We start from the raw sequence: 288,358 nt of genomic DNA, 5'->3' as shown, positions 1-288,358 counted from the left end.
CTGGCTTAGAGCTGAAATGCTTTGGTTTTTCATGCTTGAACTTCAGCTGGTGATTGAATAGACCGCAGTGTAAATACAAAGCTCTCAGGTGCTGTATAATGATCTGTTTGCCTCACTGTACTTTACCTTTGTGTTACTTGTGTTTTCACTGGGAACCGTTTCATTTGAAAGACCCAGACCAAGCACAGAAATACTGGCGCTTGTGAGGTTTTGGGGAAACTAACTGTGTTTTACTAAAAGATAATCTTTTTTTGGAAGATGAGTTTTCTAAATGATCTGCAGCTGTATAACGTTGGTGAAGCACCTAATACATGTAGTTTTTTTAACGAAACAAACCTGTTGGCTTCAGGTAAATAGATAGAAGGTGCTGATCCAACAAACACCATAAGTTAAAGGGTGACAGGAGTCATTCACTACCTTAATTGAGCTCATGAAATGCCATGAGAACCTGGAGTGAATAATCAGTCAGGCGTTATGTTCCCTTTATGGTAGTTCATCGCATCTAATCATAGAAGAACACAAGCAGGCAAAGTATTTCTTGTTTTGTCCACTGTGAAGTAGTCGCATTTGCCCTTATGGCTTGTTTATTACCATCCATCCACTAATCCATCATTCGGTTTTCTTCCCCTTATCCAGCTCAAGCTGCAGGGGGAGGGGTAACAAGCCTATCATGGTTATAAGATGAGTGTGAGACAAAAAGAAAAAGACATTGAAAAGGACGAGTCAGTTTATGCCTCTGTAGGAGTGGTCAAGTAAATAAAGGCCTTTATCAGGTAGCATTTTGCATTGTGAAAGATGGGTGTGATCTTGAGAGCTGAGAACAGAGACGTAGCTATAGCACATGCGTTACCAAACATGCACACACACACACACACACACGGTAACAAATCCCTGAACTACCACTGGGAATGTGACTATGTGTATGAGTGTCAGTATCACAGACTACCCCAATATGGAGGGTTTTTTCTGTGTGTGCGTGTGTGTGCATGTTTGCATGTGTGAGTGTGTGTGCGTGTGTGTGCATGTTTGTATGTGTGAGTGTGTGTGCACAAACGCGTGTGATATTGGGTTTCTACATAACAGGTGGAATAGTCTTTGCGTCATCTATGATTGAGACAAGTATCATGTTTTCTCCCTCAAGTCTGTCATTAACCCCCACCCTCCACACTACTGGGCTCATGCTCCACTAATACATCACATGCTGAAGGCCCCACTAAGTTTTCTTCAGTTTGTATACCAAGCATTAAATACAGCACAACTCACAGCAGAATATGTTTTGAAAGAGCAATTTACTTTTTTAACAGGCAGGGTTTACACAGTAAAAGTTATTAGATCAGGCGGAGAGAAGAGGGAAACAGACACACAGGGGAGTGTATTACCAACTTCCAGCATGGCCTACACAAGCACACTCAGTCACATTTAACCCTGTTTACATACAGTGATGAATGTGTTTAACCTACTTTGAATAGGTGACATAAGTGGACAGTTATCATGTGAACAGGTAAAACAGTACGAGGTATAACAAATGCCTTTGAGACATTTTTATGCACAGAAACAGGAAAAGTAAGCTAAGAAAATATATTAACACACTTAACCAAAGATATGGTGGGTCAGCTCAGGCTTGGTGGGAAACCAGGATTGTACACTTGCAGAAATAATAAATATGAGCAGCTTTCCCACAAAGATCAAGGCAAGTCTCTGTCATGTCAACATGTTACAGAAGCCAAGTAGAAGACAAACGTTATGGTTTTGAGCTCTTCAGTGCTTTAACTGCTAATATGCTTATAAAACAGCTGTTGCTGTGTTCTTCTTAAAAGTCTCTTGTTCCACAGGCTCGTCTGTGTAGACTAAGCTGTTAAAATGAAAAGTATGCTATTTTTATATTTGGTCTTTTGATAATATTTAGTTCTTTCTAATGAGCTTAAATTCAAATAAACATGCTCCAGATGATATAGTTTTTGTAATGTTGATTATAGGCATGGCTGAGGATGTACGGTTACCTGCCCCAGGCTAGCAGACAGATGTCGACCATGCGATCAGCTCAGATCCTGTCCGACGCTATCAGCGACATGCAGCGATTCTACGATTTGGAGGTCACTGGACAGATCGACGCTCAAACTCTAAGGTCAGCATGACTTAACTGTAGTGTTTTAGTACAGTATATCCATTAATGAGGCCCAAATAAACTGGCAGTACACACGAGTCCTAAATTTTAACTAAACAATCCATTTTAATCCTTTATTCATTGATTTGTCCCAGAATGCTGGTAAAAAAAAATCCTCTGTAGTGTGAAAGAATAGACAGCTGCTTGAGAAAAACTGCTCACGAAAATATAGCAGGACAAGAAGGTTTAATGTAATGCTCCCCTTCATCTCTTCTCTTGGTTGCTTCATCCTCTCAACATAAACACACACACACACCACTTCTTTCATCTCCTACAGTGCTATGAAGAGACCCCGCTGCGGTGTGCCTGACAAGTTTGGAGGCCAGATCAAAACCAACGTTCGGCGGAAACGTTATGCCCTCACTGGACATAAATGGAACAAAAAGCACCTCACTTACAGGTAACAACAAAGATGAGCCGATCTGCCACAAATGTACAGTACAGAGAGGAAGTAAATGTAATCTCTGTCTTTTTTTTTTCTGGCTTGAGTAAAGTCGGCTTTTATATGTTGCTTTTTTATGTTTTTTGTATTAAGTATACATTTGCCGCAGTGTGCTAGAACTCAAACTTGCCTCGTCTGAAGATCTTTGCTCTTATCTTCTTCAAACTTTCCAGACACTGACAATTTCTAACAGCATATAAATGAAAAACATTAATGCTTAATACATTTTACTTGAAACTTATATTGGCCATTCTCCTTTTTCTATTTCTCTCTTTTTCCCCATAGTATTCAGAACTACACTCCAAAAATTGGAGAGTATAACTCGTTTGAGGCCATCAGGCGGGCCTTTAAAGTCTGGGAGAGGGTCACCCCACTGAGCTTTGACGAAATCCCCTACCAGGACATCAAATATGGACGCCGTAAGGAGCCCGACATCATGATCTTCTTCGCTTCAGGTTTTCATGGAGACAGCTCTCCTTTTGATGGGGAGGGGGGCTTTCTGGCTCATGCCTACTTCCCTGGACCTGGAATGGGTGGAGACACGCATTTTGACTCTGATGAACCATGGACCATAGGGAACCATAATGTACAAGGTAAAAGATTTCTGTCAATCTGTTACATTATGGATTTTATTATTTTTTAGACTTTAAAAATCATCTTGGCTGATAATATAGGAGAACGTTTTATTGCCAAGAGACAGATTGTTGTTTTGTGGCTTTTGTCTTAAGGGTTTGGATATCAACAGTGTGTTATTTGGTTAAATTCTTTGTAGAAGTGGATGATTGAGGCGTTTTTGTGGAGGCCCAGCTGATGAGCAGTTTTCATCACTGGTCGTGTCATGTTGTGCCGGTTGTAATGGATCTATATAACAGCTGTCCCCGTGGATTTCCCCCACAGCTAACTGGAGTTGGCAAGGCTCAGCCACTTACATCATCTCTCATTTGTCAGGCTCAGCTGCTCCACTTACCTTTAAAAGTGGACTCCCTGTGACATCTCTCAGTCTTTATCCTAATGAACCCCCTATAAATTTGAAATATACCCCAAGTGATAATGTTAACATCTTTGTCCTGACTAGAGCCATAGCCATGACTCTCCCCTAAAAACAAAAATCCTTAAAATTCTAAAATAAATTCTCAAAATGTCTTAAAAACGCATTTACTATTAAAAGGTCTTAAAAAAAATCAAAACTGTTCATAATTTAACTTGGATCATAAATGTTTTTAGTCATGTAGCCACATTGGTAAACCCATCTGGACAATATTCTTACACTGAGTCAAAAACTCATAATTTGCCTCACTGTTAAATTTGAGCCAGTACTAGTATGCTTACTTGGAAGGGGTATATTGTCTTTTATTTAAAATCCTATACAAAAAAAAGTTGAATTCTAACTTCCTCATACCTGAAAAGACCCTGAGGTGACCTGCCAAACTTTAAAATAAATTATTACTCACCCTAAAAAGCTACAAAGTATATTTACCCATTCTGTCTTAGTTATTTGTATACTGAATGATCACAACAGATGCAGAACAGATCAGGATGGTGCTGCCCATTTTTATGTGATTTTGAAAATAATACTGTATCAAGAAGTGATCCCATTAGAGGATTCACTAAGGACCGACTTAAACAGGCGTTATGTCCGGAGGAAAAACGATTCTATAAGTCACCATAATGTAATAATTCTGGGTTAATGAGAGAAGAAGCTTCGTTTCTAGCTTGGTCTGGGTGTAGATGCTGCTTCTAGCAGTTATTGGCTTTAAAGACAAATTATTAGACGGATCATATCAAAGTAAGTCAAATATTTTATGCTCATATTTACGCCCTCAGGCATCCTTTAGTAGGATGAGCCCATGTTGACCAGTTAAAAACCTTAACAACAGTGACAAGCACTAAGCTAGTTATATGCAGAAGTGAAGAATGACAAAAATGCTGTTGCTGATTAAATGGGGACTTTACTTTTCAACAAAAGCCTTTTTTGGCCTGTCTGTTATCTGCATATCCAGCTGACACACACAGCTAAGTATTGTGTGTGTGTGCATGTACAAGCCTGTATCTGTGTGATCAGTTGTGTGTGGGATGTGTTGCAGGATCACAGGGATGGATGGAATGCCACTCTAAGTGGGAGTGTGTTCCACTTGGGAGATGTGGAGACTGGCCCTTTTGCTGCACCATGCTACTTACACCGCTTGAAAGCAAAGTGCCGCTAAATTTCATTGTGGTCTTCACTTTAGTTGCCGCGTCTAAGTAGTCAGTCTTGTCAAAAATGTAGCCTTTTATGTGACATGCAAGTTTTTCTTTGTTATTTTCTTTCAGAGGACAGAGGTCATGCAGATTGGTCTAGTACAGGGGTGGTGGAACTTCAGGCCTCAAGGGCCAGTGTCCTGCAGGTTTTAGATGTGTCCTTGATCCAGCATAGCTGATTTAAAGGGTAAATTACCTCCTCAACATGTCTAAAAGATCTCCAGAGGCCTGGCAATGAACTGATCATTTGATTTAGGTGTGTTGACCCAGGGTGAGATCTAAAACTCGCAAGACACCAGCCCTTGAGGCCTGGAGTTCCCCACCCCTGGTCTAGTATGTGCCTGATGGAGTGACAATTGAAAGTCACAAGTATTTATTTTTAACAGCAACAATTTTCTTTCTCAGTTTTTTAAACCTTTAAATATCATATATGTAGTCCACCCATTTTCTTCCACTTTCAATTGAAGTTCATGTTGGATGGTTAGCAGTCAAAATTGTATAATTTTAATTGTAACTATAATGGATAAATAATAACAGGTTAAAATTAGAAATACAATTACAAATACAGATTTCTAACAATTGAATGGATAGCTGTATGGATAAACCAATTGAATTTTTTTGCATAAGAAAATAATTGAGGCATAATAGTTTCAACTTTTTTTCAAAAAAAATGGTCAAAAAATATGTGGATTAGCTGTTAGTAGTAACTAAAGTCAGTGGACTGAAAAAAGGCTGAAATAATAAATCAGTTCGTCTGGTCCTATTTTAGGAAGAGTTCAAATGAACACAAAGAAATGATGTTGATGAAGACTTTTAGTCAACATAACAGGGGTTATTTGTCTAACGTGCAGAAAGAAGATTATTCTTAGAGCAGCAGATGTGCTGAAAGAAAAAACGAGACTTGAAGAGTGACGTTAAAGCCTTAGTCAGCATATGCTTTGCTGAAGGGTCCTCAGAACAAAATGAGCTCTCACCTCTGACCTCTTTTTGAGTTGTATCAGACAAACACAGCTTAGCAATCAATAGTCCGGCATAAAAAATTAAAGACAGCAGCTGACGATAAAAGCACAAATGCATTTGATCCACTCATCATGGTGTTTTCTTTCCCTTTCCTTCACCTCAGCTTCAGAAAGAGCTCTTTTACTAGGCTAAAGAGTTTTGGTGTGAACCTTGTGACGCACAGTGTGATTAATCAGGCTTTCTGGCAGGGAAAACAAAAACAGCTTTTACACGTTATCCACAAAACTCAAACACCTTTCGCTCAGATAAAATGTGGTAAGCTGGTAACGGGAAAAGGTCAGAAGCTTTTGTGGTCAGATGAGACTGATGATGATGAGTAAGTTTCTGGCAAAAGGCAGAGCAAACTTGGGTAGTGGATTTTGGTTGTCTAGGTGGTGCTTTAGTCTGCCCTTTTTTACACTGATAGTCTCCCTGTGGCGGATGAATGAGGTGTGAGGCATGATAAACAAGGGAACAAAGCTTTAGGGAGTTGAAATAGGTCAAATGTATGTGTGTGAATTAGCAGTAGAGGAACCGGCTGAACCTAACCAGGCTAAAGCGTTTGAAGTGCAATCTTGCTTTTCTCTGTCAAACTGGTAGTCACAGTTACCTCACAAAGGGCTCTTTATCTCTCTTCATTCATCCTGAGCTATCTCTACCACTCTGTCTTACCCTCTTCTATTTTCTCCCCTCGAGTGTTAGCTGGCGCTTAGCATGCCGTGAGGACATTCATGTGACTCTGGAATTACAAGATGTACTGTGTGCATCCTGTGTGTGTTTCAAAGAGGAAATGAGGAGATGCACAAAATAAGGAATCTACAGCACCCCCCCCCCTTCTGTTCCACGTACAGCAGTGACATCACCAGTACACCCAACAGCATGATGTCACTGGCACCAATCTGACCAATCTGTATGGCCAATTATAGGGTGAACAAAATGGGTAGGAAGTTCAAAGGTCGCTCAGGCCGGAGCCTAGGATGAAAAGCAACAAAGAGGTATTGACTGGAAGGGAAGTACCCAGCTGTGTGCTGGCTTCGCTTTAGAGATGAACTTATAGAATATGACATGAAAAATGTAAACCTGGTTTCTCTCTATTTTTCTTTAAAAAAAAATCTCAAAGTAGTCTTTTGTTCTGAGAGGATGTTGGTCTGCAGTGGTCACTACGTCACAGCTGCACAGAGTGATATTATTGCAGTGGCAGTGGATAACAGGATGTCTTGGTGGGTTAAACGGGACAGAAATGCATACAGATTCATATCAGCAGTCATTAGCATGCCTGTGTGTGATTAATGTTTTATATCTAAGGAGATTTTTGTGTGATAAATAGAAAAGAATGAACAGATTCGTTTTATCTGATATGTTACAGATACGTAGACTTGTTATACGTTGTTCTGCTGTCATGTATGTGTAAGATGCTCAAGAATGCATGTTGAATTTTCCATCATTCTGTACAAAGTTATACATCCCCAGTTTTTTCATGAACTTTGATCATCCCTGTATGTCTGTAAACCAACAGTTTTTATGTATTGTTTAATATTTTGTGATTTATTTGGGATTTTTCATCTGTCAAAGACAATGATCAGTTTACCACCAGACAGTCCCCTTGCTCTTAGTTTGAAAGTTGTTAATCACCTACCACAGTACTTCCTTTCTCGTGTTTTGCTGTGGGCTTGCTGGTCAGGTCACAATGTTGTGGCCCTTGATGTCTCTCAGCTTCCTTGATTCTCTTATGGTCTCCTGTGGTCGAACAAACTCCAATTCCACCATCTTGGGTTGCAGTTGGATGGATTACTCGAAAGATCGACTGCATGTTTGAGGGTCAATGTTAATAGAACTTGCTGCAAGTTGAAAATTACACTTGGTTGCAGATAAGGGTGGGCGGTATGAACGGTATATGGTAGAAACGATACAAATCTGGCGAACGGTAGAGATTTTGACTATACCCCTCTGCTGCGATAGCACATGTTGATGGTGTCATCAAGCTGCGCCTGTTTTAGTTGAAAGCATGGCAGCGGCTACAAGCAATATCATCTGCAAATTATGCCGGGCGACAGTAATAACAAAGAGAAGGAGCACTTTTATCGAGTGGAAAAACGTTAGCGTTCATCCTCCAGCTTCACCGTTTATATTATGCTAATATTATGCTAACATAGCTGTGTCGCTAGCGATCACGTAGGACACAATTATATACCAGCTAGTCCAACTTCAGTAACCCTACAAAAGTCACTGCTGTTTAGTTTTCTGTCTTCATTTATGTTGGAAGTGATAGCAGATGTATGTTTTAATGTTTTTTAGAAATCTCTCAGTCAGAACATGGCATATCATGTTTAGGTGGAAACCTGCTTCCTGCTAACTTCTAACTGGATTTAATAAATTCTGTTTTCATGAATGCCTGGATGTTAAACTTAATTGTTACACCTGGTAAAGCAGCAATGCTGATCATTTTATTAAAGATGAAAGAATTTAGCTTTAGTTTTTAACTCTCAGTGATGCTGCAGTGTTCGTTTGACTTTGGGACCTGAAGCAGACGGAGTTTTGGACCCAAATTACTCCGCAGGGCTCCTGATTACGGCAGCCGTAATGCTCCGACAATCCAACAAGTGGTGCGGCTTCGTAGCTTACCAAAGTCGTACTAAAACATTTTTGCCAGATTTCTGTGCGCTGTATACCACATGAAATCGGTTCAAGGTTAGTAAGCACAACCAGAATTCATAGATAAGGCACATTAAAGGATTTTAAGTGCCCCTTATAATGTGGAAAATACGTTATACAGAAGAACAGAATATATCGCGATATATATCGTTACCCCACATGCTTCAAATTATACCGCGATATGGCTTTTAGACCATATCACCCAGCCCTAGTTGCAGATGTGCTTGCGAATGCTGTGGAAACTACACATTCTGCCTGGAGGATGTGAAGATGTGTGCACAGCTGGTGCACTGAAGTGTAGTGACTGTGGAGACAAGCTGAGTTTACGACACAGAACTCTGTAAAGAGTGTTGTGTTTACACTTTGATAACAACATTTTCAGGACTCTAACAATGACTGAACTCTACAACACCTACGCCCCAAGAAAACTGAGCGTTCTGTGAATTTGAGAATCTTGATACATCCACATAATCCAAGAAACTAAAGATCCAGACATCTTTGTTCTTCATGACAAGAAATAAAATCTTCACAACAGGAAAATCTCTATCTTAAAGGCTATTGTGTCTGATGTTACCAATTTGTTAAATCCTCTGCCTATAAAAATCTCTCTATGTTGAGGGACAGAGATTGTGGAAACTTTAAGACTGGATTGAACCCACTAAACAAGCACTGGGTGTGGTTTACTTTGTTGGGGGTTTCCATCTTGCATTTTGTACTGCAGTGCAACTTGAACTCGGTTAGCTTTTGTGAGCCCTTTATTTGTTTGCCTCTCTCCTCTTTTATTCTAACTTATCTCTCATTCATACAGGTAATGACCTCTTCCTGGTAGCAGTCCACGAGCTGGGACACGCCCTGGGCTTAGAGCATTCCAACAATCCTCTAGCCATCATGGCTCCCTTCTACCAGTGGATGGAAACGGAGAACTTCCAGTTGCCAGAGGATGACCGGCGGGGGATACAACAGATCTATGGTAGGAGTTTATTTTTCATCCTCACACGTATCTTTTAAATGATGCAGACATGAAATCTTATTCTTGATATTAAATTGTAACCAGTTATCCACTCAGTTTAAAGTATTGTGTCTGTGACTTCCTGAAGGTCCTCCTGACAGCAGTCCCACCCAGGCCTTGCCTACAGTGGCACCACGTCGCCCAGAGCCCAGACCACCTCAAACACCTCCTCGGCAACCTGATAGGCCCAGGACCACCGAAAGGCCAGATCATTATGGACCCAATATCTGTGAGGGGAACTTTGACACTGTTGCTATGCTCCGAGGAGAGATGTTTGTCTTCAAGGTAAATGGTTTGCGGATTAAGAAATTGAGAGTCTTTGTAAAGTTGTGAACATTAAATTCAATTAAATTCAATTTTATGCATATAATGCCAAATCATAGCAGCTGCTTCAGGGTGCTTCATTAAGCAATACATGGAAAAGTTCTGCCACCATGAGTTTATTTCCAAGTATGACCTTCCTTGGAAATTAAGTCATCTTCCAGGAAAGGAGCTTTCATGACAACTCCACCGTTTCAATATATTAGTTATTATTTTCCTGAGAAACGAGTTACGACAAATGGCGTGTACGCAGCCAACAAGGGGTCTGTTTTCAATCAGGTGCTTGTGGATTGTAAACCCACGGAGCTGGTGTTCTTTTATGAGACTGAGAACAGTTAAAAGGGTTTGAGGGTTGGTCAGGTGTTTAAAGAGCCTCTGGGCCCACACAAAACATTAGCTGCGGCAGCAGTTAGATATTAACTGAGTCTTAACCTTTATGAGATTTGTCTTGTAGATGCTAGTATTTAAACTGATCGTGTTATTGGCTGCAGCTCCTCTCTCATTATTTATTATATGGGTATTTTGATATTATTTCATCAGCTTTTCCAGTACTTTTTCACTGTGCAGGTGCTGTGTGTTCAATTGAATTTATTGAATTTATTGAACTTTCAGCAGCAAGTAGGGCTCCATTTCATCCCATCCATTTCAGATCTTCTTTTTTCTGGCGTTGGTTTATACATAGTGCAGCTCTGCAAAGATAAGTAATTACGTGTTTCCATGGGAGAGGCCAGAAAAGGTGTCCAGTGTTGATAGCATTGACTAGTGAAGAGAGCTGCAGATATTATACTGAGTGGGGCAGGGGACATGCAGGCTTTACTTTAAAGAAGCCTCAGTTTCACCTCCAGAAATGTTGCTCTGCTGTTTTGACGTCTGACATTGAACTGAAGCATTAGGGCTCACAGCAGCTGTAGATAGCAAACTTGATCTGGGGTGTTTGCAGAGCTGAAAAAACACACAGATATGAATATTTCTTGCTTGTGGGATCTTTCATTTGCTTTGTAGTCCACACAGCAGACCACTGCACCCCCCCTCCCTCCCCAAGTACTCAGATCAGTCTATGAATAGCTCCTGTCTTGGACTCTTAAGTGTGTGCGACACTGACCAGTCATTACACACTCTGAAATCTGACTGCCTGGACATATGCTACACATGGTCAAGCAGTTATATTTGTACTCTTGGGTTTCATCGCAGACGTTAATGTCTGTCTTCATGGGTTTCATTAACGTCATGAGACATTATTATTCATTGTCCAAAATTAACCAGTTCTTAATGAGCTTCAAAAATAGAAATTACCTGATCAGAGCAAATGCAGACAAAAAGCAATAAATATATATTCATGGTTAGATTTATTCATGTGGTTATATCAAGGTTTGTTGATTTTGAGCTGTAATTATCATTTATTCAAATTTCTCTCTATCACTCCTCCCCAGCTTGGCCTGAAAGTTAATTGCAAGGTTGTAATATTATAATACAGTCGTCTTTATTTCTTCATTTTTAGCCGAGGACAGTGTGGCTTTATGCGTGGAAACATTTGTCTGTCGGTCAGCTTTCGTCCAAATTCAAATCAATTATATGACATTGGTTTTCTCTGCTATTATTCTGCACAGACAAAATTGCTCCCTGAATGAGTAGGAGTAATTCGGAGCACACCAGTTCCACTCTTTTCTCTATGGAGTCCTGTTCATTAAAGGAAAAAAGGTGCTGTCATTCTTCAGGAAAAGTTTCTTTCTTTTGTCCACTTCACAGCAGAAGGTCTCGACATAAAGAGAGCCAGCACACTGAGCAGTTCTCAGTAATGAAACTCCCACACTGAGATCTGCTCTAATATGGTTAATTCGGTAGGAAAGGAGCTGTCCGACCAGACAAACGGTTGAGCATCCAGTTGGATTCAGCCCTGTTCTGTCTCACTCACCAACACATCTCCAGTGTGTTCTGTTCTGTGCCGCGCCGTGCTGTCTGCGAGTGTGTCCTGCATGAAGGACAAAACTAGCAGTGCTTGCCAGAAAGAAGCAGCACCCAGCATTTTACTGTTATAGCATCCAGGACAAGCAGGGCTACTGACTCACCAGTTATGAATGAGTCGAGGGGCTGCTGGTTAAACTCTGTCTGCTGCTTGTTTGCAGTAGATATGAGTGTTCACTAACCAAAGTGTCATGAAGGGTAAAAATATGCATTTTCTTTTTCTTTGTTTTGTGTCACTGACGTGACGAACAAACACCACAGTTCTTTATTAAAGTGCATCTCATGGCAGACTGATCAACAGAGAGACTGCAGTGAGGGAACATGATAAAACCAGCAGAGCAGAGACTGACTATTATTAGCCTGCTAGTGTTCTGCTATTGTTAGTTTATTGTACATTCTGGTCTAATTATCCTGCAGAGCTCAGTTTGCTTGGCATAGAGGACAAAAAAGCAACAGTGTATGTGACCTCAGCTGGGGTGACTGCATGGATGACTTGAGAAAATATTTCTTATTGCGTCTTTTTGCATGTTCTCTGAATAGAATTGTTTTTAAAGCTAAGGATGTGATATGAAGCTCTTCCCCTCCTGCACTCCTGTCATCGATTTACTTCGCAGTCGTTGTATTTCCTTGAGTCTCAGCTAGGAGCGAGTTCTTAAAACTAACTGAAAAGATAAGAAACTAAGCCAAACTTTCGTACTGTGTCCCCTCAGGGCCGCTGGTTCTGGCGTGTGCGTAGGAACAGGGTTCTGGATAACTACCCCATGCCAATCGGTCACTTTTGGAGGGGTCTCCCTGGCGACATTGATGCTGCATATGAGAGACATGATGGCAGGTTCGTCTTCTTTAAAGGTAAGCAGATAATACTGGTGCACATACCGATGGATGCATGCTTCCTATTCTGTAAATGATGACTATGACGACTTGTCTTGCACACTCATGCTGTTACTATTCTTACATGTATTCTCTTTTTGTAAAGGATTTATGTCACCTTGATAGCAAATATGAGAAGTCAAATCTGATTAATTCAGTTTATTGCTTAGTAACTGTAAAGAAAAATGCATATTAGTGGATGTAAGCCTGCAGTTTTCAGCCTCCAACAATCAGTGGAAACAGCGGAGATGACTGATTCGATTTTGGTAAAAAGAGGTCAAAGATCAGGGTCCCTTTGACCGCACATCCATCCCAATCACGAATGTGCTAATGAATGACTGGAGGAATTTATTTATTTATTTAATTTGGCACAACCATTCACTTAGACTCAAGGCTGAACTGATCAGATTGTAGAGGTCAAAGGTTAAGGTCAAAATTCATAATAAAAGAATTCATGCATTGGGCATTTATGACAAAGGCATCCAGGCTTGAGAAAGTAATTCCAGGTTATGCAGTTTAAAAAATAAAAAGATAAAAGTTAGATAAAGAGATAAGCGATGTGAGATAAACACATCTGTATCTAGTGTGTAGGTCCAGGTGTTATCATAAATCAGTCTGTCTTGCTAATGTCAGATTTTTTAAGAGTTGAAATATTCTATTTGTTTCACCTTTATAGATCAGGTATTTACTTTTTCTGGACATATGGACCATAAATATATCTCACATAAACATGTGCATTCTCGTGCATAGAAAACAAAAAAACCCCTCACATCTGGTTTCTTTTTTACAACCCGAGTGCAGTTTCAATCCATTATATGAGCAGTAAAACTGACTGCAGCTTTTTCTATCTTCTACAGATAATGTTGAAGATATCCTTAGTCCCACTTCCTTAAGAAAGCAACAGTACATAATGTGTTCACCATGCTGAGTATTAATCTTTTTTAGAACAGCTCATTATTTTGGCACAGACTCTGAGAGCAGCTTGTCTTTTACAACAGCGAATAAAGTTGAATGAAAAAAGAAGAACTCGGCTGCTTGATTCTGGGTGCTTCGGGCTTTCAGGCAGCTGTTGATAATGAGGAGAATGATGTCATCGGCAAGACTCTGCATGACATTTGGCGAGAAGCCATTAAGCGAAGGAAGAGTGAGACAAAGGAAGAGGAAAGAGGGAGGGAAGAAAGGAAACTGGCAGAGTATAAGATTAAAGGGGACAAGCACAACAATAGGATGCCTATTATGAACACCTGTATTTAAACCCATCGCATCAGTCAATACATTTACTTTCTCTGGTGGTGACTAAAGCAATCACTCATCACTGTTGTGCACAAGTTCTTGCCGACTTGTGAAATAGAGTTTTCAATCATGGGCCAAGAAACAAGCACAGCTTCAGGCCCAACCAGCTGATCTTAAGACAAGCCCACATCAGCTGATACCGTTCAACACCTCCAAGTTCCAAACCTCATATCGCCTGCGCTCTTTATGGTGCATCTGCAAGCCACTTCTCAACCCACCTCAACTCAATCCTAAGTTTTCATGATACTTTGACTCAGTGACATATCTTTGTGATTAATGAGCAATATTATGTGCTACTACTTTGAATTGAAATACTAAAACAGGTTTCACTTAAATTGTGTGTCAATGCTGATGAATTTTGTGGCTCCAGCTAAGACATGTTTTGTTATAAACTCTGGATTATAGTAGTCTCGACTGTTGTAGCTACAAATAATGGCCCAAAAGGATTTTCTTCCTTTGGTGACTTTGGGATCTGAAATGTGGTTTTGAGTAATAGTTATGGCAACTGTTTTAATTCAGACACCAAATATTAACACTGTACATGTTTTTACATTAGCAATAAACTGAACTGTTTTTTGTTTATTATTTTATATCCAAACTAGAAACTAGAAGCACAGAAAAGCCAGCCAACCTGACAAATCAAACTAAAGCACAATGGAGACAGTAAAGAAACCCTGACACACAGTCTAGAGATCTCCACTCATGCAGAAAAATTGCTGTTTCTACCGCTCCACCAGCCCTTCAATCAACCTGTAAGGCTCCTGGGTATATTTTTTCATCACTGCCCAATTTCTACATTCGAGCTCATCGCTGAAGCCAAAACACAAAGTCTTACGATATCCTGCTGTTGTACAAATATCCTGCATCTGTGCATTCTCTGAAATACAGTAATACATGGATGAATTGATGTTTGTATTGTACTGATTTACTGTAGTGCGGTAAAGTAAATCTTTACTGTAAGCCAGTTGCACAGCTGTTGTGTTACCCAGAGGTTTCCCTGCTGCTCCGGTCCAAAACAAGGCCAGCTGTAATAGAAACAACATTGTTCATCCCTGTAGAAAAAGATTTCCAGGGGAAAAAAAGGGATCGGATTTTTATGTCACTGAAGTGCTCTGGCATTGCCTTGAAAAGCTGTGGAGTAAGTCATGGGATTTTACACGAGGGTTGTGCACCGCAGGAACCCTGGGAAGCATTGCGTCAACCTCTTGTTCTATCCAGATGCTGAGTGTAGAGCTTTCTTTTTAAATGAGGAGCAAGGGGCCAGAAGTGGGTGGATGGATGGGCGGGTGAGGGAAAGGCAGAATGAAGCCAAAAGGAGATGTAATGGTGAAACACAGTCCTCCTGTCAGATACTGTGAGAAACAATAAAACGTTCCCTTCAGCAACAAAATGTGCTTTAGCCTGACATGAGACAAGCCACTCCTTGTGCATAATTACAGGCCAAACCCAAACTCTGTAGTCAGGGATGTCGTACTCACTTCTGCTGAGTTTTTTTTTGATTGCTTGCCAATAATCCATTATTGCATTCTTATTATTTACAAGTGTGTGTAAATGCTGGTTTGGTTTGTGGGACTGTTCTTATCCGTAATTGCTAGCAAATTAAACATGTGTGCATGAGCATTCTCGAAGGTTTATGATGTGTGGGTAACCATATATATGTCATATACAATGTGATTGTGTGTGGTAACATTTTCCATATGAGGGTAAGAGTGGATAGGGGAATGCTCCAATGTATACATCAGAAAGCATCACATAAAATTTCTCTCCTCTCCTCAGGAAACAGATTCTGGCTTTTCAGAGAGGCTAACCTGGAACCAGGCTACCCACTTGAGCTAGTCGATTATGGTATAGATATTCCCTACGACCGAATAGATACAGCCATCTGGTGGGAGCCATCCGGCTACACTTACTTCTTTCAAGGAGACAGGTAATATAGCCCTATACTCTGTCTGAGTGACACTGAACTGTGAGTATATTGCATTAAAAGGATATCAGTAGTTTGGTTGCTTTTGGCAAGTTCTTGCAGGGTCACTTGACAAATCAAATGTTTAATCTAAGGAGTGTTAAACACAATAGGGTCATGTTTATCACTGTGTAGCATCTCCTTTGTTTAACAACAGTCCACAAATGTGTGGGAACTGATGTTTACAGACTCAGAGACCACTTGCTGAAATTTTCAGAGAGGACTATCGTCCCACTCTTGTGTGACGTGGGATATGAGCTGCTCAACAGTCCTGGGCCTTCTGTGTTGTACTGTTCGTTTCATGATGTGCCAAACATTTTTAGCTGGTGACTGCAGGCAGCCCAGTTCAACACCCAGACACTTCTACTACAAAACCTCCCTTTGTAAGAGATGCAGTATGCAGTTTAACATTGTCTTCTTGAAATATAGAATTTCTTCCCTTAAAAAACAAAAAAGGGCATCTGGTGGGAACATTTGTTTCTGTAAAACCTGTAGAAAACTTTCAGTGCTAATGATGCCTTTCGATGCCTTTAGAGGCTCTCCTTGTAAACAGTCATGTTACCAATCTGTTGTCCGTTAGCCTAATTAGTTGCTTCACCTGTTTCTTCTTAGTCCTACTTGCATTTCCAGCCCTTCGTTGCTCTCGCTGCATCTTTTTCGAGATATATTAATGTCCTCAAATTCCAAATTAGCTTTTTCATGAAACAGTGAAATGTGTCAATTTAAGAATTTGATACTTTGTGTTCTGTTGTTAATAAAATTAGTGTTTCTGAGCAAATTATTGCATTCTGTTTTTATTGAGGGCAGCAATGTCTTGAAAAACCTAGTGATCAACTTGCACTCGTCCCAGCTACAAAGGTCAACAGCAATTTGTTGATTGGTCCAGCTTTGTTCCAGACTGGAATATCTCACCAGTTAGATGCTAAATTGCTACGACAGCTAGTACAGACCGTCATGCTCCATAAATGATGAATCTTACTCATTTTGGCAGTCCACAGACTTTTCCTCTGTCACTATCATGATATCAGTATCATGATTGTAGTGAATACACTCTCATCCTGGCTGATGTGAGATGGATTTCAGACATTGACTCCCTAGATTTTATGACCAAATACCAGCAGAAATAAAACTGTAAGAACAGCCTTTTTTTCACTCATCTGTTTTTATTCTATATAGAATAAAAATCTACTCCTTTTGGAAATCATGTTTCAGTTACTCAGAAGCCATCCATAAACCTTGTTGTGAGCTGATTGATGTAGGAACTATTTTTAACTGAACTACACCCCGTAACCGTACCACTGTGCAGAAAAGCTCATGTCAAACATACTTTATTTTCACTACCACGAAGGTTATACCATTACCGTTATACCTGAAGGTTTATGTGTACAGAACGCTCACAGCATATTAACTCACAGAACTACAAGTATTCTGTGGAAGCAGTACTGTGATATGCACTCTGTGCAGACCCAGCATGTAGTGTACTGAGAAAGACGTCTGCTCTGTTCTTGTTTAGACAGTTGATAAACAGTATCAACCTTCTCCCGCTTTCTGTCTTCAGGTACTGGCGCTTCAACGAGCAGTCTCGCTCAGCTGACAGAGGCTACCCGAAGTCAATCAGTGTCTGGGGAACGTCAGTGCCCTCTAATCCCAAGGGGGCCTTCCTCAGCGATGATGGAGGTGAGCGGTGTAGTTTCTGTGTATGTGTTTGTGTTTGGAAAGGGGAGAAGAGGGTCTGTGGCAGACTGAGACATGCCTGAAACAAAGAATCAGGGTGTGGTCAGTCATCAGGAGATGGGGGAGGGTGTGGGTGTGATTTTGAACTGACATGTGAAATGCTTCTGGCTTTACTGTGCATTATTGGAGAGGAGTGATTCAGTGTCTTGACTTCTAGGGACGCAAATTTATAGTTTATGAGTTTCATGTAATTTAATTATTTTGAATTCTATTCTTGTCTATTTGAATTATTTTTTGCTCACTATTTGTTTAACTTGGTAGCTGACTTCTATTAAGAGTTGTTGTGCACACTCTTGTTGAGATAATTTATGAAATCACTGATTTCATAAAACGTGCTGTCTTTAGTGGCTGTTCTTCAGTTGAATGGTGTTCAAAAGCAACATCAATTCATAAATAATAGATGAAAACTAGACCAAAACTGCATACTTTTATAGCATACAGTTTGTACTTCCACCTCTTTGTTGATTAAGAGAGTGCGAACAGGGATTCTTCATCTGATTGCCTCATTGAAGTCCCTCAGCTTGTTAGTTTTATTGATTTTAATACTATAATAATCCAAAAAAGGTGATTTTGAGCTTTGCTATGATTGGATTTATTGAACATTCTGGGTGGGGAGTTCTTTTTCTTTGCAGATATGTTAGAAATAAGCAATTATTGGACTGACAATAGCCACTTGAGTAATTTTAATTGCCTCAACTGAACACAGAGAGAATTTATAGTAAAATATTGAAGTTATTAAAGCAACAGTTTGACTTTTTGATAAATATATTAATCTTATTTTTTTTGCCAAGACGCTCAATATAATTTAGATTTTTTTTTAAATGATCATGTTAGCGTAGCTCAGTATAAACCTTCAAATTATGGAGAAACCACCTACTTCTCTCTAATGGGGAACAAATACAGACTGTTATTCTCTCTAAGATGTACAAATATCTTGTTTAATCCTGTACAGCTGTCAGTTATCTGGTAACTCTTTAAAGATCTCTCAAAAACTCTAATTATTCTTTTAGTCATGCTTTAACATTCTTTGTGGGCTCATGTTTTCTGCATTTATATTTCAGCATACACCTACTTCTATAAGGGTTCCAAGTACTGGAAGTTTGACAACCACCGTATGAAAAGCGAACCGGGCTATCCAAAATCCATCCTGAGAGATTTCATGGGCTGCAGTGTGGACCTGGATCCCGACAGAGACACGGACACAGACTCGGGCCGCAAATACCCAGACGTAAGCCGCCCGCCATTTAACCCCGACGCAGGACGTGACGGCGACAAGGGCAAAGACCGGGACGGAACAGATCGCGGGGGAACGGACAAAGACAAAGGCTCAGACGGTGACAAAGATCAAGACTCTCGCGAGGGACGTGAGGAGAAGACCAATGAGGTGGATGTGGTACTGAAGGTGGACGACAGCCAGGAGCGGACCATGAGCATCCTGATGGTAACCATCCCACTGGTCCTGGTGCTGTGCATCCTGGGACTGATCTATGCCATCATCAACACGCTGCAGAGCAAAGGGGCACCACGCCTGCTGGTGCACTGCAAACGCTCACTTCAGGACTGGGTCTGACCCCTGATGTTAGGTCTTTGAACGCTGAACTTGATTTAAACCTTAGATGCCCCCTCCTCCTCTAATCTAGCCCTCTTCCCAGTGATCCATCTGTCTCCAGTCTCTGTGCTCAGTGGCTCCTGCAGCTCTGTGGTAGTAGATCCATGCAAATACTGTAATGATACACACACACAAACTAGACGCGAGCGTAACTTATGTCTTACATTCTCAAACACACACACACACACACCTCTCTAACCTCCTCCTGTCTCCCATGGTGCTCTACAATGCAGTGACTGTAGTCTATTTATATGAGAGAAGTTTGCACATAGTTTTGTTCTTTTTGTTTTGGTTCATTTTATGTGACTTTTTTGTTGTTGTTGTTATTATTACTTCTAAAGCAGGAAGGCCGGTCTATTCTCTCTCACATCTCTGCTCCGCCCTCCTCCTTCCCCTAATCTCCGTAGGGGCTTTTTCCTCGCTAATAACCTGACATCAGTTTATGCTATCTCAGTTGCCACAAAAGGAAGAAATTCAATTCAAAGCATTAAAAAGATTTGTAGACAGACCACAGTGCTTCAAGTGGGGTCCAGAAGGGTTCTTTCCTTCCTCTCATCAGCTCCGTGTTTCTTGTCTTTCCTTTTCTCTGCAGGAGAATCTGTGAAGAGGTTTTTTGGGACCTGCAACGAGCTCAGATATTATTCTCTTTGACTCTTGTTGATGGTGATTAGGGTGTGATTGTAAGTCTGAAGGTTAATTCAGAGTTCAGATTGTTAGTCAGAGGAGGGCAGGTTTGTTTTTAAACCATTAAATCTTATTGTTGCAGTCTCTCCTATTTATGTTAATAATAACTCTGTATTCACTGTGAGATCTGAGAAGGTTACATGTATATCAGTCAAACAGGGTTTAAACAAACAAGATAATAAAGCCAGAGCTGTGCGGCTATTACATACTTTTAATTTCTTGTAACCTTCTGGTGAACATATTATTTATTTAGACAATGCAAAGTAGTGAAAAAAGACATTTTGTTAGGTATATGATACAGTAGCCTAAGACTGACAATTGGCTGTTTAACTTCATTGACAAACAAATCGATGCACTCTGCAGACACCCAGTGTTGCTCTGTCTATGTCTATATCCACTTTTGTCTCCGGAAAAGATTTAGTTTTCCAGTCCGGCAGCTATAAAAGCTTTTAAGCTTTTCAACCGCACTCATGTTTTTTATGCCAGTAGACAGAATTAACTAGCAACACAGTCACATAATTCTATAATCAACAGAGAGAGCGGTCAACTGGTTTTCTGTCCATAAATTAAGATTGCCTTAAGATAAACAGAATATTAACTTCCACAGTGTTTTATGTTACTGTCACGTTCTCTGTGATTGTCTCACTGAGGTTTCAGGCCATTATGTAGTCATTTTGATATCAGCCCGTATACTTTTATGATTACATTACAATATACAACATAACAGATAGAAACACTGGCACTGCAAATAAATTAACCCTTTAAGGTCAGATGACTAATGCCTTCCATATCTTGTGTTCACACTGATGGACAGTAGGTCTGCCTTCTTTCTTTCCCTTATTTGGAAGCTTGTCTTGTTAAAGACCTCTCTGGCTGAAAGGATAAATAGACTATAAAGGGGACCTCTTCCTTTAGTTCTCAACTGTGGGGCTAATTCTCAGAGATCCTCTTTTATGTCAAAAATAAGACCTGTCCTTTGTGCCGTGAAGGAGACGGACTAATAGTTAATGAACAAAGTCAGCTCACTGTGAAATAACACAGGAGGGAGAGCATCTGGGTGTGCGAGAGACATAAAAGGGGGAAACTAAGGCTGTTACAGAGCATTCACGGAGTGCAGCTCGTCTACCATGCAGTACATAATGCATCTTTTACTGCTAGTATTTTTTAAAGAGACTTCTGGGATGATATGCAGTCTTACTGTAAGCACCAGGGTGGGCTCAGGCCATGAGGGCTTATGTGAACACAGACTAATCCTCCTCATCAAATAACAGCAGGTGTGCGCAAATGCCGTTAACCTCTAAACTAAACTTTGACCTTACTGAGTCAAAACAGTCGGCTTTCGTTTCATCTCTCAAGAAGGCATGCACAGAAAATTGCCTCTTTATTACACGGAGTTCTCAGTCTTTGTCAGTGCATTCAGACACACACTGGAAAATTGGTGTAAAACGGCGACTACGCTGATAAAGAGTCATGAAAGGCTAAAACCAGGTGTGGTGACCTTTTAAAGTCAACATTTTTCTTAATGGCAGCAATTTATCTCATCGTGATGAGTTTATGCCTGAAGATAGGGCATAAAATGAGTGTGTGAGTGAAAGTGTTTAGAGGTTTGATTTCAGACATAAATTGGAGGAAGGTTTATCTGAGGTAGCATTTAGAGCTAAGCTGCCACTCTGACCTGGGGGGTGGGGGGTTGGCTCAGCTCACCCAGCTCAGGTTACACAAATGGGGAGGGTATCGAGAGTCTGAATTTCTTGCAGCTGAGAAAAGGAAAGGGGGAAGGAGGACTGAGGGAACACGCCTGACCTCGGCTCCCTGAGCTTGCAAAGTTTAGATCTCAGGAATAAGGAAGGGTGGGAAGAAGGAGGAGACAAAGAGAAGAGGGAAAGAGAGTTGGCAACAACCCATGTGACCCAGATTCCCTTGCAAGTTCAGCAGCAGTGCTGGCCAAAGAGGAAACTTTCGCTTACAGTAGGTGACAGGCCTCGTTTAAGAAAGCTTGTCAAAGTGTTTCACTTGTAGTTTTGTATAAGCACATGCATGCTTTAGAGCCTCCTTATTGGCAGCATTCTTACTTATTTTCCATGGATCCAGTGCTCATGTCAGTGCAGGTGCAAAGCCATTTCTGCCTCGGTGCCTTTTAATAAAGCCCACATTTCCACAGGTGAAGAATCAAATATTCTAAAAGATTTTGAATAGTAGTTGGGGTCATTTCTGTGTTGCGGATATTATGGCAGACAGTCATGGGAGAATTTTTCTGTAGAGCATTGTCATATCCAAAACAATGTTTGGTGCCAGCTTTTTGCAGTTCTTGTCATTTTTTGGCTGAAATACATTAAACTTCTAAACTGGACACCAGCACTCTGTCCATGGACAAAAGTGTAAGTGCATTGGCCTAACCTGATACTGCTGTTCTGCTAGGCCTCCCACTAAGAGAAGATAGGGCAAAGTGAGACACCTAAGTAGTCAGACCTGAAGTTAACAGGATACCCATACTGAAAGGAGGAAAAGGAAGAGCAAACTCAGCCGTCACCAGAAGTCTGGAGATTGATCTGAGGCAGGTCGATAGCAGTTGCCAGGAAACGGTGTCCCGTGTCCATCCCTCATCTCCTCATCATGAAGCTTTTGTGGGGAAGGAGGGATTGGCGGACGCAGCTAATCAGCTTTAAAAGCACTCCCTCCCCCTCTCCTCTACTGTCCTGCTCTTCCATTTGGTCCTTCAGGCACATCAATGAGCGTTCAGACAGCCCAGCGTCTGGACAGGCTCAGAAAGTGCCTACTCATTGCGCTAGACACCCAGTTGTTTATGGAGTTCTTCTTTATTAAGCCTCCTATTCTCCTCTATAACCTCCAAACAGAGAGCCCACAGGGAGTTAACCACTTCAAAGCTAAAGTAACCACTTCAAAAGTCTGAAAGAGAGGTCCAGTGCACCTGAGTTTGCCTCACGCAGAAACAGTTTTGGTGATTCAGCAGTTTGAGCGATTTTCTGTGAGGGAACACTGGCGGGTTTAATACAGTTTATTTGTCTCAGGACACCAAGCAGAAGAGAAGTATTGAAAGGTTAGGAAAGAGATCTGTCAGGGCTGATTGATGCCTGTTTGTGTGCATGTAGAGGTGTTGAGTTAATCAGCCTTCCTCTCTATAAGCTAGGCCTGTGTTCTGACTGTAAATCTCCCACACGCCACGTCTCTCTACGCTCGGCCCAGCCCTCAAAGCCCGAGGGGATCGTAATAAAAACAATGGCCTTCTCTCTCACTCTCTTTGTCCTCCCCCTATTTTCTGTCTCTCTAATACATACACACTAACACATTATTTTAAGCTTGCTGGTAGATCCACCTACTTGTTCAGCAACTTTTAACACGATTTGCTTTGATTTTTGTTGATGTCACATTCAGATTCAAAGCTTGCAAAAGCTGAAGTTCATTTTGAAGTGCATACCCTTAATGCAAATTTTAGGTAAGGTTAGGATATGCTGATCTCAGTCTGAGCTTTCATCTCTCTCAGGATGTGTTTCTGTAAAGACTGCACGTTAAGCATTTCTCATTCAACCCTGATGTTTTGTTCTTTTTAATGAACATCTGTTAAAATCTCCACAATCGGTCTGAAGCCAGGTTGTATTGTAGCCGTGTCTTCTCTCTCCACACAGTGTGCTTTTTAGCTTGCAGCTTCCCACTGTCACAGTGTATCTCTGCACTGCCTAATCACTGCAAGCTTCAAAAAGTCGTTGCATCAGCCCTGTGCAAAACCCAAACTCTAAGAGGAAAAACAGATTAATAAATAACGAACTAAAAAAGATTAAAACAAAATCTGTTGGACTTGACAGACTGTTTTCCTGTTTCAGTTTGTCTTGGGTTAACTTTGTGGCTTACAGTGACCCCAGCCAAGGGGATTGTGGGTTGTCCAGATGCTTCTCTCTTTTCCCAGAGTGCATCTCAGCTTGCTCTCTGAGCCCATCTACTCTGAAACCACTCATCTGAAATCACCACTCGGCAAACCCGACCGCTCAGCTCGGGAATGAAACAAAAACAGCACCTGACAAATGACTTTCAGCATCCGTCTGCAGCGGATCAGCTCTCGTCGTGCTTCAAACAGACACTGAAACTGTTGAGTAACTTAGGAAAACTGTTTCCATCCACTAACTGCAGCTACTGTAGAGAAGAGTATATTTTGAAGGATTCAGTCACTTCTGTGCTGACCATCGATAATGAACCATGGCATCTCACAGCATCTCTTTTCATTACTGCCGGAGTAATGTTTCAGTGATTTTCTGAAAAAAAGAAAGAAAAAAAAAACAAACAGAAAAAAAAAACCCTTCAACCCTGTGTGGGACTAGATGGAAAAAAAAAACCTCTGTTTGTCTTTGATCATTTGTCTTATTTTGATTTGATTTGTGCATATTTTTCTCTCCAAACTTGATTTGTTTCTGTTAATAACATTCCAATTATTTTAATTTTGGGGGGTTTGGTTGTGTTTTTATTTTCTTTAGAAAATGTAAGATTTTATACATTTGTGTTGTGTGTTCACCTCTAGTAGAGTGTGTTAACAAGCCATGCTGGACATGTACACATTAAAATTTTCCTCTGAAAATATACAAATTTGTGTCTTTGTTCTGTTTGTGTAGTGACTGCAGCAGCACAACCTACAATCCTGCACAACTGCATACAGTACACACACCCTCTACTTTCTTCCTGCGGTGAGGTCACTGTCCATAGGGCCTTGCTTCCTGTCTCACACGGGACAGGCAGCACAACGGCCTTATGGACCCAGGGAGGGGAGGATGAGAGAGGGGAGGGGGGCATGGCAGATTGCCAGGAAACCATGTGAGCAAGAAGGAAGTTAGCAAGCAGTTTTTAGAGGCCTTATGAAGCCGCACAGGCAATGTTGTCATCACACAGAGAGGAAATTTCATTGTTCAAAGCACCACAACACAAACAGCAGAACTGCAGCCTGACAGCAAACTTTAATGAGATATTTCTGTGCAAGCAAGTTGTCTGCAAGACTAAATAAAGTGACACCTACTCTCATTCATGCAGGTGTAATTGCCCCAAATTCTTGCTACACTCAGAAAATAAAGCACCTTATTGTACCTTTAGGGTTACAAAAGTTTGCCACAGAAGCGGTACTCCCTAAAGGACTGCCATTGTACCTAATGGCAACTTCCAGAGCTGAAAAATAAAACCAACTGTCAAAATCTGCAGTTTCTGGCATTTGACTTGAGTCAGTCCCCACAGACTAAAACACCCAACTAAACTGTATCAAATAGCAAGTTTACGGCCTGTTACAAAGAACATTTTTGACCTGTATGGATAGTTTCCCACTTTATATCAAATGTGCTATCAACCTTTTGCTATCAACAGTACATTCAATGATGATTAACTTCTTTGTAACTGCTTTAATTAGCAGGTGTGCCAAAACAACGAGCTGTACAATAACTTATTGACTATTTGATGGCCCGTTGGGAGTTTTTTAAAGGGGAGGTTTGTACTTCAGACAGGGCTGGACCGGGACAAAAGATCAGCCCGGGCATTTTGACTAGAGACCGGCCCACCAGGTATTGGGTGGCTGTAGCTCAGGTGGCAGAGCAGGTCAGCCACTAATCAGAAGGTCGGTGGTTCGATCCCAGGCTGCCTCCTGGCTGCATGCCAAATATCCTTGGGCAAGATACTAACCCCATGTTTACCTGCTGGTGGTGGTCAGAGGGCCCGATGGCGCCAGTGTCCGGCAGCCTCGCCTCTGTCAGTGCGCCCCAGGGCAGCTGTGGCTACAACGTAGCTGTGGGTGTGATGAATGACTGAATGTAGTGTGAAGCGCTTTGGGGTCCTTAGGGACTAGAAAAGCGCTATATAAATACAGGCCATTAAAGCCATAAAGCCTTTTAATGAAAACAAATGCTGTTGTGACAGTGATGTACAGTCTTGTTGGTATATGTATGATTTCTATACATTTTACATCAGATAAAAACTTTGGTTTTAAGATTCAGATAATTATTTATTAAAAGCTAGACATTTTAAATGAGAAAAAGAAAGAAAAGTATTTATTTGTGCCCCCCTTTTCCCTACCTGGCCCCCTGGCAAAACTTTGCTAGACCCGCCCCTGCACAGTTACCAGCTGTCAGCTACATAAAAAAAGGATCCTGGTGTTATTTGTCTCTCAGAAACAGTTCATAACTTCCCTTCAACTCATTCATGTCACCTAAAAGGTAAACCTGTTTCTCCCTCACCTGTTCAGCTCTGATGATTCAGTAAGGACATCTCCTGGTTTCATCTTCATGTTTCCCTCTCATCACATATCCAAACCGATATCATGACCAGCAGCTTTACAGCTGTGGCTCCAGCAAACATCAGCTGATACTAGAAATTAATATTAAAAAAATTCTAACAACAGCTGACCAAGTTTAAACATGCTGCTGTTGTTTAGCGCGACATCCGCTGGTTTCCTCTTTCTGGCGCAAAGTGGGCGATAAACAAACAAGAGAGAAAAGCCGATCAGCTGATCATTGATCAGTTTCATGATTGAAGTAGCAACAGGAGAGAGAGGGGGAGAGAATGAGAGAAGAAGAGGCAGCTGTGCAGCGTAAACACAAAGAATAACTCCAGCTTTGTGTCTTTTTCATTCTACCTGCAGTTCGGGACAAACTGTGTTCCTTTTCAGCTCAATACAAAACGCATAATATTTTCTCTGAGTATGGACATTCCTTTTTTACCGGACGGTTGGCAACTCTACTAACTAACCTAATGAATCAAGTTCACTATCAGTAACATCATAGCACCCAGTAAAAAGTCAGCACAACGAAAATAAACTCCACCTAAACTTGGTTTATATCTGACCCAGACAGACTGCAGGTCATAACTTCTTACCTGAAGTTCAGTTCACCTGATACTCGGACTGGCAGCCACCTCGGGTCTCTGCTCCTCCTGCCTCCCCTTTCCCTCATGCAGCTCCGCCATATCCACCACCAAACAACTGAGTTATTTTTACATTTTACACATGGACCAGCATCTGGCCAATCCACCACCTTTCGTTGTTTATGCTGTTAGAAAAAAAAAAAGAAGAAGAAAAAAAAGACAAAGGCCCATAAAAACGAAAAATCCCCATCGGCCCACCAGGAAATTGCCCGGTATGCCCGATGGCCAGTCCAGCTATGTTCGTACCCTTAACATGACATACTATTTTAACTCTTGTAGTTTGTACTTCTAACAAACTACAAGTGTACAAACCTTTTTGTCATAATTTTGTACCTTAATGTACAAAAAAAGAGAACCTACTAAAACAGGTAAATATTTATTCATTCAAACACGAATGAAGCGGAACTGTCATGGTCCTGGGTCGGTGACCCAGCGCTTTAAGTTTATTATTATCATTTTCTAGTTTATTATTATGATGATTATTATTGTTTGAGTTCTCTTCGGTCTGCCTCTGAGTCTGCGTCTGTATCTCTGTCTGTCTATGGTGTCACCCCGTCTGTTTGTGAATCTGTCTGTTCAGTTCAGCGTCTTGTCTGGTTCCCTGTGTCTGAGTTTCCTGTTTTATTGTGAAGGTCTGTGTCTTATGTGAGTGTGCTCAGTTTACTACTCCCTTGTCTCGTCAGTTCTGATTTCTCCCAGCTGTGCTCTCCTTCTGTGTCTCATTCCCCTCGTTACTTCCCATTGTATTTAAACCCTGTGTTTCTCTGAGTCAGTGTCGTGTTGTGCCTCATGCTGTGTGGATCTCCCTGTGAGTTTTAGTTTGTTGTTTCCCAGTTTAGTTTGTATGTTTTTTCCTGCCAGCAAATAAAGCTGTGATTTTGAGTTCATCCCCTGAGTCTGAGTCCTGCACTTTGAGTCCTCATCTCCTGCCTGCCACACAGCGTTTCATGACAGGAACTGAAATGGGACACTCTTCTCAATTAAAGTTTTATTTATCTCACATCTGTACATAAGAATTTAACCTGACCAATCGACATATTTGCTGTGCTAATTTCTGCACCATTGTGCTTCCAGCATACACAATAGAGCTTACAGTATGCATGAATAAACAAGAAAGCTATAAATTCTAAAAATCGAAGAGTAAATTTGAAATTTTACTAAATTTCTTTTTGGATTTGAAGTTTCTTTAGTTATTTTATCCTAAAATATTGAAGACGTGTCACGGTTGACGCTGGCCAACCGTGGGGGTGTGAGGAAGGAGGACCCAAATGCTGGACTCTTTAATGAAGACAGTGCGTTTATTTACAGTGAAGTAAATAACCAGCACACAATAAATCCCCGTAGCTCCCTAGACTCCCGTGTCGTGTCTCACTCAAACGTCCGTGCTTGTGCTCTCTGCTCCCATGTTTCCGCACACCCCGTGCGTGCTGTCCTCTTCTGCTCCACGCTCCTCCTGCAGGGAAACAACAAAGGCAGCCGTCAAACACAACTCCCGCGGGTGGACTGGGCTGGGCTGGGCTGGGGTGGGGTGGACTGGACTGGACTGGACTGGACTGGACTGGACTGGACTGGACTGGACTGGACTCACTAACTTGGAGTGTAACTCAATGACCCCACGTCGAGGAGCTCTCAGCTACACCCCTATATAGCTCCCCCGACGAACCAGATCAGCTGCAGGTGTGTGAGGTCCTTAGGCGTGGCCAGCCACCTGGCAGGACACACCCACCAGGCATGAAGACTCCTGTAGACCAGTGGTGTGCTGAGCACACACGCACAAACCCACAAACCAGGAAGACGAGGAACATCAGCACCAAAAATACACGTCCATAACTCCTCAGAGACCCTGGGTCGCTCAGTAAGCAGTGTAAATAGGCTATTCAGCTTTCAGTACTGGGTAATGTACATGCACATTTTCATACTTGAAAAATGACACAGATTGACGTCCTGATCGGTTAGTCAAGGAGGTGTTAGTCAAGATGTTTCAGGTGAACACTGTGTCTCATACAGTAATCCAGAGTGAAAAATCTATCCAACTGTTGAATGTAATGTTACAAATTTGCAAAGATGACATTAAATCCTAAAGGATATAACCAATAAATCACCAAAATATATATCAACATTAGTGTGTATTGTTTGCTTCCCTGTCCCATTATTCTGCACCTGTTTTTCCCTCCTTTGTTGATATAGGCTGTGTTTTCTCCTTAGTGCCATTGTCCACGTACTCAGCACTCCATAGCATAGCACAGTTTCCTCGTGATAGGCTTCTATGACCTTGTTTTCTTGTTGTTATTATTATTATTATTATTATTATTATTATTGTTATTATTGATTTTCTTCCTCTGTCTGTTTTTTCTGCTTTAGCATGCCAGCCAATTGACTTCTTGTGTAGCAAACCTTGAAATCCTAATGGACCTATTCTGTGACAGATGTTATTTTCCCTGGTCTCCTGAGTTGGGCAGAGTAATTTTTTTCTGTGTGAAATGTTTCAAAAGAACGGTCACAAATGGATCCTTTAATTTGTGAAAATGCCAACAAATTCAGTGGAGATGAACACTAGTCTCTACTTTTAAATGGTATATCTACTGAAGTTATCAAACACTCAAACACACCAGCAGAAAATCAAACAAAAAGTGCCTTTGCACACCCAGACCACAGTGGCTTCATTTGCAGTCATTCTGGCCGCCTGACGGATGCAAAGCTGTAACCGTGTGTGGGAATTCAATGTAGTTAGATGTGACAGCCACACTCTTTTCATCGTCAGCTCGCTTCCACAAAGTCTGTGTGATGTCCGATTGCGCCTACATGAAAGCAGAGCGAGTCACTGTCAAAGTGAGGTTATAGGTTGCTCCATCTACTGCAAGCTGGATCCAGCAGAACACTCTTTCTTGTGTGCTCCATGTGTCAAAGAGCAACTGTGGAAAAGACTCGGGCCTGATTCATGTGTAAAATCAACTCATTTCAATGCTGAGTGAAATATCTGGCTCTCCAGCTGGTTGTAAGGTCCCTTTTGGTTTCGGAGCATTTTTGATGCGTGTTGATCACTGCCTTTAAAAAACAAGGTTGTGGGCAAAGCAAGCTGAAACATATTTTAAAAAACGTGAATAATTTAGTAAGACATCACTTTGTAAACAAGCAGCTTTATTTGTGCATGTCCCGTGTGTACGTCATATTTGAGTGTGGCTTGCTTTCTGCTGTGTTTACATGCTTTTAATGCTTTCCTGCTGCGTACATAAAGTCCGAGGATTGCTTGTTAAATCTGTCTGCCACAGTTATCACCTGGTACACCCTGCGGAGTGCCGTAATTACTTACAGTCACCTCTTTCCGCCAGGTGGAAATGTAACTTTCCTTCAGGCCCATGAGACACACATGCTTAAAGGACAGGAACTTAATCAGTAACAGCTACAGTTACTGGCTCTGCTGCAGGAGTCTGACGGTGGTGCCACCTGTTTAAGAGGACTTTTACTGGCATACACCTGTTGGGCATCCTGATCACATTGGCTCATCTGTGTGTCACTGGGCTTTAACAGATTCAAATGTAGTTTATAATTTCAATTATATATTATTTTTCTTAAAGAAAAGGAACATCGATGCTAAACAAAACTTTTCACAGGGAAAAAAAAGCACATTTTCAGCAGCATGACAGGTAAGTGTTTTTTAAGCTTATGCGTAAGTTCCGTGAGGAAGATCTGTAATCACTCTGCCTGCTTTCCTGGGTGTTGGGCTACTTTTCTTTTCTTTACATCACTAACACTTTCCCAAGTTGTCAGTCTCAATACTAACATGTAGTCCAATCACCTTCTCACCTGCCTTGTTTGAGCCGATCAGCCTCTGCTTCGCATGGTTTAAATCTATGCTCTCTGCCATTCACCCTTTCCAACTCTCTTTTATGAAACCCACCTCCTCCTCATCTCCCCCTCAGATACCTCAGCCCGAGCTCTACTTAAGCCTCAGTCTTCATCTTCACCACCACCAGCGTCTAGACTCTGGAGGGGGATTCGGTTCTGCCATGATGGGTCATCGGAGTCTATTCGCCAAACACATTAATTTCTCTACCTCATTAAATCATGTTCAGTTTTCAAAGTGATGTCTCCTTATTGGAATCTCATCTGTCAGAAGTTTACTGAAGTTTATTGAAGCAACTGTTGTTAAGAGTTGGCACTGTAAAAATAAAACTGAATTGAACTTAAATCTAGGTTTTAGGTGTTTTTACTGGCAGGTGGATGCGGATACAGAGAGCTTTAGCCTCTCACCTCCTCTAAATCGAGTTGCTGAGCTGGACTTCTTGAAGGCTTGCCGGAGTTTTTAAAGGGGGACCTATCGTGTCTACTATGCCCAGTTATATTTTTGCATTCTTTTCATTTATTTTCCAGTTTAAAATAATCTTTGTTAATTTATCATAGGTCTTAGTGTAGCCTCTGAGTGTAACCGCAGTCTGTAATGAGCAGGTTTAGCTCCACTTCCTTTTAGGGCCACACTCTCTTTGAGCCAGCTGTCCTCCTATTGGCTCCCCCTCTTAAACAGAATTATTTAATAGCAGGTGGGTTGGGATTCTGCCGTGCCATCCTGTCTTCTGATATCCACTCACTGACATGTCACTGATGATGCTTTAGTGTCATGGTCCTAAAGTTTTTCTGATAATTTTGGAGTTATTTGTATTTTTATTGAATATATTTGTGTCTATGATGATCTTAAGGTTTCAGAGTCATTTCAGTTTTGAATTTAGTTAATTACTATATACTTTTATTTCTTTTCTTCACATTTATCTGCGCATTTCTTCACATTTATCCCAGGAAAGAAAAATCCTACTATACTTACATACAGCCCTTGTTGTAAAGTATTGTGAAGAAATGTAATATGGGTGTGTAATGCACTAAAAATCCAAAGAACAATGTACTTTGGCTTATTTCTTTAGGTGTGACATAACTTATTTAGATTAGCTGATTAAATAAGATGAAACTTTAATGAGGCTGGGGTAAATCTGCTGCGGTAGATAATGAGATACAGCAGGGGAAGATAAGAGCAGACTGGATGAGCGTCCATAAATTAAGTAAAGCCATTTAAGCAGGCTACAACAAAAGCATCGGGCATGTACAGTATGCAACCATATTAGGAAAAATCCCCCAATAAAATACATTAAGATAAACACGAGATAGAAAAACACAGCATATGCAATTTCAAGCTAAATGAAGCCGAAAAGAGTTGTATTCATTTAGTTATGCCGAGAGCTTTTTCAGAACATCCACAAAGGATCTCTGTGCATGGATGTGTGATGTAGCAAAAAATGCTTCAGCACAAGAACAGCTTCCACTCCTGCCCTCTGTCACATCTCCTTCCCTTCTTCTCCTTTGATGTTTAACGGTGAAGTAATGTTGAGGTAACATCTGGAGCTGTGATACATCTCTGTGTAGCGTGTTTTGGTGCTGGCTTCACCGCAGCAAAGGGTAGAGAGATTCTGCCAACATTTTGGTCAGTGTGCTCCTGATGCTTGTAAAGCGCTGGTGGAGCGTGAGGTGCAGCTCATAGGAATGCTTTTGAGTGAAAGTGTAAAAGTGTAAAACAAAAATGTATTATCTGTTTCTTCTGTGTTGGTTTTTTGGGTTGCTGACACATGCGCAGCATTGAAACCTATCCACCAGACTTCTACGAACTTCTTTCAGATAAACACAACTCCCTGGAGACACCTGGAGATTCCAGCTGTCACGGGCCTTGGACAGGTCACCATTCTATCACAGTGCCAACGCTGGCAGAGAGAGGCAATCATTAAAACTTTGAAATTACCAGTTAACCTAACATGCAGGTCAGTGTGCTGTGGAAAGAAGCCATAGCACTCAGAAAGAACCCCATGCATGCTTTGACCTTCTTGTTCTGAGGCTACAGTGCTGCTGACTGCACTGCTAAAATGATGAAACACATTTTTGTTTTTCTTTGAATCATTTTCATTTTTAATAAAACACATTTTCTATCCAATATTCATGTTTTGCCCAACAAAGGCTGGCAACCTATGTCCACAGTGTGCTCTGCTGCCTCTCATCCTATCCCAGTCTTGTTACCATATCCTTTTATTTAATCCTTTTTTTCTCTGCCAGAAATGTTTGTAGCTGTTTTTTCTATTTATTTTTTTTAAAGTGTGTATATAATTTAAAAAAATACTGTACCACACCATTAAAAGGAAAATTGAGTATTTTACTCCTAATTTTATTACACATGCAGAAACTGTGGACAAGATTCCACCTGAAGGATGCTTACACAGTTGGCGTATTGCTATTTAGTGTCTCGCAGATGAATCTGTGCAGTCACAAAATGAAATGAAACTTGGACATTTGCAATCAAACGGTGGCTCAAGCAGAACACTGGCGGAAGAGTTTAATCTTAAATTTAAACTTATTCAGGAAGCTACTTGGAAACCTATTTCAGTTGTACCTCCTATAACCTAATTATGCTATCAAACCAGTGTTTATTGCATTAAATTTAAAAAAGAAAAGCTCACTTGCCATAAGAGGATCTGTCCTGAATTATCACTAAAGCTCGTGATTTTGTATGATTCCCCAAAGGAGTAGTCTGGGTTATATAATTACTGTAATTAAGCCAAAACTAGACTTTGAGCCTAAACTGAGACATTTACTCAGCATGTACCTGTGAAGGATTTTCTATTAAAGCTTTGTGCTTGACATGGTGTGGGGATTTGTCGCTTAGTTTGCTGGTGAGGGAGAACATCTGGACTCCTTCATGAGACCACATACAACACCTGGATGCGCTTATAAACAGGCAAAGAATGTGTGAATTAACATGCTCACACGCAGGTGAATGGGTATTTTAAAAGCACATTTAGCAAAGCAGAGCATGTGGTGTAATGATAGATAATTATACATTACTGATTTTTACTCCTCTATGTATGCCATTTGGGATTTTTTAGTGTAAGGCTACATTTTTCTTCACTGTCCATTACAGAACCATTTTCTCAGCTGTCATCTTTGCACAAAGAGATTATTAAACTAAATTATGACAACCAAAAAAAGATTACAGCCTGTGTTGTTGATGTGAAGTGACATAAAATGCAAGTTAGAATATGCAAAAAGTACATGAAAATCAAGAAAAAGTGAAAAACAATGAGCGTTAGAGACACTGAACATGTAGGTTTGTGTCTTGTGGTGCTGACACTGCTGCAGTTTTCCACAAGATTTCCACCGTTTGTCCATTTTCCTTTCCTGAGAGAAATTTTTGACCTCATCTCCACACCAGATGAGTCCAGAAGACAGATGAGCTTCCCACAGTCTCTTGTGTTTTTAACTTTTTTTAACCTGCACAGAATCAAAGCAGTGAAGAAGAAGAAGAAGTGAAGACATGATGCTCACTTTAGACGACTAATTTCTTCATAATGACTTAATAGGACAATTAAACTTTGTTTAGATGAAAGAGTAAAATCTTGTGCCTTTCCCACAGGTCATTCTAGTTATTATGGACTTACATCATCGTGTCCTAGATAAACCACAATCTGTCACCCTGTAGGTTTCACTTACAGCTTTAAAATGGGAGATATCTAACTTTCTACATTCAACTCATGCATAAAAATCCACTGGGAATTACAGCAACAGCCTTGGGAAGACTTACCTGGTCATTGCATTCTCCTGACTTTATATTACTGTCTTTATATAACTGTCGAAACTTTTTATTACATCCTGCATCAACTCTGCAGTGGCTGATGTGAAATTCTGTGCAGAGATGTGCTCTGTGAAGCTGAGATTGCAAAGAGGAGCCAGATGAGGTGGTGAGAGTTGAAGCAAACCTGCTCCTGTGTTTTACTGTGATCTGAAGTTTCCCCATCTGTATAATAAAAACTGCATCTGTGTGAGGATGTGCGCAGCTGATCTCTCTTATGCATAGCATTAGGAAGTGTATGCGGATAATGTGGATGCTATCATAACAACTGGCAGGAAAGCTCATATAATTAAGGAATGCAATAAAGTTAATGAGGAAAACATCACAGGGGAGACAGCCGTATACCTGTGTGAGCGATAGTGCAGCGTGCTTGTATCAAAGAGCAGTCTTCACAATACAAGAGAGGAGTGCTGATGATGAGCAGCAACACATTTCAGTTACATCTAGGGTCTGAAACGATTCATCAAAGCAGCAGTTAGTTTGGCTTCTGTGCTCAAAGCTCATCTCTCCCCACAAATATGATGCACATAGAAATTGGGGAGTGATGAGTACACATCCTCCAGAGCCTAAAAGTGGATGCTGGGGTGGTGGAAGGTTTGAAACAGCAGGCAGCGATGCGGAGCAGCTGCACCACTGAAGTGTGAGAGGAGAGATGGGAAATTCTGCAGCTTAAATAGACTGGGTACCGTGTACAACACAGTCTGTGTGTGTGTAGGTGTGTGTCTGTGCACACTGCTCCTACATTACCAACACTGACTGAGATTTGCTGCAGGCTGGCTTTAAGTCCCAAATCGGCCATGAGTGAGTATGTCTGAACCGGTGTTCTCAAAGTGCGGCCTGCGGGCCAAGGGCAGCCCCGAGTGACGCTTTGTGCAGCTTGTGAGTGAATAAAAAATAACTACGTATTTCATTCATGGTTCCCTTCATTCATTCATTCGATTCAGCAATGCAGCATTGTAGATATTCATACATACTAATCTTTCTTATTCCTCAATACAGCTTACGTTACTTTTTTTTTCACCCTGAATAAATTACTAGTTTGGGAATAGTTTTGTTTAATGTATGCATACTCAGAGTCAAAAGTGGTTTAATTGGTTCAAATGATCAGAGCAGCAATTTCCAAGTAATCAAATTGCAAAGTAATAAAATAAAAGAAACAACTAAAAAAAACTTTTCAATAAATAACTTTGCATTTTGGAAACTCTTCAGTGTTGGGGTATAGTTCTAGATCCTTACACATTCAATGCATAAGACATGAGGTGTGAGCATAGCACATAAAATATATGAGTTTCAAGTTTCCCAGTTAATGAACTGGGACACGCAGATTCATACTTGTGGCTGCTTAAAGATCTCTTAACTAAGCTGTAAAGCTGAAACACAGTGGCAGGTTTTGGAACGTATTCACTTCTCTGACAGAAACAGGAACATGAATAGCATCTTTCTGCAATGTTGCTATAAAATACATGTATTAAGATCATTGCTGACTGGAAAATACACCGGATCGTTTTCTGACCCAATATCTATCTTTTTCGTTCTCTTCTTCTGTCTTGTTATTTTTGCGGGATGTTATGGTTAATATGGCTCGATGGGTTGATTGCCAGAGTTGATGCCAGTTCACTAATCAATCTCTGTTCCTCAAAACCCAACATGCATGCCGTGCAGCAGTTATAGTCACACCAGGCTGTATGTATGTGAGTGTGAGTCACACAAGTGTTTGTTTAGCTTGTTGAGTCTGAATGTAGTGCAGAAATAAGCCAATCTGCTGTCTAAATTCCTGGACTTCTCGACTGACTAGACCAAAGAGTAGCAGAACACCTGCTACACTTGTTTAGTTTTCAGAGTGTTACTGATGGAGTCCTTCTGAATTAATCATATGGGACTATTATCTGTAAGTGTGGAGTTTCCAGCATATCAACAAAAAACAGGTGCTTAATCCCTCACTTCAGTTTAGTTGACTTTGAACAGCAGTTAATGTGGTAGGCCCTCCACACAAATGCTTAAACAAAAAGTGCAAAGGGGTCAGATGGGAACTGGGTTATTGAGTCATCCTGGAATACACAATTAACCGAAGAGCTGCTCAAAACTATCTCCATCCATAGCCTTCAGAAATGTGTTCGGACCTCTGGATTTCTGTTATTACTCTTTGTTCTTCTGTTGTCACATTAAAACAGCAGCTTCCAATACAGACTGTAAATGCATGCTAGTGTTTGTTGTAAGGGTGTGTATTTATGGCAGCTTATTCAGCTGATATTGCAGAACACACATTGATGTGGGCACACACAGATACGGTGAGCATCTGGACACAAGATTAGTTTAATGTTTTCTGGGCAGTCTAACAACTGTTAGGGTGGCACCCAGGCAAACACACGCATACACCTTTATCTGGAAAAACACTGCCGCCCATCAGGGCAGGGACATCTGGAGTTTGACGAGTCCATGTTAGTAGGCCACACAGCAGGAGTGGGAACCCCTGGTCCTGGAAAGGCATTTGAGATGCTGTCATGTTTTCCAGGCAGCTGGAGCAGGAATGGTGAGGGAAACAAACAGATGCCAAAATGGAGAAAGGAATTAAAGGAGTTTGTAAAGGAGTTTGAGAAAGTCTAATGCACCAAGGAGAAAGGAACTCTGCTTGTTTTAGAAATTTACCAGTTTTTCAAAAATTATTTTCTCTATTTTTTAACTTTCTGGTTTAGGATTAGATGGTTAGATCATTACCCACCACTCAAATACATCTACATCTCTATATATGTATGAATCAACATGTCTCCTGTCTTTCTAATATGCCATTAATATATAGTATTAATGGAATATTTCTGTCAAAATGCTAAATGTAGCACCTGTAGCTATTTTGATCACGAAAGCTTTATTGCAGAGCCACTAACTCATAAAAGAATAGTTTTGTGAAATGTTAATGTTTCTGTTTAGATGAAATAATCAGTTTCATTGTCATTTCTGCATGTTGAGCTGCTGCGAGGCAGCGATTAGCATAGCGCCTGCATCTTTTTCAACCAGCTTGCTGTTTAGCATAAAGGCATCTAGTCTTTATGCTAAACAAAGCTAAGCTAACTGCCAGTGGCTCCAACTTTATACTCAGATTATGCACAAGTTGCTCCATTGGTCACTACTCTAGAAAAAAAACCCATGCATCAGCCCAATTGCTCAAGGGGAGCGAGGGCTCAGAACCCATGCATGTCTATAGAGACATGAGCCTAGACAACTAGAAATCATAATAATCAGTGATAATGTTACAGCTGTATTATGATACAGGATACGTGACAGCCAAAGACAAATTATTTGACTCAAAATCTTTTTTTTCTTCAGTGCTTCTGCATATAAGATCTGCAGAAATCTCTATGCACTAAAGATCTGAACAATGCTGTGTACCTTCACTCTCTTCTGGGGCTGTAATTCATAAGTTTGACCTAGATTTCATGATCAAACTAGGTCACTTTATTGCCTCTAAACAGATTTAACGGATTGCACATAATTGAGGACTACTTATATGGTGACATAGCCACTGACAAATCAAATTTTCAATACCGATAATTGTTAAAATGGTACTTTAATTACAGAATGAATAGAGGATTTTGGTGCAGCACTGTGGCACAGAATATATTGCTATGCTGTCATGTTAGATATTAACTAGTGATGTATATATTATTATTATTTATTTATTTAGATGCACTTAATAGTTGTTTTCTTTCTTAGGATTTAGCTGATTAGACCATTAGCCTACCACTCACAGAGGTGGATCTGGAAGCGGCTAGCTCAGCTCAGTTTAGCATAACTTAAAGCAGGGCAACAAAGACGCACAAGCTTTATGTTAATTACCTCCTTGCAGCGACTCAACACAAAGCAATGGCAGGAGTATTGATCTTCTCATCTATGCAGAAATAAGAATATTTCTTCAAACTAGCCTTGTACGAGTTAGCGCCACGCAATAAAGCTTTCACTATCTATAGCTGCAGGTGCTACATTTAGCATTTTGACAGCAATGCCCCATTAATCCAGAGACATGGGTAGACTGGAAACAAAAGAGACCCTTGAGGTGCAGAGTGTCATCAAGTGCCACGCTTGTCATTTCATGCTGTGACTTCCATTGTATCTGATGCTGCACAGTATGAGGCACCATTGCTTGAAGGCACGATAGAACGTACTGTACCTTCAGCAAAAATCCTCAAGAAGCAATCGTTTGGAGGGGATTCAGTTCTATTTTGAGTCACATTAGCATGAGCAATACTGTTTATCAAAACATGATAATGATTTGTTTATGGTAATTAATTAAGATATTAATTTAGAAAGTTGAAAACTTATCTATAAATTTTGTAAGTAAACTTAATCAGAGAATTTGGGCATGGATTTTTCTTTTTTTTTAATGCTTTTATGAGATAGTGCTTCATATCATGCTAACAGAGATAGAATAAAACACTTTTCAGTTTGGGCCTCTACATCTCGGCTCCCATTCGCTCCCATTTTCATCTTTTTCAAGGCAGAATCACTTTTCTGCTCACTTCATCTCCCTGTGTGACTCTTGCACATTCATTGTGTTGTCGAGGCGAGACTGTTCTGTCTTCTTTTCAGCTTCTCCATCAGTTCCCGCCTCTGGTCAGAAGGATTCCTGTGATTGCATCCTCAAAGTTAAGATATGCTTGCACACTGAAACACATAACAGAGACAGAGTGAGACACTGACTCAGAAAGACCGGTTGAATTTCAGTTGTTGTGCACCTTCAATTTACCTGACTTCCAATTTTAAATTTAAACTTGCAAATTAACCAAACTGCTCCCTTTAAGTAACGTTCTTTTTGACTAGAAATGAAAAAGGAAAGCGGTAATGTAGTTTAGTTTGTGAATTTCAATCATGCTGAATTTTAGCTGAACAGAAAATATGTAGAGCCAGTGCCTCCCTAGCTGTGTTTGATGCCTGTAGCTTCGCTCATTTTCTCTGGGCAGCTGGTTATCAGTCTTTTCTCACCCCCTGCTTCTATTGGTCTAATAACTTCTGTGCCTTTTCGGTCATGTCTGCATCACTATAAAGCATTCTTGTGCAAAGGGAGTGCAGTCTGACTGACTCTTGCCTCTGCATGCATTCAAGCCTCAGGGCAATGGCTTCAGTCTGGATGTACTTCTGACTGGCTGAGTGGGCTGAGTAGGTGGCCGCTTGTCTGTCTGCAATCTGCCTACGACTTCTACCAGGCTAACAGTGTTGATAACCAGTCAAAGGTGGGCGTTATATAGAGCTGCTGAGTTTCTGACATTAAAGCACCATTTTCATTTAAAACATGCAGCGAGCAGGCATCATCCCTGAGTCTGGCCACCAGCAGAATGCATAAGTGAGGCCACAAACAGGAAGAACACAGCCCGGTTTACATTTGTTTCTCATTTTATGGATACATGATTATTGACCAACAACAAATCCTTTTCTGAGGAGTTTTGACGTTGTTTTTTCACAGAGCAAAGAAAGAGAGCAGAGAAATGGATTATCCTACAGTTGTCATGTATATCTCAATAGCCTTTATACTTTTCTGGCAAGTGGAATCTTATTTGTTTTCATTATTATTATTTCACTGCAATTTGTTGTTACTGATTGATTAAATATATGGGGCGGATAAAGTGTATCATATGAGGTGTAAGCTTCTTTGTGTTCTATCAGGGATATGACAGACGAAGGACCAGGGTGCAGTATCTGCTGGTAAAATGTACTCATTAGAGTATTGTTGCATTGCTAAAAAATAAGCACCAATTTGCAGTTAGCTTGTTTATGTTCATTGTTCAGAGTGCGGTAAGCCTACTAAGTATAATGACTTAACCTAACTGCATGGGGACTCAATGTTGCTAGCAATGTTGGAGTCGTTACTCAATAAGTAATCTTAAAAGTAAGAAGCACTTAAATGATTAAGTCCTTGCTTAATTACTCCAGCAGGTAAATAAGTCATGAGGACACATATACAATCTTTCTATTAGTGTTTACTTATGAACACAAAGCCGACAATTCAAAACAAAGATGAAAACCGGCCAAAAAGAGACTTGATGACCACAGCGATTCTACGTTAGAAACATCAACCGATAGAAATGGTGGCATCAAACACTTAGCTCAACACTAGTTACTAGCATCCTCTCAACCACATAGCCAGCAACAAGCACCTTTAGTGGAGTTTCTGAGCTGTAGCATAACCATCATTGTCCTCCCCAACGGGGAGTTGAACTGCATTAACGCTTTGCATGCTACAATGAAAATATAGTAAATTAGTAACACTTTAACATAATATTAAATGTCTTAATATTAAAATTTTAGCCAATAGTTCAAATGCAAAACTAAAAGAAACCCCGAAAAATAGGATGAACCAAGAAACGTCACCATCTCCAGGAGAAAACATGAAATTTTCATTTTTGTTAAGTATCTAGTTTATAATTAAGCATATACAAAGATGTTTTTAAATCTTTAATATGGTGACATTTCTCCAGTTCATGTTTTTGTTTGCTTGTTTATTTGGGGATTTGCAATAATAACAATAATAAGAAGAAATCCATGTACAAGCCAAGATAGATTAAATGTCTCTTCTTCAAATAAACCAACCTGGCACAATTTAGTTTTCATGGTTTAGCACTTAGAACCCCATTTACATTCTCACTGACTGACTGTTTGACGTATAAGATGTCTGCCTAATAAATGTATATCTATACTTTCTTGTCCACTGATGTCAGTCTCTGTCTTCTGTGGTTTATGTAAATTGCATGGAAACATTGTTTATTGTGGACCGAGAGTTTGATTTGATCTTACTGGAATCTTTATGTTTTAATAAAAAAACAAACAAACATATGTTGTGTATTATATGATAAAAAATATATTTTAATAAACAGTTTCAGTTAAATAACATCTTTCCACTCTTCAAATCTGGGCAAAACATTTCGTTTTCTTGCGTCACAGCCTAAAGTCCCACTGTACTCTGACCCTTCTATTTCTGTTCTATTTCTTTGGCTCTTTGGTGTTCATACATTTAGCCATATTTGTACATATGTAAGTACAATGTGTGAGACAAAGTCTTTTAGTGATAGGCAGTGTGACGCACTGTAATCCACATTTAGATATGACCACAAATTAAAACTCTGACAGTTATTCTTAGCCAGACTATCTGTGGGTTGAGAAGTCATACCTTTACTGTAGTATATTTGGAGCAGTGGTCTATTCTCAGAGGAAGTAAACAGAGTGATCAAATGCAGTGAAATACAGGTAATCAGAGGGCTTGGCATCACTGGCTGCTCTGGGTAAAAGTAAAACTTTTTAACATAATTACACTGTATTATGATTCTAGGCTGTAAGCCAGAGTTGTGGATCAGAAGCAGAAGTGAGACAAGTGAAAAAAAAAGAAAAGAAAGGATGGATGCTGGGTGAATGCTGAATGAGATGCCACAATAAGTACATCTTTATATTCACTTCCACCCAGTTATTCTCTGTGGCATGGTGTGTGTTTGTATTGGTACTGTGTTGTCTTGTTATTGCGTCTGGCTCAGGAATGCAGACAGATAGCGAGCTAGCAACCACCTCTCCTCCGACCACAAACTTACATCCCCGGGGTGATGCAGACGCTCACATTCACACAGACAGTAGGTAGCTCAGTAGATTTACGGGGCTATTTATTGTGGCAGTCGGCTGTCTGTCTAGTCAACATTTATTCTTGTCATGCAGGTGCGTACGTGTAAATTAAACCTCTTTCTGGATGATGCTCCACGTGTAGATCTCTCTGAATGGAAATATATGCTCTCTAAATGTCTCTCGGACTTTATGAACTTTGTCATGTTTAACAGCACATGCCAAAGCAGCTGGATACATTCTATGGGAAACTGTCTGTCTGGGGTCCCCTGGGGCCACAGTAGGTTGCAAGACACATATTGCACTGTCTGCTTTGTGACCTTTTCTGTGTGTCAACTTTTGTACCAACCCCCCAACTACTTTGTTTTCTCCCACCATGTACAATCAAGTGCTGTGAAGCAGTTATCACCCAAAAACAGTATTGTATTGAGCTCTGAAGCTCTTCCACCAAGTGTGACAGGTACAGCAATTTGCAATAAAGTAAGAGGAAGGATGCTGGAATGGAAGATAACATGTTATTTCATCCTTACACTGCTTCAAAACAACTTTTAATGCAAAATGAGAGGGTTAGTTAAGAATGTTAAGAATGAGCCTTTAAATATAATGAAATGAGACCTCAACCACAAGCAGACAAGAAGTTAGGGGCTGATGGGGATACATATAAACAAAGCTAAGTTATAGGTCTCCCGTCTCATAAGGGCAATTACAGTGAGGCGTACATCCCTCAGGACATGAGATATTGTGCAGTGTACACAATGGTTTATGTTTGTGGGACTTGCTGCTTGTGCGGGAGTCTGCATCCTTGCAGAGCTTTGAGGTCTTGTGATGTTTTCCCCACTGGCTACAAGTCGCAGCTATCAGACGGTGACAGATATAGTGCCGCATGAACCAAAAAGTACTGGTGCGACATGTTTCTGACTTCTCTGTGAAACAAGGGACTTGAAGTTTTTGAAAGCAGTTCTTGGCAGTATGAATAGTCCTCCACATGAATAATTCTGTCTGTGTTTTCCTGTGTCTCTGTGTAAGGTAACTCACACTGACAAATGCAAGACATGGAAAGTTAGTTTTCTGGCTTTTTGCAGTTTCAATGAGCAGTCATAGAGGCCACTCTTCATGTCATGCTGCTGCGGATTACGTTTTTTTTTTTTTTTTTACAAAGTTTGAAATACTTGTTCAGCTTTAGTTGCCCATTTGTCACAATTCAGACATGTAATGAGGCTGCTTCAAACAGGCTGACAAAGACAATATCCCTAAAAATACTTGTGTGCATTTTCGTTTGCTTTTTTAACACAAGTATTTGGGGAATTGTGCATTGAGGCTCTAGGCAGCGCTACCTCTCTGTACTCACTGAACATCAATACAGCCATATAGAGGCTGTAACTGTCATAGCAGCCATCAGCAACATGAAGCATTCTGGCATACTGCTGAAGAAATGTAGGCGTTGGTATGCAAAAATTACCCATGTACGCTTGACAATGGAAAAAAAGAGGGTTTTTCTTTATGAAGCACATATCGCTGTAGAACAGCATCCATATATTACTGGCACCAAATGAAAACCTTTGATGCTGAAATAATGATGCATTCAAAAACTGCAGTTACTCAAATAGCCACTTGAGGCTGGGTTCCATAGGGTTTAAAATGGCCAACTTTACATCTGAAATAAGCATATTTAAAATCTGGCCCAAAAAACACATTTTAATTTCTATACATAATTTTTCTTCACCACACCTAAATGTGGGCATTTTTATATAATTCCCTTGTTTAAATTAAATCAAAAGTCTTAAATACATGCCTAAAGGCAGATGAGTGCCCAACAGGCAGCTGTAGATGCTTTAGCTCTCTGCTGGGTGTGACCATGTGCACGTCTTGACATTTGTAATGCAATTATCAGATGAATAGGATGGTTTGCAGTCCAAGAAACCCAGATGTACACAGTCTGGATGCACTTTGCTAACAAAGAAAGCTAGTATTAGCTGATCACATAACACTTACACTGTTTTTCTCTGATATCTGAACTCTCTTTTTAGGTCATTATCAACTAATTTAGCTTTAAAATTGCTAAATGCCTCCATATCTAGGGAAACAGGATGGGAGATGATCTGCTATGCCAACTCCTAAAAGGAGCAGCCAAAAAAAAAAAAAAAAAAGCCTCAAGGGTATCTAATCTTCAAGATCTAATGTCAGTTTTTTGGAGTGCAGATGCATGTCACCAGGGAGATACATTTCTTTTCTTTTTTAATAATTACATTATATGTGCAGAAATCATTTCCCTCCATTATTCAGACACAAAAATTTAATTTGAGCAAACAGTGAACTGATTAAGTCGAAATTGGATGCTCTTCTGAATTTGAGCCCCGGTTCTTGATTTAGGTATGAGTGGTTTTTAAGTTAAAAAAAATGCCTGGTGTGTTTTAAAACCCATTAGCTTCAAGTTAGATTGCTCTGTTTTCAGTTAGGTACATTTACAGATGAGCTGATGCCACAGGCTACGGTTCTTTTACACAACTGGATATTTAATAATAAGCTTTCTGACTTCCACTTTGCTGCTGTAACTAGATGCTTTGAAGACCATATTAGGAAGGGAAACTACAAAACCAGAAAGTACCGTCTCATTGGAACACCTTCTGTGGTTATGGACAACCAGCTGACTTCATTCTGTGAAACAAAAATACCCTTGTAACTCCATTGCTGAGCCTCTGGAAATATCATCTCATGATCACACATGTAAAACTTTCTTTCCAATTTTTTGCTCCTTTATCCTTTATTTTCATCTCCATGTGTCCTCTTTGTCAGTTCAGATGTCGTGATTGTAACATTTTTTTGAACCCCTTATTTCTGTACACCTGCACTAAATTATAATTTATCTGTATTGTTTTCTTTGCTGTAAAGTCTAATTATGTATATTTGTGTTTTGCATTTTGATAAAAATGAAGTTTTAACCATTTTAATTCAGTTGAATTAGAAGGATGTTTTGGGCACTGTTGTTCTATGGATGCATTATCTTCTATCATCTTTTCTTTTTGCCTTCAACGAATAAGGTGCTTTTCTGTCTTTGATCTTTATTTTATGTTTATATTATACCAGCTCTATCCATGTTGTTTCATTCCTGATCATTAAACTGTGATTTGATAATGACAGTTAACAGAAACCTAAATTAGAGGTTTCTGTCAACTTGGATTTGCATGTACCAGGTGACCTGGGAAAATTTCTGAAAATTACTCCAAATTTCTCAAATCTGTTAAAAGGCAGTGACAAGTCTTACTTAAAATGTCAGTGTTGTGTTCATAATAGCTCATTGTGGTGACATCTGGGTTTAAAGGCCAAGCACACTCACTGCAGGGGGTCCTAATTATTTTTGGCTGATTAGTCCTTTTATAGTTTGCGTAAGCAGCTTGTGGTAAATTAACATATTTCTGGTTGTGATGATTATTTTGTTAGGGTGGGGAATTCAGACCTTCGTCATTGTTTGTTAATAAACGGATCTAGTGAGCTCAAGTGATGTCAATGCAAAGCTGACCAGCTCCCCACCTGAGCAGAAAGAGGCGTTTTATAATTCAGCAGTGTTGTTTGTGTGTACATGTTTAGGCATCTTTGTGAGGACAGACAATTGGAATAGCACTATACTTGTGGGGACGAACAGTCACTTATGGGGACAAAATGTCTGTCCACACGAATTTGAAGGTATTTTTGAGGCTCAAAATGTGCTTTTAGTGTCAGGGTTACAATTAGGTTATGGTTAGGTTTAGGCTAATGGGTTGGGGTAGACATTAACTTTTGATGGGTAGGGTTAGGGTAAGCACTAAGATATGAAAATGAGTGTGTTTGTGTGTGTGTGTGTGAGAGAGAGAGAGAGAGAGAGAGTATGTGTGTTCTCTTAAAGGTTATTTTGTTTTATTATTTAAAAAAAAAGATTTTTGTTTTTTTCAGATTTCCAGAAAACGAGAGAATTTTCTATCATAGTTTCTGTGGAGGAAATGAAACGAGTCACATCATATTTTTTTTATCAATTGCAGTTAAGCTGGTGAATCAAATAGTTGGTGTTTATTAGGAAGTAGACAGATCAATCTGGAAGATCAATTTGCAGTCGACTTCTTTAAACCCCTGCATACGAAAGCGGTCGTTTTTCCAAACTGCCGAATTTATCTGAGTCTCTGCAGCTTTCTTACCTTCAGTGTTCATATTAGTGCTTTAAGCCATGCAGTATGCTTGCACAACTAATTGCCTGTTTCCATCTAAAGGATTGTTTACTCTGAATATATGATTTAGCACCACTTGAGCAGTACTGCTGGTTGTGTTTGCCAGTGTGTGTGTGTGTGTGTGTTTGTTTGAGAAAGAGAGAGAGTCTGCCAAGTCATATAAGAAAAAGAGCGAGCCAATCCGCTGGCACAGATCATTGTGGATGTGAGCCAGAATATCGTCCTTCATGTAAAATGGATAGATATGTGCCTTTGTGAATGATTTTGTCCCTTGCTGCACTCTTTCCAGTAAAACAGACAGAGAGAAGAACTGGACATGATCTATGAGAGACCGGCAGCTTGGTCTTGACCTGCTTCTCACTGGAATGCTCTCTTTTCATGCTGATAGTTTGCAGATATCGCCTCATCTGTCAAGTCCTACTGTGTGAAAGTATTGTTGGCTTGTGACTTCTTCAGTCTCAGCTGACTGCAGGTTTCCCCAATCTTATAAACAGTACATTTGCATAATGTATGTGGAGGAAATAATATCTGTGTAAATGATTAAGATTACTTATTGATATGTGTATGTGGTGATCTGTATTATTCATGGTATGATTAGGTTTCATAATTTATTTTGGGGCAGCTCTGTCACCTCACAATAAAAAATGTCTTAATTTGAACAAGATTCCAAGTGTTACTGGAGCCCAAAGAAATGGCATCCAGAGTAAGTAGTTTTTAAGATTTTTAAGGTCAAGTACAATAACCCCAGTTTTATCTGAGTTTAAACGCAGGAAATTAGAAGTCATCCAAGTATTTATGGTGTGTGTTATCTGGCTTCATTGATAGATAGATAAATCTGGATATTATTTGCATAGAAATGTATGTATTTGAATGATGATGTCTAGGGGAAGCATATATAACGTAAACAGAATTGGTCCTAGGACAGAAACCTGTGGGACTCCATAATTCACTTTAGTGTGTGAAGAAAACTCCACGTTTTTAAATTTAGAAAGACATGATTCAAACCACAGCAGACACAACTTTAATACATTCAATTCAATTTTATTTATACAGCGCCAAATCACAACAAAAGTCGCCTCAAACAACCTTTATTATTATAAGACAGACACTACAATAATACATACAGAGAAAACCCCAACAATCATATGACCCCCTATGAGCAAGCATAGGAAGGAAAGTGGGAAGGAAAAACTCCCTTTTAACAGGAAAAAAACCTCCAGGGGAACCAGGCTCAGGGAGGGGCGGGGCCATCTGCTGCGACCGGTTGGGGTGAGAGAAGGAAGACAGGATAGAAGACATGCTGTGGAAGAGAGACAGAGATTAATAACAAGCATGATTCAGTGCAGGGAGGTCTATTAACACATAGTGAGTGAGAAAGGTTACTAAAGAAGAAATACTCAATGCATCATGGGATGCAGCCTACACCTATTGCAACATAACTAAAGGAGGATTCAGGGTCAGACATATAGGGTCAGATGCTCTTTAATAAAACATTATGGTCAACAGTACTACTGAATGCTGACATCTAGCAGGATAAGGGCAGTGATGAGTTCACTGCGAAAGACCATAGGAAGATCGTTTGTAACCTTCACTAAAGGTTCTTCTGTACTGTAATGAGCTCTGAAACCTGACTGAACTCTTTAAATAAACCATTCCTCTCCAGATGATCAGTTAGCTGTTTTACAACTACTCTTTCTAGAGTTCGTGAGATAAAATGAAGGTTGGGGGATGGTCTACAATTATTTAAGACAGCTAGATCAAGTGATGGCTTTTTAAGTAATGATTTAATTACTCCCATCTTAAAGGCCGGTGGCACCCAGCCCATTAATTGACTGATCATATTTATTGGTGTATTAATTAATGGTAGAACTTCTTTGAGCAGTCTTGTAGGAATGGGGTATAACAGACACATTGTTGGTTTGAGCATCATCTTGCTGTGAGGAAAAAGTGCTAAGCTGTGCTGAGTGGTGTGCTAAGTTATCAACTAAAGTTAGAAAGCTAGCAACACACAGACACAGGTATTGATTATTGGTGCGAGGTGGCATACAAATAAAATACTACACTCATCGAAAACTTGTTTACACAGTTCTTGTACAGTTTGTACAATTAACAAGGCAGCAATTCATTTTCAGATAAATTCAATAACACATACTTCAAAAGCCACAAACAGTAGAAACACAATGGAGAGTGACTCTAAGTAGTAGAAGTGAAAACTGGCAAATGACTGCTGGTTTTGCCTCAGTCCATGGGGACTGACTCACATTTGGACCCAGCTTCATCCCAGATGTGCTGAAGGACTTCTGCCCAGGTCCAGAGTCCAGATAAGCAGCAAAAAATAGGTGGATTGATGGATGGATGACAACTTGAGGAACTTGTTTTGATACTGTCATATTGGTTTCATTTTTTAGGTTGTGTACAAGGTTGCACATAAATACTAATAAATGTTTAATTTCAATATGTCATGTTTATTTATTTATTAACTCCCATTTCCTCATTTAGTATCACTTCAATCTAGACAGAGGGCCAGACAGGGTTCATTATAGGAATCCCAAAGGAAACATTGGTGTGCTCAAATCACCCAAGCATGCTAACCAGGAAATGAGCCAGTGTTACCAAGGAGACCACCGGCAGAAGACTACTGCTCTACAAAGTAGTCTCTAAAGAGAAGTAGGAAATAGTTGTTCTGTTACCAGTTTATGTGCCCTGTTACCAGATTTACAACTCTGTGAGTACTAACACAAATACCAACAAAGCCTCTCGGTACAAAATGGGCATTGCGGAGGAAGGTGTTCCTGGTCCTAACTCTCAATAGAGGTAGCTTCTTGCTAAATCACTACAGCATTTATGGCTTTTATATGGTTCTGTGCACAGTTTGCTATCGAGATATTCATTTATATTAAATGTCTGTAATTATTACATTGACCCTCTATTGGTGGATGTAGGATGCCATAGTTGCACATGTTAGGTGCTGTGATTTATTTTCCAAAAAAACACTAACAAAATTATCATAAAAAGAAGAAAAATGAAGAAAAAATGCTGGACAGCTGTAGATTATAGTTGCTGTAGTAATTTTGAATAATATTGCTGACATAAATGTACCAGTGTTGCTAAGCTGCTTGTGAGTTTTAGACAGTATTTGGGTGAATGTCCATCACTCTTAGTTCAAACTACCCACTCTCTTTCTTTGATCCCATAATCATCCCTCCATCTTGATCTCTATCTCTAGTGTAGGCCGGTAATTACTACCTCCTACTGTATCTCTTATACACAAACGCGCATACACACACACACACATTCATGCACAAATCAGACAATAAACACAAGGCATTTCACAGTTCATTTTTATTCTTCCATGTCTGTCATCCCAATTTATGTAAATTACAGGGTTGCATCAGATTGAGTCTGCCTACCCTGCTCAACTGTGGCAATTCTCTTGTGTTTCAGAGGATTTCCATATGAGTTCGGTAATTACGTCTAGCTATTCATCCTACATGTAGCAACCATGGGTGGTGGACTGACCACAGTTCTTTCAAAGGTCATCAAGTAAACAGTCGTATCGTCTTTCATACACTCCTACTGCTGCCTGCTCTTCTCATGGGTGTGTTTGATACTGTACCATGTGTTTGTGCATGTCGCAATGAAAAGTTGAGCTTTATTTTAAGCCATATTGAGGCACTTTTAAGAGGACTGATCAAATCCCAGGAGTCAAGTGAAGAGTGAAAGCCTTCATCATTGCAAGTGACCTTATGGTTTAATTCAACAGCTATTTCCTCTGGGAGGACCAATGACTCGATCTAGTCTGCATTTATCATTCAGTAAGTGAACTGCAGGAAGAAAGGCTGGCCTTGAGACCCAAAAGTACAGATAAGGAAGATTAGCTGGAAAGTGATGATATATTCAATTATTAGATGCAGTTATTCCTGTAGCGGTAAATAAAAGACGAGCAGATATTTTACCAATCAGTGAGCAAAGTGACATTTTCATAAAAATGTATTCATTAGGATAGCATGTACATGATATAGTGTCTTTTTTACATACCTTATTTCTATTTATTTCTATTTAGTTGTGGCAGAGTCCATTAAAAATCTTTCTGTCTCTGTGTTGGCTGGCATCTTTGAAAGAGTGATGTCTTAGTCTCATCACAACAAAAATACCTAAGAAAGTGCTACAGTATGTATATCAGAGCTGTATAAACCAGGTCATCCATTTAAGTATCGATTGGCTTCACTTTAATTCTCATCACCTTTGGAATATCACTGGCTATAATAATCGCTGAGCTTCAGTTGGCTGTTGCTTACTACTGATTACTTTGTTTTTAATGGGCATTGTTATTGGCATATTTAAATACATTTTTTTTTAAATTGATATTTAATAAAGAAGGATGGTCTCAATACTCTGACCACACTTCCCACTCTGACAGCCACAAAGGCAAAGAACAAAACCCTGATGGATTAGAGGGTCACAAAGGGAAGAAGCGCCTCGAGGAGATGGTTAGAAAGAGAAGGGAAAGAGGAGAGACCGTGGAGAGGGCGGAAGGGGAAGCAGTGGCTAATTATCCAACCACCATGGTTCCAGACCAGCAGTTTTCAAAGTGGAAGTCCTCCAGCAAAATGAGGAAAGTGTTCAATTAATGTAATGACTACCTATTTGGCGATATGCTCTGGTGATAATCTTTATCTCTGTCTTCTGTTTTGGACTTTATTTTCCTCGCCTTCTTGAAAATCCAGTACAACAGTGATGGATATCTTTTTGTTTGCAGCCCTTACAGCAATGACATCCGGATCTGGACTATTTGAGTTATGAACATGAAAATCTTTGGGCTAGTACAGTCTCGTGTTTCCCAAGAAGTCCAGGGGAGGTGGGGAAGGTAACAGATTATTAGCAGGATCAGAGATAGATGATTTTAATTCAACATGGTTACACGGAATAGGAAACCTATAGTATTACTTTTAATAACTTATGGTATTAAATACTGTGAGTATCTCAAATGTATCACAATGAGTCCAGCTCTCTTTTTTGTCCTGTCTTTCCCCCCTCACCCCCAACTAGTTACGAGAGGTTGCTGCCTCTGCTTGAACCTGGTTCTGCCAGAGGTTTCTTCCAGTTAAAAGGGAGATTTTCCTTCCAAGTGCTTGCTCCTAAAGGATCTGTATTCTCTGTATTATTGTAAGGTAGTTACCTTAAAGTGCCTTGAGGCAAATGTTGTTGTGATATGGCATTATATAAATAAACTGAATTGAATCTTTTGCCACACAAAAAAAAGGGCCATTTGACATTTTTCACATTGAATGAGCCTGTTGTCTTTCCCTTGGTGTGAAATACTAGCACCTTTTTAAAGACATTGGCATAATACAGATCAGTGACATGATGCAATGCATTATGGTAAAAGTGTGACAGGTCCCTACTCGATGCCTTTGGCATCATGTTGAAAAACACTGCAAAACTTTAAGATGCAGGGTTAAAGTTGCACGTGGATCTATTTTAACAAAAAACACAAGCATTTGGTGAATTTTTATGCAGGAATCTCTTTATTTTGTGCATCAGTTTTTTTTTTATGTAGAGGAAAAACAATCAAATGAGGCAACACGCTGGAATACATAATGCAATGAGGCACTTTGATGTTCGGTATTGATTTAAATAACTGCTGTCAACTTTTCTCATTTAACATTATGAGTCGACACAAGCCACACGTATATGAGGTGACAGTTTTACCTGACATCAGCCTAATTTTCTGCCCTTCTGTCTGTGTATTTGTCACCTGTTTGTGAATAATTTATTTGTTTTAATATCTCAGATGCGTTTAACTGAGGTCTCAGCTCATGTTCAAATCTTCTGAACATTAAAAACAAATTTAAAAAGAAATCAGTCATTTCAAATGTGAGAAGTGTGACTGCAGTGAATCAAATGTTTCTATAGTGATATATTTTTCTGTCACACTTGTGGTTTTAGTATTTAGCTTCTGTTCAAATCCCAGAACTTATGCCGTGTCAAACCATTAAAAAGCAGTTTTATTTCATTTTATTTTTTAGCATGATGTAGTAAAAGTCTTTTCTGTAATGCAGTCCCTCCTGCTAAATGATTTAGCTGGCACAGAGACCCATGGGCATAACTCACTATCAGCTATTATAATGGAGGTCAAGGGTCATACTAATTCATCATAGAATTGTGGAGTGGACTAAATGATGGAGCAACACACATATATATGCATGCACATACAAAGTGGCTGCTTGTTAATGACAAGCTTGCTCCCTCAGCAAGGAAACTGAATGGGAAATGCTACTTCATAATAATTTGTGACCTCAAAGTTCACACTATCAACGCTTTTATAGTTGGTGTATCTGGTTTTCATGTTATCAGATGATTTTCTTTCTTCTTTCCTCACTCAACATAGGTCATTCAACATAGGCTTAATTCCTTCCTTCCTTTCTTTCAGGAGCATTTTACACTTTTCCTTTACGTAACTACAGACATATCAGAAGAAGTGGTGGAAATTCGGAGCAGAGGTGGAGGAGGAAGAGACTTTGGTGACATCACCTCCTTCCTCTTACAACTACGTTTGTGGCTACGTGCTCTTGTTGTGGGAAGTGGTGCTCGTGTGGGTGTGTTTGAGTGAGCGTGAGTGACAAAACGTCACAAAATTGATAGAACACTTTCAAATAAAACCTTTTTTTTGCATTTTACATTCATTAAAAAAGTCATTTAAGAGTGTCAGACACACAGACAGAAAGAGACGAGCTCACCTAGAGCTGATGCCTGAGACAAACCTAAGCAAAGGGTTTGTGTGTGAATGGAGTGACTTGAGGATGGGCAGTGGTTAGACAGGATATTGGGCAACATTGCTGGTCACTATACTGCCTCCAGCATTTTCACACCTTTATGATGTCAGATACTGGAAACCACTGAGACGTAACCCCAGTGTCCAGTAAAAGTATACTCCCATCAAGCCAAGTTCATGAGAACGTGTGTCATGTGACCAATTTTTTTTTCTTGACCTTCTAATTCACACCTGCTGTCTGTGTCCTTTTATAGTGAGTAAAGTCAGACTAAGTTCTCTACCATACTTTTCAGTTATAGAGTTATTTAAGAAATAAAATAAATTGAATGTATTTGACAAACCTTTGATCCAGAAACCTGTCTCAGTGGTAGTTTGTATTAAAAGGCTAAGATTTACCCAGAAGAGATGCTAGTGAGAAGGAACGATTTTGTGCAGTGTGCTACATGTGAGAAAAGACAGGTGTGTAAGATATCACCTGATTCTCCCGCCTGCTTGGTGTTCCTGTGTTAAAACTAAAAGTTCCCTTTTCTTTACAGAGCCTGCTGTGATATCACTCTCTGCTGAACTGACCATGGCCATGTAAAACATATATCCCTCCTCCCACATGACCCCAGCTGTGTTTACTGTCCTCTGCTGTGTTTGATTCCCAGGACCTGTAGAGACATAAGACCCTGGGAGAATCAACACGCGCAAGCATGCGTTGCAGTTTGAAGGCCTGAACACTGAAGGTCGATTGATTGGTGCAGTGGTGACGATTATAAAGTCTTTGTGCTCTCTCAAACAGCGTACAACAGATTGTTTTGTAACAGTTGGAGAATAACATGTTCTCGCTTTGGGCATCAGCATAATGGAAGCAAAAATATTTAAGAGCCTTGGTGCCTTCAACAACAAAAGCAGTAAAATTTAGTAATTGATGTAATATAGGAAATATTATTCACAGCAGGTACATATTATGTTACTACACATTAACTGACCATTTTTAATACTTCCATCTAGACTGGTAATGATTTTCCTACGCATCGATTTCACAAACTGCTTTGGGAAACAACAGAAACTGAACAAACATTTCAGGTAATTGTAAGGGGGAAGGAGATTGCCTTCATTTTGCACATTTTGCATCTCTAAAATATTCAAAAAGCCTCTGTGATGTTGACCACCGGCTTTTTAACTGTGCACTTTTGAGCTTCCAGTTAAGCTTCATTGCCATTGCCACCTTGATTTTCCGGATCCTGGAAATATGTAAATATATAGCTCAAACTATGTGTGCTAAATTAGCAGCTAAAACTAAGTACCAACTGAAGCTGAAAAGTCAAGTACTGCAGTTCTGCTAATGGTCACTTAAGATTGTATCCAAAAGTGAATAAGAACCAATAAAAAATAATGCTCAAATGGACAAAATCAATATAAATCACATTTTCCACCATGCGATGCAAAAAGATTTTGGCCTCTGATTTGTTCTTTCCAATTCTTTCCATATAATTATTTTATCGTTACTCATCCAGTTGGATACTGGTAAAGTTCAGAGTACAGGGGTGTGGCTGCAAAACTTTAGCTGATCGCTGCGTGCCAACCTTGACCATCACTAATTCAAATTACTGAACTCAACCTTTCAATTTGTGATGCTTTTTAGAACTTTCACTTGATAATTCAGTTAAATGATCAAATAATATGGCTTACACACAATGTAAGAACTAAGCACTTTATTCTATACATATAGCTCACATCCATGGCTAGTTTACATTACAAGTTAACCCAACATGCATGTTGTTTGGAGGAAGCCAGAGAAGAACACAAAAGAAAGCACTCACAACTATGGAGTACATGCAAACTCCACATGGAAAGACCCCAGATAGGATTTGAACAAGGAACTTTCTCGCTATGAGCCAATAGTGGTAACCACCCAGCACTGTGCTGTCCTGTTACAGAGCTCATGTCTATGTGAAGTCACCCTCTTTCAGGGCTCCCTCTAACCGTATGACTCTATTCCTTATAAGCATCATATGTGATCACTCCTGTGCTGTTTTCTGTTTAGGGAATCCTTTAGTCCAGAAAGTGCTTGTCTCTGTGGGAATCTGGTCGAATGTGGTTGTAAAGCAGATAGTTCTCATGTCAGTGTCAAGGTCCCTCTCGGACTCTATCACCACTCCCATCCGACATATACGCAGACATATGGTATGTACGGTTTCAAGGTTTTCTAAAAAAAACTTTTTCTTTGATCTGACTCCCACTGGTGGATCTAAAACCTGTCTCAATAGATATGACCCAGAAGAGCCTCAGTATCTATACATTTGTAGCAAGCGTACAACAGTATACAATTTTAAAATGTATCATTGTTGTATAATTCCAGCTATTTTTTTTACAAAGGTCATCGTGTGAAAAGAATGACATATAAGACATTTTTACTACTGTCAAATGTCAAAACAGGTCAATTTGACTCAAACAGTGTTTAAGGGCTATTCTGCATGCTTGACCCTCACTAATCTAAACCACTGAGCTGCATTTTGCAGTCCCCTGTTGACTGTGCATGACATTTTATATTGATTGGTTTCTCTTACCCAATTAAATCTGACTGTGGCAGTTTCCATTTACTGCAAATTGTGACAATTGCAAAGCTTGAACTGACAAGTCCTTGAAGCTAAAACTACTCTAGTATGGCTTTTTGATGAAAGTGAGCTTCTGTTATGCAATATCGTGGACATGAACCTGCTGTAGGGTCAGGGTTTGAGAGGGTTTCAGCAACATGGGAAAACTATCAAAAACAGCTGACGAGAAGAATATCTGAAACTGTTCTGAAAGAACAAAGGCTGGACTGAACGAGGGGGGAAGAACAAAGAGACTATTTAATTACTGAGACAGATGGTACTAAATGGCTCACATTAACCATTAACCAATCACAGAGGTTCAACAAATGAGGTAAGCGGTGAGGTCACTACCTGCAGCCTTTGAATTTAATCTCTGTGGTTGGGTGATTTAGAGGTGAGGGGCTGTTCTTTGAAACCATGTGGGAGTGTGTGTTTGCCTAAGTGCCGGCAAGTGTGCGTGCGTGCATATGAGGTCACCTTCATAAGGATACCACTTATGATATAGATGTATATAAATCCTGTTTTAACATAAAATTACAGTTTGACGATGAGTATAATAAAGTCAGATACATTGTGACTGTTGCTGTTTGATGCTGATATTTGTCTAACGCTCACAGCACTCAGCACAACAGTGAAACCCAATCGCTGCCAGAGGTGCATTATGAACAGCGTCTGCACATAGAGACCCGAGTGTCACCTTGGCCAGTTTAAGAGGTATGTTTCCTTACTCAGCCACACACACACACACACACACTCTCTTACATAAAGACAATAGGACATAGGAGACGCCACCATACATTAGTTTGTCTGTGACTAAGATAGTCATTATTAGAATAGCTGCTGTTGATGCAGACCTTCATTTAAACCTGGCTAATGGCTCACTGTCGCCTGCACACACCCACATACACACTCATTCACATGCTGTTAATTATACGTTCCAGGGACACATTGTCTCCGTTTAACAGGTCTCCATGCTGGAATGTCTCCATGTGCCCATCTCTTCTCGCTTGGTGCACTGCATCTCTTGTTGTTGCCACATGCTTGCTACTTCGGTTGTTCAGGTGGGCTGACATCCTTGGATGGCTGGAGGTGATCAAGCACAGACATTCTTGCACAAAATACTGCACTTTAACATGGCAGGCCCTGATTAAAGTCATTATCTCAACCCTTAACTCTAACCTTACATCACCTTCAATGTGACCTAAGGTATAAACTATCTTTGGGGACATTATCTTGTTGTTTACTCCGATGTTTGTGCCTGAAACATCATAACACTCAGTACGTTGTCCAAAGCATTGTTTTAAAGGAAATCTGTTGTGCTTGTTTCCAACCTCATGTTTTTATTTTTGTACTCTACTAGAGTGGCTCAACTCAGGGTCACGGGAGGACTTGAGCCTGTTAAATAATTTCCTGTTTTATTTTATATTTTAATTCTTAGCCTCTTTACACTGTTGTCAGTTAACTTCCTGTCTTTGTTCATGTCCCCACGTCCCCTCCTTGGGATGCGGTAAAATAGCCCAAAAACCTAACACCTACCTCCCTTTCCTGATCACTTTTCCTTGACCTGGATGGAAAGCTTCATAGGGTCGAGGAAAGATATGACGGAGGATGTGCAAGGCTTTTGGAAACATGGTGTTTAGAGAATCCAATACTAGACTGCTTAAAATGTAACGTAGTGACATTACACAATGTTACCTCGTTGCCTTACCTCATCTTCTTACAATATTGTTTCCTGCAGACCGTGCTAAAGATCACCAGTGTTTAAAATGATCACCTTGAATTGTCAAGAAAAAGGAACTGAACTGGACCTGATGTAAAAGTTAATTCATGATAATTCTGAAAGCTGACAGTACAACAGCAGACATTACTAATGCAAACTGAACTATATCATGGATTTGGAGAGCTTATATAAATCTATGTTCTTCACACAACGCAACACTTCAAAAAGAAGCTGTGTAATGTTCATACTTCACTCAGTTAACATGATCTGATGACTGTCATTGTAAATTATGTGAAATATTATTTCCTTTTCTTGCATAAAAGATACTCCAGTGCATCGTCTGTTAAAGGAAGTAGTACTAAGGTAAGCAATGAAGCATCTTGCGTGCTTACTATGACTGCCAGGCGGATACATCTGGGTCACTTCACTCAGTTAGGACCAGCCCTAGGTATCTGTACTGCTGCTCTAATCAGTGTCAGTTACACTGCTTCCAATTAGCCAATCATCCACCTGTATGCATACTTCATGTGTATCATTTCCAAGTGGCCAGATTGTCTTGTAGTCTTGTTTATTTTGTCGAGCTTTCCAGCCTCCACATGTCCCTTGTGTTTTTGGTATGTTTCATCATGGACTTTTCCTTGTCGCCGCTTGCTTGGATAGTTTGCCTTCACTGAGTGTCTGTAAGTGTGTGACCACTTCCTGTTTTTTTTGGTTTAATGGTTTGGATGTTTGATTTTAAGATGGCTACATGTGTCCTGAATTTGGGTCTTTTTCATCTTAAGATAGTTACATTGCCATTCCAGCACAGGGCCAAGCTCTGTGTGATTCATGTTTTATAATAACCCTTACCTTTTAACGGTCTGTGGTGAGACCCTTAACCTCATAATGTGAAACAAGTTTGCCTACCCCTCCTTTTAAACCAGCTTTGTCCTGATTGGAAAACAAACAGCCTGGCATGTGGGGGGTTTCTGTGCTCACAGCCAGAGTCATTTACATCACAGAAAGCAAAGAGTAGTAAAAACTGTCTAAAATTGACTGTTCGCAGCAGTATGAAGAACAGACTTTTCCCTCACAGGGCCCACTTGCATGCACTTAATTATCTGGAACTGTAAACCAACATTATTTAAGTATCCATCACTGTACATATACTGGTACATATGACATAAAATAAAAACCATAATAGATACCCTTAAATCCTACAGAATATAGTGGACTCAAATAATACAATTCACAGCTTTCCAAATGAGCACAACCATCATACTGTGGATAGAAGGACTGAGATAAAAGGAACATTTGTATTGCAGGCAGATGAAAGGAATGGCAATTGTCTGAAACAGTCCTTTGAATGTGCTGTCTGATACCACACAGTAACAATCCTGCATGAGTAATATTTCAAGAGTAAGACGCAGCTATGTTGTTGGGTCATAGCAGCCCTCTAGCAAGAACAAAGACAATGAGATGTCTTTAGGGGCTTTAATTGCCAGCAGAAACAAAATATTATAATTACTATAATATAACTGTCAACACATTTGGTTTGGAAATTACTTTGGGGAAGTAGTCATCTGCTGAACACAGTGACTTCTAGATATACAAAGTTTTCTGTTATTTAGTGTTTGCGTGCTAAACATCCCCAACAGTCAAACTTAAAAAAAGGTGTCTTTCTAGCAAAAAATATGAAGAGGTGGGAAAAGTGTTCAGATGAAGTAAAAATAACAATCACAGGTGTAACAACTCTGTCATAGGCCCTCGAGCACATATTTGTTTGAGGCCTTGCTGTGCTGCTGTTGTTGTACTGGGCACACACACAAACACATGAACACACATTAGTAATATCAAAGGCATCATTACAGCTTTTGATCACTTGATTTGATTTTCTTTTCACTGCTTCCGTGTATTATTTGGGTGGATACCAATTAGGTGATCATTATGTATAAGTTTCCTTAAATTCTGACTGATGCTGTAGTAGGAAAAGTAATTCTTCCAGCTAGCTCTTCTTTTTTTTTCAGCCTCTTATCCCATTCATAACTGAGTTTATTTTAAAATCACTTGGAGATTTTCACCGTTTTTCTCAAACTCTTTACATTTAGATTTAGCTTTGGGGAATTAGCCTCTTATTTCCAATTTAAGATGCTTTTTTCTCATCAATCTTCATTTGTCTAAAGTAATCGATGTGCTTAAGAAAACTTAACTGGCTTATAAATGATTCTGCTTATTACATGAAATCTATCTCAGTCGCTCCTTATCTCAGTGTTTTGTCTGATCATCCTAACTGTTCTGGATCTGTTGGATTTAAAAAAGTAAAAATAAACAAATAAACAGCAGTGGCATTATCTCTGGGAATCCACACTCCTCCAAATCGTTTTTTTTAATCATCTTCCTTTGTTCCATATTCATTTTTTGATTTGTACACAAATCTAAACACGATTAGTGGTTTAAAATGAGTTAAATGCAGTAATTGTTTTTATTCTGAAAGACAGATGGATGCAGTCAATGTGCCTGAATCCTGTTGTCACCTTCAAGTTGCCAGACAGTTGGCACACCTCTTAGTCCCAAATGGTTGTTTTCTTTCATTTCTGTTTGTATAGAAATTAGGTGCAATGCAGTATGCCTAGTAATCCGTGCTTAATGATTGATTACAGACAAAGGAATGAGTGTGGTGTCAACTTACACTAGACTTCAGACTCACTTTCAGAGTTAGATTTGCCAAAACTGAGTTAAAGACAATTGAAATTCATTTTGTTTTTATTGTAATCTCCCTTTATGTGATAATAATTCAAGTCCAAAAACATCAAAGTAAGGACCAACATATTTTCCTCACTATGTGCTTTACAGACATCTGCTCTTTAGTTGAGCGCGCACACGCGCACACACACACACACACACACACACACACACACACACACACACACACACACAGTAGTCATTTCAGCTCGTCTCTGCTGCATTTTGTCATCAGGCTGCATTAAAGGCTGGCATGTCTGTCAGAGTTGTTAATGGACCAATTCCATTTTAAGCATCCCTGACAATTGAAAAATTCGACTCATCATACACACGAATCCATACGTAACGTGTACGTGCACGCAGACGTACTGGCTCACACACGTACTGCAGATACACATCAGTCGCCAACCTTATGTCTCTCTGTTTACAAGGGTTTGTCCTTTTTCATGTCCACTTTGAGATCATAACTCCACCCTGCACTCGCCCCCTCTCCTCCCAGCCTGCAGAGCCTCCACAAATGAGATAAGAGCGCTAATGTGATTGCGAGAGAGAGAGACAGAGAGAGACAGAGATAGAGAGAGAGAGACTTTCTAATTTAATAGAAACTCCATCAGGCTAATGGAACTGTGGATTGACCGCCCAGCCTCCTACACACACACACACACACACACACACGCACACAGTCATTTACTAGTCACTGTATTGTACCTTGTGAGCGTGGGAACCTATTAGCATTCACAATACGCCATGCCACAGTCAAATGAATATGTAGAAAGAGGCGACATGGGAGCTTGAAAGAGAAGGATAAAATAGTAAGTGCAATGAATGAAGTGGTACAGAAGAGAAATGAAACGATACTTTTTGGTGGATGTTCAAAGAAAAACAGAAAAACGGTCCAAATTAGACACAACAAAGCACAAAGCGAGGTGGACAGAGGACTGATGTGATAGTCATTCAGTGCAGACAGTTCACCAATTATAGCCATAGAGGTTTTCTGGTCCTTGTTGAGGATGGGACGATGTGAATGGAGACTGAGGGGGTGGAGTCAGGGTGGGGGCAGGAGGGGCAGAAATGACGGATGGTGTTTCACTCACAATTTGTCTGGCCCAAAGGTATTAAATGAGCGTGTACTCTTTTTCTAGCTATCTCACACACAAACATTGCTGGTGCCCATTCATGTTCGAGCTGTCTGCTGATTTATTTCCACTTATGCTCTCAAGTGCGGAAATTTGGACGAGTGACAAAAAGTACAAAGAGGACGTGTCCTTGAAGGGTGCACCTCTTTCTCGTCGATTCTCTAATTTCTTCTTCTACTCTCTTTCAGTCACAGACGTCTTTAAGTTCCTGATACAGCAATAACTCTTCTCTCTCACTACTGTACAGGATGTCACAACATGTCCTCTGTTTTGTGACCGAGTGAAATAAATTATCTACTATGAAAAAACTGGAATAAGTATGAATATGACTGCTTGCGCATTTGAGAGATGCACACCTCTATTCAGTCTGAAAGCTGCTATGTGAAAAGAGAAGGAAAAAAAGATTAGAAAACATCAGTCATAGGTTGTGTGTGCCTACACTTAAAAGCAAAAGTAGTGAATGGATGTAGAGGAGAAAATAAATTTTCATGAATTAGGTGCCAGACAGAGCATGAAGTCCTTTGTGGAGGCTCAGGAGGTCAGAAGCAGGCAAGTCAGCTGTAGTTTTGTTCTTTTTTTGATACATTGGACTTTTATCTGTTATACAAAATGATTGGTATCCTTTCGAGTTATTTAAACCATGTTGTGCAGCTTTGGGTCACCGCCAGACCTAACAGAAGGGGCCTGTGCATTACAGGATCAGCAGTCTAGCAAGTTCTAAAATTAATGTAGTTAAAAGAGTAGAAGCAGTGATCTGAGTCCCCCAGAGCGATGCAGATGCACATTACTGAGCTGTTTACATTATGAGGAGACACGGAAAATGCAACATTCCCAAACAAAGATAAGTCATAATCTAATAACCTATTATACTTGTAATGCCTTGTCCACAGGACCACAAAAAAGTAAGAAAGAGAGAGAACTGAAAGTATCTGCCATGTCATCAGGGTAAATCAGAATCCTCTATTTCTCAGAGGCCGGTTTAGCTGCTCGACCTACGCATTAATTAACAAATTTTTGCACGTCGTTAAGGTTATGGCTCTTCCAGTTCTTGGAGAAAAACTGATTTATCTACAGTGAAAGTACATTTTATACAAGATACATGAAGATACTTAGCAGCCATTAAATATGCTGTTTCCCAACTTTTACTTTCTATGTGGGGACCTAACAGTGAGCTCCTACTCCTGCTCTAACTGCCAACCAGGATCAACTGCAAGATGGAAACAGGTCAAACCTAAAATCTTATTCTAGATTAATAATTGTCAGTTTATCGGTTATTAATGATAGAAAATAGGAGGTAAGCACATATTTGTGATTTATTTGTTATTTTCCACATACAAATTCTATTAATTCCCTTCAGTTTGTTTGCATATATTTTCCCTAGATGCAAAATGTTTAATTGGTGTGCGTGGACACAAATCAGATTAATGTTTGTGTTTGTGTTTCATTTTTCTCTTCTCTCTTTGTTAGTTTCTTACAAACTCTCATCAGCCCAAATTATCTAGATGTATTTTAAAGCTCAAAAAATGTTCTTACAATTTATCGTTCATTCAGCAACTTGTAATCTGAACACTTCATGCCTTACAGCATAGGTTCAGTTTAGATATCATTTATCCTTTGCTGTTTTTGGTGTATCTACCAGAGTCTTATTGTTTCATTATTTCAGTGTACTGGTGAGTAAATGCTAATGTGGCTTTACACAGTGCAACCTGTGCTTGAACAACTGTGGAACAAATGCAAATGTGACAACATAAGTAGCTTCCTAAGCAAATAATTATTAAGGAGGAATGTTATGAGGTGTACAGACATTAAGCACTGCATTAAGTAGCTATAGAATCTTAATCTGGGGAGACAACGTGGACTCAGACATTGTCAGTCTTATCCAGTAATGAAATTAATCTATTAAAATGAAGAAGGACCGTCTCTGACTACAGCTGCTGTGCTTCCTCTCCATCAGCTGCAGTTGTTTTTGGTCGGCAACAGCCTCTAAAAGAGGCGATGGGAAGCTGTTGCACTCACTGGAAGGAGAAGCAGAGCTTTGATTCCCAGACTTATTACTACCAACATTGTTTGTGATGAGATTGTTGCATATTAGATCGTAAAGGGGCCACAAATGATTTCTGCATGTGTGTGTATGTGTGCGTGTTTGCTTCCAACGAGATCCATAGCTGTCATTATGCATTATACATTCCATTTCCACTTAACAGCCAAGGTTTATAAAGGGATTCACCCGCCCACATGCAAACAGACACCGGCACACACACGCAGTAACTCCCACTTGCAGCCACTTCGAGTAATACTCATATGTCACTGTGACTTTGGGATCAAATTTTATTGCTCTTAATCTAGACAGATCTCTTTTCTCTCGCCTCCAAACCCTCTTACAAGGTTTTGGGTTTGTATGTGTGACATGAAAAATAACACACAACATCCAAGATGCTTCATCAAAGGCCCTGAAGAGTCTTGATGGATGCAACAGCCATGGAAAGGAGAGGGGAAATTACAATTTCTCATGCAGCCTTAGAGGCTTATTTCTGTGAGCTTCTGAAGACCAGATACTTCTCTTTGTTTTTTTTTTTAAATATAGAGACATAATCAAATACTTTAAATACATTGCTGATCCTATGCTGATGTGCAGTCTCCCCTTCAGGGTCCTCTTGTGGTGCACCTCTGAAAATAAGCTTATTTATAAGTTCAGTAAACAAGATCTGATCTACGTACTTTCTTGGGTGTTTGGCCGCTAATTTATTCTTTACATCACTGTCCTGTCAGTCGTAATACTGACATCATTACTCTGGTCCGATCATCCTTTTCTTTGAGCCAATCAGCCTCTGCTCTGAGTGGTTTAAATCGGTGCTCCTCATCAGTCTCGCTTTCAGACTCCCATTCATGCAACCCTTCTCCTCACCATCACCCCTCACCAAAGTCACTCAGGGCTCCATCCAACTCTCAATCTTCATCTTCAGCTCTACCAGCGACTACACTCTAGGCGTCCTATCCTAAATCATATTATCACTGGGATTCATTCTGCCATGACTGATCATCGGAATCAGTTTCTCTTCTCACCAAAATTCTTCCAAATTATCTCTCCTTGCTGACTTTTTTTTTTACTGCCGCTTTTTAAGAAAGCTCCTTGCAAGTCCCATAACTGCAGTTACACAGCAATGTTAAATTTGTGCAAATTAAGCAATAACGTTAGTATGACTGAAGCCATGCAACATTTACTTTCATATTTCAAACAGTTTCATAGTTGCAATCTGCCAGTACATGAAGGATGCAACAAAATTCCCTGAACTTTTCATATTTGATTGATTTTATATGGTGTGACCCAGCTTGTTCTGTGGCTATGACCTAGAGACCTAATCGCAGTCTTACATGTAAGATTCCAGTTTGTCTAAATGTGGCCTGTCAGGTTAGAAGTGAAACAAAGAGCATGCTCATTTTTTTTCATCAAAATAAGGGGGTCATGCATTGGAATTTGCACCCAGTCAACTCTGAGTTTTGGCTTTAACAACCCGAGGGAGACCACTGAAACTGTACTGTGTTCCACTGTGCATTGAAAAGGCTAGACCATTTCAAAATAATCTTGTGCTAGTATTCAGAAAAGGACCTCCACAGAGCAATCTAAACATTATAGGAGCAGTAGGGGTGGACCACAAGTGCACAAGGATCTCAAAGGGAAGATCAGTAAATCAATCAATAAGAGTTTTGTATTTATTATCAGACCTTTTGGATCAATCTTGTATTTCACTGTCCTTTTTTCCCGTTTCAAGCCATTATAAGTACAGTCTTTAAATGCCTCTCTGGAGAACAGTTTTTATTGCTAGTACCCAAACTGGTTTCAAATGGTCTAGATTCTCTGGAAATTACACAGCACACAACAGATGTTAATAACTTTATTTCATTTATATCAGCCTAACGGTTTACAATTCATCCTCCTTGAGCTGCATTAAGTGATTTTCCATTTTCACCCCTGCTGCTCCTCCACATTAAAGTTCAACTGTGGAGCAATGGGATGTTTCTAATTGTGAACGGCTCAAAATAAAGACAAGGTAGCTGAGGTTAGCACTGATGACAGAGTCAGTTTCAAGTGGACTTGAGTATGAGTGCCATAGTGAGAGAAGTTTACAGGCTGGTAACACTGTGCTGCACATTATACATCTGTGCTGTGTATCTTGCACACCTATCAATGATCAACATGGAGACTGTTTCTTTGCCAGTTAGACTGAATTAGAATTATAAATTTAATTCATGCCCAGCCTTCTGACTTTATCTCTTCTTCATTCATCCAAGCTCCACCCACCAGTCCTTTCCATTAACAGCAAGTTCAGCTAACACTTGTGCGTGTGTGATGTACTACGGCAGTGTGACTGGGTAAATGGGAAACTGTGAGGATGGAGCTGTGTTTGGAACTGGGTGTGGAAATGTGACTGTGTGTGCCAAGGGACTGGTCCTCGACAGGAAGACGTGCATGCACACACACATGTGCGCACACACACACGCAGACTCTATGGACGAGCTGGGAACATAAATGGTAGACAGGATGCAGATGGGCTCAGAGCCAGCTGGCTGGCAGAGAAACTGGTCTGTGTGTGTGTATTTAAGTGTGTATTTGTTTGACAAGGAGATAAAGACTGGGTGAAAGCTCTTTAACATCAATACAAAAACTGCAAACTTGCTATACTATAAAACACGTTCACTTTCTATTGTCTTAACCTTCACCTGTAACATTTCCGGAACGACACTAATCTGGATGTGGATATTGACTATGAGGCCTCATTCAGCTATTCATGGCAGCAGCTGTTTTGGCATTAGCCACATAAATCCAGTGACATTCCCTCCATCTAAAAACAGCTCGCCCACAAAGCCTAGCCGATAGATCACCGTGGCAGCCGCTGATGGGAATCAGCAGCAAGAGGTCTTTTTGCCTTTATAAATACACATACATGAAGCATTTCCTCTTTGGAAGTGTGTATGATTTATGGCTTTACAACACTGACTTAAAGTAGGTTTAATGTGACTTTTATGATCATGAGAAAAACACATTTTAATGTTAAATTGAAACATTTATTTGTTCTTGAGATCACTGAGGGGTAACAAGAAGCAAGAAACAGTAAGTGAAGAAGTGATAAAGTCTATCCGAGGATTAGAGCATTTCTTTTCAGGGCTCTGTAGGTGAAAAAAATAGCAACGAGAATCATTTTTAATTTTGAAAGAGGACCACCAAACCATAAAATACAATGATGTGTACCATTGGCATCAACAGTAATAAACTTAAGGAAGATTAATAGAGGAGTCCAGAAATTTAAAAGCTGAAGAAAATGCATACCGATTAATTAGACTGACATGAAATTTGTCTCATTAACCATTTTCCTAGAAATATTAAATCAGTATTATCTATGTGAAGTGTATTCTATGAGTCATTCAAAGTTCATTCAAAGTATGTTCATGCCCAAAAAATCTGGATCGTTCTATTCATACTGCACTGTACCAAAATACTGTTCTTGATATGTAATGTCTTGAGAAGTCATGAGAATATCTGGTCTTTAATTGTTAAATCCTTACATCCTTATGAATCTCTGTCTCGCTCCCACAGCATGTCTTTTATCCTGTCTTCCTTCTCTCCCCACAACCGGTCGCAGCAGATGGCCCCGCCCCTCCCTGAGCCTGGTTCTGCCGAAGGTTTCTTCCTTTTAAAAGGGAGTTTTTTCTTCCCACTGTCGTCAAAGTGCTTGCTCATAGGGGGCCCTATGATGGCTGGGGTTTTCTCTGTATGTATTATTGTAGGGTCTACCTTAAAATATAAAGCGCCTCGAGGCAACTGTTGTTGTGATTTGGCGCTATATAAATAAAACTGACTTGAATTAAAAGATTAAAGTTTGTTGTTCTTTTTAGAGAGTCTAGAGAGCAGTATACACTTTTGAAAAGTATAATAATACAAATAAATTCAGCTGCCATACACTTTGAGTGACCACAATATCCAGTTCATACTTGACTAAAGATTAAAGGAGAAAGCAGAACTGTGTCCATCTGATTTCAGTGCAATAGCAGTTTTTCTGTGCCTTGGGGAAAAACATTTACCATGGAGATAAATACAAAAACATTTTCTAAACACTGAAAATCCCCTCTGACTACAGTTAAATTAATCATTAAGAAGTGGGGAAAAAATGGCACAGCTGTAAATTTTACTTGAGCTGACGCAAAGCCTGTGTGAACATGCAAAAAGAACTTGTGTGGGAGCTCAGCAAAAGACTAATGGATAATCGAGGGATGGCAACAGCTGCCTATTGTGGTTTTATAAGCAAACAGACCACCCTATGATTGGATTAAGCTACTCTGGAATGACTTATCAAAGAGCATGTCAGTGTCCTGGAGTGGCCTGCAAATCCTGTGCATCCACACAGGAATATGTGCGTGCATCCGTGCACAAACCAATTCAGATAAAACTTTCTGAACTGCAAAAGAGGTAAAGAGAGAATGGAATCAGTGTTTCTTTTCCTGGAGATCAAAACTAAATAAACATAAACACTCACATATTCGTGCGCACACACATAAACACACATGCACACTGACTCTCTGACAGGGAGACCTCTTCGTTCACAGTGCCACTGGCCAAAAAGGAAGAAGGAAGTGGAGAAAGGAAGCACAGAGTGGTTGATGACAATACCTTCAACATCCTACTGCTCTGCTGAACAGCAACGTCCAACTAGGGTGGAAATCCATTCATCCAGCCACTGTTTGTGTGAAAGATTTATAGACTGAAGTTACAACATGAAAAACCTACTGGTAGTTTATTATTGTGAATAAACTAGGTAGTTTGACTTCGACTCATTGTTTAGTATGAGGAAAGAATTTTAATACAGCGTGCCGCTTTGCATCAGGTATTAGCATGCAGACAGCACGATCACTGTAATTAGGAGGGTTTCAAAATATATTAAATTCCCCTCTAAATGTACCCAAGATGACATGAATATTTGATCACCCACACATCCTCTGGCTCCTGTCAGAGATAAAGTTGGCCATAAGGAGCATATAACTCATCAAACAGCACAAGTGGAAATAAGATCATCAGGACTCTTGAAAAGCTTAGACAGATATCTGTGAGATCAGTGAGATGTTTAATATAAAGTTTTCACAAGTACAAAAAATATTACAAAAAGACATTTTTCTTCTTAGACAAACAAAGAATAGTTGATTTTGTCAAAAATTTCATCTATGATCTATGCTTTCTTCTGGTATCACCACAAAAATCCAGTAAATATGAACAGATGTTTAAAACATTCATGTTTTTTTCCTTTTGTTGCCTGTCCCGTTTGGCTCTTTCGCCATCAGAATTGTTGTCTGAAGGCCAAGAAAGATGCCCAGCAGATTTACTTTACCAAGTGGATCATCATGGCCTTGCCATATTGGTGCATTTGATTGACCTTTATTATAATTATGTATTTATTTTTATTTTATTTTCGGTTGTTACAGACGGGACGGACATGACTGGGGGATAGGACAGGGAGAAAGAATGAAAGAAAGAGAGGGAGAGAAAGAAAAATAGAGGGGAGAAGAGATGGTGAGAAAGGGGGGAAGAAAAAAAAAGAAAAACAAACAAAACACCTGGATCAGCTGTATGGAGATGAGAAAAAACAGAAGAGAAAACAAACAAAAAAGAGCAACATAATAAATACAACACCATCACAATAAACTAGCTAACAGTAGATAACAGTAGATATCAAATATTACATGTTATTGTGCAGCACGCAAGATTTACAGCGCACAATGTGCTTTGAGGCAGCAGCCAAGAAAGCTGTAGTTTGTGTCTGTGTACACCTGTGTGGATCAGACCGCTTGTATTCAAAAGGTTTCTCCATGTAACGATCTGCTAGGGAGTGTGTGGTCACCCAGCAGCCACGGAGCAGAGGCCAGATGGGGTTGCAGTGATGTGCCCGCGGGCTCTGCCGACAGCCAGCTGTGCCAGAGAGGACAGGGCCTCAGGCCCAGAGGCCAGAGGCCTGAGGGCACCCCACCCCCCGGAAGGGGCCCAGCCGGGCCACAGGCACCAGACCCCGCCAAGCGGCCACCAGGAGTGAGCTGGTACATACATGAGCGCCCAGCCTCAGACACCAAGAACCACCAACACACCAACGTCTGAGGGCATCAGCCACTGGCAGGGAGTGTGGTGAGGGGAGAAAGGCCTCCATACTTCGGAGAGCCTGAGATGTTCCCAGAGAGGTGGAGTCTAAGAACAAACATTCATGTTTTCAAAAGGATAATCTTTTTGAATTTTTTACTCGCTTGTGTTCGGACAGCGTGGTGGTGTGGTGGTCAGCACTGTTGCCTCACAACAAGGAGGTCTGGATTTCAGTTCTAACATCAGGCTGGGGCCTTTCTGTGTGGCATTTTCTCCAGCTGCCTCTTGGAGTCTATGGGCAATAAATTAATAGGTTTGAATGTGAGTTCGAACTGTTGTCTGTCTCTAAGTGTTAGCCCTGTGATACGTGACCTGTCAGGGTGTACCCTGCCTCTCGCCCTGTGACAGCTGAGAAAGGCTACAGCCACCCACAACCCTGATAAGGATGAGTGGAAGAGGATGGATGGATAGTTTGTGGTCTATCCTTCTATACTACCCCCATGGCACAATGACTAAATCTGAAAAAGCTGGTCCCATGTATTAGCATGCATAATACGAAGAACAAGATAAAGCTGCTCATATGGTGGCTCTGTTAAATGCGGTTGCAGGTTTGTAGGTATATTCTCATGTAAACAGCACTTGTAGATCCTACTGGCTTACTTTTAATGCAACTTAAGGTCTGCAGCATGTCTCTAGGGCTGTTAGAGAAGCTAGAATTATCTTCAGTTTAATATGCATGAGTCCTCTGAAGTAACATCAGTACACAGTATCATGTTTACCAGCATCAGTGATCTGTGGTGCTTCATATTTTGGAAAGAGATTCCAAAAAGGAATAAAGCTGAAGAAAAAAAATTCTAATGGTCATCTACCTTTTTCTTGAAAGCTTTCTTGTTCTATAAAAGAGGCAGTTTGTACTTTATATTGGTAGTGATTACCAGGCAGAGTAATTGCCAGAAAACTAAATTTCCCCATCATTGCATCATTTTGCTTTGGCTTTTGTATATTCACTTTTTGCAGAGAACTGTTAGTTAAATTTATTTCTTATCACAAAGAAGCTTTAATATGGAATGAATCATATGTAGTCACATTTTCAGAATTTGCAGATGAGCCATACAGCTGTCTGGCAATAAAGTCACCGATTATCAGTAACTCAAAAGATGCTGAGATGGCAGAAAACAAACAAACAAACCATTAGCTGATAAGGACGCCACTCTTTTGACCACGAGGTATCCTTGAGAGTGAAGGGGAGTAGAGGTGACCTAATCATGAACGTGTGATGGTGGGTTCACAGAATTACAAGAACTCAGGAGGAATGATGAAGCATGAGCCTGTAGCTTTTGCAGTAGTCAAAGGAGGCAGGGTTGGGAAGGTCAAATTAAGGGAGGGGATGTGAGCATGTGTTAAGAATTGTCCTGCTGGGTGAAGATGAAGAAAGAAATGGAAGTAAGGGAGAAGGGATGAGATGGGATGACATGTATGCAGATAGTCTGAACCAAGTGAGAGTTGTAGGGTGCGTGTGTGAGGGGGGCATGTGTGGGGTGAGAGCCCAGCGTGGTTTTATAGTCCCTACAGACCTGTATTCGTGGCTGTATGAGTACAATCCATAGCTGCACTGTTCATAAAATGCAACATGTGTTAGCCCTTTATTTCTGGCTTAGATTCTGGCACAGTGTCTCTGGCTCAGTATCCACACTGGAATTGACACGCAAAGGTCAAAGCTAATAAAGTGGCAAGGAAGAGTGAGGCTCAGCATTAAGATGGGTAGCAGAATATACTGAGTACGGGGAACAGCGTGGTTAATGTGAAACAAAGCTAAAAAACGCAGCTTGACTGCCAACAACAGGCAAGATTGAACGGTTATGAGGCACACGTGTGACCAAAACTGCTGACTTCACACCACGCATTGTGTTCTGTCCAACCTCTGGTTCTACTTGAGACAATTTAAAAGACAACCGATTGAATTGCTGTCATCATGTATAATCTATACAGTGTGGTGTTTTAATGGTGTAAGCCTGTGTGATTGAAGGTAATGGAAGAGTGATTGCATTTGAGATTTATTAAAGAGAAGGCTATTAGGAGCTGTGTGAGGTGCTGCGGCAGACCCAATTATCATTAGATCCAGTTCAGACCAGTCAGCTAATTGGTGAGGGAAAAGTGAAAGGCTCATTCAGCATCTCTTTGTGAGTTCTGCTTTACAAGTTTGGAGCTGTAAGGATTGGTAAGCATTTGGTCTTTACTGATCGTTTTTTATTTCCAGCAAGACTTTTCTTCAAACAAGGAAGATGAAAAAAGTTGATTAAATGATGATACTCAGATTGAATTATACATCTGATTTTGGTAAGTGCAGGTAGTTACTTTTCCTTTTTAAGGATCTTTTTTCTTTTAATATAAAAATTAAAAGCATTCTCAAAACAAATTTGCAATGCCATGTACCAAAGCAGGGCGACATTACGGGCTTAAGAACACTGTTGGTTCTTTAGTTTCACATTTTCTCCATGCTATAAAACATCAGAAAATTGTTTTGTAGGTGATATCAGTAGCTATGAAGTGCATATTTAAGAGCTTTTCATGGAGCTGCCGTTTCAAGACTTCAAAACTATCACAAATTTATGGTTTCCAACAAGAAAAGAAAAGTGGCTTACAGGTTTCCATCAGTATTTAGACTAGTAGGCTACAGAATATTTAGAATTTCTATTTTTAAGATCACTTTTAAGCATAAATGGTAAATGGGCTGGCTGAGCACTCTATGCAACATGCCTCATTCACTCATATTCAGTTTAAATTTTCGATTTCAATTTTATTTATACAGCACCAAATCACAAAAACCAGTCACCTCAAGTTGCCTTGTATTGTACGGTAGACCCTAGAATAATACATACAAACCCAACAATCAAATGACCCCCATGAGCACTTTGGCGACAGTGAGAGCAAGTAACCTCCGGCAGAACCAGGGTCAGGGAGGGGCGGGGCCATGCTGTTGGGGTGAGAGAAGGAAGACAGGATAAAAGACATGCTGTGGAAGAGAGACAGAGATTAATAACAAGTATGATTCAGTGCAACAAGGTCTATTAACACATAGTTATGCCGCAATAGGTGTAGGCTGCTGGGGGATTCCCATGATGCATTTAATATTTCTTCTTCAGTCACTTGTCTCACTCAGTAAGGGAGGATTCAGGGTCATCTGGTCCAGCCCTAACTATATGCTTTAGCAAAACAGAAAGTTTTAAGCCTTAAAAGCAGAGATAGTGTCTGTCTCCCGAATCCAAACTGAAAGCTGGTTCCATAGAAGAGGGGCCTGAAAGGCTCTGCTCTCTCACACTCCAGGCTTATTTGTTGTTCCTAGAGTATTTAAAAGTAGAATGGGAGGCAAAGTGATATCATTAAGATAAGATGGGGACTGATTATTTAAGACCTTGTATGTGAGGAGCAGGGTTTTGAATTCAGTTCTGGATCTAACAGGGAGCCAATGAGGGGAAGCCAATACAGGAGAAATCTGCTCTCTCTTTCTAGTCCCTGTCAGGACTCTTGCTGCAGCATTTTGGATTAACTGAAGGCTTTTCAGGGAGTTTTTAGGACTCCAGTCCTAATAATGAAATACAGTAGTCCAGCCTAGAAGTAATAAATGCATGAACTAGATTTTCACTCTGAGACAGGATATTTTTAATTTTAGAGATGTTGCGACAAATGGAGAAAGCAGTCTTACATATTTGTTTAATATGTGTATTGAAGGACATGTCCTGGTCAAAAATGACTGCAAGGTTCTTCACAGTGTTACTGGAGGCCAAGGTAATGCCATCCAGAGTAAGAATCTGATTAAATACCATATTTTTAAGATTCATATTCATACAAACACTTTTTTCTTCTCCTAGGTGCTTTCTATCTAGCATCATCAAAGAGCAACTTGGGCTTGAGTATCTTGCCGGAGGACACTTTGGTGACTGTCGGAGCCAGGGATTAAATCTCCACCCTTCTGATTGGCAGATGACCTGCTCTACCCCCTGAACTACAGCCACCCAAAAACTACAAATGTTTAGAGAGTGAGCCTATTGTTCCCGTTAACCATTTTAAAATATATAAAAACAGTTCAAAAGATTTAGAACTATTATATAAAAAAAGCAAAGGTGTTGCGTGTTGCTGCAGAAATGTTTTGAGAGAATTAGCCCATGCTGCACCGCTGCACCTGTGCAGCTCCACTGTCTACACTACATTGAAAAAAAAAATTTAAAAGAGTGCCACAATTACTAAGCATGCTGTGCTGTGCATTGTGATTGCAGGTCCCTGTGTAATTAGGGACCTGCATCACAGTTTGACCCTGAAATTACTTTCAGCGGGTGTCGTTGTCACCAGATGCCATGCCAGCTAATGTTCCAAATTCTGGAGTTGGGTGAGGTCTCGTCAGGCAGGGGAAATCTGGTCAGAGGCTGTCCTTGGTGTTGAGGCTCTGCTCAGTTTGGCAGTGTCAACCTTCACTCTGGTGCCAACAAATATTCCTTGCCCTACTCCCTACCCTCTAGACAACTGGCTGTCACTCGTGCAATTCTGCCACACCCTCATATGCATGTGTGTACTTTTCCAACGCAACCAAACATGTCCAAGAAATCCCCTCCTTGTGGAAACTATCCACCTGTTTCTTGTGAATGTGCCATTATGCTCAAAAACTTGTTCATGAGCTTCCTTGTTTGTGCTTATGTTGTGTACATCTGTGAGTTCAGTGGAAAATAAACTGCTTATTCGGTGCTTCAGTTGTGTTTTCAGGGGTAATCACAAATGTTGCTGATCTCTCAGCATCGTTTATTATCTGGTAAACAGTGAGAGTGTAACTACAGCCACAGCAGCTTCCCTCCAGCTTTGTCAGGCTCAATTTGGCTCAGTGCTGGCAGTGTAGAACTCAAGCTGTTCTCAAGTGTTGTCTGTCTGTCAACTCACAGGAGAAGCAGAGGGAAGTCAGACTCTTGACTCCAAACACTCCAAACACTTGAAACATGTAAAATATGAGCAATTTGTTGCCCAGTCTGCTGGTGTTGCCACTCGTGTGTGACGAGTGTTAGCTCCATCCCTCACAAGCCTTGTTAATATGAGCTGTAGCATCTACAACCAATCTTTTTTCTTTCTTTCTTCTTTTTTTTTAACCACATCAGCTATGGATTTGTGGTGCAGCTTGAGAATCCCTTTTAATCCATCTAATTCTTTCTCTGCACCTAATCCTTTTTTAATTCAACACCCTCAGTAACTTACAAGGAGACAAATCTAAAATGTAGGCATAGGATTTTGTCAGCTTACTTTGGCAAACTCCTTTTTCTCAATTTAAGACCCATTTCACTTTGTCTGGAAGACCACAGCAGAGAAAGCCTTAAGAGTTTAGGTGGGACGTGTTGTCTGGCTACAGGCAAAAGACGCAGATGCATTTGGAGCAGAGCCATAAAGTTCATCTAGGAATGAAGATATCTGACTAAAGCTCTGACGTGAAAAGATTTTTCAGCAGTCACCACATCTTTTCTTACTCTGTTAAACACTGTCAGCATTAACTATTCCCTGACATTTACCATCGCACAACTTTTGAGACTTTTTGTTTAGTCTGATAGTCAGTCTGGTTGTCTCATCAGTTATCATTAGCTAAGAGAGACTGGACTTGAGGTCAGAGGTCAGAGGGGGAAAAGGGTGTAAGGAAGGAAGATTACTGGAAGAATGTGGAAAAAAAGGTGTCAGAGAGTTGAAGGGTTCAGAGATGTTGAGTTGCTGAAAATGAACAAAACTACAAAGCCATGTAAGCAGTTGTGTGGCTTTCCTTTTGGAGCAACGATGCGGTGAAGGTACTTTAGGGAATGTCAAAGGATCACAAAAATCAGAAACTGCATTTCAGAACAATGATGAGCTACAAAAGATTCACTACAGTTTTGACCAAAGTGGTGAATAACCTGACAAAGCTGCTGCCTGTGATGCTAAAAAAAAAAGGGAAGATTTGAGTGGCTTTTTTTTGGCTAAGCTGTTGAAGAAGAAAAAGAGTCTTGCAATAAATGTAACCATCAAACCCGAAGTACAAGAAATCAACATTATGACGGCCAGAATTGCTCCTCTGCCACCGACCACGGGCAGCCGGTCTATCTAGCCTCACGCACCGCAATGTGATTATTAGGCCCTGCTGCAGTCTGGAATGCTCTTTAGTGGTCTGCTGTACTTTATGGTATATGTGAATTATCATTGCCTACAGTTTGCTGACAAATCATGTGCTTTCCCACCTCTCCGGTGCCCCTTTCATTGCTCACTTACGACTCTTACCCACAACTCTCTTAGCCCTCAAACTTACAATAAAAACTAATTTGGTCTCTTGGGAAATCACGCCAACTTTAGCTGAGGAGTGGCACCAGCTCCAAGTATCCCATTGTGCATTACGCATGATTCATTCTTCTGTTTTGTCTTTCCTTCTTATTCTCTCTGCCACTCACTCCATATCCTGATTTTTTTTTTTTTTTTGCCCCATAACCCCCACCTGCCCCTCACTATAGATGAATGTGCTGCAAACCGGGGCTTCAACAATGTGTTTACTGTGAACACTGGACATTCATTGGATGGGTGCATGAACTCCACTGGCAAATTCAATAGTCTGGCTTTTAGTGTCGTCACAAAAAAAGATGGGGTCTTTCTTCAGATTTCCATCTCATTCACACAGAGCTATTTGTCAACTTGGTTATGGGTGAATCCGGTCATTGCACAGTGAAGCCCCTTTCAAGCTCCAGCGATACTTCTTTGCCTTCAGGGGTAATTTGAGAACCAGTTACGATAAAAAAGCAGTCGAAGGTCATTTGGTTCTGTGTGATGCAATGTAATGAATCAGACCCATAATGCATTAGCTTTGCACAAAGGCAAGATGAATCAATGGGTCTTCCATTATCATAACTGATTTACATTCATAATATGTATTATTACACTCAAAGGGGATCTACTGATGGTAAAGCGGCCTATTGTGCTTACGTGGCACAATAGGCCGCCAGTTCTGATGGATTACTAGATACTTGAGAACAAGCTATCAACAACAAATGGCTTGTCCTCACCTATTATGAGGGGCCCAAAAAAGGTGTTTAGACTGTGGCTTGAAGGTAGAGTTTCCATCTAACACCTTCATTAGAGGAGAATGCATCCTCAAATACCCCAACAGCCACGCTGAGGAAATCCAGTGTTAATGTAGAAGATGCCCTCTTTGTGGCTTCCTGCCAAAGATGCAACATTTTCACGAGCGCTTTACGGACTGAGCTCAGGTTTCTGGAAACAGTCAGAACAAACTTATGGCAAATCCCATTCAGTCGCAGCTCTGAGCTCTGCTGAAGGAAGCATATTTAGTGAAATCGGTTAACTGAATTTTTTAGCAATAAGATAAGGCACGCTCTAGGTTTTCCATCTTGGGATGAATCAACTCACAATTCAGCTTTTTGATCCAACACACGTAGCTAAATGTAGATTTTCAGTTTGGGATGTTGTTCAGCATATTTCTTGAATCCTTTTGACAACTATTGTCAAATGGAGGTCCTTTAATTCTTCTTTTGTCTCCATAATGTTTTTGGTTTTTTTTACTTATGCACATCTCTTGTAACATAATAGTGGTGCTAAAGCACAATTTTAATTTATTGAAAGACGAAGAACGCCCATATCTAGGATAGGTTCAACAATTTCTGTTTTGAGCATTGTTTAATTTGGTCTAAAGTCAGGTCCAAGAAGCTTGAGTTAATAAAAAGAAATTCAAGTTTATAAATCTAGTGCTACCCTGTATTAATTTCTCCTCAGCTGACCGGCCACAGAGATTAGCTGTCACCTGCTGCCCTCTAGTGTTAGACACCGCAATGTACAACAAATAGGATCAACTTTGATTGTCCAGTTTTTAGTTCCTTCACAACTGATATATGTAGAATTGTCTTGATATTGTGATTATGATGCAAGTTTCTGAATAATTTAATTTATAAACCAAATGAATAAAATAAATTCATTGATTGATGGGCAGCACGGTGACGCAGTGGCACTGTTGCCTGATTTAGACTCCACCATCTGGCTGGGGTGTTTCTAGGTGGAGTTTCTATGTTCTCTTCGTGATGCGTGGATACTCCAGCTTCCTCCCACAGTCTACAGAAATGCAATCAGTGGGGTTAGATCAGAGATATGATTCTAAGTTGCTCATAGGTGGGAATGTGAACGCAAACGGTTTTCTGTCTTTATGTGTTAATTGGAAGAGGATGGACATTAATAGACTGATATTTTTAACATTTTAATTCTTTAAGTTTAATTCTTTATAGACTAAAAAAAAAAAAACCAGAAAGTGCAGTTTATTGTTGTTCAGTTGTGTCATTATGAGTCTTAAAATGAGTCAAGGCCAGTATATGTGAGCATGCTGAAAAAAAAACCCCCAAAAACATTCACCAACAAGATAAACCATTACACAACCTGGCTCGTGTAACAAAATTCTCCTGCTGGTTAGAAATGAGAATCTTGCAAATGCTAATGAACAATGTGACACCTTACAACAACCTTCATATAGTGAACCTGTGAATAGAGCCAGCTATTAAGTCATTCAGAGCTATGCGTCATCTTAAAAACTTATGAAAGAAATTCCCAGGAGATAAATTGTAATCAAAACTTACTTTTGATAAATGACTGTCATATCAATCACCCATACACAAACCACAGCATTGTGTAGTTGGAGAAAAAAAGGAATTACAGAACTAGCTGTATGTGCTCCTGATTTTGGTGTGAGCTGGTCAGGCTGTGTTTGGTCCTTCTGGTAAAAAAAAGGTGTTTGAAATCGTCAGAGCTTAAAGAAAATAGATTTGCATCAAACTGTCTTTAGTGAGGCGAAAGTTACAGCAATACATCTACTCTGCCTGCATACACACATGTAATACAGGCACCATGTATAAAAATACAGCACATGTGCAGAATGTTCAATGATGTATTCCCGATGTGTAAAAATTCATGTTTATCATGCTAACCTAATAGCATTTCAAAATTTCTGTATTTATTTATCTTTTCCCCGCTCACCCTTCCTTCCTCCCATTATTCCCCCAACCCTTCCACGCTCTAAAACACTCCAGGAATGAGCCGGGAAGGCACGGCATCGGTGTACCGTTTCCAGTCTTTGCCATACTTGCTGCTGCAGCGGTGTTCATCGCGAACACAGCGGTGGACCAGCAAGATAGTCATGTAAACAATGTAGAAATATGGAAGTATGTGGCCGAAACCACACGAGGCACAATAGGCCAGAGAGCCCATCAGGTCACCGGTGTAGTTGAAGTGCCGGGCCACGCCCCAGAAGCCTGAGGTCAGGAGCTTGCTGCGGTGCATGCCGCCATCGGCGGAGCGATATGTGCACTCAATCCATGTTGGTTTGCGCCCCCAGATGGAGCAGGAGCCCTCTGTGCGGCGGAACAGATCCTTCTGGTGGTTGGTGGAGCGAAAGATGTAATACCCAACGAGGCCGAGCAGCAAGACGGCGAGGGCGTGGGCATCGGAGAGCTGGACTGGGTGGTACACCAGGTACAGACCCTGAAGAGAAACAAATGCATTCATTCTTAAAGGAAGCCATCTGATTATCAAGGTAAGAGTATGAGAAAAGTAACACTGATGAAGTTTGATCTTGTTTATCCTTTTGTGTGTTTTTGAGTGATACCATCTATATATTTGTTACCTGCAGTGTGTAGAGGTATGGCAGCCAAACACAGTCTCCCCAGCCCAGATACCATCCAAAGTGGTCATGACAGATATCGATGGTCTTCAGGTACCACGCCTCATTCCAGAAGAAGTCCAGTACATAAATAGCCTATCAGAAGCAGAGGCTTTTTACTCAAATTGCAGCTTTAGACTTCAGTTGCTTCGATTTTCATCCAACAAAAGTTTTCTTTAAAGTCGCCCAAAACTAAAATAGCCTCAGTGAGCCAGAAGCTTCGGCTTCAAAGTCATATATGCTCAGTTTCAGGCAGGCTTCGTACTATTCCTAATACGGTCATCTCACACACACAGCACTAAGTGTGAGCACAGAAGCACCACCCACCTCTTGTTCAAACTCTGTTTATAAGGGAGAGTGACCTTTAAGAGAGACGAACTAAATCAAAATCAGGCTGAGGATGAACTGAGAGGTAAAGTAAAGAGAGCTCAAGAATAAAAATGTTTTTCAGCATTATGGGTCCGCTTTAATGAAACGTGTTGGAAATATATCATGCACATCTACACACAACCTTGACGTGAACATGAAGGATGCAATGCTCTGTTGTATTTTACGTTTCACAACATAAGGTGGGTTAGATAAACTTGTTGTACTAGGATATAAACCCGGATACTGACAAAAAGTTTGAGATAGTAGAAACTTTTAATTAAATTCTGAAAAAATAGAAATGTAAAAGAAAGAATTAATATTTACAGATCTAGTTTATTTCTATGTCAGCAATCGAAGGTAAGTTAAACCTGACCTTCTGTCATTGAACACAGTCTGTACCAAAGATCTGCTGAGCTGCATTCTACCACTGAAACAGGTGACACTATCTAATCTACTCATCAGAGGCTTGCTCAGGTTAATCAGTCCGCAGCCATAGTTCACCTGTTATAATATGACTGGGCTTTAGAGCTGCCAACAGAAGACTGCTGACCAAGGAGCACTGTGAAAGTAGGACACATCAGGGCTTTTCCTGCTTACAGGAATTTATGAGCATCTTGAGGAGGTTTTATCCAAAGCTCGATGAAAACATTTTTTTCCCCTTGGTTCTTTATGATGTCAGTGAGTGCAAATACCTACAATATGGCCTTCTCAGACATACAACTAGTTAAAGCTTCTTTGAATAGGGGCAGCAAATCTGGAGCTAAAAAACACTCGTTTCAGGGCCTGCAACAAGACTAAATAAGAATGGTTTTGAACAGTAAACCTTGCAAAGCCACTCTAGCAGTGCAAGTATAAAAATATCCTCTTAAATCATTCAACTTTCACCTGAAATTGCGAAAGAAGATTCATTTAATTTAAACCTCGTCTTACCTGCAGTACATTCACCAGGATCATGGAGTTGGTGATGTAACCGTAGAGTTCTTGTTGCTTGGCCATGTAGGACAGATTGATTAGAGTCCAGGCTACGATGCCAGGCCGGCCGTTGAAGAATAACTTGAAGTCAAACCACTTGCCTATGCGGGGGTTGAACTCAATGCCCATCATGTAGTTATAGAAGATGTTCCCTGTGAACTTGCTGTATAGTCAGAAACAGAGATGGAAGAAAACATGTTCAAAAAGTTGCTTTAAATTTCTGCTCCTCCTACCTCAGTGACACGTGTGCATCAGTACTCACCAGTCCTCAGCGTTGGTGGGGAAAAGATGCGCTTTTATGAAAGCAAAGGTGGACACAGCATAGCCCAGTATGTTAGTGCACCACAGCAGGGGGATCCAGTTGTCGAATATGATCGTGGGAGAAAACCAGTGGAAATAATGTGCGTTGGCAAACCACAGTGCATGAGTGATGAGCCAGCACTGCAGTCCATTGATCTCATACTTGTTAATCAGGCCTTGTGAACAGAGAAAAAAAAAGACAACTATTTCTACATACTGCTTTGATAATAAAAGCCAAAATCTATTCATCTTTTCACAGGCATGGGTATAAAACAGGTCCTCATAATTAAACAAGTGCTGTGGACTGATGAGTGGGTGTATGTGTGTGTTAATCACCAGCTGGGGTTCGTGCTCCTTCCTGCACACCACCAACATAGCCAGGGATGAACTTGTGGGTAATATCAGGAAAACACATGTACAGGAACACCTAAAGGAAAACACAGAGCATTTGAACTAAAAGACAACAGACAGTTTCTTTGAGTTACACTGCCCTCAAACTCCCCTGCTTACCTGGAAGCTCACCCAGACGGCATAGATCTTAGCAGCTGACCACGAGAAGGAGGGTGCCCGGGCCCAAATGGAGAGCAGGGTGGCCTCTCCTTGGTACAGATCCAACACAGGCTGGGTGATGGAGCACTCGTACTGATCACAGGCCATCACAAAGTAGAAGACAATGAAAGGGGCAAAGCAAAGGAGGCCGATTACACTGATGAGGGAAAACCAGTCCACCTCCCTGTGAACAGATCATACATGCACACAGATACAGTGTGAAGACTTCAAGCTGAAACATTATTCACCTGTTTCATCTTTCTCTAAATGTGAAATGTGAGTGCAGTACTCTAAACCTAAATACTTTGAGCCTCTCTTAAATAATGGTAATAGGACCCCCTAGAGGTACTTTACGGTACTGCATAGGAAACTGAAGTTTATTTTTTTATTTTTTTTTACCTATAAACTATCAATTATGAATAATTCCCAAAACGATTAAACATGTATTGGTTAAACAAAATAATTGCTAAGATAAAACTCCATTTTAGTACCAATCAGAATAAAACCTCACTGATGGAAAAGGCAAAAGATTACGAGAAAGAATTACAACAAAATAAATCCATCTATCCATTCTCTTATCCTTTGCAGGCTCGCGGGGGACGTGCTTCATGACTTGGTTCCATGAAGCTGGTTTGTACAATAACAGGAAACTAGAACAAAAGAGCACCAAAATGGAATGCAGCTGTTTTTTATTCTCTTGCATTACACATGTGAAGAGTTCAACTTCTACCAAACATCACATGATTCAACAAAAAAGGGAATTATGCAGTTTTTTTGTGGATTATCATTAAACTTTCATTTCTTAGTCAAGCATCATTTCTGCAAGGGAAACCGTCTTAGCCATGTCAGCTCTGTGGCTTCGGTAATGACCGACTGTCAGTCTGAAACCGATCAAAAACTGTTTAATGGACTGGCTCGAAATTTTACACTGACCTTCGCTTGCCCAGGTGATCAATTTTGCTCCTTAGCAGCTCATCCTTCATCACCAGCAGGTAAATATCATTTGACTGGTCTTATTGTAGATATTTATGGTCTCCAGGTGACAAATCCAAAAGCTGCAGTTATTGTCTCTAAATAAATTGATGGATCGATTCTGCACTGATGTACCACAGAGATGACTGCAGAGACTCGCAGACCAGCCTGGTTGTTAAACTGGGAAACAACAAAATGTTCCGTGCCAGCAGACCTGACGACATATTTGCAGCAGGTGAACGTGAACTGTAATGAGTGCTGCTCTCCTTGTGTTTTCAGGGAAATAAATCAAAAAAATTATAGGATAGACTGACATTTATTTTGGGTTATACATAGTAATTAACAGCTTAATATTTCATCTAAAGTCATCATCAGCTCCAGTTTGTGACAATAATGTGTTTATGATCAAACACTTGTCAAAGTAACGACAGTCTCATTAGCCTCAGACGTACATTCTGATTAATTTTTAATCTAACCACTTCTCCCTTGTGCATTACTCTCTGTTTACATATCTGTGTGTCTTCTCCCAGCTTTGTACCGAGGCTCATTTGTGTGCCATGAATATATGATGTGTTGATCAAACCGTTTATGATGCCATATCCCAAAGACCCAGATAAGTCTGAAGATTGTGTTCTGAATTTCATGGACTTGTTTAACAAATTGTTCCAGGATGTTGCTGAAAAAGCGGTGTGTCAGTGTTTCCATTTATAGTTTGTGGAAGATTTCAGTTTTTTGGGGTTTTTTATTGTCTTAATCTCAGTAGAAATTTTCTGGCGGTCCTCAAACTTTACTTTGTTATCAAAAGTTAAATGCAACAGCACTTTGGTCTTAAAACTCAAGACTAAACTTGAAATCACTTACTGATGTCAGTTAAAAAACAACAATAAAGTAATAATAACACATCTGGTCAAGCTTAGGAAAGCTGCTCAAATCTGAAGGGAAACTAAAAATCTAAATATGAAACGTCTGTGACACAAAGATCAGATTCTTTTTATCAGCATTTCCTGACTTTAAACACCAAACATTAGTATTATTATCATCTTATTAAGCTTACATCATCCCATCTCAGTATACTGTGCAGCAGGTTGGCTAGCAACACCTTTTATCTCTTTGTCATAATTTTCAAGGTTACCATCAGTGTATTACAAGCGTGTCATCCCTCCAGGTCTAAGCTAGATCCCAAGTAATAAGGAATTTAGTGTTTTAGGCCATCTTTTTATACAGAAACAAGAAAAGCTATGTTATTTGCCTACGGTTTTATATATTCTAGCATAAACCTGGCCCATGGCCATTTTTTTCCAGACCTATGGTGCTTTCACGCCAGTCATGTATGGCACAGATATGTACAGTTAATTTGTCTAACAGTGCATACAGTCCGATGACAAAAACTTGTTTTTAAAATAATATTTTAAAAGTGGTATTTAAAGACTCTTTCATCATCCTGTACATGAATGTAGACATGCTTACATTATGATCATAATAGTGAGATAAGGGTTTGACTGCAGCTTGTTTCAGATAAATAAATAAATGCAATTGCATGTGTAGAGAGTGAGAAAATAGTAGCACCGTTTAATTGAAGCATTTTCTAAAAGTTTTAGAGCTTAAGACAGTTCATTTTTAAGGTCTGTGTTCTCCTGGCTTAAAAAATGCATTTCATGGAGTAATTCAACTCTGTGTCAAGACTGCTCTGTGTATATTTAAGCCAAACACGTCTATGCATTTTAACATTATTTCTGACTATATGATAAACAAAGATTATATGTTTTTAATGTCCGAGTAGATTGTTTGCAGGAAAGACTCTCAACAACTTTTTAGGACTTTCTGAGAAGTTTGTCAAAACTGCCAAGGAAAATTTAGGGTGTTTTTTCGACTCACCACGCTCTCCCCCACTGTGCTAGCTGCTCCTTCTGTTCAGATCTTTTCCCATTGGCACTGTGCTGCGGTCGTCTCCTGGTGGTCTCCATGGTCACTGCTCCACTCAACTCTGGTGAAGAATTGTGCTATTAGTTTACAATCTGTTATCTACAAATGTGCTGCACTTTGTGCACCACTGCGGTAAGTCGGTCAGATACTCAGTAACTTTCACTGAATGTGCCAGCAGTAAGTAACAGCCTGTTATTAACCAAACAGATGTTACCTTCTAGTTCACATATTGACTCTTTTGTGTGTACTTGCTGAACAAACCCTCCAGAGTCACAGTGTCACTGCAAATCTAATCATGCAGTTTACTCCACAGGCTGCACGTTTCTAAACAGATAATGTGCTAATTGGAGGAATAAAGTGCAAATCCTTGGAGATGTGCGATAACAGACAGACCCAACTCGTTTAACAGGAAACCTGATGGCATGAAATCTTTTATTCTTCTTTGTATCTGTTTCATTTTCGCTTCTCTTTCACACACAGACACAGTCACGTCTCCTCCGTGTCATGCATTCATGCACTGTTGCTTTACAGTAAACTTAACTGTAACCCATCCTAAGCTAAAAAAGGTAAGTACTAAAACTTACTTTCCAGGAATTTGCATTACCTGCACAAACAGGGGGCGGATCCCCAGAATGTGACCCTGTGACCCGCCCCACAAACATGAGTAACACAAATGCACACCGTTCTGCAGCACTAAAGCTACAATAACAATAAAACTGGAAAACTTCAGTTTAAAACACTTAAGGCTTTCATGTATATAGTCCAAACAAATAAAAACACGCTGTTTTTAGCAGCTTCCTGTAGAAAGCTAAATCTGACGGGGGAGGGGGAAACCCATCGTTGTATAACGTAAACAAAACCGTTAATTTCCGGATTATGTGTTGATAGTATGATTGTTCAGTACATACGTCTGTCTGTCTTGCAAGATCCACTTCCCATAATGCAAACTTAATCTACTGTGACCATACAGAAATAACTGCGTCCTTTGTTCCGTGCACAGTGGATTTTAAAAAGCACACTCACAATTTATTCACGGAATACCGTTAAACACACGCTAAACAAATGCACCGTGACCCACTCACCTGTAGATAACCGTAACAAATGAGGGACAACCTTCTCTCCACTCCTTTCCTCTTGCCCAGGTGTTGGTTATAGAATAACAGCTGGAGAGAGCTCACCGTTCAGTTACAGACTCCGCCTATAGCGCCATTAAGTTGTCAGAGTCAGCCAATGCCAATCAAGAGAAGGCGGGCACGGGAAGAGATTCTGATTAGTGATTGGGTGATGCTGACTGGAGCCACAAGCGCCTGATAGCGTCACTTGTGGTTGAATGGTTCAGAAAGACTAAACAACAAACTTCCGACACACACATTCTCTGCCCTTTGACATTTGAGGATTAAAAAGTAAATGTTTTTGTTTTTTTTAAATGTTAATTACAATAATACTCAAGATATATGTAAGAAAATGACAGACAATTATTCAATTATTGTGTTGACATCGATACACGACAGATTTGGGTCTCTTTTCAAGTAAATAACTAATAATAACTGTTAAAAATGTTTTAAAAGTGTTTTTTTAAAACTAATTAAAAAATTAAAGAAGAAAATAAATATGGTCATTTCAATTCCCAAAAAAGGTTGAGAGGCTGTGCAAATTCGAAGTAAAAATGAAATACAATGACAAGAGAAGATACCAAATGTTTAAGTGCAGGAATTTTATAATTTCATTAAAAAAAAATACTTGGTCATTTTGAATCTGCTGGTAGCAGCATGTGTCAACAAAGCTGGGAGACCTACTGAAAAACAACTGGAGGAACATTTTGCCACTAAATAAGTTAACTGACAACAGATCATTAACATAACCAGTATAAAAATAGCATCTCAGAGGAGTTTATTTTTTTCCTTTTTTAAAGAGTTTCTTAGTAGTACAGATGGGTACAGGTTCATCAATTTTCAAAAATAAACAAAAAGAAAAAAAATTCAGAGAATTAGATAAATCAGTATTGGATGTCAGTGATCTTCAGACACCTGAGGCAGCATTAAAACAGGCAGAATTCTGTCATAAAAACATCCAGAAATCTTTTTCTGGGAAATCCGTTTTGACCAGGATATATCCTTCAATGCACATATTAAACAAATATGTAAGACTGCTTTCTTCCATTTGTGCAACATCTCTAAAATTAGAAATATCCTGTTTCAGAGTGACGCTGAAAAACTAGTTCATGCATTTATTACTTCTAGGCTGGACTACTGTAATTCATTATTATCAGGAAGTCCTAAAAACTCCCTGAAAAGCCTTCAGTTAATCCAAAATGTTGCAGCAAGAGTACTGACAGGGACTAGAAAGAGAGAGCATATTTCTCCTGTTTTGGCTTCCCCTTCACTGGCTTCCTGTTAAATCCAGAATTGAATTCAAAATCCTGCTCCTCACATACAAGGTCTTAAATAATCAGGCCCCATCTTATCTTAATGACCTTGTAGTACCATATCACCCCATTAGAGTACTTCGCTCTCACACTGCAGGCTTACTTGTTGTTCCTAGAGTATTTAAAGTAGGATGGGAGGCAGAGCCTTCAGTTTTCAGGCCCATCTTCTATGGAACCAGCTTCCAGTTTGGATTCAGGATTCAAAATTCATGTATGCATGTACATAACCCAGCCACTAGATGGCAGAACTCAGCTGTTACATACATAAATATTACAGAAAACATATACCAGTGCTATATAAACTCCAACTAAACACAGAGACACATCAGTCTGAGTTCAGAATGCATTCAGAACTGCCACCGAGTGTATTCATACATGCACCTTATTGTCAGTGCTGTGGAGGGGACTCTTAACAGGACTAAATCTTTGGGCTATCTCAAAGAGCGTCTAACTTTCCCAGATGAGTCTTTATTGCTAACATAAAATTCAGTGGTCTACCTCCCCCTATATGGCCAAGTGGTATTAGAGGTATGAGTTGTTGCTGTTCTTTTTCCCAATCAGCCAGCTACAGCAGCTGTAACATATATTAAACATCTGAGGTCTACTAACCTTCCAAAAAGCAGGCCCCATCTTCTGAATATCAAAATAGTTTTTTGGTTTTTTTGAATAACCGGTATGTCTCACGTAAGCCCCTAGATCTGATGTTTTTGCAACTAGAATCATAAGTGTTCCTCAGGGAAATAATGGGAAAAAACAATGATTTACTTTTAGATATTGTTGTATAAAGATGCTACATGATCGCATCATTTAACTGCCCACTGTTAACTGTTTGGATCATTTTTGAACAGGACTTAACACAATGTAAATCCTAGATCTGATTTCAGAATGTGAAAACTAATATAAGCAAACACAATGATAGTAACAGTAATTATTAAAAGCTGCAGAACAGGAGAGTCCTGGTTATTTGTCTATCTACTTTTGCAATCTGAACAGCTGATGAGGGGCATTTTCTGTGCGCTGCTGCCACTAATGTTGAGAAACACCTTAGGGTCGGGGAACAGGTCCTGACTGTCATCTGCGCTTATGCGCCGAGTGGCAGTCCAGAGTACCCAGCCTTCTTAGAGTCCCTGGGTGGGGTGCTGGAAGGTGCTCCACCTGTGTGATTGGGAGGAACGGCCTCCCTGATCTGAACCCGAGCTGTGTTTTGTTATTGGACTTCTGTGCAAATCACAGTTTGTCCATAACGAACATCTTGTTCGAACATAAGAGTGTCCATAAGTGCACGTGGCACCAGGACGCTCTAGGCCGCAGGTCGATGATTGATTTTGTAATTGTATCACCAGACCTGCGACCATATGTTCTGGACACTGGGGTAAAGAGAGGGGCTGAGCTGTCAACTGATCACCACCTGGTGGTGAGTTGGATCAGGTGGCGGGGGAGGACGCTGGACAGACCCGGTGCACCTAAACATGTAGTGAGGGTGTGCTGGGAACGTCTAGCAGAGGCCCCAGTCCGCGAGATCTTCAATGCACACCTCCGGCAGAGCTTCAACAGCATTCCGAGGGAGACTGGGGACATTGAGTCCAAATGGACCATGTTCAGCATCTCCATTGTTGAAGCTGCTGCATTGAGCTGCGGCCGCAAGGTGGTTGGTGCCTGTCGTGGTGGTAATCCCCAAACCCAAAGGTGGACACCAGAGGTGAAAGGAGACACCAGGCTGAAGGAGTCCTATCGGGCTTGGTTAGCCTGTGGGACTTCGGAGGCAGCTGACAGGTAGCGACGGGCCAAGCGGAATGCGGCTCGGGTAGTGGCTGAAGCAAAAACTCAGGTGTGGGAGGAGTTCGGAGAGGCCATGGAAAAAGACTTTCGGACTGCCTCGAAGAGATTCTGGTAAACCGTCAGGCGTCTCAGGAGGGGAAAGCGGTGCTCCACCTGTGTATAGTGCTGGCGGAGTGCTGCTGACTTCGACTGAGAAAATTGTCGGGCGGTGGAAGGAATACTTTGAGGACCTCCTTAATGTCACTGACACGTCTTCCGAGGAGGAAGCAGAGTCTGGGGATGAGGGGGATGACCCGCCAATTTCTGGGGGCGAGGTCACTGAGGCAGTTAAACAACTCCTTGGTGGCAGAGCCCCTGGTGTGGATGAGGTCCGCCCCGAGTTCCTGAAGGCTCTGAACGCTGTAGGGCTGTCCTGGTTGACACGCCTCTACAATGTTGCGTGGCGACCCGGAGCAGTACCCCTGGACTGGCAGACTGGGGTGGTGGTCCCTATCTTTAAGAAGGGGGACCGGAGGGTGTGTTCCAACTACAGGGGGATCACACTCCTCAGCCTCCCTGGGAAAGTCTATGCCAGGGTGCTGGAAAGGAGAGTTCGTCCGTTAGTCGAACCTCGGATATAGGAGGAACAATGCTGTTTTCGCCCTGGTCGCAGAACACTGGACCAGCTCTTTATCCTCTCAAGGATACTTGAGGGAGCATGGGAGTTTGCCCAACCAGTCTACATGTGTTTTGTGGACTTGGAGAAGGCATTCAACCGTGTCCCTTGTGGTGTCCTATGGGAGGTGCTGCGGGAGTATGGGGTGCCTGCCTGCTACGGGCCATTCGATCCCTATACAACCGTTGCAAGAGCTTGGGTCGCATTGCCGGCAATAAGTCGGACTCATTCCCGGTGGGTTATGGGCTCCGCCAGGGCTGCCCTTTGTCACCGATTCTGTTCATAATTTTTATTTATTTATTTATTTTATTTATTTATATAGCACATTTAAAAACCACAGGTATGCCAAAGTGCTTCACAGAATGAGTTAAGAGCAATAATAAATACAAATATAAAGCACAAAATACAAAATACAAAATACAAATAAAATATACTAACAGGCGGTTGACATAACTAACCAATAATACACCAGGCATAGTAGGCACCAGTGAAGTCCACACACAATGCTGAAGGTTAAAACATTATAAACATTAACAAAGTGATAAAGATAAGTTCCAGAACACTAAAAATGTGGGCTCTAGGAGGTGGGGACAGCAAGGTTAAACAAATAAGTTTTAAATCGAGATTTAAAAGATTGAATTGAATCAGACGCCCGAATAGCTATGGACAGGATTTCTAGGCGCAGCCAAGTGGCGGAGGGCTTTCACTTGGCCTCAGAATCTCGTCTCTGCTTTTCGCGGATGATGTGGTTCTGTTGGCTTCATCGGGTGATGGCCTACAGCTCGCACTGGAACGGTTCACAGCCGAGTGTGAAGCAGCGGGAATGAGAATCAGCACCTCCAAATCTGAGGCCATGGTTCTCAGCCGGAAACGGGTGGAGTGCCCACTCCGGGTCGGGGATGAGTTCCTGCCCCAAGTGGAGGAGTTCAAGTATCTCGGGGTCTTGTTTGCGAGTGATGGTGGAAGGGAGCTGGAGATTGATAGATGGATTGGTGCTCCGGCCACAGTGATGCAGACGCTGCACCGGTCCGAAGCTCTCAATTTACTGGTCGATCTACGTCCCTACCCTCACCTATGGCCACGAGCTGTGGGTAGTGACCGAAAGAACGAGATCGCCGATACAAGCGGCGGAAATGAGCTTCCTCCGAAGGGTGGCTGGCCTCTCCCTTAGAGATAGGGTGAGAAGTTCAGCCATCCGGGAGGGGCTCAGAGTAGAGCCGCTGCTCCTCCACATCAAAAGGAGCCAGCTGAGGTGGTTCGGACATCTGACAAGGATGCCTCCTGGGCGCCTCCTGGGTGAGGTGTTCCGGGCATGTCCCACCGGGAGGGGCAGACCCAGGACACGCTGGAGAGATTATATCTCTCGGTTGGCCTAGGAACGCCTTGGTGTTCCCCCGGATAAGCTGGAGGAGGTGGCTGGGGAGAGGGAGGTCTGGGATTCTCTGCTTAGGCTGCTGCCCCCCGTGACCCGGCCCCTGATAAAGCGGAGGAAGATGGATGGATGTTAGAGATTCCAGCAGTGCATCACCCTGTCCATGCAATCAGCACCAAACACAGATCTTCTGAAACTATTTAATAACAATAAATAGATGGGGCTGCCTGTGCCCTGGGCATGAAGTCACTCTACACGTTCAAACACAAGGTTGTAAGTTTTTTTTTTGCAGTGTTTGGAGGACTAGAAGATAAAAAAAACTCAGTCCTGATTTTGACTCTTCTGCAAGTGCCTCCCTGATGAAAAGCTCTGTTTCTTGTGTTAACGTCTCAAATAACCCCCATCTTTCTCCTTTTCTTCAGTTTCGTTTAGTGGTCTCTAAAACTTGCTTCCGTTTCATGTAATTCCTCCCTTATCTCCCTCTGCGATTTCCCACATGTTTGTTTTTCACCAGTTTTCTGTTTCTGTAGTCCTTATTCTCTTTCTGTCTTTCCTCTCCTCTCTTCTATACTCTTTGATCAGGTGCCTTGTTGCTATGCTGTATCCAGACAGTGTGATGTATCTGGGCCAAGCAGCAGTCAACAAAACTTCACAATGGCTGTCTCTGAGAGAAAGAAAAGATTTTGTGCTGTTGGTACCTTTTGTTACCTTGTGAAAGGTGAAATTTGATGTAAAAACGTGTCAGTCTGCTCTCAGGGAGTTCAGTCATTGAATACTTTTGGTTTTCTGTTTTTGGATTCCTGTGGAAATTCCACATTGTTTCATAAGGAACAAGCCATATTAGTAGGCCAGGAATCGCATATTAATGAAACCCAGTCAGTTAAAATTATAGCTGTTGTTCTTGTTATACCTTTTTTTCCTGCTTCTTTTTTTATTTTTCTTTATATTTGTTGTTCATGGCTGTTGTTTACTTTTCATTGACTTCTGCCTGCTCCACTCTGTGTGTAATGAGAGGCTCGCACATAAAGGCTTTGTGAGGACATTCACTGACATTAATGTATTTCGAAACCTGCTAGGTGTCAAACCCTCATAACCTAAAATTGCCCATTATTGTATATCATTTGTTTTGTATTACTCTAATAACTGGGAATGTTTTAATCCATGTGTTAAATGGACCAGAGATGCATATGCACACACATTATTCTCCTCCTTCTGATTGCCTGGATGTGATGCAGGCTCATCAGCTGGGTAGACCATTAAGATGAAATGTGTGGCACATGTTTTTTAAACAATGTCCTTATCTGGGTCTAGATTTTACTTTTTGTGACATTCAAGCCTCTGTTCCCTTTATGATTCATGGATTATTCAAACTGAAAAGGTTAATATGAATATGAAAGTGCATGGAGGAAGGTCTGTGCTCTGTTTCTGCGTGTTTGCGTGATTATTATAAAAAGAACTACTGGCAGTGGTGGCATGGCACATAAGGTGGGTGGGTGCTGGGCCTGGGGGTGGGGTGGGGGTTTGTCTCATTGCCTGACATGTCTTACTCTAATCGGATCCCCTGGGAGAGTGCATGTGTGGGTCTATATGCCTGTATAATGTTCTGAATTTATGAATATTGTTTATACGTGTGCCACTCTCGATCGTGCATACTCTGTGTACGACTGCGTGCTCGCTGTGAGTGTGCGAGTGTCTTCTGCATGTGAGGCCCATGCTGCATCATAGACACAGTGCAACATAGCTCTTAAATTATTTACAAATAAATGAAAGTGAAAAATTAATGAGAGCAGATTCTTTCTTCTGTTTGTCCTCCTCCTTACCCCCACCCCTGTCCTGATATAAATATCCTCATGCCCTCCAATCTCCTGCTTAGTCTCACTATCATTGTCATTAGCACAAAAATTCAATACTCAGCTTATTCTTATTACTGTATATCTGCAAAAAATGTACATACAAATTAATTTCAGAATGACTTTAAGCTATGTGTCTCCATCCATTCATCCATTTTCTTATGAGTTAATCATATGAAAGTTCACAGGGACAGCCTGTCCCATTGTCTCAGTATTGCTCTTTGCTAATAATTTAAATAATATAATGTATCCACAATACATTGTCTCGTGTACTTTAGCTTAAATCTGCCGTATCGTATAGGAAAATTGATAAAGCCTGCATAGGTAAAAAGCACTATCCTGATATATTTAGAGCCTCAGTTGGTAGTTTCAAGTAGTTTCATGATGTTCAATAGAAAAGCAGTTAGATTGACAAGTTGCTAACCTATGAGTGTACAGGGTCCCTTAGTTCCTTGGTTTTATCTAATCCTTGCTAGTGGAGACCAGTTACAAAAAATCAAGATGGCTGTGGTGAAAATGGACAGCTTGAGGTGACAAATGGACTATATCACAGTAGCTACATCTGTCTTTCATATACTTACAGAGTCAAGGTCACGGTTTGATTCAGAGATGGCAGTGTAAGCAGAGAAGCCCAGACCTTTTACATACATGCATTTTCAGCACTCAGAAGATGTTGCAGTGAGGATTTCCTTCATTCTCCTGCCCAGCTGACTAAATGGCCTGTATGTCTATAACGCTTTACTAGTCCCTAAGGACCCCAAAGCGCTTTACATATCCAGTCATCCACCCATTCACACCCATTCACACACTGGTGATGGCAAGCTACATTGTAGCCACAGCCACCCTGGGGCGCACTGACAGAGGCGAGGCTGCCGGACACTGGCGCCACCGGGCCCTCTGACCACCACCAGTAGGCAACGGGTGAAGTGTCTTGCCCAAGGACACAACGACCGAGACTGTCCAAGCCAGGGCTCGAACCGGCAACCTTCCGATTACAAGGTGAACTCCCAACTCTTGAGCCACGATCGACCCACTACTAAAAGTCTAATGAATTTTAATAATTACAACTCTTCTCTGGAAAAGCATAGTGGCCTCAGTGTAGTATTGTTGTCATTCTTATTTTTCACTTCTCTGACAAATGAACTTTATTTATTTATTTATTTATTTATTTATTATTTAGACTAAAAGTTTGTTTAAGACCATTAACACAAGCTTTAATTCAAGGTTAGGCTTCATTTGTAACAGGAACAAAATCATGATGTGACCTGAAATTCACATATATTTGTGACAAATCAGTTTTACAAAACAATATAATTACTTGTAAATACCACTTTGCAATGAAGTAGAGAAAAACAGAGATTTAAGTAATTTTGTTAAATAAATGTTACTTTTGTATTTCATGCTAATGTACGTAACATGTCCGTATAATAAACATGTAGATGTAATGAAACAAACCCAAAGAGCATCCCATGGGGCCCGAAGAAAGCAGCCCAGATGGGCTTCGTGAGGAGTCACTTCACAATAATTTATTTACAGAAATTCCAACACTGATGACGTCTGATGACAGATTCTGATGTTTGTGAAAAAATAGGTCACATCAACACAGATGATTTGCTGTTTAAATTTATCAAATCACACCGGGAGCTTAATTTGTGTTGGGTTACTGAAGGGACATTCAGTGAGTGCAGCATGTTTTTTAACCTCAGCTGGCTCAGTAATGCAAGCAGAAAAGTCAAATGTTTAAGGAGACCATGCTGTTCATGCCCAAGAGATAATGTGGGAGCAGAGCTAAGTGCATTCCCTGGTTTGTCAAAAATACAACCCAAGAAGAATCAGCCTGTCCTTCATCCAAATTCTTAAACACATTTTATAAGATAGCAATTAATTAGTCTATAACAAAGCCAAGACAGAGACGGACAGCCCAACATGGTCATATGCAAGATACCAACGACATCTAATATGCTGCCAATTTACTGTGTTGAGCAAACTGGAGTACGCAAGAAGAAAAAAAAAAAAGGAGGTGATGGCCTCTTGAGGCTGACTCTAAAGGGAATGAATCCCCATAGAATCAGTGTAGCAGAAATAAACATGTTTACAGCCTGGTACAAAAAACTGTTTTGGTCTCTGGAGCTAACTGTCACCTTTGCAACAACAAGTCTTGCAAATGATAATGTAAGCTGTTTGTGCCTAGCCTAAAATATGACTTCGAGCCTTTCCATAACGAGCGCCCCCTACAGGTGACCGGATACAATGCAACACAATATGAGGTGGTTTCACAAAGGCATGATAATTTATGATTAACATTTTATTAACAAAGTATCTTAAAACGAAAATCACTCAGGCGCATCACTCAGCAGGTACAGATAAAGACAATGGCCATCTTGTTAAAAGGAAAAGCCCCCAAATGCTGAGAGCAGTCATGGAACCAAACGATGGATGTTCAGCTCGCCTCATCACCTGCAGCCAGCTGAAAATAAAAGTAAGGTTGTACCAATAAAAAGTAGTTGCCTACATGGAATTTTGAAGAATAAAGTAATTCTTGCAAAATATTATCAATCTTTTGAGCTCCACAGCCAGTAAAAGTGCACTCCTGCCTTCAGTGCATCTGAAGTAATGTGCTGATTGTATTTGAAACTGTGAGTCATCATGTTTGTGTCTAACTGTTAGCTCCACTGAGTACAATCTTGAGGAACAAGTCACTACATTTTTAATGACTATACAGTTAACCGATTTAAGAACTGAAACACAACAGTCACTTGCCAGGAAAAGATATGGAGAGCGAAAGACGCCTGATTGTGTTGCTGCAGAAGTCTTGGCAGAAGAAAACACAAGGTGCATGGATTTTAATTATAACCCTCTATTTGGAGTTTGCAATGGTTTAAAATCAAGGAAGTGGCCACTCTGATAGCTGTGGAAGATAACTGCCAGCTCTGAACGTGACCTCTTTACTTAATATTTCTGTTTCTGTGTTTTATCCTGGTGATATTTGTGATCTTGAATTTTGGATCACGTCTCATTATTAGTGAGCCCAGTACTTTTTTTTTCTTTTTCTGTTCATGCACCTCATGTTCATATTCTGTGAGCCTTTCCTTTAGAACATCTTGATTTTCAAAATTGCCAAAAATACTTCCAACTTCCTTCATGTCAACATAAACAACTGCAACATTAAAATACTTGGATTTGAACCTAAATTTATTGACTGTACGGTCAAATTCTGTGAATCCACTGAAAACATGAATTTACATTCTTTACATTTCCCCTCTCTTGATTAAATCTTTATGATGCTGAGCTCATGTGTGCCTGCATGATCGCACAATGTCGGCACCATGTTGATTTTGTAAATAGTAAAATCAGTGTTCAACCCTTCTTGTTGTTAAAATGTGAACATGTGATCATGCTTAACTGTTTGCATACATCTGCACAGGCTTGTGGCAGATACTGCCTGTGTATGACAACATGCGTGTTCTTCAGAGACTGTTGTGTGTGTGTGTGTGTGTGTGTGTGTGTGTGTGTGTGTGTGTGTGTGTGTGTGTGTGTGTGTGTGTGTGTTTCTGCGAGCATATTGTTCATGTGTCTATGTGCATCTGTGTGCGTGTATTACTGCATATTGTGACGTATGCGTGTGTGTTTAGTCTGTGAGATGCGTCAGTAACTGGGGCAGAACTGATTGTTGCTGATGGCTGAAGGCAAGAGCAGACCTACATTCTGCTCTGCCATACAGAGGAGGAGGAGGAGGAGGAGGAGGGTGATAAAAATTGGGGTCTTTTCTGTGCTCCTCTCCCTCCATTATCCCCTCTCCTAATATATCTCCCATGCTTCTCCTTGCCCTCTCCTCTACATTCCCTACATTTTTTTCCCTTTTGCCTGGTGTGACACTTGACAGTCATATGGTCTTACTCAGCACACTGAGAGGAAGTGATAGAGGAGGGAATAGAAGCGAAAGAAGGTCATGAGATAAAGGGTACAACATCTGCAGAGGGGTCCAGAAAGAAAACATCACGACATCGATTTGTTTTCCAATATATAAGGATCACAAGAAGAGACACAATGCTCTAAATGGAGATTCAGAAACACTTGATATGCAAAACTAAAAATTAAGCATTTCAAATAAATAATACGGTGCACACTCCCAGAAATAGGGGTGCAGTAAAAGTCAATAGTGTTTCTACAGAAATGTGCCTCCTAGGGCAAATTATTCAGCCTAAAGGCAGCTGCGTACTGATTTTAGAGCTAAAAAGAACTGGCAGCACATCGTCATGATTTCAAATAAAACTAAACAAAAATGAAAATTCCTTTTTATGAAATATAAACTATTTGATTTTTCGTTTGAATGATTGGGTTTGAGGGGATTTGATGTCCTTGTGCCTGGTGGAATTTCTTTGTTTGCCAATGAAAACAAAAGGCAAAAGATCCAACTAAACAGTCACAAATACAAAATAAACTGACTCACTGACTCGAAGACAAACAGACAGAACTACTACCTACAATGTGGGAGAACACGACAGTGAACAGAGGGAAATGCAAACAATATACACACAAGGAGGATAACGAGGGAACAGCCCACAGATGGGAACACAGCTGACACTGATGAGACAGGAGAAGCAAAACTGAACACAGCACACAAACACAAGACTATCAAAATAAAACAGGAAGAACAAACACTGAGACCATGACTAAGACACATGGGCTTGACACTGAGACTGCGGGAGAAAACAGAAAGCAAACATACAACACAGAGGCATGGTAACCGAAACCTGAAGACTGGACAACAAAACTAAGACCAGAAAATACTAAACATAGCAGGAATACAACAACAACAACCAAAACCTGGAGCACAAACTAAACGTTAGAATATTAAATGAATCAGAATCACAAAGGTCCAAATACATAAACACTGGACCATGACAGTCACAGTGTATCATCATTTGGTCAGCAGCGGTTTACTATATGCCACACATTACCCAAAGTAATGTGTGGCATATAGTCTGTATTTTATGAGGCTATTTTTGTCTTTGGGGAGCAGTTTACATTCTGCAGTTGAAGTTTATGTTTGGATGTAGGATTGTGGTATTTTTAGCTTGTTTATTCTTAGCTGGACTTTTATATGAGATGCTGGGGACTACAACAGTAAAACTTTACAGGCCTCTAACTATTACCTGGAAGTTTCTTGGAAACAGAGTTGTTTATATGCTAACCCGCAAGACATGTTTTATTCATTTGGGTTTTAGTTAAGTTTATGAATTGTTTTTCCTCAAAACAAATGCTCTGTGTAAATTCAGTTTGCAGATAGAGTAACGAACCATGTGACGTAACCATCACAAATCTCCCCCATGTGGAAAGAACCTTGTGAATTTCCTGGGAAAGTAGAATGACAAAACACTGAGAGAGATGAGTGACAATGGCAATATTTGGAGGAAATTTGTGCAGGATTTTAAATAAAAGGGTTGAAAGACATGGCTTTTTACAGTGGAAGTTGGATGTCATTGATTCCCAGCCCATACCTAGAGTCTTCTGACACTGATGCTGAATCAGAGGCCAAACAGAAAGACAGTGACGTGCAGACTGGGATGAAACACTGTGGCATCGGCACAAAAAAAGAGGATTTGAGGTGGAAGCACAGTGACGGGGAGCAGTGACTGGACATCACTGCCAACTCCACAAAGTGGGACAGTGCTGTGGCTGAGGAACAAAGCCTCAACCTCAACAACAATCACTAAATCTGTACTTGAGAACAGAATAACTCATTGTGACATCTTCAGTCAGTGTCTGATTACCAATTAACTTTGACAGCATTTTCTAACACAGAGACTAAAACCAACTAAACTCAGAAGATGAAATATCAGTTAAGAAAGCACGTGTGATGCTCTGAAAGGCAGTAAGTAACAGCATATATCACATGTTGTGGCACAGAGAACCTCCACCACATGGTGTACCAAAGGTCTTGTAGCTAATTCTGTTATTATATGTAGACTAATGTGAGTTTCCTCTATCAATATTAATATAGGAAGTCTTGATGCACGCTCAATCATCTAGCTAAATAAATCCCAAAAGCTTGATTCTGTTCAGCTACATCCAGATGAACAGAATCAACCTTTTGGGATTATTATAGAAAGGGGAAAAAAAAACTAGAATACCATCAGCAAACAGATCAAATGTTTAAACTAAGACAATTAATTATTTCATCAAAAAATACTGCCTCATTTTGAACTTGACATATTTTATAAAAGATGGAACAGGGGCAACAAAAGGTTGGAGAAGTAAATGCTAAAAGAAACAACTGGATGGAATATTTGCAACTAATTAGGTACATTAGCAACAAGTTAGTAACATGAACAGTGTGATCCAGAAGGGTCACGTATTCTCTGGAACAAAGCACACATAAAACGGACTGAGGCAAATTGAATGTCAAATGAGGCCAATTCAGGAATTCACACATCTGGAAAAGCACCATCAGTGCTGAAAGGTGTATACAGATTTCAGGGCAATACATGCTCCCATCCAAACAGCATCTTTTTCAGGATCTTCAGTAAGGCAATGCTAAACTGTACAGTCAAAGGAGGTTGGAAAGAAAGAAACTGGACTTCAGAACTAAAGCTTTCTTTCCAAACTTCTTAGACTCCCATGCCCTGCACACACATCTCTGTGTTTATATTGCATATATTACAACAGTATGGATTCATAGTAAAGGAGTCAGGGTACTAAACTGGCCTGCAGTCCAGAGCTTTCACCAACTAAAAACCTTTAGAGCATCATGAAAAGAAAAATATAAGTCTCCCGACTGCTGAGCAGATGAAACCTGTATCAGACACGAATGAGACAACATTCCTGTCCCCAGAATCCGACAACTACTATCCTCAGTTCCCAGACATTTATAGACTCCTGTTAAAAGAAGAGATGCTACACAGTCGTAAACATGCTTACTTTCTTGAGACGTGTTGCTGCAAATGTAATATGTTTTCAATGTTTGAATGTGAATAAAATAAGCATTTATGAGATTTTCCAATCATTGCAATATGTTTCATTCACATTTTACACAGCACGACAACTTTTTTTTTGGAATGAGTGAATGTTGCCGCTGGATATAAATCATTAGGTTGCATATTCACTTCAAACGGAGTCACCAGATGCCAATCTTTAAACCTGTTGAGAACATTTTCTTGCAGTTGGTCAGTAGAAGTTGCTTATAGGAAATAACACCTGTGGGCTAGTGAAGATGTCTTATTTTGTATCAAAAATCTGCTTTCTGTCATTGTATATGTCACTGCAGTGGCAATAACCACAGCTGCATTTCATTCATGTTGTACGAAAACAAAGCAGAAGGTTTCTGTTATCTGTCTTTGAAAGAACTTCCATCTGACAATAAATAACTTTCTTGAAAAGGCGAACAAACACCAGATGACACAAACATGAGTTCACATCTTGCAGGACACTCTTGTGCTGAAAACTCCTTACATCTGCTTTAAGCAGGGCGTGCCAGTTTTGCTCAATTTCTGGTGCTTCCTCACAAAAGAAATGCAGCATCATCTGCTTTTAAGGTCAGCTGACCCCTGACCTCTGACCCTACCCAGGGACATTGCAGATTTTGCTTTGCGTATGCGTGGAGGGGCATCAGTAAAATACATCACCACACAGAAATTCTCACTCCAGATTTCAGTAACAAATGGATCCTTCAATATAAAAATATATTAATCAACAGTAAACAAATCTGATATGCTGGTTTGGGTTTTGCTTTGTTTTATTGTTTGATGTGCATCCACAATAGACTAATGTCAAAATATAAATGTACATGGTTTTAATTAAAATGCTGTAATGTATTTATAAATAAATAAATAAAAAGTAAAATGATAAGTAAAACTATTGCTTCACTCATACATCATTATGAAAGGCCAGTGCTGTATAGCCTTAATCTCCCACATTTAATAGTAATTTAAATCTTTATGCCTATAGTGTTGTCTCATTTAACCTCCAAAAAATGTTTTGGCATGTGTGCCTTTATCAGGGAGTTAAAAAGCTTTCATAGAAACAGCAGCTCGTTTCTGGCAAACCTCCACCTGGGGTGAAAGTGGAAAATTATACAAGTGGGTAAAAATACGGAAATATGGATACCAAAGGGAATCCATATAACCCAGACCAGTGCTGGAGTCCAAAAAGGCCGTCAACAGCCCACAATCAAAATTTCACAAGCATTCCAATCCATGTATTAGTCCATTCCACTTATTACAAATATTATTGATGTGTTTTCAAAACAACGACACAGTTAATAAAGGTGTAAAAATTATTTTTTTTACGTTGAAACCACACCATTGTTTTTCTTGTGACATTACCAATAAGTGTGATGTGTCACATGGTCCCTCTTCCTATTGAAAAAACAAAAGTTGTATCCAAGATGGCCGACTTCTAAATGGCCACCGTGGTCACCACCCATCTTGAGGAGTTTGCCCCCTCACATATACTAATGTGCCACAAACAGGACTTTAATATCACCAACCATTCCCATGTTATTACGGTGTATCCATATAAATGGCCCACCCTGTATTTTTATAGCACATCTCTAAGGGTAAGTATGGACATCTTGATTGTTTTTACTTCTGTTTTTGTGAATAATCATTTTTATTAATTCTTTTTTTCCCCAGATTACATAAGCTAACTGCCAATAGTTCAAAATGATAGTGCTGGGTGTTTTTCTGAACTGGATGTGACTCAGGCTCTTTTATTAGACATCCACGCCTTTAGTAACAAACATGATCATTATAAACAGCGCCGCTTCCATCACTGGCCCCATGCAGGCTTAGCTTTGTCATATGTGATTCACTGCAGTAACTGAATCATCATTCTCTTTTGAGATCATTGCAACATCCACTGACTAATCTTTTGATTTTAAACCATTTCAAGGACAATAAATATTTAAAACCCATAAATCTATATAAGCTTTACTTTTGAATCCATTGTGTTCTACCAAAAATGCTTAAAGCCCCTGACATGTCCGGTTTCTCTTCATACTGTAAAAAAGTGTCAACAAGAGTAATAAGAGTAGAAAAAAAGTCTTAATTTCTTATATAGAGAGGGAGCATGTGTGCCCCATACACATTCGGTGAATGCAAGATTTTTTTTTACATGCAGGCTAAAATTCAAGAACCACAAACGTAGCTGAACTAGGATGGAGAATGACAAAAGCCAATTAAAAATACAGCGTCCAGCCTGAGGATGAGGGCCCAATCAGTGAGAGGTTGTTGTTTGTGTAGATCAATCAAGCTCTCTCAAGGGAGACAAAGCAACTCCGGAGGGTTTTTGGTAACAATGAGAGGGAGAGTGTTACTGATGATTGTTTAGCTTCCATCAAAAGGAATTTGAAAAGGTAGAGTTAGCTCTAAAGCACCTGTACAGCCACCCCAAGGAACAGAAACAGGCCAGCAATTTAACTAACAGCAAAGTCCTTCTAGAAGCATATTTTACCACATTGCCGCGATCTTGGTAAGTTTTTTTTTTTTTTACATGTCCTATCCACATGAGAGGCACTCAATTATTATGAAAAAAAAAAAACCAAAACAGAAAGTTTAATTTAGTAAATTTGTCTCATAATAAGATTTAAAAAGCTTGTTCACCAAAAAACGTGTATGTGCACTAAACCTTTGCAACATTTCAGCACATCACTACAGAGAGCACTAACAGCTAATCAGCATCTCTGCCTCGTTTAAGCTAGTGAAGGAAAACAATATTTACAGTACATGCATTTTCTCCATGTTAACCATGGACTTTGGTAATAATGAGCAGATATTTCTGCCACTATATAGCTGAAACTGTCATGAACCATATATGTGCAATGACACGATGCATACCTCAAATATTGCTCGCCTGGCATTCTTCCACAGATTTCTCTTCAGGATTTGTGGAGTGTTTTGTCTCATTGTTAATGTCTCTACTAGCAGTCAAAGTATTAGTTTAAGGTAACCCTTTCAGTTACAAATGGAGGCTGCAGGCCATCAGAACCAGCACGGTGGAGATGTTTGATGACTGGATGTCAGGTTGATGCCGCGAGCTCTTTGTAGAGTTTGTCGAAACTGTCCTGTGGAGTCTTTGCAGTGTAATGAGGTGGATTCTCTTGGTGGGAGATGTCATTGCCCTCGAGTCAACATGATAGGTGTTTTTCATTTTACCCGTTAGTGGTTTTAATGTTGTGGGAGATTCATGTAGTCATCATCTCTGTTAGTGACCTCTGGCTGTCCTGGACTATTGTGTCCAAAGACATTCAAATACTCACAATGAGGAGCCTCTGCCAGCTGTTTTCCATGACGAGCAAAGAGCCAATAACAGTTACGTGATATATTAGCAGGTGTTTTGAAAGAATTTTTACTTTTAACATATGAAATGCAGAGAAGATACACTAGTACGGGCTCTTTTTAAGCTTTAAATAAATAAAACTAAATATTATGTTACAACATGTGTATGAAGCAACACTCCTATCATGAATCTGGTTGAAGATGTCTAATGTCTTTAATAATATGTATTTTAAGACCTTTAAGCATGACAGTAACAAAAAATAAATAATAAAGCCAAAAACAGGATAAAAGGGGAAAGTGAATCATTGCTGTTATGTGTGCATCACTGTATACCATCAGGACCATCTGGGCCACTGTTAGCAGAGTGCCAGGAATCTTTAAATAGAAATCAGCTCCAGAGTTAGGAATGCAGTAAAACCTTGTCAAATTGTTTTAACCTGTCTGGAATCTGTCACTTTACCATACACAGCTGTTACTACACCCACACTGTTTTCATGACTCTTTGAAGTATGTTTACTTTCTACACTGAGCCGATCATTTTCAGGAAAGGCCTCATGAGAGATAATGAGAACCAAAGGAGAGTTTTTTGCTGCGCTTGAACACATGCTCTTCAGCTTTCTGCAGAGTCCAAGTGAGCGAGTAATGTGTGATGTGTGAAGGAAGACCAGACAGAAGAAGACGCACAAACACACGAGGGGTTACATTAAGACATAGAAAGCATTGGTTATGTCATATGCATTACATCCTTCAGTCAAGGTCACTAGAGTAGCCATAGAAACACATAGATGCACATATACATAATACACAGGAGTTGCATGGGTGCATTTTCCCTGCACAATAGGAGGTCTCTAGGAGGATGCTGAACATTTGGCACGAGCTTAGAGCTAAGTGTTTGTGTGTGTGTTCAGAAATTCATCCCTGTGTGCATACCAATGTGTATTACGTCTGCTATCGCCTCCTCTCTATTATTAAATCCCCCTTTTTTACAGGTAGTCTCATTTAAGAGTTGTACACAAAAACAACCGGAGCATACACAGACAGAAAGACAGATCACCTCTTTTCAGAGTTAAAAATACATGCTGTATGAGAAATATATCTACAAGGACTATAGGAGAGTGTTACAGAATCATGAAGAGGACATTTGTATATTCCACCTTAAATATTGTCCATCTGATGATCTGGAATTTTGAGAAGGTTTGTGGTTTCTCTGGTTGTTTAAACTCGACACACAAGGTGTTCCAATAAAAATGGAATATCTTTACACCGCACTCGGAAATCTTCAACTCATAACAACATTTTTCTGCTTGAAACCAATTCCATCTAGCCTCTCCGTTGTTGTCCCAAGAATTCCTTTGACATGATTCATCTATAGTCTCAGAATTACCACCCCACTGTGACCTTTGACCTTTAAAGCATCATTCTGGCTGCGTGGCGCATCATGTTACTGTTATGCTGCCCAAGTATACAGTAGATGGTGAATATGGCTTTCAGAAAGCACAGATTTTCTTTTTTTCTTTATCTGTCCTTTATCTTTACAAAAAAAAAAAAACATTATCAAGAAATGCCTTTATTCAGGAGCTTTCTTACCCCCATATCCAGCAAACAACAACCCCCCACTGAAAGGATTTCTGCTCATACTAGAACTGCCTCAGGAAACATTTTTGTAGTTAGTTATGGCTCTGAAAAAAAATGATGTAACTGTCTACATGAGAGGCACAGTGGTTTAACAGTAGCTACCAAGAACCTTATGACCGCAGTCATCTTTATGCATTTTCTGACTCAAAAAGCATAAATGTGACTCACAGTAATTTGACTACATTAATGAACACTGTCAGAGTTCATTTCATCACTGTAGAACCACACGGCTCCTAAATCAGCTTTTATTTTGATACTCTCTCAGAGTTACTACTGCATTCTTTTAACTTTACACTCAGCAGCTTCTATCAAGATTAAAGTGTAAAATGCCTACAGGGGGCGTTTTTTTAAATGCATGCAGATGTGTCATTTGGGTGTTTGTAATGTCATGTAACAGTAATCGACTTTGTATCAAACTCTGACTGGAACTGAAATTTTAATATTAACAGCAGTGTAAGTATAAATATTAATCCCCAACCTACTCGTTTTTCTTTTTTCTTTTTTCTTTTTTGGATAGTGATATGGCCAAAAACAGAAAGACCAAAGTTTCAAATAATGAGATAATGATATGTATGTCCAAGTAATCTCCTTGAGCTACAGACTCAAGCTTTAAATGCTCTAAATGCTCATTTAGAGTTATTATTTTTACAGTCGTGGATTTGTATGTCAATGAGAGTGAACACCCCTAATATGGTCATGTTAGGTACACAGCCCTGAGTGTGAGCACTGAGGCTGAGCTTAACGGAAGGAGGCAAAACTGAAAACAGAAAAATAAAACTATGAAGCTGGAAATGAGAACAATTAAACCAGTTTATTTCAAAATAAAACACATATTATTTATTTATTTAAGTATGCAACACACAATGATGTGCATTATACTGTTCCCAGTTGTTTCCAGTTTCCAGTTTGCTGCATGTCTTTAAACTGTTATTTTTTATGTTCAACAGAAACGGTACAGTCAGTGAAACAGTTGTTTAGTGAGGATATAAACAGAGTCAGGTAGCTTTAACCTCAGTCAAGAGGTCCTGTTTAGTCACTTTAATCATCACAGGTGTTTTCTACCAGTCATCTACATGTGCCCGTGCCAGCACACCTACCAGACAGACAGGACACGCCACGAACTCTAACCTCTAACAGTTTCCAAACAGCTGTTATGAGAGGGGGAACCTATCCATAAAGATATTTTTGTACCGTAAACTGTAAACCATGGCATGGTATCTAAATAACTGCTTCTTCTTAAGGATCAAAATAAAACAGAGTCAACTGTTATTTTTAATTACTTATTTATGTATTTATTTATTACTCTGAGTAACTGATATGGAAAATGAAGTGTGTTGGACCTGAAGATGTTTTGCCTCCTGGGTAGACCAGTGAACTCATGTCACAAGAGGGTAGCAGGTGGAATTTCAGAAATAGCCACAATGTCAAAAATAACCACTCATACATGTCACTGAATGGTTAGTGGTTTAAACATAAATCAGGTGGTCAGTACGCATTCCTACACACACACACACACACTCTGCTAGTATCTAACTCTATCTGACAGTAAGCCCCATGCTGTAGTGTGTGTGTGTGTGTGTGTCTACATGCATGTATATGTGCCTGCGTGCGGCCATGTGACACACCGTCCAGGATTGTCCAGCCTCCCCTTTTTGTGACTCGCTTGCACGGATCGTATTACTGGCTGCTCTCCCTGCACCGCTGAGCCCACCGCCTGTGCACCAATCACAGCCTGTCGTTATTTTACCTACGAGCACATGCATGCACGAACGCACAGACACAGGCTCTGACACACCACATCCCTGCGCTTCTCCGCTGCGTTCACATGCGTCCCCGCGTTGCGCTGGCTGCGCCAAGATGAGCGTGGTCGCCCCGGTACCATCTCACCGCCTGAGTGGGAGGGAGTGAGAGAGCGCAAGAGAGAGAGAGAGAGAGAGAGATTGTGTGTCTTTCCTCTCTCAAACCCAATCTTACCTTCTCCTGGAAGAGACCGCAACGAAGCCGTTTGTTTCGGCATCGTTCTTTTTTTTCCCACCCCTCCTCCTCCTCCCGTTCTTCCTGCATCCCTCCCGTTATTGTCGGTCTCCCGGTTTTCAGAGACCGGTCGTGATTTTGTGGAAATAATTTTTTTGTATATTTTTCCCTGCTGGGTGTTGGTAGCGCGCAATTGGTGCGCGCTTCTAAAAATTCCGGCGAATGGTGGATTTGGCAAACATGGAGACGGTGGAGAAGGAATGCGGGGCCCTCGGTGGTCTGTTCCAGGCGATTGTCAACGACATGAAGGTAAATGAAAGTTTATTTATAAGAATTTGTTGCCACGGTTAAACACATGTGCTCCCTCCCTGAAAATAGCGGTGTCCTGCAGCCTATTCCCAGCTGGTGCTCTCAGATGGGCTACACGGTTAAAATACCTGAACACACGCCGCTCCTTGAAAGCTAATGCTGATTTGTCTTCTATTTAACAATGAGGTGAATGAATGGATGATGGCAGCCTTTTACTGACAGTGATGCGGCGGCCCGGTGGGTTATTGGTGCGATCCGACCCCCACCGCCTTCCTCACGCCCGGAATATTGGCTGCGCATGCAAACGTCAATCCATTCTTTTATTTTATTTTCATTTATTTTATTTTTTTTAATGCAATCCTCAAATCTCAGCACCACCACAACAACCAGGCACGATCACCGCTGTTTTCTCTCAGTCTGATCAGGTTTATGCATATGGATAATTTTGCAATCAATTTGTGCTAAATGTGAAGACCAGCTGGGTCTTATATCAAAGCCCTGTGGAAGTGCCCATATTAGCCTGGGACTCCATTCATCTCAACGGCTCCGTGGAGTGGCATGTATAATTGGCAAATATAATCAGATGTGTACCCCTGTCGTGACTGACACATTCCCTCACATGCACACGCCTGAATCTTCACCAGGCTGTCCTCAACCTGAGACCTGCAGCGACTGTGTAAGAATAGGTGCGCGCTCGACTGTTGCATGTTAAGCCTCCGTCGTCCTTGCTTTTCTGGTTACTCTGCGTCTCCGTGAGAGTGCAGCGTCATTGATTTTCTGTCAGGCTGATCCAGCGAGAAAACACAAAAGCACGAGAAGCCGCGCAGATACCTACCCCCTCTGTCCGCGTGTCTGTCTGCCCATACCGCGGCCTGCCTGTCAGTCAGTGATTCTGCAGCAACCGTGGAGTGGTTCGGTACCCACCCAAGCTGAATGTGCACCGGTGCTGCTGTAAGATGCTTTGGATGAAATGGTTGGAGATGCAGTCTCGGGTGTATGCCTGCTTGTCAGACGCCCATGCAGCTCTGCATGCTTTTCTGTCTGCCTGTCACCTGATGACACGCACCCTTCTCTGTATGTTCCACTAAAAACCAGTTTACATGCGTGAATGTAAAATACGTAAAGGTTTTTCTGTTGCACATTTCATTGCTATCTGTATGGCTTCACATGCTAGAGGTCACAGCCAATGCAGCACACTCATTGTGTTGTAAGCATAAATTATTGACTTTCTGTTGTGGGTGAGACATGTCGAAGTGACAGAAGGGGATATGATCCCGGATATCAATATCAACCCACGATCAAAGAGTACTTCCAATGGATCAGTTTTACTTAATGTAATTTAAATAATACAGGTGCATGGAAAAATGACATGACTGGCAAAATCCAGTCAATAGTGACTAGAACATTATGGACAATAAAAAAGGAGCATTCCTGTGATTTATTATTAATAGTTTTAATGATAAAGCAGCAGAAAGAGTAGAATTTTCTGTTTGTAGTGTGCACATCTCAAAGTGATTGATGCCAAGAAGATTGAGAAGGGACTAGAATACCTAGATATCACTTTTAAAAGCGAAATTCATATTGCAGTTGCACTTGCAGCAAATGCAATCCTCTTTTTTTATTTTGCTCTTAACATGGAGACTGGTCAATATGACTCAGACTAAGAGCAGACTACAGCGAGAGTACCACCATAAATCATGTCTCGTATTTACACTCAGCAATAAGCATGTGCAGAGATCTGTTTACAGTGATTGTAGATCCAGTGACTGAAATTTACACATGGCAGTAATGAAAATATTTAGCTTTGTGTGACGTATGATTAGAAGTTAGCAGTAGCAACAGTATGTATTTATACTTTGGTAATGGTTGAGGAATGTCTACTTAGAGTGTTGTAATTGGATACATATTCAGTGGTGATCATAAATCAGTATTTTCATGTGTCTTTACCAAGGATTTGTCATTTTTGTCTCTTAAGAGCTCATGCTCAAACATATGTGTACAGTACACATTGAGATGGGTTAATCATTGCTCAAAGAATAGGCTTCTCAGTGCATCAGTGTTTCATTTATTATTCATTTATTTTCTAATGCATCTCCCGTGGATGTTAACCGCCTAACTCAGAAAAATGTGGGTCACTAGAAATTGGGCTAAAGCACTCCTGACCTGATATAGTTTGTATGAATCCCTCAACCAGGCATTGAATGAACATTAGTGAAGGGATAAGAATCATTGAGTCAGGAAACTCTGTCTTTAATCAGTGTTCATAGCTCACCAAGAAAGAAGCCGTTTGTCAAATGTAACAAATTAATAGTTTTTCTTGGAAACAAGCTGGTTTTGACAGCTTTGGTGATTAAATTGATGCATGACTTGTGCGACAAAATACACACTTCTGAGGAAGCATTTTTAAAATGCCAGTACATGATTTGTGCATAGTACCACAAACATCCACGATTCATATTTAGATTAGATTTGAATTAGTAAAAGACTTGGATACATAATTATATAATAATGTACAGTCATTTGTGAGCTACAATAAAACTGATCGTTATGTTTTAGACATCGTATTCTTTAAAATGAAATACAGCACATTTAAAAGAAAAATGTGCTGATTCCTGTACACACACTGTCAAATATTTAAGAATATTCACCATCCCATCTGCATCCATGAACATGTGCACTTTGATCCAAAGGATTTGTATAAATTCTATGTAGTCTACCCTTTCATCCATAGTATTCTAAAATGTTACAAAGCTGTACAACTCCAGGCTTCTATAAATGGTGTTAATTAAAATGCAAATGTAGTGCAAATTAGAAGCCATACTGACATAGCAGTCTGTTTGATTTTTAGATCCTTATCTTTTAATTTAGAAGAAGACTAAGACTAAATTCATCATTCAAGTATTCTCACAACTACTCATGAATTATGAAAACAATTAGAAGATGAAGTGAAAGTAACTGTAAATTGCATACATAAACTGTATATGAACGATGTGCACACCCACCCTGATGTCACTCATTGTTTAGAAACTCCCAGCGAGGTCAGTGTTTTTACTGTTGGTGTCGTGATGGTTTAAACCTGACACTGTGCTCCTTGGATCGCCTACAGCTACAGGTAATGGTCTGCACCAGATCCTCCAAAAATTGTCATGTCACACGCTTGCTGATCAACGCATTTCATGCCTAGAAGAGGCAAACCATGGCAGCTACACAATGGAACAGCAGGTCTTTTGCTGTGATACTGGGTTGGCTGATTTTACTGCACTGGCTCCCTATCAGACTTCGAATGTTCACATTAGGTCTCTGCACAGTTAAGCATTATATTAACCAACCTTTGCAGCCATATGTCACCAGCAGGCCTTTCAGGTCTTCTGATCAGGGATCGTTATCCATCCCCAAATTTAGACAAAAAACTGAAGGTGACATTTGCAATCACTCTAGAATTCACTGCCCTCCAGTCTATGATCTGTGATCTCAATGGACTCATTCAAAAAGCAGCTTAAGACTCATCTTTTTAAACTGGTATTAGGGTAACATTTCATTCTATTTTATTGGTTATTCTTTTTTGTTGGTTTCCTTGTTGGTTTTAAATTGATCTGAAACACCTTATATATATTATCCCACTAATGGAGTCCAACTGCACGTGACACATGGTAGTCCTTGCTCTGCTCTTTGGGCTCAGTGAGCTTGGAGCAACCTAGAGCAGGTAGAGGATTTCTGAGTGGCTCTCAGCAAATCTCCTGAGCAGAACAAGGATTATCACTGCCAGCTACAGTCCAAGACAGACAAGGGAATCTGAGGCTGAATGTTATGACAGCGACCTTGCCAGTAAGCCAGCTGGTAGGAAAACAACAGGCTCAGGAATGGACCACGGGTAGCTGTGAACAGAGACTGAAACCTCAAAATGTGAATTAGGAGTTTGTGCATCAGTATATCAACTACAAGTGTCATTGTTGTTTTGCATGAATGAAAAATAAAAACTGAAACAAAAATTAGTGCTTATGTTTAAGAAACACTGAGGTGGTAAATGTCAAGCTCCTAGATATATTTTTATGTATTTATGGGATATTTAGCTATTGAGATTTCTGTTGAGTTGATAAAAAATGAGTTGATAAGTTATTTATTTCTACAAATCTAAAACACTTGGACATCTGGATTTACGTGTGATATCAGGGTTGATCAGTATACTATACTGCCTCACAAGGTTTCAAGGTTAGTACATCAGATGAGAGAACGTTTGGTCAGGGCTTCTCCCCAAAGTTTGTGCACTCTCTCAAGATGCTGTGTCCTGCCAGTTCACGTTTATTGTATAATTTTGTTTTCTGCAAGTGGATCTATAAGCCAGTGCCCTTAGGTGTCATGGATGGTTTTCGGTTTGCAAGATTCAACCCCAGCGTTCACTGTTTGCCAGCGTCAGCAGAGTGGATTCACGCAGTTTAGAAAGCACTTTTTCTTCCTCATTTCCATCATCTTCCTCTTTCTCCTCTTGCTTCGCCCTTCCTCTTCCAGTACTCAGCAGGTTCTCCACCCGAGGCAGTCAGTCACCTCTCACGCATGTGCACATGTGCAATCTGTATGTGCATCGTATATGTAAGCTGCCTTTGATCTGATGTAGAATTATTGAGGATAACTGTAAATTAATAATGGTGCACAGTGGGAGTTGCAAAGTAGCTCATAATAATAAAACAGCCACAAAGTAATAATCTTCTTATTACTGTGTACAAGAAATATACATGGGAAACGTTCCCATATACTCATACAGCTAATTCTGTGCATATCTGTGTGTGTGTGTGTGTGTGTGTGTGTGTGTGTGTGTGTGTTTAAGGGCATTGTGTAGTTGTCAGCAAATGTATATCCCTTGAGGGCCATGTCTCGCCACTTTCAAGTGAATTGTTCACACAGGTTACAGAGGGTCAATCTGATGAGATGAAGACGTCATGTTCATGGTCATCTGATTAAATCAGCCAGTGGATAATGTTTTCTTGACAGTGGCGGGAGGATAGAGTAAAGGAGAATATAATTTTATTGTCAAACTTGCTGTATTTCTGGTATCTGGATACTGCGCTGTGTCGTGCACGTTCAGTTCTTAACATTTTTTCTCCTTTTTATCAGACTTTAAAAATCCTGTGTTGTGCTTTTGTGATTTTTTTCCCCCAGTTAAAATTGGTTTCGTTAAATAGTTTTTTTTTTCATTTCCCCCACTGCTGGAAAGACCTTGCTGGCAATCCGGGCATTTATTCCAAGAGTCATCTATGTAACACATTTATGTGATGTTTCAAACAAGTGTTTCTTCAGCTAATAATAATGTTCTAATAATCTTAGCAAGCATAGCACACTGAATATCTGCAAATGCAAAAATGCAGTTGAGTCTTCATGTATTGCCTGCAGCGACGTTGTTGGCATTGTGGGATGCACATCAAAAATACAAAGTTATGATGCGAGTCATTTATGATCCACTTGCATGTGTTGCAGCAGTGCTTTCATGTAAATGACTGCCCTATAGCTTCACTTATCCTAAATGCTGGCTTTACAGTGACTCTGAACGGCAAGTTAAATTCCACAAAGGAATTGAAAAAGGAGAAAGAGCTATTACTGCCATTAAAATGTTGCTGCTGGGTTGTATCAGAGGATAAGTGGTTAAGACACCATATGCCTACAAAGACCCTCGTTTGATTCAAACAGGGGACCTTTGTTGTATGTCACAGTCTGCCTCAATCAGTGTTTATGTCCTGTTTTTTTCTGTTTAAAGAGAATCCCAAAAATACCAGATGAATTGAGAGTGTTAAATGGACATAGTGCTTGCCTGAGTCCTCATTAACGTGTTGAGCAGGAAAAACAACAACCCCACCAAACCAGCAGAAGTGGAAGTAAACTGGTCAGTAGCCTCACAGAGACAGTTCATTGTTGTCCATCCCTTTAAAAGCTGGTGACAATTATGCCCCATGACCCTTGGCCATGCCACAGAACTGAAGATGCTCTGTGGAAGCAAATCATTAGTCCAGTCTGTGGTGCGTTTGTGTCCATGTGGTCCAGGACACTTCCGAATGCAAGGCCTGTTGTTTAGAACAGAGGCCCGGGTTCAACCCAAAGATGGAGGAAAATCGACAGGCAGATTTCTCCACGTAGCTCGTGTATGTCCATGCAGCCTCTGCTACTCACACCAATGAGCTTTTTGCAGCACAGACATCAGCACCAGCATGTTAGCTCATGCTGCAGATGTTTGATGTTATGTTTGATTGTATTGCCTTTCAGTGAATTTCTCACAGATCTTTTGACAATGGGCATCAGTATGACATATGGGTTATCCTAATGACAGACTTAATGATAGACCTGCAACACTAATAAGTCTGTTAACGTGCACAATTAGCAGTTCTGTCCTGGAACAAACAGGCTAAACCTTTTTTTTGTTGTCAGTTCTGGAGGGATACTGCTGGATACTCCAGAAGTGAATTCACATAACTTGCATATCTACTTTCTTTATGGAAATACATGAAATGCAAATCGTATGATTTATTAGAAGGATTGCTGTATTTCTGTAATCTATCCAAGCTGAGTAAATTTAGCAGAATTAAGGCAAATAGATACAAATAGATACAAATAGATACAAATAGATACAAATAGATACTTTGTCGTGATACTAGTTTTTCTGTTCTTCACTTTGCTGTGATATTGAGTGTTTAATTCCTGTTTTCATTATGTTAACATTCTTATGCTGAGTTTCAGTTTGGCAATTCTGGTTATGGTTCATGTGTTTATTTTTGTTTTTATAATAGTTTTACTTCCCTCAGTGTTTATGAGTTTTATGTTAAATTTAAGTTATTCACAAAAATGTAAATCACATTGTATCTTATTCACATTTTCAAATTGATTTATAATTTTCTTTTTGTAACAATGGTTTTGAAAAGTTCTATACAAATAAACATATCATTATTATTATTATTGTTATTATTATTATTAGTAGTAGTAGTATGTTTTCTTCTCTCTCTCTTTAGTATTTTCTCTTTTCCCTGCGTACTGTTTCTGTTGTTTGCCACACCTTAGTTTGCCCCACCACCTGCACATGGTTGCCTTCTGCCCTCTGTGTACATGTAATGTTGCCTTTTTTCAAGGTTCATGTTTGCTTTTTTACTGCTATATGTCGTTCTTTTCATCTTTTCATTCCCTGGCTCCCTCTGTTTATCTTTATTGATTCCTGTTTGTTCCTTGTGTTTTTGGGTTTCTGTTTTCAGTTGGAACTTTGTTTACACTGAACCTTTTTGGCTGTAAAACTTGCTTTTTGATGAAATATTATGCCTCACTTGAAGAGTTTATGACAAATTTGGTTGATTAATGGAAATTTTGATTTTTTTTTTTCTTTCATTGTCCTCATCTGGCAGTTGAGATTGATTATTATTGCTAACTGACACAGTTCAGGTTTCTGCTAATAACAGTAGCAGTAAGAGCACTGTTTAAAAACAGAGAGCATAATTCCAATCCTAATTGCATCTAAAGTTAATAACTTTGGACTTTAATACTGAATCTTAATGGTGTTCAGAGCAACTGCTTTGAATTTGTCAAATTCCATCAACACTGAAGCTGAGAGGCACCAGCAATATCAGTTGTAATAACTTTTCAGGGGCATCTATTAAATTTTTAAGAGTTGGCTAGGAATTTACTATATACTTTTTGCTATATCCAATAAAATGAAATGACTGTACTCTTACTAATGCTGCAGTTTTAGAATGTATTGACTTTGATATTCCTAAAATATGTACTTTAGAGAGAATCAGTTTTTAAAGTCGCAAGAAGAAGCAAAAGTTGAGAGCAAGGCTTTGTGTTTCTTTCATTAAAAATAACAAAGAATGAAAACAAGAAAAAAAAACTTACAGTCCATCATATACTTATGTATAAGATGCCAATATTCCAATAGGACACACAAAGGAGCATCTCCCTCGTTAGAGCTTGTTAAAATCTCAGAGGTCGTTAGGGCCCCGAGGCTCATTAGAGTCGGTAGAGATGAATGGGGAGGACTGGTCTTGGGAGGCGTGGAGGCTACTTGGGAGCCCGCCAAGACAGCTTCACTCAGTGAACCCTTTGTCAGGCCTGTCAAAACCTTTTCATCACAACTCAGCTGTTTACTGTAAAACACGCTGATCATTATGAACAGGCTAGAGGCTGACACAGAGAATAACAATGAACATGGCAAATCAATATTCTCCTGTTCATTTCAAAAAGAAAGTTTTCTTCATGCTCTATATGTCATCATTTCATTTCATAATCACATGTATTTAACAAGCATTGGATTTATACTGGCATTAGTGTGAAGGGCATTAGTGAGCAGGGGCTTTCACACTCACAGTTGCTCTCATCATTTTTTAATATGAAGGGTTACTGTTATGAACGGATAGATTTTAACGGCAACTGCGATCTTTTTCTAAACCTGAACATTTTTAGTGCCTAAACTTAACCAGCAAGTGGAAGATAGAAACGAATCAGGGACATCAGTCAGGAACTCCTGCTGACAAACCTGCAAGCACGTGCCACTATCTGAAACCTCTTTATGCAGACTTTGTATGTGGGATGTCACAACATCAGAAATCTGGTCGAAGGCTCTAAATACCTGAAGAATTACACGATGCTCGTTACCCAGCTCAACAGCTAAACAAAATGATCATCAAAACAAAAATAAACTCCTATATTGAAAATACATTTTAAAACATTGATATAGTGGAAGATCAAAATGTTAAATCATATTTTTCAAGGCTACTGCTGATACAGTGCCAAGACTTTAGCATAAGCATTTAATGTTAGCAGGTGTGGCAGCTATCGAATGGTACCATAACTGTGTGTCCCGGTGACATCCCTGCTATCTATGCCGTAGGATGAAAAGGGGTTGGCTTTGCACAGCTTCACTCTATTCACATCTTAGCTAGCCTGAGGTTGTCACTTGGGATAATATTCCAAGGTAGGTTTTCCATCCATCCATCCATCTTCATCCACTATTAAATTCAGGGTCCTTTCACAACAAGACATATGTGGTATTTCTTGAAAACAGTTAATTGGTAGAATCTATTGTGTTTCGTATCATCAGCTGATATATAGCATTAGCTATATTCAACTGCAATAGTATTACGGTAATGCATTAAAACAAGAATAGCTCAACTAAGTAAAGGGAAACTGAAGTCATAATTTCTTTAATATGTGAAGGTCAGCCAGTCCTTAACTTTTAAGAACGTTTAAGTGCAGTTTTGTATTTTGCTCTATTTTGATCTCCACACAGTGGCAATATGGCCCACTAATATAATTAACCATTGATACTGCCATGTGATACAGTGGTAATACATAATATTATGAGGCATTACAATCAAGTTCCACCTCTCATCTCTGTACATGAGGGGAGTGACGATAACAGCTGCACTTAGTCTTAGAAGCCTGATGGGCACACCTTCAGCATCCAGTGACAACCCTTTGACAAGAGCGGAGCAGTGCAGAAAATAATAACCTTCAGCCCAGTAAAGGAAAAGGGAAAAAAAGCCAAGAGTTTGGATGATTGATGGCTCCTTGTGAACATGCCATCCAGTGAATGATAATGCACCTCAGTCTCATCTTTTATCACTGTGCAGGGTGTAAAATGTGTGCATCTCTGTGTGCCTTTTATGATTCAGGACTGAATATTTATGCTTAAAGTGTGTGTGAATCATTACTTGGCCTGAAAATTAAGGCTGAAATCCACATCATAAGTCAGTTTTCTTGTTTACTGGCTAGCTGATGATTTTTTCTTTCTTTGATTGGACTTTTTCCCAAATTAATGGACGTGTGGTTCTGACTTGCTGGACTCTTTCCCATAACCTCCTCTGCTTAACTGCATCAACCACCCCAGCTCCACTTTGTAGGTCATATAGATTAGTATATACTGTTATTTTTATTTTTAAAAAACTGATTTTGTCATTTTAAGTCATTATAGTGTTGCTACCATAACTAGCAGCAGAAATATATATTAATCAGTGTCATCAATGTAAAACGTCACTTCACTTTTAGATTACCACCTTTCAAAATATGGAGCTGCTGTCCTTGACAAGTGCCAACAGCAGATGTTCTGAACAAGCAAGATGGAAAATAGGACAGGTGACACATCAAATAAATGCAGTGAGACAACATCATGATCTGAAGTATATGTTTGCATATAGCATATAGGTGCTGGTGCAATTGCTGCTACGCTCGGAGTAGTTTTTGCTATTATACTTGTTAATTAGTGCAAATCTAAATTTCCAATTTGACCGTAAATTTCCAATCCCCACCCTAACCAGTCACAACTGATGACTGCCCCTCCCTGAGCCTGGTTCCGCTGGAGATTTCTTCCTGTTAAAGGGGAGTTTTTCCTTCCCACGTTTGCCAGAATCCTTGCTCATAGGCTCTCATCTATTTGTCGGGGTTTCTCTGTATTATTGTAACGTCTAGCTTACAATATAAAGCACCTCAAGCAAGCTCTCGTTGTGATATTGGGCTATATAAATAAATGGAACTGAACTGAACTGAACCCTATCTTCTTCTGTAGATTATTGTTAGAGCACTTGATGACACTTCAATAGATACTGACACAGACTGAACACAGATAAGGGCACATTGGCAAGTCTCAACAATCTCAACTAGTAAATCTAAACTTTGGGTTTCAGCATCTTACCAGTTAAACTTTGCTTACTTCTCACAGTTACAATGATTTACTACTAAATGAGGTCAGTTGAGTGTTTTCTATAGTGGTATTTTTGTGTAGTGCAACATCTCTGCAGTCTAGGGCTAAACCTTGATTACTTGACACTCACAACTGAAAACAGTCATTGATGTGACACTTCTTCGAATGCACAGTTGATGCATTTTAATGTAAATTCTCCAGGGGAAGTCTCTGTATGGTCATAAAACACTGGCAGGTATTTGGACCTCCAAACGGAAACCTCTTGCTCAACTTATTATGAAGATATCAATGTTACTCAGTCCCATAATAAAGAGACACGTGTGTAGAAATTTAGCATAATATCTTAATTTTGAAATTATTTTTTTTGTGTTTCCTGTTGGGTTGCTTCATGTAGGTGGAAATTCTGTACTGAGGGTTGGACATCGCTAAACTGACACCCAATGCTGAACCAGCGATGGCTCTCTAATGATTTGGTGGATGTTAGTCAGTTAAAGGAAAAAGATTTATCTGTAGTCACAAATAATACCATGTAACGGTCCTGAAATAGTGTAATGTCATGATCCTGCTAAAGCACCGGTTAAATATTTTTAGCTGTATCCTATTGTAATAATGCTAATATTCTTTGATTCTCGGCTTTCATTCCTATTATGATACACTTGATTGATTATGTGTGTATGTTCATATCTACCCCTGTTTGGCATATTACATGACATTCATCAGTGCAGTGTATGATGCAGACATCCCAGATGTTTCACTCGTAGGGAGCCTGTGATCTCTGGCCTAACAGCAGAGTGACACAACAACACACAGATGGTTTCCTCTTTCCTTCATCACTGTGTTTAGATTGGAATTAGCTGCTGCACTTCATCAATTATGCAGTGAGGCAGCTTCATCATTGCTGCGCTGATTCTTTTTTCTCCAAAACCAACTGCCAGGTGATGTGGTGGAGGATGTGCGTAGTACCGGTTTATTCAGAATGTTTAAAACTGATATTACATATGTGACATTTTCCCCTGTTTAGTTTATCGATTTTTAGTTCAACTACTAGCTTCTCTAACTGAAACCACAAAATGCATATGTCCAGTGCAAATGCACTTCATAGGCAGAGGTGGAAAAAGTACAGACATTCTGTACTTAAATAGAAGTACAGATACTTGTGTTAAAAAATACTTTAAGTGCTAAGTAGTAAGTATGTTTTTTTCAGTCGAGTAAAAATGTACTCAGAGTAAGAAAGTAGCTTGTTGAAGGAAAATTCCACCATTCCACCATGCAAAGGTAACTGAACCTTGTACTATATTACTATATTAATAAAATAATATTAGTACACGAGAATAAAAATATGATTCCAATCTTAATTCTAATTCTAATGAATGTGCAGCTGTGAAGGCTTCCACACATGAACAGTAAAATGAGTACAGTCAGGGGTTAAAGTGGAATCTGGCATGTGGAAGAACCCCAAGACTGCAGTCTAGTGAATTCAACAAGATGTCAACAGTTTCACGAGCCATCATGGCTGATTTCCATTTCGTACACTAACAGTATGAGGTCTTTATACTAGACAGTACTGTTGATACGTTGAGTGAATTAATCTAAGCATCATCATCTTAAATCTAAATGAGTTTACTTCACTGATGTAAACCCAGACTGGCCATAAGGAACCGCAGCCACTGTGCACGAATAAAAATAAAATAAAGTCACATTCAATTCACAACAAGCTAACTTTGTTATATCCCATACAAACTAACCAGTAATTTAACGCAACATTTAAATAACACAAAAAAATGGTTGCACAAAAGCAACCATTGATTTACTCTACGTATTTATTCATTTAGCCAGCCATTAATTTACTTTACTTTTTACTTTACTTGACTGAACCCTTGAAATTCCTTATAAAGACTGTTCAGCATTTTGAACATCAACTAGCGGTTGTGTCTGTCTGCAGTGGTGTGGCGTGAAGTTGTGTGTTGACTGAAGGATATTGATACTGTTGCAAATGTGTACGTGATCTGATTGTTTTTAGCGCTCATTGGTATCTGAGAAAACCCTAGCAGCAGCTCTACTCTGGAGTCTACTTCTCGTCACTGAGTATTTCCTCTAACAATTGTTTGGAGAAAGCTTTGTCATGATGTCTGGTATCTTATTCTTTTAGTCAGTGCCCACACCTCGTGGTCTTAGGTGACGGTAGATCAACCATTTAATTGATTCTATTGTCTCAGTACTTTTGTTACTCTCCAGCTTCATTCCCAAACTTCAGACTTGGCAGCTAATTCTGAGCCACTTTGTACTCAGGTGCAGTCTAGACTGAGCGGGACATCATCATAACCAGAGGAGTAATCTTCTCAACATGAAAATTTAAATTCTAAAAAGCAAAGTCAGCCACCATCAAATTCAAAGAGTGACTGATATTTTATTGATGATACAATAAACCAAATCTCTGTGAGTTAAAATAATGAAACAGGAAATTATTGTAGTTTTACAGGAATATACAAGGTCTAATTTGCTGGTAAAATTAATATATTAGAAAGGCCCAAATTGGAAAAGACTGTAATGTAACATAATTGAATTCACTGGCCACTAAACTGTATCTAGCCACACTAAGCAGGAACGTGAAGCTTTACCTATGTAACTAAATCCCAGTTAATGCACTGGTACTGTTGACTAAAAGGAGACTAAACACATCACCATTCTTTCTGGAAGAGATATGATATATAACACTCTTTCTGTGGGTTATACATCCATCCCCAACCTTGATAATAGTGAGTTTGATCCTCGTTATGAAAGCAGATGATTATGCATATGGAGCACTGTGAAATTAGCTTCTATTGTTTGATTCTTGCATTTCTCTTTCAAATTGTGAACTGGCTCGGTGATACGACCAAAAAAAAAAAAAAAAAAACTCATGCTAATCCTTACATCCCTCTCTGCCTGCCTCCACCCGTTCCCTTTCTCCCTCCGTCTCTCTTGCTGGATTTCCTCTGTTTTTTTGTCTTGCTGTGGGGGAGACAAAGGGAACAAAAGAATGAGAGGAGACAGTAAGCTTCCCGTCCACTATAGTGGAGTGGTGGAGTGGAGCTCTCAATAGAATGCTGGGCAGACTGGATGGACTGGTGCTATGAGAACTAGGCCAGAGGACTGTTGATAGTACCCCAGAGTCTAGAATCAGAACTGGATTAAATGAAGGATTACTAGAAAAAAAAGAGTGAAAAGAAAAATATATATTGCTGAAAGATTAAAGCACAGTTTGTCTACCTTTTGATATTTGCACAACTATCAAAAAGTAAGTTTTAATTCAGCTAAAAAAAAATAAACAGGAAACTGTATCCATCAAATGTACACCTAAGAATCATATAATCATACTATGGGTTCATGCCACTTATTGTTCTTGTCCACATTAATGAAATTCAAACCAAATGGCCTTCTTAATGTATCCCGATCATACTGAATTACCAATATGTTTGTTTTGTAGGAACTTCTGTAGCTGGCCACAAATGTCTTTTTCTGCAGCAGGAGTTGTACTTTCAACATCCCCAAGCATACAAGGGTCCACTAGAGTCCAAGTAACATAAATATTGTCATCAGAGAGTGCTCATAAGGCTCTCTGAAGATATCTGTGTATCCTCCGAAGAGACCAACTGTAAATACATTCTCCAAGTGGAATAAAAAGTAGTAGCATGTGTGTGTAGTGCCCACAGTTGTCCACAAGGATGATATTATTCTGTTTGTTTGTTTGTTTTTTAAATAAATGCAGCTCACCATTTTGATATTTTAGTTATTTAACGTATAGACTCATGCAAAGTCTTGTCAGTCTCGTGCATTTTTTAGAACTTGTCTGTAGATGACACCACGGTCTAAATCCTACTTAACTTGGATTTTTTTTGAGTGATTTTCCAGCATGCAAAGAAAAAGAAGTCAATGGAGGAATCATCAGATTGATGATAAAAAAAATAAAGCTCAAACTCTACAGCCCTGAACTTAAAATGTCTAAGAATACAAATGTCTACTTTAATTGCATTGAAGATTAAACCGTTTTTATGCTTGGTGATTTCACTATGAGTAAGTGCAATGTAGCTGACTTCCTGCATGCACTATCCAGGCAGCATTGTCGCCAAACTGAGTATTTCCAGTAGCCAGAATGCATTTGAACTGGAATGCACTGCGTGTAAGGACGGGAAATTCTGATCATGACCCCAGACGTTGACTTCTAACTCACTGTTTCAATTGCAGCAATTTAGTCTGTGTTTAGAAAGTCAAAAAGTGATGAGTCCTTGCAAAGATCAGGAGAACTGGCATTATCTCTCCATCCATTTTCCTCCACTTATCCAATCGACGGCCATGAATCTTATGCTATCAGCTTGGCTAGGCTCTAGTTAAAAAGTGGGTTTCACCATGGACAGGCTAATTAAAAGTATTTCACTTCATGGTATCAATGCACTAAGGCTTTTCTTTTTGGTGTTTTCATGTTCTACCTGTGCCTGCGTGGATATTTTCTAGGTGCACTGGCTTTCTTTAGCAGTCCAAATTAAGCAGGTTAAGTTGACAGATGATCCTAAATTAGTTTTGTTGTTTGTTTGGACTGTTGAGCAGCTACAACCCTTTATGTGACGAGAACCGGACAACTTTCCTGTCCCAAAACTTCAGCAACTGGTCCCTTCAGTACTCAAATGTCTACAGACTGTTGTTAAAAGAAGAAAGAATGCTATGCTGTGGTAAACATGGCCATGTACACACTTTTGGGAAACACTGAAAACATTTGTTTTCTGTGTTCTATTGTGAATAAAATGTTGGTTTATGAGGTTTGCAAACTTGTTTTTACATTTTACACAGTGTCCCAACTTCTTGTAATTTGTATTGTATTAAGAACATACACTTTTGAAGCTCAGACTGGACACTTATATATATGCTTTCGCAACACACATTTACTGTAAAAAGGATTTTTTTAACAAAGGAAAAACACCCAAAACAACTGCTTACCCTGTCCACCACTAACAGTGCTTTCTGATAACTACTAGATGTTCCATGACAATCAGTATAACATGGAAACAGGGATACCGCTAATTAATTAATTGTCACCACTAATTAACTCAAAGCAGATGAACCTTATTATTCAAAACTGCTAAGGATGGAGAAAAAGGAAAGAAAAGAAAACCAATCAATTAAAAATACATGCAGTTGTTCTTTGAACGTTAATCACCATTAATTTAAAGAAAGCTACACTTATTTTGTGATTTGGCTTCAACATTTTGCGGTCACATTCATCATCCTGTTCTGTAAGTCCAAAAACAACCGATTGTTTAGCTTCATGAGCAAAATAGACAGATGCAGAAACTGCTGTATGACAGTGATTAGTTAGTTATCACTAAGCTGTTTTCAAAGGGGTTTCTATTATAATGAATGGTTTTGCTTAGAGTGCAAGTCCACTCTCGATAGAACATGAAATCCAGGCAGCAGCTCAGCAGTCTAACCACATTCGGTTTTGCTACATCCACAAAAAAAGAAGCAATAAAGGAAAAAGGAAGGAAGGGAGGCTATAAAGGAAGAGAGAAAGACAAAGTGTCGAGGTGAAGTGGCGCTTGAAATTTCTGTTATGATATTCTATAAAAGGAACACAAAACCATTCTAATTACATGATTATGCACACGCTCAGCTGATACATGGCCGATCCAATGTCTTTAGAATTTGACCCATTTTTAAACAACTGACTAACATGAGAGGAAGACGGCTGGGATAAAGTTTAGTGGTGCTATATTTACAATAAATGGACGGCTGTTGTGTCTGTGTATGTGAGCAAGAGGTAATCGTGCATGCCCTGTTGATGTTTTTGTGACACAGGAAGTGGTGATGTAACAGTATACAATCCCAGAGCTTTTTCGCACACTCACTGTCTCCCACTGTCTGTGTCTCCCACACTCTGATGTATTTGCCCCTCGGCCACAGTGATGTTCCAAGTCCCACAATCATCTGAGAGCAGTGGTTATGGTCGCGGTCTTTTAGCTCTCTGGTTGAGACAAACATACACGCAACGACATATTTAGGGAGCAAGAAGCTGTGCAGGCCCAGGGAATTTTAATCTCCTTAAATGCAAAAGTGAATCAGAAGGGTCCACACATGTGTCACTGACCCTGTTTTTATAAGAATATTTTAAATCTTAGCCTCATAGGTTTTAAGTGTCAACTAAAGAAAAGTACCAATTGTGTAATCACTGGTTTTGTGTGTGTGCAGGCAGCACGGTGGCACGGTGGTTAGCACTGTTGCTGCACAGCAAGAAGGTCCTGAGTTCAATTCCACCATCAGGGGTCTTTCTGTGTGGAGTTTGTGTGGGTTCCCTCTGGGTACTCTGGCTGTCTTTGGACAGCATTCCTCCCGCTGTCCAAAGACATGCAGCTTGCGGGTTAATTGGATAATCCAAATTGCCACTAGGTGTGAGTGTGAATGGTTGTCTGTCCCTGTGTGTTGGCCCTGCGACAGACTGGTGACCTGTCCAGGGTGTACCCTGCCTCTCGCCCTATGACAGCTGGGTTAGGCTCCAGCACCCCCCACGACTCTGAAAAGGATAAGCGGAAGCCAATGGATGGATAGTTTTGTGTGCTTTTTTTTCAAGAAAGATGCCTATTATGCAAAATCTTGATGTTAGTTTTGAGTATCCAGTAAATCCAGTGTTAAATTACTTTAGCTGTTGGCTCACCTGATACCTTTCTATGAATTCAATCGTTTTTATTTGTTATTTAGCTAGACTAGCTGTTTAGCCTGTTGTGTCTGACTTAATCAATGTCATATCTTTTGTCACTGATGCCTTCTGGCTCGGTCCTGAAAGTCTGGGTCCCGCTCTCCCCACGTTTCACATGGAAGGGCAGACACATCCCAGAACAAACCAGCAAATATAAAGCTCTACACCTTGAAATAACAATCTTTTCTTAATTTTTTTAAAATAAAAGATGAAATCTCTGTGGCAGTTTCTTTGATCTTTTGTTCTGAGAAAGAGATTTACTATCCATGCTGTTTTGATGCTATATTTTGTGGAAATTAATACAAATGAAACAGTTGAATTTAAAATCAGTGGAAAAATGATCAGTGCTTGTCCGACTCTTTTCCCAGTTATTATTACAATTTTTTTTCTTTCTTTTGGTTTACAAATGTTCAAACGGCCAGTAAGGTCCGTTGAACACATTATAAATAATGTAAAATTTTATGGTATGCAAATATAATATTAAAAGGAACTTGTGTTTACTTTACAGGAACACCCAATAGAAATGGATTGGTACTTGTATAAAAAAGCAATTTAGACTACGATTCATGTTTAGCCATATATTTGTATAGCATTTAATTCCATGCACCTTAAATCCATAGCAAAATTAGAATCAACAATTAAACCAGCATGCATGTCTTTGGATTGCGGGAAGAAGCTGGAGTACCCAAAGAGAACCAACACAGGAATGCTGAAAACATGTAAATGCCACACAGAATGGCCTCGAGACCAAACCCAAAGCCTCCATGCTGCCATCTGAATATTCAGTGCCACTATCCCACAGAGACAGTCTTCATTTAATCTGGAAGCTACTGATCATACCTCATACCTCACAGCAGCATACAGTGTGTGTCCTGCATTTTAAGAAGCTGAAAGCAATCACACGCATCCTTACTCAGTCTTCATACAGTAACTTACCACCAAATTTTTATTGGATTGAAATTGCACAAATATGCTAATAAAGTGAAGGATTCCCCTCGTGTGTATGTATGAGTGTGTGTGCGAGGAGGAGGGCATCGCTTCGGTTTATCTTCCAGCCACACTATTTAAGCTCCTGCAAAGGGAGGGTGCAGGGTTACTGTGTGTGTGTGTGTGTGTGCGTGCGTGTGTGTGTGTGTGTGTGTGTGTGTGTGTGTGTGTGTGTGTGTGTGTGCGTGCGTGTGTGTGTAGAGGGTAGAGGGAGTAGCTTTCAGTACCAAGGGGAAATGGTACTGTGATTTCAGACCAAATTAAGCCACATCAAACAGGCCAGATCAAAGAGTATACAGGCCTTACTGTCTGTGCCAGGCTGACATCACGACAGGATACCCCACCCCCCAGAAACACACAAAAACATCCACTTCCTCCTTCTTTCCTTCACTTTCATTTTTTCATTATCCCCTCCATTTCCTCGAGTTTCTATTTTACACTGGCAGATTTCTCATATTTCACTGTTCCCGTAAAGACATTTTTGACCTCATGCTGATATAAATACACCCGCCAACCCCCGGCACGCACAATTTGCAAGCATTTAACAGGGTTATAGGTTAACCTGGATCAAGTATAATGTAATATGTGCTGGGGGTGTGGGATAGAGGAATCATCGAGTCTTAAGAAGTGCTAGGAGGATGGGGGAGTAGCATCCATTAAGACACCGTTTCAGCTTTGAATTGTGTTAACGATCTTGGCTGTTCTAGTCAGACCCTTTGATGCTGCCTGATGCCAGTGGCTGTCAAGTCTTCTCTATATGTGTGTGTGCGCATTTGTGTGTGTGTGTGTGTTGGATAGATGGATTAGATGGCTGCATGAGGAGGAGAGGGGGTTGATGATGAAGGACGGGGTGAAGCGGGGGTGAAAAAGGGATTGGGGGATGCAGAGTACCAATGGAGGAGAGAATGGAATTGGTGTGTGTGTGTGTGTACATGTTTAGACATCTTTGTGAGGACAGAAAAATGTCATGCTACTATACTCGTGGGGCCTAACAGTCACTTATGGGGACAAAATGCCGTCCGCACGAGTTTGAAGGCATTTTTCAGGCTCAAAATGCAGTTTTAGTATCAAGGTTACAATTAGGTTATGGTTAGGTTTAGGCTGAGGGTTAGGATTCAGATTAGGCATTCATTTTTGATGGCAAGGGTTAGGGTAAACAGCCAGCGAAAGCATTATGTCAATGAGATGTCCTCACTAAGATATGAAAACGTATGTGTGTGTGTCTTTATGGTTTTAACTTGAAAAATGTAGAGCTAAAGGACATCAAAGCATATGAAATGAAAAAGTCTGTAGTGAATTTACAACAAAGACACTTTTCTGTTATCAGAATATTTGTTTATTTTTAATTCATATTGAACATTATTGGTATCAATTTAAACACACGCATGCACAGAAACATATATAAGCAAAATGCAATGCAAAGTCTCAAAAGTAAAACTTTTTTTATTCTTCAAAAGCAACTCTTCATGTTAGGATATTATTACTACATCATTATCTTCCCACCCCATATGGAAAAGAAATAGTAAAAACTTATATGTGATTACTCATGAAAGTGGCCACTTTCTCATTACTTTCATATATTGTTTTAGTAAGTATCCAAAACATACAAGTTTCATTATATAATTTTCAAGGATCTATATCTGTTTTCACTCTTGTATGCTTTTCATACAAGTTTCACACAAGACAGATACAAACTTTATAAGATTTATATTAAATCTTTTCCATATGGGACTTCATGTATCTTTTTTTCTTCTGGCATCCTTTTTAACACGTGTATTTTGGTTTGGTAACACATATATGCAGTAAACTTTTATCATTAAATGATATTTTTCCATTTTAATGTGGATCCCTTTCTTTGTGTTGTCAGTGCTCCTATCCTGTGTGGGAGGACTTCAGCGCCAAGGCCACCAAGCTGCATTCCCAACTCCGGTATGCTCCACTGCACAACACACCACTGCACAGTCGACAGCTTTTGAATTATGAAAATATTAAGAGAATATTTAATGCCAGTTTCAAAACAAGACAGATTAAAGTCGAGAGAATTTGGGATATTTTTTTTACCTTCAGTATTTAGGCCTTTAGACTTCATTTAAAGGCATAGACTAAATATGAGAATGCAGTAGCCTGAAAAGTGGGCCTAATATAGGGCATTAAACCAGTTAATATGGGAGTGGATAACTGGGTGTTACAGTTTTAACACACTCTGAGCTTTCTTGTAGGACAGTCCTAGCAAAAACTGTGGAAAGGTATATGAGTCCCACATCACAGACATGACTTTTCCACTTGTTTTTGTTTGCAACGCTGTTTCCTTCAAAATATTCACATTCTGTTTTTTCAGACATGCCCACTGTCGCATCCAAAAGATGAATCAGAAATGACAATGAATGAAATTAAAGTGTTCATCTATTTGATATTTTAGTTGTTAAAATGTTTTTTATTAGTGAGAGGCCTTAGAGAAATCTTGTACCCTTTTCACTTAAATCCAAACCTCACCTAAAATGAGTTGAGGAAGTTAAGGCTTTAAAACTGACACAGCAGCAGGTATTGTTGGTACAGCTCCATTTTTATATACAGTTTTAAATATAGTCTATGTATAAATTCCATAATACCATAATATCCTAATATCATGTGAAGTCAGGCTGAAGTTCTGTCAAAATGCTTTTTTCTGTCCATAGAACCACTGTGTTGGCTGCCGTGGCCTTCCTTGATGCCTTTCAGAAGGTGGCAGACATGGCTACCAACACCAGAGGTAGGATAACAACGTGTGTCTGCGGGTTTGTAAGAAGGAAACAGCGACTTGCTCAGAGAACTGTAGGCTCTGTGTCTTCTGTTGTTGCTTTTCTGAAATGCCCTCCACATTGCAGAACTATCAAGAGTATTATTATGTTGTTGAGATATTATCAACCAGCCTTCTAAAGAGCCATCTTACTCATGAAAGTGTTTCCAGTGTCCTCGAGGTAAACTTTGTCCCAAACTTCAAAACAAGTTTACTGCTGTTTACAGAGACAGAAACATGATGGAAGTACCTCAGAGAGGTCAATCAAATCTATTTTTGTAGCAGGATGCATTTTATCAGGCATCCCAATGCAATGGGAAACACCTTTTAAACACTGAGGCAACAGGGGACAAAAAAATACGTGCATCAGAATTTTATTGCTGGGAAAGAAAAGAAATGGAAAGTATTGGTTATTATTTTTATTCCATGGAGTCTTTTTGAGACACACAAAAATAGTCCTTCATTCTTTCTTGTCAAAGTACTGTAAGAGTTTTTGAACTATTTAGAAAGTTCTCACAGAGGTAATGTTTGAACATCTGCAACCTGCAGAATAGTTACAGTCCCCAGTACTCCAACTACTGTACCGGAGGAATAACTAAGATTTTTTCCGTATTTTCATATTGGTCATGGTGAATACACATAAAAGCCAGCATCAAGCGTCAGCATCAGTAAACCAACATGTTAATGCTGATTGGTGAGTGAGTAAAGTGTGAGTAATGCCAAATGCAGGGTGCAGAAAAACAGACCAAAATGACTAAAACTCATAGCTATAAATGAAAGTGATAAGTTGTTTTTGCGTCAAATGGATCAAGTCGGTCATGTAATAGGTGTGAAATCTTCATAATTCATGAATGACACAACAGTAAGCTCAGTGTGAAGTAGGAAGTAGCTCCAGAAGTATAGCCTCAGATTGTTTTTGTACCCAATGATTCTGGAAGGTGTAGCAAAAACATTTATTTTAGGGTGAGAAATGCTTGTAAAGCTCACTGGGTGATTGTTGCTGACAGAGGTGCAGAATGATAGTGAAGTTCTCAATTTATGTAGCAAATAAACAGCTTGAATTGTGTGCAATGCGACTACTGCACTTTAAACTTTGTCTAATTGTCATTTTTGCTACAATTCCATGGATCATGTTTCCTAAGAAGAGCTTACAAAAAATGCGCACATTATACACAGCCGGTAAAACCTGTGGGTAATGTGCCAAACAATTGTAACTTTAAACAGCTGTTTGGTTGCTTTCTAGCAAGTTGATTCACATCTTAAATTCCTAAAATGCCCATGATTAATGTTGTTACATTTTTTTTTCCTGCATGGTACTCAGCCAAAAATTCAACTGAGTTTATAGACTTATGGGCTATGGATTGTTTTCTTGTGTGTTTGGCTTGACACCCTTGACACACTTGATATTCTGTGCGTAGGCTTAAAGCTTGGCACAAGTTTTAAGAGAGTGTGGGATGAGAGCTAAGAAGGTCAGACAAACATTCATCGCCCACCGGCAACCACGTGAATAGTACGGTACCACTGAGGAAAGTGAGGAAGACGACCGAGACCGTAATACGGGGAATTTCTCCATCCATGTAGCTTATTAGGTGCAGCTGCCAGACAGTGTATGTGGTGTGTGTCTGCAGCCCCAGGTGGGCTCCTATAGCAGAGGATACAGGAAGATCATGCTGCTTTTACAGGCCAGACAGGAAGTCACCATGCTTTGTCAGCTCATTATACGTGCCACACACACACACACACACACACACGCTGAAATATAACATAAATGGTCCTGTCACAAAGATCCAGACTGTTCATCAGAGGCTCTTTCTACTTTCTATACTGATGAGTCATTCCTGTTAGAGTCCATTTGTCAGACTGCGATACAGATGCGTCTCTTTCTCAGTGTGTGATGTTCTATAATAGATTTGTTAAATGGATGCAGGCAGGAGACGGCACCAATAATGATGCTCTCTGTCTCCCTGCCACTTGCTATATCAATGTGCTACTTATTACAGTGTGTATGAATCAAGCCCAAAGGGTACTGATGATCCTGTGCTCTGCTCTAGTACTGACAGTCCCATTTGGAAGGCTGGATTGGGAATGTTTTCATTACGGCTGTCAAAGAAATTTTAAGTGAACTGAAACGCTGCAAAATGTTATCAAGTGAAAAAAAAACAGGCTTCCATTATTCATGGAATATTTCTCAAAGTCTTGACAGCTAATGATTCATGTTATCGTTCACCATCTTGTGAAACTTGCCGTGAACTATTTTAGTTCTTAGAAACAGAGGAAAGAAAAGCCTTATGTGGCAGTTCATTTCGAAAACAAGTTGAAATTTTCATGCGACAGCGTGCAGGACTCCCTACCCAGACCAGCACAATGCGGCTGTTACATTTACAGCTTAATGAAGCCTCCAGTTGAGGACTTGTGAGATGTCAAACCAGGAACTCTCAAGATTTGTTCCTGGGTTTCTTTCTATTCAGATCAAATTTACTTTTGATTTTTCTGTGACTGGAGTTGTACACACAGTTGTTCACTGGCCGTTTCTGCCTGTAGTTGAAGGCTGATGTTTCAGAGACTCAGCGGCCTTATTTAATTAACAAAAGGGTTTTCTGCTGAGTCAGCACGACTTAAAAAGTTTTCTAATGATGAATTAGCCTTTAAATATTCCATCAGGGAACACGTTGTGCCGCTGAAACACACAACTCTGTACATTTTTCTACGCAGTCCCTCATAAAAGATTTCTGATTAATGATCAATTTATTCTCATCTTTCTTCCAAAAACAGGGACGTTTCAAAATGTCCCCAAACCCTTCACCGCTGCTGTACATGCCCCTCAGAGAAGGATCCCCAACTTATCGAACTAATGAAGCTGACATGTATTATTCAAAAGTATTTTATTATTTGTATTGACATGATATTTGATGTATGTTTCTCTCAAGATTAACCCTTTACAGACAAGTCATTTCTAGTGTTATTAGAGGATATTTTTATATACTTTTTATTTAATTTTACATTTTTTATGTTGAAAATCAAGTTCGGTCAAGGTGATCAAACTGACCAAAATCACGTCTTTCACTATTTGTTTGACCTGCTGATTGGTAAAATACAAAGAGTTCACTCTCTGTGATTTAGCCTGGTCACAAAAGTGTCCACTATCATTCGCGTTCAGTGTGTATAGCTAATGTTAGCATGCTAACACTAGAAGATGACCATGGGATAGCTATCAGCTATCTGATATCTGTGTGCTACAGAGTCTGCTCACACTAGCATCTAGCTGAAACCTCTATGAGTAAATAATATGTCTGGACACAGTCTGCTGTTAATACCTGATAAACACAAATAACTAAAAAGTATGTGTTTTGGTAGATAGTCTATATTTTCTTTCTTATTAGGGGTTAGATGAGGATTTGGAGAGGAAGACTAACACAAAAATGTGTGCATCTGTAAATGCTAACAGGGTGGCTTTAAAACAAAGCCACGCTCTATTTATATATGTAAGTGAGAAAAGTCACAAACGCCAGGTAATGAATTTTTCAGTCTCGATCTATGTTTTCTCCTGGGGTCATCTATATTCATTATTTTCTCCTAACAAAATTAAAAGTGGCCACATTAGGTAAGATAAACAGTTTTCTTAGGTTTTGTTATAGTGTGTGTGTGTGTGTGTGTGTGTGAAAGACATTTAACAAGTGGGTGAAATCCAGCAGTAGGAAGTGAACAATTATTTGTGAATTCCCTGGTGTGGGATGAATGGGAGTGCACTTTCAGATGTGCTCTCCACCCCTGTCTTATGGCCCAAAAATTCACTTTCCGCAGCGCCCCTGAGGGAAAACTGTGTTTTACATGCGAGTGTGTTTGTGTGTGTGTTTATACAAAGAGATTAACTGAAGGTTTTCCCAGCAAAACCTATTCCTTTTGTTGTTTTGGCTTTTGTTTAAGTTACAGAGTGGGCTTTTGTAGTTTTTTTTCTTAGTTCACTGGCAAACTCAAAACTTTGAGTGGGTAACATGGGCTCAAAGTTTTAATGCTGGAAAATATATAAAGATATTTTTCAGATGATGGAAATTATCCACAGTAACAGTTTCTACTGTCAATAAAATCTGTATAAAATTGTTGATATGCAGATTCGCACCCATTTGTTTGAATTCTTTTACTGATAATATCTGCCCACTTCTGTCACCACCCTCATATGCAAATACAGCGATAATATTTCATGTTTCTTTTTGCAGCATGACATGAGAATTTGATGACTTGTAGAATATTTGTATTATATATTTGTTTATTTTATTTAACCTGTTGTTCTTGAAGAGATCTGGGCTGTGGCTGGAATATTCTATTTATATCATGTGTGGCAAACTTAATATTTTGTTCCATAGCGTTTATTACAGCCATTACAGCCGCCTCTTTCATTTCCTGACAGAGGTGGCTGTAAATGAGACAGGATGTCATGATAATCGTAAGTCCCAAAAAAGCCTTTTGTGACTTGTCATCATGTATGAGATTTGTTGTTTTACTCATGTGTTTTATTCATGCAATATTGATGATGATGAAGATGATGATGTTAATGATGCTGAGGCATCTCTATCCACACACCCCCTCCCTCATATCTGTCCTCTCTCTGCAATCACAGCAGTAAAACCTGGGTCAGTCCCAGGACTCTCACTATGCATATTTGGCACTGTGTGCAGCAATAAAGTGCCCTGTGTGTACGTGTGTGTGTGTGTGTGTGTGTGTGTGTGTGTGTGTGTGTTGTGTCTGTGTGTGTGTGTCAGAGAGAGAAAGGGAAAAAGAGAGGAAGATGATGATCTGATGGTACAGAATGCCTGGTGGTTTTATTGCCAGGCTCCCTGCCTGCACCCAGATACGTAATGAATATCATAAATCTTTTTAATGCACACCAACACTTGTGTGCACACAATCATACATATGCCAAGAGCCAAATTTCTCTGTTATTCCTCCGACTTGTACAGTTGCAGTTGGTGGATAAATGAAGAGATTGTGATTTAGAATATATATGATTGGATTTCGAAATACAATATGCCCACAGAATGCAAAAAGTTTTGCACTCTATATATAGAATATGAACAACAGTGTGTGCAAACAGCAATTTTCATTGTGTTTTTATTGAGCAGTAGCATGTGTCCTACCTCCTGCATATCCATCCAGCACTCGGGTGATACCCTTGCCTAAACCACATAGAATTATTCCAAAAGTGAGAACATGGTTAATGGAGTGTGAGAAAGGACACCTTCAGACAATGTCCTGATATCATCAACTTGTGTTCTGGGAATACAAACACACCGAGAAAATCCAAATAAGCTTACGGTTCTCCTGAAGTTTGTGCAATTTGATGTCTATTATATCGCTGTTCAGTGACTGAAGTCATCAGACAAACCTAAGCACTGTAAACTAGATGGAAACAGAAGAACCTCGGTTGCATGTGTTGGCTCTCAGTTGGTGTAAAATATCATCCAGTGTGGATTGAATGCATACAGTGGCATTACACTGGAACTTTATAGTTTCATGATTTTCTAAAATAAATACGAAAGGAGAAACAAAAGTCAGGTTTATCACAACTGCAGATGGTCGAGAGGAGAGAAAATATGCTGGAAAACTAATTTCTAATGTGTTTATCTGTGTCAGTAAATCCAGAGGAAGTGAGCTGGAGGTCAGGAAGTAATGAAGTTTATGGGAAATGTGGCCTTGATTTTCAGAAAGACTAGCACTATATACCAACAATATGACATGGAGGCTGCCAATTATCCTGGCTGTGGTCTTACATGTTTACAGTAATTTTAACAAGGTAAGGTTTTTAATTGGAGCAGGGTTTATTGGTGCTTAAAAAGTGCTACACACAGCACATTTAAAAGGGGACAAAAAGAAGAAGAATGCATGTGCTGCAAATAAAGAATCTTAGATTCAAAGCACAGTGATGCAGTGTGAAGAAATGAAAGATAATTAATTAATGAAATGATAGAAACAGTAAAGGATTGTTCTGACCTCAGAGCAATGGAGTTATCACTGCATGAAAACACAGAGGTCCATGCTTGAGAGAGTCGAGTATAGAAAGCAATAAAGGCACAGAATGGACAGAGGGCTGCTCTGGAGAAATGTGAGGCGGTCTTCAGTGACAGGCCTGTGCTGTCATTATAAATATGACCAAGCTCAGCTAAGACAGTGGCTGAACTTCAGCTTTACCCAGCACTGGTTTTATGTACGTGCGCATCACGTGCTGGGCACAGGCCACAAAGTGCCAGAGTGGCACCAAAACAATATCAGAGCCTGCTGGCGAGTGCAAGAGAACAGTTTTACATTTTGTTACACGGCTGCCATCTTTGAGCTCTGAATCCTGGACTCCATCACCCTCACAGTCTTTATTGTACTCATGCAAAATCTTATCTTTTACTATAATCATTATTGTGTATATAGTTCATATAAATACATACATGATATAACTTCTGTTATTCTTAAATATGGCAACATGTTGCCATTCAGCAATTAAAGATGACAACTTTCTCCAACACCCTTTACACACAATGTCTAACAATTCAGTGGTGCTCGATTGTGAAGTAGGCTGCTGGAGATGGGCAGGTAAAAATCATATCATGTTGTTTCCTTTGGCACCAATGCAGCTAAAATGTAAACATTACGTGAGGATATCTTAACAATAATTTACATGCAGATGCAATGTTACCACAGTAATTAATCAGGCATTTCATCTGCTAATGAGTAACTTTTACTGATATGGAGTCAATTTGTTGTTTTAAGTTGACTATTTACGTTTTTTGTTCTTTACTCTCCTGATGGGATTTACTGAGCTGACTGTCTAAAGAGTCATTCATGTGTGAGGGGGTGGAGATTCATATGTAAGAAACTGGCCTACTGAGACATTTTATTGCAGAAGCGCTATGAATGAAAAACTATGTGCTGCATAATAAAGGAACAGTGTTTATGTCTGTGGGTGTGTGTGGTGGTGGTGATGGTTTTATTGCGGGGGTTAATATTTTTTTATTAATCTCTTAGTAAAAGTATTCAGCGCATTCTAGCTGGCAGGGTTCTCCATGCTGGCGTCAGTGACACTCCCTGTGTGTGTGGGGGGGAGAGACGTAACCTGCAGATGTGGGGCCACTTAAGTTAATACAGCTACTCAAACGCACACATGCAACTCAGCAAGAGCGGTTTCCCTTATTCAGCTTGGAGCATGGCACCTCCTCCAAGGACCACCTGCTGTTTAATACAAGTGCACAGAGATAAATCCTCTCCTCACACACACACACACACACACACACTTTTACCTCTACATATGCAGTTCTGACATGCATATATATTAGCTCCTGGGCATGAGTGTAAACATATGTATATTATACCAGTCATGAGCACACAGACATACACAGTGGAAAGAGTATGTTAGTTGTACTCTGCGCTCCAGATACTTTTGATTTTTCATTTCAGTTGCTCGATATTTTTACATTTATAACTCCGGTGCGTGATGCATTCGTGTCTACCCATTTTCTGTCTCTGACTCTAACGTGGATCTACCCTCTCTCTTGAGCCAATCGCAGACAAGTGGGATCACATTTATGAGCTTGGTTGCCAGGCAACAAGGAGGGAGAAAGCAAGCGAGAGAGTGAGTGTGTGAGAAAAAGAGGGACGTGGTGGCAGAGAAAAAATAGCCATGTTGTTGCCAAGAGGAGAGGAGAAATCTGAGAAAGATGGTTTAATTGCCTTTCACAGACAGCATGCCATTCACGGTCAACTGGAGACGCACTGGAGCTGGAAGAGTTCATCATGCAACCAAAATGTTTGAAGCGAGATTTTGTCCTATACATAACCAGGTTAGCATCAGGTTAAGTCAGCTCTTGTCCTTACCTAAACCCCAGAGTGGTACTTAAAAACGGTGTGACATAAAAGCTAGGTGCAATTTAAGTTTGGCTATATTAGGATAAATTAGTGCCATTGCTGGGATTTAAAGTATTACTGTGTAAAAGGCAGCATGTAGCTTCTTCATGAAGGCACGGCGAGTAAGGAATAAAAGGAGGAAGGGACAGAGAAATAACTGCAATACCTGGAGTTTCTAAAGACACGAGTTTTTACACACGCACAAACACAAAACTAAGCGGGCGTCTAACTAGCATAAAGGTAACATTTAGCTAGTACACTTTCTGTTTAGTGTACGCAAACTGTGCAAAAGCGTACTTATCTAAAAGCACAACTTTAAATTTGTCTTGTTTTCCTTTGCTTACGAGGCTAATCCTCGCGTGTTATGCTAATGTGTATTTTGTATTTGACAAATTTGTGAGATTACCACTTGGAGATAGTTTGATACCTTTGATTTATGGTCTCAAAAAAAAAAAAAAAAAAAAAAAAGCTATGACACAACGTCACCAAACCTAAGTGTTTTTTTAGAATTCAATGATTCGCTTTTACATTGTTATTTTGTAACATGCTATGACAGCCCTGATCTTACTGTAGGTTTGTTAATGTTGTATAATATGAAATGCTGAACAGAAGAAATTTTGGTTGTAGGTAGGGTAAGCCGTTTGCTAGATTGAGGGTCAGTTCATACATCCAAATAAGTGTCTAATTCTGTGCCTAACTACATCGAGATGTTGTAATGATAATTTCTTTCTTTCTTGTTTTTTTTCTTGCTTTCTTTCTTACCCTCCCCTCCCCCTCTCTCTAAGTAGGCCATGGCTGAGGGGTCTGTTGTTGTGGAGGGCAACAAAACAACATTATTGTTTTTAATTAAGCCTCGGCCACTGTGAATCTATTTCCCTCCCTGCAGCCCCTCCATCGCTCTTCTCTCCCTCCTCACTTAATCCAAATATTGCGTTCCTCCTCACGTTTTCTCTTTTTCCCCCCTTTGCCATCTCTTTCTTCACAACATGTTTCTCCTATCAAATTTTTGTGTTTCTCACAATTCCTGTTCCTCGATTGGCCTTTTCCTTCCTTCCATCGCTCTGTCTGTCTCTGGCAGCTCTCTGTGGACATTTCCTCATGTCACAGTGCAGTATTGTCCCAGAGGTCAACAACACAGGACATGCTCTATTGGACACACAAACACACACACACACACACTGAGACACACATGCAATGTCCTCGCTCAGTAAGCATGGGAAGCTGAGCTCAGTGAGTCTCACTGCTCCAGGGGCCAATCCTATTTAATCAGTAAAGAGGCTGGGCGGAGGAGCAGTGTGAGTGTGCTTATGTATCTTTGTGTTTTAGGAGTTTTGTCAGGAACAATTTGAAGCACAAGGTTTTCTTTTACATTTACATGCTTCTATTTTCGCTTTTAGCATTTAATAACTTTTTTACTAAGTTTCTCAAAATACTGATGCAACTCTTGCAGCAGGTAGAGAAAAGCTAGTATAATGGTGTGTACATGTGTTTGCTGACAGCTATGTGAGAGTTAGGTGTTAATCCTCAGCATTAACGACCATCAGCCAGGCGTGATAACTGGTGTGGCTGGTGCTGGCTCAGCTGCATGCGCGCGCGCACACACTCTCACTCACACACACACACACACACACACACACACACACACACACACACACACACACACTCAGATGGCTTTCTTTCTATAAACCCTAATGTAATGATCAGAATTACATGTCCAATCTCGACCTGTTATGATCTTAAAGGGATTCTCCCTGATTTTAGCATCACTCATAGTCTGATACAAAGTGAATGTTGCTGTGCAATATGTATTACATGCTGAACAACTTCTTTGTGTTCTGTAATGTTAGGAGGAAGGACTTTATATCTGTGGAATGTTAAACATGCAGCAATCGTTCTATCTTTCACTACAAGAGTTACCAATAAAATTGTGATTTTCTGGGACATAAAATACAAACCCAGACCTGCTTTGCGTCTCCATACTTCCTGCAAACGTCTGGACTGCTGTCAGTGCTGCTTCAATTCTTTTCACTTGCACACCTGCAATTTCACACCACACCTTCTGCAACTAGCAAATTTCAAATTGAGAAACTGGCTTGACTTTTGAGTAGTAATGAAATCTGTATTCAACATTAAATACTTTAGTACAGTTAAACAATTCAATTAATTTTATTTCTGTTCAATGAATCTGCTTTTCTTTACATTATTTTATTTGTCATGTGAGTAACATCTCGTGCCATAATGTTCCCTCATAATGGACGCAGTACCTGTACAGATGCAGGGATATCTACGCCGACTCCTCTTCCATTCATATTTTTTGCATACCCTTCATCCCCCCTCTCTCTCAGGTCTGCAGCTAGCCCAATGATTGTGTTGCCATGGCAACAGTGGCACACAGATGCCAGTGTGTTATCTTTTGGGGAAAAATCGAACCCCTTATTCTTCTGCATGTTTTCTTTTTATTTTATGAGCAAATGTATTAAAAAAAGAACAATAAAAGTAGAAAAAGAAAATAATATGAAGGAGTTATGGCTCGAGGCTCCATGTATAACATGCCATCACTCACTCCCACTTACTGTGACAGTCATGGACCATCATTCTTTTGTTTGTCTCATGTTCTCAGAGCCAGTTCTATACATTATTTTGCTCCTTGGGGGATCAATAATGTGCAGAACAGCAGACGTGCATACATGATGCTCAGACTACATTACCCACAATGCTATATTTAGATCACTGCAGTGCATGACTCAGCAGAGACAAGCCTAACTCTGGTTGTGATGGCATAGCTCTGACTGGTGATTCCACGGTGTCATATGTGCATTTATTATTCATAAATTATAACCGTATCTTAGATCCTGTCCTTTGAGGCAATTTAATTAGCTTCAAAGGACATTTCATGGCATGTATATATAACACACTTTATCCTTTAACTTTTGCTTTCCATAAAGGAAAACTACCATCTGATGTTATGAAACCCAATGCATAGAAAAGCATAAAGTAATAAATGATTTTTATGTTCCTCTTCACATGTGTTTTGGTTTTTCAGGGACAAAGTCAAGAATTAATCAAAAATTTGCCAAACATTTATAATGATAACAACAGTTAATATGCAATTATAGGCAGCTGCCACACAACTGCACAGCAACCTTTATATTCACGTGTAATTTTTTTGTTTTGTGAGAGAATGTGTTCACTGCATACCAATTAACTCTAAGCACTTCTCCCTGTTGTAAGCCCTGTGTGTCCTCGGCGTGCAAACCAACATGCCAGGAAACCACACTGAGCAGTTTTGTGGAAAATTTGTGAGTTTATCTAAAAATGTGTTTTAAGAAAAGCAGCCAAAATGGCACAAACACAAACACTGACGCTAAAAGAAAATATGATTTATTTAAGAGTACCAGCAAGTAGCCTTGAAGGATGTTGGTCTTGCACAACTTCCAGATTTGACCTCCTGACCTTATTTGGAAGGAAAATTTCTTGCACTCCATAAAGCATCTCTTGTAAAGAACATGTAACAACAGATTGCAGTATTTAACATGTAGAAGTTCTGGTTTATCCCAAACAGGACTGGTTGGGTTTTTTGTAATTCACCAGATTACTAAAATATGTGCATTATTCTTGGGAATAACACATTTTATTGTTTCAGACTGGCATCAACTTTATTACGGCCAGTTTGTTTTCAAAAATGTTAAAATGTTCCTTTAAAAATACATCACATCACTGAGATAAATATAGAGTGCAGTCCCTTGTTTCAGGGCCATTTTTGGAAATTTTCTGTGTTAAAATTGTAAAAGACAGCAAGGCAGATTAGCTCACCCCACTGGCAACAAATTTCTGTTATTATAAGGGAAAAAACATAACTCGGGACTGGATCCCATGACTCAGTCAAATGCTATTTTAACAATGTATGGATTAGAATACTTGACAGTGACTTCAAGTATGTGGAGAGCACTGTAGTGTTAACCCTCTGTTCTTTGTGTGTGCTCCTTATTGAACTTTTGTAAATGCGTTGTGAGAAGTTTGCAGAGCAGTGGCCACAGAAATGTTCAGCTGGCCATTTCAATGCATGATACAGGAGAATGCACATATGCACAGACAGCAACAGGGTGAATTTGTAACGGAGATAAGCTTTCCCTTGAACCCAATACTGAGTGGCTTTCTAAGTATTTGCCAGAGCAGTGAGAGCACTTTAAGATCATGTGTCATGTAGCCTCGAGAGGTTAGGAACTGCAGACAGCTTAGAAAACCAGCCACTCAACAGCCGGTGCTGAGGGAAGCACCTCCGCCTACTCTGGCATCATGACAACAGCTTTGTTTAAACTGTTCTTACCAGTGGGTGAGGTGTTCCGATCTGGATTCAGAGTTTTCCTTGTGGAAACCATGTGCTGTAGGATTGATACGCCACCTAAACTGAAACTCAGGTTTGAACATTTACGGTAACAGTAAAAGATATCAGATCAATATCAGGTTGTTAAGATGCACAAATGTACTTTCCATTGATTTTCCTTTTTATTGATCCTAATTAGGTGTCATGTTTCTGTATTCGAGTAAAGTGAATGTGAAACAGCAGTGCTACTGCGTGATTATGTTCTGTTTTTCCCTGACAAGGGACAGGATGGTTTCCAGTGAGGTCATCAACCTTGTAGGTGGAAGGGATCCAGGGTTTTGTGTATAACCGAGTGGGATGGCTGTTTGAATAAACCCGACCACAGACCTGATTTATAGTATTTTTCTGTATGCCAAGTTTTTATTAATGCTGACTATTAGCTTAATTGTTATATTTTATATATTAGTACTCTATATACAGAAAGGATTAATTAACACCAGAGCAAGACTACATCATTTGGCACTGTGCTGAAATAAAGTGCCTAATCCAGTGTTTCTCAAACTCTTTACATTGTTCCCCACATGGCGGGAAGAAATATTTTCACGCCCCATCTAAACAAAACAATGACAGAAAAGCCTAGCTGCAGCTTTATTTAGATCATAAACTCATTCACCTGAATCCTTCAGTAGTTTTTGTTTTAAACAAACAACTTTCATTTCAAACAACTATTTGTAACTTTTGTCACTAGACTGCTTCATTAGTCTGCACCACTTCTTCAAAAAAGCAACACATTAAACAGAATGTGAACATTGGAAAAATACATTTCAGTCTTAGTTTTATTTTAAAAAAAAAAGAAATCCAGAAACTTGTGAACAGAGGTGAAAAATATATATTTATTGAGAGTTTAATACTAATCACTCTTAGTGGCTGCAGTGAGCCTGTTTTTGACTGCAGAGCTGTGGCGGGGCGTGGTCTGCGGCGCGGCTGTCGGGTAGGCGGACGCACCTAAACGGCATCCCCATTCATGCCTCGGCGGCTTAAAGCAGAATGAATCAGGTCCTGTTGTTGTTGATGATGTGTGTAGGCTGTAGCCGAAAAGCTGCACCCGCATGTGTATGTCAACTGCCGCAATAAAGAAGTGTACTGAAAAGTGCGGACATGTGCCTAATCAAACAACTTGTTTTTATGGAAATTGTTTAGACGGATATCAAAGAGAAAATCAGCAGAAGACTTGATGATTATTTTTTTTCCCTCTGTATAATTTATCAGGCTTTTTTGCTGTTTAACCTCACTCCATTTAGGAATGTATCAAATCTAATAATGTGCAACTTAACTCAAAGGTGAAAGGCACACGCAGTCACTTTGCTTCCTTCGTCTCTTTGCTGTGTTGGTCTGAAAAGTGAATCGAGTGTCGAAGTGCAGTCTCAATATTCAACTTCATCCATCCATTTGCTTAGCTTCTTATTCGTTTTAGGGTTGCAGCTTGCCCAGCTTTTAATCAAGAGGCGGGGTCCACCCTGGAGAGGTCGCCATCACATGTACTGCATACTGTTTATTCAAATACAGAATAATAGCTAATAGCTAGAGTTAGGAAGCCTCACATTACTGGGCTTATCTTCAGAGAAGGAGGGAATATACACATGTGAGATTAGTAATGTTGAGGAGATGCTGATTAATTACACCATTATTCGAATAAGTCACCTCTCCACCCTGGAGAGGTCGCCATCACATGTACTGCATACTGTTTATTCAAATACAGAATAATAGCTAAAGCATTCTAGCACACTAGCTAAAAAAGCACCAAGCTTATTCACATCTTCAGTGATATTTCACTTCTGAAAAAATATTACATTTTTCTACATCTGTGAGAAGAAGGAACCCATGGAGCAGTTCAGACGCTAGAAGGAAGGTCATGGAGGGTATGCTTAAAGCCTGTATTACTTTGAACTTTGCTTTTTTCTTCTTACTGATTGGTAGAGACAGCAGAAAGCCTTTTAAGTTGCATTTTCTTCTTCTTTTCTCGTTGCATTTTTTTCCACTGATTATTGTGTAATGTAGGTTCAAGCTAGCTAACTTGGCCAGTTTCCCTTTCTCTGCTGGTATTTTTAGCATCAGAAACTGTCCTTTGGCAGCATCCCCCCATTTCTGTGTAAAAAAGGCCTATACCCTGTCTGGAGGCCTTTAGTTCAACCCTGTCTTTGTCTCTGGGGAGCGAGTGTGTATCTGTATTTTAGTTCGTATGCTCATGTGTGTCCTTGTGGATATGTGTGTAAGAGAGATTTAAAGCCTCTGTAATCAAAGCCAGAGAATGTGCATGCTTTCCCAGGCCCAGCTGACTCCTCTCTAAACCATTGCACCAGTACACTCTGGTCTACTGTGCCCTGCATTTTATTGGGTCCAAGGTTGTGGGCTGCGAATTACTGTATACATTTGTGCATGTCTGTTTGTTGAGTAAGGAAGTTGGACTTCCTCTGTGATCATGAAGTGAGCTCTTTGATGCTGAGGTTCTTTGCCAAGTAGTGTCTAATCCTGGAGCAGGGTTGCTTTCTTGCAGGCTGTTCTGAACTCGGGTCTGTTTTTCAAGTTCTTAGGGTCAGTTAATGGAACTTAATTATGCTTCATATTTGACATTTTTTTCGCATAGAAAGGAGATCAAATGGCAGGGATGGAAACAGATAAAAGAAACTGCAGTTTCAGGTGATGCATGTTAATATATTTCTTTGATAGAAGGGAATTAATGTGCAGATGGACTACACAGAAATCGCCTATTATGTTGTTTACTTGCTTCTGCACATTCAAACCTGTGTTTTGACCTGTCAAGTTGTTTGAATGTATATTCCCACATGTTAGGAAGCAAGAACTCTGAAAGAGGGGGTTTAATGTGTATTACTGAAAAATTGAGAGGAAGACTAAGACAGAGAGCTGAGATATAGAGATGGAAAAATGTAACCTTTTATTTCTGCAGCAATAATGCACATAGACACATCAGCTGTCTCCTATTCCTTTTAAGCTAAGCTTCTGGCTCTAACCTGTGACCTGTCTTTGTTGAACACAGATGCACTTTGGCTTTGACTTTTATTTTAGGGCACAGTACATTACTCCCCAGCTGTAGCTGCATTTCTGCAGTTGTGATGCCCTTAAGATGAGTGACATGGATAGCTTTTTCAGCGTATGCATTTCATGCTGCAAGGCAACTATTTTTTGAAGTATAAGTTGATAAACTCTATATGGTTCAACAACTAGATAAGAAAAACCAAAAAAGTACAAATCACATGTACATTTTGTATCTGAACTCTTACATTACACAGTTTGTCTACAGCCTCTGTGATCTCGTCACATGTTAGAAACTGCAGCATTTGTCATTTTTCCTGGCACCTATCCACCAGTCATCAGTACGGTTTGCACAGTTTCGCCACTGATGATGGGAGAAGTGACTTTTATTCCATAAATTCCATCTACGTAATGCAGAAGAGTTGTTTGTGTTGCCAGGGGTTCGTCAATCAAGTAGGTCAGCCACTATCACAGGCAGACTGCCATACCCTATTTCATTTTTCAAAATTAACAACAGCATGACTGATGCAGGACATGTGGAAAGCGCCTAATTACAGATCACATACAGAAAAAGGTGAATGTGCTAATTACAGTAAAGGCTATTTGAGTGCATAAGGCATTAATTCTACCTAATCAGGCCTGAATAAGCTAAATTCATCAGAACTGTGTTGACATGGAAAGTTTAGTCAATCAATATGTGTAACTGCGGTTGCTGTCAAAAACAAGAGCTGGAGTTTATGTGTCTTTTGTGAGGTTTTTTTTTTGCTTTTTCTGTGAAACAGAGCAACAACAGTTAATCCCAGCTGACTGGACAATTAGTGCTCTTACTCATTTCGGGACATAAAACCAAGTTAATAGAAATTCCTTGAACAGAAAAGGAGCTCTGCGGCCATCGCTTCATGATGATTTCTTAATCTCGTGCAACTGGGGAGGACAATGACTGCTGTAAAAATCAGCTAGACTCAAGCAGAACATTGATTGCTCGGGTTCGTCTCAGCTGACACTCATCTGGGTCCTGATTGATGCGTCTCTGGGGACGGCGTCTGATAAGCAGCTGCAGCATTAAACTGCACCCGGTTTGAGCATGATACCGTTTCTAAAACAGTTTTTTTATTTTGTTAACATTTGATAATCTGTATTTATTAATACTTTTAAAACCAAACTACTATAGCAAAAAGACACCAAAAAATGAGCAGTTTACAGTTTAACACATCAGCCATGAACCATTTAAATGAAAACAAACACAAAAATGAAACAATAAAAAATTGTAAAAATAAATGAGGCAGGAAAGACTCTGTGGGGAAAAAGTATGTCTTGAAAAAGATTTAGAAGAGGGTATTGATCTTATTTTCTCAGACTGTTCATTTTATAACTTAGGAGGTTAGACAGCAAATATCGTCAAGGAACAGATAAAAGATCTTCGCTCAGGAGACACAGTCTTCCACTAGGCTCATTAAGGAAATTAAAAGTTCGGATGTAAAACACAAAGGAAATAAAACATTTGTTGGAAATCATTAATAAGTAACCAGTCAACAGATATAAGGAAACTAAGCTAATGTGTATAAAACATTTTTAGTTCTGAGTTTGTGCATCAGTTCATCAGCGATCGCCTATCTTAGTCTTCCGTCATCATAGCTATTGCAGTTAGGGTGGAAAGATGTGTTTTGACAGGAAGTGACCTTGTCATGACCTTCTGACTGATGTCACAAATCCAGAGTGGGTCAGAGGTCAAAGCTAGAATGTACGTGTCACAGTTTCTGTCAAGTCAAAACATTTCTGACTGACAGCACGACTTGCAGTTCCAGGCTGAGCTTGACTTTATCTGACACGTAATTTGAGTTTGAACAAACCACGTGGAGCTTGAATCAGGTAACAATGCTCATAAGCTGGGCACTTTAATTACTTGTTAAATATCCAGTCTTACAAATTGAAATCATGTCATAACATGACAGAAGGGCTGTCCCAAGGGGCACCTCCAGAATTTTTTCATAAGGATGGCCATATGGGGGCCAGTAAAAGTACTGGAGTGGCACATCCCGGGGGTGACGACGGGAAATCGTGAGGGACATACAAAGAGACACTATACAAATGACAAAGATTGTATATGCAGGAATAAATAAGAACTTAATGTTTCAACTCGTTGGCAGTTGTTTTCCTCTGTCTTGTGCTCACATTTATTAAAATCATTACCATATTAAACAGTCTTGCCAAGGGGGACCACTGGGGGGGGGAATGAAGTGAAGAAAAAGAGACCTCTATCTCTGTGTGGCGAGCAGGACCTTCTACAGTGAACCAATACCATCCTTAAAATTAAAATTAACATTTTATTTGCACAATTAATAAAAGTAACTCATTCAACGATTTTCTGACACTTATCCAGTTCAGGTTTCACGGTGGGGCTGGAAACTATCTCAGCTGTCACCGGACATGAGCCGGGATACACTCTGGAAAGGTCACCAGTCTGTCACAGTGCTAACACATAGAGACAACTCATTCACACTCACATTCACACCTATGGCCAATTTAGAATCGCCAGTTAACCTAGTTATGTCTTTGTGGGAGGAAGCCAGAGTACCCAGTGACCACCCACGCAGGCACATGGAGAACTTGCTAATTTCACACAGAAAGACAACAGATTCAAACCCAGGGTCCTCTCGTTGTGAGGTAACAGCGCGACCCACCTTCCAATCATACCATGGAAGCATGTTGTTGGTGTAGTATCCTATCACATAAATGCTAATGTGTCCTTATTTGAATCAGACTGCGGCGTAACAAAAAGATGAGGTCAAATTTTGGATAAATGATGGGATCCCAATCTTGGTGTAAGGGTAAACAGATTCATATTCTACCATCATTGTGTCTTCTGTCATTTCTCCCTCTGCTTTTTTCTCTTTCACCACAGCGCCAGCTGCTCATGGCTGCCCTTTCCTGAGTTTGCTTCTGTTAGAGATTTTTATCTTGTTAAAAGGTTTTTTTTTTTTCTTTCCCACTGTTGCCAAGTAGTTGCTCATAGAGGGTGTTTAATGTTTGGGTTTCTCTATAAACAGTGTTGGGAAGGTTACTTTTAAAATGTATTCCACCACAGATTACAAAATACATGCCCCAAAATGTAGTTTGTAACATATTCCATTAAGTTACTCAATGTGAGTAATGTATTCTGAATACTTTGGATTACTAATTATATTGTCATGCTTTTTAACAACATAAATTGCTGTGTACTCTACTATTGCTGTGTGATTTATTACTATTACTGAAGGCTACTTGCCATCGAGCTAACATTGTTAGCTGGCGTTAGCTGAGGTTAGTTCATAGACTTTCAGAACTGCACATGGTTATTTGCAGCTAGCAGGTTGTTAATGCTATCCATCAAGTCTACGAGCCTATGAACTAACCTCAGGTAACGCTAGCTAACAATGTTAGCTCGGAGGGAAGTATCCTTCAGTAATAGCAATAGTACATCAAAGATACTGAAGTGGCACATAACCCAGGTAGTTGCCACAACTAAAACAAGGTAGTTGCAGCAGGCTAACATTAGTTTTTAAAAAAGAACTTGTTTCCAGATGTTTCTTTAGGTTGCAGGTGGAGTCTTTTGACGCTGAGAGCAGCTTGATTGGTGGCAAACAGAGTTTGCACTACACTGTTAGATTTCACCCATCCCTTTCTTCTTTAAATGTGAAGTGGTGTCAGAATTTCCAAGTAAGAAATGCATTCCTGCCCGATAGAGAGGGGATAGCCTAACATATGAAACAGGAAAAGACTGTATTCTAATGATCACCTTTTTAAATGGTAACTGTAACGGAAAACAGTTACTCATATTTAGTATTTAAAATAAGGAACACTGGCACATAAAGCACCTTGATGCACTTGCTGTGATTTGGCTGTTAATGGTACTGAATAAAGAGAAACTTGAAGCAACCCCAGAAAATAAAACACCCAAAGCAGCTTGATGTATGCAGAGTTAAATGTGTTTTAAAGTTTTTTATGGCCACATAAAGATAAAAAACACAGAGAGCAGTCATTAAGACATTTCAAGATCTTTGTACGGCTTGTTGACTTGTTCCCAAAGGAGCTCAGCAGAAGTAACAGCTTAAATCACTGAACTACTGTATTTCAAACATGTGAGACATTTCTTTGTTTCTACTGAAGTGCTTGGCTCTAATTCTTGTGACCTTAACTGCTCCTGCCTTTGATCTACACAAAAAGCACAGGTAAACACAGCCACTGTGACTTCATTTAAAATTGATGCACTGGCTGTAAAAACACGCAGTTATAGTGTCGTGATACTGTGCAACATTAGCTGAGTGTGTGAAGTGGATATAGTTGGTTTTCATCATATTTACGCGTTCCCAACAAACCACCACATTATTATCTATGTTAATAATATGGGGCAGGGATAGCTCAGTAGGGTAGAGTGGTGACCCCATGATCGGAAGGTTGAGGGTTCAAATCCATTCAACGGCTACCCTGAGGTACTCCTGCTTCACTCAGTGAATGGGTTAAATGCATTCACTCAGTGAAGAACATCATCACATCTTCATGTTATTGATCAGTAAGGCTAATGAGCCTTTACACCGTTACCACCAGTGTTCTTCTCAGTCAGGATCTTTCCAAACCACGGCCTCTTGTGGTTTATTGCTTAAGTATAATGTTTCATGCTGTAATGCATTCCTTCAGCATGCTGTATTGGAGATTTGCGGCACAGGATTTACACTGGAACATAATGTAGATGCTGTTGTCTCAGAGGTGGTTTGTTTTGGCCAGGGCTGTCTAGTTGTCTGGAAAGCACAATCTCTGTCTTGGTTTCATGGTGAGAGGAGAATCTAGGCCTCATGAATAATTCTGCTTTATCAGCCGGTGCAGACTCTCTTCCCATCTTCCTCTCTTTAATCTGTCTCCATCTATCTTTGTCTCCTCCTTCCTTTCTGCCTTTGAGTTTATCTCTTTCACCTCTCCCTCTTATTGTTGCTGTGTCACTGAAGAGATGCTGCTGTCAGGGGAACAGATGGGCGGATGCCGCAGACGTCTGTAACCCTGGCAACCACAGCCTCACCTGCTCTAGCATTAACCCTGCCTCTGTGTTTTGCAACCTGAGACACAAACGCATCGTCATCCTGCACATTCCTTTTCATTTGTATATCACCTATTGCATTGCTTTTTTATTGTCTTTCTTCTTCAGTCCTTGTTGTCATTTTTATGTGTTTATGTGTTTCATCTTTATGTGTGGCTGACCCTTTGAGCTAAGTCAGGGTTACTGACAGTGTCTGCAGATGTGCAATCTGCTAATGGACTGTGGCCTTTAGTGGATTTACAGCATAACTAACAACACTTGGCCGGGTTAAATTTAACAGAGTATAAGTGTGTCAGCTTTCCTCGCTTTACACGTCTTATTATGTCTTTTTATTCCCTTATCATTAAGGGAATAAAAAGTTAGGAAATAATTATAAAAACTGCAATGATCTCTAATCAAATACAACCTTACTCTCAGGTTACATTATGTGAAATGTGAACTAAATGTGTTTTTTTTCCATTCTGACTGGTTTTCATTTGTACAACCTAGCTAAGGTTAAGGGATTGCGTATAGTTTATGAGAGTCCCTAAAAGTTTCAGTGATGCAGTTGCCTTTTTAAGTGTTTTGAAACCAAATGGCTCACATAATAGATGATGTATTAGTGAATGGGAGCAGCAGGCAGGTGTTTGTTTAGGATGTGGGCTGCTTGTGACTAAATGTGGAGGAGTCGTTCTTCATTAAAGTACCAGAAGCAGCTAAAAAGTCTTTAGCTGCTTGTGTAATATTTGACAGTCTGCGTCTCTTAACAGCAGAGCAGAAACAAAGTCTGCAATGTTGAAACATATTATCATATTGCAGGTATGCATTGCATAATTACTGGTGCCAGCTGGTGCGTTTCCGAAACTGCTGGACTAGACTCAGATAAAAATGAATGTTTGGTCCAAATGTGTCCCACATCTGCAGGTTTCTTGTGGGCAACATTTGGTCTTTACTGATGGTACTGACTCAGAGTGAGTCTGGCTGCCTCAGCCCAGTGACAGGTCTACCATATATGGGCTGGTGTGTCTTGGGCCACATCTGGCCAGCACACCAGTTACCAAACCTATAACTGAGCCTTTATTCCCAAAAGCAGCCCAGATTAGGCTCAACTTTATCTGCTATCTGGAAGCCAGATAATAAAGACAACAAGCTGTGTATTATGTTACACAGCATGTCCAGCCTTGAAGTAAATGGCCTTAAACTGGAGAAGTCAGCTCACGGTCCTATCAGGACAGGGCAGAAATTGTAAAGCTGCAGTGGCCTCAGACTCACAAAAACCAAAAACAAGAAAGCGTGAGCTGATGAGCTATTAAGGAACTTTGATGGTATGCTCAGAATATGATATGGCATTGACAATTCATGGGTCTAACGTGCCTTTTGTTCACTGTGTAATGGCGCCAGAGACTTTTTCTTCCCACATCTTTGACCCCTTCATACCAATCAGCTGTAGTCAGGGTGGAGATGTCATCATAATATGAAGAACTATTTTGCTTAGCAGTTGTATTTTTCCATCCATTAAATCTGCGCCATACTCAGCCCAAGAAACACAGTGTTGATGAGAACAGAGTACGACGTACTGATAGCATTAAGAAAAGTTTAAATACCAAATACTAATCATAACTCATGTTCTTATTTTTCTTTGCAAGTTTGTGTGTCACCAGCTGTTTTTAGGTGAAAACGACACTAAACAAAACAATAATGTGCGTGTGTAAGCTGTGACTTAGAGTGGCAACTTTTAGTAATGACCGGTCAGATAATTATAGTCGTTCTAAGTCATTAAACTAATTGGACCTGAAACACAAGCAACTGAAGCAGATACCAGTGGGAGCAAAAGATACCAGTGACTGACATGTGGCAGGATGTTAATTTAAGAGTAATTATGCAACCATAACCTCAGCTCACTAAGAACTAATTGTGAGTAATGAACAACTAATAAACCATTTGCTTCATATATAGTTGTGTCTCTGTGTGTATGCATCTGTGTGTCTCTATGTGTGCGTTTCCATTTGACTGTGAAGAATCCAAACACAGTTGTCATTTAGTCCTGTCACCTGATATGAAACTGAAAAAAGGCCTACACCCAGTGCATACACACATAACATGAAAGATGTGCATACGCCTGCTGGATGCATTTATCCAAGTAAAACAGATACATAGCAATCACTACCATTCACTTTATTACAGTTGCAGGTTTGCTTGCATTGCACAGCAAATGAAAACCCAGAGGCTGATGAATCCCTCTGCAAAAGTACAGATAATAGTTGCCATGGAGATGCACTGGTGGGAAGGCCAGAGATGCCCTAGGCAAAGAACCAAAGAAAAGGGAAGCAGAGAGAGAGAGAGATGCTATCATTACAGAGCAGAAGAAGTGATTTTCCTGGGAAGGAAACAGTGTACAGCAGCATGTACAGTGTGTGTGTGTGTGTGTGCGTGTGTGTGCGTGTGTGTGCGTGTGTGTGCACGTGCAAGTGAATTAGTTGCAATTACTCCAAGATGGGGCTTAGTGGCCAAGAGGAAGAGTGTGTTTCTACAGTGGGGATGTTGGTGGTTTCAGTTCCCATCTCTGCCAGACTGGAAGTGTCCTTCCACCTGCCTTTTGTGTGAATACAATAAAGTGTTGTATGACTTGTGCGTGAATGGCTAAATGGCACATACAGTTCAAAGCTTTCTGAATGATCAAGAAGACTAGAAAGCACCCTATAACTGCCAGTATATTTACCATCTTATGCAATGAATGGAGTTAGAAAATATATCCACACTTTGAAAGAAAGTACCTCATTGTACCTGCAGAGGTAAAACGGCTTATAAGTAATAATGTTATAATTTTAAAGGGTTTGCATTTTATAAAGACCTTTCTTTAACGTCTCTGGAAAATTTTATGTGTTTATAGCGGTAAGCATTGATATATTTCTATAGTTTCATTATTTGTTTGTTGCTATAGTCTTTATCAAGCCTTGCTGCATTTCTTTTTCTTCCAGTTGATATAAATCTAGAATGACGGTATTATTGTCAAAAAAAAAAAAACTGTAGCTACAGGGATATTAACCCTTTAAACCCTAACCTAATTTACCCTTTAAACCAGGGGTGGGCAACTCCAGGCCTCAAGGGCCGGTGTCCTGCAGGTTTTAGATGTATCCTTCATCTAACACAGCTGATTTAAATGGCTAAATTACCTCCTGAACATGTCTTGAAGTTCTCCAGAGGCCTGGTAATGAACTAATCATTTGATTCAGGTGTGTTGACCCAGGGTGAGATGGGTGAGAGAGGCCTGGAGTTGCCCATCCTTGCTATAAATGCTAACCATCACCAGTGACGGGTTAAGGTTATTTGATTGTGAAAATAAACTCTTAAATTTGAAAACTAAAACAGTTGTGATACAATTTCTGTTGCACTCTGTACAGACACATTCCTTAACAAAACAGGGGTAACCCTAATAACGAGTTAATGTAATAACGATGTTTGTGCTGGTGTGTCGCTTCCCGTTCCCACCGCTTTGAGCGCTTTTCCGGTGTTCACAGTGATGTTACTGTGTGCCAGTGAGTGACTGCAGTCTGTGTGTCTGTTTGGTATTCCCACTCTGTTCTCCTGTCTCTCTCTCTTGCAGTGCAGTTCAGACATTCGCTTCCGTAGCAGCAGACAGTTTGACCTTAGCAACAGGCCAAGATCTGTGCTGTCATGGAAACCGTAGCAACCCTGTCAGTTAAGTCAGTTGCTAGGTGATAAAGATCAGTTACTTTGCCATTTACAAGGGAGGCGCTCCCTTTGCCTCAAGTGTGAATACATATCATCAGCTCCATTCAAGGTTTTAAGCACAAAAATATAGGAGTTATATAAAGAACATTAATTGTCATTCAACACTCATTTACAATATACACACATACATACATACATACATACAGATAGAGAGATAGATATTGTTAATCATTACTTTTTGTAATGATTAACAATCAGGTGGCAGGATATCACCGCTCTCTATAAATAGTTAGCTGTATATGAATAAACTAAATCTGTATGCAAAGAGCAATATTTTGGTCCTGGGAGCAATCGTGTATGAACAGGGTTTGGTTGCATTCAGGGAAAATGCTTTGCACTGAGATAAAAGAGAGAAGCTTGTCCAAATGCAATCTTGAAACTATTACTTTTTTATCTGCATTTGTAACTGAACAGGAAGTCTGGCCCCATTTATCATTTGGTTACTCTGGAACCCGGAACCCCAGAGGCTATATCAGCAGACTAGTCAGTTCTTTAGTTTGACTGGTTACTGTACTAACAAAGCAAATGTAAGTAACCTGTTTGCTGTGGATAGTAATAAAATAATAAAATAACAGGTTTCTAATTTTTAATTGTATAAAAGTTAAATTACTTTTAGATCTGAGAAAGTACAAGGTTACCATTCATTAGCCTCTCTCTGTGGGTTTCTCCAGTTCTTCTGACCTCAGGGTAATTCTTTCAAAGTCGCAAGTCTCTTACTTCCAATTAATCACATATAAATACTTATAAGGAACCTCTTCATGTCACATTTAGGAAGTACTCATCGTAGGTCTGGATACCTCGTACTGCATTCAAGCATGACTGCTGATTTGAAATGATTTTTTTCATTTATTTTTCCATTTTTATTCTCATTTTGTGGCTTAATTAGTGAAGCAGTGACACACTGTCCCTACAGATTTGTGAATTCATTGTGAATTTGTGAAAACAGAAACATAATTACAGAGGCATCCGTGGTTGAGGAAGCACTTGGGTGCTGATAGTCATCACTTGCATACTGCATGCTTACATGCATACTGAGCCTGAGTCCAAATGAACCAAGTGGGCAATGGCACAGCTCTCTTAACTTTGCCCTGGCTAGTTTTTCCTCCTAATCAGTCAAGTTTGTTTGACACTAGCAAACAAACTTAACTTTGGGAGTCACACAAACTTGGTTAGTGTATGGAATGGAAAGCCCACCCTTAATCTTACTAGGTGAACATCTTTTTTGCAGCATGTAGGGTCAGTGTTGTAAAGGGGCAGATTTTAACCTACTGCATGATTTTTTTCCTCAATATAGTACTTTTAGTACAATATTTAGTTTTATAGTACTTTCCTAAATGAAATAAGTTTTGGTTACTGACCCTAACCAGCAAGTAAAAAAGAGAACAAAAAAGTGAGTTTAAACAAATCTCCTCAGCGAGCAAAAACTCCTAAACAGACTCCCGGCGCACACACACACACACACACACACACACACACAGTCTCTTGGCTGACAAACATGTGACTTTCACCTCATCCCTCCAAATTCCAAAAGTGGATTTGTTACTCTTTTATCCTTTTTTTATCCCTCTGTACAGTATATTCACAGAGCACTTTGCAGCCAGGAAGCATATCAAAAGCAGGAAAGGGAGAGTGACTGAAGGGAACGTGAAGGAAAACAAGTAAGGTCGCATGTCCCAGGAGGCGGTCCCACCCCGCTGCAGGACAGACATACAGAGAGTGTGTGTGTGTGTGTGGGGGGGTTATCTCTGAAAACTGGTGCACTCCAATTATGTGAAAATAACAAACATAAAAAAAACTGTAATTCTGAAAAATATATTCTCAGGCTGTAAAGTAAAAAAAAAATTTCATGGGCTGTGGCTTTTTCCTTAAAAACTTTTGTTCTTGTTCACATATTATTAAAAGCAGACTATAGATACGCTATTATTATTATTATTATTATTATTATTTATTTTTTTTGCTTTTTGCCTTTAATGATCACAGCTGAACACACCTACAGTGTGTGTACAATTATGTAATCCTCATTCACATACAGCAATCCATAAACGGTGAAGCAAATCAAAAGATGATCAAAATGCGCAGTGTGGTTTGAGTCTTGTTAGTTCCTCTTTTGGTTCAAGTTAACATGGTGATTTGGCTTCGAAGAAAACGAAAACTGACTTGGATGTGGACAGACACAGTAGCTGGATTCCAGATGTGAGTAGTTACAGTTTTTTGTCTAGTTGTTGATCTCCTATGGAGTCTGAGAGGCCTGGTAATAACAGACAAACAGGAAGAGCACCATCATAAATGTAGAGATCAAACACACACACACACACACACACTTGGCTGTAACTCCAGTCCCGTGGTTCTCACTCCAGCAGTGAGCTCATTAAAATGTGCAAAGCGACCCTTTTCGTCTTCATTCCCTCTCATCTCTCCTCCACCTCGTCCTCTCTCATTTCTTTCCCAAATCATCATTTTTCCTTCGACACCAACTATCACACACCGACACTCTTCATTAGTTTCACTTGAGATCCACTCACTGATCTGGGGTAAGATCACATTCTCGGCAGGCACAGTTCAAACTACTCCTTCAGTTGTATAACTGCTCAACGTGCACATTGTACACTTTTATATTCTTAGTATGTGTGTATGTGTCTATGAATGTGTGTGTGTTTGGGGGTGGGTGTCGCTGCTTTAATGAATGGTTGCCGGGTAGAACAGGAGGCGTGAGGGAGGAATTTGCTAATTATGAATGGCGCACTTCTCTCTGGTTGTGAACAACACAGTGTGTGTGTGTGTGTGTGTGTGTGTGTGTGTGTGTGTGTGTGTGTGTGTGTGTGTGTGTGTGAGAGAGAGAGAGAGAGAGAGAGGGAGAGAGTCCATGTGTGTGGTTTGGCGTTTGTGAGTGTGTGGTTGTGTGGTAGGCACAAGGCATATACTCAGATGTATGCCTGATACATCTGAGTATATGCCTTGTGGTTGTTTTAATCAAGGGGTTGCTGATTTGAATCTGCTGACTATCTGGTGAGGAAATTAAATGAACAATACTAATTACCACTGTACTGCTCATGAGCAAGGCATTAGATTGATCAGATGAGAATAGCACCAAATCATTCTGTTTCATATTAGAACAGAAGGGAACCCACATAACACTGACTTTGTGAAATCAAATGTAGTAGGTAATGCAGATTTAACTGACTGCAAAGGAGGTCTCCACGCTCCCTGGTAATTACGGGGTACTCTAGACTAGTTTGTGTGTCGAAGGTTTAAAGCTGCTGAGGCCACTGTGGTGGAAGTGGATGTCTGCCTTTGAGCAGGAAACAGCAGGAATTTTATTCCTTATTATACATAAAATATACATTTCACTTTTTAAAAACTCTAACCCAACTTCCCAAAGCTTAACTGCCTCATCATCACCCTAAGCTGTTTTCACACATGAACTTCAGAGGGTATCAGGAGATTAGGTTGGAGACTGTCCAAAGTTCACATTTCTCACATCTAGGAAGCAACAGGAGAGAGTTCATTTAAGTGTACCAGAAGCACTCAGATTTAGATGAGGCAGCTGCCTGGATGGAGTGTGCGGGAGGCAGGACACATGACTTACTCACTGCAAATTCAGTGGACCATCAGTCTGACAAACCATAAACTATCGACTGAGCCAGCTAAACTCTGGGGCATCTAATGAAACCAGTTTTCACTTCGGGCCACTCATCACTGCATTCAGAGTGCAGTCAGTTTTTTTTAAAAGCTCTTCACAGTTTATCTGCATGCAGCTCAAGTCTGTTCAAACATGATCAAACTGACTCCAAAAAGTTTGCTGTACCAACGTTTTTGTGTCTTGCTAACAAATTCTGCACTGCATAAGAACACGCCTGCTTTGAGAGACTGCTGCATGGTCCTGATGAAAGTTCAGTTCAACTCTGTTAGACATATCCTGACATGCAGTTCCTTTAGGTAAGGTCTAGAAAAGTTCAGGGCTGTTAAATAACTAATATTTAACAATATTAACTAATATATATTTAACTAATAAGTAATTTCAATCATTTTGTCATGTGGAGTGTGCATAGGTGAACACCCAAATGCAGGACACAGACAGGCAGAGTGCAAATCAAGAATATTTCTACAATTACAAAATTATGTGTTTTATGTGGTGAAATTAAAGCTAAGTGGAAGTAAAGTTCCAGTAAACGTGTCCATTGGTTGAAAATGTCCTTTTTATTTGGAAATTATAATTCCAGTTTTGGATGAAAATGTTAAAAAGAACATATTAGATTAATGCCCTTCCTCCTGCTGTACTCCCCCTGCACATTGCTTTGTAAGCCAGCCTAAGCCCGTATGATAAACAGGAGGAAATCTCATTTGGTTGCTGTTTAATCTGAATTTTCTGCTATATACATTTCACTGGCAGTAGAGATTATGGTCTCTCTAGGTAAGGTATACTATATAAGCCTGACTTCTGTTTAAAAGTCTTTAAATGCGTAGCATGAGAATAAAGCTTTAATCACTTTTCTTGTGCAGGCTTTCCACCTGTAGCGCAGCAGCAACAGATCTGAGCACCTTGTTTGGAAGTTAGCAGTCTCTGCCATCACTTAAATTGACTTAAACTCTGAGGTCAACTTTTTCCACATGGATCTACTGCCTTAAAATAGACTGCTGTTTACAGCTGCAGGTTAGCTACTCACGAAACTGGGTCCCTGCGCAGGACACACACACACTCACAAGACACTGCTTTATTTGGATGAAGCCGGGGTGTGCGCGTAGTGTCTACACGAGGCAGATCGGTGTCTTGTGTAAACACTGGCTGGAGGTAAAATAATACAAAGTCTGTGTAGCTGTTCGTGTGTTTGAAAGATGCAGCGCTTTTAACTGCATTACATTACACAGCACACAGCGAGCTGTAACGTAAATATTGATCACAGCTTTGTGATCTGTGTTTTTGTGGAACAGAAAAAAGAGGTCTTTGTGGTAAATTTACTAGGAGATTTTATGCTTCACAATAAGATCCTGGTTTGTTTTTCCAGGGGCAACCAGAGATATCGGATCAGCTCTGACCAGGATGTGCATGAGGCATCGCAGCATTGAGGCCAAACTTCGTCAGTTCACCAAGTAAGAAATGATCCTTCAAGCTCCCTTATTTCAAGTAGGAATTTGTTCCCTTCTGTAACTTTTTCCTCTGATCCTAAACTGCAGCCCATCAGGATCTTTCAGAAGTCAGAAAATGCTCAACTATGTGTGTATTTCCAAGTAAAGCTGACTTTGTTTTATGATGGGGCACATGTTTGGTGAGGTTTTCTTGACAGCAATATGGACTCCATTAGGAACATTGGTCTGTCTATCCATATTGAAGTGGCTGTAAATAAATATAGCTATGGCACACAATGCAAACCGCTCTGGAAACCTCACCAGAGTCTGCTTTCAACCATTGTTTGCCTTTATCTTCATTTTTTCTGCTTTCTAATGACTTTTCCACAGCAAAAGCTATTACGCTGATGATGATGGTAATGGCGATAATGATCTATGACTGTGGTAATGACGGGGTTTTTGATGAATGATTTATCTTCAAGCTCTTGTGTGGCTTCGCATAAAAGATGTACACATGTCGTAATAGTCATGCATTTATCTTAATATCTGAGCATGTGTATCACATGTGTATGCATGTGTGGACATGTTGTGGGAAAATGTCCAGTTACTAAAATTATGAAGTAGAACAATAGGTGGAGGTGATGTATAGATTAACATGTTTTCAGAAATATGTTTTGTACTTTTTGCACTGTTCTGTGGAGATCTGAATAGTGCAGGTTTACATTAAACCAGTCATTTGTCACAATGTCACACTTAGGAACTATTTAATGAATCCCTGCTCACTGTCTCTGATACTGCCAGTGCATCTAACTTGCATTCAAATATCTACTTCTTTGTCTCTCCCACAGTGCTTTGATGGAGAGTCTTATCACTCCTCTTCAGGACAAGATTGAGGACTGGAAGAAGACAGCCAACCAGCTGGATAAGGATCACGCCAAAGGTACACAGAAATCCCAGATTTGCTTATTCATTCAACTTCAACATCACTAAATTCTAACCCCATATCCTCACCGCTGAAGTAGCTTTAAGTGTACTGCTTATGTACGGCTCTAACAGAAGGGCAAATGTTTGATCAGCTGGGCTGCACCATTGCTATGCTAGCACAGGCTAGCAGTGAACAGAAAAAGCAAACTCTGCACACCATTTTAAAATGAGGTTTCAGCAGCGCTGCATGTGCCGTGTATGCCTACCTTGATCACATTACAGCTTCTTAGAGCTACGCTCCTCTTTACCTGCTCATCGTCACTCCTTGTAAGCTTGTACCCCAGCAGCTGGAAAAGTAATGCCTGCAGATGTCCTAACTGTCAAACAGCCAAAGAATCATGTCTGAAAATGCCAAGGAAGTATTCTCATCAAGTTATCTGTTCCATTATCTGTCCCACTGCCAGGGTGTCAGATAGTTGACCTAAACTTTGAGGGAAAGCATGTTTTGGGGCTTCTGACGTAGCCGGGACACTTCCTGCTCTGTGCACTGGTCATTCTTTACAAATGCTTTAAAAAAGACAAAGCCAGTGTTGTTAGGATATCATTGTGCCAAATACATGTTGTCTTTTCCTCATTCCATAAACCATACTACTCAGACTATGATCAGACTGAAACCTGACACCATGAAAATTTGTCCCAAACCAAACTGTATGTTCATATGCAGGAGTAGAACTAGCCTTTGTCAATATAAACAGGATATTTACCTGTTAATATGTGTTTCCGCAGTAAACAGGTAATCTTACTTAAACATTTGCTTCCACATCATTCGGTTCTAAAACTATACCTTTGTATACAACAGTGTCTAAACGGGAGCGGGTACATCTGAAACCAAACATAATAATCAGTGTTTCGCTGACCTCTTGGTGGTTTCGGTTCCTGAAAGTTAATATTGTTTCTATTTGAGTTATTATTGGAAATGCAGGACAGTATGAGTTTGCTCAGCAGCTTTTGCATTCGTTTTTCTAAAACATCTCTCTTTATTCTCTGTCAAGAGTACAAGAGGTCACGTCACGAGATCAAGAAGAAATCATCTGACACCATGAAACTGCAGAAGAAGGCTCGTAAAGGTAACGATCAGCTGTCTAACAGTCAAGCTCAGGCTCATGGTTGTCACTCAGACAGTTCTTGTACAAGTGCTGTTTGTGTGTTTTATGTATTGCAGCTGTAAATATATTTAGATATCCAGTTCATTGTTCCTACTGTTATTTATCTAAACACAACATCGTAAGTGTAAGGCTGCAGTTAATCACAAAAAAATGAGCCATTTTGTATCTGACTGGCACTCTTGATAACAGACTACGTGAGCATCATCCAAACACTAACTTGAGTCGTTATAAGTTTATATTGCCATCTGGTGGCGTTCTGAAAAATTACAGGTCTTTTCTCATTTGTCCTGAATCGCTTTACCCAGTGAGGCAGCAGCCAATAATTGTTGGTTTCTTTCTGCTGCTGCTTCCGTTCAGTTGCCAGGCAGATTAATTTACACATGCAAGTTGTCTAAAATATATTTCAAGATAATTATTTATCATTATTGAAATTGTTGTTTTATATTTTATATAAAACATATACCCTTGAATGAGTATATAGCACTCATTCAAGGGTTTGTCAGAATTTAAAATTTATATTTATGTAGAAAGAGAGGGGGGAAAGCAAAATGCACTTTCAATTTGAAGTATCTTTAAAGTAGCCACATTTTGCTTTGATGAATACTTTGCACGCTCATTACAGTCTCTCAGCCTGCATCACGAGGACAACTTCCAAAATGTTTTCCTACAGCTATGATGGAGCTTTTCCTTCTATATGCACAGTAACTCATGCCTGACTGTGTCAGGTGGGTTTACATTACCATATTGTAGAGGTCAGGTCCTCTGGTGTAGTATTCCACACTCTGGTAGCCTTTACGTAGCCTACAGTTGCATTGCCTCATGGGAAAAATAAGAAAACAAATTGTCGTCCAAAGCACAGGTAACTCTTGGACTTCCTGGGGCAGTCTTTGTGAGAGTCCATCATTTTTGTCTTTACAATTATTAAACAGAAAAGCAAGTCAATATGTTAATATGTCATTCCTCTTTACTTAGTTAGGTGGGGTTTGCATTAGCATTTATTACTGCAGTAGTTGGATGAGGCTAGCTGTGTTTGTTGTGCTGTGCTGGCACAAACACAACTAATGGACTGAAACAGAAAAAGAAAAAAGTTAACATTTTACAGGAAACAGCTATTTAATCTTTAAATTCCTCTTCGCTCCGTTTAGGGAGAATGGCTTGTAAGCACATTAGTATGTTGGAAACAGAGTAAACAGTTATTTGTAAGGTGTAAAATGCGCCCCTATGGAAAGCAGAAAAAAATTAAAAATTGAAAGGTTTGCTGTGAACAAACGCTTAGAATGTTGGTAATGTGATAACAATAATAATAATGATAATGTTGATACTGGTACCTCAAAAAAGTTTGCACCATTTAAATTGGTAAGTTTTTTTTGCTTCAAATTATATATGATCAAAATCAGTGAAAAAAGAAAAAGAATTTAAATTCAGCCTGTCTTCAGAGGTTTCCTGTGAAGCAATAATGTATATTAGTATATATTAGAGAGGCTACTATTTAATATAAATTATGAATCTTAGTTTTCAGTTTGTTTCTCACTAAAGATTTCGTTTGTATTGATAAAAAGTCCCGTCATGATCATGTCAGTTTTTTCTAGCCTGATTTCTTTAGGAAGTCCACACCTTCAAAAGCAACCCAGTGACTGTGAATCTGAATGCAAGTTATATGCTTAGAGATGTCATTTTCTCACATAAAACAAGGGTAATATAAGAAATGATCTTAAAACGATAGTCTGATATCTTCGAAGGGGGGTTTGTATGAGGCGCTTCACAGTAGTCAGTGCGTTACCTATTGTAGAAGTTATCACACACATACTGTACATACTGTAACTGAAAAGTTACCAGTGTAACAGATAAGCAAAGTCCTGCTTTCAAGGGTCAGCAGCAAAATGTGTTTTTTAAAAAAGTACAAAAGCATACCGCGACGTCACACTGCCCTTTCTCCTTAGTCCTCAGTCTGAACTTCTATCCATGCAATGTTTAAAGCCATCAGACATTCTAGTTCACATGACATGAGAGCTCATGTGGCTAAAATACTTTTTGATGCTGATCTCTTCCACACTGGCACAATGTTTCCACAATGTTGCATACCTGGGTGCATCTCCAAAATGAGACAGCTCCACTTTTGAAAACCTAAACTATCCTTTAACAGGACTAGATTAACAGTGAAACTGTGCAATGTCTGTTCCTGTGTCTGATAAGCCCCATCGCAGCTGATGCTTGATGATATTATTGTTTCTGGATTGAACTTTTGGTTGCAGCTGTGTTATTTTGCTCTAACATTTGGCACTGTGGCTGTCTTGTGATGGCTTCCTTGTACTAACCCTAACAATGAGTTCTGCTATTTCTGCTCTCCCCGCCCCTGTCACTCTCTCTCTGTTTCCTTTCTCTTTCCTTACTTTGCTTCCTTTTTTTCTGTCTCCCCCTCTCACTGCTACGTCTCTCTGTCTCTCCTCCCCTCTGGTATTTCTATAGAGATGCAGGGTAAGTATCAGCCTGCCGCTCGCTGCTCTACCGCATCACATCCTTTTCTTTTTAAATTTCCAGCATTTGCCTGCAGGCAGTGATTATTACTAAATTTGAGGTCATGGAAAAGTTTTGGGGGTATATCAGGAAATTGTCTTTCATAATGAAATAGTCATGTAAGCAGACTTATGGGGAATAGAGAGAACCTTATCAGGGCTGGATTAACCCACCACAGGGACTCCAATAATAAGCTGTAGGCTTTTGTTTAATTTAACTTGCTCTCGGTGCATAAATTGTTATTAATTAGTTATGAGTTTATGGTAATGTAATTAGCATACAATTATTTTGTCAAGTACACCATATAAGCACATTGCAAGCTGAAATAATAAAGCCTTAAAGCTAAATTTCTATCTGAGGCCCCATTACAACACAGGTGCTTTTAGGCTGGTGCCACTCTAGTTTAAACATGAAACACGTGCTGTGTGTGTCCTGAACTGCATCACACTCAGTCTGTTTTCTTCATTTTAATCAGCTAAGTCCTCCATTCTAGTCTGTGTGCAGAAAATGTGCAGAAAACAGTTTGCCCAGTGGCCAACGGAAAAACTGACGTTTGTATTTGTGTTGTATTTCCTATATTTTATTCCTCCTTTGGTGCCAGAGAAACCAGACAATGTTCAAAAGTCTGCATGACCAGATTTGAAGATTTAAAGCTTTAAATCAACACAGAAAAAATGATAAAAAAAAAACTTTCATGATCTTCTGCAGAGCAGACGTGTTAGGGTCATTGTAGAAGATCATGCATTTTGATGTTGGAAGGTTTCAGTCAGAAAATTTTAATTTGCCTGAAACAACTGATATTGAGATTTTTTTGTGACCGGTGATTCATGAGGTGGGGTAGCAATGTTGTTAAGTGATGTTAATTTATAGGTTAAAATATACTTCTGACTTTTCTGCACAAACATAATTATTTGTAGTCTTTTTACCACAAATTGAATGTCACATTTTGAACCTCAACCTTTCGGATCACCTGAATAGTTACATACTGTTCCCAGTGGGCAATCCAGCCTTGCTTGTAATGGGCATCATTCTACTGAGCCAACAACAACATGACAGTTTATTTATTGCACCTAAATGGTCGACTGGGGTTTAGCTTTTACTTCTCCATTGAAACTAATGAAACTTGTAACCATGACCTTTTTAAAAACTACATGAACTAGCTCCAATGCTTCCTAAACAAGTTTTGCCCCTCGTGACAGATTAGAGCTCAGCGTCTGTAGTTAGCTGTCGTGTAGTGTCACTTTTAACAATGCATGATGTAACTGAACTTCTTCCTTGACTCCTGCATGACTTTTGTAGCTGTTACTATCAGCTTTGTAGTGACACTGCAGGCTTCAGTCCGACTCTCATGCTACCCCTCCTCGTCTGTTATCTCTGTCATTTTGTTCCTCATTCTGCTCTTACATGCTGTAAAACTACAAAGAAGTATTTCATGTCTTGCTTTCCATTTACTGCATTTGATGTATTTTTAGAGATAGCAGATAGAATTTCTTTTTTCAGATTACATATGCACTTATATTTAAGCTTTTATTATCAAGGTATTGCAGTATAGTTACAACAGATATAATAACATTACATTTTTAGCAAAACTTTTAGCAAAAAGTCTTAGTTCATTAAAAAACAACATAGGAAACTGACTACTGCACATTAACATTAGAACAAATACAGAGCTAAAATAGCTTAAAAACAAACACTTAAACAAGTTGCTGCTTTTTTTGTCTTGGTCAAAATTTTATAATCTGTACTAGCGGTTGGATGAACTCCTGCATTATGGAAAGCAAAGCTTGACAGAGAGATATCCACATTTAGTTGCATTAACACTTTTCCACACCTCCATCTTTCTTTCCTTTTTCATTTTCACCCTCTGATGAAAACCTCTACCTTCCTGTGTCAGTCTCTGCTCTCTCGTTTGATAAACGTCTCTCACCCACTGCTGCGCCTTCTCCCACCCAGGGCGAGGGGACCTGCAGCCACAGCTCGACAGTGCCATGCAGGATGTGACTGACATGTGCCTGCTGATGGAGGAGACTGAGAAGCAGGCGGTGCGCCGTGCCCTGGTGGAGGAGAGGGGTCGCTTCTGCACCTTCATTGGTTTCCTTCAGCCAGTTGTGGTGAGGACACATATGGAGGAAATGTGTTAGACTTTAACAGCAGGAGGAAAGATAGACAGATGAGGGCAAGCACTGTCTAAAGTAACTTTTGAAGTGCCGTACAGAGAAGCATGTTCACTGAACAGCTCCACTGATAATTACTGTATTTGAACCCTTATGCCAGAGGCCATTGTTTGATATTGCCCCATTAAAAAAAAAACACATGTATTTAGCTACAAAACTATAAGGCTAAAATGAACAACCTTGGGCTGTACTGATGGGAGACACTTTAAAGAATAGCATCAGTATAACATTTATCTTGCAGAAAACCATTAATTAATAAACAATGTAAAGCAAAAACGTGTAAAATGAGTTGTTACTTTATGTGTCGTACTGACACGTCAACCACATTATCTTTATAAAGACAAGAAACTAAACTGCTTTGCTTACAGTACCTAATTTACAGTTTAATTATATCACGAAAAATAATCATACATAAAAATAACTAGAGCTCTGAGTATAATTAACTGTGTTATGGTTGTTGTGGAAACTGTACACTGAGAATTTTTGGACTTTAGTGTAAAAGAAAAAGTAAAAATGTTTTCTATCTTGTTTTAAGAATGGAGAGATTGCTATGCTGGGCGAGATCACCCATCTCCAGGCCATCATCGATGACCTCACTGTGCTGACAACTGATCCGCATAAACTGCCCCCTGCCAGTGAACAGGTGAAAAGCATACGCAAACATGACATCCAGAATACACAAAGACAGAAACAAATAGAAGACAAACCTCTGACTCCTACACGTTCTCTCAGGTGATTAAAGATCTAAAGGGGTCCGATTACAGCTGGTCCTATCAGACCCCTCCGTCATCCCCAAGCAGCTCTGGCTCACGCAAGAGCAGCATGTGCAGGTACTCACACACAAATACACTCTTATCCATACACACATAGGCAGTGTTCTGAGTATCAGAAAGAGGAGCCATCCTTGATGTTTATATGTCAGTGTGATTGTCAGTCGTTTTGTCTACATGTCAGTCTGTCATTACATTCTGTGCAGTCCCCGAAAAACAAGTGTCTATGGGTGATAGAGCCACTCATTTAACCCCAGAAACGTTCCTTCATAATCAGGCTGTGGTGATTCTGCATAATTATAGGACCCAATTTAGATCAAACTGGACCACATATAGCTCTAACATGGCCATTAAAACAAATATTAAAAAGTAAACTTAGCCAGCAAATTAGAAAATGCTGAGTGAAAGGTTGATTGTTAAGGTAGTTGAAAGGGCATCAGAAAAAAGGATGTTTCTGTTTAAATCCAAATGTCTGTTGAAATGAAAGGTCATTTATACATCTCCAAAAGTTGATTCTGTTCATCTGGACGTAGCGTTTTGTGGGAGAAACGTTTCGTCACTCATCCAAGTGACTTCTTCAGTCTCAGCTGACTGCAGGTTTCCCCAATCTTATAAACAGCACATTTGCATAATGACTGAAACCAGCCCACTGAAGGAACAATGGGCTGGGAGGTCAGTTCCTTAATCTTAATTATGCAAATTCTCATGACCATTGATCAACAACCACTGACCAAAACCCACTGATCAAAGACCAATGATCAATGGCCACGAGTACCATTCACAGAGAGTTGGGGAGTGGCTGCAATCACAGCATTCTAAGATGGCGAAAGATGTACCCTTAGGCCCCGTCTTCGATTCATAGACGGTCTTTCCCTTTTCACTTAAATGGCCTCCTTGACTCCACGCTCAAACCAGCATTCTTCCCTGTCCAGGATGTGCACATCCTCATCATTGAAAGAGTGTCCACTGGCCTGTAGGTGTAAACAGACTGCAGAGTCCTGGCCTGACGAGGTAGCTCTTCTGTGTTGTGCCATCTGCTTCGCCAGAGGTTGTTTGGTTTCCCCGATGTATAAATCCTGCCAATCCTCCTGGCACTTAACAGCGTACACTATGTTACTCGGGGGACCCGATCCTTGGGGTGGACCAGTTTTTGGCGCAGCGTGTTTTGGGGTTTAAAAGCCACAGAAACCCGGTGTTAAAAAAAAAATGCGTCTCAACTGTTCTGATACTCCTGACACATATGGGATCACTACAGGTTTTCGCTTATGGAGCGGTTGTCCTTCTCTCCTGGATCGGCTGGAGCTTTCTTTAGGTGCCTTTCCAGCTTTGACAAAAGTCCAGCTGGGATAACCACATTTACTCAGGGCCTTCTAGATGTGCTGTTCTTCTGCCTGCCCTGGCTGCTGTGTCTGTGGGGATGGTGTTCGCTCTGTGTTGTAGCGTCCTGATGACACCCAGTTTGTGCTCCAGTGGATGATGAGAGTCAGATGTTCATCCTCCAGTGAGGTCACTCAGATGTTTTAGTCAGTGGTTGTTGATCAATGGTCATGAGAATTTGCATGATTAAGATTAAGGAACTGACCTCCCAGCCCATTGCTCCTTCAGTGGGCTGGTTTCAGTCATTATGCAAATGTGCTGTTTATAAGATTGGGGAAACCTGCAGTCAGCTGAGACTGAAGAAGTCACTTGGATGAGTGCCGAAACGTTTCTCCCACAAAACGCTACGTCCAGATGAACAGAATCAACTTTTGGAGATTTACTTTCCTGGATGATTGAGAATGCATCAAGACGTCATTTATACATCTGATGAAGTTGGTGCTTCAACAAGCTTTTGATGATTGGGTCATCCTCAGTTTTGTAGAAGCACTGCCTTCAGACAGAACAGCATTATAAATAAATGATAATAAAGAATCTAGGATTTTGGCCTTAAGATAAGTTATGACAGCCTCTCTTTTACAAGCCAAATGCATAAAAAAACTAAATACTTTCAAAAGACTACAAACTGATTTCTATGGTTCTGTGAAGCAAACTGTATGAGTGTCAGTGCATGTGAAGCAGATTCACAGCATTTTGCCTTCAGTGTTTACTGTGTGTATAGATGTGTGTGTGCTGGATCCTTCTAAGTTTACACACCCTCTGTCTACCCCCTCCTGTCCTTTTCTTTCCCACTTTTCCACTCAAAACAACTGCCATTCTGTGTACTCTTTTTCACTTATCTTCTATTACCTGTGTCTTGTTTGTGTGCATTCATGTGATTTGCCCTCTTTCTCTCCTGCTGGATCTTTGCTTACCTGATTTTGTTGCGGGTCTCTACTTTTAACTGTTCCTGGTGTGTGGCTTTACTGCGCATCGCACTGCGGGTTTTCACTGACCTGATGAACCAACGATTTGCTGTAAACTCCTCTTGGTCCTTCAACCCATCATACGAACTTCCAACACTTCCTTTAATTGTCAATCTATCACTTTCTACAACAACCAACCCCACTTCTTCTCTCTGAATTCCACCATTACTTCTCTAATCATGCTGTCTCTCCCTGATACTGCCTTCGCTCTACGCTGGGAATCATCACCTCCACATTCCTCACACCTCCATCGCTCTGCCCCCTCCCTTCTCCTCTACACCTTCCTCCCCCAACAGCAGTGTAAACAGCACCCACAGTAGTGCCTCCCGTTCGTCAGGGGGAGGTGGTAGTGGTGGTGTTGGTGGCGGAGGCTCCTTGCCCCACTCGCCCACCTCATCATCCTCCTCCTCCTGTCGCTACCGCAGCAGCCTGCCGCACCAGCCTCCACCACCGGGGGGCATTGCTGCCCACCGCCTCAGCAGTGTCTCCTCACATGATTCGGGCTTCGTGTCCCAGGATGCCAACATCTACTCCAAGCCACCCTCACCTATGCCCTCAGACATCACTAGTCAGGTACAAATGCCTCATGGACAAATTTACATTATTTATGTGACCCGTTCAGAGTTACTGTGGCTTGAATTGCTGGCTTCCAATGACACACGCACAGCCTGAAAAAGACAATGACACAAAATTTTTGGTCTCTATTTTAAGGACAGCCAGCAGGTAAACTAAACATTTCAGTGTAACTTTAAAATAACAAAGGACAAATATTTGAATAGAATTTAATTACTGGATATCTAATGAAAAACATTAAGTTTCACACATGTGTTTTGGTTCTTGGTCTAAACTCTTATCGGTTTGTGTCACTCTTATTTCTTTCCTGGTGTAGAAATCATCCAGCTCAGCATCATCAGAGGCCTCAGAAACATGCCAGTCAGTCAGTGAATGCAGCTCCCCCACCACTGTAAGTATTCGTATTCATAACATATAACATGGACAGTCTGAAATGCAGCATAAAAAAAATTAAAGCAATAAAAGTGTGGTCCTAAAAAGTTAACAAATAAAGGTCAGTGTGTGTACAAGTAGTCCTTATGAGCCAAAAGCTCAGGCTTCAGACTTTCCTAACACTCTGTTTCTGAGAGCTTCCTCCTTTGTATCATGTCAGAGCGAGAGGACATCACTAATATGCACAGCTGTCATTGTAAACACAGACGACCCATCCTTGTGTGAAAATTAGCTTTAAGCAGTGGCTCCCAAACCTTCTCTGGCATGCTCTAATTAAAGAGCCGAAAAAATGAATAAAAAATTAGATGATTTTTATAGTGTCAAAAGACTCTTGTTTGTTTTTACCCTTTATTCTTAGTTATGAATGTTAGACATAACTATTCTTCTATTAGTTTCACTTGATACGTATTCATATTCACGCTATGTATGCATAGTGCATACATGTAGTATTGAGTATATAGTGGGTCTATGTCCCAGTAGCGGGGCCCAACTTAAAGAGAGGGGGGCTATAATGATTTGCTTCACATGGAGGATGGAATGAAGGCCCAGTATAAGAGAAACAGGAATTATTGTGAGCTGTGGATCATACAAAATTATTCTAGTTAGCATAATGTGTGTCCTTTAAGATTTTTACACAGTAATCATACAATCATACATCATACTTGTGGTCAGTCTGTGAGAGATTAGTTTTCCCTGACAGTGCTGGTTTATTCTTAGGTTTAGAGTTAAACTCTCAGTTTAGGATATATTTACAAATACAGCTTAATGATTGGTGGGGGGGGGGGAAGATAAATGAATTACTTGAAATTAAAAATTAAGCTCTGCTTCATTTAAGTTTACTTCAAGTTTCCTCATCTTGTCCAAATCAACCAGATTTCCACTGAACACCCGTCAGATTCACACCTATATTACCTGTAGTGTTTTCCAGGGACATCAGGCAAGAACAACAAAATGTAATTTCATATAAGATTGAGCAATTTTTTAAACAGCTGTGATAATTGTGGTAGTATAAAGTCACTGTTGATACAGAATTACAAGGTAGCGCACAACACATGCTGTTTAAAATGAGACGTTACACTCATCAAGGTAGCAGGACGTTCACAAGATTTTCAGGGATTTCCGAGAACAGAAGGAGACTTTGATTTCTGAATGGTAAGTCAAACTTGGTGTAGAGCTGACAGTATTAAATCTCTGGGGCCTTGATGTGTTCTCCAGCAGAGAAAGCTTTGTGGTACCATTAAGCAACATCATATCAAACACCGCCCACTTACTCACAAGAGAATAGTGAGGCAAATGTATTTGAGACACGGGTTTGGTTGAATTTATGCATTTTCTCCAATTTAAAAAAATGTTCATTGCAGCAATTAGCATTGGAGAGCTCTGTTTTCATAGGCACATGGGGCAAAGTTGTATCTTCCTCAGCATAAACCACCTCCACATTGGTGCCAGTTGCAAAGTTGGCTTTAAGATTTACAGCCATTTGCATCTTCCCCTGCTCACCAACTGAAAATAGGAGCATGTAACGCCGGTCTTCTGTGCTTTTAATTGATGGAGACATACCTAAATAAAGCTCTACAAAATCAGAGACTTGTTTTATTTATGTTTGGAAACTTGTCTCCTCCTCTTTCATTATACATTCTTTAGCCAGTTTGCACACCATTATATAAATCATGCTTGCAAGGCAAAATAAATATTCATTTCTGATCTTAAGCAGCATCTGTCCTCCGTACCAGCTTGCATATACTGCTTCTCTTTCCCTTGACGTGTTCACAACCATCTGTGATCCATCTCTAATTTGACTGATACACATTGTCAAGCTGGACCGTGTGCCCCACTTTCACTGGTTATCTTGACAAGATTTAGCATAAGCATCACGACTTGCAGTCTCTCCTGTGCATTGCATGTATTGGTTATTTCTGGATGTTCTTAATTAAATCATCATGGAATCTGAGGCAGACACACTAGACACATGACACGTTCCATTAAAAACTCACGAGACAATTAAAATTTGCCTGCTCCCCTAAAACTGATCTAAAACCCTTTAGATCAGTTTCATCAGCTCATCTCACTGTATCCACATCCAGCACCTTTGGGAAAATGGTGCAACAGCTCCATGTACATGCAACAAAAGCAGAGTTACTGTGATTTCTACCTGAGCTCCTTTACTTTAAGCCCTACATAAGCCCAAACCCTTGCTTACTGTTAACTACATAAAGACAAGTGTTAACAGTAAGCAATTATTTATGTGCTTCAGGGAAACAAGTCATGCCTGCAGCTTTAATAATAACAAACTGCACTGCATACTGTGCACGGTTAACTTAAACTGCATTTTACTTTCTTGTGACTGAAGGTACAATGAAAAGTTACTAAATCAAACATAGCTCCCACCAATCATTTTTTTCTATCTCCATCAGGCATGAGGTACAACTTCCACACTTTTTCCCCCAACAATGCTTCATTTGTCTTTTCCTTGATCATTGTACAAATCCCACAAATATGCAGAACTAGGGCTGGGTATCGTCACTGATTTCTAGAATCGATTCAATTCCGATTCACAAGGTTCCGAATCAATTCGATCCACGATTCGATTTAATTCGATTCGATTCGATTCGATTTAAATCTGGGAAATTTTGACAGTCAGAAATATAATTCAGATCAGAACATTTACATATTTTTGTATCTATAAAAAGGAAGCTGACACTCGCAAGACTTTATCAAAGGTGTGAGCATCACAGCAGATGCCTTTGTGTCAAAGTAGCTGAAGATAAAACACAGAAAAACATGTAGGTGATTTTCCTGGCCTGGGATTTTATAAAAATATTCTGCAGTACATCAAAAACGAAAGAAAACCATTAATTAATGAACATTACCTCTGACGTTACAGCGGTTTTATTAGAGACACGGCTAAGCATTTTGCATTTTGAATAATTTTAAAAAGTTTCAATTTGTTCAGTATTGAACAGCAGAAATGAGGTTTTCTTTTCGGAAGAATGTAAAAGGGAAAAAAACAGCGGCCGACAGCGCTGTAAGCAACAGTAGACTTGTGCGTAACAAGCAAGCGAATAATGAAGAAAGGGAAACTGTTCGAGAGAGAGGGGGGGAGAGAGAGAGAGAGCTGCGCATCGCAATGGAAGCAAAACAGTAAAAGAGTGAATTCATGACGATGTTTATGTGAAGCGTTTGGATCTTCTTTTGCTGCTGGTTCGGTCAGTATTGTTTGGAGAGAGATCAAACTAACAGCTTTAGAATCAGCGCATAAAGGGCGTGAACACAAAGCGCGGACCCAGATCAGCGAGCTGTCGGCTTTCAGCCCCGACCGTGAGAAAGGCGACATCTAACTGATTCTGAACCGCGGGTCGCGCTGTGTGTTTAAGTCTATGTGCAGAATCCCTGTACCTGCTCTCATTTACTGTTTGGTGGTTCTTGAAATTTTGTGAGATGTCACCAGAGATTCTGGCATTTCGGACAAAATAAATTTATATTAAAAAATCGATTCAGGATTTTAATGAATCGATTTTACGTCATCCAAGCCAGAATCGATTTTAATCGATGAATCGATTATAAAAACCCACCCCTATGCAGAACTACCCGAGTCTTCTGTGGTACCTGATGCAGAAGTGCAACAATTCATCAATCTGAATTTTTGCTACAAATACATCAACATAAACGTGTTAAACATACAGTATCTGACTAAAAATTAGAAGTAGGCTTTGTTGATGTAGAGGCTTAGTCCCACTCTAATCACACTTAACTTGCATATAGAGTCATTTTGATGCATGGCAGCAGTAACTAATTGTGTTTCAAGAGGCCCATTTTGGTTTCAGCTGTATTGTCTATCTGTTTCTTAGAATTTGGTGTGTGTGTGTGTGTACACATGTTTGGCTTTTGTTGTCGTGTGTGGCCCAGTAGCTGGCTGTCTCTCTCTCTCTCCATATATATATATATATATATATATATTAGGGGTGCAACGATATTCGTATCGATATTGAACCGTTCGATACAGTGCTTTCGGTTCGGTACGCATATGTATCGAACAATACAACATTTGTAATTTATTTTATCAATTTTCCTTCTGACGATGCTGTCTGTGTTGAGCGCTCAGTGAATCTGTGTTCGACTACTCCGCCTAGGCTGCACTGTCGAGCGCAGATCCACTGAGCGCTCAACACAGACAGCATAGTCAGAAGGAAGAGCGCAGGGCAAGCTAGCGAGACAGAAGTTAAGCTCTACTTGCAACATTCAGATCTGGCGTTTGGAATTATTTTGGTTTTCATGTGACGTATGACCGTGAAGGTAAGCGAGTCATGGACTAAAGTAAAACAGTATGTTGGATGTGCCATGCAATGCTCAATTACATTGGTGGGAACTAGTGTGTTAGCGCAGTTAGCTCGTTAACGTGTTTGCCGTGTAGCCCCATGCACGGAGCGATCGGCGGTAGCTCGTTAACGGAGATTTGCCGTGTTGTGGCGTTAAGGTCATTTCAACGAGATTAACCTGAAAGCACTAGTGGGAACACAACGAATATGACTGCACATTTACGCCGACATCATCCTAGTGCAAAGACAAAAACAACAAGCATGCTACTAACTTTAGCCGAGTCATTTAGACAGCTGTTAGCACATGATTCTCCTTATGCTGCTGAGAATATAGCCCAGAAGAAGCGGATAGTATAGCTTTTATTTTGGAAAGAGCCATTTCTCTGTAATAAACTCTCTTTTCCAAAGATGAGTGATTCCTCAATCAGATACAGGGCTTGCAATATCGCTAGCCCGACGTCCCGGAGCTAGCGATTTTTTCAGTCGGGCTACCAAAATCTATCTCTTCCCTGCCCGTCGGGCTATTGTAGGAAAAATATATGTCAATGCTTTTGCATTCTTTCAGAAATGTAGCTGGGTAATTATGTCATTGGCATCGGTGAGCCACTGTCAATATGTGACATATTGAAGTCGCGTTTGAATTTGCGCTTGTTTTTTTGCTTTCACTTTGCAATCGTGCGAACTGTGTATAGAGAGCGACAGCACTGATCTGTGAGTGATGATAATTTGTGCACCAATTCCTCTGACATCGTCTTATTAATCGTTAGCTTACTATGCAAACATGACAAGTGAAATCTCCCGCAGCAAGCTTAAACATGTGAGAGGTTGATCGCGCAGAGAATCGCTGAGCTTATGTGAGTGAGCGTGTAAAAGCATTTCAGTTCTGCTGAGCCAAATAAGACAGGTCAGGGTGAAGAAGTGACAGCCAAAGAAAAGCTTACCACAAAACGGAGAAGTTATGACAAATCAGACTTATAAGGCAAAAAGAAAGTGCAGCTTTATGGTTTCATGGACAAAATAATTTCTGTGGCTGCAATATGATGCGAAAGAACCAGGGCGGCACATAGTGGTCCACAGGTGCGCATCCGCTGTCAAAATAAAAAACGATGCACAGGGTTGGGTTAATTTCAAATGTACTGTTGAGTACAATATATATTTATATTTATAATGACAATTAAAAAGGATGACATTTTTTGTATCGAAAAATATCGAACCGTGACTCCTCGAACCGACCGAACCGTGAATTTTGTGTATCGTTGCACCCCTAATATAATATATATATATATATATATATCTGTCTGTCTGTCTCCCGCTCACTCTTGCTTCATGTCTGTGGCTTTTCCATTCTCTGATGACATGACTGTGTCTCTCGTCCCGCAGTTTGGCTCGTCCTTCGCTACCTTCCGCCCCGCTCTTTTTCACTCTGGCTCCACCCGGCCTCTCTCTGTCATTCTTCCTGTTCCTGCGTCCCCACCCTATAACCGCCCCCCTGGATCCAGCTCCTCCTCTCCCACATCAAAGGTTCCTATGTGGAAGGTTTGTTCTCCATTCGCTTCCATTTCTTCAGTTGCACATTTTCTTCTGTTTCTGTTTAACAAGTTAATGCATAGAATTTTTTTTCTTTTACTTTTTAATCACCTGATTAACTCATTCATAACCACATTGCACTGCTTCATTGCAAGTGTTCATCCTCACTTGCTTTGTGTGCATTTCTTTTGGCTTCATCTGCCTCATTGGTTTTACAGTCTGCCAACTGGTAACTGACCAAAACCAAGCAGGGTCAAAGGTCATCAACATATACATGCTCTAACACTCGAAAAGGCCTCTGTTCCACACATTCTGACCTGCACACAGTCCTTGATGTACCCATAAAGGCCCCCTCTTTCTGCACTCAGATGAAGGGCATCAAACTGCTGGATAGTGGACAAGTCGTGTGTGCTAATGTTACCACCTACTTCCTGTTTATTAATTCCGCTCACCTCTTCAGGACTGGTCCAAAGCAGGTCAGTATGAGCAGCCTGTGGCTGCAGCGGCAGTCCAGAGAAGAAGGGAACCTCTTGATAGGCTGAGGGAGAGTGAGGCATCACCGGGCTCCCAGGGATATGCTGGGCCATCACATCCTGATGATGGGCAGAGAGCCAGGATGACGCCAGCTAACATCGCTGCCAAGGTAATAGTGAAGTTGATGATACTGAAACACGGGCTGAAGATAGCAATTTGTGTGTACGTCTATACAAATGCATGAATATGTATAAAGTATGGCCTATAGTACAGGGTGGGCCATTTATATGGATACACCGTAATAAAATGGGAATGGTTGGTGATATTAAAGTCCTGTTTGTGGCACATTAGTGTATGTGAGGGGGCAAACTCCTCAAGATGGGTGGTGACCATGGTGGCCATTTAGAAGTCGGCCATCTTGGATACAACTTTTGTTTTTTCAATAGGAAGAGGGCCATGTGTCACATCAAATTTATTGGTAATGTCACAAGAAAAACAATGGTGTCCTTGGTTTCAACGTAACTTTATTCTTTCATGAGTTATTTACAAGTTTCTGACCACTTATAAAATGTGTTTAATGTGCTGCCCATTGTGTTGGATTGTCAATGCCACCCTCTTCTCCCACTCTTCACACACTGATAGCAACACCGCAGGAGAAATGCCAGCACAGACATCCAGTATCCGTAGTTTCAGGTGCTGCACATCTCGTATCTTCACACCATAGACAATTGCCTTCAGATGACCCCAAAAATAAAAGTCTAAGCGGGTCAGATCGGGAGACCTTGGGGGCCATTCAACTGGCCCATGACGACCAATCCACTTTCCAGGAAACTGTTCATCTAGGAATGCTCGGACCTGGCACCCATAATGTGGTGGTGCACCATCTTGCTGGAAAAACTCAGGAAACGTGCCAGCTTCAGTGCATAAAGAGGGAAACACATCATCATGTAGCAATTTCAAATATCCCGTGGCCTTGAGGTTTCCATTGATGAAGAATGGACCCACCCTATCTCTCCCTTAGAGATAGGGTGAGAAGTTCGGCCATCCGGGAGGGGCTCAGAGTAGAGCAGCTGCTGCTCCACATCGAAAGGAGCCAGCTGAGGTGGTTCGGGCATCTGACAAGGATGCCCCCTGGACGCCTCCTGGGTGAGGTGTTCTAGGCATGTCCCACCGGGAGGAGGCCCCGGGGCAGACCCAGGACACGCTGGAGAGATTATATCTCTCGGCTGGCCTGGGAACGCCTTGGGTGTTCCCCCGGATAAGCTGGAGGAGGTGGCTGGGGAGAGGGAGGTCTGGGCCTCTTTGCTTAGGCTGCTGCCCCCGCGACCCGGTCTCGGATAAAGCGGATGAAGATGGATGGATGGATGGAAGAATGGACCCACTATGGTTGTACCCCATATATCACACCAAACCATCACTTTTGTTGTTCCAACAGTCTTGGAGGGATCCATCCAATGTGGGTTAGTGTCAGACCAATAGCGGTGGTTTTGTTTGTTAACTTCACCACTCACATAAAAGTTTGCCTCATCACTGAACAAAATCTTCTGCGTGAACTGAGGGTCCTGTTCCAATTTTTGTTTTGCCCATTCTGCAAATTCTGTGCGCCGATCTGGGTCATACTCACTGAGATGCTGCAGTAGCTGAAGTTTGTAAGGGTGCCATTTGTGAGTAGCTAATATCCGCCGAAGGGATGTTCGACTGATCCCACTCTCCAGTGACATGCGGCGAGTGCTACGCTGTGGGCTCTTGCTGAATGAAGCTAGGACAGCCACTGATGTTTCTTCATTAGTGACAGTTTTCTTGCGTCCACATTTTGGCAAATCCAACACTGAACCAGTTTCACGAAACTTAGCAAGCAGTTTGCTGACTGTAGCATGGGAGATGGGTGGTCTCGTCGGCTGTCTTGCATTGAAATCTGCTGCAATGACCCGGTTACTGCGTTCACCAGATATCAACGCAATTTCGATCCGCTCCTCACGTGTTAACCTCTTCGACATGTCAATGGCTGTGAACAAAGAGAAACTTGTAAATAACTCATGAAAGAATAAAGTTACGTTGAAACCAAGCACACCATTGTTTTTCTTGTGACATTACCAATAAGTTTGATGTGTCACATGACCCTCTCCCTATTGAAAAAACAAAAGTTGTATCCAAGATGGCCGACTTCTAAATGGCCACCATGGTCACCACCCATCTTGAGGAGTTTGCCCCCTCACATATACTAATGTGCCACAAACAAGACTTTAATATCACCAACCATTCCCATGTTATTACGGTGTATCCATATAAATGGCCCACCCTGTAGTTATTCCAGGTATTGTGGTCTGTGGGAGCAGCTCATATATCATTCACTGTGGAATACATCTGAGACAGTCAGCTAAAGACTTGACTTAGTTGTCAATTTAGAAAAAGCATAAAAAGCCTATATATGTCTACAAAAGGCTGTGAACACAAGTGTCCTTGTCAACACGAGGTACAGCACAGGCAAAACACTTCCAGGTTCTCAGGTGGATGCTTACAAATGAAACAAAAAACAAAACTCTTTTCTTTTTGCTACTGCATTTTAGGACCAGAAACCTTTTTTATTCTATTCATTTTGTAGATTAGGGTTTAGTTTTCAAACAGCGGGTTGCTCAAACTCCAGTGCAGTGTTTCATTGTATGTTCTCAGCATGGAGAGGAGGTTTCTCCAGCAGCCAGTGACCTGGCCATGGTGCTTACCAGGGGACTCAGCATGGAGCAGCAGAAGAGCAACAGAGACTCCCTGCAGTACTCCAGTGGATATAGCACAGAGACCACAACCCCATCCTGCTCAGAGGACACAATTCCTTCACAAGGTGAAACTAATCTACCACACTCTTTATGGCAGCATTTAATCTCATTCGGTGCCCACATATATTACATTTCACCTGGCCACATTCATCATCTTATTTTTGTAACATTCCAGGAAAAGCAACCTGTTAAGGGAAGGTGTTTTTTTAGGGGAAATATCAATATTTAAAACTTCTGCAGAAGTTTTACTTTATTGTATTCCTCCCACTAGCACTCCTGCCATTGAGTGTAGTTTTACCAAAATCAGATTAAGTGAATCCATTTAATCATCCAGGCAGCAGCTAAAGTGTATGATGGATGTATTCTGACAGTTTCTCTCACAGCAGTTGGAAAATGACAATATAAAGATAAAATTGAAAAATATTAAATGTGCTCACTTGCTGGCTTGCTCTACCAAAATGATGTAGCTATCCCTGTGTCAATCTAATAAAGCGACCACAGAACATTGTCTTTCCTCTGTCTCTGTTTCTGGCACATATAGTTCAATCATTTCTCTAAAATCTCATAAATACCTTTTTTTGTTTTACCCTCTGCTCTCCTCATATTAGGTTCAGATTATGACTGCTACTCAGTGAATGGTGATGCCGAAGGTCCAGATGGACAGACAGAGTTTGACAAGTCCTCTACAATTCCTCGCCACTCTAATATTGCCCAGAACTACAGGCGAATGATCCAGACCAAGAGGCCAGCCAGCACAGCTGGCCTGCCCACTGGCGTTCTTGGTCCAGGGGCTCATGGGATACCAGGGCAGCCCGGTGGAGCTGGTGGAGGTGGAGCAGGGACTCCAGGGACTGCCACCATCCGCCGAACCCCCTCTACCAAACCTGGCGTGAGGCGCACGTTATCCAGTGCAGGGCCCATCCCCATTCGACCACCCATCGTGCCTGTCAAAACACCCACTGTCCCTGGAGACTCACATTCACCTGGTGCAGGTGGAGGGCACGCTGGTGGCGTACCTGTCCGTGTGGGGAGTGAGGAATGTGTGTTCTTCACTGGAGCTGAGGATTCACAGGGAGCGCTTGATTATGTGAAGGCATCACCAAAGCGCCTCAGCCTGCCTAACACCGCCTGGGGATCAGGGGCTGCGTTAGAGGTCTATGCTCAGCAGCATGGGGGCCTTGCAATAGGAACAGGCTCGGGCACTGGATCAGAGGAAGATCAGATGATCGCAGCCAATCGGCACAGCCTAGTGGAGAAGATTGGCGAGCTGGTAGCTAGTGCACACGCCCTTGGTGAGGGCCAGTTTCCCTTCCCTGCCCTCCCTGATGACCCAGCCCCACCACCAACTGGCCCCACTGACACTCAGACAGGGACCGAAGGGGCAGAAGGGTCTGGTGACATGCTGACCACCATCAGGAGAGGAGTCCGTCTTCGCAAAACCGTCTCCAATGACCGCTCAGCTCCCCGTATATTGTGATCGGAGGAACAGCAGAAAGAGGATGATGCTTGTCAACCGAGAGGGAGTCAGGTGTTGGTGTGATGCAACCCAACCACCTAGTACATACACAAAAACTTAACCATGTAGGGAAAGCTATAATATAACAGAAGACGAATGAAAACAGAAACATACACAAAAAAAAGTTTAAAGACACCATTAGAGTAATGATATATAATATAATGATAATAATAACAATAATAATGTTAACCCATGCTGACAGTTAAAAGTTAAATGCTGAACATTGACAGGCTCCTAGCAGGCCACTATAACTAGTGTGTGTTGGACGCATGTTTGTCTTCTATACACCTTCACCCAGGGAAGGAAAGACTCACAGGACAAAAAAAAAAAACAGATATGATTTTTTTAAAAAAGAGGCAAAGAAAGAGAGAAACGCTGGGTTCTGTTCTGTTTTGCCAACTTACACCTTTCCCTATCCTCTTCTCCAACTAACCCGACTGTCTGATCCCAGATGAAAGACTGATGACTGAACGAGGGGCTGGTGTGGACGAGAGAGAGAGGGGACTCAGAGTGCCATGTGAGCAGCTGGGTTTGAACCCAAGCTGTCTCAGCAGCAACACACTGTACTTATTAGCCCATTGAACTGAAGCTTTGGTATTAGTACGGGGAGCTAACAAGCCAGAGGGCCTCTCTGGTTCATCCTAATGAAAAGAATCTTGGAAAAAAGGAAATATCCACTGTTGGCATTGAACCGTGCTAGTGCCCCCTTCCCCCCTCTCTCGCTCTCTGCGTAGTGAATGCGTGCATTCATGGGTGTGCATGTGGGCAAATGTAAAACATGAGTGTGTGTCTACGTGTGACTAATTGTGTGTATGTGTGCGAGGAGGGTGGGTAGAGCTCTGCTGCAGGACAGCTGGTTACCCAATGAGGGCAGGGCTTTTTCTCCTGTGTGTTGTGCGTGTATTTTCTTGTTTATATTGTGACGTCATTTACCTTGTTACCGCTGTACGAGAAGTTACAAGACGTACTCCAGGCGTATAGATATATTCATATATATTTTCTAGAACCAGAGAGAAAATGTTAAATCAGAAATGGAGCAATAAATGTGTTTTATTTTCTTGTTTCGAAGAAGCGGCTCGATGGAGGATTGTAGATTCTCCTTTGTCACATTCAGGCAATCATCAGGAATGCTAAATTACACATCGACTGTGAATTCATGCCTAGCCGGTTTTGGCGTGTGTCTCTCTCTGTCCCTGTCTCTTTCTGGTGAATGAAATGGATTACAAAAGTCTGGGGGGGGGGAAGGAAAACTGTAAGCACTTTGATAGGGGATAGGTAATATGTACAATAGCCAGTAGGTGTTGTTGTAGTCATACTGTATGATAGGGAGTGTGAAAGTGAGCGAGATGGTATCCAGGGGGGAATTATTTAATTTGTGAAAGAAGAAGCAGAAGAAGACAGGGAGGGACAAAGAGCAAGTGAGAAAGACTGGTTGATTTGGGAGATTGGTCGAATGAGATGGGATAAGAAAGTGTCAGGGCCATACAAGCTATTGCTTGTTGTGGATTGTGAAGAGCACTGAAGTTTTTAATGCTGTGGCCGCACTGGCATTTAAAGGACTGGTCACATAATGAAAAAAAAAAAAGCACAGTATAGACAGGTCAGACTGTATAAAGCAGATCCATACTTTCCTGCCAGTTTTATTTTTCTGTCACTGAGACTTCTGCCTCATAGCATCAGAGGGGAATGTAGGTTTGATTGAGTTTCTACTGTGGACACAGACCTTTAAAAAAACTAATAAAAACAGCTTTTCAGAATAAAACTTTCCACTGTGAGTTTAACAGTTGAAATTCGGTTTTCCTGTATTATGTTATTGTAGAGAGGCGAAAATGTCAAAAATTGGGCCAATACAGTCAAAACTATAAACACACCTGTGGTCGAGAACAAAATCTAACACTTTTACTTGGATATTTGCCTCTTAATACTTAACCAGTATCAAAAATTAGGGCTGTATTTTTCACTGTCCAAATCTTCAATGACAGCTGCTTATCTAAAAAATATCGTCTCACCTGTAAATATTGTCTTTTTTTACATTGTGGCCACACAAAGTAAAGCCTTGAACAAAGCTGAACAATACTCTTTTGCCTTAGATTTACTCTGTATGTTGTCCTTTCTAAATAAAACAAAGATTTTAATCAAACAGCATAGCACACATAGCACAGATGTAATAAAACACTCGAAGACATGTCCAGCTTGTAGCTGACAATTTTTGACATTAGTTCTTAGTTCTTTATTTTGGTAGAGAGTGAGGGATTACTGTTTGAAACTAAACAATAGCATTAAAATTGCTATTCAACAATTTGGAGGTCTACATGTTTATAGTCTTGACAGATCAAGAGACTTGAGATCATTTTCAACTCTTCAAATAAGAGACAGGATGAGTTTGCCTAGTGCAGGGGGAGTAAATTTGTCAAAGTGGTTATTATGCGTAAAAGTTTTCTTAGCTGCCCGCAAGTTCCTGAAAGTTTTGCTGTTGCCCAAGTCTTCGATTGAAAGTTGGACTTCTGCACAGGGTTTAAGGTGAGACTGCCTTTGAAGCTATTGAAAGCCACCATTCTCAAATCCAGTACAAGTACTGGAGGACTGTAACAAGTATGTAATCTAACCTAAATTGTTCAGATTCTTTGGCCAGCTGGTTTTAAATTGGCTCAATCACATGCAACATAATTATTTAGCCCTACATTTATTCAGTCACATAAAATGAATGTATTCCCAGCAGTGAGACACAACGCTGGTGTCTGAACACAAAAAGGCCGCCCCAGTTCAGCTCAGGATATGGCTGTGTGAAAGAAACTTTTATGAACATTAAGATGCAAGAAATGGTGAAGCCGGCTCGCTGATGACAAAGACGTGGGAATATTTAACTTTGCAAGTTGACAGAGAGGAAAAGATGTGTGAAATAAGCATTTCACTGCCTGTTCATACAATATGTACTGTATGTGCTGTACTTGTTAAAGAGAATCAGGCGCACAGATTTGGTATAAAGGTTTGTTAGAAAATATTACATGGAATATTTAGTTGTTTTTTTTTCTTCTACAGTACTGTTTGAATGTTTTGTCTTAACTTTAATTAATGTAAAAAAAAAAAAAGAAAAAAAGAAAAAACTCCAGTTGTAACACAAACTACTAAGCTGTGTAACATACGGATGCAGGACGTGTGGGCCGAGAGTGAGTGTGTCCTTGTTTGGCTGTTGATCTTTAGGCTAGTGAACTCTTCATCAACATGTCTGTATGCTCTTTTAGCAGTGACCTGAACATAGCCTGCGACATCCACTCTCCTATATACTCTTTTTGTCAACTTATTTTATTTATTTTTTTTTGCCTTGAATAGAAAATTGTTCCAGGCACATTTGTGGCTTCTTTAGAATGATTTAATATAAAGTGTTGGAGTTGGAGAACAGATGTTTTTAACATAGGCACCCTCTGCAAGCACACCATTTTTTTTTGTTGAAGTTTGCAACAGTGCATCAAATAGGGGATGTTTTAATGTTCTGTCAACAGGAAACTGTGCATTTGTTGTTACATGTGGATGCTGTGTGATGAATCTGACTCTGAATCTTAGAAGTTGAAAGGGGGGGAAAAAAACATGTTTTGAGTGAGAAAAGTGAAAAAGAGTTTCTCCTAAACCACCTGTCAAGGTCACCATGTCCATGAATCTGTATACCTGAATGTATGACATGGTGAAGGATGGCATCCAACTCTGTCTGATTTGCTTAAACTATTGCAATGTCAGAACATTGTTCCTGTACAACTGGGTGATATTTCCTCTTTAAACAACAGGAAAGCAATACAGGGGTAGTGCATGTATGTGCATTCACAATCATGATCCACTGTGGGTATGATAAAGGAAAATACCATTGTTTTGTAGACTGTTGTCCACCTTAAAGTTATTCCACACTACATAGCTCTAATGGTGTTATTTGGAGTTCAGATATCTTTAAAGAGACAGAATAAATAATACACACTGGAGAAGAAAATGGTGTATCATCCTCACTGACTTTGAAAATTTACCTTGCCTAAAAGCTGCTGTGAGGTGTCATGCACCACCAAATGGTTTAATAAGCTGCCAAACCAAAACACTGAGCCATTCAAATGGTAAAACTGGGTGTTAGTGTTGGGTAGTATGTTTAATTTTTCAGGTGGTTACGATGAGTCCAACAACTGGGTACTGTAGATATATTTGCAGAATTTTGCAGCAGAACCCATATCGCCTAACTCCAAAATGGAGATCGGAACCAAGACTTCCATATTAAGATTTATTTATTGTCAGTATATTTTGTCTAATTATCCAACCCTGCTAGATAAAAGTAATAAAATGTGAGGCGTTAGGAAGAATGGGAAAACTCTGGGATCCTGAAACTCAGTGTGCAGCATGAAGTTACTGTAGGCGTTAACCTAATAAAGCTATGCAAGGCTTGATCACTCAGTAGGAAAATTTACAATTTCATTAGGATTATTAATTCAGCTAGCTCGAGGCACTTTATATTACATGCTATATATAATGTAAAGATTCTATTATAGGGGGAAAAAAACTAGCAATCCAAAGATCCCTTACGAGGAGGCACTTGGCAGCAGTAGGACATTTAAAAAAACTCCCTTTTAAAAGAAGAAAACTCCAACAGAACCAGGCTCCTTTTGTTTAGTGTTTGACAAGATACTACTTCCTGTAATGTTCTAAAAGTTTCCCAGAGTTGTGAGAAGCCTAGCCAAGATTCAAGATTCAAGAAGGTTTATTCTGTAATACCATGTTTTTACATGGTGTTTACAGACATACACAGGCTGAAGCAAAATGTTGTTGTGTTGTGCAATAATCAGCAAACAATAAAAATACAGTATAACAACCAAGCTGCAGCTTGATGCGGCACTCAGCAAACTCAGGCATAAACAATCACACTCATCCAGCTAGCAGCAGTCCTCTCACGGAGAGGGATTGAATAAGATCAGCTAAGTGTGTGTAAAGTCCCAGATTAATAGAAAACTTTGCCACTGAAAAAGGTTCTAGTCTAGCACCAGACTTAATCGCTTTCTGAGAAACGGAGCCCTAGAGCCATGAAATATTCTAAAGTCCTGCAAAAGTTGCATGTTGAGGCTATGATTGTTTTCTTCTCCAGTGGGTGTGATTTTCTGAGTATGAGAAGCTGACTTCAGTCTTCATAGCTACACATGACTCCCTGAGTCTGAAGATTTAAGTGCTGCATATTTATTGAATGAAATGAAAACTAAGGAATAAACTGCCAGTTATCTACAGGAAGTTATTCCTTTAATAAAGTTTTAATAATGCCCTGGAGAACAAGCACTCAAATTATAAATAACAACTTGGGATCAGACAAGTATTCTAAAACCTCTGAGTTTTTCAAATTGAATGAGATCACGGCAGCCTAAAGGCACACAGTAAAAGGTTGAATGGTTAAGATGACTAAAAGACACAACACTGCTATTTTCCTTTAAAATACCCAGTTTACAGCACAAGAAATATCATACTAAATAATAATGTTTTTAAAATTCTAAATTAACTGTGTAACTAACTGAACAAGCTGGAATAACTGTGCTACAGTGTAAGTTTACGAGTGTATGTGTTGTTCAGTGTGGGCCCACCTTCAAACGGAGTGGCTGCTGCAGAAACATACAAAGGCACATAGACATACATGCATGCAGGCATGCGTGGAAACACTTGTGGACATATTAGAAACAGGACTAACATATAGAACAATTTCCTCTTCTGTTAATTACATAATTTGGCTCAGTCAATGATATTACCACAGTTTACTTTCCATTTTATATTAGCTTTCTTGTTTTCTATCAAGGTTAATGTGCGAGCTTCTTTAGTAATGCACACACTTAAAAACATGCACAGTACTTAAAAATACTGTGTATACTTAAAATACTGCACAACAAGCCCTAAAAACTAGAAAGCTATATACTTTTCAATGATTAGCACGAGGCTGCATAGAGCATGTGAAAGGACTAGTTTAACATTTTGGAAAATACTTACTTTCACTTTTGGTGAGTGTGTGCATTAAAGAATAATTCATAGCCAACAGATGGTAATTTTAGCATGGCGAGGTTTGGAAGCTGTAGGAAACCCAACCCCTCCAAACTGAAACATTCCACCTACCTTTATACCTGTAGTTTACTTAGTAATACACTTTTTTGTTTAATCTGAAAATGTAAATTATACAAAGTAAGAGGTTAACTGGCAAGTGCTGTTCCCACAGTGAATGACTCACACTGACAAGAGAATAAAGAAATAAGCTCATAAATTTTCCAAAATGTTAAGCGGTTGCTTTAACTTTTAATGAAAACATGATTTTTTTTTTTTTTTTTTTTTTTGGATTATGTAACTGGAGATGGACTGAGCTGAAAATTCCTAATACCATAATTGTTTGAACAGCCTGGAGGTATATGAAAGCTACCAGTTAGCCATGCTAATGTATGTTCCTCTATTCCCAGACACTTAAACTTGTGTATCCCCGTCTTCTCTCCCTTTCCCCTATTGCCATTCAACTTTAATCCACTTTCCTCAATCAGTACACACAGGGATAATGTGTGGCTGACAAATCAGAAAACAACACTTGTCAAGATGGGAGCCCCATTGGCATTACTCTGTCTCTCTGTGCCTCGCAGCCCATCAAAGCTAATGAAAAATAATTTTGATGAAGTCTTTATTTTCACCATAGTCCACAGTGAATACACACTACGCTCAGTTTATTATCTTTCTGTCTTTCCCTTCACCCTCTTCCCTCCCCCCTCCTTCTGTGTCTGATTACTGTATGTCAGGATGCATGTGTGGATCCAGTGTGTCATAATGGCTAATGGATGCTATCATTTTGGGACCTGGGTGTTTTGTTCAAAATGCTGGAATCATTAGGTAGGTTAAACTTTTCCCTAGCGTGCACATTAATATCTGCTGGTCTCAAGGCAAGCAGATGGATCTCTAACACTGTCTCAGTGCTAGATTACATTTTAATTAATTTTGATCAGGCTTTTTACGGCATCTTCCTGACATCACCTCAAAGGCTGTTCGTGTTACTTGGTTTCTCAGTGAGCTTTTGTCAAAGACACTATGTGAGCATTTTAAACTAACAGTACAAGGTCAGTTAGGGAGACCACCAAAATACCATATGTAAATAATTAAAATATATTGCAGTTCAATTGTGAATTGATTTCCATTGTGGCAAGGAGTGACAAAGCATAAGAGTAAAAAAGGGTAGAATATAAAAAACCTGAACAACATACAGGAAAAGGTTAAAACACTAACTGACCTTAGGATCAAGCAAAACCACACCAACTACAGCTGTAACACCAATTTGTTAAGCGTGGTCTTGTAACCCAAATTTAACTGAAGGTTGATTTCAAGAGGAAACAGTTCTTCTCTGATTTACTTTAAGTAGATGATACATGTTAGCTAGCTGCCTAGCAATTTGTCTTTTGCAAGCTATCATTAGCTGATGTCATCCAGACAAAAGATGGCTTAAAGCAGGTTTGGCTTTTTTAACCCGAGTCCTTCGAATAGAAATCTGTCCACAGGCTGAGAGTCTCATTTTTAGGGAAGAATTGTTTACATCATTTAATACATGAAAAACAACAACATTGTCTACTTTTAACTAAGCATTCAGTGTCGCCAATTTCACATGTTCTGTTTTTGATTGGCATGGCTCAGGAGACAACACTACTAAATTGATATCTTGCATAAAAGTCATTTTTCTATCAAAATTGCTGCACATGTAATCAGCTTTTTTCCAACTGCTCTCTGAATTATTTCTTCTGAAGCCATTTTACATCGCTGTTAAAGAGAAGGGAGAAGATGCAGCAGTCAGCATCCTGTCATTTTGCTGTTAGTGCAACAAAGTAAAATTAAAAGTAGAGCAGAACAGAAGTTCAAACTGCATGTTGACGACTGATGATGAAACTTAAGGCACGGCCAACTTCTCTCAGCCGGTAAACTTCATGACCCAATACATATCCGTTTCCCTGGTTACGGAGATTTATAGGCGGTTGGAAGACTTCCACTGTGAGCATTTGCTCGCAGCATGAAAACAATGTTAGAAATCTGTATGGAAATAACTTCCCTTTAAATATTGTATACTTACATAATATGCTACATAAGATTTAAAAATGTCTTCATTAGAAATACCCCAGTCAAAATGAACATAATGTTCTTGATTGTTGACTTGATCTAAGTAAGGAAACCACAATGCTGGCCATTGAAGAACAGATTGTTTTATATTTTTGATCAGACAAAATAAAGTTTTGAGTTGCTCTATATACAACCCACTCGTTTAGCCATCTGCCCAAGTTATATTGAACTATGTACTTGTGTATGTGTGTCTGTATGAGTGTGATTATGTGTGTTGTACAAGGAGAGATGGTTAAAACCCCTACTGTTCCTCCCTTCAACCTCCCACACACAATCTGTCAGTCTTTCCTGCTGTCTAATACGGAAGGTATCCACATTACTACACACACACACACACACACACATATACACACTGGTCTGAAGCAAACATGACTAAGGTTGATTCTCAGAAGCCACATGAGGGTACCTTGAAGTCCTCTATGAGATCCTGATGTAACACATTGCAACCTCTTGTCATACAGCCATGCAGAACAGAGTGGCCGAAGTGGCCTCCCGGTGCCACTGTCACTGCAACTAAATTGAATGTCTTGGTGTCTATACTCCAGTTCCAGTAGTGTCTCTTGCTCGCTTGCTCTCTTTCTCGACAGCCGACATCTGAACTCTCAATGAAATCTCTACAAAATCCACAGCTGAGGCATTTTCTGAGGGGCTTTTTTTCCCAAATAATAACATTGTGAGAGAGTCAACACCTGCTTCTTCTTTCTGTACAAACCAGTCTTTTAGCTCCTCTTTTTCCTCCTGAGTAGCCCTGCAGGCACTGTGGTCTTGTCTTTCTCTCTTCTCACGCCCCCTCACTTCCGCTTTTTTTCCTTTAATTTATTGTGAATTGATTTCTAAGTTTGGTTCGCCTCTGTCGCTGAAGGTGAAGATTTCTTTTCTGTCTTCCTTTTTGTAAGATTGACCCTTTTTTTGTTAACTTTAGTCACTGCTAATGTAACAAAACGCACTGTGATGATTCCAGTATTAATAAAAGTTGTACTTAAACTGTGTGCTGCTGTGTAAAACGGATCTTTTTGTTCAAGAAATATGGTCAGAATCCTAAACCATCTACAGAGTTTAGTATGCACTGTAAGAAGCGATTCAGTATGGGTCAGTGAATAGTCTGTGTGGCATCTATAGGCCAGTCAGCGGTAGAAAGGTTAACTGTAGTCACTGAACCAAAGAAAGACACTTGCACTTTCAGTGCATAATAACAGTGGTTAGGAAAAGATTCCATATCCCATTGGTACATATTTTCCACAACAATAACTTTAGGCAGATAATGTAAATAAAAAGTAGAATGTCCAGGTTAAGTTAGAGTTAAAATGAATTACACTCTCTCTCAGATGTATATAGAAACATTAAATAGGAGTCTGCAGATGAGAAAAGAGTAATATGTACAGGTCTGCACATACATTCTGATAGAAGCTCACATTTATATAAAAACATGGTCTTTATGTGTATTGCACATTCCTCTCCATATGCAGAATACAAGGCCTTATGTATGTGGCACACCTTCAAAAAGGAAGAAGGCATGCCAGTTATTCAAGGTCTTTCTCTCTTCTAAGCTAGAAAAGAAGTGCTCTAAAGGGCCGTCTCCAGATGAGTCTATATTCTTACAAATAAGGTTCCTCTGTTTAGTGAACTCTATTAGACCCGTGTTATCATTTTTTTTTGTTAACTCAGTTTTCCTGGGTCTTTTCATGTGTGTTATGAATAAAGCTTCTTTTTTTTCGGTACCGGCACTAGTTTTATTTTGTTGTATTTATCCACGACACCTTAAAGGCCGGTCCGTGAAAATATTGTCGGGCACAAACCGGCGCAAAAAAGGTTGGGGACCGCTGAGGTAGGGCATTAACAGGGAAAGGGGGGCACAGAGAAATACTTCTGTCTTATTCTCATTTAAAATGTCTAGCTTTTAATAAATAATCTTACAACCAAAGTGGTCAAATGCATAGAAATCATACATATATACCAAAAAGAAAGTGTACATCACTGTCACAACAGTGTTTGTTTTCTTTCAAAGGCTTTATGGCTTTTCCTACAATACCTGGTGGGCGGGTCTCTAGTCAAAATGCCCGGGCCGATTATTTGTCCCAGTCCAGCCCTGAGTACCATTATGTACAGCTACTTTCTATAACGTTGATATTTATTTAAACTATTTTTCTCCAAGTGATCTTTCTGAGTTAACTTCAGTAATAACTTCCTCCAAACCATCAACGTGTCTTTTAGGCCCCATTCCTACAAGACTGCTTAAACAAATCCAACCATTAATTAATCCTTCAATCTTAAATATGAACAATTTGTCTCTATTAATCGGCTACAGCTTAATCCAGTGTTTAAAAAGCCATCCCTTGACCCAACTGTTTTAGCTAATGTCATAAATTCTGGAAAGAGCCACCTGCATGTTCATTCTTTTTCTCTGAATTTAAACCAGTTTCATTATCCCATCTTACTGATATAATAATGCACATGAAACCAACTACGTGCCCCTTGGATGTGTCACCTATACGCCATTTTTCAGAGATGTGCTGAAGACAGTCGGCCCTAACATCCCCACTATTGTAAATGGCAGTATCTCAAATGGAACTGTTCCTCATTTGTTTAAACAAGCTGTTGTCTAGCCACTTCTAAAAAAAAACCTGGTTTGGAGACATCAGTTCTCTAAGCTGTCTATTGTTCTTGTCTAAGGTTCTCGAGAAAGTTGTCCTCCACCAATTATCCCCATAATTGGTAACACACATAATATTCTGGATAAATATGAGTGTGGTTTCAGAGCCTTCCACAGCACAGAGTCTGCTCTACTGAATGTGTTCAATGATGTGCTTTTAGCTGCTGACTCTGGAAAAAGTACAGTACAGTACACTTTCAACCACACAATCCTATTAAACCATCTAAGACATGTGTCGGCATTCAAGGCTCTGCTCTAAAATGGTTTGCCTCTTACCTAGAGAGCAGATCATACTCTGTGATGCTGGGTAACAAATACTCTTCCCCAGCTACACTCACTTGTGGAATACCTCAGGGCTCTATTCAGGGCACTGTCTTATTCTCCTTATACGTGCTCCCATTAGGCTCCATTTTTCAGAAACACCAAATTTCCTATCACTCTTATGCAGATGATACACAGTTCTACCTCTCTCTAAAACCAGGTGCTGATAGCACATTGCAGAAAGTCTCAGATTGTCTTAGCGACATACATTGCTGGATGTCTCTGAACTTTCTCAAATTAAATCACAACAAAACCGACATTATAATTTTGGGTAAGCAGGACTCTGTTAGTCTTATAAGAAACGACTTGGGCCCATTATCAGCTAATGAACATCCCCATGTAAAAAAAAATCTTGGTTTCATTTTTGATTCTACCCTTAAGCTGGACAAACAAATAAATTCAGTTGTTCATGGCAGTTTTTTCCAACTCAGGAGCATTTCTAAACTCAAAAAAATCCTGTCATCTAAAGACCTGGAAACTGTTATCCATGCTTTCATATCATCACATCTTGACTACTGAACTCTCTCTATTTAGGCATCTTTCACTTAAGCCTGTCCCGCCTGCAACTTGTTCAAAATGCACCTGCAAGGCTCCTGACGGGTACCGGAAAGAGAGAGAGTATTACTCTGATACTCGCATCTCTACATTGGCTGCCAGTTAAATACAGAATTGATTTTAAGGTTTTATTATTTGTTTTTAAAGCCCTCTGTGGTTTGGCTCCAGGTTACATTTGAGATCTTCTTAGCCTGCACTTACCCACTCAAACTCTGCGCTCCTCCAGTCAGATGCTTTTATTAGTTCCAAGCTCCCAGTTCAAATCTAGGGGTGACAGGGCTTTCTCCATTGCCGCCCCGAGACTCTGGAACAGTCTTCCCCCTTTTATAAAATCCTCTTCATCCTTGGAAGTCTTCAAATCGAATCTGAAGACCTACCTATTTTCCAAGGCTTTCAGAGCTCTCTGACGCCTCTTTTATTCTGTTTTAGCTATTCTGGTCTGTTATCTCATTGGATGATGTTTGCATGTGTATATGTATACATGTATTTTATGTTCACGTATGTGTGCTTGTGTGTGAATGTGTACATTTTTGTATATGTATGTGCATATTTGCATGTACACATACATATTTACAAACATATATGGATGTCTTACAATGTTTTCTATTATGTTTTCATCTTATCTATTTTAATTATTTTTATTATATTATCCCTCTGTTCAAATAAAGATGACTTGAATTGAAAGAGTAAAACAACTAACTGATCATCTGGAGAGGAATGTTTCAGTCAGGTTTCAGAGCTCATCACATTTAGTGAAGGTTACAAATGATCTTCTTGTGTCTTCTGACAGTGGACTCATCTGTAGTCCCCTGTCTGTAGGTATAACTGTAGGTATTAATTGTATTAAAGGTGGTTTGAATCATATCTATCCAATAGACTCTCATTTTTACCTCTATTCAAATGATACCAAACTTTATCTGTCCATTAAGACAGATAGCATATACCAGTTAGTTAAACTACAGGAATGTCTTAAAGACATAAAGACCTGGATGAGCTCTAATTTCCAATTTCCAACTTCCAAATTCAATTTATAGAGGGCTAATATATAAAATATTAACCAACTATGTAGGACTGGTTCCATTGTGCAATATCTCTAAGATTGCAAACACCCTGTCTCTTAGTGACACTGAAAAACTAGTTCATGCATTCATTACTTCAAGGCTTGACTACTGTAATTAGTTATTATCAGGATGTCCGAAAACCTCCATGAAAAGCCTTCAGTTGATGCAAAATCTTGTACTGATAGAAACACCCCTCTCATTTTAATGACCTTATAGTATCATGTCACCCCATTAGAGCTTTCAGACTTACTTGTGGGTCCTAGAGTATTTAAAAGTTGAATGATAGCCAGAGCCATCATCTTTCAGGCCTCTCTTCTGTGGAACCAGCTCAAAGCGCTACCTTTAAGATGAGGTTTCAAACTTTACTTCCTTAGATTCTTCTAAGAAACTCAATGGGGATGTGGCAAATCCCCATTCAAGACATTAGCACAAGTCACCATCAAGCGTGGGATCTACCAAGGAGACACTTTGTCCCCACTGCTGTTCTGCACAGGCCTGAACCCCCTCAGTGAGATAACTGACTGGCTGCAGATACTGACTACGGAATGGATAAATCGTCAGCAGGCTCCTCTGGATTACAGCAAGCTGTACGCCAGGAGTGAATGAGGCATCAATTCACACCACTAGGATCTACAGCAACAACATTTGAATGTCATTCAAACTGGAGAAGTGTAGTCAGATAGCAACACAGAGAGGGAGGGTAGTCAGAGCTGAGGGGATCACACTACTAAAAGGCAGCATTGCAGATATTGAGGTACCTGTGAATCCTACAGCTAAATGGGAACCACCAAGAGGCTGAAACGAAGCTGAAACCAAATACAGAACCTGCAGAGAGTAAGACAAGTCCTCAGGAATCAGCTAAATGAAAAGAACAAAATCTGAGCAACCTATGCCCTCTCGGTTATCAGATAGTCTACTTGGACAATGAACCGAGCCAAGATCCTGTGGGACTTGCATACATTTCTGGTGATGGCTAACCAACTGGACATAACAGTGGTGAACAAGCAGAAGAAGATGGTCATAGTTATAGATGTTGCCATACTGAGCGATAACAACTTCAGGAACATGGAACACGAGAAGTTCGAGAAATACAAGGGCTGAGAGAAGAGGTTGAAAAGATCTGGAGAGTGAAGGCAAGAGTGGTCTCAGTGGTAATTGGAGCACATGGAGCCTCTGGTGGAGGACCCAAACTTGAAGGATAAAGACTATGTGCAGGCGGAGAGGGGAATTGAATATATTATATAATTATGAATGAGATATTGTCTATGAATTAGAGCATATAGCACACTGAGGCAGAAATGAAAAATGAAAACAAGAATTTTAAAATCTATTTGGACGGCTAAAGAATTTCTCAAAACCCTCATACACCTTGCAAAGCTTAGCCTTCAGCTGCTCTTAAGCTGGATGCTTTGAAAATCTTTTGTTTGTCGAGAATCAAAAGGGCTTCAGCTGAGAAACTATACTGTGAAATACCCAATCATAACCTTTGTGGTTATGAACAAATCATGAACGCTTCCCTATGCCTTAAAGATCCTTACCATTCTTTAATTAACAACACATTTTGAAGTAGCCAGTATCTAGTCATTTAGTAACTAACAAAGGTTGAAACTCAAAGGATAGTGAAACTTCTAAATGGCAGGAATGTTGGACAAGAAAAATTTGTATGATTAACAGTGAAAATAAATAATGATTAAAACCATGGCTAAGAGTGTTGGAAATGCCTGTACAGTTTTATTCTGAAGCACAGACATTGATTTCTTGGCCAGAGAAACTAAACCCCATCCTGATTACACCTTAGTGAACATTGCAGTTGCTAATGCTGAGTTTGCAGTTTCCACTTCAATTCAGATTTTTCCAGGTCATTGCTCCTGACAAAGAGTTATAGATCACTCATGAGGCTGGAAATGAAGTGAAAGAAATTAGGTGTATTCTACTGCGTGCTGGTAGGGGGCAGCCAAGACCTTTAACTCTCAAATGCAGAAATGGGTCTGAAGCAGACAGAGCAGTGATAGTGCATGCTTACTGTACACACATGTAAATATGTTAAACAACATGAGTTGTTCAGGATTATGTCACACAGACATAGGGACATCATCAGATGGCTTACATTTCTGAGGCAAACTGTGGCAAGGTACTCTAAAATGAATCAAATTAATTTTCCTGTGAATACAGTTAAAGCATCAATAACTTCTTTCTTTCTTTTTAAGCTTGAAACAGCCGAAAACACTTTTCATTAGCCTTCATTATCGTTTCTGGAGATTTATGTTCCATTTCTAACAATAGCTGCCGGTGGTGGCTATCATCTGCTGAGAATTAGTGAATGGTCTGCTGGTTAACTGAGCTAAATCTTGTCAGCTGGTTTTGATTAAAGCACTTGATAGGGCAAGGACAGACTTCTTTTACTTAACACCTACTCCCCATTGCCAGCATGGAACCACACATAGAACTTTAATTAAAAATAAGTGGGGCACAATTAATCTGAGGGAGGCAAGCTTCATTCAAACGCACAGCAGCTTGAGACTGTAAGCCCGTTATACTGCCTTTTGTGTGTGTGTGTGTGTCCATGCGCTCTTAGCTGAAGTGAAGTGAATGTGTCTCTACTCTTCTCTTCTCTTCTCATACTGGGACTCTAATTAAATGTTTAAATCGTGTGCCTCAGTGTTAGCAGCACTAATAGCGAATTGCTGCATGACATATTGAAAAGACTCACGTATTGTTGTGATTTTATTCATAGGGAAGTAGCACAGACACTGCAGGATAGGTATATCAGCAACTAATTTTACTATTACTTTTAAACTTTGCTTTTTAAATTAGTTTTCCTGCACTGTCAAACAATCCACCCAGTGAGTGCACATTTCTGTCGACCTAAGAATGTGTGTGCTTTTGCCTTCGTATCCAAATAAACTGAAGTAACATTCAAAGCATGCCATGCTTTTTATCTTTTTTACTTTGTGCAAGGTTTATGGAGAGAGTTTCACATTCAGGGTAACCTGACCCATACTGTGCAAAAATATCCCAAAGGTAACAATAACCTGAACTGATTGTTATGAGTAGAACAACATTATATAGTGTATGTATGCATTCTTATATATTAACTGTGCTTGGAGAGCATGGTTTATGCACATGCATAGAAGTCTACAAGACTTGTTTTTTTACAATTAGTCTACATAATCCACAGTGACAAAGTGAAAAAACATTTTTTCAAAATCTGAAATCTTTAATTTACAAATGTATCAGATCCTTTTCTGTGGCTCCAAATTGTGGTCAGGTGCGGTCTATTTGCTTTAATAAGATGTGCCTAGATCCTGATTGGAACCCACCTGTGGTGAACTGAACAGACAGGACATTGTTTAGAAAGGCACAAATTAGTTTATATAAGGCCAGACATCTGAAACTGCATGTCAGGGCATAAAAACCCAAAACGTCCAAAGTAAAATTGATGATGTAAAGTGTAAAATCTCTCAAACTGAGTTACCAGAATTGTGGTACCTTGGTCATTTTAGTGACTGGGACCAAAGAGTAACTTTAACAGGGCTTGAAAAATTATTTTAGGGATAAGGACAAAAGGAAAACCACCCTAGCAGTGCTCCATCATTGAGGCTTTTGGGTAAGTGATGAGGGAAAAGTTTCTCTGTCAAAAAGAGAAATATTTAGGCTCAACTCCAAAAGCCAGGCACTTTCACTAGTTTGTTGCCCAGTAATCTGATCCCTAACACAAACCAGTGGTAGTGGACAGTGTCGTGCTATGGAGTTTCTTTCTTAGCTGTTGGAAAAGTAGGCAAAATTGAAGGGGGAATGACTATAGGCAAGCACAGGGACTTATTGGGCTGTCAAAAGAATGTTTGTTTCAGTATGACATACTGGAAGTATCTGACTAGCATTGAGTGGTCTAACCAAAACACAGACATAAAGCCTATAGAATGTCTCTGGAGGGACCTAAAAATGTCAGTTCACAGATGTTCCACATCCAATCTATGGAAGCTTCACTGGATCTGCCAGGAAAGAGAAAGTATTCAGGTGTGCAAAGTTGTACAGTGGAAACATACAGAACAAGACCAAGCGAAGTACTGAGTCTAAGGTCTTGATATACTTTTATACATGTTAGCATTTGATTGAACAGGTATTCAGAAAACTGCCCTAATTACTTGATTACAGAAGGAGAACAAGAAAGCCAAGAACAACATGGAGCCTTCTTACAGAGGCACTTGAAGAATCCGTGTCTGACGAAGTGCGTGAAAAACAACCATGCCTTTAACTCCAGCAAGTCATCTCCTCGGGTCTCTTGAAAAGTCTGTTAGACAGCTGCAGCTCATGAACAAAAACTCTGCTAGAGTTGTGACATAGACCACAAAGGCTAAAAACAAGCCTCCAGTTGTGCTCTCGGTGTCAGTGAACTGGTTTTAAAATAGTCCTGCTCATTTACACACTGGTTTAGAGTAAAAATACATCCCATAGTTTCTTTCCCATATTTTCAAACCCAAAATTGTTGAGAATGTTTTGTTTTCCTCTCAGACAAAACATGGTGAATAAGAAAATATTGACTCTTGCTATTTTTAAACTGAGACAGAAATATATTATGTCTGCTGCAATATTTCCTACTGTGGGCACATGAGTGTCATGGATTAATGAAAGGAGTGTGTGAAATATGTATATAGTGGTTAAGGAAGTGTAAATGTGATGGCCATTTTATCTTGAAGAAAGAAATCCCTCCATTTAACAAAACACACAATGACATTGTGGGTGAAACTGAAGACAACCATTCTTTCTTCTTGAATGATTATAGTGCTGTAGTGGTTTTCTGCAGCATAAGAAACTTGTAACATGAAGCCTTTGAATCAGTCAGCTCAGTTAACATGATTGTTCTATTTGCTGTTTAAAATTTCAAGCATTTGAGATTTACTGCACGTCTGGTTTCCAGGTCAAATAGAAACTAATTTTATAAATTAAACAAACAATTCCACTTTGACAATCTGGGAAAAAATGGAAATGGTAGGGTATATGTTTATAGATTTAGGGTCACATTTTATTACCTATTGTCATTTAATAAAGTGGCACCTCTTTCCACTCTTGTTGAACCAAAGTACATGCCGTACCACAATCTCACAATAAACTGGGCCATTTGGACTGTCAACAAACACTATCATAGCAAAGGAAATTAAAAAGGGAAAGGTGAAAGCCCTAGTTTTACTTTTGATGAAATCCTAATCATAGAGCAACAAGGCCAAAGATGGCATGTTTTTATTATTACACTGATCAGTGGCCTGCTGTGACACCTCACAAGGAATCGCAAAGATCTCATGTTTAATATAAGTATATATTATTGACGATAGACGGAGGGCATGGAGGGAGATGGGGAAGAATTAGTGGAGAGAATAACAAAGCAATGTTGCTTGAGATGAAAGGGATCTGGAGCTTGGGTGTCTTACACAATGACAGAAAAATGCCAGTCTTCTCATTTTGCGACTGTCATCATATCCTCGACATAGCTGTCAGGCCTGAGGGATAACGGCGGCTCCTTGGTCTGAAGCTGTTGAAAGCTGCATCAGAAATCACAAAATACTTCAGCTTACAGCAACAAACCATTGCATGTCTCTTCTGCATACATAGTGGCCTTGAGTACTGGCGACAGAGAGAGAAGGAAGAAAGAGGAGCGACTTGGCGGTAGAAAGAAAGGCTGTCTCAGTAAATGATGTGCTATATGCTCTTGCAGCATGTCCACAGCAGAGGGAACAACAAAGGGGGAAAAAAACAATATAACAAGTAAGTATGTTTGTACTGACAACGCACCGAAATGTGCACAAATTACAGCAGAACATGAAGAGTGTTCACAGACACGTTGAAATGTTTGACAGAATCTTTCAAATTACGAATTCCATCATAATGGTCTTGGTGGGACATCCAAGGTCAGCTTATCAAACTCAGCTCCACGCTCACCAGTTTGAGCTGGACTTCAACATCTTCAACATGTTTGCTTTTTTTGTATTTTAAGATGAAAAAGAACAGATTCTTGCAATATTTGAACTGTGCTTATGTGCTCATTACCCTTCCATTCGATACGCTACTTCTAGATGAGCAACTTGGACAAATATGTGCCTGCCTACATACTTACTTATTTTCAAACAGGGCATGTATGTACCACAGGGAGACCTATCCCACTAAACATTGGACTTCCGATAGATATGCAGTTCATGTCTACACTGGATCCGTTGGTCCATGACCAACTCTGTATGACATATGCACATATGAACTGGACTATCTGCTCCACAGTCTTTGTCATTGCGCATATTTCGGAAACTGCCTGCGAGAAGCTGGGGAACATTTCTGCGCGAAATCCACCCTGCAGCTACTTTTTTTTTTTTTTTAAGCATCAAGAGCCCGTGCCAGCTTGGAGATGTCTGCATTATCACTTTGCATTACTGCACACAACTGTTCGTACAGGTCCCACGAGCATCAACACTAGAGGTTCAGTAGAAGTCAAAAAAAAGACGTCGCCTAGCGTTACAAAACAACCCCTTCAGCGGACCAAAATTGTACGTCCCAAAATGCCATATAAAAGACGTCACTCTGACGTCAGTTTGCACCGTGGGATTCAAGGCACTCGCCTACCTCAAACAGCATTTTTGAGATAGATAGTAGTTGTAGTATAGTGTGCCAGTAGTATTGTTTCTAGCATGAAATCAGGTAGTGGTTGTAACAAGAAAACACTTTTGTTTGAGTTTTTAATGATTTTTGGGGGGGGGGGGCTGAACTCCTTACTTTTAGGTTGTTCTTTTATTTAATTTTATTTTTTTTCCAGGAAAGAGTCTGCTTTCAACGTGTTTGCTTCAGTATTAAATTCCTGTACCACAACAAAAACAATACTTTTTGCTCTAATAGATATTTTCAGTCTAACAAGTAAACACAAACTAATATGCCTACCACAATTCAAGCCAGACAGCTGCACGTATTGAATTTGTAAAAAAACAAGTTTTGCAGTTATTAGCACAATGAATTAAAATGAACAATTAAGATATAATGGGAAGAGGGTTGGAGAAGTTTATGTTTAACTCGGGTTAGACAGGAGTGGTTGATTTTTGTCTGTGTATTTATTTAAGAGCTGCACACAAAATATAGAGAGGGAGAACAAAATTGTATGCCCCTGAAAACCCAGTGTTCATGTTTTGCCTTGCAGCCCCTGGTATTCCATCAGTTATACCTGAAATTAACACCAAACTAACCAAATATTTGGTTATGAGATGATTTCCATTCAGCTTCCCAACCAGCTGAATCCCACAAGGCTGTGAGCTTTCACACCCGTCAATCACCACTAATGATTTCCTGTCTGTTTATTAGTTGCCTTATGAATGTTTTTGACAACAAGTTAGACTGTGCCCCAAAGATACGCCCTGGTTAATATGCAAAAACCCAGATGACTCATATTTTAGTCTATACTGATTATTCACTTTGATTAATATCTCCTCCTCATTCTTTCCATTTTTCCAATATCTCTGTCCTTCTCCCAAAATATACCCTTGTCCCCCCCAACACAGACACACACAGACTTTTCTCTTTCTTTCTCTCTTTTTCTTTCTCTCAGGCTGTTTGGGAATGGTGTGTTTCTCCTGTCTGTTGATGACTGGTCTGGCATTGATGGCTGCAGTTAGCCAGAAGCCCACAGCAGCACACTCACTAATTAAAGACAGCTAATGAACGACAGCATTAGCATTTCAATAAAGGCTCCCGCTCTCTCTTCACAGCTGCCTGGCTGCTGAGTTGTTCATGATGCTGAGTCTATGGCCAACCACATAGAGCTATGATGCTCAAAGGAGGTGATAGGAAAGAATCACCTACATAGATAGATTTGCGAAAATAAAACTAAAATCCTGATGTGGCTCTTAAAGGTGTGTCAAATCTGAAAACGGATAAAATACTAAAATTTCATCATCTAGACAAATATCCATTATGTTGCTGGCTCATTCACAAGCTGATCGGGGGGACTATTATCTCAAGAGCTGATAATTTTCAGGCTTCATTCACCATAGGAAATAACTATTGCTATGCTAAAATTTCAGGCAACAGTCCATACAGGATGGATATAATCACAAAGGATTTGTTAGCTCAGCTGTAATGATTTCAGTTTTATTTACTGATAAGACCCAATCAGGTAATGAACATGGATATCAAGATGACTCTTTCTAAAAGCACGTTTCTGCTCATCTAGACTGAAATAGTTTTCAGGCCAGCTGTTTCATCGTCCTTTACAAAGTGCCAGTTTTAGATGTTCTTAAATGGCAGAGTCATTTTGGCACTGAAGTAATGATGCACAATTTCTATGTATCAGTGTTTAAAATATTATATAAAGATTGTGGCTATACCTGCCTCAAAGGATGTCTATGCTTTAGGAGGTGCAGCTGCATTGTTCCACTTTGTCAGCTGCACGGACACAGATTTAAGTGCAATGGCCAATCTTCTATCGATGCATACTAAAATTCCTGTAATTTACAATGTGAGCACTGTATGTGTAAGCTTTTCCTGGATATGGTTTAATACATGCATATACTTAGTGGATGCTTTATTAGGTACACCTTGCTAATACTGGGGAGACCCGCGTTTGCCTTCAGAACTACCTTAATTCTTTGCGGCATGATAGCATCACACAGTTGCTCCAGATTTGTCAGGTGCAAATTCATGATGCAAATCACCTGTTCCACCACATCTGAAAGGTGCTCAATTGAATTGAGACTAAGATGCTATTTGAGCTGTAATGTTCCACATCCATCCTTTATATTACTGGCATCTTGAAACTGCAATCATCTATTATGGCAGAAAGCTTAGCTTGTTTCATGTTCATAGAAAACTGTAGCTGTCTCCATTTAACAATGTATCCATCTCCCATTAACAATGACATGAGCTAGGCAAGCTGAGAGACCAGCAGCATTTGCCTGGTGGTTGCACATTACATGTGCACATTATGGATAAACCTCTGGTTTTTAGAGAGAAAGTGATGGGTGCCAGGCTGGCTCTAATTTTAGTGCTCCGAGATCAGTTACAATCTGTGCTTTGTGTGGAAACACAACTAGTATTAGCAAGTAAACGAGCTTCAGTGAATTATCATCGTACCAGGTGAGTTTCATCTTGCTAACCACCGGCACCGGTCTAGAAAGGTGGCATGGAGTTGCACCCATCCTAGTTGAATTCTGATTGGCTTCTAAACTGATCACTCAACTTCCTGCGGTATAGTGAAGAGTGGAAAAAAACAAAAAAAAATAAAACCCACCTCTGCTAATTACCTTAGCCAATCTGTTGAGAAAATGGAGTGTGGAAAAAGTTGTTAAGAACTTCTTTAGTACATTGGCAAGTAAAGCTTTGATGATGATGGAAAAAGGAGATGACAGCTCTGACCATGTCTGCTCCAATAACAGTACATTCAACTCAGCAGCACTTTTGGAAATAGCATCTTTAAGAATGTCCCAATGTAATATGTTTACCTGCTGTTTTGCCAATATTGCACCTTCATCTTACTAAATATGTTTAGTGCCCCCACAGATATTAACAGTTAACCATTTCACGCACAGCTGAAGCCTTTTAATTGGGCTTAGTTCTTTTTCTTTGTTTTTAATAAATGTTCCTCCTTTTAAAATCAAGATGCAGGTCTGCGTTTTTGAGTTCATGAACAACAGTTTGTTTTTTCCCAGTGATATGTGGTCCTCACAGCACAGCCACTACAAAGCATAGAAAGGCAATTGTTTGTGTGAATGTAGTAGTAGAAAAGTGCTTAATAAGAACCAGAGCTATTTACCATTTACAAATATGACAGAATATAAAGCATTTAAAATGTGCTCACCTGAACGATATAAAGCTATTTTAATATTAATCAATTTAATGTTGATTGGGAAACACACAGATGAGGGTTGTTGTCTGTGTTTCTTTTTTGTTTGTTTGTTTTTTGTTCTTGGGGATGGGAGGAAATTGTCTTTCTGTAAAGGTCACCACACACCGCTGTAGTCGAGCACAGTTAAGTCATTGTCGTGTTCAGGTAGCCAATTTGAGATCATCTGAGGTTTTTTGACATGGTGCCTTCTCCTGCTGGAAGCAGCCTTCAGAAGATCAGTACACTGTGGTCATAAAGGATGAATGGTCAACCTGAGCAAATTGCAGAAGTGGCAGGATTGGCACCTAGTTGTTTTCTGCTGCTTCAGCCCATCTGCTTAAGGGTTCAGTGTGTTGTGTATTCAGGGATACTTTTCTGGATACCTTGGTTGCAGTGAGTGGTTATTTTAGTTACAATCTGGCCATTCTGGTCTGTTCTCTGGGATCAACAAGTCATTTCTAACCACTCAGAACTACCACTCAGTGGATATTTTCTCTTTTTGGGACCATTCTCTGTAAACCCTGGAGATAGTTGTGTGGGAAAATCCGCAGTGAGGTCATAAATATTGTTCTAAAAGAAAATATGTAGTTTAGTGCCTTTCCATGTGATTTTTCAAATTCTACAGTTTTAAAGTTGGTCTTTTATAGGAACTGTTTGTATGTAATCTGATATGGTCTGATATCGAGGATGATTTTTTTAAAGACAGTTTTTTAAGAAAATAGCACAAAGTAATCTGGATCCAGATGTCCTCCCAGGGACTGAGATTATTATGCATGGTGTGGAGAACATTTTCCACCTTGGCAGAGGTATGTAGTCAAGGGGCTAAACTTGCTAACCAGGGCAGCTGATGGGAGTGGAAAGTTTTGTGGGTGATCTATTAAAAACTTACATAAAGAAGTCTTTCAAGAATCACTATTATCAAAATAAACTGTCTTTTAGAAATGTTTGGTAATGGTGAATTAAGTGGAAGCATTCGTTTTTCTTTTGTGCTTCCTTGCATTGTTGCTTGAAATAGAATAATGCAAGAGCTTGCATCACCGAGAGAGTTTAGAGTCACTCTGATGCAAGCTTTTCTCCTATGCTATTTCACAAAGCCACGGAGACTCATTGACTGACTATGTGATCCACTTTCCCTCACAACATAATGTCGGGAGCAGAGCTGACACTCTGGGGACCGACACTTTGAACCTGCATTTGTACTGTGCTGGTTGAGCCAGGGCCCATGGTGAATTGTGTATCTGATCTGATGTAAGCCTATTCAGACATTTGTAGTTAAAGATGACTACAGAGACTCTCCTATAGTCATGCTGTTATTGTCTCTCTATGCTCATTTCTTGTATAACGTATCTCATATGTGCATGACAGGTTTTGTTTACCGTACTGAGCAGTTACAAATGAGAAAATTCAAGATGGTTAGCTTCTAAAGTGACTTAATTAAAACATATTCTTGATCAGAGAAGGGAAGTAATGAAGTAAAATTACATCATTAGTGTACTTAAGTAGACTTCCCAGATATATTACTTTTACATCCTTTTGGCACAAGCATCTCTACTTTATATTCCTTACTTTACAAACATTTTACTGTAGATTTGAGACATTGTAGGTCAGTTATTAGTTCCCATCACTGTGTACCTTCAAATCAATTTAGAGGCAACAATGCTACATAAAAACCATATCAAACGCAGTGCTTATCACTCATGGAGGGATGAAAGACATGGGGGGGAAAAAAACATTTCTGTATCATTTATAGGTCTGTATTGAAGGGTTAAAGTGGATTGGACCAATCTAGGTGGTTTTGTTTTGTTTGTGCAGATGGTTGTGGTCATTTAACTAACATTTCTATAAGTGGCAAATAAATTGAAATGCAATATTTCCAATATATTGATGCATTCTCAATCATCCAGGTAAGTAAATCTCCAAAAGTTGATTCTGATCATCTGGACGTAGCGTTTTGTAGGAGAAATGTTTTGTCACTCATCCAAATGACTTCTTCAGTCTCAGCTGACTGCAGGTTTCCCTGGGAGGTCAGTTCCTTAATCGTAATTATGCAAATTCTCATGACCATTGATCAACAACCACTGACCAAAACCCACTGATCAAAGACCAATGATCAATGGCCATGAGTACCATTGACAGAGAGTTGGGGAATGGCTGTTTATAAGCTTGGGGAAACCTGCAGTCAGTTGAGACTGAAGAAGTCACTTGGATGGGTGACGAAACGTTTCTCCCACAAAACGCTACGTCCAGATGAACAGAATCAACTTTTGGAGAATATTTCCAACAGCTCAACAAATACCAGCAAACACACAAACCTTCTGTATTTTGCAGGTAGAGAAAAGAGTATGGGAGTGTGGAATGATGTAAAAATGTTCCCTTGTATTAATATTATTTTCATTATTATACCATTATGACATGACACTATGGTTGTACAGTCTTTAGCACACAGCAAGAAGGTCCAAGCGGGTTCGAATCCACCAACAGTTTGCATGTTCGAACGTCAAACCAATTCATGCATCAGTCGGGCACTCCGGCATCTTCCCACAGTCTGAAGAAATGCATGGGGTTAGGTTTCCTATGGAAATTCTAAATTGGTGTAAATGATTGTCGGTCTTTGTTTATGAGTCCTGTGATTGACTAATGACCTCTCCCGCATGTACCCCCACCTTTGCCCTGTGACAGCTGTGATTGGCTCTGTAAGCTCGAAGCCAATAAAAACATGAACACAGTATATAAAGAGCTGTTGAAAGAACAGAAGACAAAAGCTGTAAGCTTAAACTCAAAGAAAGGCTTTGTCAAGTTTGAGAGAATTTGGGGTAGACAGCAGGTCTGGTGGACCATAGAAGCCAATAGGCCTGATTGGTCTGGTTAGCACAGTGAAACTCAGTGAGATTGGCACTTTCTCCCAGTTTTTTTCCTCCTTTTTCACTGTTCCCCTTTTCTTCAGTCCATAGAGGCAAACGGGCTGCCAGGACAAAAACTATAAAGGCTGACCCAAAGTCCCGTGAAGAGGACGAACAGTTTATTAATCTTTTAGTTGCATGATTGTGGCCAAAGCAAGACAGGGTAAGGACAAAAAAAGGAAAAACTATCATGATAAAACACTGAATTAATTAGCCACTTTAATTGTGTGTTCTCCATCCTATTCTCTGCGGGCATAATTAAGATGTGTTTATTTGGACACAGTTTGCTCTTCAAGGAGGTAACACAGCTAATTGGTATTATACTCAAGTCACGCATACATTGCAATTATATCAGCTAGCTGCTGTTGCAGGAGCCACTGTGTAGAGCTGGCAACTCCAATTACTGATTTAAAAGATAAAAATTAGGACATATTTAATGGATTTGTAAATGCAATAACATTTAAAGGGGGGAAGTTGTGGGTAATGAAAGTTGGAGCAGAGTCTCTTGGGAGGAGGGAGGGGGTGGAAAATTCAATTGGCTGCTGCACCCACAATGTGCTCTCCCAATCAGTTCCACTGAATCTTTCAGTGAGGAATTTTGGGTGGGTGGGATTAGGAACAAGTTCATTTTCTACCTGATGATGTTGTATAATTACACCCTTCATTAGCAGATTAAGATCAGAACACCACAAGGCAGTTTTTTTTTTTTTCTTTGATGTTTCACAATGCTAAACCTTGGCCACATTGTAATTATTTAAGCCCAGAGTGGGACCACTTTCTGCAGATAATAAATCAACTTTTTCATTTGTTTTCTCTCTAGTTTCCTGAAATCATAATCATTTTATGATCTTCTTGTGTATTAATTAACCTGGAGTCATTATGGGTGGACACAATGTGTTGCTTATCTTTTTTTTTTCACTACAGACGAGGAGGAGGGGTTTGTTGTGTATGACTAAACTGAAATAAGTAAACCACGAGACTTGCAGTCTCAATAATGCTGCAGCCCAGTTTGAAATCTGAAAATGTTTTGAGTCACTTGAACTTTTAGTCACAACTGTGACTGACAGATACATCCCACTCCAGGAATAAACCAGGTGTTTATTTTCAGTTTTGTTACGTCCGTCACAATAAATCACACCAGTGTCTGAAGTGCAATGCTTATTCTGCACGGGGCCTATTCTTGACAATTAACTGGATTCTCTATGTTGTTCCTGTGTCTGACCTTCTCTCACCTGCACTCTGCAGTTTGAAATGGCTTAAAAAAACAAAAACAAACTGGGATTGCTGCCTAAATGCACTGCAGCACATTTGGTGGAATCACAATGTGTGCATGAGCTTCAATAATATATCCATTTTCTTCGACTTACACTGACCTGATCCTGCAGGCAGCAGTCTAAGCAGAGGTGCCCAGATCTCCCTATTCACCACCAGCTCCTCCAGTTCTTCTGAAGTGATGCTGAGGCATTTTCAAGTTAGCCAAAAGTTATAACCTCTTTCCAGACCATGTAGCAGCGGACACTGTACCAATCCTTCAGTCATTCCCTTTACTTTTTGTGCCCTGGGACGCCTCTGCTTGCTCTTTTCTGGCTGAGAAACATAGCCTTAGACTTGGAGACTCTGGGGCTACCTCTCATTTTTGCCATTTCACTCTCAGGTGCATTTACAAGAATACATGAGTACATAAAACAGAGAGTACCTCCTACCACTGGCTGTTCCTAGAAATTATACCCATAAATTATACCCTTAATAACATAAACATTTTTTTTTTCTATACAGGACAGCCTCGGTGAAGTCCGACACTCACTGGGAATAAGTCTTACTTAACAGACCCTATATTCCAGCTCCAAACACCATAAATCACTCCAAAAGTCCTGGTCAGAAGTCCACACCCATCAAAGTATCCTTGAGAGGAAAGTAAGCTGGTGTTTTGTTCCACAACAGTAAAAAAAAAAACCCAAAACATACTGTTCTCCCTGAATCTGAGGCAGAGATCTTTCCAGGGCAGCTGATCCCAGTGAAAGTACACCCTCTGGTACCTGGTACCCTGTTTGGGGGGGGAGAATCAACCACTGGTCCAGTCTGCAAATTCACATCAGTTTCCCCAACTTTCATGCAGTGCAACAGAGATATTACAACCAGTACAGCCCCACAACATTCAGGAATTCAGAATGAATCTAATACAAACCCAGGATCCAGCCACACAGCTGTTTAGGTACCTCAGAGACTTCAGCCAAACTGATGGTTGTAAGTTTCTCTGCTTCTTCTACAGAAGACACGTCAGTGGGATTCAGGTGATTCTCAAAGTATTCCTCCTCCCATCCTACTATATTCCCAGTTGACAGCAGTACTCAAACCCCAGTATATACATGTAGTCAGAAAATGGCTTCATCCTCCTGAGGCACCTGGAAGTTTGACAGAATTGTCTCATCATCAGCTGAAAATCTTGTTCAACGGCTTCACTGAGGTTTTTTCTTTGGCCACTGACAGAACTGAACTTGGCTTGACTCTTGGTAGCACTTCAGTCCAGTCCACTAAGCAGAGGTGAGGAATAGCAGGCAGTGATGGGCACCAGTGTCCTGTAACAGGATACCTGTTAATCATAGCAGTCTCTAACTCCATTATCCATATGGCTAGGGTTTTTTTTTTCTTTTTTTTTGCAGCCACCAAAAATATTTATGCATGTCAGGTGTTCATCCATTTAGTTTCTTTCTTTGCCACGTTCTTTGTGCTTTGCTGGATTCTAGTTTTAATGCCATTACACTGAAGGCTTTGAGTTATTTGCTTATATTTTAATCAGCTTTCATTAAAGTTTGATTGTAACTGACAGAGATAAGAAAAAGCATAACACTTCTCTTTTACCACAGAGACACAAGATCAAAACATTTTTTTTATCATCGTGTCTATTTTCTCTGTGTAAACAAATAAATTTGCAAATAAGTTTGAACTTTTCTCAGTGACCATTTTTTTTCTCTTCAAACCGCTGCCGTAACTGACATCAATAATACAGTCACAACCTCACAATTGTACAAATAAAACTAGTAACGAGAGGACTAATCTCAGTGAAATATCTGCTACGGAGATCATTTGTCACATTGTAAAAATACTAAATGCTATATTTGCCTTGAAAACAATTTTTTTCCCTTCCTCTTGACAACTGGTCTTCAATCACCGAGCAGTTAAAAACACGCTCAGTGGAGGAAATGGAAGTAGACATTCTCAAGCACAGATAGACCTTGCTTTAAAACTGATTACTGGTTGTCAGATTTGATTTTTGAAAACCATAAATCTTAGCATCCACCTGCATAATGACTGAGCTGTTCGTATTTATAGCAAATATTTGAGGAAGTCTGCAAAGATTTTATCATGTTCCAAAAAAATCTCCTGAATCGCAGCATGAAGACAGACTGAAGGGATTTAGCAGCCTTCTCAGATTTTTGTGAGAGTCAAATGAGAGCTACAATTTGCTTGGTAGAGGTATTCATGTTCACACATTAAGGTCATTTTCTGAGAGAGTTAAAAAAGCAACACTGATTAATCATGATAATTCAGTGAACTCTCTAGACTCCAACTCTTTGGTCTGTAATATATTGACAAAAATCACAAGGTTTCTTTTTGAAGAAGGAATATTTTTTCCTTAGATTTAAAATGACCGAACCTGCTTCAAGTATATGTTTTCTCATTGCTCTCTGAAGGCTCTGCCAGGTAATTTTCAGAAAGAAAAGAAGATATAAAGAAGAAATAATTATTAAAACATGTTGGAATGGAATGTCCTTCTAAACTGATGGCAAGTTCATGAATAAATATACAATAATAAGCCCACAGAGGTCAGCTGAACAGCAGCAAGCTTGGAAGATGCATGTCTGTGTTGTGAGCATGACTGGGGGATTGCAGCATCACAGTGAAACAGTGATTCTTTCACTTTAAAAATTTATCTAGCGCTCCTCTTGAGACAGTTTTTAATATTTAATGCAAATTTAATATCAGAGACTTGTTAAAGGAGGAAAAAAAACTTTTTCATATAGTTACAAAAAATCCTCAGTGCAGACATTTTAAAAATATTTTAAATGAAATGCTGCAATGACTTCTGGATAGCAATACCATCTGTTTAAAGCTTTGAACAATCCACTCTGAACATTATACTCTCTCGTTTGTTACATGTCTTCTGCTTCATCTTCCCACAGCCTTTTGTCTCGCCTTATATCCTCAGTTCTTCAGTCGACCCTCCTCCTGCCCTCCCCGCTACATCCAAACCACCACCACTCGTGTTTTTGGGGGAAAAAGATGAGCTATCATTCTCGCCGATCTGTCTTTGTGATAACGACTGCAATGTTTATTACCATGTTAATGAGGAGCCACATTTAGAGAAGATGGGGATGGATTTCATTAATTGTCACCATGGCAACTTATCAGCTGTACTAGTTAGATATAGGTATCCGTCATCGCTCCTTTGGTCAGGAAATTTCTGTCAAAAACAAAACAATGGAAGAGCAGGAATTAACTCGCTCGTACGATGATTCATTTAGCAGAGTTTTAAAAAAAAATTTCCCCTACTTGTTTTTTTTTTCTACGATCGGCAGCATGAGATTAATTGTACTTAACTGTGGCAGCAGATTGAACCAGTGTGTGCAGAGGCAGAGATGTGGTTGAAGTTTGAAGACGCCCAAGTGAAGGACAATAGAGAAGATTAGATCAGGATCAGTTTTTGTGCCTGGCCCACTCTGCTCTTTAAGAAAGTGCTTTGCAGCTCTATTCTTGCACATAATACTCTTACTCCTCTCCGCAGATAACACCTCTGCTCTTATTTATCTCCTCCTTTTGTCCTGGTTTAACACCATTCACCCGTCCTTGTCCGATCCCAGTCCTTCCTCAAACACTCCTACTTTGTCTCCTCTCCTCAGATTCCACCCCTGCTTCAATCGCTCATAATCTCTCCTATCTCTTCTCCCTTTCTTTCTTTTTCCCTCTTCTCTCATCATTCACTTCTTCTACCCTCACTCTTTCACTCATTCTCTTCCTGTCCTCCCCACTACCCTCCCCATTATTGTGGCGCCTTGCCATGCCACATATACACCCCCACTTTTTGCTGATCTTTTTAATCTTCTTAACCCATTTGCATATTCACGCTGTAATTTTCCTCCCAGGTTGCATTTAAATAATACAAATCCAGTCTATATTTGTCAGCTATGAGACGATCCTATATTTATGAATATAATTGAACACATTCCAGCCGTCTGAAGATGATGCCAAGGGGGGCGTAAGAACAAGGAGTCACATCTGGAGGCCCACTTTTCTCAACCTCATTTATTCTCCTTTGAAACCAGAGCATCACAGTTCGATGTCTCACTGCACAGACCTCATTCATGTCTTTTCTGGCATTTTGTTGTATTTAATGTTTTTTTCTTTGAGTAGCTTCACATGTCCATCCCCGACAGAAGTAAACAGCCTTTTTCTCCATGCTTTGAATTTGAGGTGTGACGCTGTCTTCTCTTAAACAAGTTTCATTGTTTGGTTTCAAGAGTGCCTCAGCATCGCAGCATCGTCTCGCTCCCTGTTTCCTTCTCTTTCTTCTATGTAAGTGGGTCAGATTCACAAAGTAATGAACCAATTTCAATTCTTCATCCTCACTTATTAAGGCAGTCTCATCAGTGTGATTAATCAGTCAAATAAGTCCCCCTGATCTGATGACATTAATGATATCAAATGCAAGGATGTAAAAACTAAATGTTTTTACAACTCACATGTGTGCGTATTCCTTGCGTACTCTCTCTCCCTGTGTATTTGTGTTTGTGAAATCTGAGAGGAGGTGGAGAAAGCACAACCCTCAGAGATTATGATCTGATATGTATCCTTTGAAGCTGTGTTCTTGTAGTAACTGTGGATAATTGATCCATGCCTTTGATTCCAGCACTATGTCTCTCGACGGGTGAAACGCCATTTCATGAGATTTTTGTGAATTCACAAACTGAAGTGAGAGGACCTTTTAGAAGCTTTGAAGCCGACATGATGATTCCCCTCAAATTGAGCTTTTTGAGATCGTGAATTTTATCTTTAGCAGAGGAGATCCTTAAAATTTGGGTTCACATGCTCAGTGGTATGCACAAGCATCCTAAAAAGTGAGCACACACACAAACATGGCAAAGACAAATGTACAAAGACAAGAAAAAAACAACATTCACTTCATTCAATAGCATAGTGTGCTACCTGACGATCCAACACTATCAGCAGAAGCATATCCCATTTTGCCCAGTAGTGCTAGAATTTCCACCAGCCTTATACCAAATCATACTCTTGCTAATGGAATCTAATAAACTGATAGATTGATTAGAATATCTCTCAATACATATACATAAATTCACAGCATCTGCATCTAGGGGCATCCCATGATGCACTTGTCCTCTTACGTATGATTTTTAGTTATAGCTGTGCCTCATTTCCCTTTATCTGTTTCATGTTCCTCTCCTTGTGTATCATTCCATCTCCCCAGTCTGTTATGTGTTTCATGTCTGTGTTTTCCATGTCATATTTTCAAGCTCGTGTTGTCACAGTCTTCATCTCATCATGTTTCCTGTTTTATTTTGACAGGCTTGTGTTTCCATGTTCAGTGTGTTTAGTGTTGCTTCCCTGTGGCGTCGTGTTCATTTGTGTCAGCTGTGTTCCCCTGTGTGTTTCCATTTCCCTCATTACCCTTGTGTGTATTTAAGTCCTCTGTCTTCCTTTGTTCAGTGTCCGGTCGTCTGTTGAGTTCTGTCATGTCTCCAGGTTTTTTCCATGTTCAGGTTTTTATCATGTTCAAGGTTTTGTTCTTGGTCAGCGTTTAGTTTAGTTCTAGTTAGTTTTGCCTCAGTGTTCATCTGCGTTTTGTTTTGTACCTTTTTCCAGCCACAAATAAACAGCTTGCCTTTTTATTAAATTATAATTTCGTTCCGAGTGTCTGCATTGGGTCCTCTTCCTCCCTCCACACGGTCTGCCAGTGAAAACCGAGACACCTGCATCACACATACTGGCCCTTTCCTTTCATCAGTCAGTCCATCTCACATTTCAGTTACTGTAATGATTTTTGCCATAAGCACAATACACACTGTTATGCAGAATATGAATTGAATTGATTCACCAAAGTATGTGGCACGGAGCATATTTGGATGACCCTACCAAGTCAGTAATTTATTCTAGGTGGAACATTTTATGACTTCAGAATTTCTGGAATTCAGTAAAAAAGCTTCAGCAGAGTTGGAAGTTTTCTGATTTTAATTAGTGGCCACAGAGAGACAAGGGGTAAAACTGAGAGAAACTGAATGGAAGCTACTGCGCGCACAGTCACACTCCAGTACCTCTAACAGCTGTATAGCTGGTAAATTGGCTGTTTGTGGCAAACAAATGAGGAGTGCAAAATCATTTCACAGACCAACACTTTGCATTCAGCATGAATTTGGTCTGAATATGTCATTGTCTTTAATTATGGTTCCGTAGAAAAGGCAGTCTGCATTACTGCACAGTTCCCAAATCTCGTCTATGCATCAAGAAAACTGGCAGGATATGAAAATCTGTTGGTTGATTTAGCTTATGTCTCTGCCTTTAGCCGTGACCTTAAAACAATAGTCCCTCTCCTTACGTGACGGCCACAGCACATGCAATAAAGACTATAGAAGATGGTACTCTGCATATATGTGTTATATGTTCATTAAGAGAATGCATAGAAGACAAAGTGCAATCGTATGTGAAGATTTCAACGTTCTTGCAGGGAGACAAAAACAATAAAATAAGAAGAGATACAAGCGTGCGCGCTCAAATACAAATGTGCAGCTGTTTTCACGTGTACTGACACAAACAAATGCAAATACATTGGTGCTAACACACACACCTACAATGCACATTGATGCAGTGGGCAAAGTGGAGTAGCCCCTTGACACTGATCTATAGTCAGCGATTTATTACTCTCTCTAATGAGTCAGGTGAGATGGCTGCTCTCAGAGCAACTCCCCACCACACTACTGCAATGCTGCAGCAAATTACATCCAGAGCTCCCCTCACAACACACCTAGAAACAGACACAGATCTCTCTCCTTCTATCATCTCACTGTGTGTTCGCTTGTTACCCCTAAATTTTAGTCTCCTTTTCCCCCCACATGTTTTCTGTGTGTTAAACCATGTGTGATGGTGCAGCACTCATTCCTGATCAATATTGAGAATGCAGTTATGGGGCGATTAAGCGGCCAATTGTCTTCAGAGAAGGTTGCTGTTGAACCACATTAATGTGCTTGTAATCACTCGCTAGGGAAATTAACAGATGAAGACAAAGAAGGAAAGAGAACACATTGATATTTTTTTTTTTTTTAGAGTTAAGTGGACACAGACATACTTTGTCTCTGTCTCTCTCTCTCTCTCATGCACATACAGACAAGGTTAAGACTGCTTCATAGTTACACTGATTGTGAGCTCCATTCAGAGCCAACAGAACTGCAAAGTAAAGATGAGCGTTATGTCAGTTATGTACTTGTAAAATAAGGGATTTAAATTTTTATGAGAAATTTATAAATAAAAAATTAAGGGTGTTTATGTTTGTTGTTGGCTTAGTATTCGAATATGCTAAATACATAAATCAGGGCTGTCATGCTTCTGATTACATGCAACACCCCCATGTAAAACAATTGGATGATGCACACCAACCACTGGCAGTAGATGGAGATTGCACAGCAGGAACATTGCACGTGTGCTAATCATGCATTGGTAATTATGTGTAAACTAGGATTTGGCAGGAAAAAACAACAACAAAAAAACAAAACTGGCAGCTATATTAACGACCTGTGGGCTCAGCTTTGAATAAGGAAGTAGCATGTGCAACACTGACAATTCACAAAATTTGATACAGGGACAGCAGCAGTCTAATTGTTTCTAATGGGTATTATTTTTTACTGTGATGAAGTGAAATGGGCTTACATGTTGCACAATAATCTATCCTCACATTAGGTGGGCAGTGAATTGATTGTGGAAAGTCACTGTGAAAAAAAAGTGTGAAGCATTCTTTCAAAGGGACAATGGGCACATTGTGTAATTTTGAAAAGAAAAATATGAACTAAAATAGAAAAATGACTTTACCACCTAATCCGAAGCTCTGAGACTTTTTCTTTCTGTGTTTTATAAACAGAGATTTTGTGAATATAGTTTATGAAACAGTGGTTTCATATCTCTGAACAATCCTATTAAAGTGGCATCATAAGACAAGCATTACTTAAAAGCTTGATATGTCTTATATCCAACTTTGTATGCAAGTTGTATCCCTGTGAGAGCCTGGCAGCTTGTCCAGGGTGTACCCCCACAGCTGGAATGGGGTCAGCACCCCTGCCAACCTGAACTGGTTAGTAGGATGGATCTACTTTCGACTGATATGGGGGGTTCCAGCATTTGTAGCTCAACGTATCAGCTGCTGGCTGGCTCTGAAAACAAATGAATCCCTATAGACTTCCATTTTAAAATGCTTAACTTCAGACATAAAAATGAAAATGTTATCGTTCTTCTCATAAAACCATTTTAAACTCATACCTAATTTCTTCTTTCATAATAACCCTATGGGGAGTTAAATGGATAAGTCATGTATTTTGAAACTGCTAAGGCTTAAAAAAAAGTTGGACATCTTGATTGTATTTGTGGTATTTCAGCATTTTAGTGGCACTAAATTATCACTAATTAGCAGATATGTGTACCTGAGCATTAAATCTCTATATAGTGTATGGGTGCAGCTTTTTTAGCCAAGCTTGCTAGTGGTAGCTGGTACACCCTCTCATCCAAAACCAAAATGGTGATGGCCAAAGTATTAAAACTGGGGTTTCACATTTTTATTAAATTAGTTAACAATAGTTAACAACAACCGTGTCCTTTCATGGTGGGTAGATTCATCTGAAAAGAAGCAGGAGAATACCTACTCCTACCTACTCCCACTCCGCCACTTCACTCTGAGTGATTCCTAACATGAGCATCGCAGTGAGTTTAGCCTCTTGGTTATCTCGATACATATTCCTATAGTGATATTTTAGCTAAAGACAAAAAAGTAATATAACACATTGGGTATGAAACCAGACATTCTTAAAGTTACCACAAAGTGGACTGAACATATTTTTTAAACTATTTATATGATAATATTACTTTATGAAACTAAACGTCTGTCTGGGTCAACTATAGCTGAAGACGTACATCGTTTAATAATCAACAAGTCAGTGCCCTGATCCCAGCCCAAGCCTCTCTCCTCTACATGTAACAGTGTATTGAACCCTAAAAACTGCCTGTGTGTGTGTGTGTGTGTGTGTGTGTGTGTGTGTCAGGAAAATCCCACTAATAATGGATGAATGTAGCTTGTAGTGTAAAGCATTTTGAGTGGTCAATAAGGCTAGGAAAGCACTATATAAATGCTCTCAATTAAAACAGGCTTTTTATGATGCATGTATGGCCTCCAGGTCTGATTTGATTGGGGAGTTGGCTTGCACTTGATTTTTAGACTGGACGGACACATCCGTCACTACTAACTTGTTAAAGAGAGCAGTTTCACCATTTACCCGATACAAACCATTTAAATACATTTGGATGAACTCCAATACAGATTTTTTTTGTTTTAGTTTTTTTTTTTTTTTAGATCTTATCAAGACATATTGATTAACACGGTGACAGAACAACAAAAGGACAAACACAGTGTTAAACAGAACATGCACAATCAATTTGATAATTCTTTCTAGCGTTAAAAGGCACAACAGATGAAAGTATGCAGTACATTCTGCAACTGGTGTGAGAAAATATCAATTTGTTGCTCCTCATTTAATAAAACACTCTAGCTTTTGTCTCTTAATGAAGTTAAATAGTGAAGCTGCATGTTTCCAAGTGTATAGCCTCGGGATAAAAATCTTTGCATTTACAAAACTGACTGAAGTAAGATTACAGAAAGAAAAGAAGAGCTCATGTAGATTTTTGCCTGAAGGGCTTCAAAAACTGCAGAAAGGTATATTTCTTAAATAGGCAGAATCATTACATGAGATAAGAAGAGAACACGGTTTGTGCCATTTACCGAAGTTAGAGGTGCGCTGGGATTTGATAAGAAATACTGTTTAAACTCAACAATTCGATTCTATAGTAAATTTAACTGCAAGCAAACGATCTATTGCAGAGACATCTTTTTTTTTTCTTGACACAAGGTCAAAGGTACCTTTACACAGCGTTTTTGTTTCTGTATGGGTTTCCTTATGCATGAATCATTGTGTTGTAAGTTATTTGTTATCATCATTGAACAGATTTACTCAGCAGTTATGGTTGGTTTAGCATGGAACTAAAGTTGAGATCTTAATTGGTTCTCATTAATAAGTCAGCAAAGTAATTAGGACACAGGGGTGGAGGCTATATTTGTGTTTGATTACATGGTCAGTGTGTTATGAATACTGAGTGTTCCATATTTCACTGTTTCAGTACAGATTTCATCACATTGCAGTTGTTATTTTGGAGTTGGTACTTGCCCAGTAATACATTACTGATCAAAGAAAGTGCATCAGTCCTAAAACTGTAATTGTGGTTTAAATAACCCAAACACATGGCAATATTTCTCACAAAGACTATAGACCCTTTGTATAATTCAGAAAAGCTGACTTTGGAACCACAAATTGGAGTCTCTTCAAATCAGATACTGAGCTTTTTAATTTCCCTATTATATATCAAGGGCCTATGTATTTTTTCACACCTGATAAAATCCATTGAATATTCAGCAAACCAGTTGCAGATAAAGACAAAAATGTGTGCACAAAGACTGACATTTTCCTAGAAATTTCTGAAAGCAGATATCCGTCAGTCTGATTTACAAATTAATACTGCAGCTGGGAGGTCTGACATCCATTCCACTTGCATCTACGACCAGAACTGGAATTAGACACAACCTTTATGACCTGTTTGCATATCAATACTTGTGTGTGCTCTGTCAGTCTTTTTAATGAACAGGAAAGGAGGTATTGGACTTTCATCTGTCATTATGCGCATCTATTACGCATGGCTTAGGTTATTTATAGTGCCCATAATATTATTAATTCAGCACATGCTTCAGCAAAATCATCATCAGTAGTCATATTTCCCTCTTCAATAGGGATAGGACAGTGATAGGATTTATGAGTGCCCTTTATTTAAACCAGTGACTGACACCATTAGTGAAGATAATACTGTTTTACATTTGTTTCAAAGGTAATATTATTGTTATTAACAGCAATTTAAAGGTTAATCTCTGGAAAATGTACATGAATTTTGACATGTGTTTTTGACATGTCCCCTCTTTCTCTTAAAGGACAGCACCTCAGCAATTTTATCCCAGCGTGATTTATCTGTTACCCAGAGACTCTCACGGTGTCATAATTTGGTTTCCTAAGCCTTTAACTGCCTCTATACATGCTCAGTAGGTTTGTGATCAAGTGTCTATGAAGTCCATGTCAACTACAGTGAGCACTTCCTGGTCTTTTTTTGGTTTTCAAGTAATTTTTGCAAAGCTTTAAGGTATGTTTGGGCTCATTATCCTGCAGGAGCATGAATCCTTTCTCCACAGAGATGAAGGTTAAGCATGTGTCTGAGGAGGAGTGCTGCTTCCACTTGGTCAGAGTAGAATTCAGTACAGGTGCCTAACTCAAGCTAAGCAAATCCACACAGAAAATTCCAACCACCGTGTTTCATTGTAAGTTTGATCTCTTATTTATCTCCTCATAACTTCCACTGACTGCCTGAAATCTGAAACTTTGATTCATCAGGTAACAGGATCTTTTTGTTTTCTTTTAGGTGACTGGATTTTTAAAAGAATGTATTTTTAGAAATTTCTGCTTCTTGGTTCATTTTAATGTGGAAAGAGGAGAGAAGAAAGGGGCCACTTGAATTCAGGATCTTTGGGCATCTGACTCCTGCGTGCCTCCTGGGTGAGGTGTCTCAGGCATGCCTTAATAGGAGGAGGGCTCAAGGCAAACCCAAAACACCCTGAGACGCAGCAGTGGATGGATAGATGTTACTGGGATTATTTTCTATAGCATTGTATTTGGGGGAAAAAAAGTCTTCCTCACCGGACTGGCAGTGGTTTGTGTGTGTTCCTCGGTTCTTAGGTGTTCCAATTGGTTGTGAATCGCTACGTAGTCGAAGCTTTCGTCTTACAGCCTGCAAAGTGTGTCCCTTCTTTAGACTGAAAACTGTATGAATTGTGCATCTAAAACAATCATGTTCTCTGCATCATTTGACAGCTCAAAAGTCTGTGTTTCAACCCCAGCTGCATCTGCATCTCCCTGATGACTTCCCAGCTGCTTCTCGGGGCTGATTGTAATAATTTGTTACTTAGTAAGAAGTTTTTGTTTTTAATTTGTTTTGGGGTTGGTTTTTTTTGAGCATTTCAAAGAATTGTTTTAATCTTTCAGTTACTCAGTTTACTACTAATTGTTATCAACTTTCTTGCAGTGAGTTTCTGGCACTTTCTTTGGGGGGGATCTGGGTTCTCAGCTCCAGTTATGAAATTTATCAGTACCTTCTTGCAAGGTAGAGAACTGTCTCTACTTCTTGTCAGTTCTGTTTAGTAGTGAATGTTCTGCAGCAGCAACTGTTTAGCTGCTAAATCTGCAAGAATTTCATTCACAAGTTGATGGATACCAAAAATGGGGCTAAAAGAGAATAAATGAATATGCAGAGAATGTAACCGAAATATCTCAAATGACTACAATAGCACTCTAAAATGTGTTGTAAATTGATTCTATGTGTGTGTATGTGTTCCTGAGGCCAGTGATTTTCATGACAAAGTCATGCCTGTTTGCCTGTTTTTTAATGCAGTGATGCCTGAGGGTCCAAAGTTCCTGGGCATTCAAAATGAATTTTCAGCCTTATTACTTGCAGACCTTTAAAGATATTGTGGCGTGTTGGGGGAGCAGTTAGTGCTCTCCCGACATGTGTTGCTGTTTAGATGTTCTTGTTTTATTGTTTATGGTTACATTACTTTTAACTGTTATCTTAACTGTTGTGTATATACTGCGGTGCAAAGTCACTGACAGTTTTTATTCGATAGAAAGAATGCAGTACCATAAGTGAGTTAGGGCTGTTCGCTATAACGATATATATCGGATGATGATATGAAAACATCTATCGCTGCACATTACGCTATCGTTTGTTTCGTGGTGTCGCAAAAGAAACTGTTTACGGCAATTTTTTTTTCATTGTTTTGATGGTCACTACGTGGATGCAGACACACTAGCATGGCTGATGAAGACGAGGCAACACCAGGTAGCTCCACACAGAAGGACCTTGTTCCTAAACGAGGGGCTACCTCTGTAATATGGAGATGGTTTGGATTTGAAGAGTCTGACACGGACCAGAAAACGGTACTGTGCAAATTATGCTGCAAACCGATCGCTACAATAGACTCCAACACGACAAACCTCTTCTACCACCTCCGCAAAAAGCACGTGAGCGAGCATGCAGAGAGTTTACAACTGAGAGGCAAAAAAGAGCCGTCAGGTGCTCAAAATACACCACCTGAGAACAGGCTTTTGCCCGTGGGACGGCTTATAAGAAAGACTCGTGAAAATGGAAGGACATAATGGCGGCCATTACAACTTACATGTGCAAAGATATGGTCCCCTTTTACACCGTTGAGAAAGGGGTTTCGCGCATTAATAAAACTGCTCGACTCCAGGTACATAATTCCCGGCCGAAAACATTTCACACAAGTTGAGTTGCCTCGTTTATATTACGAGTGTAGGGTCAAAGTAGAGGATGAAGTCTGCAACATTGCATACTACGCTGCAACAACGGATATGTGGACGAGCCGCACAACGCATCCTTATATGAGCTTGACAGTGCATTTCATCCGAGACTGGACACTCTACAGTCGATGTTTGCAGACAAGTTATTTTCCTGATGACCATAAAGGAGAAATGATAGCCAGAGGCCTCAGGGAAGCTCTTGAGTCGTAGGGACTGCATGAGGATCGTCTAGTGTGTGTCACTACGGATAATGCTGCAAACAACATCCTTGCACTTCAGCTGAATGAGTGGACACGCTTACAGTGTTTTGGTCACCGTCTCCACCTAGCCATTGGTGAGTGTCTAAATGCAAAATTATATTTCAGTAATAATAAACAATAGCAGGCCACGTAGGATATTACAGTTCTAAAGGTACTATTTAAACGAGCATGTTAAAAGCTTGGAAGATTAATTGCTACCAAAACAATTAGCTTAAGGCATAATTTTCCCTGCAGCGTTTGCTGTCAGCGTTAATCTTGTTAGCCTAAAATTTTTTTTACTTCTGCCTTAAAGTGTAACCGATAAGTATATGTATCTTTTTTTACACAGAGAGGAATTTGAAACTACCTCAGGTGGAATGAGCAGTTGGTGTCTGCAAGCGATTGGTGAGTGTCTTCTCCAATTCATGGAAAAGACGACATGAACTGGCCAAGGTTCAAGCAGAATTGGGCTTACCTGCTCACCAGCTTATCACAGATACCCCTACCAGGTGGGGCTCCCTACAACATATGATTAACAGAGTTATAGAGCAAGAGAAAGCGCTCTCACAGGTTCTCCATGCAGACAAAAAAACAAGACATCTAGTCTTAACTTGGCAGGACATGGATGTTCTTGAATCCTTGAATAAAGCACTGAGTCCTCTCACGGAATTTACGGATGCTTTATCTGGGGAGCATTATACCAGTGTGTCATACTTGAAAGCAGTCCTCCATCTTTTTAACACTCAAGTGCTTAAGCCTCAGGATGACGACACACAGCTGACCACCACCATCAAAGAGGGCATCCTGAATTATTTAAATGACAAATATGATGACCAAACCACAGAGGAGCTGCTTGACATGGCCTCCTTTGTTGACCCTCGTTTCAAAACAAAATTTATATTAAAGAGGAGAAAGTTGCGAACATCAAGACCAGAGTTATGTCAGAACTGGAGAACCTGGTGGCTGAACAGACGGCATCAGCAGAGGCAGCCACCCTTCCATCAGCTGGAGCTTCTAAAGATGATCCAGAGGTTTGTGCTAAGAGACAAAGGAAGAGTTTGAGCAGCTACTTTAAAAAAAACAACACAATGCCAAACAGCCCCTCTGTCAACTAGACAGTCAGTTGAAAAGGAGCTCAATCAATATCTCCGAACCTTGGAAGCTTGCCCACAAACAAACCCTCTGGATTGGTGGAAGCAGCATGAGGCACATTTCCCACTATTGGCTAAGCTGGCTAAAAAAATACCTGTGTATTCCTGCCACAAGTGCACCCTCAGAGCGGGCATTCAGTACAAGTGGAAACACTGTAACATGCCAAAGGTCTGCACTTAAACCAGAAAGAGTTGACCAACTTGTATTCCTGGCTCTCAACCTTTAAAGGCAATTCCCTGCGATTCAGCAAGATGGGGCAAACATTTTGAAGCACTGTTTTGCCAAGTTAGTTTTTGTATGCTGTAATTCCTTCTTGGAATGTATTGTTTGCTTGTTATAGGTTTTATATATTTGTTTTGTCAACCTCAGTTTGCTGCTATAGTTTAAGCGTGAAAAAAATCATGTTTACATTTTGGGTTTTATACACTAATGTATATGACAGGCCTGTGTTTATTTTTGTTTGAATTGTCTTTACTGTTATTTTCATATAATGCTAAAATTCAAACCTGGAAATTTATTTTATTTATATATTTAATAAATTTTGGTCGTAAGCCTTATTGCTGCTACAGTTTGAAGTACAATGTTACATTTGGTTTTGACAGTTAATGTTAGACTTGTATTTATTTTGTTTAAAGGGTTTATTGCCCTTATATAGTTTAGTTGTTAGTGCTTTGATTCTTTTATATTTAATATATGTTGTGAGAGTTATTGCTGCTACAGTTCACATTTTGTTTATGTCAGGCATTTTATATAGCAGTATTTCATATTGGGCCTTTAGAAAAGTGTTTTATATTTGATACATTAACATTTTATGTTTACATTCTAAGTCAAACATTTGCTCAAATGTTCTAAATAAAAGAACAGAAATAATTACAAATTGAGTACTTCTCATTTTTGATTTTTTTTATTTAAATGGGAAAAAAGGAGTGGTGATTATATAGACTATTCACTGAATACAAAGAAAATGTACTATATCATGATATCGGGATATGAAATGAAATATCGGGATATGCGATTTTGGTCATATCAGAATCAGAATCAGAATGGGTTTTATTGCCAAATGTTGAGCAGGTTTACAACATTAGGAAATTGCTGCGGTGCTTCAGTGCAAACATACTGTCATAAATTGCGCTTAAATAGACATGAAAAAATAAAAGTAAGAATAAGAATTAAAAGTGCTACGTAGAAAGATATATGCATGAGATATACATGAGATATATACATGAGAATAAGAATTAAGAGTGCTACATAGAAAGATATATGCATGAGATATACATGAGATATATACATGAGAATAAGAATTAAAAGTGCTACGTAGAAAGATATATACATGAGTGCAGGTGGTGATCAGTGCCAAACATGGAATGATGCATGGAATGATGCAGTGAACACAGCGTAGGGTCATGTGTTAGTGGTGGGAACAGTCGTACGTTTATTGTTCATGTGTCCAACAGCAGAGGGGAAGAAACTGTTCTTATGGCGAGAGGTTCTGGTGCGAATGGACCGGAGCCTCCTGCCTGAGGGGAGCAGGTCAAACAGACTGTATCCAGGGTGAGAAGGGTCAGCTGAGATCCGAGCTGCACGCCGCAGTGTCCTGGAGGTGTACAGGTCCTGCAGAGATGGGAGTCTACAGCCAATCACCTTCTCAGCAGAGCGCACAACACGCTGCAGTCTCTGTTTGTCCCTGATAGTGGCTCCAGCGTACCACACGGTGATGGAGGAGGTGAGGATGGACTCGATGATAGCAGTGTAGAATTGCATCATCGTCCGTGTTGGCAGGTTGAATTTCTTCAGCTGCCTCAGGAAGTACATCCTCTGCTGGGCTTTCTTGATGACGGAGGTGATGGTGGGCTCCCACTTCAGGTCCTGAGTGATGGTGGTATCGCACAGCCCTAAAGTGAGTTCTGTTATGCTGTTATTGAGACTCGAAGCACAGTGTAGTACAAGCTAGTGATGGAATTTCTGGCTCTTTTTAGAGAACCGGCTCTTTTGGCCGGTTGGGAGCTCTTTCGGCTCCCAACCGGCTCTTCGGGTTGTTTTGTTGCTTTAATTAATTTATTATTAACATCAACATAAAATTATGCACAAAAGGAATTACTTATGTAAAAAAAAAAAAAAAACGTGGTTTTATTTATATATGTTTATATATAAATATATACGGCGGCCCCTAGAGACAAAGCACGTGCAAACTCCAAAACACATTTCTAGCATTAACTGAACTTCCAAAACAGCTGCCTAGATCACTTAAATCAAACAACTGAAAGCATATGTGTATTTATACACAAGCACTCATATATATTCAAATAATTTTAAAAAATGTTTATTTACCTGTTACTCTAGCGGCCACCATAAATATACTTTTATTCATTCACTCCACATAAAATGTAATAAATCATATAATGCAAAAACCAACTATTTACATTTTCAGCTTTTTCCTTTTGAACAAATTTAAAGTGAAACAACACAAAACACTGCAAATTACAACACAATTAAATATAAATATGAAAAATATGAAAACTAAAAGAACATGCATATTCTCTGTCATATGGGCCTGCATGAATAAACTTTCTGAATCCTTCATCATCCGCAACTAAAAATAGTTGTGGATGATTACTATACCTTTCTAATGTGACCTTGTTGTCCCTCGCTCTCTTCCCCTCCTACTCTGTTCCTGTGCTACTGCGAGTATAACTACCGCCCCTCATCCCCCCCTCATCCCAGCGCAAAGCACAAGGCTCAAGGCAAGAGGCTTGCGTCGTTCATTTCAAAGAGTCGGCTCTAAGAGCGACCGACACATCACTAGTACAAGCAAGTGTTTAATAAAGAGCTCCCCCTACCAGTTTGGGGTCAAACAACAAGCTCAGTCTCTGTGTGGAGCTTTCTTGTTAAGATTTCTCTGCTTGTCACAATATTGTGTCCTGTAGATAATGAATGCTTTAGTCTTTGAAACTTTATATTTAGGAACACTATTCTGAAATGTTTTCTATGGTTTGAAGATGCAGTATTGTGATGATTGGTGAACCTCTGCCCATCTATACTTCTGAAAACGCTCTAAGATGTTCTTTTTACATACTGACCTGTTGCCATTTAACTTAATCACTTTCAAATTGTACAAAAACTGTTTCTTTTTTAGATTTTTAACTATATTTCCACCCTGCATAAGTTAAGAAATACACTATAAATGTAGTTATTAGTTTCCTGGAGACTATTCCCATTTGGAAAAGAAATAGAAAAAACTCATAAAAGACTTGCATAAGATGTGGCCTACTTCATATAGTGAATCATATAAGGCTTATATGATTTACTCATGAAAGTGGCAACTTTCTCATTACTTTCATATATTGTTTTAGTAAGTATCCAAAACATACAAGTTTCATTTATACAATTTTTCAAGGGATCTTATATCTGTTTTCACTCTTGTATGCGTTTCATACAAGTTTCACACAAGGCAGATACAAACTTCATAAGGTTTATATATATCTTTTCCATATGGGTTTACACCATTATTCAAAGTCACCCTCCAGTTGCCTTCCATCTTTCCAATTCACTTGCATCTTTAGATCTCCAGTCTGTTCTCTCCTGCTGCTGGCAGAATTTCTCCTGTTGAGCTTCAGGCCCTTCACTCCCCCTTCATTAAAACCTCTTTAACCTCACCATCTGTGTCATCTTCACTGTATCTGCTAGTGTCCAGTTCCAAAATTAAAATCCTTGTCCAAGAAATACAAAGGATTTAGAAATTAGAAATTTCTGCACAGAGAGAAGCCTTAAAGACCAGGACACAGCAACAGTTAAGAAAATGTTTTCGTGTCTAGAAGTGAGAGAAGGACCAGAAACTTAAAGTCTTCCTTCTGTAGCCACAATAGACTATGGGAAATGTAAAAAATCATAAGCCTAAGTAACCAAGGCTGACTGTTCTTGCAAGCCACTGAGAAAATGATGTACAGAATTTTACTGTACAAGAATCGAGTAAAGAATAACCCTACCTCGCTTAAAGAACACAAGTGATGCACTTTACAGTTAGAAAAAATAACAAAAAACTATTTGTTAACACTGCTTTCAAAAAGTAATAATTACAAACAAGTCTTTAACTACATCCCTGTTCTTACTTTATGAAGCAGAAGGGACAAAGCTGGTGTGCAACATACGTAGAAAATGTACACACAAGTGACAAATTAAAGTAAAAACTTGCCCTCTTCAGTGAAGCAATGACAGCGATCGAGTCCTTTTAACAAAGGACCATCATACGATTAAACATTCCCCTTTCCCACAAGGTGTAACTGTATGATTTCAATGAATTTTGATCATATAAATCAAACTGGCCTTCACCAGATCTTAGCAGTCAAACATCTAGGGCATTTTGTAATTGTAAGATAGGAGCCTCGAACACCATTATTTAACTATATAATGGCAAAGCTCACTGAAGCATATGCTCACCAAAGGTTTTTTTAATATAAATTTGTCACCTGTGTGCAACAATTTAATGTTTACAAGCTCAAGGGGTCGCTAGAAGTACGATAGTAAATTTCTCTTAAACTAGAAAAGCTGTCTTAAGGTTACATAGAAACACTCAAGGGTGCACTATTTTGTACTTAAGTACAGCATAATATCATCAGCATAAAGTTTTATTTGGCATCAACATACAGAAAAGGAACTATGGCAAAAAAGAGTTGTATATAGAAACTGTTAATTTCCCATCTCTACACTTAACCAACAACATTTGAGCAAAAAGTCCAATAAACTCTGCTTTTCTATGTGTGCATTTTCTTCTTAACACATTTTCATGGTGTCTATGTGTATTAGTTCTACTAGAACTTGGGGCCTTTTGTTACCACATTTGTTCAGCATAATAATGTTTTGTGGCTCAGGCTAATTGGTCCAACTGTGGGCCAAACTGAGTCCCAGAAGGCCAAAGCCTGAGCTACCAATACCATCTGTTGATGGAACACCCTCTCAATTTGGATCAGCTTGTCAGTCTGCCTGGGGAAAACATACAGTATATTCATGCATGCAAGCGCACACAAGGCAAAACATTATCTTGAAACATTTATCAGTGTAATAATTATGTGTTTAAGTCATTCTTTCCCTACAGTGGGTAAAAAACAACACTATCTCATTTCAGTGTAAATGAGGAATGTGCTGTGTTTGACCAAATGTGACTTAACTTATACGTGACACTTGGCTGTGAGTTGTGAATACCTTGATTTTTTACATTTATTTTAAATCAAAACATATCTGGATGTCTGTGTACACACAGAGTATTTAATGAAAGGGTCATAAATTTACAGTTGTTGTTTGTTTTTTTTACCTAAATAGACACCAGTGGACATGTATAAATAGCAGAAATAGAGTCTGATATCAGTTTTATGAAACAGTCATGAAATCTTGTTTTTGCACTTGTGTTCTTGGACATGAATTGTAGAGCCTTGGTTGGAAGGAGATGGTCATGGAGTATATGGGTGGAGTACATTTAGGAGACTGCAGAGTGAATGCCACACAGTCTTTCTGTCACGGTTCTGAGCTTCTGTTTCTTGTCACTTAATATTATACTAAATACTATATAACTTTCCTGTTGATCTAATCTAGCTCTTTTTTTCTGTTTTCCTGCCACCTTTCTGTCACACATTTGTCTAATTATTTGCTTTAATATACAATATTAAAAAAAACCTTGCAGACCTTCTGCTGGATCTCCTTTAATTCTTTGCTCTTACCTCATTTTTCTGGAAGCATTATTTAAAATTTGGCAAAAAATATAAGGAGCAAAAAGTGAATCATATTGTTCCAAAAGACATGCCTGAGATGTATGATAGGGAAATGTTGCCAAAATGCTTTCTGTGTAAGAAGCCATAGAAGTAATTTTGTCAGAATGTCAACTACCCACAAGTACCCACTTAAACCCAAAGCTGTTTGGCTGAACTCCGTGTGCCACTGATCAGAGTGTCAAATACTGCCCCTTTGTCAATGTTGCTGGCATCTCTGTGGTACACAGAAAGTATCTTTAAGCATTCCTACTTTAACACAATCAGTGGCGATATTGCATGCTGAGTGCAATGAAGGAATCAGGAGTGGGTGCCAGTGACGTAAATTACAGCTGTCACCCAGGAGCCTGCAGGTTGGCTCAATTTTTGTTTGTGTTTGCGCTTGAAAAAAAATCACGCTTTGGGTTAAATACAGCTCCTCACAATAACAACTCAGCATGATGAAAAAAGGTGCCAAATGTATCAGGGGCACTGACTCAGCTTCCATATTAAAACGTTTTTTCTGCGAATTGAATTTCTTTTGGTGTCCCACAAAGACATTTTAGCTTGAGCTGAGGATAATCAGGAGTATTGCATTTTTTTTTTTTTTTTTTTTACATAATCATAATAGATTTTGTTTTTTGGGTTTTTTTGCCGAATACACCAATAGACTCTACTTTACATCTGCAGAGTAGGGACAGTCTGTAAAATAAAAAATAAATCTCCTAAAAACATATTTTATTCACAAAAGAAAATGTATCAAATCTTTAAACTGAGAAATTTTACAATTTCTTTTTTTTTTTGTCCCGTTTGGATCTTTAGCCATCAGAATTGTTGTCTTAAGGCCAAGAAAGATGCCAAGCGGATTTATTTTACCAAGTGGATCATCATGGCCTTGCCATATTGGTCCATTTGATTGACCTTTATTATAATTATGAATTTATTTTATTTTCAGTTGCTACAAACGGGACAGACATGACTGGAGGATAGGACAGGGAGAAAGAAGGAAAGAAAAAGAGGGAGAGAAAGAAAAACAGAGGGGAGAAGAGACGGTGAGAAAGGGGGAAAGAAAGAAAGAAAAACAAACAAAACACCTGGATCACCTGTATGGAGAAAAAAAAACAGAAGAGAAAGCAAACAAAAAAGAGCAACATAATAAATACAGCACCATCACAATAAACTAGCTAGCAGTAGATAACAGTAGATACTAAATATTAAACGCTATTGTGCAGCACGCAAGATAGACAGCGCACAATGTGCTTTGAGGCAGCAGCCAAGAAAGAATTTTACAATTTCAGAGCTGCTGGAGCCACTGTCCTAGCTTGGGGGGTCACTGCACTGAGTGCTCCGATTAACACTGGGACCACTATTGCCTTCACCCTCCACATCTTCTCGAGCTCTTCTCTGAGTCCTCGGCACTTCTCCAGCTTCTCATGTTCCTTCTTCCTGATGTTGTTGTCATTCGGTATCGCTACATCAATCAAGTTTGTCAGTCTGTATCTGGAAGTCCCACAGGATCTTATCTCGTTCATTTCTGACCACCCTAGTGGGTGTCTCCCATTTTGACCTCGGGACTTCTAGGCCATTCTCGGCTCAGATGTTTCTGTATACTAGGCAATTGGCTATATCATTCCATGTATACCCTGCCTGCTAGCATCTTGCATCCTGCTATAATGTGCTGGATTGTGTCAGGGGCACCTTTACACAGCCTGCACCTGGGGTTTTGCCTGTTGTGATAGACCCCAGCCTCCATGGATCTTGTGCTCAGAGCTTGTTCCTGTGCTGCCATAATTAGTGGCTCTGTGCTGTCTTTCAGTCCAGCTTTGTCCAGCCACTGGTAGGATTTTTTGTAGTGCAGTCCCCTCAGTTCTGACTAGCTTCCCTCTCTTTTTTTACCATCCAACTACACTTCTTCAGTCCGACTGACATTCCAGTTTCATTGCTATAGATCCTGGTGGTGTGGATCAGTGAATTGATGTCCCATTCATTCTTGGCATACAGCTTGATGTCATCCATGTAGAGGAGGTGGCTCAAAATTGCTGCATTCCGTAGTCGATATCTGTAGCCAGTCTTGTCAATGAGCTCACTGAAGGGGTTCAAGCCTATGCAGAACAGCAGTGGGGCATTGAATCGTCTTGGTAGATCCCACACTAGATGCTAAATTGCGGTATTGGCTTGAAGTTGGCCTCTAGTGTTGCTCACCACATCCCCATTGAGTTCCAGATGAAGGCTCTAAGGGTCCTGTCGATCTTGTACAGTTATAGGCATTCCAGGGATTCTCTGAAGAAGGAATAAGATGGACGGGACCATATGTTGCTCTAAAATCTGTATATATATTATAGCACTGATGGTGCTTTTCCAGATGTGTAAGCTGTCAGTTCCATAGGCATATAATCAGAGATCAGAAATGCTTCCTCTCCTTTTAGTCCAGAGGATGCAGCACTCATGTTTTTACAAGGAATTTAGAATTTCAATTAATCTGAGAATTTGTCAAACAACAGTTTTCCGCTTTGCCTCAGTCCATTTTAAATGAGCTTTGGCCCAAAGAAGACGTCAGCATTTCTGGATCTTGTTTACGTATTCATTCTTGTTTGCATGAATGTCCTGGCAAACTGTGTTCACAGACAGTGGTTTCTGGAAGTCGTCCTGATTCTGTGCAGTTATTTCATTATTTAATGCAGTGTGTCCTAAAGACACTAGGATCATGGGCATTCAGTATTTATTTTGGGCCTTGTCCCTTGGACACAGAATTCTGCAGATTCTCAGAATTTTTTGATGATATCATGCACTGTAGATTATGAGATATTCAAAAGTCATACAGTACATTTTTCTGAAATTTGTATATTTTCTTTCATCTTTTTTGCAGATTGGTGAAACTCTACCTCTCTACATTTTTATTTTTACACTGATCTGTTGCCAGCTGACTTAATTAGTTGCAAAATGTTCCACCAGCTGTTTCTTTTTTTATGCCACATACCTTTCCAACCTTTGTCTCTTCTTCCCAACTTTTTGAGACATGTTGCTTCTATCAAAGTGAGTTCATAATTTTCATGAAATAGTAAAAAAATGGTTGTTTAAACATTTGATCTATTTGTTGTGCTCAAGATTGTAATATAGGACAAAATATGGTTAGTAGTGCAAAAGGTACATCTTATAGATTTGGAGCTGTATGTCAGCATGGAGCCCATTTTTAGATTCCAATAGCTTGTAATTGTGATTTTCTATGTCTCTTGCAGATGCATTTAAACTACTGGGATTTCTATAAAGCCCATTTAAAGGTGAGAGCTCTGTGGGATTTTACAGTAAGGACTGCTTTGAGCCGGGTCTGTGTTTAAGCCAGTCTTATTATGTAGGTGTGTGTACAAGAGTGAAAGAGAAGGATCAACCTTTAGACTTTGTAAATGCACTCCAGTCAAAGCAACTGCAATTTCTCACTGGGAAAGTTTTTTGTTGCAATGCTCCAATTTTTAAAATAAAATCAATCGTCATCTCTGCTTAAAGCAATAGCAGTAGCAGTAACCTGAATATTTTCAGGGCGATCGTGGCTCAAAGAGTTGGCAGTTCGTCTTGTAACCGGAAGGTTCCCGGTTCGGACAATCTCGGTCATTGGGCAAGACACTTCACCTACCGCCTACTGGTGATGGCGCGATATGGCAGCCTTGCTTCTGTCAGTCTGCCCCAGGGCAGCTGTGACTACAACTGTAGCTTTCCTCTACCAGTGAGTGAATGAATAGTGGAATTGTAAAGCGCTATATAAATGCAATCCATTATTATTATTCATGCTATCTATAACAACAAAGAAAATGCACATTCTATAAATAACATTTCCTGCAAGACTACATTGAGTGTTTTATAAAATGGCCTGCATTTGTATAGCGCTTTACTCAGTCCCTAAGGACCCCAAAGCGCTTTACACTACATTCAGTCATTCACCCATTCACACACACATTCACACACTGTAAATAACCACTAGTAAAAAAATAAAAAAAAAAAAAAGGAAAAGGGAAAGACTCAAATATCTCTGAATATTACTTGTATGGACTTTACTGGACCTGCTCTGTTCTAAGTAGTTTTCAAAGCTCTGTCACATGATTTTTGTTTCAGGATTCATATTGGTGTCAAAATGTGTTTTGTTGTGATTGCAAACAGGCCATGTGTTTGTTTCCAGACTGCAACGGGTAAGAACCTAATCTACATATTTATAACTCTGTTTGATATTATTAATTTTATCTTTGATATATGCATTGGTGTGTGTGTGTGTTTCTGATTGATGTGCATTATGCTTCATCTCAGCATAAACTGCGAGTGAAGATTAAAGGAAAATGGGGATTCAGCAGAACGCTCTTCGAGTTGGCTTGCACGTAAGCAAGATAAGTGAAAACAAAAATGCACACACATAAGACCCTCCTCCACCCTCCACACACACACACACACACACACACACTGACTGAATCTTTTTCACATTTGTTTCATCTGGCTGATCTGTTGATCTGTGTTTATTTAAAAATCAGAGACACTGCATATGTCGGATAACCCTTGGCTCCTTTCGCTCTCTGTTTCTCAAATTTAAATGAGCTTCATCAGCACAAAATATTTTAGCATCTGTTCGCCAAAGTACACAGTGACAATCCTGAAGAATGATAAATCATTCAGCAAAATGTCATCACGAAATTACAATCAATTAATCAACAAGCTTTTTATTATTATTTGTCTTTCCTGTCTCCGTTTAGAAAGGAAACCATTTGTCTCTGTTCCACTTCCACCTTTCCCCCTCCCCCACTTCATCACTTGTCATCTTATTGAAATCTGCATGCAACAATATCCATCATGTGTAATCATACTACAGAATCCTGACTCGGGCACAACGTTATGAGCATTATTTAGACAGAGACACAAATTACATTTTAAATCAGAATCCTAACACAGTGTGCTTGCTAATAATAGGATATGATGCACTTTTAGCCAGCAGCCTGCTTGTTTAACCCAGCAGGCTTCTGTGATGTTCATTTTAATTACGTGGCCTATAATCTGTGTTGAACATGTCATTCCAGTATTTAGGAAGAGAAGGAAATTTGGCTATTAGTGCTCTGTCATTGTCAATGAAAAGAACAATAAAATCACAATACAATCCCACATTAGGAGGAGCATGGACTTACCATTGCACTAATGCCAATGTACAAAGGAAGTGGCAGTTTCTGTAAATCATTTCATGTGTTACCAGTGTGCATTTTTTCTTTTCTTTTTTTTTTTTTTTGCATGGTATTCCAACTAACTTTGTTGATCTATTCCAGTTCAACCACTGCGTTGACAGCAGGTTGCAGGGGGTTGGAGTCAATAAAGACGACAGCTAGTCTAATATGAAGAGAGACATCTGTTGATATTTGGTGCATGAGTGCAGGTGTGTTTTCTTGGGAAGGCCAGGGTTATACCATGCATGGGAGTCAATAAATAATGAATGTGCTGACTCATAAAAACACAAAGTAACAAACTGTACAATTTGAGAAGTAGAAATGCACTAAATACTAAGTATATATACAAATTGAAATGTTTTCTCATAAGCCTACAATTGTTTTGTTTGTGTCTGATGTTATTTCCCAAAAAATGTGTTCAAATGGATCAATTTTATGTCCTTTGGCAAAATGGAATAGGGGTGAAATGTAGCTGCAATAACAGAAAAAAAAAAAAAAAAAACATACATCAATATTTTTGTCAGTCCTGCAAAAATGAGCCAGAAATCTAGAAAATAATAAATAATAATCAGTAAGAGACTGGGCAGATGAAAAAAATTAATTGCATTCAGGAAAATGAAAAAAATAAAATAAAATTTGTGTGCAAAAGAACAAATTAATAGATTAGTGGTTGTGACTATTGCACAAGCTGCTTTGAATGTAATCAACCAACCATGTGATCACTCAAAGTGTAAAATGAGTAGAAATTACAGAAATTTTATTTATGTGCAACCTCATGATTTTTGTATTTATGCAGTCAGTCAAGAAAGAGAAACATTTATGCTAATTTGATATTTTTTTGCCATTTCTTATAAAGACTCTCTCTATATAATACTGAAATACTCTTCGCACTTTGACTAGTAAACCACAACATTTTTGTCTTACATGTATGTTGGTCTAAATGCTGTTTCACATAACAGCTGGAATACAAGTGTGTGTGTGTGTGTGTGTGTTATCTCTGTTGGGTAGGAACTTTCTATCTTTAAATTTGATGTTTTCACATGCTTATCTTAAAGACTCATAAAACCTTATCAAAACCCACTGGATTATGGAAAAATGCATTTTCATCAAGCTTAAAAAAACACAGCGTTCTGAGCTTGTTGACAGATTCCTGCTGATAGTAGACTGATTATGCACCTCTGGTTTCTAAGTCATCCAGAATCCTCAACAAAATACTCGGTGTCTGACCTCAGCCTAACCTAATTAAGCTTTTATTTACATTTTAGTTGTATTATGACAACAAACAGCTTCGCTTATGCATTTTTTACATTAGAATAAAGTATTTTAACACAACCATTGTCTATTCATTTCTCTGTTTTCACATTTTTCTGTAACCTATAGACAGCTCTCCTGTCTACTGGCAGTCGGGGATAATTCATTAACAGGCAGAGCTGTAGAATGCTTCCAGAATGCAATAGTGTGGATTAATGCGGCAGCATTCTGTGAGCTAAGAAGTCACATTGCTTAAAAAATTTAAATGTTTTGGAAAAAAGTAGGAATCATGCTCAGCGACAATGGCAATACCTCAAAAAGTGGGCACAGTGGCAGAATAGGTTAAGGCTGAGTATAGGCTTTATTTCTAACGAGACATTGCTCGTCTTTTCCAGTTGTATTTGTTGCTTATTTATGTGAAGTCACGCCAAACTAGAACAGGTGATTATGCTCCAGTACAGAAAAGGTGGTAGGGAGCTATTTGTCACTGAGATATTAGTTTTACGAGGAGCCATAGGGAAATATAACATTTAGGCTCTAGTTATAATGTAATTGCTCCATGATTGATAATCCACTCTGTTTGGACTCTGTAGGTTTAAAATCCAGGACAACAATCCCACTTGTTCTTTATGACATCATCCCTTGAGGATTGTAATATAGACTTATTTTCCAATGCGAGGAGTACAAGTATGAACTAATTCCAAGTGATGGATGGAAGCATCTCAGGTTTTTGGGAGCCCGATTCACTGGGTGGGATCAGCTTTGTATGGCCCGATACAATAGCCACTAATAAAACATGTGGAAAAAACATCTTATGACAGCATGAATCTACAAATGAAAAATAATTACTGTAGGCACGCAAAAGGAGACAACGTGTAAGCCGTTACCATTATACTTGGATCACTTTTTTATCAGTAGTAAATATTTTCTATGTGTTTATCTGATAGCCAAGTGAATAGCAGGAAAGCAGTTCTCATGACTCCCTCGGGCTCGTCTGCTTGTACTAAACACAATTAATTATTGACCCTTGAGCACAACTTTTAGGAATATCATAAAGCAATCAGCAAATAACTGGTGAGTTGCGTGTGTGTTTGTGTCTGTGTGTGCAAGTCTGTCTTAGTCATACCTTAATGGAAGTAGACTGGTAGTCTGATGGGGGGATCGGTAAAAACAAAGAGAATAATGAATAATGCAGGATCGTGCACGTAAACACACAAAACTGCATCAGTTTCCAGTGCGCGTCCAAGGGTATGTGTGTGTCTGAGAGAGAGATACAAAGGAGAATGAGTGAATTTATGTGAAGGGTCCATTGCAAGGTTCACATTATCCCCTAAAGGGCACAGGGATGTTTTTGACTGTTTCCATGGAAATAAAGGGTTTTTAGTTTTGGAAGAGGGTGGCAGGTAGAGGCAGAAAAAGAAGAAACACTCTCCGCTGAATATTAATGACAGTCATACAGTGTGGAGCTAAGAGTTTGTCAAATATCTGTGTGATAGAACAGCTGCTGGCTAGCTTCACTGCCACAAGCTTCATACTATGGGGTTGTGAAGAATTTGTTTTGAATACATTTGATGCAAAGAAGGATCCTTATTTATGTTTTCTCCAGCTCTATAGTTCATGCAAAACATTTGAGGAAAATACAGTGGATCACACAGAAAAAAATAGGGTTAAGGTTAGTGTGATATTACACTGTGCCATTATAGCTGAAACAGTATAGAACTGTGGTAAATAGTTAAATTAGTTGATATATATGGAGAACATGTAGCCATAATTAATTTTATTAAAGCCAGTGCTTATATCGACTATAAACAATGTAGTATAAGGGCCACATTAAGAAAAAATATACTGTTGATCATTTAGGGGGGGAAAAAAGTCAAAATGTGGAGATTACAGTTGTTTCAAGATAAACCTCAGTCTCTGCTATACCCTCTACAAAATGCCTTGTGTAGAAGAGTTAGTGAAACAAACTGAACGGCCACCTTGTGGTGGGTTTGTTTCTTAATACGACCCTAATACTCACTTGAAAACCTTTGCTTGCCTTCAAGCATGAAAACAGTGGTCAGGGTGGTTAACTGGGCCAACAGCGAATTTAACAATTTGATATGCTGCTGACTGCTACCTATCATACTGTTGTTTTTTATCCACAATCACAGTCATACAGTTGTACTTGATTCATTTGATTTAGAATTACATCAATATTCGTACTACCATACAAAAAGACCGTTTTGATAAAATGTTATTAGTCAAAATATGTTGTCCACTGCATCGCTCACTCTACTGTGTACCATCTACATGGGATAGGATATAATATGATTCTTGGTGATAATACCAGGATCACGTAAAGATTAATGGATCAAGGACAGACCCTTGAGGAATCCCTGACTTGATTTATGCAAATTTAAACTGTTGAAACAGAAAACCTACTACCTGATAAGGATGATCAGCGCTAATTGAGAACCTGACTTGTTAAACCAACTGACCGATGAAGCGTTTCAATTAAATGTCAGGAGCCACTGAGAAAATCAGCTGTGACATCAGGCAGAACTAAAATAGGAACGAACGAAAGTAGGAGCTATTAGTAGTTGTTTCTGTGCTACAGTTTGATCCCAAATCTGATTGGCTGATTGGCACTTCTCACAAAGAGTGTGAGTTGAAATATATTCATTCAGTTGTTTCTAAACATTATTTTCAAATATTTTGCTGAGGAATGAAAGATTAGAAATACGTCTATTTCCAACCATTTATTATTAATTACCAGTCCATCCAAGTTATTTTCTGAGTAGAGGCAGGATATAACATTTGAGAGAAACAGGGAAAATGCTGGTTTGTAGAGAACTGTTGTTAATATTTACTATTTTTATCAATGAGATAAAGATTTGAATAGTTTGGTGGGGTCAACTACAAAGTTGAAAGAATTTAACTGATCAATAAATTTTTTCAGATCTTTAGAATTTACAGGAGAAAAGATGGACATTGTGCAGTGATTTGATCTGAATGTGAGGCAGTTCTATATAAATTGCTAGAGAGGCTAAGATATTACTTCTTATTTTATTAACCTTGTTGCAGAAGAAAGAAGTAAAATCGTCAAATTCAGTTGTTATGGTTTTGGAGGGATTAAGTAGTTTATTCATAGGTGGAAAAAACAGAATTGGACTGATTCATTTGGGAGATGTAGGATTGCGTTGCAGATTTTATTTTATTGTTGTACCAGTAAAATTGATTTTAACATATTTAAAAATTAATAGGCAGTTTCTCTCAGTGCTCCAGCAGATTCTAAATGCCATCTTTACCTTTTCGCTGTTTGTGCAAGGTGTTTTTGGTGGACCACACACATTAATATTTGTGTATTAATATAGATATAACAGCAGAAATTTGGTCAACAAGTCGAGATATTGCATCACAGAAATGTCATTACATGATGACAGTTCCACATGTGCATTTTAAAAATTCACTAATGAATGTATCATCTGTGCGGGCACTGATTTGGTGCTTACTGCTAAATCAGTTGGTATTTGTTTTGACAGATAAACAATAAACCTCTCAAAATATGCTATAATGATCATAGACGGTGAAATTTGGAAAATTTGTGACCGTGACATTGAGGACTAAGAAAAAAATTAGATCACGTCTATGACCCTTTTGGTATGGGTGGGTTCAGTCACATGCTATTTAAAATCAAAACATTCCAATAAACTAATGAACTGTCAGAATTGTTGCTCTTGTCAATGTGAGAATTAAAATATTCACACTGACAGCAGATAACCTGACATAATAATATAATCAAATTTCGGAAAAGTTTCTTCCAGGAAGCCATCTCTCGGTCAAGGAAGAGAAATACCGCAGTAGATACAGAATTAATTACTAAACTTAATCATTCAAAACTTGGATAACTGTCAAACGACAAAGATTTATAATTAATGTTTTTTGTCTCTACATACAACAGCGATCCCCCCACTCCTCCTGTTTTATGGCTGCAATATTCAGAACTATAGCTAGTGGGTGATGTTTCCATCAGCTCTTTGTTACCATGATATAAAGCCAGTTTCAGTTAAAAGCAAAAGGTTCATGATACTTTGAACTTGATTCCAATGATCCACAGCTTATATCCACAAACATGGATTCAACTTCACCTCCCTGGTAGTGCTAGAGTGCTGCAGGCACAGACATTAAACTGATAATGATTCAGGAACTGTTCCCAGTAAGTGTCCCAAATTTAAAAACTTTTCACTACATAGCCTAAGGGCTGCTGAGACTTCTGTGGCACAAAATCAAGGAAGAGGAATTTCATGAAAAAGGAAACAAAACAAAAGCACTTAACTACTGGCTAATTAGTTTGTTATTGAGATAATTTTTCTGAAATCCAATTTGCATTGTGCCTGGTGAAGGCCACTCCTGCAGGACTTAGTGTTTGTTAACTTAATCATGAGAGTTATGCTCGTGTCTTTGATTGCACAGTTGTATAGGCAATTTTAGCTGCTATGTGTTACTAGCACAAAACGGCATCTATTTTACAACCTCTTTTATGTAGGCTGTTGTATGGATAGTACAAGTTAAAATGGCAGAGATGAAATAAACTCTCAATGAAATGTGCAAGCAAAATTTTGTGGAACAGCTCTGTGAAAATCTTTAAAGAAAAAACACAGGAACTGTGGGGACCAGTGATTTGTTCTAGGTACATACATCCTGATTGTTTAATTAAATACCAGGCTTTTCTCACACTATTGGGCATTGACTAGTCAGAGAACTACAATCACATTAAGGCACATTCGCTGTGAAATCTTCAACTCTCCTCTCAAAAGAGGCGTAGAAGTTCAAGAAGTCCTTAATTGCGTATCGGTTCTAGGTGTAATTAATGTATGACACATTAGCAGTCCAGATTATATATTTTAGCTATGTTACAAGTGATGTTCTGAGGGTATTTTTTCAACAACAAATAGCCCAGTATGTACTCTGTAATGCACAATGACATTTACCTGCAAAACCAGACTGCATTAACCAATTAATAGAGGCTGGTTTTGCAGTGTGGGCTGCAGTTAACACAAAATTACATACAGCAGGGTAGAAATGCCAGCTATTTTCAAGCTTTATAAAGAAGGCTGAATAAGAAGTTCTTTGGCAGTGCCCAGCTGTTCAGTACAATCATAGTCTTCTACTGTCGACCACTGAGCAGCTCCACTGGAGCGGTCAGGGGAGTTCAGCAGTTTGCTTAAAGGCAGCACAAAAGTAGTTACTGTGAAGGCTTGAGTGTTCCTGATTAATTTCCCTGTCAACCCTTTAAGTTTAGAGTAAGTCTTTCTGGAGAAATAAAACTGTCACATTCATTCTAAAATAGTGGTAACAGGGCAGGTACGTCAGTCAGACAAATTCTTCTGTTACACACACAACGGGGTGGAACTTGTGACCTATCCATCTCGTCCATGTCTTTCCCCTTTCTCCAAGCATTGTGGCTCCTTCCAAAAGTCTGGGCATGAGCGCTGGCATCCAGGTCAGGATATCTGGACACAGCACCGGTTTCCAGTGCCACTGTGATAGCACGCCAACATGAAGCTGTTATCATTCAAAGAACAGCCATGTCATGCCCAGAAGAGGTGCTGATACTGAAATGCATTCATTTGTTTTCCAATTTCATTTCATTTCCAGACAGATCCACACAAGGTTATAATGTCAGCGCATCTCTTGGCTAACAATTTAAATAAATCTGTCTCAAAAACAGGCTGGCCTTCTGCCCGTCTGATGTACCATATTCCGAAGAAAGAAAAGAAAACAATGACCCCCATCATTCCCATTCATTACGTCACTACTGTTATATAATAAAACAGAAATAGAATCATTGAAGGCAACAGCAAACAAAGAAAAAAAACATGACTGAAAGTACAAATATGTCCCTTTTAATTGAAATGGGGTTTTTGAGTCTCCAGACACTAAGTGACTCAGGTAACAATGCTGAAAATACATCTTTAGTCTTCCTTTTAATTTATCTTCAGGAAACAAAACAAAATGAAAAACCATGAGATTACATTTTAGGTATGTGTGTTTTTCCACTCCAGTGCTCTGGCTTTCCTCCCCGTTTCCATCTAGTTCTCTGTTATTAAAAGACAGGTGTCAGTCTCCCTGTTTGCCTGTACGTGCCACAGGCTCATGAATACTGGTTTTATTTTCTCTCAAATTATTTGTTTTGCCTGCATATCCTGGAAAGCTGCAGACACTCTTTGGAGCGATTATCAATCTGAGAAATAGCTTTTGCGCTGATCCCTTTTCAAATACTCTTGAAATGAGACTCCTGCTTTGCTTTCCATACATTGAAATGCCTCATTTCAACTGATCCTCACTGTATATTTTCCACATACATATGAACAACAAACAAAGGGGATAAAGAACAAGGCTTGGCTTCATATTTTTGCACTAAGTGATTGATTTTGTTCATCACTAGAGTTAGAAAATCATCTTTCACTTGTTGTATATGTGTGTAAAGTTTTGAAAATGATTAGACAAGATACAGATTACTTGTAGATAGAGCAGGGCGATATGACCAAAAATATTTATCACGATATACATTTGAAAATTTGCAATAACGACATAACTGACGATATAATTGACACTTGACAAAATACTTTACAACTCCTCAGCTTTATTAGTGCAAAAAAACCCAAAACATCAATGTATTTTCACTTAAACAAGCAGCTTTTTTAAGTGCATTAAAGTTATATAAAAATTTAACAGTGCAAATGCAAATTCCTTGCTGACAGTTTAACCAAAAGGCATTTCCAGTGGAAACTGGCCGACATATCCTCAGCATAACCATGTATAATATCCACAAAACTTAAAAGAGGTTATACACACACACAATACGGTAACATTATGTTGAAGCACAGTACGTATCACTCCGCGAGGCTCCTGCCTACGATAACCGTAATGCTCCGACAATCCATCAAGCGGTGCGGCTTCGTAGCTTAGCAAAGTCGTACTAAAACATTTGACAGATTTCCGAGCGCCGTGTACATAAAATCCTTTCGAGGTCAGTAAACACAACCAGAATTCATACATAGGGCACGCGGGATTATAAGGGGCACTGTCGCTTTTCAGAAAAATCAAAGGATTGATTTTAAGTGTGCCGTATTTTCCAAACAACACGGTAATAACGACGGCCCGCTAGCATGCGCTACCAAAAATAGTGCTTTGTTGTGTATCTGAGGGACGAAAGCTAAACCAGTTTCACACCACTGAAGTTGCAGCATTTTTACAAACCAATTCTGGTTCATCCGTTTCATTCAACGATCCACTTTCGCTCTTCTCATTCTGCGTCGCCGCCATGCTTTTTCTGCCATGTGCGTATGAAAACAAAGGCACTGCGCATGCGCGTTTTACCCATATTCTATCGCAATATTTCATTTTCTTATCGTTGCCCAACATTACACCGGTATTACCGTGAACGGTATGATATAGCCCAGCCCTACTTGTAGACATGCACCACCTTCAGTAAGCGCTTAGTGACAGTAGGAAAAAGAAACTCCCTTTTAACAGGAAGAAACCTCCAGCAGAGCCAGGCACAGGGAGGGGCGGCGGATGGGTTAGGAGTGAGAGGATGTTGAAAACTGTATCAACTATTTTTATGAACAGTCCGAGCTAAAATCTGATTAAACAAATAAGATAATCATAAATAAAATGCTCAGTTTGTACACACTGCAATCCTTTACAGACAGCGAATAGTTAAAGTCTTTAACCTGTTCACATTACCAAAGAATCATTGATCTGAGTTCTCACCTAATGTATATAATATATAATGTTCTTCCTCTCTCCCGCCCTTTTGCACAAGTCGAGGAAGGTGTCAGGTTACATTTCACTGTGTGTTATACTTGTATAACTATGCATGTGATGAATAAAGAACCTTGAACCTTGAATCTGAGGTGCAATGGTGTGTGATCTTCTGTATTGATCCGATAGCAAGTAAATGCATGGCCAGTAGTGCTGATACCAATACTAATACTTTCAGATTATAACAGCAGCTGATGTGGGGGAGATTGGTGTGTGTGCGTGTGTGATTTATGAGACGAATCATCACCAATTTGCCAAATTTGAACACATTTGATTAAAGACTAAATCACAGTGCTTTTTACTCTCCAAAATAAAACACACCTTTCAGCTAGCTTACTAGGTTTTTGTTTTTTTTGTTTTTTTGAGACCTGTAATGTTAATGTGTCATTCTTTAAACTCTCGGTCAGTTGTGTTCTGCTACATAAATTGACATGACAGTCAACACAAAAAGGTCATCATATTCAGACATAGCTTGAGGTATATTTTTTTCTCATTTCCGATAAAAAAATGTATTTCTTACAATTCTGTGGGTTGAATATATTATCTGAATGAATATAGCCTATAGTAAATAAGTGAAAGTAGAGACTATGATCACCAAAAACACTTTAACCTTACGTAATGCTGCTTAATCGATATTAGTCATGACTAAACATTCATTTTACCGCTATATGAGGTAACTGGTTATTCTTTGTCATTCAGAAAGAACTGTGATTGGGCTCTCTCTGTGTGATTAGAGTCTGGGTCTGTCTAATGACTAATGTCTAATGAGTACTTCCTCATCTCTTCATTTCTTTTTCATACAAAGATCATGTCTTTATACAAGTTGGTGATGTTGCCAAAGTAAAATATACTTTACACCTGTGCCCTTTCTCACTCACTCCAGCATGTCACTGCTCAGGGTTGCTGAGTCATGTGACTGCAGGACAACTAAACACAGCAGAGCTGTGAGGATGTGGGCGGAGCAAAGTGTGCCTTTGTCAGAGGAGAGGAGTTTGTACAGACATGTCTACTTTCTAAAGAACAGAAGCAATGCACTGAACTGTTGCCAGCAATGCTTGATTACATTCCACCTCGAAGGTGACTCTTACGTAGGGACCTTTTGCTTTGATTACAGGTTGATTCTTTATTCACTTTGGCTCAGTCACACTGAAGTAAAGATATGATGGCACTACTTTCTATTGATCACTTCTAATTGCACAGGTCACCTGGTGGAAGACAAACTGTCACCAAACAATCATGGTCTCTTTGAAATAGGGGTTTTAACAAGTTGTATTCTTGTTTATTCCGATATAAAAGCAAGGCTGTTGAGTGCCTATTTCATTTTGCTATTAACTTGTTATTTTGCAGCACTTATGTCCCCATTCATGGAGAACTTTCTCTTTCAGTTCTACGAATATGCGCTAAAGATAAGTACTCAGTTTGAGTTTCTGTTTATATAGATGGCAACAGATTTGCAAGAGACTGCAACGGATTTTTGATTGTCATCAGTTTATCAGTCAAAGTGGTGTTATCACAAACAGATCACCTTCAAGTTTTCTAACTTGACCCCACTCACTCACAAACTGTTCACTCACATGTTTCTGTTTGATGATCACTGTCTTGAATATAATGACTGTGATGATATGGTCCACATCTTGAAAGCAACTTTTTATCGTTAAAGCTATCGTCAGCTAGAGGATTGTTGAGGCCAGACATCTGATGGTCTCCATTGCTCTCCTCCTCAGTCGGATAGTTTTTACATAAGCTGTATGTGTGGTATTTTCCTGTTTATGAACAAATTATTCTTCCACTAAATACAAACAAGATGGGATAGTGTGATACTGCTAAAGTCTGAATAAAAAAATAGCTTTACCAGCAAAGCACCCCCGCAGTATAACACATCCTACGCCTCCACACAACAGATAGTATCTGTTCACTATCTGTTCATCTTGCAAAAACACAAGGGTAAGAATGAAAAGTATCACTTTTGAATTTATTAGTTTAAAGTGCAGATTTCTACTGGTCGAATGCCCATAGGTAGATTTACTCGCGTTTCTTTATCAAAATTATTCTTGTTCTAATAATCTTAGCTGTAAGTCTTTTGCAGAAATTTAAACACAGAGGTTTGAATGATGCTGTTTTATCAGAACCGTTGATTTGTCGGGTACTTGAACTGAATTGTTGCTTGGCTTCTCATCTCACAAAGAATTAACTTGTTGAAAAGCCTGCTAGCTGCTAAAGCCTGGTAAAGGCTTCCTTGCATACCGAGAAAGCATGCTAGATGTGTAAGGAACCAGATAGTCACAAAAGAACAAACAGTTGTGTGCTGTCCAACAAGTGTTTTATTTTACCCTAAATAATAAACGGAAGATGTCAAGTAAACATAACCATCCTTCCATCCATCCATCCATCTTCTTCCGCTTTATCCGGGGCCAGGTTGCAGGGGCAGCAGCCTAAGCAGAGAAGCCCAGACCTCCCTCTCCCCAGCCACCTCCTCCAGCTTATCCGGGGGAACACCAAGGCGTTCCCAGGCCAGCCAAGGGATATAATCTCTCCAGCGTGTCCTGGGTCTGCCCCGGGGCCTCCTCCCGGTGGGACATGCCCGGAACACCTCACCCAGGAGGCATCCTTGTCAGATGCCCGAACCATCTCAGCTGGCTCCTTTCGATGTGGAGGAGCAGCGGCATAAACTTTATTCAAAAATACTGTTTGTCGAAACAAGAACTTCACTTGCCAAACTTACCAGACAAAATAAGTGAGAGTTCAACGTATATACTACCAGTGTGTATATACTAGAAATCGAAATGAAAATAAAGCAAAATACAATGATGCCCTACCTCCAGGCTATCACAGCAGATGGTTTAGTTCCACTCTAAGCTTTCCTTTTTCTGTAACCAAGAATGGCTGGAGCTGAAGACAGGTAACGCAAAAGACAGAGTAAAATGTAAATTAGTCAAATGTGTATAAGACAGTAATCAAACAATGTGAACCAAAATGTGAACACAGCCAGGGTCAAAAAAATCAGTTGAAACTAATTAACGATACCAACAAACCTAAATGTTTACTATGAGCCACCAGTAGCTATAGCAACATTAACTCAAATATGGAAGGGAGATATTTAAAGTATAAACAGGAATGTTTTAGCCTATAATTTAAGTGTAGTGAGCAAACTAATACTACTAAATTGCTATTTAAATTGTGCAGCTGTAAATTTAGCCACCGTAAAGTAAGTATTGAAAAGGAATTGCAAAGAATCAAGCAGTGGCTATGTGAAGGTAAAACACAAACTACATTATTGTATTATGTTTTATAGATTTGATGACATCAGATTTATGAAACATGCTTAAATGACGGGATGTGTCCAACTGGTATTGTTCCCCATTAACCCTACTGAAAACCCTTATCATTGACAGTATTTTTAAAAATTCTTATGTCTTCAAACTCACAAATGCATCTGCAAAACAGGTTTTCATACTCAAATGCACACAAATTAACTCATCAATATATACAGTAAACCTAAAAACAGGTACATCACTGTGTTTACCTATTTCAGCGTTTTCAAGCATATCTCTGAATTTCGTGTATTGACCACTTATTGCTTTTGAAAACATGCAGAAATATTGTTCACATTTTCACTTTTTGGTTCAGTCAAGAGAAAGGTGTTAATGGTAGGTATGCCACACCAGAGACTTGCTGAACTTCTCACATCACAATACTGCAAACTTTTATACATGTAAATCATATGCTGGGACATTTTAAAGTATTTTATTTTCAAAGCTTGTGGTTTTGGTTTTATTACAACTGCTTCTGCACAGACACTACAGGAAAAATACATGCATTGTGTTTTCTAAATAAGCTATAATAAATTCATATTTTTACACCTTTTAGAAACTAAAGCAAGTTATTAAATTCAAGTTAAGCCTTTGCACCTTGTGTTAAAGACATGACAGTTGATTGAGTGGCATAGATCTTCATGCATATGAAGACAAGATATATTTTTTTAACAAATAGCTTGAAAAAAATCATGCATCTGTAAGTGAGAAACTTTTGCAGCTTTTAATCTGTTGTTGTTGAACAGATTATCAGTGCAGAGAAAGCCAGTTCTGTAGCCATGTCTTTGATATATCTGGGTTTTCTAACCCCCACCCCTGATGCCCTGAAACCTGCTGCTTCTCTCCCAATGAGCATTGATTCAGCTAAATAATTTATCTCTCTCTCCATCTCTGGCTCTCACTTATACACACCCATACACACAAATGCAGACACACACATTTATAAACTTCAAAAAAAAAAAAATTATTTATATATATATATATATATATATATATATATATATATATATATATATATATATATATATATATATATATATATATATATATATATAATTCTATAAAGGTATGCTGCTTTTGCTTAGTACAGATGAGGCCATCTGGCAAGCTCCCTGCAGATAAGCTCTTAAAGGTACAATGCATTAAGACTTTTAAAGAGCTGTGCCTGATGCATACTACTATCTACAATCTTATTCCAAAAACTGTGTGATACTGTAATCTATTTCCTTGGCTTCTCAGTCTCATCCTATTATACTGGAGACAATAGTGCAAATTGAGGGCTTTTACAGTGTTCGTAAAGAACATGGCTAATAATGACATTTTAGTCTTCATCTGGCACCATTATCTTTCTTTGGGTTTCTGTGAACTGAGAGCTGACAAAAATCGTTCCATTTTGTGCTGCTTGAATTTCAAACTAGGACTTGAAACCTATAGTGCAGAGTCCTGTCTTTGATATTTGATCCATTAGCCAATATCACTACATGTCGAATGTGGTACCAGCATATGGTGCAACACATGACAGGACAACATTCGAAAGCACACTTGCTCTCTTTCTCTCTCTCTTGCTTCGGTAGTTCAGTAAAGTGTGATGTATAATAAAATGCATCACTCAAGGCAGCAGCACTCACAACTCCGTATCTTAAACAATGTATTGGGTGCAAGGTGTAGCAAATGTGAATGCAGAAAGAATTGTATATAAAGCAGTCTTTAAAAAAAAGTTTCACTTTTTTTCTACTGAAGTAGAAGACTCCTCACTGAGTGCTTTTATTTTGTCCAAGTTCAGCTTAGAGTACCTGCACATATGCTGTAACTTTGTCAGTGCAGATGAACAAAAGTTCATTCAACATTTTTTTTTAATTTCGTTTTTTAAAATATGATCCTAATAAGAAGTAAGCAATAATTGGACAGAGAGAGAAAATCTGTTGCAACTAAATAAATTATGCTTAGCAGATGTACCAATTCGAGGCATCTTCAGCTGCATCTGTGTTTTTAATTGGCATTTAATGAGCTCATTCACAGTTGTCTGAATGTTAACTGTCTAGTGGAATGATTATTTTAGCGTGGATCTTGCTCATCTTGAGGTAGCTGATGAATGCAACTGCCAACAGTACATATATTTTAAAGAAAACTTAACTGCAACCAGAAAAAAGGTTCTCTTGCTGTAATGAAGAATTTATGGAAATTATTAATAATACATCCTTACTTCTGCCAAAACAATATCCATTATACAATCATTTAACTTCTTATGATCATATTTAGGAACTTACAGTGTAACAAGAGAGAGGTTTTCAGCCTCATTCCAGTTTCCGAGGTTCAGTGTATGTACTTAGAAGGCCACGCCAACCACATCCTACTGAATGCACATCCATGATGCTTCTGAATGTGGCTGAAACTGGCCATTGCTTTTTATGGTGGTTTTATTTATTTGATTAAAAGGTCATTTTAATAGAAGCTATATAAATCAATAGGCATTACAATTTGGAAAAGAAAGAGGTGATAGAAGACCTGAACCATTTGCCCAGTATTCATTATATAAATTGTGTTTATCTTAAAGACTTCATTGTACAGTATCAACCTAATACAGCATTTCACTATCAGACCGCTCATTTGTTGTTCCAAGGGTATTTAAAAGTAGGATGTGAGGCAAAACAGACAGACACCCTCTCTACTTTTAAGATTAGGCCCCTTCGAACACCCAGCAGAACTAGTCCAGGACCCGGGGTTTAAGCAAACGGCCGGAACAGCTGAACCGGGGGGGTGGGGATCTGACTGAGGGAAACCCAGCCCGGGAGCAAGGCTGGCACTGGTGGTCAGAAAAAGCTGCAGACAACTCGGGCTCCCATGGTTGTGAGGCGCTCCTAGGGGAAAAAGCAGAATCCATCAGCCCGGTGGTAGGTGGGCGGCCGCGGCGAGGGGCCTGAGCAGGGACTACCTGACTTACAGGCTTAAGTCCCAATCCAGTCCAAAATGAAATGTTTTTTTCCCGGTTTAAGAACCCTGTACGGCCCGTCATATGGTGGACGCAGTGGAGTCCTATGGGCATCGTGCCTGACGAAAACAAAATGAGCAGAGTCCAACGACCTCGGAACAAAAGTGTCAGGCAGGCAGTGGTGAACAGGGCCAGGAACAGAAAATGAGTCCCTTGGGGGGCGAAAAGGCAGCACAGAGGTATCGAAACACAGGGGGGGGGCTGGCCGAGGACCAGTTCAGCCGGGGAAACCCCGAGGTCTTCTTTAACCACGCTACGCAATCCCAGCAAAACCCACGGAAGACGGTCGACCAAGTTATCACCTGTTAAGGAAACCCGGAGCGCGGCCTTGAGTGACCGGTGAAACCGCTCGCACATCCTGTTAGCTTGCTGTGATGGTATGCTGTGGACCTTGACCCCCAGGCCGTCAGCCATGGCAGACCAAAGCTCAGAAACAAACTGGTGGGCCCTGTCCAAGGTAATGTCAGCAGGGGAACCGAAACGCAAAACCCACGTTGACAAAAATGCTCTGGCCACCGTCACCGCTGTTGTGGACGCCAGGGGTACCGCCTCCGGCCACCTGGTCATGCGGTCCACCACAGTCAAAAGGTGCGTGAAACCCTGTGACTGTGGCAAGGGACCAACCAGGTCCACATGAACGGCCGGGGCGGCCAGTGGAAACGTCGCAAAGCAGGCGTGGACCGCCGTCCCAATGGGGGTGTCCTCCAGCATGAGGCCCGTTTTCGTTGACTGAAGGGCAAGGATGTCCGGGTCAGCACGTTGCTCAGCGGCCATGGCAGCGTAGTCGACGCCGACATACACTGCAGAAACCAACACCCGTGATAAACGTCGCTGACTGTCTATCACGTGATTGGACTTACCATCCACATGCTGAATGTCTGTGGTAAACTCCGAAATGGCCGCCAACTGGCGCTGCTGGCATGCACTCCATGGGTCAGAGACCTTGGACATGGCAAAGGTTTATGGTCAACGTACGCAGTAAAGTTGCGACCCTCGAGGAAAAAACGAAAATGTTGTGTCATGAAGTACAGGGCCAGCAACTCCCTGTCGAAAACAGTGTACTTGCGTTTGGCATCCCGGAGCATATGACTGAAAAAGGCCAGCGGTTGCCAGACACCTGAAACCCGCTGTTCCAACACGGCACCCACTGCCACGTCAAATGCGTCGGTGTGCCTACAGAAACGGGTGGGCCAGCAGGGCGGTGCCAGCCAGCGCAGACTAGGCTGTGGAAAACGCCTGGATGCGTTCCGGCAGCCAGTCAACAGGATCTTTGGCTGTTTTACCTTTTAAGGCAGCATAGAGTGGCTGTAGCAGGTGGGCAGCTCTTTGGGGTCCTTAGGGACTAGTAAAGCGCTATACAAATACAGGCCATTTACCACAGGCCAAAAAGAGCGATAAGATAAGGGTGAGGTGAATCCGGGGTGAGCTGAGCGGTGTGGAACTCTGTGGCTGACCTGAGATCCAGCGGTTCCTGATGGAGTGTGATGGCAGGGGGACAGGCAGGTGAGGCACATGGTGATTTCCAAAATGGTGGTTTGGTATCCTGAGACCAAGAGAGGAACATAAGCCAGAGGTTTGAGACAAGGTGAGTCCAGGAACTGTAGCACAAGAAAGTAATGTTAGCAAGATAAATCACAAAGAGAGCCTGCTACCAATATGGGTTGATGACGAACTGGTGGTGAATAAACATATTTGAGGCTTAAATCATTCTGGTGATTTTCCTCCTAGGTGTGAGGAACTGGAGGAGGTGGTTGCCCTGCCCACGGACGGATACCAGGTAAACTCAGGAGCCTGATGGAAAATTCCAGCCACACATGACCATGACACAAGGCTGCTGGGGGAATCCCAGAATGCACTCAGTGTTTCTTCTTCAGTTACCTTTTTCACCCACAATGTGTTTATTCACTACTTTGCATTTAATTCATAGTTACTAATAATCTCTGGCTCTCTTCCACAGCGTGTCTTTTGTCTTGTCTTGCTGCATAATGCTGTGGTGGCCGTTTTGGTTCAGGGTGCTTCTCACTCTGTACAAGTCACTGATCCTGGATCCAGCAAAACAGACCCAGACCATCACACTTCCTCCTCCATGTCTGACAGTTGATGCCACACATCGTGGAACCATCCTTTCGCCTACTTGATGGCGTACAAATAATCTGCATGATGAACCGAAGATTTAAATTTTGATTCATCAGTCCATAATACCTTCTTCCAGTCTTCAGTAGTGGTGGTGTTTCATGGCTCAGGCAAGCCTCTTTGTCTTATTATGACGTCTTAGCAATAGCTTCCTTGCTGCAACTCATCCTGTCAAACCTGCAGCTCGAAGCCTTCCCTTCACAGTTGAAATGGAGACTTTCTTACTGAGACGACTATTAAGCTGTGCTTGAAGCTGTTGTCCTGTGAGCCACCTATAACACAAGCTGTTAACTCTCAGAAACTTGTCCTCTACTTCTTCCAGTCAGAGTTTGCCCCATTTTGTGAGTAGCACCACTTTCCTAGGCTTGATCAACCTCAACCTTGGTCAACCACTCCAGAACAGCTGTAAATTGTCAATCCATTTTGTGTTCCCTGAAAAAAAGTCTTATTTGTATGATTCTGAAATGTACATTATTTTTCAGTTTTGGGTAACCTTGCCTTTTTTTATCCTCTGGCAGTTCAGCACTTACCTTTGTACCATTTCAAGCTATTCATTGGAGTCGAACGACTTAAATTGCAATAAATAACTGGGAAAATTGGGGGGTTCTCAAACTTTTGACCAGTAGTGTATAAACGAAGCCCTAATGATAGCTATCAGCAAAACTCCACATCGTTTTATTCTGTATTTTACTGCAGAACATATCAAAAGCTAAACATCTTCCATTAATAAAATAAATTTAGAGAATTGTGCAACCTTGGAAGCAGGATGTGTTCTCTAAGTGCTTTTTAAAAATAAGTGCTTTTAAAATATTAATATGAACTAAATTTCACGTCATTTACTTAGTTTGTCTGTATTTCAAGATAGTCACAATGTTTCATCTTTAAAAAATGTTCAATGAACTTAAAATTACAGGGGGTGGTTCCATAATTAATCAGATTTGGCCAAACAATCTACCTTGTCCTGTCTTATTGTTTTATGGTGAAAACTTTGCAATGACAGTTTTATTTTTCAGCTTGCCAAGGTTTCAAGGTTGTACCCTTGGGTCCAGTGTGACTGAACAGAGTTGTGTTGAAAAAAAGGGGGTGGGGGGACAAACAAAGCGATATAGGGTAAGTAGGAGAGGGAGAATGAAGCTGCAGAAGGAGACTGCGGCCAAAGTAATGAGCATTAGAAAAGCAGAGTGAAGATGAAAAGACTGTTTTCCATGTTTTATTCATATAGTTTGTTTTTAGCCTGTCGGCTCACATTAAGTCCTGTGCACACACACATACACATCTGTATTTATAAGAGCTTGCTTAATATAAAAAAAAATGTGCCGCTGAATGGCACTTTACAGGACAAATTGTTTGAATCTTGGTTGGAAGCCACATATAACTGATTATTGAAGTACTTTCTATTTTTCCACTTTATTCTAATAAAACTGAACAGTCATTTTATGCTATGAAATGGATTAAATTGACATATAAAGTGGAAAATTGAGTAAGTGGTACTGATGACTCCGTCTTCCTTGATGTCAGTGTTGTCATTATCTTCACTGGCACAAACATCAAATTCTGTTTAAGTGCACAAAAAAAACTTTACAGTGACAAGGATCTTTTGAATTGAAGGAGGAAAACAGAATTTGTAGGGGAAAAAACTGCCTTGTGATTACTTTATGTACAGATAATTTATTTTTTAATTACAGCACTCTATCATATTCACTGTATAACACAAGAGCATTATTAATTATTTTTTGATGCACAGATTTAAAACACCTACGTGTCAAAGAGAAAAATGCATTCTTTTGTGGAAACACTAATGGGTTCAAATTAGTATCACATGCTGACCAGCAGGTGAATAAGACTAAAACCAAAACACCACGAGTTGGCAAACTTGTTTTATTTTTTCATTGTTACTTTATGCTCTTTTATATCTTCTCTGCTTCCCTCAAGGCTGCCCTTCCCTGAATATATTCCCCCCAGATGTTTCTTCCAGTTAAAAAGCAAGTTATTCCTTTTCACAGTCGCAAAGTTATTGGTATGAAGTATTAAAAACAGATAAAAGATTTAAAAAAAATATAAAAGAAAAAATCAGATAAGTGCTGTTTTAAATTGGTGCTATATACGTAAAACTGAAATGCATTTGACTGAATGCAATGTTATTATGTCAAAATATAAAAAATGTGATACATTTTGTTCACTTTGAGTCAAATCATCAGTGTTAGTGGCATTTAATAGTGGCATTCTCATCATTTATATTTATATTTGTATTTATAATTAAGCAGGCTAAAACAAAAGCCTTTACTCTCATTTTTACACCCTACTTTGTGTCTTATCTTCAGTGTTGGGCAAGCTACTTTGAAAAAGTAATTAATTATAGTTACTAGTTACTTCTTCAAAAAAGTAACTGAGTTACAATATTCTAAAAGTAATTAATTACTTGAAAAGTAACTATTGCGTTACTTTAAAAAAAAAAAAAAACATCTAACCCTCTGGGGTCCAGGGTATAATTGGCCATTTTGAACTACTTTTGATTTTCCCTCCACATTTCACCTTTAAAAACTATTTACTTTGCCTTGTTTGGTATCATCCTTTTCAGCACAACCTTACGTGTCTGAATTTACAGTCATGTTTTCATTTTGACATACTGTATTAACACAATTGATCTAAAATCAGGCAAAAAAACATAAAATCAGAGTAGAAAAAGTTACATTTTTTACTGAAACAACCACAAACATGTTTAATGAATCATATCTCACAACTTTAAATGCAAATATAAATTGTCAATTTTAAAATCCTATGCACAAGTTTTGCAAACAACAAATGCATCCATTTACCTTTTACCTTGATTTTTTAAAATAACCATTTCAAACTATTTACAGAACAACCAGCTGTTCTGCATTCAATAAGATGCCACACAAACTATTTGTGCCACTCCAAAAAAATAATTTCTGTCCACTATAAATGAGAACATCACAGCCTGATACCTGCAGGTGTATCACTCCTGTTTCTACCTGGAGACAGCAGTCGCCTCATTGTTCTGACACACAACACAAAACTATCCACATCACTACACACTAACTACACAAGACAACACATTAACTACACACTCCAAACACGCTAAACGCCACAAATCTCTCACATCTCAAAACTCGCTCTCTCTGTCTTTCTCTCTCTCTCGCACACACTCCTAAAAACTTCCCATTTTGGTTTTTTTTTTGGTTTTTTTGCTCATAAGCAGAGAGTGCATGCTAGACGCCAACGAAAACGCGCCAGACACCCTTAATTTGACGCGTACACATTCGCACCTCGACACGTGTCTAACACAAATCAATCGCGCGTCAAAATATGCAAAGAAATTACTAAACTTCATGAGTGTATGCACTCACTCCAAGAACCGTATAATTATAAATATGAGCGTGGTGAAAGTTGGGCAGCACGCTAACGTCTTTTGTCCACTCTGTGTGCTCGTAAGGGTCTAACCCTTTCACTCCTTTGATTTTTTTTCCTCGTATCTTTTCTTTGACTTTTCATCAAGTCTGTCTTTGTACGGACCGGCATTGTTCTCCTCCGTTTTGTACATACCTTTTTGGGGGGGCAAAAAAAAAAGCAAGAAGGTATTGGAACCGGAGAATTAACGTTTTGCGGTGCTGCAAATGCTCGCATTTGATGCATTGCTTTGATTGTTTTGCACTAGTACCTGGCATGCAATGCGCGAAAGTCACGTGGCCTGTCAATCTCTATTAGTATATTTTGTCGTTAGTATAATATGAAATAAATTCTACATGTGTCAAGTCGTGTGCCAACATTTGCTGTGTAGTAGAACTGAGACATTAGTCATTATAAACATTTATTTGAAATAATATTAAAATTCTCAAACAGAAAAACATTAAACATAAATATATAAAATATAAGTATTTACAGAGAGACAGGAATAAAAAGACAGGAATAAAAAGGACCCAGCTGCTCTCCAGAGCAGGAACAAGGCTGAGGAGGAAATGTTCCGTTGGAGACTGGCGTCGCCTCTTCAGGGACACCAGGATGGCCAGCTCCACCGCCGATGCACCGTCCCGGGACCCGTCCCTCATCTGCCTCGGAGCTGTCCTCCTCTGTGGGCCTGTAAAACAAGGCTGCTACTAGATTTTCATTTTCAACATTGAAAAGAAAAGAAAAAACAGGATATAATCAGATTGGTTTTAGATATTTAGTAAAGGTGATCACAAGGGAATCCAAGCGAGTAAAAAGCTATCAGAGCTTGCTGTACATCTGATGCTACAATTACATACCTGTGGGTGCAGCAGCAGGAGCAACAGGGGATGCTCTGCTGCAGAATCAGTTGGTTCTATCAAGACAATATTAAATGTTAACAGGTTGAAAACATTAATCATAGAGAAAGTATATACAGTGGTCCCTCATTTATTGCAGCAGGGGTTCTCAGAATAACTATCCCCTCACCACACACTTTATACACTTTTTCCCCACACACACGAACATTATTCACAGTTCTTACAAGTTGATTCTCAAAGTGCAAACCTTTGTAGATTGCAAGACGAAAAAGTATTATTATGCCGCGTTTTGTCTTCATCTGCCTGCCACTTTCGTGCGCCTTTATCCCTCGTGGTGCAGGTGTGTATTTATAATGAAGGTCATAGTTATGGGTGTTTTTGTGCTGTTTTTTCTATTGGACGTGATGGTTATCAAAACCAAACATGATACATTTGGCAAGCGCAGGAGACACAGCACGGAGGAGATTTGTCAATCAGGCTGCAGAATGCAATGCTGTACTGTGCAATAAAAAATCAGCGAAAAAGCGAAGCAGTGACGGGTGAACACCGGGACAACTGTGTGCTGTTTATTAATAAACAAAATATATTCCTATATAACAACATGCATAAAAGCAGAACGGTATTTGTACATCAGTGGGAAAATAGCGGTGGCTTGCTAGCTTTTGTGCGGCTTCCCCGGGTCAGTCAAAAATTTCAAAAGAGAAATGAATGAACTTACCAGGTTGCCCGATCTCTTCACATATCTTCCTCCAAGCTCGGTCCTTTATATTCCTGTCTCGGTACACAAAGCAGCTCCGGGTTGTTTGCTACAGCGTTGATTAGCCTTTCCTCCATATTGAATGAAGAATGAAGGGCTGCCCCTTTGACCTAGGTCAGAGCCACGTCACCAGGCTCCTGATTGGTTGTTGCGGCGCGAATTGACGCTGGAGTTCAGATTTTTCCAACTCGAGCGGCTGACGCGATACCCACGTATGCACAAAATGCAACACGAAAATTGATGCGCGTGGTTTTATTCGGGAGTCAAACGCGACAGACGCGCTACACTGACGCGCGTTTTCGTGAGCAAATCTGCTTCCGAATTAGGGGTGGGTTTTAATAATCGATTCATCGATTAAAATCGATTCTGGCTTGGATAACGTGATATCGATTCATTAAAATCCTGAATTGATTTTTTAATATAAATGTATTTTGCCCGAAATTCCAGAATCTCAGGTGAAACGTCACAACTGTAACTTCAGAGGTAACGTTCATATGTTGATTAATGGTTTTCTTTCGTTTTTGATGTACTGCAGAATATTTCTATAAAATCCCAGGCCAGGAAAATCACCTTCATGTTTTTCTGTGTTTTATCTTCAGCTACTTTGACACAAAGGCATCTGCTGTGATGCTCACAGCTTTGATAATGTCTCGAAAGTGTCAGCTTCCTTTTTATAGATACAAAAATATGTAAATGTACTGATCTGAATTATAATATTTCTGACTGAGGCAAAATTTCCCCGATTCAAATCGAATTGAATCGAATCGATTCAGGACCTTGTGAATCTGAGTCGAATCAATTCTGGAAATCAGTGACGATACCCAGCCCTAATAACAATGTCAGTCATACAAGATCATGTGCAACATAAAGCTACACATAAACAACATTTGCACCATAGCATACATAAGTGTGCATCAACTAATTACAGTGAAGCAGCTATAAATTAGTGCTGGCTTGTTTGGGTGAAAGCCTCCTCAAACGCTGTGTGCCAATTAATATTTGAAACAGCCTCTTCTAAATCTGCCTCCATGCAATAATTGTGGGTATTAAGGCTTTATTAAAGAATAGACGTTGCCCAGCAGTATTAATGAAATCAATTGCAGTTCTCTGAAATAATTACCTCTAAAGGGGAGGATGAAAGCACAGAAATGCCTTTATATACAAATAGTACTACTCAGTTGTGGATATTTAAAGAACTGTTCATATTTCTGTTTATTTATTTATTCTCACAGGTGCAAACATGTATGAATAATACCATACACCACAGCATTTGTAGACTAAGCAGTCTGCTTATGCAGTGCTTGTTCCTAATTGGGCTTTTAATAACACCATGGTCGGATTCTTTACACCAACAATGTAAGGGGTTTATTCTGTTGACATCACAGCTTTGGAAAGTTGACATTTCTGTCAAATCTCATGAAATGCTGTCAGATGCATTGATCTAACACTTCCCAGCATTTTACTGACGTCAAATGTTATCACCTAATTGAATGACTGTCATTAATTCTAATCTCTTTAGTTATATATAACACCCTCTTGTACCAAGTCATAGACAAGATGATGCGTTGCTTTGTGGCCTGATCAGTTTTTAATAAGCAGAAATTGTTTTTATTCTAATTTCTTTCAAGTAGTTTTAAAGCTTTAAAAACTGAATTAAACTGAACTCATCTCTCCAAGGTAAAATCATCTGATTTATACTAAAACCACAGTTTTTACTTCTTGTTTCAAATTTTGTTACCCTTACAGAGATGGAAGTGGAAATACTCATTTTCATGTATCTGTACAATGAGTTTTTTTATTTATTTATTTTCTCTGAGCCCTGCGACAGTCTGGCGACCTGTCCAGGGTGTACCCTGCATCCCCCCCACAACCCCGAAAATGACAAGTGGCAGAGAATGGATGGATGAATGTTTTTTTTCTGACACCTTTTCATTTTCACTCATTTTCACTAGAAATTTAAAAGTTACGTGTTTTGAGCAGATGTCTGTAGCATTAATGATGTGTTGCTGAAGTTATGTTGTTTTAAACAGATGCACTTTGCTGCAGAGCAGGACGGTTGTGGTCAATGTTAGATTGCATCAAGGGTAGCAGACATCGATATAAATTTGAGCTGATGATTCCCTCACCGAATTCTGCCTTTACTAGATTTATACTGTCTTTATACTGGGGTTAGAATCAGACATGGCAGCTCATGTAACATCTGCTTCATTTTTGCTGAATTCAGTTGTGTATTGAATGTCAGTTGAGACTCTTACAGGAGAAGCAATAGACCTCTGCTGATCACACCCTGTACACACAATCTTCTGGAATAAACAATCAAAATTTGTGTAACTTATTTAACTTGTGACTCATACCCCACACTGCATCCCTGCAATAAATCTTAAGGTTTACACACCTGATAATCACTCATTAATCTCTGACTACTCATTTTGCTATTTATCTGTGGATGTAGTGACCAATCTACAGGGTGGGCCATTTATATGGATACACCGTAACAACATGGGAATGGTTGGTGATATTAAAGTCCTGTTTGTGGCACATTAGTATATGTGAGGGGGCAAACTCCTCAAGATGGGTGGTGACCATGGTGGCCATTTAGAAGTCGGCCATCTTGGATACAACTTTTGTTTTTTCAATAGGAAGAGGGCCATGTGACAGATCAAACTTATTGGTAATGTCACAAGAAAAACAATGGTGTGCTTTGTTTCAACGTAACTTTAATATCACCAACCTTTCCCATGTTATTACGGTGTATTCATATAAATGGCCCACCCTGTACAATGTAGACAACAGCAAATAGAGCTAGGTTTGTTTTTTGTTTTGTTTTTTTAAATTCCCCTTGTTTTTTTTCTGCGTGTGTTTTACAGGTTTAAGATGAGTACATTTATAAGAATTAGAATTTGAAAAAAGTTTGCATTGTATTAATATTGTTATTTTATATATTATGATTTATATTTATATTATAATATTTTATTTACATTATTATTTATTTTAATATGGCAGGTTAGCTTCAGAGGTTCAGTTAGCTATGCACGAAAATAGCTGATGGGGGAGCTTCTTTTTAGGTTTATACTTAAATTTCAGAGCCTTGACATTTTTTTCCAGTTTCACTTTTATATTTTTAAATATGAGTAATTCTATTTAAGTGAAAAATGTGTGTACTTTTACCACCTCAGATTCATTACTGTTCATCAAGGCAGCACCACCTAAATGAGGGAATAACATTCTGCTGAGCCAAGGTAGCAGATGAGGTGGCCTATGGGGCTTTGAAGCGTGATGTCACGGGGCGTGGCCGCCGAAGCGCCATTTTAGCAGGCCAAACAAAGGGCTAAAGGAGCGCGAAAGCATCAGCAATCGCACTTGCTGTGTTGTCGGTTGTTAGATCGCACGATCAGGAAGGGAATAAGTTGGAAAATGGGCTCTCTTTTTATTGTTTCCCCACTTGGAAGCAACGTGAGGGAGCTCATGTATCAGATGTTACCAAAAGCAGGCGTCTAGCCTGGATAGCAGCTGTGAGACGAGCTGATATCCAGTTCTCTACCATCCAGAGATATCCGTTGGTGTGCTCATTTTCATTCAGGTAAGTTCTAAATAAGTTCATATTACTCTTTATAATCTGTTAGTTTTATTTTCAATGCGCTCTGAGGTCATAGCAAATTAGAACAAACATCCTAATGAGTGATTTTGTAGATATAAGTTCTATTTATAGAGTTGCTAATTGTTTTTCATTATTGCAGCAATGAAATCCAGCCTATGAAATGAATGAAACAAATCCTGACTGGGTTCAAACGCACTTGGGGAACTCCGAAACCTCTGCTTCAAACAACATGCTACATACCACCATGCCAATCAGATTCTTCCATGTGAGGGTGAAGAGGTGACCCTTCTGGATAAGATGGTGAAGGTTTGCTGCGTTTTGGTGAACATGTGCCCCACTGTGGTAGTAAAACCAGGGAAAATGCTCGTGTTAAATACTCTTAAAAGTCTTGTGCTGTTTATGTAGTGATAAGTTTTCAAAAGAGACAGTAAATTACAGATTGCTTGTAGTGGGTGATATTATTTAAATGCGGCCATGATTTTATGTGAACATTTTGTCATTTGTAAACTATAAACAACATGGATTCTACATTGCTGAAGAGGAGAAGTCTATCTTATGGCCAACCACTGACTGTATCTTGGTCTTATTACCCAGCAAAACCCAGCATGCAGGTTCATCTGTAACAGTCCTTGTGCCACAGATCAACACTGTTGCTTCTACTTTAAACAGAAGAGCAGTTCCATGGCTGCAGGTCTCTGCGACTCCGGCCATACAGGTGCAGTGGGCGGCTTCAACCTTCCCTGTGATGCTCACAATGACCCATGGCTGCAATGCTGGTTCATTCAGTCTTTGAGAGTGCAGGACCTCAAACACACACAGACAAAGTTAATTTAAAGACAAGAACTTTAATGAGCCAAGGCCGACACAAATGTGTTTTATCTACTTTCAAATCCATTTATCATAAATGTAACAAATAAAATGTTTAGAACTTTAGCACATACATGTAATTTTTAAGCTTTTTATGTATCCATCTATAGAATGCTGCATGGTATATTCTAAATCTGCCTGGGTTTTTTTGTTTTGTTTTGGGGGGGTTTTAATCTGCCAGCAAAAAATGAACCTAAAGTATGTAATGCAAGCAAAAAAGTAATGAAGTAATGAAAGCATAAAGTTCGACTTTAAGTGACAATTATGAATCACTTAATATGATTAGGAGATTCTGCACGTCATTAATCAATGTATAAAACCAAAGCAGAATGTATTTTTAGTGACACAGGACACAGAAGCAAGGTGTGTAATTAGGAATATTTATAATAAATATGAATTAATTAGAGCAATTTGTTTAACCATAGAGAATGACTAAGTGCTTCACGACAATGTCACATCAATGCACTGAACTCACTATGTTATCCCTCTAACAGAGCCTCCACATGTTCTCACTGTAATTTCCCCTCATGAATGAATTTATGCTGCACTAATCTGAATGTTCGGAGGGAAATCAAACGCATTTTACTCGCTGTACTCAAGCTGACTTACCTTTGTTTGAATGACGGCGAATTCACGACGTGGAGTCTAAAAATCGCCAAATCTTGTACCTATTTTTTGCAAGTACCGTCTCTTTGCATCTGGACGCAATGTGCTCGTCTCGGTTTCTACTCACGCCTTTTTACTTTTGAGCTGCTTTTAAGTAGTGCTTGGCAGCAATCGTCCTTAACGCCTTTTTCTTTTGCTGCTTTTAATTTCCATTCCTCCCCAACACAGAGTGTTCGTTTTGATTCGTAGCCTGCTAAGATGGTGCCACGCTCCCACAATGCATCACGGCATGACGTCAACTCCAAAGCCCTTATAAGTATATGATAGCAACGATAATTGGCTGAATATTTGTAATAACTGTACTTAACAGAATATTTAAATGTATAAAGAATGTTTACTTTGTTAAGCACATTGAGCTTGAGAATTTAAGTAGTTTAAAGGGAGCTCAACCTTAAACATTACGTAGCCGTAATATTCCTCCTTTAGTGCTGATGAGGAAAATCTTTTCTGCAAAATATCTATTTTTTACTTGTGATTGTTAACAATTTTCCAGTGGTACAGTTTTACGTGTAAGAAAGTGTTTTATGGTGTTTGTTGCTTTTCCAAAATACATGGTTTGAAAAGTTCCTCCACAACTATTTTTGGTATTGTCATACATATTTATTACATATTTATTTATTTATTTAGCAACACAAGCAATATTATTTTACAATTTATCAGCCAGAAATAAATCCCGGTAGAGTGCAGACCAACAGTACAGGCTGTATGTTTCACTCTGGTCCAGTTTATTTTGTTAAACTGTTAAACTACATGCCACTGGTGTACATATACAGTAAAGTTAGAAAATTCGCTTCACTTTAGGAGCTTTCTCACACAACAAACAAGTCTTTTTTTTTTTTACATATACACACACACAGCCAATGTGTGCACTCAGAAAGTGAGTCAGGGAGCTCCTCCTTTGACTGTTTGTGGCAACAAATAAATAAATAAAAACTGTCAAATTTCAACTCATGATAAGATGAAGATCTGCTATTGTTAAATCTCAACTCAACATGCTTGTGGGATAGAGCAGCATGTTGGAGACAAAAAAGAAAATCAACACTGACTTTCAAAAACGCCGCTCCCACTCCCCAACATTTGCCTACCTCGGGCATAGTTTAGGTTTGTGGCATCAGTGCACCTGTCATATGCTGTACTAGTTTGTGGATCTTCGCCTGAGCTGGAGTTTGACTAGCTGTTTCCCCCCACAGTCTGCAATAAAACCGTTAGAATGGATTTCCATAGGGGTGTGAGCTATGTTTAAAAGACAGATCTTACAAAATAACACCACATACCAACAAAAAAATATTATTATTGATTATTGGACAGGCCTCAGAACACTACTTCCAAGATTTCCATCCATTATTCTGCTTTTTTTTCAGCCAACAATGTGCTGGACTTGTAGTAGGATGCATGATGGACATGGTATCTGTCTGTCACTGGGGCAACACACTGACAACCATTCACTTACTTTCACACCTGACAGCTTGAGATTTACTAAACCTACATGTATGTAGACTATGTGAGGAAATGGCATACCCTGAGGAAATTCATTGACATCCAAATTCCACAGTGAAAGGTCCCACTCACCTACTGGTTAAAAAAAAGAGTACGTACTGCTACTAAAAATGTAGGATATTCATCCTGGAAGCCAGCAGTTCTTGTCACACATTGTTTAGCCATTCTCACCTGCAGGGGATAAAAATGCCGACACCATACGTCAGGCAAATCTTTACAATTAACAACAGAAAACGATACAAGTTGCATTTTAATGAAATACAGATTAGGAGAAGGAAATCAGTCTTGTTTATTTCCCCTCATAAATCATACTTATTCATCTTTGTTTCACTGTGTTTCTCCCCATTCACTAAAGCAAAGAGAGCAAATATTATTAATATAGCTACTCTACTAGTATGGGAAAGTTATTATTCATATTTCTGACCAAGGACTGGAGTACCTAGAATTATGTTTCCATTAGCATATGAACAGTAGGGACAGTTACAGAGAATAGTCGGCCATCAATAAACTTTTTTTTATTAAACTTTAGAAGAAAAATACATTTTAACAGATAAATAACATTATTGCAGGGAAAAAACACAAACAGGCTATGCAGTCACACTCAAGAATACTTCATTCTATCTCTGTATACACCTACGCAGCCAAGTTAAAATTATTGTTCAGTTTTTTGCAAAAAACTTCACTTTACTTACTTTTCTGTTAGAATAAAATGAAGATACTATCCTGACCAGAAGCAAAAAACACCAAATAAAAAATGTGGCTTTGCATTGTAGATTTGATTGCCATAATATTACATATCACAACCAAATGTCCAGTACACTCAAATTCATTTCTGGAAATTTTCCCAGGTTTTTTTTTTTTTATGATTTTTCTTGTCAAAAAGTGATGGGCACACAGAAACAGTACTAGTTAATCAGAGGACTGTTAGGACCCATTTTAAGTCCAATTTTTACTGGAAAAATCTGCAAAGTTGCACTTGTTATTTCCAAATGTGATATTTTGCTTTCAGACATACAGACACAGCAGTTCTTCTCCAAGGATTCTGCAGATATTCCTCCTGAAATTAGTCAGAAATGAGCATCTTTTGAAACAGAAAATCATGTTTGTTTGTTTTTTGTTGGATTTTTTTGTTGTTTTTTCTGATTAGAAGCCAATTCTGCAGAATTTTTGGCAGCTGTTTCACTCATAATCTGAGGCACAAACCCAGTTTGGCCAGCAGAAAGTGTGAGAGTCTGAGAGAAAACAGACTTCTGTAAGACAGTATTTGAATGACAAGCAAAGGGAGGGTGGCTATCTGCTGATAGACTCTGGTATAATGTCTCCTCTTCTTTTTTCACCTTACCTTTTGCATCTTAAGCCTCCGTGCGTACTTGCCACACTGCCTCAGGATGCTGCAGCACTCTGTGTTGGAAGGAGTGTGTATAGGTGAAGAGACATGGGTGTTTGTGGTTTTGTGCCTGCCCTTTTGTGCTTCTCTGTATGTTGTTGGGCTTGTGTTGAGAGGGTTGCAAGAAGAATAGTGTGTGTGTGTGTGTGTGGTGGTTGGGGTGGGGGGATTGTGTGGAGGGTTATCTAGTTGCCTCAGCAGCCTCTCGCTGAGCATCTTCGCTTGATAAACAGAGAGATTGGAAGAAGGTTGCAAATGCCTCCAGGAGAGAAATGCTGTGGTATCAAAGCTCTCTCTCACAGTGTTCTCTCTTACACACACAGACACACATATTCACAGATGCAAACAGAAAGCAAAACAAAACATAGACACAAAGGCACACACACACACACACACACACACACACATTCTTTAGAGCACACCCACATGCTCTCATGGGTTCTTTATCTGTGAATCCCACCTGACTGGCAAGGGTTTAGTAGAACCTGGCAGACGGACAAACTGGATGATCTGTAGGGCAGAGAGAGACATAGACAGAGAGAAAAGGAAGGACACAGAGGCCAGACGCAGACAGAGACGACAAGTTTTGGATATTCTTTAATGAACCTGAGGCTAAGGCAAAAAAAACCAGATAAGAAAGGTCAAGCAAGGGAAAGAAGCGAGGTGGAGGAGTTTGGAAGTACAGAGCTCAGCAGAGAGCAAGGTGAGAGGCAGAAAGATCAATGACCCAATGAAGAGAAAGGGTCAAAGATGAAAGAGAGAGACAAAATGAAAAAAAATACGACAGAGTGGGTGAGGCAAAGACGTGTTTGGAAAGGATGAAAAGGTTGGCTGCAGGAAGGAAGTGACAAAAAGATATTCTCTGGAGATGAGGAGAATACATAGTGAGAGATGGTGTGTAGTGTAGCAGATGTCACATAACGAATCACGGGGTCCGGCAATATGGGACAGCAGGATTAAATAACTGGGGGACCCAACCATTTCAGATGAAATAGCTGGGGGGATTTCCTTGCATTCTTCATAAAATGATTACTGTTGTCAGCTCAGTGTGCAAGGAACATCATTTAGAGGAAATCTAGACATTGTTTTCACACTCAGCCTGGCCTGTAACAGCAGATTGTTACGATGGAAATTTAGTGTTTAATTAGCTGTTGGTTTAATTAAACATTTTATTTTTAAAAAGCATGAAAATACTTGCAGAACACATTTACATGCTTGTTAATTGTAAGACACTTGTGCAAATACATTTTTGAAGCTGCAAAAGAGTAAAAATGAGAAAATGTTTGGTAAAGAGAAGGAGAGAACAAGAAATTTCTATCATGATGAATAGACAGACAGCAAGAAAGTTCTAGACTACTGGCAGACCTGATTTAATGGAGTTATCAAGTAGCACGTAATAAATGAAATTGTGGTCTTTAACACCACTGCCAATAAGCATGTGTTTAAATGTGACTAAGGCTGAAATAGGGCGATCGTGGCAATGGTGGCTCAAAGAGTTGGCAGTCCGTCTTGTAACCCGAAGGTTGCCGGTTCGAGCCCCGGCTTGGACAGTCTCGGTCGTTGTGTCCAAGGGCAAGACACTTCACCTACCGCCTACTGGTAATGGCCAGAAGGGCCGATGGTGTGATATGGCAGCCTCGCTTCTGTCAGTCTGCCCCAGGGCAGCTGTGGCTACAACTGTAGCTGCCTCCACCAGTGTGTGAATGTGAGAGTGAATGAATAGTGGAATTGTAAAGCGCCATATAAATGCAATCCATTATTATTAAATAAGTAGTAAGTCTTTAGCAATACAAAATCAAAACACATGATTTCATATTCATAATCTTATAAATAGAGGTTTGAGACACTTTCTTCATATTTGGGTAGATATGAGAACTGTCACGGCGAGTGAGAAGAGCCGCGTGGAAAAGGTAGAGGAGGATCCAAACGCAGGCAGTCGTGAAGGTGTGAAGGTGATTTATTGAACACGAAATATAGAGAGGCAAACGGCAAAACGGAGAACTAAACTATACTGGGACAACTAAACTACTGAGCATGAACAAGAACACAAACCTGGACATAAAGGAAGGCGATGGTACATGATGATGATGCCGCCAGGGACCACACGAATGAAACATGGTGGCTACACAGACGGACCAGCAGCTACAAACACAGAAGACACGACTTAAATACACTCAGAGAAACACAGGGAGATTACACACAGCTGGGAGTCATTAACGAGACGAGACAAGAGGTAAAACTGAAGACACTCACATGAGACGCAGACCTTCACAATAAAACAGGAACAAGAAACCATCACACTAAGACGCAGACTCGACACTGAGAGACAGACAGAAAATGACACATGGAACTAGACCTATACTAAGCAGACACAACCGAAGAACAAATCCTAAACACAAATAAACAGAAACATGAAACTCTAATATTAAACATCATAATCATCATCATCATCATTAACACAACAAGAGAACAAGAAAACATTCCCTGATGCAAAATTAAACCAAAACATAATAAACTCAAAATACTGGGTAGAAACTGACCCAGAACAGTGACAAGAACACATGAAATCTTAGGCTTTGAGATGACTCATTCATCTCAATTATTACTCAGAGCACTAATAAAGGCGACCAGCAGTTACACAAAAGCACTGCTGTGAGGTGAAGAACGGCTTATTACTGTTTTTCCAGCTGCAGAGTAGTTTGCTCTAGCCTCATCCCCTCCTATTGGCTAGTAACCCCGCCTCCCCTCACAGTGCCATCACTCTTACTGAATCTGCCTTCTCCTTTTTTTTTTGCCTTTTCCATCTCCATCACCTGTACCTCCACCTGTCACTTTCCACTGCCTCTCTTCAGACCTTTTCAGCGTTCTTCTCACTCGTGCCTTTTCTGTTTCTGTTCACATTTTTCATTATGTCCCCGTCTAGTATTTGTCTGTTTTAATTTACAATTCAAAGAAGCTGGTGTTGGCAGTGAGTAATGATTGCCAAGATGGGAAGCATCCCATCATATAAACAAATTCAGCTGGTAATCATAATGTGACAATGTTTGAATAATGGTGCAATAATTAGCTCATCAGTCAAAAATATAATTGTGTTAAAAGTACAAACTGATAAATTGTTATTATTATTATTATTATTATTATACATCTTAAATATAAATCTGTTTTTCCTTTTTTTTTTTCTCTCTTTTTAGTATTGTAAACCACCTCCAACCATGCATAATGAAGTCCAAACTAGTGTATCACCAGCAGCACAGAAACGGCTTCAATCTGGTTTCACAAGATGCATCAGGCACAGCACTGAATTGTAGGTCACCCAGATTTTGGAAGCTCACGTATCCCAAAACACAATCTGTGTATTTATGTGCAACAGAAGCAACGGAAAATAGATTTGTAAAGTAAATTATTCTTATGTTCTCTTCTATTCTAATAATATTCTTCTTCTTCTGCTGGTATTTTATGCGCATGAACTTCACATAGCCTTTCTATTTAGACTGATGAATAACAACAGAAACCGAATGTCTGTCAGTTTTAGCATTTTTAAATATTTATCCACATACAATTTTTAATACAGCACATCAAGAAAAGCAGTTCAGAACAGACAAACAGAAGGAAAGATAATTTAATATTCAATAATCAAAGATTGCAGATGGTGTTGCAAGATTCGAGAAACTTATTATGTGACAGGCAGTGTAGCCATGAATAGAATAGTCGTGTGATGGAAAGAGAAAAATATTGTGAATTAAATTTGTATAGAAAATAATAGATTTAGTGCTGCCATTTAAAATAGAATCCCATCAATGCTGCTTAATGAATTAAAGCACATCCATGTGCATTAATATGAATTAGCAAATATGTTTAGCAACAAACAAAAAATTACAAATTATGATTTTTATCAACATAATGGGTTTGAATTAGCATATTTGTTGCAAACTGTTTATTATAAATGTGTTAGAAATGTTACAATGTATTTTTTCATTTGTTTTTCACAATATCTTCTTGCAGAGACTAAATTGTGTTTTTGATGATGATGGTGGTGGTAATGGTCTTAATCAAAAACTGAAACCACTGAACATTTGAAGCGCGAGTTTTATCAACATTTAAATCACTACCTTTTGCTAACCTTGACTAACTCAGAATGCAAATTGTTATCAATTACACGTTTCCTGAAAGCATCAATGCTTTTTTTCATAACAGTAATCACAAATCTCAATCGTCAGATTGTCAATTACCAAACCAAAAAAAAAAAAAAAAAAAAAAGCTCAGGTCCTCTACCAGAGGCCTGGGAGCTTGAGGGTCCTGCGCAGTATCTGCTGTTCCTAGGACTGTGTCGTGTTTCGGCTGTGTGCAGGCAGGAGAAGGACCCAAACGCAAAACTCACCACACAGGAATTAAACTCAAAAAGCTGCTTTATTGCAGAATGGCACGAAAAATATAACTAAACTAAACTAGGACATGGATAACTAACACACAGGGAAACACAGGGCTTATATACACTGAGGGATAACGAGGGAATGAGACACAGAAGGAGAGCACAGCTGGGAGTAATCAGGCTGGACGAGACAATGGAAGCAAAACTAGAAACGCTGACATGAGACACGGACCTTCAAAGTAAAACAGGAAACACTGACTGAACTCTAAACATGTAAACTTAACAGCAACTGGGGAGACAGAACATAGGCACATGGGACAGAAAGGCACAGTAGACACAATGTGGACATAACGCCACAGGGAAAGACAAAACACAGAACCTCTTAGAAAATAAAATAGGAAACCTAATGAAACGCAGACATGACTACATGAACTTGACAACATAACAGACATGAAACACATGAAGGGCAAGGGAGACTTAACAGGGATTGGAAGACACAAGGGGAATCTAATAACAAATGAACTAGAAAACCTAATGAGCTTAACCATATACTATAAACATCAAAATAAACTAAAACTCAAAACGCTGGGTCATAAGACCCAGGATCGTGACAGACTGCACTCTTCTGGACAGACATCTCAGCTGTTGTTCTTGGGATTGGCTGGAGCCCCTCGCCCTGTTTGGCATGTTATTGCCCCGAGTGCTCCGACTGCCACAGGGTCCACTGTTACCTTCATCCTCCACACCTTCTCAAGCTCCTCTCTCAGCCCTTGGTATTTCTTGAGCTTCTCAATATCCTGCTTCCCGATGTTGCCATCAGTTGGTATAGCCACATCTATCACTCCAGCCTCTATCGATCTTGTGCTTAGAGCTTGTTCCTGTGCTGCCATGATTAGTGCTTCTGTGCTGTCTTTCAGTCCAGATATGTGGTGATGTCAGGGGTTTCTATCTCCTCTTTTGGCCAGCTGATTATCTGGCGGTCATCAGACCCCAGCAAGGAATCCTAGTCAAACATGAAAATCAATAAAATATACCAACAAAGTCAACTGAGACTCAAATCCCAGTTTGAATTGTTATTTCAGCTTGCCCAGAAGAGAACATTATTAGGCACAAATAAAGTAATCAGCCAGCTGACAAGGGTAGCTAACACTGACAAGCTGTCTACCGGAATGATTTGTGTAATATGGTTTTGATATATAAAACAAAGAAAAAAGAATCAGACGTTTGTTTGCTCCTAAGATCGACAAAACCGGGTATTTTACCAAATTGAAATTGGGACCAAAACAGAACCAGTTATTGTATTGTATTATAGTGGCTAATCATACGTCTGAATACAATGGGCACCGTATTTCTGAATGTGAGACAACCTTTTATGTTAACCTTTAAAAATATCCTTTTGCATTTAAAAACAAATGAAAAATGAAAAAAGGAAATTGCCTTAGCCTCTCGTATCAGAAGATGCACTTTCATGCTATTTTAAATGTAAACTTTGAGGCTTTCATTTTTAAATTGTTTTGATTTGCATTTTGTGTGACTCGCAGTTTGTTTTAAGGAGAGTGCAATTAATTTTACAGCTACGCCATGCATGTCTGTCAGAGACTGATGCACACAGAGACTTGGAAGAAGAAAAATGTTTGACTATAACAAAGGCTGTGGGGAGTGAGGTGGAGATAAAGTATTTGTTAACCAGCAAGCACAGCTCAGTTAAAACAAGGCAGATAGTGGCTGTAATCAAAGTCTGCGTTTGTGTGTGAGCATGTAAGCAGCAGCGGGTAATTACTTGACAATATTTCTCTTTGACTTGAAGTGTCACTATGAGCCCTGTGAGAACAAAAAACAAACAAACACTGAAATGGTAATGACTGCAACACTCTTGGACATTAAACGCATACCAAGGACACAGGTAAAATGATAAAGACTCCCAAAATGTCCTAGTGGAAGTCTGGGTTAAATGTGACCTGAATTTACAAAGACTTCACACTGCTTTTAAACCATTCACGGCACGAAGATCCCAAACTCTGTGTTTGAAATTGATGAATTGCGTGTTTTTTTTCTCTGTGTTTGTTTTTTGTGTTGTTTTTTTGTAAAATGTGAAGTGGACTCTGACAGAAAATGAATCTGAAAATACAAATATCAATAAACACTTATGATGAATAGTTGGTTTTAGGAGTTATCGCAGTGGTGTCTTTCTGTGCGCAGTAACTCAAATCTTGCAGGTAATATAGACTCTCAGTTTAGAGGGTGAGGAGAATGATTTGAGTCATACATGGACTATCAGGTTTCTCAGCTCTCCATGTAAAATCCCATCAACTTTCTAATATTGATTGCTACGCGTTGACTTATAATCATCTATCTAGTACTGTGTCAAGCCCTGCACTAAAATTATGTCTCACGCATTAAAAGCAGAGCAAACAAAAGCAGCAGTGAGTGGATCAAAGTCTTAGTTTCTCTGGCTCAGGTTGATTGCAACAATCTGCGTGTATAAATTAGGTTACAATTTTTTGCAAACCATTGCAAATCTGTCTGAGAGTGATTGCAATTTGGACCGTGATTGTTTGGAGACATGTTGCCTCCCAACATGGAACCTGCCACTTTTTGGTTGCACAGAGGCTGCTTCACGACAAACCAGTGGCTTATCATGAAGCAACCAGGCCTGGGTGGCTGTAGCTCAGGAAAGAAAGACAGACTGATCAAGACATGTTTACATATTGGTTAGATAAAAAAGGTGGGGGGACATTTTGCTCAGTTTTGTGACTGAGGAATTTATTGTAAACACCATTCTTCATGCTTTTATTTATACCATTGTGTAATATAATTATATTTTTCAGAAGTTATTTAACAGTTTTTGAGATATACATGTTCAAACATGGTTTCAGACGTTAATGTCTGAAAAAAATGGTCTAAGTATGGGTCGACAGAGTATTTTTCAAATTAAAAAAAAAAATTCACAGCAATCATTGTGTCCAAACTGTGTAACATGGGTATTATAGTTAACTAAAACTAAAATTAAATGTAAATAAAAACATTTTAGTTAACTAAAATGTAAAATCTGAAATCTCTGCTGCTACAAAGACAATGAGAAATCCACTTTACTCTTTACTCATTGGTCAGATGGATAACGACTTAGTTATTAATGACCATCAAGCACCGAGCCAAAGCCATGGTATAAACAGTATATTATATTTATTATTTATTCTTTTAGAATTCTGTAGAAACCATTCTTTACAATCTGTACAATATTTGTTAGTGTTTTGACATAAAAAGAAATAATTTTGCAAGTTAGATAATGCCCCACAGGTTTATTGATCCTGCAGTGAAGGACCTGATCACTATCAATCGATTTAGCAAAAAGTACATGCCTGTAATACTGTGAGATCACGTGAAAGCAGAAATTAGATTAAGGGACCTAAAAATATTTAAATATGGTTGATGATGGTATAGGTTAAATGCAACCTTTAACAAAATGTACTACGTGTTTAAAAGCTTTGTTTTATTTCATGCAAGTCTGTCATATCCTGCTAACACTTAACAGAGAGAATACAAAACATACATTTTTGTATTTTACTGATTTTGAAGTGATTCCTGCTGAAGTAAATGCAATAAAACAAATTCTTAACAAACAAGACTCTACGAGACCCATCTACACATTTATAGCTTTACGAACAATCATTCTTCAGTCTGTGCATGGTGTAAATAAAAGTCTGAGTTTTATTATAAAACATGCAGACATTTGTTCATACCATCGCAAAAATACTTGAAATACTAGTCTGCCAGCACATAATGGGATATTAAACAAAACATGTCAGTTTTTTCTCTTTTAAAACAGAACAAATCACAAATAAATATTCTGTCACTGCTATGTGCCTTCGGTCACTGAGTGGGAACAAGTTGGCGAGCAAAGTCAAATTGCCTTTACAAATCACAGTGTGAGTGTGAGAGACAGCCCAGCAAGACTCGGCAGTCTCTTGCTTTGGAAAACGCCACTGAAGTTCAAGACTTTGAAATAAATGCACTAAAGAAACTTCTGTGATAATACAGCTGGAGATCCTTTCAGTTTTATTTATCTTCATGCTGTGAGCATTCTCTTCAAAAAAAGAGCTTTTTGTTGGATTGTCGTCACACAGCAGAAACAGATTAATCGTCTAGTAAGGACAGAGATAATCTCTGCAAGCAAGCCTGTGATACTTGTGAGATCTGTTACCATGATTGATATATTCAAGATTAATGTGCCTTGTGCTTTTTTGTTAGATATTCATATTGCAAATATGCCATTATGCCACTTGAAAGGAACACTTAAAAGAGCAGATGATCTGGGAATGTTCTGTTTGGGTGTTTTCACACTAACAGTAAGGCTGTGCACACTTTGATCAGTGAGCGATTAAAAGATTAATTCAGTACTTGGAGAAAATTGTGTGCATCAATTTAGCTTTGTGCTAAAAAAAATATTCCTTTGTTCAGACTTTCCATGTTTTCTTTTTAAACCATTCCCAGTGTGCAAAAAGATCGTTATCCTTGTTGGAAGGTCTGCTTCTTCAGCTTTCCAACAGATGGCCTTATTTTATGTTCAAGCACTCTTTGATATGATTTAAAATGTAAAGTTGAATCAATGACTGCAAGCTGCTGAGTCCCTGAAGCTCTGAAGAAAACTTGAACCATAACATTTTTGAAGAACTTACTTTACAGTTAATATGAGCGTCTCCTCCTAAAAAGCAACCTTCGGCCTGAACCAAATGTATCTGCTGTGGCCATCCAAGTCTATATTTGATTTATTTTCAAGTAGCAAATTATTCCAAAAAATGAATAAACTTGAGACATAAAATTCTGTATATTTACAAACAAAACTCTGTGCGCACACAAAGGCACTCACGTCGCATCTTAGAGACATTTAAACCATTTAATTAAAACAAAAATTGTCTTTATTCTTTCTTTCTGATAGAGCACTCTTGAAAATACATGTATAATGCATATTTCCATTTCAGGGTTTTTTAAAATACTTGTACGGCTGTAGGAAATATGGGAGTGACTCAATAACATGATTGTTAACAGGAGTTTGTGTCTCACCTGGTATATTTTTTTCCTTTCATTGTTACATTTACTTTTCAGGTAGTTTGGTTCGTTTTAGGAGCAAGCAGAGTTCGAAACAAAAATATGTTTTAGGTTCAAATCCACCAAATAGAGTTTTACAGGTAAAAACTTTACAAAACTATTTCTGCACCTTTCAAAGGAACCGACACATCTATGTAAGTATGGAAGGGAAATTAATTACTAGAATAGTGATCCAGCTGACACAATCCCACATTTATTAAGATGATATATATATAAGCAACAGAAATTTCACATGACAATGCATTACAGCAGACTTTCTGTGTGTCTAATATTAGCTAATATAACTAATAAAATTCCGTGTCAAACTGCCTTCCAAGCTTCAAAAGAACTACAGCAACAGTACAACTTTAGTTTTGGTTTTTAGATGATTAATTAAAGAAATTGAGGGTCTCTCACAAGTTTAGATACTGTTTCTCTTGGCCGTCTCAGCCTACAAAAGGTTGTTATGTCGATCATATAAATTAAATAACTGATAGATCACAGCAGCATATAAATAAGTTGTAGCTCTCCTGCTGTGAGGGGAGGTAGTACAGCCTAAAGAGAAAATCCCATGCAATGTTTTTGCAGCACTGCATTAACACACGAAGAAATAACAAAGTGATCCAGCACAACTTCTAACCTTGAGAAATTTGAAGCACACAACAAAGAGCTAAAGAAAATAAAAAATGCTCAACCAAAGGCAACAAACTGGATATTTTTGTCGTGGAGTGCAGTGTTCAGGTTTACTCCTTTGATAAAGGGAAAGGAAAATAATGGTGTGTACACATGGGAAACCAAAAGCGCCATGGTTACATAGAAAGACACTGAGCACTGTGAAGGACACCAGACGATGGGGACACGCCGGCTCATAACTGCGTATACAGTCTGAATGTCTACCCTCCCTACTCTGAACAAAGCTGAGCATCTGAGTGGCAGCTTCCCTTTAGATCAGTGATCTTGGAATATGACTGGGTTCAATTTAGTGGCTTGGAAAACTGAGCCCCAAGGGTCTGTTACTTTAAAAAACAAAAAAGAAAAAGAAAAGGTGGAGTACCCTGTAAGAGCTATTTATACTTATGTGGATTCATAATTACATTTTTACCTTTTCTGTTTCACAAAGGGTTAAAAAGAAGACAGAGGAGACAGATGGTTTGAAAGAGGAGTGAAAACCACCTTGACCTGGGATCACCAGTTTGGGTCACCATGGAGTCTTGTTCGAGCTACCCGCAACTTTAGGCTCATCACTCTCTCTGGCATTGCCTTAGTAATAATAAAATAGTCCAACAGTCTCTTAGAATCTGTTCTCAGTTTCGAAGAGTCTTGGTCTCCAGGCTTTCTCACTTCAAAGCCCAATTGCAGCAAACCACCTATTAGTTCCTTCAGTGACAGATAGTGTTTTTCACATGTGGCATAGAAAGGGTCTAAAATCTTTTGCAGAGTTAGACATAGAAGGACAATTTGCAAGTTTTTTTTCAATTATCTACCAAATTTGGCATTGCTGCTGCTCAATTCTTTTTGTTTTTCACAGGTCAGACACTATGTTCAGACTATGTCAGCACAATTCTCCCCAAAACCTCCAGACAATCCGGTAGATGATTTTTTTTTAATGATCAATCCAATCTCTAGGGGCATAATATCAGCCTTGTACAGTTTAATTTTCAACTTACAGTGTTCTTCAGTAGCTGCCATCAAATCTAAATGGGAACAAGACCTTAACTTTCATATCACGGGTGAATGTGGAACTCTATCCTCGGCCAAGTTCACAATATATCAACGTGTGCTCGACACACACTCATTCAGTTTAACATAGTTCATCAGGGGCATTGGTCCATGGCTAATGCTGGCGCGTATACACCCAGAGATGGAGCCAACCTGTAGAAGGTGTGGGGGTGCGCCTGGTACACTGTTTCATATGTACTGGTCCTGTCCTTCGTTGACCAACTTTTGGAACTCTCTTTTCCATGTCTGAAGTCCTGTGGCATTAAATTAAACCAGAGCAACTCTGTGCTATGCTTGGTGTGGTCCCAAAATCTGAAGTTGCCCAACTCCAGACTCAGAGCACAAAACTTTTCATTACTGCTGGCCAGACAAAACCTTCCTCCCCCCCTTGGCATGTGCAATGGGCAAAAGATATGTCCTGTATGGATTTAGGAAAAAAAAAAAATGTTATACACTTTGTGGGTCAAAAAACAAATTTTATAAACTGTGGTACCCTTCCTGGATTTCTTTGAAAGACCCACGACTGTGTGTGTGTTTGTTGGTTTTATGTTTGGTTGTGTATTGCATTTTTCTTTATGTTTTGTTGGGCAGCTGGCTGCCAGTTATTTGTTGTTTAATTGTCGGGGAGGGAATCAGAATGTGAAGATTCTGAAGTTCTTTGTATAATACTGCAACCTTTGTCTAATAAAAAGAGTGGAACAGAAAACAGAGGAGGTTTCACCTGAAACATCTGCTAAAAAGGACCCACACGCTTTTCCACACCTCAACTCATGTGACGAAGCACATGATCAATAGCGCTCCTGGTGCCGCAACTTCTGCATGTCCCTTTCACACTGTGAAGAGGCAAAACATGAAATGGACACGGTGGACTGCTTTGATGTGATATCAAATTGCACACATGCACACACAGTTTACAGTTTACATTTCTCATTCATCATATTAATTAGTTTTAAACTTCGATCATATCTTTGATTAAGAATAAAGATGATTATCTGTTAGCAAAAGCACATATAGATAAACTCTGTTTTAGCAAACTGTATCGCTGTAAACATGAAAGACTGGATTTTAGCCCCTCTCAGATGTAATAAGAAGTAACCCAGGGGGACTTTGATCTCTTTCAATCCCACCTATCTTGACGCCACAGCGTTGCCATAAAATATTGTGGTTACAACTGAAAATGTGTACCCAGAATTTTGTTTTTGACAACAAAGGTTGTCATGCTAGCTAGGTACTCGCGAGGCCTAGATACAAGGTCGTAAGACACAAACGGTATAGGAAAATGACTGAAGGGTGGCAATTTGGGAAACTAGTTTTACGGAAGCCACAGCCAGCACATCACAAGCAAATCTTTTTTGATAGCAAAGCCACATGGCAGCTGAATGACATATCAGCTTTGTGCTTGATTATTAAAGATGTAATTTGAAGTTAGGGGAAATGTGGAGACAAGGAAACAAAAACAACCTGCTGTTGACTGAACTGATACTGAATTTTTCCTGTTGAAATACCTGTTTATTCTAGATAATGACATGTCAACCAAGCAATTTAAATCTGACATTAATTGCTGTATTGCAATAGGTCCACTTGATGAGGTGGTAACTGTATTCATCACATTCAGCACAAAGACAAATGAATTGTTCTTTGTCCCTTTTAAACGTTTCACTAAAAATTCAATATTCTGGCAAACCATAAACAATTATTGTTATTTTCCTTTTTGACTGACAGCCTATTCTCTACCTGCCAAGATATCTGGCAGTGGTTAGGGACACACCGACTTACATATGTACACACGCACGAGCAAACACACATACAAATGCATAGCTTCTTAGTTAAAGGTTATGGACTTGAGGAATGTTCTCATTACTTCTTTGTACAACACTATCAGTATATGCCTCAGCTGTGGAAAGTGCACAATGTTTGCATGCATGTGTGTGTGTGTGCGTATTTGTGCATGGTTGTGCACTTACATCTGTGGGGATAATGAGGTGATAGTGCTCTCGAAGTGTGAGCTTGTGTGCTGAAAGCCAAGGTGGTAACTAACACTTTGACAACACTCTCCATCACCTTAAACCCCCTGGTGTTAAGAGCACCAGATAGAGCACAGTTATGTTAATTAGCTTCTCTAGCTGTCAGTCAAACACTCATAATAGCATGTTGTGTCAGGCTTAATGCCAAAATATACTGACTTAAAGACCATGCAAAACTTCTCTCTACAACAAAATATCCAATTGGAGCATAAAATACAACAAATGTATTCTTCTGTATGTATTTTGTGAACAAAATATGTGAAATCCATTTAATTTTGATTGTTTCCCTACCCAGACACTGACATAGTTCAATGAGTGCTGTGCAACATGTTGAAAATAGTTTGTATTTTATTTGCCAGTTACAAACAAATGTAAATTATGTCTAGTTGGGCATCTTCAGAAGATGTACTTTTTCAACAGTAATATACATATATATATATATATATATATTTTATTTTATTTTTTACCTGTATGAGTTAGTAGTCTGACTGACACTCTTTTTATAATGGCTCGCCTACACAAAGGAAAATTGCCCCTCTACTTTTGTGTTGCAGAAAAACAGCAGGGCATGTGATTCTGGTGGATTTAATACATTCAGCACCTAAGGCCAAGATTAAACCAAGCAGTTGTAAAATAGAAAGCGACAATGAGCGCCGTAGAGAGAACCAAGGCTGTTATGTAGCAGGAGTGTTTGTGTTCGTTCTTTCCTGTACCGTATGATGGAATGTGTATGTTTTATCCAATCTGTCATGTTGTATTAGTGTGTTTAATCTGCACACAAGAGAGAAAGGGATCAACGTATAAGAAGCACATAAGAAAAAGAAAAGGTCACGTATTTTCATAAAAATTTCTACAGCAACCATTTATAGGAAACGTAAGCTGTGGTCTGGAGATCTGGTGGAAGTGCATCCAAAGTCTTGAGGCAGAACAACTAAAGGCTCTGAGTCCCGTGGTAGTCAGGCGAGCATTATTATAGGTATATCTGCTATCATGTAAAGCTGTTTATTAAAATGAGTATAAGAGTTGCAACTGAAGACCTTTAACTTAAAGAGAAATCAATGTGTGAAGCCCTGAAGCACTCGCTTAAACACAGTACTGCAGAATGTTTCCTGACACTGAGTAATGATTGCTCTCTATTGTCATAGACATCACAAAACTTTCCAAAGCACAAAGCAATGGTGCATGTTCTCCCTTTCAGTTCAGTCTTTAATCAAATACACCCACATAAAAGTTATTAAAAAAAAATTATTCATTATAATATCAGCCTCTGGACATGATACATGCAGTTTCTGCAAACTTTTGCCTTATCACAACAATAAGATAAGATAAGCGAAGGAACAAATACATGAAGCATAAACTATAACCTATAACAGTATCACTAGGTGTTTGTGCAGTATGTTAGCTGATTATGAAGCCATTTAAATATAAGCTTAAGGTTGCAATAGCTTTGAAACTCTCAAAACATATTTTTTTTTCTTCTTTTGGGAGAATCTGAAGGAAGATTCAGGTTCAACTGTGAGTTAAAAAAGTAGGAGCAGCTACTTTTTTCACTCATAAAATCAAGCATGCGGATCATCACATTAACAATGACCGCCTCTGGTGCTATTGCTCAACAAGTGGTCGTGAAAACTGTGCTAATGTTAGTCGATGACAAAGAAGAGGAAATAAGGAAGGCGTGCTAGGAGGCATTGGGAAACATGTAAAGGCAGGAGTGTGGAGGTGTGAGTAAGGACTTTAAATGTAGGTATTATTGCTGGTAAACAGAGAGAGCTGGCTTATGACGGAGAGATAGAAGGCAGATATATTGTGTGCGAAAGAGACCAGGTGGAAGAGAAGCAAGACCAGGAGCACTGGAGGTGATCGTGAGTGCACCACAGGTTGGATGTCAGTTTAAAGAGATAGAAGAAATTTGGAGTAACTTGAACGAAGTGGTAGAAAGTGTCCCGAGGGGTGAAAGAGTTATGATTGGAGCAGACTTCAATAGACATGAAGGCTGAAGGGACCAGGAGTGATAGGGAGGTGTTGGGCAGAGGTTGTGGTAAGGAAAGAAATGCAGAAAGGCAGAGTGGAAGAAGGCACACACAGGTGGACTACATCTTTTGCAGCGAATGTGAAATCTGAAGCAATAGGAGTCTGCAAGGTGTCAGGGAGAGTGTAACTAGGACTGGGTGGTAATCTGTAGGGTGGCTTTGGTAATCACACTGTGGACAAAAGGCAGAGATTAATGATAATGCCCTAAATAACCACCTAAAATGAGACAGGGCCTGATTATTCAAGATCTTGCATGTGAGAAGATGGATCTTATATTTAACAGGGAGCCAATAAAAAGAAGCTAATATGAAGAAATATGGTCTCTCTGTCTAGTCTGGTGTGTGCAATCTGGATAAATAAAGTTAGGTATCATCTGCATAGCAATGAAAATGTATGCAATGCCTTCTAATAATACTGCCTTAAAAAAGCAAGTACAGTGGAACCCCGACTTACGAATACCCCATTTAACGAAAAATTCAAGTTATGAAGGCACTTAACGGCAATATTTCTGCCCGTGTTACGGCAAAATGTCCGTGTAACAAAATCCGCTGGCTCTGATTGGCTGGGCCCAGAATGCCTACAACGCCCACAATGCGCTTCGCTGTTCCACTTGAACGACGTATTGTTGTTGCAGTTAGCAATTAGACTATCGTTCACTCAAAAGGCACGATGGGTGATTCGACTTACGAAAATTTTCAACTTACAAAAGACCCTCAGGAACAAATTAATTTAGTAAGTAAGGTTCCACTGTATAATGTAACTATATTTGGTCGAAGCAAAGCATGCTCATGAACTCCATAATTAACCTTAATGTGTGTGAAGACAATTCCCCATTTACAAGAAAAAATGTGATTGTATTAGATGAATATGATTCAAACCACTGCAGGACATTTTCTTTAATATCTACGGCATGTTTTTATGTCTGTAGTAAAATATTGTGCTCAGTAGTATTGAATGATGGTATTTAGATGTTATTACAATCATTTTTTTTACTTCTTTTTAGAAAATATTTATTAACTCAGAAAAGAAAATCCATCCATTCTTTTCCACTTATCCAGTTGCTGCATGGGCCTGGAGCCTATCCCAGTTGCCATAGGGTGAGAAGCAGGATGCATTTATTTATCTAAGTTTATCATTATTATTATCATTGTTATTAGGTTTATCTAAATCTTTATAATAATAATATAAAAAAAAAACATGATTAAATACAATAAGCAGGTTTTGGTCTAGTCATAGTAGTTCATAATAGTAATAGTAGTTCATAATTCATAGTAGTAATATCCATCATCCGAAGCCAATAGAAGCACTTCCTTTGGTTTATCACTGCACTCTGACGCAGTGGTTCAGTGGTTGGCACTCTCACAGCAAAAAGGATTCAGGTTCACCCCCTGGCTGGCGCCGTTCTCTGTGATCTCTTTGCATCATCCTGCTGGGTCTGTGTGGGTTTCCGAACTTGCTGCCAAAGTCCAGTGATGTTCATATTAGGTTAAATACTGATTATAAAATTGGACACTGTATAGAATGTGTTGTACATGATATAAATAAACAAATGCATCTTGTAGTCTAAAGTGGTTTAAGTGGTCAATAAGATTCCATCAGAGCCATCCCACACCCCAAAGGCAGGATATGAGTCTGTAAAGCCACTGCTGATCTAGATCATGGCCCACTAATCCATGAGATCAACCATGAGCTAGCCACAGTGACATTACTGTGCATTAGTTGGTGCTAAAAAGCTTAGCTGTAAAGATAGATGTGAAAGTAGTCGTGATTCACATTAGCTGTAGGAAAATGTTATTGCAAATAACATTGGAGAAGCGCATACAGGGAGATGCTTGGCCAGTAACAGAGTCAGGCTTTTGCAAGTTGACAGTTTGTACCAGTATGATATGTGCTAACTGTGTTTCTTTATTTTTGGTTTTATTGTATTTTTAAATCACAAGGTTTTTCTGCAGAATTTTTTTTATTTTTTTCCATTTGATATTGATTTCAAACTGTCTCTGCCATGTATTTATGATTTTTTTTAATGGCTTGGCTACTAATAGACAAGAATATTATGTTTATATTATTTATATATTATTTAAAGATGAATTTTTATTTAAAAACTTACAAATATAGACATCTCAAAATTGTATACACACTTACTGTAAGTTATGTGATATAGACAAGTACTATAAAAACAGCAGCAACTGTTTTTCGAAAATATTTGTAAGGTTGTGTTATTTTGGCCATTTTGATGTGCTTGTCCTGACGAGAGTGGCATAGCTTCTGTTGCAGGTCTTCTTCCTGTCACTCAGGATTTGGAATTATTAGGAAACATAGTGTTTACCTATGCAAATGGGTCTTGAACTGTTCTTTAAAAGTTTCAGTAGGCTAATTAGGCTGTACATTGTGGAGGTGATTGCTCTCAAATATAAATAAAATAACAGTGCATTCCATAGTTCAGAAGCCACATTCTCAAATTCAGAGTTTCCATTAGTTTTCAGTCTAGGACGAGGAACCACCAACCAAACGTGTGACAGAAGTTTATATGGTGGATCAAGCAAAACACAAATCCAAGGCCAATTATGTTTGAATAAAAGGGGAAATGTGCAGCAGCAAAGTTTAAGGGAAAATGTCAGTGATTTTTTAATGTCAGAGGTTTTTGTTTTTTTTTAAAGAAAGGAGTTATAAAAAATATGTTCTGTTTCATGTCAGTCTCAATCAGAGACAGTACATAACACGTATAGACTTGCATGCATACACAAAGGAAAATATAAATGTGGCCACTTCGTTCAGTGCAGGGCCACTGATTAGACCAAACTCATTTTTCTTTCTTGATAGAAACTAGTCCCTGATTAAAGATTTGATTGCATCGTTTGCCCCATGTGGTTCACATGATTGAATGGTCATGTGGAAACACAAGCAGAACATTAAGAAATGCTGTATTAGGAGTTGATATTCAAGAAGAAAACACAACTGCATTTCTGTATGTACACTGAGCATTAATGAAATATGCTAAAAAAAAACATCCGAGAGAGACAGCAGTGAATGAGCTTTTGTGAGACCATCTCCAATGATAGACTTTGTGTTTTTGACTGGTATTAATCAGATTTTGTCATCCCAGTTTTTTTTTTTTTTTTTTTTATTATACCTCATTGGACAATTGGCAGACTGAGTATATACATCAAACTCATCCAACTTTGAGAGCAATTGCCACTACAATATACAGGGCTATATTTTTTTTTTTGGTCCAAGACTTTTTCATAATCAGTGTGTCAGTGGCTATCAGTGGCTGTTTTTCACCACCTCATAAAACGTTACCAAGAGGGCACCTTTACCTTGTTTAGAGTGCCTTCCACCATTTGAAAGCTTTATTTATTTATTTATTTATTTTTTTACTTTTTGCTATCAGATAGATTTGAGAGGAGGCCACTTTGATGGATACAAATTCAACAAAGAGTCACAGAAGCAGATCTTAATTATGCTCTGTATCTATGTGAAGTGTGAAATAAACTTGTGAATTCTCTATTTCATTGTTACAGATTCTGTCATATTTACACCTCATTCAATAAATCTCATTCCTCATTTGAAACAGACAGTAGGGCAGCTAATTGTTTTAGAAAAACTACAAATGGATCTTACAGTCATCGTCTTGCTCATTGCTTTTGATTCTACAGCTACCAGAGCTACAGCCTGGTGATCCATCTTTGCTCAGAAGTCTCTTTTTCCAGACCCTCATTCACCCTTTTATGATCAATTGATGTGTTAGGTTAACACAATGACAATCAGGAAGGAAGGAGCGACCAGTAAGTCAATTAAGAAGACCTTCTTTGAGTGTGATCGTGTGTACAGCGTCTCTTCATGTCTGTCTCCACGTTGGTTGAGTGTGGAGTAAGTGCATATGAGAGCATGAGGGTGGGAATGGATGTTTGTATCTGTGTGTGCCTGTATGTCTGTCAGGTTGGGTATCAGACGCCACCTCTCTGGGGACATCTCAGGACCTCCAAGGTTTGGAGGCCTATCTCCCCCCACCACCACTTCCCCTGCCAGTGGCGGACTCCCTCAGACATCGGTGCGTTGGTGGTTCTTTGTGTCCGGGGGTGGGCGTCCAGGTACACACCGGCTTACTCCTTGGCGGCCGCTTATCGGGGCCTGGAGCCTGGGGCTCGCTCAGGCCACTTCGGAGGTGGGGTGCCCCCGGCCTCTTGGCCTGGGGCTCAGTCACTCAGGCACGGCTGGCTGCCGGCAGAGCTCACGGGCGCGTCACTGCAACTCCCCCTGGCTTCTGCTCCGCGGCTGCTGAGTGAGCCCTCATCTGGGACTCTCCTCAGCTCTTTCTGGGACAGTGGCGCGGCTGCCCCTCTGTTAGTCTTCCTTGGTCTCTTGTGTTCTGGGGGCCTCTAGATGTCTGGAGTTTTGATCTCCTCCATACCTGCTTCATGCCCTGGAGGACGGGGCAGTGGCCCCCCCACACCCTCTAGCAGATCATTACATGAAGGAACCTTTTAAAAAAACAAGCGCGTACATGCTCACAGGTGTACACACGGGTGATCACACCCACAAACTACACCCTTTTTGGCTTCTACCTCAAAGCACACTGTGTTATGTTGATCTTATGTGCTGCACAATAATGTTTAATATTTAGTATTTACTGTCATATTCCCATATATCATTGTGATGTTGTTTATTCTATTACTCTTGTTCTCTTCTGCTTGTTTTCTTTTTTCTTTCTCAGCAGGTGATCCAGGTGATCGATAGATGCATTTTTTTTTTCTGCCCATTCTGTTGGTTTTTGTTTTTTGCCTTTCTCCCCCGTCCCTCTTCTCAGCTGTTTTTCTTTCCCTCTTTCTTTCTCCCCTTCTTTCCTCCAGTCAAGTCTGTCCCGTATTCAGCAAGTGAAAATAAAATAAACAATAAAAGGTGAATCAAATGGACCATTATGGCAAGGCTGGGATGGTCAATTTGGCAAAGTAAATCCGTTGGGCATCTTTCTTTGCCTTTAGACAACAATTCTGATGCAAAAGAGCCAAACGGGACAGGCAAAAAAAAAAGAAAGAAAAAAAAGAAGACCTTCTTTTCTTCACCTTCTTATGGTGAACACACGATGGTTCCTAATAACGATTTTTATAATAGCTAATATTTTCCAGGACACAAAACGCTTTGGAATTATTGATGACTACAGTAAAACTAAATATTGTATTGGCTACCAAGACATAGAAACACTCCACTTGCTCTCAGAGACTTATACAAAAAAAGAAAATTTGCCATCTGTAAATACTTAACCTGACACACTGTCAGGCTGAAGTGAGTAATAAAAGTCTGCGTAAAATAAATGGGAGGTAACAAAAAAAATCAATAAAACATATGGAAATGTAGCTGAATAATTGTTGTCTTTGACCCAGGGTTTATCATATTGTTTTTCCCATTTTGGATCTCTTAAATTGAACTAAACCACACACACGCACACTGACACACACAAACAAAATTAATTTAAACAGGAAACAACACCCAACGCTGTGCCACTAGCTCACTTTCAAGTCTCCCACCCATTATATAATGGCTCCTAAACGTCCAGCACCCTAAATCAGCTTTCCCTTCTCCCCTTGTCTTGACTTAACATGACAGACAGACATTCTTTAGTGGGTGGGAGGGATAATCTGTTAATCTCTTTGCTGAGGCAAAGAGTAGCAAGGATAGACAGGCAGATTGATCTCCACAAAGCTGATGAGATGCTCTCTAGTTTTGACTGAGGCAATGAAAGCTGCAGTGTAGTGTAGGAACTGAGAATGGATCCAAATGAGCCGTTTTAATAAAGTGAGAGAAAGAGACATGGGGGAAGAAGAGAGATAGATTCAGGAAAGAAAGCAGAAATAAATGGTAGTAAAAGAGATGGAGAGAGGTAGATTAAGTAAAGTAAGAATAAATGGGAAGGTAGTAGAGAGAGAGAGATGGATGGATGGATGGAGGGAAAGAGAGGGTGCAAAGGGTGGGAGGGACAGATTGATAAAGGCAAAGGTATAGAGAAATCAATCCTGAGGCAGGAATATGCCCTCTAGAGAATAAACCTCCTTGGGAACTACTGGCTCTTTTTGCTTACAGGAAGAGGTATATCTGTGATTACAAAAAAAAAAGGCTGGTCTTGCTTTCATAAGCCAAAGTTTGGCAAGTAAAGAGGAAAACTTTGGCTGGATTCACTAAAAATACTAATCTTCATGTAAAAAAGTTGATGTTGTTTCTCCATAGCATATCTTGTGTTTTTACGTGTCAGTCAGTGATGACTTCTGTAAATCTCCTGCAGCTGAATGCTGATGAAATTGTGTCTCTCCTATCTAATCTTTGTCTGTCTGCTATACAGTGCTCTGTGGGGATAGGAAGGAAATAATAAACATCCAGTCAATCTAACTATTTTTTTGCAAAAATACTTTAACATCATGACACCCCAACTACTGAAACTAATTTATTCCCATTCTTGAAGGGCATGAAAAACTATGGTATGTTACACATGTGATTCTTGGTGACCAGCTGTGTGTAACAACTTTTTTAAATTGACAGCTCCCTGACTCTCACAGGTTAAGATTGGACAAACTATGTCTACAATTTAATTAGATCCAAATTAGCGACCTCACATGCAAACCAACATAGTTTAGTGTGAGCTTGTGATTGAAAGAGTCAGCTTCAAATTGCCCAATTATGGTAAGATCTGCTTCCCACAGGTGGGAACCATCAACCGTCAAGAGAGAAGGGATGCTATACAGAGAGCTAATTTCTAGAGACAAATTAGTGGAAAAGAGGGAGAGGCAGCGTATTCCCTCGCCTCCCTCTGTTTAGTCTCATGTCATTTATCGGACAGTCTGACCGATCATGTCACACAACATCTCAGGTAAGGAATTTACTAAATTAGTTTTTTTTTTTTAAAAAGCAACTCATGAATGAGAAAAAAAACCCACTTGTTACTATACAACAGATAGTCTCATAGTGTTATAGAGGATAACAGACTTTATGCAGTTTCAGCAAAAGTACAGAATATTCCTTTCCATCTTAAAATTTAAAAATGAGATTTTAATTCATCTAAACAGTAACAAATTTCCTCAACAAAGTAGATTTTAATTTCCTAGTGAATCCCTCAAACTGTAGTCCAAAATATATCAAACAGAGAATAAATACAAATGGGCCTCATTTCCTCTCCCACTCAGTGAGCAAAAGCTACCAAGTGCTCTGTTCACATCAATAATCAAGCCACAAGCTTACTCTGCCGGGGTGCTGAGCGGGAGCTAGAATGAAAACAAAATTCCAGCACATGTAATAGGATGTCTATAGCTTTAATGCTGAACTCAAAAGTAACAAAACTGAAAATACGAAATAAACTTACACAGGCACTCAGTAAAACTGAAAACTCTGGGTCGACGACCCAGGCAACCTAACAATTACAGCTCTGATAAAGTCTCACGAGCGTTAGCTTTATTTTGACACCAAGATTGTTTATGCAAAGTTTGTAATTGCAGAGAAATACTTGTTTTAGGAATGTTATATTCAAGCAAGAACCTCAGAAAATCCCATTGGGGTTTAAGAGGTTTTAAGAGAGCAACTTCACAAAAATGTTTCTGATATCTCAATCCTAAATAACATGCTGAAAATGTCACAGTATTACACTGAGAATGTTCTTCCACTGTTACCATGTAACGCTGTGGTTATGTTCTATTATATTTATAAAACCTGCACTTAAGCTGCTGCTAAAGAGTAATACTAAAGACAAAATACAGATTTTTCTTCTTTTCTTTTCTTTTTTTTAGGGGGTATGTGTCAGTAATTATGTTTCAAATCTGTGACATTGACCATGTTAAATAGTTTGCTGAGTTCTGGTCCTTTCACTTGAATGCGAAGTCTGATCAGTTATATTTAAAACACAGTCAGGGAGACTAAAAATGGTTACAACATCACAAGATTGATACTCAATACATATTCACCATGGATACAGAATATGACAAATAAATATTCTAAGACTGACGAACAATTTTTTTAAATACTGTTTAAAAAGAGGGTTGTTTGTGAGTGCTTTCAGAGTATTAGTGAGTGTCCTTCTTTTAAACTGCTTCTCAAGAACAGAAAAACAGCAGCAAACTTTAGGTGCCCTATAAGCTGAATAAGGCAGGAAGTAGGAGAGAATCCCTGGAGTCTGCATGGTGTAGGTGGTGGTTGTGGAGCAGTTGACAAATGAAGACTTGGATGAAGCTCTCTGTATGCCTAGGATATGGTGGAGATGAGGAGAATCACAGCAAAGAACAGGAAACCGTCACTTATTGGCTTGCAAAACTCAGGAAACAAGATCATTGGTTCAAGGGTGATATTTGGCAAATGGGCAAAAGTGGAAAGAAAAACAGTATGAAGGGCTCAAACACCCAGGAATGCAGGCAGATGAGAAATACATGAATCTTGTGAATATAGCTTCGTTTTATTTGCCATTAATAGTAAGTTGCATTTAAGGACACAAACAGAAGAAGCAATTCTGCTAAACCTATTTGGAAATATTATGTTGGGTGGTGTTTTGCTACCCTGTAGTTGGACACCTGCACCAGACTGACTCCAAGAAAAGCAGCACTCTATTCTTCAAAGTCATACTCCAGAGACATTGCAGCTTTGTGAAAAAGGATTCACACTGCAGCAGGATAATGAGCCCAAACACACCTCAAAGCTTTGCAGGAACTACTTGAAGACAAAAGAAGGTCTGCTGACTGTCACAGACTTTCCACCACACTGAGCATTTATGGGGCACTTGAAGAGTGAGAAAGCCAAACATTCCTGGCGTAAAAAGAACCTCTTTGGAACATTGTCAGATCATGCTGGGATAACCCGGGTCATAAGTTTTAACACAGTTTTGTTGAGTCTCTGCAGCTTATATATATGCTGTCATTCAACAAGACAAGAGAGGAATGCAAAACAGAAAGAGGTTTGAAAATGTATACACATTTTTGACTCCCATCTGTAATGAAAAAAAGCCAAATATTTTACATGAAGTTTTCTCCTTGTGACTACATGCATTTCCTCTAAAAAATGTATTTTAGGGTTAATTGCTGGTTCTAAATTGGCCGAATGTTCTGCTCTGACTTTCTGTGTTTTTGTCTGAAACATATCTCACCTACGTCAGCCCTTGCAAACCTCCAAGTTGGGTAATCTGTTAAGCAAATCAACTATTAAAAATAACAAGGGCAACTATGAACAAAGACTCGTCACAAAATCTGATATTGACTAGATATAAAAATACATAATACTGAGGCCTTACCGTGCAGGAGTATCTAAATATGTAGACTTTTGTTGTTACAGAAGTTTGAGAAGGGTCTACTCAGAGAAATTCTCTGCTGCCAAAAAATAACCTACTGTTTCTATTTTGAAATATACAGCATGTAAGTAATAATTGCCCCAAAGGATAAACAGACCCAAAGAAAAAGCACAGGCAGGTCAAGAACAGTAAATACCCACTCTTGTTCAATTTCATTTTTCTACCAAAAAAAACTATCAGCTCTCATTACCTAGAGAAAGTGGAAGACACTTAAAGGAGTTCTGTTTAATATTAGAATGCCCTTAATTAGACTGAATGTCCTGATTAGAACAGCGGATAGCTGCTCGGGTCTCTGTATGGCCTGTGTGTGTATATGTCAACCTGATTTGACTCAGTGTGTGCCTGTCTCCTGGAGTTGTAATACTTTTATGTAAAAACCTATAAGTAAAGATGTTCTGAAGTGGGTTACAGACTGTACACAGGGGTTAAAGTGTGTGTATGTGTGGGTGTCAGATCTTGGAGCTGAAACTCAAGGCAAAGCATACCATGACAAGCCTCATTAAGGGGGAATCTCTCCACTGTTCTGGCTGTCGACATCACCACCGCCAGACTTCTCTAATTACGCTCTCTAAGTGCTGTTTCGTGCAAGCAATCAGCCCACTGCTCTTTGCATATGCAAATATGACAGACCTGATCATTAGCTTTTATATCTCACGCACTCTAATTGTTATTGTAAAAACTGCCGCATGGAGCCAAGGGCAAACGCGCTCAGTCCGCTTGCTGTTTTTCACCTCTCTCTCTTGCTCAATCTATCAACGACTGTCGACTCTCATTCACGCTACATGTTTTATGAGGTTTGGTCGCTTTAAACAGAGTCATGTAGTTGAATGTCACGGTAGTATAATCAGCCAACAAATGCCTCTGCGTGACATTATTCCATCAGAGCAGAGGGGAGAAAAATAATAGAGGAGCACTTCCTGGCAAAGCCTAATTGGCTAAATGGAGTCACTTAGGCAGAACGACAGTCCCATCACATCGATGATGATGATGATGATGGTGATGTCCCTGAAGAAATGGCTTGGAAGTCTACTGGCTAAAATAAATGTTTCCAAAATCAAATGGCAGTGTTTTGAGATCTTGGAGGGGGGAGTTAAACACTAAACACAATAGAAATGTAAAAAAAAAAAAAAAAAAAGGTTTGAAGGACTCTCCTTGAGAGAGACACAGAGACTGAGAGCAAGAAAGAGAGAGATTGAGAGGGGGGCACAAAGATTTGCATTTGTTGAGCTATGGATTCCTTCAACCTGCTTGAAAATCATTCCGAAGTCCAAGATGACCCCAAATTTTATTTTATTAGTGGTCTGTTATTAGTATATTATTGTTCAGCTTGTTCTTGTCCAGCTTGTTCAACTGGTCCTTTATATCAGCAGTCCACAACCTTTTTTGCATCACAGACCTGTTTATGTCCGACAATATTTTCATGGACCGGTACCAAAAAAAAAAGAACACATGGGGGAAGACCCAGGGAAACGGAGTTAACGATAAAAATGATATTTTTTTAAAATAACGTGAAAAACTGTTTAAAAACTCTGAAAACCATAAATTTCACACCCGAGCCTCAACTCTCGCGGCCCAGTACCAAACGACTCTGGGGGGTTGGGGACCGCTGCTTCATACAGTCCATCAGTTCATCCTCTGGTTGAAAAAAGTCCTTTAAGCACTAGTGTCTTCTTAAAAGCCCACTGTCTCCTAATTGGCAGCCCCCCCCCACTTCGTTTTCATGAAAAGGAATTTGTTTCTTCCGGGCATAGTCGCCTCCTGTGATGTTTGTTTTTGTTGTTGTTTTTGCCTTTCTATTTTGTGATGTCTGTGTCAATAGACATGGTTTCCTGATGTGATAGGAGACTCCAGGTACCCCTCTTTAATGGGCAGCAGGGGGTGAATCATCTAATTATATAAAAATAAAAAATCAGTTTTAAATAAAAGTTTTGGGAAATAACTCTTGCATCCTCTGACCTTTGACCTTAGTACCATTATACTGGCTTCTTTGTGACCATAGTCATTAGTGAGCTCAATTCAATAAACTGTGATCTCCTTTAAAGTATATGTAGCCAAGTGAACTAATACTATGCATGGAAGGGGTTCAAAAAGAGGGGATTGTGTTTTTGACTGGTTGCCTATCTACCAGAGGTCTAGTGTAGGGTTGTCATGGTGATGACTGGACCTCGCGTTTTGGGGGTATACTGTCCCTTTATGAGCCGCCGTAAGCCAGAGCACGCATGCACTCAAGTTTGTGTCACACACTGAGCGCTGTGAGCGGGAGCACTGAGTTAGAGACCGCAAAAGATTCTGTGGCTAGCTACACAAGAGAGTTCTTAACGTGCGACGGGTGCATGTTTAATGGTCACGTGCTATGAGGGGGACTGAAGAGCAGGTTGGCGTGAGTAGTGACAGTGTCCTAACAGATTTCAAAGTTGTTAAGTTTACACTGTTATTCACTTTGCATAACTCTGTATGTTTCTGTTTGATTCAGAGGGGAGATCACTTGCTGTGTGATTCCTGCGTGTGTACTTGTCCTAGCACAGTGGCTGTGTAGAGAAGCCGAAGTGAGTTCATGATGTTCTCCCATAGAAATGTATATGT

The 288,358-nt window shown here is 39.6% G+C and overlaps 3 protein-coding genes and 1 long non-coding RNA gene across 7 annotated transcripts in view; 3 read left to right on the top strand and 1 right to left on the bottom strand.

Moving 5' to 3' along the window:
• The window catches only part of mmp15b (matrix metallopeptidase 15b), a 32,573-nt gene extending 8,287 nt beyond the window's left edge, over positions 1 to 24,286 (top strand). Inside the window, exons 2-10 of the mRNA XM_040012141.1 lie at positions 1,977 to 2,125; positions 2,442 to 2,564; positions 2,892 to 3,199; positions 9,304 to 9,465; positions 9,593 to 9,789; positions 12,498 to 12,636; positions 15,727 to 15,877; positions 17,472 to 17,590; positions 18,709 to 24,286. Of these exons, the coding sequence (XP_039868075.1) occupies positions 1,977 to 2,125; positions 2,442 to 2,564; positions 2,892 to 3,199; positions 9,304 to 9,465; positions 9,593 to 9,789; positions 12,498 to 12,636; positions 15,727 to 15,877; positions 17,472 to 17,590; positions 18,709 to 19,217 (1,857 nt within the window). The 3' untranslated portion in view covers positions 19,218 to 24,286. The remainder of the gene's footprint in view (positions 1 to 1,976; positions 2,126 to 2,441; positions 2,565 to 2,891; positions 3,200 to 9,303; positions 9,466 to 9,592; positions 9,790 to 12,497; positions 12,637 to 15,726; positions 15,878 to 17,471; positions 17,591 to 18,708) is intronic.
• Positions 24,287 to 77,628: 53,342 nt separating this feature from the next.
• On the bottom strand, positions 77,629 to 85,335 carry dhcr7 (7-dehydrocholesterol reductase). The gene is made up of 8 exons (XM_040011808.1): positions 85,207 to 85,335; positions 84,077 to 84,185; positions 81,191 to 81,413; positions 81,017 to 81,107; positions 80,643 to 80,856; positions 80,339 to 80,543; positions 79,004 to 79,135; positions 77,629 to 78,861 (listed from the first exon to the last, which is right to left on the bottom strand). Exons 2-8 carry the CDS (start codon positions 84,163 to 84,165, stop codon positions 78,397 to 78,399), a joined length of 1,419 nt encoding a protein of 472 aa, XP_039867742.1. The 5' UTR covers positions 84,166 to 84,185; positions 85,207 to 85,335; the 3' UTR covers positions 77,629 to 78,396.
• A 20,572-nt stretch (positions 85,336 to 105,907) lies between these two features.
• LOC120720966 (protein MTSS 2-like) lies at positions 105,908 to 183,859 on the top strand. 3 transcript variants are annotated; one of them, XM_040010895.1, is made up of 15 exons: positions 105,908 to 106,400; positions 126,645 to 126,706; positions 127,453 to 127,526; positions 156,616 to 156,700; positions 157,525 to 157,616; positions 158,653 to 158,727; positions 161,233 to 161,241; positions 163,234 to 163,391; positions 163,990 to 164,097; positions 164,187 to 164,284; positions 166,863 to 167,139; positions 167,456 to 167,530; positions 173,875 to 174,057; positions 176,559 to 176,724; positions 177,268 to 183,859. In XM_040010895.1, the coding sequence occupies exons 1-15, from the start codon at positions 106,314 to 106,316 to the stop codon at positions 178,134 to 178,136; spliced, it is 2,418 nt and encodes an 805-aa protein (XP_039866829.1). In that variant the 5' UTR covers positions 105,908 to 106,313; the 3' UTR covers positions 178,137 to 183,859. The 3 variants fall into 3 exon arrangements, with proteins under 3 accessions (XP_039866829.1, XP_039866830.1, XP_039866831.1); XM_040010897.1 differs by having other exon boundaries at positions 105,909 to 106,400; positions 166,992 to 167,139; XM_040010896.1 differs by lacking the exon at positions 161,233 to 161,241.
• An 8,417-nt stretch (positions 183,860 to 192,276) lies between these two features.
• LOC120720828 lies at positions 192,277 to 196,218 on the top strand. Of its 2 annotated transcripts, none has more exons than XR_005693063.1 (3): positions 192,277 to 194,505; positions 194,855 to 194,915; positions 195,054 to 196,218. It is a non-coding gene; the product is annotated as an uncharacterized LOC120720828 (long non-coding RNA). The 2 variants fall into 2 exon arrangements; XR_005693062.1 differs by having other exon boundaries at positions 194,848 to 194,915.
• Positions 196,219 to 288,358: the final 92,140 nt, after the last annotated feature.

This window comes from Simochromis diagramma, unplaced genomic scaffold, assembly GCF_900408965.1.
Source record: "Simochromis diagramma unplaced genomic scaffold, fSimDia1.1 OVJJ01000603.1, whole genome shotgun sequence".
Classification (NCBI taxonomy): domain Eukaryota; kingdom Metazoa; phylum Chordata; class Actinopteri; order Cichliformes; family Cichlidae; genus Simochromis; species Simochromis diagramma.
The sequence above is the reverse complement of the archived record's forward strand: the minus strand, read 5'-3'. Positions and strand labels throughout refer to the sequence as shown.

Coding starts and splice junctions, on each gene's coding strand:
- dhcr7 (XM_040011808.1), bottom strand. CDS start 84,165: ATGGAGACCACCAGGAGACGACCGCAGCACAGTGCCAATGGGAAAAGA. Junction 81,108..81,190: donor CCGTCTGGGTGAGCTTCCAG/GTAAGCAGGGGA, acceptor GTTTTCCTTTAG/GTGTTCCTGTACATGTGTTT. Junction 78,862..79,003: donor CATACCTCTACACACTGCAG/GTAACAAATATA, acceptor GTTTCTCTTCAG/GGTCTGTACCTGGTGTACCA.
- LOC120720966 (XM_040010895.1), top strand. CDS start 106,314: ATGGTGGATTTGGCAAACATGGAGACGGTGGAGAAGGAATGCGGGGCC. Junction 126,707..127,452: donor AAGCTGCATTCCCAACTCCG/GTATGCTCCACT, acceptor TTCTGTCCATAG/AACCACTGTGTTGGCTGCCG. Junction 164,285..166,862: donor CGCAAGAGCAGCATGTGCAG/GTACTCACACAC, acceptor CTCCCCCAACAG/CAGTGTAAACAGCACCCACA.